The following is a 288,358-nucleotide window of genomic DNA, read 5'->3' on the forward strand; positions in this document are numbered from 1 at the left end:
ATCCAAGATGTAAGGTCAATTGGACTCTAGGTGTCATTATAAGGTAGAGTGCCAAATTGAACCAAGGGGCCAAAAATGAGCAATGTAGGTGATTTTTCAAGGCAAAATGGATTTTTATGTTTCTTAGAAGGTTATAAAGGTTTGTAGGGTCATTAAATTAAGTTTAGGCATCTAGGAGTTAAGATGTCAAAAATTGCAAAAAATTGTAAAAGTTGTCAAAGCAAGATTGCAAAACTGATGACAACTATAGGAGTTTGAGAATTGGTGAAGGGCTAAGCATTTGGAAATAATTTATTTTAGTGTTGCTAAACCTTTTCCAATTCATAGAAGTGGAATCAAGTGAAAAATGTAAAAATCACACTTTTTGTGCAAAGTTGCATAGTTGAAAGTTGTAAAAGTTGCTCAAATTTGTAACTTAGTGGAAAAAAGGTCATATGATTGAACTGTCTATTATATTAGCTCTAGGTGGCCAACTAAACCCTAGCCCCAAGCTCATCCTATGTTGTTGAGCACTCAAATGTTCTCGGGCATGCCAAACCGAAACATCCCTAAGGGTCACTAAATGCCATAGTGCAATGATCTTTAACGGGGCATATCTCAAAGCTCATACGAGGTATGGATATGATTCTAGTTCCTATAGGACTGTGTTTTGGAGACCTACAACAATCTCTCTCATTTTTTAGATATCTTATTCTATTTTGATTTTGCAATTCCATCTTGGGTGATGTTGAAACTTGTAGTGTTGACCAATACAAAGTTGCCAACTACCAAATCTCTCCCACCTTTCGTCATGGGATCGAACTATCTATTTTGTTAGCTTTGGGTGGCCAGGTAAACCCTATCCCCAAACTCATTTTGTCTTATTGAGCACTCAAACATTCTCAGGCAAGCCAAACTGAAATGTCCCTAAGGGTCACTAAATGTCATAGGGCAGCGATCTTTGATGGGGCATATCTTAGAGCTCATGCGATGTATGGATGTGATTCTAGTTCCTATAAGACAATGTTGTAAAGACCTATAATAATCTCTGTCACTTTTTGGATATCTTACTCTATTTTAATTTTGTGATGCCATCTCGAGTGATGCTAAAACTTGTAGTGTTGGCTAGTACAAAGTTGCCAACTATCAAATCTCTCTCACCTTTCGTCTTGGGATTGAACTATATATTATGTTAGCTCTAAGTGACTAGGTAAACCCTATCTCCAACCTTTTCCTATCCTGTTGAGTGCTTGAACATTCTTGGGCATGCCAAACCAAAACATCCCTAAGGGTCACTAATTTGCCATAGGGAAGCAATCTTTGACGGGGCATATCTCAAAGCTCATGCAAGGTATGGATGTAATTCTAGTTCCTATAGGACTGCATCAATAATATCTCTCAATTTTTGGAGATCTTACTCTATTTTGGTTTTGTGATGCCATCTCAGGTGATGTTGAAACTTGTAGTGTTGGCCAATACAAAGTTGCCAACTACTAAATCTCTCTCACCTCTCATTGTGGGATTGAACTATCTATTTTTTTAGCTTTGGGTGGTTAGGTAAACGCTATCCCCAAGCTCATCCAATCTCGTTGAATGCTCGAACATTCTCAAGCATGCCAACTTGAAATGTCCCTAAGGTTCACTAAATGCCATAGGGCAGAAATCTTTAACAGGGCATATCTTGGAGCTCATGTGAGGTATGAATTTAATTCTATTTCCTATAGGACCATGTTGTAGAGACTTGCAATAACCTCTCTCTCTTTTTAAAGATCTTACTATATTTTGATTTTGTGATGCCATCTCAAGTGATGCTAAAACTTGTAGTGTTGGCCAATACAAATTTGCCAACTGCCAAATCTCTCTCACCTTTCATTGTGGGATCAAACTATCTATTATGTTAGCTCAGGATGGCTAGGTAGACCATATCCCCAACCTCATCCCATCCCATTGAATGCTCAAACATTCTCGAGCAAACCAAACTGAAATGTCCCTAAGGGTCACTAAATGCCATAAGGTAGCAATCTTTAACAAGGCATATCTTGAAGCTCATGTGAGGTATGGATGCAATTCTTGTTCCTATAGGATTGTGTTCTAGAGACTTAAAATAATCTCTCTCACTTTTTAGAGATCTTACTCTATTTTAATTTTGTGACACCATCTCAAGTGATGTTTAAACTTGTAGTGTTGGCTAGTAAAAAGTTTCCAACTGCCAAATCTCTCTCATCTTTCATTGTAGGATCAAACTATCTAGCGAACCCTATCCCCAACCTCATCCTATCCTATTGAGCACTCAAATGTTCTCAGGCATTCCGAACCAAAATGTCCCTAAGGGTCACTAAATGCCATAGGGCAGCAATTTTTGACAGGGCATATCTCAGAGCTCATGCAAGGTGTGGATGCAATTCTAGTTCCTATAGGATCGTGTTGTGGAGGCCTTCAATAACCTCTCTCACTTTCTAAAAATCTTACTCCATTTTGATTCTACGATGCCATCTCAAGTGATGTTGAAACTTGTAGTGTTGGCTAGTACAAAGTTGCCAACTACCAAATCTCTCTCATCTTTCATCGTCGAATCAACCTATCTATTCTGTAAGCTCTGGGTGGCTAGGTAAACCCTATCCCCAACCTTGTCCCATCCCATTGAGCACTCAAACATTCTTGAGCATGTCAAACAAAAACATCCCTAAGAAAGACTATGGAAAGTGTTACATTCCAAATAATGATTGGTTGGTATGTACATCATAGACTAAGGGAGATGATATTCATGAAGGGTTTCAGATAAAAGGGTACTATAATTGTCAAAACAATGTTAATGAAAATTAATGCATAAGGTAAAGGAATTATGAAGGAATGAGATCAAAGGAAAATAGTCAAAGCAACAATAGTGAGTATGATGAACAACTTTTTAAACCTTTGTAGTAGTGTAAATATTGATATCTCTAAAAAAACTCTTAAATTTTTATCAATATGCTAATTTCCATGAAAACAATGACATGGTATTAAACTTAATATTTGTGTTCATTTCTAGGGCTTTGTGGTAGGGTTAAAGAAAGTGGAATCATTTCCTATGTAGATGGAATAAGTAAAAGAATGTCAAGTGGAAAAGTATGATCATGACAATCTTTAAAATCATTCTGACTCTTCTTTCAACTAAGCACAACAATAGTGCTCAGTCCAAACAAGTGAAAAAGTACATGTGAGAAGCCTATGTAGTAGTTATGTGCAAATAGAATAGAGGTGTCCAATTGAGAGCAATGATTGATTAAAGTATAATGAAAAATCTCTTAAAAGCTAGTTTACTACTTATCACATAGATTATAGTCATATCGTAAAAAGCATGGAGAACCTTTATGGTAGAGGTATATAAGTAATTTAATGGATCATATGATAGTGAATTCAAAAAATAATAAGACATAGTGAGACAACAATCTTAATAAATCTAGTAATCATGTGTAATATAATAGAAGACATTTAGTACTATTTATAGTAGGAGTAATACATTAAAATGTCTCAAGGATCTATTAACAAAACACCTATTTCTGTACATGCAAGATGACTCATAATAAAATACTACAATGAGTTGTAAAGTTGTTAGTTAGCTCATAAAGGGATAACCACAAAGGAACAATCACAGTTCTAAAGCTATGAAGAGGAGCTCCAAATTCCATTTAGGTGGTGGTAGGTTGGTAGTTTCAGGAAACTTATTTTCTACCAATTTTGGAGTTGTTGATCATGAAAGGGCTATAAGTGTTGTCTCCACCATGGAAATTCCATGGTCTTCTAGATTTCAAGGCTACAGACCCTAAATTATTATATAATGCAAGCAAGGGCCCTAAAAGTGAGTGCAAAGAATTCTCTGACCAAGCCTTAGGCGAGCTAGGCAATGCCTGGCTAGGGACTGTTAGCAAAGAAAGAGCTCTCGGGAGCAAAGCTTGAAGAATGAAAGCTTTCCCTTCTAAGGGATTAAATAGGGGTATGAGGAGTTTCTAACTTGTGGAGGAGGAGTCTTGATTAAATGTGTAAGGTGCCTTAAAATTGGGGACAATAGGCAGCCAAGAAAACCCTACCAAACTCTCAATTTTTCTATTTTTGTTGTACAACCTATATACACCCTGAGACCCTAAAAATCCTTGAGCATGGGTCCTATGTATCAATTGTTATTAAGGCTAAAGGTGTTGAAACTCTAATAAAAAGGAGCTATTGGCCCTAGAAATTCAGGTGGAGGCCTAATTAAGGGCTCTCTTTATAGCCCTTTTGTGAAGAAATCTTGAAATTGGGTACAAACCCATTGTTGTTATCCATTCAAGCATAGTAAAAGTGTTCTAATAAAACCTTAAGACATCATGGAAACCTTGGTTGGACTGGGGAGTGCTATGGTACCCTAGTAGACCTATAAAACCTTTGGAGGGATACTTTTCCTAGAAGAGTAAGTGAGTGATGCTACAAGTTTGGATCAATTAACCTGGTGAGGAGGTTGGGCAAGGTCAAGGGATGTTATAAGTAGCAAGAGATCCTATAGACCACATAGGTGTACAAAAAACACCAAGATCCACATATAATATACAAGGTTGTACGGGGACAAGGGTACTTGGGGTACTTAGGGTACCGGTATGGGTATGGGTACAGGTACAACTATTTTTTATAATAGGGGATGGGGGTACTTGGGTATGTCAAACTTTATTTTTAATTATTCTTTTATATTTATAGAAAACCTTAATTTATGACTCATGAAAATGATTTTTCAAATCAAGAATAGTGATAAAGTTTGCAAAATGTAATGTATTTTTTTTAGTTTCAGATATGTTATATGTTTGTAATAATAATTTATGATAAGTTTTTAGATGCATAACATAGAAGGTAGGTATAAACATGAACAAGAAGATCATAAATCATATGACAATGACATATTGCAAATGATAAATTTCTAGCTTTAACATTGATAAAGTTTATTATTGATCAATATTGTATCAAAGTTTCAAACGAATTAGGTATTGAATTAAGCTTGATAAACAAATAATAGAGAAGAAAAACTTTAAATATGAACAAGATCATAAATCATATGACAATGACATATTGGAAATGATAAACTTATGCTTAAATAGTGATAAAGTTTATTGTTAATCAATATTCTATCAAAGTTTCAAATTGATTAGGTACTAAATTAAGCTTGATAAACAACGAGCTGATACACAAACAAAAAACTGAAAAAAAAAAATTTGAAATCTCAATCAAGGTCCTTAGCTATAATCCTCTCCATCAAGTACCTAGTACTTGGGATGCATGTAACTGGTACTTGGGTACGTGGGTATGAGTACCGGGGGTTTCATACATGAAGGAACATATAATATATTATAATAACCAATAACATCATACATGAACAAACATATAATATAAAATGATAACCTATAATGTCATACATTAACAAACACATAATATATTATGATAACCAATAATGTTGTACATGAACAAACATATCATATATTAACTAATAATATCATAAGTCTAATAATGTCATGCATCAAATAAATGTCATACATCAAATATAAAATGTCATATGTACATCAAATGTATATCGAATATGTCCACCGACATAAAATCCAACATATATGTCCATTGATGCCTATACATGTATGTCTATCAACTATATCTTATCCTTCCGACGAAGGGAAGGAAACAAATCTCTACAGGTCTTTGATCATCATATGGAGGGAGATGATGGCGATGATGGGGTCTTCCTCACATGGTCGCTCGTCCTCTTGTTGAGGCTCTTCTCTAACTTGAGCTGATACAAAAAAAGTAGATATGAATCAATAATTATTATACATTGAAATCAAATATATGTACACAAAAAATTAATTATTTTCTTACCGCCATCATATAGTCACTCTTCAAGTCCGCCTTGAAGGCTCATTCATGATCGGGTGTAACAAGACCCTACAAAAATTCAATCAATATAATCACTTATAAATAACATTAGAAATTTCAATACTACCTATTATAAACAACAACTAAAACAAAGAAAATTCTTTCATACCTCAGTCAATGGCTATGAACTAGCCATAGTTGTAGCCACTCCATGATTGATGGACTACTAAAGATTAGGTGTCTCAGATGTCAAGAGTTGCATGTCATACAATACGCATTACATGTAACATGAAACATGAAACAAATGTACCTCTACGAAGCTCGTATCATGTCTAGGCTTAGAGTCTATAGTGAATGTTGATGGTACTATAGAGAAGTGATGCACATGCATAAATTTTTTTGTCAATCCTTCATATGATTACTTAATAAATATATGTATTAATTTAAATGATTAAATTGATACATACCTTTGGACTCATCGATGGGATGAAAAATGGGGTTGGGGGATCACTACTAGGGCCGCCAACACTCTGATTTTGAATTTTGAATGATGTCAATACATGCTAATTAATTGGTCATTCACTATACATATGAAATGTGATCAAATTAGTTCATTATAATTATAATTTACATGTGTGCCACTGCCAAATCTATCATTTAGGAACTGATCAGTGACTAGCCCATCATCCACGCCATCTCCAACATGACTGCCAAATGTGTACAAGGATCTACATGATGTGCACATGTGACCGTGACATACAAAAGGCTCCTCCTCAACTAATGGACTCATGCAATGAATGAGGGTCTACGTCAAAGCACTAATAGCCCCTAGAGTGCTAGCTTCTACATGTTCCTTCACAACTAAAAGAATAGTCACATGCTCACCCTGTGGCTTGACCACAGGTGCCCTAACTACATTAGGGTCATGATGTACCCTTGGCCTCTCAAATGATGACCTCCGAACTCTACCCTAAGAGTCTAATATATCAAAATAATTAGGGATGTCCCCAAGGAAAAACTCACAATACAATTTCCTTAAGAAATACATTGGGACCTCATGATTATTGCAAGGAGGGGCATCAAAAACCATCCACCATCTATCCCAAAATTTATTTCTAATACCATTGTCTAAGAACCAATGGATGGGGAGCCATTTAGTTATCTCTCTAATTGTATCTTGTTCACCAAGCTTTCTAAATAATGCGCAAATTGTCCCTTTTGGTATATCTTTTTTTTAACATCTTGATATGATAATTTGTTTGCATAATATCTTTTTCATTCATCCTTCTTAACCTACCAAATATCTAACTAACCACTAAAAAAAGCTATGTGGATCTTAATGGACTCAAGGGAGGATGCCAATTGAGCTCTCATTAGATTGGTTTGTCCACAAGATTTCAACCTACCAATGAGTGCTTATAATTCATTTTTGTCTCTTTCTATTTCATTTATTATGTTTTCTTGTGTTCTAGGAGGAGGTCTTCCAATTGGTGTAGGTTGTAGAATTTGTTGTTATTTTTGTGGAGGGTTTTGGTTTGGATCTTGTTAAGGTCTTTGGTTTTAATCTTCTTAGAGATTTGTCAGTTCATTATTCACATTTCTTGATAAGAAATCAATTGAAATCTAAATAAATAAACAAATTTAAAGAAAAACTGGTTTTAAAAAAATTAAAATAAAAAAACTATAAAATAATACAAAAAAATATTTAAAAATGCAAAAAGAAGGTTAGACAACATACGACATGCTCATAATCTTGAATTTCGATGGCGAGGAGGCATATTGACAAAGTGGTGGTGAAAACCTTCAATTTGCTCAAATCGCGTACATGCTATGAGGAGGGGAAGTTGAAAAATGAAGAAAAAATGAATGGGCTACAAGTTTACAGCCCATTTATAATAATTTGAGTTTTTTAAAAGTGCATACGTGCTATAGCCCGTACACACTATAGAAAGTACATGCTATGGCTCAGAATACCCAAGTCATAGTGCATGCACACTATAGTGCATATGTGTTATTGAAAGTTAGGGAAAAAAAAGGTGTCACTTTTTTGGCACCACAACTTGGTGCACTTACCCAAGGTATTAATACTAATAAGGAAGATCAATAAATAAATGATAAATTCCCTAGGTTTACCCACCCCTGCCCTATAGAGCCTAAAGTGTAGAAAGCCCTTGTGCTTGCTTAAGTTGATCTATATCCGAATAAGTTCTTTCTAAATATGGGAAATAGCTAACCCCTAGGTATCCACTTTTATTCTATATCCTAGTGCTATTTTAGACCTATGGTTTTTAAACACCAACAAAATGATGACTCTACTCAAGAGTTATGTAAAGAAATCCATTGTTTGAACTATTGTAGTCTCTAATATAAGTTGTGTATCTATAGTCATATTCCTAGTTGTCTTGGGCTTATGCTTTGTGTTATTCTCTTTTAAGTTACAAACCTTGAGAATCTAAAATAATCTCAATACAATAGGAATTATATGATATAGTATGTGTCTACATAGTGCCTTGTTGCCAAATAGAGTTTACATTTTCCAAAAAAGTGCATTGCATTAAAGTTTTTCTGGGTCAAGCCCTTGTGTCAGATAAATTTCTAGGCATGTTTTTTCAATTGATATTTTCCTATCTCAAAGCCATTTAAAAAAAAAATTCCTCTAGTGGTGGCGAATCAGTCAAAATTTTTGTAACTAGTGTTATATATTCTAAGTAATCTTTTGAAAATGGCTAGTAGAAGGGAAAATATGAGAGCATATATAAGAGAGAACCTAGAAATCACTTTATATATAGAATTTCAAAAAGATGGTAAGAAGAATTGGCCTAGGAAGAAAGGAAAGTCCAATAATACATGGAAGCCTAAGGATAATCCTTAATACCAGACTATAGAAGAGAAAGAAAAATTGTCCCATAGTTTTCAATCTGAGAGTAGTAGGCTTTTGGGTAGTCTCTTTGCCACACCTTTTTAGGAGGAAAAAATTTACCAAGATAAAATGGTGTCATCCATGTGAGATATTGGCTTAAGATCAGTTGATTTAGGAGGAATGAATCAACATATGATACCTAGAAGCATTCAATCAACTAGATCTCAACCTAGGTGTGTCCCTTTTATTGAAAGAAATCTCACTAACCCAAGTGATCCTACAAAATCAAAGACAACCATTACAGATCCTAATGACCTACTAATAGAGGTAGAACTATGTAGGAGAAACCTTGTTGAAGAAGATTCCAAACACATCCATTTGGAAAAGGAGAAAGAGCATATAACTATGAATTCTCTAATTGAAAGAGATAACCTTCTTAGGAGAATGGTTTCTTTACAAGAATAGAATAAGAAGTTAGAAGATAAGTCCACTTCCTTACATTTAGATCTGTTTGGGGATATTGGGGAGATGAGATCCAAATTTCATGAGTATGAGTGGACTATGCAAAAAAAGGGAGATCCACTGGTTGTACATATCTAGCCATATAAGTGTGTTGGGAAGGAAACTAAAAAACATGTGATTGATCTTACCACTAAAGCAACTAATAAAGGTAAGAAAAAAGTAATTGGTGTTAAGATAAATGAACCAATTATTACATCCGAAAGTATGCCTACCATGTCAAAAATAGACCTAGAGTTGGAAAGGGCTAAGAAGGACTTTGAAGATGTAGCCAAGGAACTTGATAAGGTAGAGAATCAAGCCCAAGCAATAGAAATGAGGAAGAAAATTTAGTTCTTGACATCTACCTCTACTCTGAATACAAACTAGAGTCAATATTCAATATCAATTCCTTCTATTATAGCCTATGGGCCCATAATGAGTAGTGTAACTTCTTCCTAGCATGGCCCTTCTTCTTATACAACCATAGTAGCACAACAAGCTAGTACCCAGCCAAGAAAAACAAATCTTCAGAACTAAGTTATTAGATCTAGCTCTATTGGTATTGTGGGTTTTACAAAGAGACCTATGTATATGGAGAGATACAAACAAATATCCTTCTTAGGTATCTCTGGTCATCCAAACCATATCCCAAATGATCTAAGGGATTAGACTACAAAATTCTCTAGAAATAATGCCATTAGTGATGAAGAACACATTAGAAAGTTTAAAGATATGCTAAATGACTATGAATTTGAGCATGAAGATGTGGTCATGAGACTATTTGTACATTCCCTCACAAAAGATGCTATGGATTGGTATAGGAGACTACCTAATAATAACATTAGTTCCTGGGAAGATCTTCAAAAGTGTTTCAAAGAACAATATGGGGATAATACTAATTCTAGTTATATATTTAATGAATTCAACAACATAATGAAAAATTAAAATGAGTGTACATTTGATTTCAATGTCTGATTTCAAAAAGGAATGTACAAATCGTTCCAAGTAATGAGGTTGGAGGAAAATATTTGCCTTACAATGTATTTCAATGCTTTTGATAGTAAGATGGTTTATATTTTAATGGATGAAGATCCTATAACATTAAGAGATGCCCTTAGAATAGCTATAAACATTAAAAATAATAGGAAAGCTTTTGAAAAGATATGAAGAAGATTTTATCAAAAGCTTTTCAATCCTCATAGCAACAAAAAGGAAGGTGATAAGCCTACTACAAACAAGAAGCTACAGGAGGATAAGGTGGATTAGATGTTGACTATATTGAAAAATATGAGCCCTCAAATTGGAAATAATGACAAAGCAAATATTGGTGATAAATCATAGTTCAACAACCTTAGCAAACAAAATAGGATGCAAAATTTTCCTTGTACTACCCAATGGAAAGATGGGAAACTTGTTGTTCCTCCTACCAAGAAAGATAGTGAGAAGATTACCCCTTATCCTTTACAAAAGGCATATGTCAATATGGTTGATGACCCTCAATGGTGTATAGTTTGTCAATTACCTCATTCACCAGAATATTGTGTTGTTGCATTATCTTTTTCTACTCATCAAGGTGGGAATGAGGAATAGTATGATCATGAGAATAGTGTTGAGGATGTGGGATGTAAGATGTTTGATTCATATTATGATGATGTATCTGATTGTGATGATAATGATAATGATATTCATGAAAGAAGATAATGTCATAGCATAGTGCACTAGTTGATCTTCTCAAATGAAGATGAGGAGAAAGGCACAACTTGTATTATGTTGACATCAAAGGATGAGGTAATTTTAAGGATACCTAATAAAGAAGATATTGATGAAATCATAGAAAACATGGTTTCCCAACTGAAAAATAGGGGTATATTGGAAAATATTGAAACAAATAAAGTCTATGAGGTTTTGTCAAAAAAACTAATACAAAGAATGAAGAAGTAAATAGCCCTAAGGATAACTATAATATCAAAGTTAAGACTGTGAGTAAAAAGTGGGAACCTAAGAATGTAGATGTTGAAAAGGATCCTAAAGCTTGAAATATTGATAGTAAAAAGGAAGAGAAATCATCAGTGGCTTCTATAGTGAATGAAAAATAGAAGAACTAGAACATGGCAAGTTTTTCTAATAAACATAAAGAAGTGAAAGGTATGTCTATAGATAATCCCAATGCCTCCCTAATTGATATGTTGTTAGTATTGTCTCAAATTACAGTAAAAGTTCCTTTTTCAAATTTGTTAAGGATCCGTGAACATAAGAGTAAATGGGCTAAGCATGTAGATGACAAGATTGGTCATTATTGTAACTCGAATCAAATCCTTGATGGACATGAGAAAGAACTAGAAACTGAAGTTGTTGTGTCTCAAATCCCACCCATGTATTTGTATGATTCAATAAATTAGTGTTTGAGAAGTTTTGAACCCTTTTTCCTGAGAATTATTATAAATGGGAAAATATTGAAGAATTGTTTGATTGATTCTAGAGCATCAAATACAATAATGCCTTTTGAGGTTATGAAAGAATTGGGACTAAAAGTGGATACTCCTCAGGGTAGATGTTGTGCTATGGATAAAATAGAAGTTATTATCATAGGAAAAATAAATCCATTACCTTACAAGTTATCTTCTTATCCTGATAAAAAAAAAACAATGAGTGTACTAGTTGTAGATATTCCACCCCAATATGGCATGTTGTTATCTAGGAAATGGAGTACAACAATAGGGGGAATTCTTTAGTGTGATTTTTCATATGCAACTGTTTAGATTGATGATAAGTTGGTAAGAATAAATAGGGAGCCCAAAAGTGTCTATATGATTGAACAAAAAATTAGAGATGACATGACATGCTTTGTAGACACTAATATGTTGGAAATGATTGAAAAGATCATGAGGGAGATTGTTGGAAATGATTGAAGAGATCATACATAAAAAGTAATGTAACTGGTAAAGAATGTTCTCAATCATTATTTTCTCATTGATATCAAACTTGCTACTTGCAAGAATGACAATTGCTTTAGTGATCCAAATACTATCAATTGGTTGATTGACAAGAAGGAGGCAATCAATAAGATGTAACTAGAATACCTAGAGAAAGGTTGAAGTTATGATGTTGCAATGAAGTACAAAGATCAGCTAAGCCATTGATGAAATAGTGTATTGATGACATACTCTAAGACATAGAGAATGGGCACACTAAAACACATCAAAGATGTAAGGTTTTAGCTAAGTCATTTGTAAAGCCTAACTAATTTTATTAGAGAGAGAGCCAAGCAAGCTAGTCAGTGCCGAACAAATTCCTAGTTGAAGCCAAGAAAGTTCAACTTCAGTATGTGCCGAGTAAAGAAACAAGTGCCGAGTCAAGAAACAAGTACCGAGCCAAGAAGCAAGTGCCGAGTGAAGATCAGATGCCGAACAGGATTCAAGTGCTGATTAACATAGAAAGTGCCAAGTGAAGATCAGATGTCGAGCAGGATTCAAGTGCCGAGTAACACAGAAGGTGTCGAGCATTAGTAAACCAATAATGCCAAGTTGCTGCATTATTTCAAAGATCAAAGATTCACCATATCTAAGCTGACAAGGTTGTTATCTAGAATTCTATCAATCAAATAGAAGATAAGAGTAATGAGTTGATGGCATAGAACACCATGTAAAACATTTTTGGAGAATACAACTGGACTTTAGATGAAATTTCTAGATAAGAGAAAGATATGGGGTGGATACATTATATCCTACCTAATCTATTTGAAACCCTAAATTTGGAGAGGGAGAATCGAGCGGGTAAGGCAATCCAAATTTATATTTAAGGAGTCATAAGGCTATGAAGAAAAAAGAGGAGGTCAAGCATGAAAGCATAAAGTGTTGAAGAAGGTGCTAAGGAGTAAGAGAGCATAGTTACTCTACTTGAATAGATGACCACAGATATGGTTGCATTGGTATGATGAGTAAGAAGACTCAAGGAGATGAAGCTTGAGATGATAAGCTATAAGAGTTGAAGTGATTAAAAGCCAAGCACAAGGATTGAATTGAAGTATGATCTAAAATTTGCAAGATATGTTGTAAGTTGTATTAGATCAAAAAGCTATTATTGTTACTCTCTAGCAATTGTAACAGTTGGTTTAAATCCTATGGACTTAGGTTGGTTTAATAGCCATGTTGTAAATCCTTTAACAAGGTGAAATTCCAAGAGAATTTTCTAAAGTCCTTTGACTAGGCCCATTCCTAATAGTATGGTGAAATCCTCTAACAAGGTCACATTTAATAGTGTGTTGTAAGCCTTTAACAGGGCAGGCTTTTAACAGGGCATCACTTTAGAAGAGTGAGAATTAAGTAGCATATTACTGGTGGTTTTTTCCAAATTGGGTTTCCACATAAATTATTGTGTCATGTGTTGATCTTGCATGTTTTATCCCTGCATGTTGATTTGCTATAACTTGCTAAGATGATTGATTTAAGCTTGGATGGATGAAAAGTTTATGGGCTCACTATAATTTGAGAAAAATTATTATTAGGGCATTTAGACCTTGGATAACTGATTCACCCCCTCTCCCCTCTCAGTTATTCTAAAGAATTCTAACAATTGGTACTAGAGCCTTGTTGTTGACTTAGTTTAAATGGGATAGAAGCAGAAAAAGATCAAAATGCCTAAGAGAGAAGTTCCCAAGCTCAAAAAATACAACTTTATTGCATGGAAAAGTTTGATGAAGCCACATCTTAGATCCATAGGAAATTATGCCCAAAATTCAACTGTGACTAAACATGTTGATCCAACTAGTACTCTTACTGTAGAAAATTTGAAAAAAAAATAGAAACACAATCAGACAATGCTAGAGATTGCTTCAGCACTCAACTATGTTGAATTCGATGACATCAAAGGATGTGACACTACATTCAAAATGTGGAAAGCCCTATCAGACATCTATGGAGGAGATCAGAATGTCTAAAGAGCAAAAAAAGAAAGCTTCAAAGGAAAGTTTGATGATATGAAAATGGAGGAAAGTGAGGATGCTACTCAGTATGGTGCTCGAATAAAGGAAGTGGTAAGTGCAATAAGATGTTTGAGTGGTCAATTGGATCAAGATATTGTTAATAGTAAGTTCTTAAGAACCTTGCTCCCTATCTATGCTATTAGAGTGTCAGCAATACAAGAACTAAGATGTGTACCAGGAAATAATCTAAGTTTTGAAGGTATAGTGGGTAGACTCACTGCATTTGAGTTATCTAACTTTGACAACTACAAACCTGAGAATGTTGAATCTGCTTTCAAGGCCAAGCTATCACTAAAAGATGTTGAATAGGTGAAATCAAAGAAAGGAAGAAAAATGAAATATGTATCCAATGATAGTAGCACTGATGAGGAAGATGTGGAACAATTGGAAGCATTACTAGCTAGAAGATTTCACAAAGGTAAAGGAAAATTCAAAGGTAAGATGCCTATCATTTGTTTCAATTGCAATAAAGTAGGACATATTGCCGCTAGATGTACGCAGAAAAGGGATTACAAGGAAGGAAACAAGTACAAATATAGAAGAGAAGATGATAAGAGAGATTACAAAGACAAAGGCAAGAAGTGTTATATTGTTGAAGAGAACTCTGATGATAATGATGATGAAGTTCTTTATGTAGCCATGAAGGACCAATCTGATGAAGAAGAGCCTACAGCACTAGTAAAATGTATGAACAAGAATTATAGATGGATCATAGACAGTGGATGCTCACATCACATGGTAGGAGACAAAAGTAAGTTTGTTAACTTTACATAGTATGATGGAAATAGTGTTAGATTTGGTAATTATGCTCCATGTCAAATAAAAGAAAAAAGTCCCATTAAGCTTACAGAGAAAATTTCATGTGATAATGCATACTATGTTGAAGGATTAAACTACAATTTACTGAGTGTCTCACAGTTAGGCAATGTAGGATGCAAAGTAGAATTTGGAAATAAAACTACAAAAATCTATGATACTGATGGTAAACTGATAGGAAAAGGAGATCAAACAAGAAGTAATATGTTTTACTTTGATATGGATGATGTTTTTTGTTTTGTTGCAAAATTTGATGATGAATGGTTATGGCATAGAAGGCTATGTCATGTCAACTTTGACAATCTAGTCAATATCAATAAAATGAAGAAAGTCAGAGGTTTACCTAAACTAAAGAAGCCTGACAATATCATGTGCAAACAATGTTAGCTAGGAAAGATGAAAAAGTGAAGTTTCAAAAGTAAAAACTATACATCTAAAGAAGTGCCTAAGTTAGTCCATACTGACTTATGTGGTCCAATGAAAGTACAAAGCTACAAAGGAGATAAATATATAATGTTGTTTTTTGATGACTAATCCAGGATGATGACTGTTATGTTTTTAAAGCAAAAATATAATGCTTTGCAAATGTTTAAGTGGTATGTGGCTAGAGTTGAAAAGGAAATAGGAAAGAGTTTGAAATGCCTGAGATCAAATAGAGGTGGTGAATTCACATCAGATAAATTTGAGATATTTTGTAATGACAAAGGAATCAAGAGACAAATGTCAACTCCTAGAACTCCCCCACAGAATGGAATTGCTGAAAGAAGAAATAGATCTATGATTGACTGTGTCAAAACATTAATGATGGAAAAGACTGTTAGTTTAAAATACTAGAGAGAAGTTGTAAGTGTAGCTGTTCATACACTGATCTGAGTACAAGTCAAGAAAGGTACAAATACAACACCTTTTGAATTATGGTATGGTCACTCACCCAATGTAAAACATTTCAAAGTATTTGGTTGCAAATGCTTTATCCTTAAAGATGCTAGAAATAAAAAATTTGATGCAAAAAGTGATAAAGGAATATTCTTTGGTTACTCCACTAGAAGTAAAGCATATAAGTGTTTGAATACCAACACTAACAAAATTGTGGAAAGTGAAAATGTAAACTTTGATGAGCATACAGAAGTCCAAGCTAAAGAACCAAAGAGAATGGATGAATACAGAACCTTTGTGTATTCTTATGAAGGAATGCTTGTTGACGAGGATGTTGTCAATCAAATTGGGATTCAACAACAAATTCAGTTTCAACCGAATCACAACCAGTGAATATTGAGTTACATTTAGAAGCTGAGTTGCACAATGAAGTAAATGCACAATTTGATCTTGAAGTTAGTACACATGAAAGAGATGAAGAACTACCTAACAACAAAGTGCATAGCAATCCTAAATCTGAAAGATCAAACATGGAAACAAGGATAGAACCAAGATTATCCAAATATGTAAAAAGACATCACCCTATTGAATAGATAATTGGTGACAAATATGCAAGACCAATGACAAGGAATAGACTAAGACATGAATCATGTCTGATCAGCAAATTTGAACCTAAGATAGTATATGGTGCATTACAAGATGATGACTAGTATAAAGCTATGGAAGAAGAGATTGATCAAATAAAGAAGAACAAAACTTGGAGTTTGGTTCCCAGACCAGTTGACAAGAATGTGATTGGCACCAAGTGGGTATTCAAAAATAAGCTAGATGAGAATGGTGAGATTACTAGAAACAAAGCTAGACTAGTATGCAAGGGTTATGCTCAAGAAGAAGGATTATACTATGGAGAAACGTTCGCTCCTATTGCTAGAATGGAAGGAGTAAGAATTTTACTTGCATATGCTACATATAAAGGTTTTAAAGTCTATCAGATGGATTTAAAGTCTATTTTTTTAAATGGTATATTGGAAGAGGAAGTCTATATTGAACAACCAGAGAGATTTTTTGATGAGAACAATAGAGATATGGTTTGTAAATTACATAAAGCACTCTATGGTCTGAAACAAGCACCCAAAGCATGGTATGAGAGACTTCACAAATATCTAGTGCAAATAGGATTTGAAAGAACTAATGATAACAGCAATATGTACATCAAATCAGAAGAAGGCAAGGATATTATTGTATCTAAAATCTTTGTGGATGACATAGTTTTTGGAGGAAAGGAAGTGCTTTGCAAAGGCTTTGCTGACAAAATGAAACATGAGTTTGAGATGTCTATGTTTCGAGAGATCAAATTTTTTGTTGGATTGCAAGTACATCAACTAAAGCATGGTATATTTGTGACATAATCAAAGTACATCAAAGAGATACTTAAAATGTTTGGATTGGAGGAGTCCAAACCAGTCAACACACCAATGGCAACAGGAAATAAGCTATCCAAAACTAATGTATTAGCTGAAGTCAATCAAACAATGTATAGATCCATGATTGGAAAACTATAATATGTTGTACATAGAAGACCAGACATAGCGTTAGCAGTTGGAATAGTGGCTAGATTCTCTGGTAATCCCAAAGAAAATAATTTCATAGCAGTAAAAAGAATAATGAGGTATCTCAAAAGAACTAATAACTTTGGTTTATATTACAAAAAGAATGAGAAGTTTGAGCTCAATGCATATACAGATGCAGATTGGGGAGGAAAAATTGATGATAGAAAAAGCACAAGTGCATGTGCATTATTTTTAGGTAAAAGGCTAGTTACTTGGACTAGCAAAAAATAAACATGCACATCCCAGTCCACTGCAGAATCAAAATATGTGGCAGCAGCAGTCAATTGCACAAACATTGTGTGGCTCACACATCTATTAAAAGGAATGAAAGAAGAGGTAAACAAACCTGTGATATTGTATTATGATAATACAAGTGCTATAAACATATCCAAGAATCCAGTAATGCATGCAAAAACCAAGCATATTGCAATCAAGTATCACTATGCCAGAGAATTGGTAGAAGCCAAACAAGTGACATTGGAGTACATTCATACAAAGGAACAAACTACAGATATCTTCACCAAACCATTGCCCAAGGATGCTTATGAATATCTTAGAGGCAAATTGGGGGTAATGCCCCTAACTCAAGTAGTTTAAAGCAACAAGGAAGATGCCTTGCATCAATAGGAACAAATCATTGAAATGTCTGAAAAATGATGCAGAGGATGATAGCAAGAGCAGAAACTCCAAATCAGTCACAAGCATGGTGATAGAGGAAGAAGACATTAGAGCTAAAGCTTATATTTTGTATGATAAAGATGCTACATCTTTGGCATTTATGTCAAAGAGGGAGATATATGTAGAAACTGATCAATACAAAACAAGAGGGAGATATATACGAAAGAGGGAGATATATGAGATCAGTAGTAAGAATTTAGCAGTCAAGAAAGAAGAAGAAAATGTATATAATTTTTGTGGTAACTAAGTTGATGAATTGATCAGTTTGGTTTGCCATCAATGCCAAAGAGGGAGATTGTTGGAAATGTTTGAAAAGATCATGAGGGAGATAGTTGGAAATGATTGAAAAGATCATGAGGGAGATTGTTGGAAATGATTGAAGAGATCATACATAAAAAGTAATGAAATTGGTAAAGAATGTTCTCAATTATTGTTTTGTCATTGATGTCAAACTTGCTACTTGCAAGAATGACAATTGCTTTAGTGATCCAAATACTATCAATTGGTTGATTGACAAGAAGGAGGAAATCAATAAGATGTAACTAGAACACCTAGAGAAAGGTTGAAGTTATGATGTTGCAATGAAGTACAAAGATTAGCTAAGCCATTGATGAAATAGTGTATTGATGACATACTCTAAGACACAGAGAATGGGCACACTAAAACACATCAAATATGTAAGGTTTTAGCTAAGTCATTTGTAAAGCCTAACTAAGTTTATTAGAGAGAGAGAGTTGAGCAAGCTAGTCAGTGCCAAACAGATTCCTAGTTGAAGCCGAGCAAGTTCAACTTCAGTGTGTGCCAAGTAAAGAAACAAGTGTCGAGTGAAGATTGGATGTTGAGCAAGATTCAAGTGCCAAGTAACATAGAAAGTGCCAAGTGAATATCAGATGTCGAGTAAGATTCAAGTGCTGAGTAACACAGAAGGTGTCGAGCATCAGTAAACCAATAATGTTGAGTTGCTGCATTATTTCAAAGATCAAAGATTCGCCAGATCTAAGCTAACAAGGTTGTTATCTAGAATTTTGTTAATCAAATAGAAGATAAGAGTAATGAGTTGGTGGCATAGAACACCATGTAAAACATTTTTGGAGAATACAACTAGACTTTAGACGAATTTTCTAGATAAGAGCAAAATATGGGGTGGATACATTGTATCCTACCTAATCTATTTGAAACCCTAAAGTTGGAGAGGAAGAATCAAGCGGATAAGGTAATCCAAATTTCTATTTAAGGAGTCATAAGGCTATGAAGCAAAAATAGGAGGAGGTCAAGCATGAAAGCATAAAGTGTTGAAGGAGGTGTTAAAGAGTAAGAGAGCATAGTTACTCTACTTCAATAGATGACCACAGATATGGTTGCATTGGTATGATGAGTAAGAAGACTCAAGGAGACAAAGCTTGAGATGACAAGCTATAAGAGTTGAATTGATTAAAAGCCAAACAAAAAGATTGAACTGAAGTATGATCTAAAATCTGCAAGATATGTTGCAAGTTGCATCAGATCAAAAAGCTATTATTGTTACTCTCTAGCAATTTTAATAGTTAGTTTAAATCCTATGGACTTAGGTTGGTTTAATAGCCATGTTATAAATCTTTTAACAAGGTGACATTCCAAGAGAATGTTCTAAAGTCCTTTGACCAAGCCCATTCCTAATAGTATGGTGAAATCCTCTAACAAGGTCACATTTAATAGTGTGTTGTAAGCCTTTAACAGGGTAGGCTTTTAATAGGACATCATTTTAGAAGAGTGAGAATTAAGTAGCATGTTACTCATGGTTTTTCCCAAATTGGGTTTCCACATAAATCACTATGTCATGTGTTGATCTTGCATGTTTTATCCCTGCATGTTGATTTGTTGTAACTTGCTAAGATGATTGATTTAAGCTTGGATGGATGAAAAATTTATGGGCTCACTATAATTTGAGAAAAAGTATTATTAGGGCATTTAGACCTTGGATAACTAATTCACACCCCCCCCCCCCCCCCACTCTTAGTTATTCTAAAGAATTCTAACATAATATTCATCCATTTAGGGCTAAAGTTTTGGTATTAAAAAAGGAAAAAAATAAGTCACCCATTATAGTTTAAGCCGAGTCAAAATCAGAAAAGGGATATTTTTGGATAATTTACTTTGATGGAGCTTACTACAAGGAAGGATCAGGAGTAGGTATCCTTTTGATTTCTCCTAATAGTTACACTTATAAGTTTTCTTTTACTCTTAACTTTCCATGTAAAACTAACATTGCAGAGTATGAGGCTTTATAGGTAGGATTAATATTTGCTCATAAACATGGCATTAAATGCTTATATGTCATTGGTGATTCTTTGTTAATTATTTCCCAATTAAGAGAGGTATATGTTTCTAAGAACAAAAGACTGAAATAGTATAGAAATTCTTTCTAGGATATGATACAGGTTTTTTATGCCTTTGGGATAACATGGAAGGATGGGAGTAATAACAAGTGTAGATGCTCAAAAATGGTTTGCATCTATGGTTTCATCACTTCCTCATACTAATTCATCCCATCTTCTCAATCCACTAATTCAAATCTTTTGGCCAACTTGATCATATCTCAACAATGTCCATCATCATTCATATGCTCTTTTACATCGATTTCATATCATTTTGAAATCATTTCATATCAACTCAAAACCATTTCATATCAACTCAAAATCACCCCAAATCAACTCAAAATCACTCAAAATCAATCTTAATAATAAAAAAACATATCAAACATCCCAAATCAATCATCATTTATCCAATCCTAGGCATTTTTGTGGCTTTTAGTGCCTTGGAAACCTATCAATCTATCAAATCTTATCAATCTAACCTTAGTACTATCATGGCTCTCAGTGCTAGATCAAACTATCATTCATGTCATTTGATCTTTGACATTTTTTGAGTCTCTCAATTTTGGATCATGGCCTTATCAGCCATTTAGTAACTTTAACAGTGTTTGTCGATGTTATTATGATCAACCTTATCAATCAAACTCAATCTTGTAGCATTTACGATATCGATTAAATGTTACATATCTTTAATTCATATCATGTGTCCTTGGCATGTTATCAATTTTGATCAATCAAAAAATTTGACCATGGCTTTGGTCTACCTATCATCATCTTATTCAATCTATATCATCATCACATTTTCATCAAAGGACACTATCGTACTTATTGAATCAAATTGGCCAATCATCTACTAATTTTCTCTATAGGATTCAACAACCCATAATTTAATCCTATCATTATTACTAATTATTCTTCCTAATTATCATCCTCAATTAATTAATTTTATTAATTAATTGGTCCATCATTCAAAAACCATGGAAATTCACAATTTCCTAAGTCACATTTTCCACCATTAATTCCATTTTCACTAATTTCTATTTTGTGGAATAAAGAATTTTTAATTCAAATATTCCATAGGATATTGACATCATCATTACACATAGGTGTGACACCTCATGGATTGTCCATTGAAAAATGGATAAGATATTTCATAATCCAAGATTCTTATTCTCTTATGCACATCCATATTTGGCCTGCTTTGTCATAGATTCTTGGCTTTAAGTGGGCTTGATGTGTCATATGACATGTCATAGATCCTCTTCCATTTTTAGCCATGTTTGACTTCCATGCATCATTGAATCTTATATTTGGCATATTGTTTCATATGCATCATAGATTCTCAAAGTAATCTCTTATCATGTCACATATCCAAGGTGACAATTCCAATGCTCTCATCCTTTGTGTTGATTATAAAATGAGCATTCTTTCTCTCATTTCCAGTCCTTGACTTTTTGGTATTTTCACTCCATCTCTCACACTAAAATCACAACTTCAAGTATTCTCATAGAATTATCATCACTATAGGCTTTTGCTTCAACATTGTGTGCACTATAGGAAATTTTGGAACTACATTACATAGAGAAGAAAGAAGGACATGGGAGCTACAAATGAAAAAGGGAGTTTTTAATATTGTGTTTCTTTCTTTATTCATTTGGCTTTCATGGTAGACTAGAGGATGTTAACTTATGTTTATTGGGTTTCTAATTTGCTCATAATATGTTAGGCATTAGCCCATTTTCTAGGTCCTACATTTTGGTGAACCCAACATGAACATGCTTATCTAACTTGGGTTTTCTCATTTGGTGCTTGTAGGTGCAAGGAAGGAGCTCACTTGGAAGGGTATAATGACTATCTGCACTTCCTTATCACACCTAGATTAATTAGGGGGTCTTGTAATATGGTTATATCCTTTGATTTCATTCATTTTTTTAGCTTGCTCCCCTAGGGTACACTCTGCTCTGTCAGGGCACACTTGGGACCCCTAGGAGCAGTTTTAAGGGCTCAGGAGACACCATAACCCCTCTCTGCTACTCCTAGCTTACCAATTGTGCCTAGAACTTACCAACTGCACCCTTCTAGGCCCCAACTACACCATGGGCACACTCTACACTATCTAGGTGCACTTGGTAGTATAGGTGTCAAAAACTTCAGTTTCTAGGTCTTGATTAGGCACTATTTCCCCATAGTCTACACTTGGGCTCCCAACTATGCCCAAAAACTACCAACTACACCCAAACTAGCCCCAACTACACCATGGGCATAGTTAGCACTATTTGAGCACACTTGGGGGAATTCTAAGCCATTTTGGACTTCTAAGGTGCAGTCTGCTCTGTCTGAGCGCACCTAATTCACAAAGAGCACACATATCACTCAGAATCTGCATTTAGGACTTCTATTTGCTTCTAAGACATAAGCTACAGGTTTTTGTGTTACTAATGGCTTTTTTGCAGCATGTGGCAATTTTTGGATGAAGACTAATCATTGAAAACTACTAATGTTTGTTTGCAAGATGTTGTTGAAGACCATTGTGTGTTTGTCAAAACCATGTGTGTGGATTTCCTAGATTAGATAACACCTCATTTGGTGCTTAAAATGAACTTTTTATTTTCTTCTTGGCATGTCTACAGTGTTTAAAACCCTAGGGGTTGCATTGGACATATCCTCTCCCCTCCCCATTCGTGGATCTTCAGTGCAAGAGAAATCTATGTAACTTCTATAGGAAGCCTGCCTTGGACCAAGATATCCGATATTGGGCATGTCAGGGGATGACTTCATAGTGGTAATAGGCCAAAGCTAGGTCAACATTCCAGCCACCATATAAAATTTGATTATGGTGAAAGTTGTGTCGGCAGTATTGCTACATGATAGCTCTCCTCCAGTACCCTTGTGGTGCGTCAAACCCTGATTCTCAGGATTGGGAGACCTTCTACAAAAGTTTATCATTCACTTTCCAAATGGAATGAACTTACTAAAAACCATGTTTTAGTGGCCAAAATCCTTTCTATTCACTAGCTCAAGGGGTCAGCCATGCTCGTGAAGACATCCTACATTCTCGTGGTCCTTAGTAGAGGCAACAATCCCTTGGGAAGTCATGCCCCTTGGGAAGCATATCTTGGTAGCCCTGAGAAGTGAGTGTGTTGTAAGGGGGAGCCTGTGGTGACACGATACTAGGTTCTCTACTCTAGATAACCATGGTTTTACTTCGGTTCAAGTAGGAATTTAGTAGATATAGTCTTAAAGCCTAGGTTGTGGTGTGTTTGTTCACTGTCAACAATAGTTATTATTGTCTTAATGTGTCTTGTGTGTGTGTGTGTGTGTGTAAGACATTAATCAAGATAACAACCAACTCTCAAATCTACATCTTGAACCTTTTCAAAACATTACACATTGTCAAAACATTACAACTATTGTCAAATCTTTGCAAACTTTTCTCAAAAACATTCAAGACTTGGAAAACATCGCCATTTGTGATCCCAAACATACTTAGCATAACTTAGGTTTCATCCTTGCATAAAACCACTTACATTCATCATAATTTAGGCCTCATACTTACATCATATAGGCTTCATTTTTCATCTTTATTCCCCACTTAGTATCCCTCATCTTTCACATTACATTCATTAAGGTCTACTTTGCATCCTTCATTCTTTGCATTTTGCATTGCCCATCTTGCATCCTTGCATACCCAACCCTCATCTAGAATAGTTTACCAATAATTCTAGGTGTCATAAACATCATTCTAAGCCTTCATTATAGTCTTAACATTTTCCTTTTTTGTTTACCTCACTATGACATCAATCTAGAAACCCCAACACCTAGAATTGCCTTAGTTTTAGCTTCGTCAGCCCAACTACACTCTAAAACTACCAACTGTGCTCAAACTAGCCCCAACTACACCATAGGTGTAGTTTTTATTGTTTGGGACCACTTGGATAAGAACCCAATTTGGGCTTCTAGACAACATTTTGAGATATTTAACAGTGTCCTTAGGTACTTGGATAGGCCCCCCTATCTCAGCATGCCTTGATTTTTATCATGCACTTCCTATCATCCATTATCTTCACTTAGTACATAATTCCTTAGGTCATAACCTCCATTCTACATCTCTTAACCCATCCTAACATCAACCCCAGCATCTTAGCTTCCTGACATAGCAATTTGGCAACCAACTCTCTTAGATTCAGTAAACATTCAACCCAGCTTCCCAACTGTGCAATAAAAGTATCAACTACACCCAAACTAGCCCCAACTACACCATAGGCATATTTGTTACTATTGGAGTTCACTTGCCTCTGTCAAGGCATAGTTGAGTACTTGTATGACCACCTTAGGCCCTAAAACTACATGTTAGGAGCCCAAAATTGCATTTAGGAGCCCTTGTACCTCTCCATTTTGCATTTGACCTAAAACTACATCTTGCACCCAAAATCTCATTTTGCACCTTAGGATCTTTGCATATTGCATGTCCAATCAGCATAACCATCATTTCAATTCACCTAAATGTCATTTTGAACCCCAAAACCTTTGTATTTAGTCAAAAATATGAACGAAGTATGAGTCTTAGGGTATCTCCTACTGTTGATGGATGATCGAACTTGATTAGTCCTTTTATCTTTTCTTATCATTTTCTTTGGTCAAACTCTATCTATTTCTTGATAGATTTGACCTTTTCATCTTTATGATTTTGATCTTTTTGTCTTTTATCACTTTTTGGTCAAGATCTAAAGTCCATTATCACAAGGTTAAACTCCTAGACAAAATACTTTCTAACGATTTCACCTAAATTCAAAACCTTCCATATACCTTTATCATTAGCATCATCATATCTCTAGTATCCCTAAATTATATTTTGACTTACCTTAGTGGTATATACCCCCTCATCTTACATTGATCAAAACCATAGCATCATTCTCACTATCAAACCCTATCAACTTGTCTATCAACCAAATTGTCTTCTTGATCACTTATCCTCATTTTGCATATCCCAAATGTCATTATCAACCTTAGGACGCCATCTCTTTCATAGTCCAGCTTGCATACATCAACCTCTAGCATCATTACTAAGTCCAAAATCCAACCCTAACTTTCATTTTTCATACTATAGGGTCCTTTTCATCTCCTTTAGTCAACTGCTAAAACATCACTTTGCATTTGTATTTGCATAGTTTCTCTAAGACATTTGCACCTTGCATATCAAAACCATACTTCATTTGGCATTTTCCTAGGTTGCATAACATCCTTAGACACCTAAAAATTCAAAAAAACACTAATATCTACATCCTTAAATATCATGCCAGCACTCACTAGGACACAATTAGCCCAAAGACCTAAAGAACTTTATCAACCTTTGCTTTTTGAGGTGCCAACACAACCAAAACCTTGTCCAAGACAAAAGAAGAGCAAGAAAACCCAACAAACCTTTGATGAAGACCAAATTGAGGCATCACAAACTTTACTTATAGACCCCTTAAATGGGATGGTTCAATGGATTCCTAACTTTGAACCTATATTTTTTCCAATACCACCTAGAGGTGGAAGTGTACAACCCACACCCCAAGATGAATAAGTGCACTCCTTTGAATTTAGCAAACTCGATGCAAGTACCTTCAACTACAATACATCAAACACACAACAAGGTATTTTACACCTAAGTGATGACTCTAACACTGACTATGGCGTCACTTATGAAGAAATGGCTAGGGCATGCAAGACAAAAAATTTTGCAAGAACTTCAAACTTTTGGCAACCCAAGAAATTGTAAAATTCAACCCAAATGTGGAAGGACCTAAGTCCAAACATCAAACCAACACAACCATTGAAAATATACAACCCATGATCAATTTAGACTTAGAGAAGGGAAAACAACCTTTGGATTTTTCAAACATGATAATGGTGCCTATAAGGTCCCATCAAGAATCAACCATTGAAATCCTCCAAAATACATTTGAACACATCAACATTAATCCGTTGTTTGATGAACCACAACTAATGAAAGGAAACATGACTCTTCCTAAGTATCCTAAGAGGACATTAAGACTTAATTTTAGTCACACGATGCAACAAAAAGATGCAGCTAAAGGGACTTGTACTCTAGGGATGCCAGAAATACCTCATTTGGAGACAAATCAACAAAGTGCACCTTTTCTCCTAACTTTACCAAGTGTTATGATGTGAAATGTTATGGGGCCTCCCACAAGTACACCATGTGAAACATCAATTCCAAAAATCCCTATTGATGTGCAAAGGAAAAAACTTATTGACATTACACATATTCCCAAAAGGAATGAACCTCATTGTCAAGTCAATATGATGTCCCAAGGAGAAACCTCTAACACACAAAGATGCCAAAGCAACAATACCAACATGGTGGTCAATTCGCAAGGACATAACCAACTACCTTGACAACATCAACCTACAATAGTCCAAGGATCTAACACACATTCAACATATCAACAACAACATCAACCACAATAGCAGCAACCTCAAATGGTACAAGTATCCAATGTCCCTAACACACAATCCAATGTAAACCCACTTGACTCTATGCAATGTATCAACAAAAAATCCAACAACAAAAAGCCATGTTTGCTAAATAGCAAGAGAAACTCAAACAACAGTTGGAATACTAAAGATGCCTTGAGCAACAAATTGTATACCAGCAACATTTGTTACAACAACAACATGTGCCAAAACAACCTTAACAGATACCTTTACAAAAACACATGGTACACCAGTCGTAATCAATACCACAACAAGTACCACATCAAATGCCACAACAAGTACTCCAACATGTGTCACAACAAGGACCCTTTTGTCTTCAAGATGGCAACATACCTCCACCACCTAGTGACACATCACCAGACTCATTAGACACAAAAATGTTAGACTGAGAAGACATAGCTCCTACCACAGCAAATGATCTACTCATATGCACAAAAGACTTGAAGGGAAAGCTATAATGCAAAACCCTAATGAAGAACTATTACAGCAATTCAAATAACTTTCCAAACAAGTGAAGGCATTGGGAGTCCAAAATAAATAGGCTCTATATACAAAAAGGGACCTACATCCTAATCCATTTGACAAAAGTCTATATATGCCTCGATTCCCAAAACACTTTGAGGCTCCAAGGTTTGAAAAATATTGAGGAAAAGGAAACCCTATTGATCATGTCCAATAATTTTGTGCTTCTTGTACCAAACTTAGTGATGAGCCTAGTTATCTCATGAGATTGTTCCCTCATTCTCTACGTGGGCCTACACTTGAATGGTACTCCAAACTACCTAGTACTATCAAATCTTGGTCAGAGCTATAAAATAAGTTCATCTCCCACTTTTCCTTTAACATTAAAAATGAGGTGATGCTTTCTAATTTTTGCTCAACTAAATAGAAGATAGGAGAACCATTTATCACATTCTTACTATGTTGGAGAAGCTTAGTCAGTCAATGCTCACCAGACATTCCAGAAGAACAACAAGTTAACTTTTGCATTGAAAACTTAGTCCTGGACTTAATGTATGAACTCAAAATCAAAATTCCAAGCACTATTACTAAATTGATGAAAAAAGGGGCTAGTATTGAAGATTCTCTTATCCATAAGGGAATCCTTAAGGTAAACAAAGAAAACACAAACACCAACTCATCTAATGATAAGGCAATTTTTTTCTCCAAGAACAAAAATGTGACCAATGATGGCATTGTGGATGCCTGGATGATTAGCACAGCACAAACTCAACTGAATTTGAAAGGTGCAAACCCTATGAATTCACAAACTTCTAATCAAACATTAGCTCCACAACAAAAGACCAATACTTCTACATAGGACAAACCTTAAACACACCCTAGAACCAAGGGCAGGAAATTCACACCATTGGGGATACCTCTTTAGACTGCACTCCAATAGTTTCTCAATAATAACTTCCTACAGTTACCCCCAATCAAAGATGAACCATTAACTAAAGTAGATTGGTGGGATGACAAAAAAATTTGTGATTACCACTGCACCAAAGGACATAAAACCTCATCATGTTTCCAACTAAATCATGCAATACAAGATCTTATTGATGATGGTGTAATCATATTTAATCCATCACTGCTAGCATCCAACTCTGATAACACTATTTTCAAAGTTCCTTTGGGTAATCACAACAAAGAGAAACCCTCTAGTTCAAACTCAAACTCACAAGGTAATGTGAATTACATGCATACTAGATATCACTACACTATCAACTGTTTCAATGAGTCAGATTCTCACATATCCACATTTACCTTAAAGGCTAAAGACCCTCATTGTGTTTTCACTACCTATCATATCAAGATCACCCTACCTGGAGCCCCATCTAGACCTACTACTTCTACTAGACCTGCACCCCCTAGTAGACCTGTTGCTCTTACTTCATCTGATTATAGCCTTGTTGAAGAGCTTAGCAAGACCCCTGCACAAATATCCATCTTAGATGTCATGTCCCCTTTTTAGTGGCATAACTTTGCAGGGGATTTGCCTATCATCGACTCTCGTAGGCAAATGATTATGGGAAGAGGGTCATTTTTGTCTTCCGATAATTACAATTTTGCTCTCGAAGAATAATAATTGAGTAAGTGGGGCCTATTCGTCCTAATATTAAATTAAGGTTGTACTCTAACTTTATAAAGTTATCTATTTAATTTTATAAAGTTTTACATCATAAAAGATGATTCCGGAAAACTTCCAGAAACTTCTCAGCGAAGTGAATAAATAGAGGACATAGGGCTCTCATTTGGGACAAGCGATTTGTGGATTTGTTTTTCTACTCCATTTGGAGCAATTTGTAGCCATTGGTCTGCAAATTTCCAGTCTATCTGTGGGAACGATAACTCTCATGGATAAGCAATTCTGAGGGTGTGAGATATCACCCGAATTATTGCACTCGGAGGTAGCATTCAACTATTTCAAGTTGGGCGAATTCGTGGCCTAGGGCCAGCATCGAGGATTTAATTAGGAGGAGACAAATTACTGCAGTGGTGGAGAGGATTTCTTCCTCTGGAAATAAGCAACCTGTGTCTTTAAGCTCGCCATTAACAGGAGCGCGTTTCTTCCTCAATTCGAAACTCTTAAAAATGACCAAAGAAATTCGTGTTGCTCTTCGCTGTCGGCTTGGGCACCCCATCCCGCACACCCTACTGTTAAATCGCAAGGCCGCGGTCACATATATACTGCAGGGTATAGACGAACTCGGGTCCGACTAATTATTCACCATAGGCAGATGTAATAAGTGGGCGGTAGTCTCAACCTAGCCGAAACTAATTTTTCAGTGATTGATCGGGTAGCACCTTGCGGATCGGCACATTCCTCCTTAGCGGGCCATTCAGTGGAAAAATCTCTCATTCTTATTTGAGCGCCGAATTACTTTGAGTATGGGGACATGTCATTCCTGAAGAATCGGCTGGATGCATTAAGGAGGATTAGCGATTGGCAATGGTCTCAATTACTCTCAGAGAAATTGCGTGGGTCGGCCCAACGATCTTCAAAGTCTTAACCATCATTAGGAGACGGAGGGAATATTCTGAATTGTAACCATTGCTTCCGAAAAAATGCAACCCCGAAGCACGAATCTTCAAAACGATGGGCGGAATCAATTATATCAGATCGGGCTCTATTTGAAGACTGCGGATTATGTTTAAGTTCACCCGCAAAGTCCAACAACAGCGAGTAACAGGGTCAAGGGAAAACTTAGGAATACAACCTTGATTCATAGGAAGAAAAATGACAGTTTGGGGGTAAATTGGCAATATCGATATTGTTCTCCATATTCAGGAAAGGGCAGACAGGAACAAACTCGAACTACCAAAAAGTTGTGCCCAGGCAGAGAGAAGTACCATTTTCAGGGACTCATGCAACCCATGAAGGAATTTCCAGTAAAGGGTCATTTCAAAGGTATCAGAGCTATAGTCCTGCCATCCTGATTGGGTAGGGTATTTTTATGCAACCATATTCCCAGTATTATATTCACAAGAGAACCATATTTAAGGATGGAGATATGGGTGAAAGACAAACACAGATTCCACCAAGATTTCCCAGAGTCGATGATGATGAAACCAGAGAGTTTTACAGAATCATGACTACCAGACAACAAGAAATCGCTCAGACACTACAAGATTTGACTACCATAATGGAAAGAGTTGTTCAGCCTAGGATTCAGGATCAAGGAAGAGGCACATCTGATCATGATGATAGAAGTGTGGCAGGATCACAAGGTGCACCTAGGCACAGATCATGGACAGAAAAAAGACCTACTCGTCCCACTTTCCTAAGGGAAGAGGCTCAGGAGATGGGAGAAGACGATGTACCGAAAGATTTCCAAGATGATCTTAGGGCTGCTACTGCAGAATGGCAGGCATTACCACCACATGTGCATGAATTATTGAACTTTGATCGATATCTAAACCAAAGAAGAGAACATATGAGGAATAGCCGCCAGAATAGGAGACCTAGAGGAGGTCATGATAGTGAGTTACAGCGAGCTGTCAGTAAACTTACTTTACCTTTTTTCGATGGGAGTGGTCAGATGACAGCGCAAGCTTGGATTCATAAGTTGGACACCTTCCTAGCATTACGGCCTATGTCTGAAATAGATGCCATCAGATATGCTACCTTGCATCTAGAAGGCGCAGCTCATGACTGGTGGTCACATGGAATGGTTACTTTGCAACACAATCAGGTAACAACGTATCAGGACTTTGTGGATAGATTGGTTGAATGTTTTGATAAGAAGGATCCAGAAATTTATTTTTGCGACCTTGCATAGTTAAGACAGACTGGCAATTTGGAGGTTTATATTAGTGAATTTCAGAGGTTGTCAGTCATGGTACCAGATGTATCGGAAAGGAGGTTAGTTATCTTATTTACAGAAGGATTGTCTGAACCCCTCAAGGGATGGATTAAGGCATTTGACCCACCAACACTGCAAGAAGCCATGAGGAAAGCACGAAGTATGGAGCTTACAACCCCTTCTAGTAGGTTCACTCCCAGGAGTACTACCTCTTTCAGAGACAATAGGAAGTTTGATAAGAATAAACGGAAGAGCATTGAAATCAAATGGAAATCTACCACACCCCTAGATATAGAGGCATTAAATGACTTGCAAAGGAAGAAATTATGCTTCTATTGCAAAGGTCCATATGACAGGGATCATGATTGTCCCTTGTGACCAAAAGGAAAAGCCAATAGAGTTATGTGGGCATATTATGAAGGATCAGATTTCGGCAGTGCAGCAAAAGAGGATGAACACACTGGTTTAGAATCTGAGGAAGAGACAGGAAAGTCAGAACAAAAAGAAGAACCTGAATTGCATCTACAGCAAGGGCGTTTGTCTAGCATTCAACAGGAAGGATCTTTTAGATTACGTGGTGTTCTAGCAAGACAGAAGGTGATTACATTGGTTGATACCGGAGCTACACATAACTTCATTGATGCACGATTGGTTGAGCGTCGTGGTATTAAGACAGAAGAATTTGAAGGTCTTCGAGTACAGGTTGCTGATGGATACACTCTTAAGTGTAACAAGATAGTCAGAGACATGCCTTTACGCCTGAATAATTATGAGTTCAAAGCGGATTACCACGTGGTCAATATGGGTGACTTGGATATCATTTTGGGTATGACATGGTTACGTTTATTGGGTGAGGTTACCTTTTGACTCAAAGACATGGAGATTAAGTTCAAAGTAGATGGGAGGCAGCATGTGTTGAGAGCTATTCGGAATAGTGATATCTGAACGATTTCTCTTAGACGATTGGAAAGATTGGTGAGACATGAGGATCTTGAATGGGCAGCCATGTGTACTCTCATGCCTACAAAGGAGGAACAACAAAAGACAGAATATCATCCCAACATATAGATATTGAGGGAAAAGTATAGTAAGGTATTCAACGATATTCCACCTGGTACACCACCTGATAAAGGGATTGAGCACATCATCAAATTAGAAGAAGGTGCTAAACCAGTCATGATCACTCCATACAGGCATCCAAAAAGGCTCAAAGATGAAATAGAAAAAACCTTCAAGGAGCTTCTCGCGATGGGACACATCAGACCTAGTAAGTCTCCTTTTGCTTCTTCAGTAGTTTTGGTTAAGAAGAAAGATGGTTCGTTACGAATGTGTATAGATTACAGGATGCTGAATAAGAAAACCATTAAGAATAGATATCCTATTCCATGGATTGATGAGCTAATAGATGAACTACATGGGGCATGCTACTTTAGTAAGATTGATTTGAGATCAGGTTACCACCAGATTAGAGTTAGAGAACAGGACATTGAGAAGACTGCATTCAGGTGCCACTGTGGGCATTTTGAGTTTGTAGTAATGCCATTCGGATTGACCAATGCACCAGCTACTTTCCAGTCCACCATGAATAAGGTCTTCCATCATCAGCTGAGAAAATTCATGTTGGTATTCTTCGATGATATCTTGGTATACAGTTGAACATGGCATGAGCACATGGCGCATCTAAAAATAGTATTGAAGACCTTGCAAGAGGAGTCTTTGTATGCAAAGGAGTCTAAATGTGACTTAGGCATGATCGAATTATTATACTTGGGACATATTATCAGTAAAGAAGGAGTATGGATGGATCCTGATAAGATTCGCGCTATTATGGAGTGGCCTACTCCTGAGAACCTGACACAGCTAAGAGGGTTCCTTGGTTTATGTGGCTTCTACCACAGATTTGTTTGCGGATATTCGCGACATGCAGCTCCTATGACAGATTTACTTAAAAAGGGAGCTTTCATTTGGACAGCAAAGGCACAGGCTTGTTTTGACAGTTTTAAAGAGATCATGACTTCATGTCCGGTGCTAGCATTGCCCGATTTCTCGAAGCCATTTGAACTCTAGTGTGATGCTTCAGGAGATGGTATTGGGGCTGTTTTGATACAGGATAAACACCCAATTGCATATGAAAGTAGGAAACTTCATGGGTCAAAGAAAACATTCAGCATTTACGACAAGGAGATGTTAGCCATCATGCATGCATTAGCTAAGTTCAGACAGTACTTAATAGGTGGTAAGTTTTGTATAAAAACTGACCACAACAGTTTAAGACATTTCCTTGGACAGAGGGATCTCAATGATAGACAGCAGAAATGGGTCAGTAAGTTACAGGCATATGACTTTGATATATCTTATGTTAAGGGTACGCAGAATGTGGTAGCGGATGCCTTATCATGCAGACCACATCTTAGTTTGATGATTGAGATCTCTGAGGACTGGAAGCATCTGATTATTGCAGAATATGCCAGAGATCCATGGGCATCTAGGATAGTTGATGGGACACTTGTTGATACCAGGTATACACTTGTGGATGAATTGATTATTTACAAGAGTAGGATATTTTTAGTCCCAGGATCGAAGGTAAAGCAGTTCATTATGTGAGCTCTTCATGATTCACCTATAGCTGGTCACCCCGGATACTTTAAAACATATAGACAGGTACGAGAAAGATTCACTTGGAAAGGACTCAAGACAGATGTATTGCAAAATGTCCGTGAGTGTCTTGTGTGTAAGCAGAATAAGCAAGAACACACCTTCCCAGCAGGACTCCTACAGCCACTTCCTATTCTAGCTCAGAAGTGGGAATGCATATCCATGGATTTCATTACCGGGTTGCCCAAGGCTCAGGGTCATGATTGCATTTATGTAGTGGTAGATAGACTAACGAAATACGCTCATTTCTTTCCCATCACCACTACCTATACCGCAGTTCAGGTAGCCGAGGTATTCTTCAGAGAGATTTTCAAGTTGCATGGGATACCCTGCAGTATTGTCAGTGACAGGGATAGCAGATTCTTGAGTCATTTTTGGCAAGAGGTATTCCGATTATGTGGCACTGAGCTCACACCCAGTACCAGTTATCATCCGCAAACCGATGGACAAACAGAGATAGTAAAAACAAATGGGTGGAAGGTTACTTGAGGAATTATGTGGCTGATCAGCAGAAGGCTTGGGTAAGATGGATTTATTTGTGTGAGTATTGCTATAACACCACCTTCCACATGTCTATCCAGATGACACCTTTTCGAGCATTATATGGCTATGATACACCCAGTTTCATTGACTTATTGATGGGAGATGTTCGGGTCCCATGTGCTAGGGATTTGATGCAAGAAAGTAAAGATATTATTAGCTCTCTACGTGACAACATCGCTCAGGCACAGAATCAGTATAAGCAATATGCAGATCAAAAGAGGACGGAGAGGAGCTTTGAGGTGGGCAACATGGTTTACTTAATGCTTCAGCCATTTCGACAATCTACTCTCAAAAAGAGTGGGTCAAAAAAGCTTAAGCCTAGGTATTATGGACCTTTCAGGATCACCAGGCGAATAGGGGAATTGGCTTATGAACTTGAACTACCAGCAGATAGCAAAGTATATAATGTGTTTCATGTATCACGCCTCAAAAAGGCGTTGGGACAGAATGTGATACCTTCTACAGTATTACCGCCTTTGGATGATGAAGGGAAATTGATCCTAGTACCGGAATTCATTTTAGAAAGCAGGGAAAAATAGCTCCGCAGAAGAGTAATCAGAGAATATTTGGTTAAATGGAAGGATCTACCAGTCAAAGATGCTACTTGGGAGAATGAGACAATTTTGCAGCATCCAGCTCTGAGATTGCTTGAGGGCAAGCAATTTCAGGAAGGGCGGACTGTCATGTCCCCTTTTTAGCGGCATAACTTTGCAGGGGATTTTCCTATCATCGACTCTCGTAGGCAAATGATTATGGGAAGAGGGTCATTTTTGTCTTTCGATAATTACAATTTTGCTCTTGAAGAATAATAATTGAGTAAGTGGGGCCTATTCGTCCTAATATTAAATTAAGGTTGTACTCTAACTTTATAAAGTTATCTATTTAATTTTATAAAGTTTTACATCATAAAAGATGATTCCGGAAAACTTCCAGAAACTTCTCAGCGAAGTGAATAAATAGAGGACATAGGGCTCCCATTTGGGACAAGCGATTTGTGGATTTTTTTTTCTACTCCATTTGGAGCAATTTGTAGCCATTGGTCTGCAAATTTCCAGTCTATCTATGGGAACGATAACTCTCATGGATAAGCAATTCTGAGGGTGTGAGATATCACCCGAATTATTGCACTCGGAGGTAGCATTCAGCTATTTCAAGTTGGGCGAATTTGTGGCCTAGGGCCAGCATTGAGGATTTAATTAGGAGGAGACAAATTACTGCAATGGTGGAGAGGATTTCTTCCTCTGGAAATAAGCAACCTGTGTCTTTAAGCTCGCCATTAACAGGAGCACTTTTCTTCCTCAATTCAAAACTCTTAAAAATGACCAAAGAAATTTGTGTTGTTGTTCGCTGTCGGCTTGGGTACCCCATCCCGCACACCCTAATGTTAAATCGCAAGGCCACGGTCACATATATACCGCAGGGTATAGACAAACTCGGGTCCAACTAATTATTCACCATAGGTGGATGTAATAAGTGGGCGGCAGTCTCAACCTAGCCGGAACTAATTTTTCAGTGATCGATCGGGTAGCACCTTGCGGATCGGCACATTCCTCCTTAGCAGGCCATTCAGTGGAAAAATCTCTCATTCTTATTTGAGCGCCGAATTACTCTGAGTATGGGGACACGTCATTCCTGAAGAATCGGCCGGATGCATTAAGGAGGATTAGCGATTGGCAGAGGTCTCAATTACTCTCAGAGAAATTGCGTGGGTCGGCCCAACGATCTTCAAAGTCTTAACCATCATTAGGAGACGGAGGGAATATTCTGAATTGTAACCATTGCTTCCGAATACATGCAACCCCAAAGCACGAATCTTCAAAACGATGGGCGGAATCAATTATATTAGATCGGGCTCAATTTGAAGACTGCGGATTATGTTTAAGTTCACTCGCAAAGTCTAACAGCAGCGAGTAACAGGGTCAAGGGAAAACTTAGGAATACAACCCTGATTCATAGGAAGAAAAATGATAGTTTGGGGATAGATTGGAAATATCGATATTGTTCTCCATATTCAGGAAAGGGCAGACAGGAACAGACTCGAACTACCACAAAGTTGTGCCCAGGCAGAGAGAAGTACCATTTTCAGGGACTCATGCAACCCATGAAGGCATTTCCAATAAAGGTTCATTTCATTAGACCTACTACATGCATCTCCCCAACATCAAAAGATCTTAGATCAAGTCCTTAAAGAGTTAGTAGTCCCAAATAACATTGATGTTGTCCAGTTCCAAGCCATGGTGGGGAACCTATCTACATCTCAACATATCACCTTTTCCCCTCAAGATATTCCAAAGGACAAACCCAACCACAATGATCCTCTTAATCTAGAAGTATTCATCCATAATGGCAAAGTCAGATGTGTCATAATAGATGGAGGAGTAGGACTAAACATTTGTACTCTTAAGGTTGTCAAAGATTTGGGTTATTCTAAGGAAGATGTGCATCCCTCTCGCAAAATCACAATAAAAGCTTATGATGATGGTAAACACTTCTCCAAGGGTTTCATCATATTACCCATTAGAATTGGTCCAACTACTAAAGATAATTTATTCCAAGTCCTAGATATAGAAAGAATTGCAACATGATACTAGGATGCCCTTGGCTTCATGCTATGAAAGCAGTGCCCTCTACATATCATCAATGTCTAAAGTTTTCCTACAACAATGTGGAGGTTATCATCCCTAGTGATCCAGATCCTTTCCAATTCTGTGCTAATCTGAGAGATGCTACAACATACCAAGTCCCAACAAATAATGAAGCACTACCCACAAATTCCTCTAAGTATATGGATGTTGATGTACTCCTCAGTAGGGCTAAGGAAATGCTAAAGATTGAAGACAATGGGTGTGGAGAATACTTTATGTCTCAAGTATCCCACATTAGGGATTCATTGCTTTCTCCCCAATCTTATGGTAAATCACAGCTACTGCAAGACCAAAACCCTAAGATTAGTACAAAAAGGTCACTTCTATCAATGAGAATACATCTAGATGTATTGAGAAAGTAGAAGTAGAACAAAAACCCACTATGATATCTCCTAGCAGGTATGGACTTGGGTTTACTATCATGCAGAAACAAGGCTATGATGGCTATAGCAGTCTTGGATGTCAGAAGCAAGGAATAATTGAACCTATCACTACAAAGGGGCAACCTTCTAGTTTGGGGCTTGGATTTAAACCATTACGAATAGGTTCTCCTAGTACTACGGTACCTACGTGTAAGACTATGGATGTTTTGAATGATGAAAAGGCATCTAAGGATATCCAACCTGAAACCAATAGTCCTCTAGCTTCTAAGCAGAACCCCAATTATACCACTGAATCAAATACCCATATATCTACCTTCACCCAAAGTTCATTCAACATCCCCTTGAGTTATCTTGAACTGTTGGATTGGGACAAACATGGACCACCAATTTTTGATCGATTCAAAAATGATGATGCTCTCACAAAAGACTTTGAAATCTATGAAGGCATTAAAGTTTGTGATCATAAAGAAGAAACTTCTCCTAAAGTGAACACATTGGCATATTTTGGGGAGATAACTTCACCTTCTAGTTTCAAAGCAAAAAGTAAAAAAAAAGACAAGAATAGGTATCTTGGTGAAAACTAAACGATGCCATTAGACCATGGAAAATCAAAAGCTAAGCAGTTCCCAAGGATACAAGATAAACAAGATGATTCCAAGAATATCAATGTTCCAGTGTTCAAGATGCCATTAAGTATTTTTGGGCTCTCTCAATCAACATTCATATGGGAATTTTTTGGTCTTAATCCTCCCAATCCTTCCTTATATCCAACTATTTATCCCCAAATTCTACCATCTAATTTTTCCAATAACCAAAATACAACCTCTATCCAACAAGCCTTTGAGCACTTCATCATCAGTGACATCCCACACAACATATCCATTAAACCATTTATCCTTAGATGCCTTGATTCATGAGAGGCAGACATTGTCTTATATACGGTACACAATGGTATATATCAAGGTCTTTCTAGTGGTTTGATCTTAGCTACAAGCTCAGAATGACTCCTACATAGTTATGGTTAGTTGTGTGTCTAGAGATTATCAACTAGTAGCATCAATGACAAAATTCTTCTTAGTAAACATTAACAACATTTGTGATTCTATCTAAAATTCCTGAAAAATATATCAAAAAATTGGCAAAAAATCTTGAAAAAATATCAAAAAAATAGCAAAAAGTCATGAAAAAAAGTGAAAGAAAAGGTCATGAAAAAATGGATGCCTTGATGAAAACTTGGCAAACAGGCATCTTGGCACAACAATTTGAGTCAAGAGAAAAATTCCATACAAAAGTGAAGACCTAGAAAATAGGTGCTTTGGGCAAGTACCATGGTGAAAACTTGGCAAACAGGTGCCATGTGTAATTAGTTGTTGCTCCTCCATCTATTAGTATTCCATCTGGTTTCTTCCTCTTTTTTCATTCCCTAATCATATCCATCGTATTGCAAGAAATCTTTGGCTCCTTGACCATGGCTCACGAACTAGTTAATGTCTACTGTTATCTTGCCTAAAGTATCACTAGCCTAAACATACTTTGTCATTGGCCTTTGTACATAGTTTGTGTCTTGTCTAGGGGCATATTACCTATATGGTGCACAAGTTTGAATTTGACCTGGGGGCATATCCCTAAGCACTTTTTATCCATTGGACTTATTGCACAATGGATTGGAGCTAACACTTTTATATGCTTATACGTTCCTAAAAAAATTGTAAAAATTCAAATATGATCCTAAAAAAATATTAAAAATTCAAATATGATCTTGAAAAAATCCTAAAAATTCAAATATGATCCTAGAAAAATTCTAAAAATCATATAATGTCCTAAAAAAATCCCTAAAAATTAGAAAATGTCTTGAAACAAACCTTAAAAATTGTAAAATGTCCTGAAGAAACCAATCCCACAAAAACATCAAATATCCCTAAAAAACCCTAAAAATCACAAAACCCACTGAAAATCTATAGTAAACCTTGTAAATAGTCATTGTGGATAATCACCCCTTTTGTGTGAACATTTGCACTTTTGCAAACTAAAACTCAAAGCATTGTACTTCAACGACAATCACACCTATCTGAGCAATGTGAACCAACAATCAATCCATCATGTCACAAAAAACCTATCAATTGAATTAACAATCAGAATCATCACATGGTCAACCTATCAAACACTATCTAAAGCCCTTGAACACTAAAAAGCAAGTAATAATGGACAAGAATAGCTATTGGCTCATGCTGTTTAGTGAGAGATTTTTTTTTTCTTTTATTTTCTTCAATCATGATCCTATGCCACTCGGTGATATAAATTGATCTATGAGAGTGGTCGAGATGGTTCATGGTCATCATTTACTTCTTGCCTATTAAAATGTACCTTTGAGAGTCTAGGGCATGTATATATGCCTTAGGAAGGACAAGGTCATTTTTTGTCTGCATCGTGCTTGTTTACACAAAAGGTTTACATTTTTCACTATGGCCCTTTATTCCATAATGTGTCGTATTCCATTTTCCATATCAAAACAAAGCTCCATTTGACATATAATGCATTTTACAAAAGAAAAAGTCTTTGCATCATACTAACAATTCTTCATCTCATCTCCTCCATGTTTTGTGTCTTCTTCATCCACTACCTTGCATCTTATTATCGACAAATTGACCTACCATATGCATATCTTAGTCAATTTCTTAAGGGGGAACCTATATATATCATTCCTACTAGGGCATGTTGTTATGGCCTTCTCATTGGTGTTCTTTGACACAATACTCTAAATCACATTGTATCAAAGAGGGGAAAAATGTAGACACTCAAAAATGGTTCACATCTATGGTTTCATCACTTTCTCATACTAATTCATCCCATTTTCTCAATCCACTAATTCTGATCTTTTGGCCAACTTGATCATATCTCAACAATGTCTATCATCATTCGTATACTCTTTTACATCAATTTCATATCATTTCAAAATCATTTCATATCAACTCAAAATCACCCCAAATCAACTTGGAATTAGTTGGAATTAGTCTTAATCATCATGAAACATATCAAACATCCCAAATCAATCATCATCTTTCCAATCCTAGGCATTATTGTGGCTTTTAGTTCCTTGGAAACCTATCAATCGATCAAATCTTATCAATCTAACCTTAGTAATGTCATGGCTCTCAGTGCTAGGTCAAACTATCATTCATGTCATTTGATTTTTGATATTTTTTGAGTCTCTCAATGTTGGATCATGTCCTTATCATCCATTTAGTAACATCGATAGTGTTTGTTGATGTTATTATGATCAACCTTATCAATCAAACTCAATCTTATACCATTTATGATATCGATTAAATGTTACGTATCTTTAATTCATGTCATGTGTCCTTGGCATGTTATCAATTTCTATCAATAAATCAATTTGACCATGGCTTTGGTCTACCTATCATAATCTTATTCAATCTATATCATCATCACATTTACATCAAAGGACTATCGTACTTATTGAATCAAATTGGCCAATCATCTACTAATTTTCTCTATAGGATTAAACAACCCATAATTTAATCCTATCATTCTTACTAATTATTCTTCCTAAGTATCATCCTCAATTAATTAATTTTATTAATTAATTGGTCCATCATTCACAAACCATGGAAATTCACAATTTCCTAAGCCACATTTTCCTCCATTAATTCTATTTTCACTAATTTCTATTTTGTGGAATAAAGGATTTTTAATTCAGATATTCCATAGAATATTGACATCATCATGACACATGGGTGTGACACCTCATGGATTCTCCATTGACACATGGCTAAGATATTTCATAATCCAAGATTCTTATTCTCTTATGCATATCCATATTTGGCCTCCTTCATCATAGATTCTTAGCTTTAAGTGGGCTTGAGTTGTCATATGATGCATCATAGATCACCTTCCATTTTTAGCCATGTTTGACTTCCATGCATCATAGAATCTTAAATTTGGCATATTTTTTCATATGCATCATGGATTCTCAAAGAAATCTTTGCCATGTCACATATCCAAGGTGAAAATTCCAATGCTCTCATCCTCTGTGTTGATTATCAAATAAGCATTCTTTCTCTCATTTTTGGTCCTTGAATTTTTGGTATTTTCACTCCATCTCTCACACTAAAATCACAACTTTAAGTATTCTCATAGAATTATCATCACTATAGGATTTTGCTTCAACATTGTGTGCACTATAGGCAATTTTGGAGCTACATTACATAGAGAAGAAAGAAGGACATGGGAGCTACAAATGAAAGAGGGAATTTTTAATATTGTGTTTCTTTCTTTATTCATTTGGCTTTCATGGTAGACTAGACGGTGTTAACATATGTTTATTGGGTTTGTGATTTTCTCATAGTATGTTAGACATTAGCCCATTTTCTAGGTCCTACAATAGGATGGTTGATTTGATAGAAAATATTGTTACAAAGCCTGATGTTGTAACCCTTGTTGGCTTATCAAAAGTGGAAATACAAACAAGACCTCCAATCCCTAATAATATCCAAAATTAGCAAGTCTTTGAAGAAGACAATGATATTATAAGGTTTTTAAATTGTGAGGACCAATTTTGGGGACAAGAAATTGATTGTGTAACACTTGTGTAGGCAATAGATGGAAAGGATACCATTTATTGGTGAAGAGGTTGTTCAATTGAAAACAAAAAAGATTCCTAAGGGGATGGTTGTATTAAAAACTATTTTTGATAACCATGATAGATCCAAGACAAATTAAAAAGAGCATGATGCAAAGGATTCAAAAAATATAAACCTTGGAACCAAAGAAGCACCAAAGAAAGTGTATATATGGAGGAAGTTATCTCCTAAAATCAAGTAGACTTTGGTTAGTTTACAGAGAAAATACAGACATGTATTTTCCTAGTCATATGATGATTTGAAGGCCTAAAAATAGAATCTCTTTCAGCATGAAGTCCACTAAAAGAGTGAGCTAAATATTTTAGATACAAACAGAGGCCTATCAACCCAACTCTAGCACCAAAGATGCAAGAAGAATTGATAAAGTTGAGGGATACATGAATCATCTAACAATCATCCATTCTTCTTGGGTATCAAACTTTGTTCTTTTTAGGAAGAAAAATGGTGATATAAGATTATGCGTTAACTTTAGCAATCTAAACATTTCTTCATTTAAGGATAATATGGCCAATCCAATATGGAGATCATATTGCAAAGAGTCATCGGATTAGAATTGATGTCTATGATGGATGGTTTCTCTAGGTATAATCAGGTGGTTGTGAAAGAATTAGAATAGTACAAGACCATATTCACAACACCTTGGAGAACATATGTTTATAGAAGGATGCCTTTTGGTCTAACTAATGTTGGTGCTACCTTCTAGAGAACCATGGATGTGGCCTTCATAGATATAATTGATAAATTTCTAGTGGTATATCAAGATAATTTAACAACATAATCAAATGATGAAAATGATCATTGTATGCATCTTGAAAGGGTGTTTATTAGAGCTCTTAAATATGGTATCTCCTTAAACACTAGGAAGTGTGCTTTTGCAGTTACTAAGGGTAAATTGCTTGGTCATTTAGTTTGAAAAGGAGGAGTTAGGATAGACTTAAAGAGGGTGGAAGCTATAGATAAAATTTGGAATCCTAAGAACGTGAAAGGTATTCAATCTTTCTTTGGGTAGATTAATTTCCTCGGGAGATTTGTTACCAATTTTCCAAAAGTAAGTAGATTAATCTCCAAAATGTTGAATAGAGGTTCTAAAATAAAATGGGATGATGAATAGATTTTGGCTTTTCAAAAAATAAAAAAGTCTATAAAGGATGGTCATGTCTTAAGGGCTCCTAATTATTCCAAGCCAACACACATATCTTTCTTTGCCTCATTTCAAATTGTTACAACATTTTTATTATAGAGGAATGCGAATGGATATGAATGGAAAATAGCATTTTTCAATAAGTCCTTGTAGGATGCAAAACTGAAGTATGAAATTAATGAAAAATAGGCTTACACATTGGTCAAAGTTGTGAAGGCATTTAGATGCTATTTAATGTGAGCTACTATGATTGCTCTTGTACCTAGTGCTACAATGAAGGATGTGTTCTTACAACAAGAATTTTTAGGAAGAAGATGTAGATGGATCAATAGGATCCAAGAATTCAACATAGATATTCATATTACCAAGCTGGTAAGAGGAAAACAACTTGCTAAGTTGATGGCAGAGGCTAATCTTAAAGAAAAACAAATAAACCAACTTGATGATGGCCAGAGAAATTGATTGTGTGACATGAATATCTGTGATTGGTATAAGGGTATAATATTTTATTTGAAATATACAAAAGCTCCACTAGGGTTAAATGATAATTAAAGGAGAGCTTTAAGATATAACCTATCAGATATGTTATTGTAAGTAGACAGTAATTGTGGATGAGTATGGAAGGTGTACTACTCAAATGTGTCAATGAGAAACACTTAGAAATAATCCTAAATGAGATGCATGATGGAATATGTTGAGGTCATTACATGGCTAAGAAAATAGCTCACAAGGTCATCAAAGAAATATTTTTGGTGGCCCACTCTTTTTAAAGATGCACACAAACTTTCAAAAAGGGTGTGTACTCGTCAAAGATTCACTAGTAAGTTTTTAAAAAATGGAATTTTTCCATTAAAACTAGTAGAGGTGCAAGCACCATTCCAAAAATGGGGAACTAATTTTATAGGTGAGACTACAAGTAAATCAAGTGGAGGATGTGCTTGGATTTTGGTAGCTACTGATTATTTTACAAGATGGATAGAAGCAATCCCTACCAGAAAATCTACTAGCAAAGTAGTGATGGACTTTATTTTTAATAACATCATTGTTAGGTTTGGATGCCCTAGGAAGATTGTCACAGACAATGCAATGTGTTTTAAATCTAAATAATACAAAATTTTCTATGAAGAGTATGGTATTACCATATCTACTTCATCCCCAAATCACCCCCAAGGAAATAGGCAGGTAGAATCAAGTAATAAGAGTCTACTGAAGATCATTAAGAGGATCTTAGAAGAAAATAAGAGACCTTGGGATTCCAAACTACCATTGGCACTATGAGCTAATAGGGTAACAATAAAAAAGGCCATCGGATGTGCACCATTTAATTTGGTATATGGAATATAAGCTAGATTGCCCCAAAATAATTTAAGGGGGATGTATAAGTTTTCCCAGGAATATGATGAAGACATCATTGATAAAATGCAAATTAGGATGGATGATATTCTACAGCTAGATGAGACAAGGAGATATGTCTCTACTAGAAATGCTAAGTTGCAGTTCCAAGTAAAGTATCTATATGAAAAGAAGATAGTGGCAAAAAAAATTCAACCTAGGGTATTGGTATTGCTATGGAATGCTAGGCTAGAAGAGAAGGTAAGACATCAAAAATTTGATCCTATTTGGCTAGGGCCATATTTAATTCATGAAAATTGGGGAGAAGATTCTTATTTTATAAAAGAACTATTAGGAGGTATTCTGGAGTAGCCAGTTCTTGCATAATTTCTAAAGAGGTATTTATGTTGAAGTACTTGTTTTTCCATGGACATTAGTTTAGGGTTTATATATTTTGTAAATTTCTATAGAGTTATGTGGTTTTGTTTGTTCTATGTGTTTCCCATGTTCTCTTAGGTGTTTCTCTCCAAATTGTTGTCATGTGTTATGTATGTGGTCTACTTAACCCAAAAATTCTTAATTCTTACATGGATACAAGTTATCCATCATCCCCAGAAAGAGCAACTAATGGTTTGAATTTTTGCTAAGCTTAAAATTTTGTTTTGTTGTGAAAATCAAGAAGAAAAATTATCCTCATATTTAGGGTTTCTTAAAGTGTTTTCTTTCTCAATAAAAACCCTAATTTATTGTTCATACCTTATGGTTTGCAAAGTCATTCATGAGTTGGTAAGAAAATAATAAATAAAGATACACTAAAACTTTGGTTATAACGTTTAATTTTCCATATCCCTAAGTTCTTTGTTTTATTTTGTATGTTTTAAGATTGTGGTCCTAAGTATTTTAAGTTGTGAAGTCGTGAAAGTATTTTAATTGCTACATCTATCCATTATGTTTTTAAACCATTTTCAAGACCACAAAGTTGTGACATAGTCAATTATAAGGTTATCACGACATTATGTAAACATGGCTAGCATTCAAGTTAAGGCCAACAAGTTGAGATAAACATGAAATCGCAGGGACACATCTTGTGATTAACATAGTAACTTTTAAGTTGTGAAGCTGAAAACTGTAACCATGGTGGTCATGATTTAGGTTGTTGTTACATCTCCTATAGTTAAAGGTAAAGTAAGCTTAAAGTAGAGAAGTGGAGATAACTAGTGATCATAGCATCATAGAGTTAAAATCATGAGTTCAAGTCGATGGATGTGAAACTGTGAAAAGGATGATAGTTACCTCTAAAGCAGTGTTCATGTCATCACATGATTTAAAGATATTATTTTGTTGGCTATTGTAACATGGTGAAAGGGTTAAGATAGTGGTTCTGTAGCATCGCTAGTATGAAAGGCGTTAAGTCATAAACCATGGAGATTTAGCAGTGGGTCCAAAAGAAAGGTTTCGCTACTTTGCAAGGTTAAAAAGTAAGTTAAGAAGTTATGATAAAGAGAAAAGAATTTCTGCCCCTTCGTCAGTGTTAAGCCATGATAATATTTCAAAGCCAAGATTTTGCAATAAAGGGTCAATTAACCATGCATGATATGAATCATGGGGTCACTATGGTTAGTGAAATGGATAATTGAATTGTTTTGAAGCTACAAGATGCTCAAGTAGTAAATTTTGCTACTTCATGGGATATTCACAAGTAGTTTGATTTCAAGTTTTGATGGAGCAACAATGCTCATTTTGATAGTTAATGCTACATCTTTGTAGTGTTGAATGGTAAACTTTTAACTGTTGCGATGTAGCGGATGGAGCGATAATGCTTCTTTTGATAGTTAATTCTACATCTTTGTAGTGTTGAATGGTAAACTTTTAATTGTTGTGATGTAGCAGAGAAGGTTAAGTAAAGGTTTCACTACTTCATGGGTCTATATGGTAGACATGTAAATATTGTGGTGAAGCAAAGAATAGTGTATAATGTGACATCGCTGGTAGGATTGACTGTTAAGTAATTAAGTGGAAAAGATAGGAAATGGTTACAATGACCATTTCTACACAATCATGGCCAAAATTAAAGAGATTCATGAAGCCATTGAGAAGTGGAGAAAAGAAGTAAATCACTACATTCTTACTTTTAGTGTTAAAGGAATAATAAAAAGATTAAAGTGCATGTCCAAGATGGAAATAAATGATGAGCTAGAAGTACGAACAACATAAAGATTGAAGATAAGGCAACATTTGAAGTACTAAAAAAAATTTGTGCATGTCATTTTAATGCCATTAATGCCATGCTTTGATTTGTAGAGAAGGATAAAAGGTAGAAAGAGCCAAAATTTTGTTACTAGTTGTAGAGTGTTTAAAATTCCAAATTATGACAACACTACTAAACTTATATGCTAGAATTCACTTTGTAAGTTCACCTCTACTTTGAAATTAAAGAAGCCCTAGCCCTTTTGTTGAAGAATGGACACATATCTTACCAAGATCATTGAACCTTCAATCAAAAAATGACCATGCTTTCAAGGACCCATACAATTTTTGTAGAGACGTAGAGGTACCAAATAGAAATGGAAACAAATTATTTTGGTACTTCTACAAGAACAAGATGGAATTGGTTCCTATATCTAACCCTTGGAATAGGAATCTCAAAAAATTGATAGTGTTTGAAGTCTTTGTTGATGTTTATTTGATGAAGGCATTGATTAATGCATAAAATCCTATCAGCAATTAATTCCATAAGAAGGATAGAAGTATACTCTATGCGTTGGATAAGAAGTCTTTTATTGAATCTTTTGACTTAGGGGGACCTATGTCATTTCTCAATGATTTAGAAAAAATCAATGAGAATTTTAGTAACCATAAGAATTTCTACACTATTAGGACCATGCTAAGACACATTCCAAGTCAAAAAAGAAACAAGGAGATATGCAAAAGAAGTTGGGGGATTTTGTGCCTCTAGAGAATTTCTAAAGATATCCCCAAAACATAGTTTTTGGTTTCAATAAGGTCTTAGGTTTAGATGGGACTATGAATGCTATTGGTGGACTCTAACTCATAGCATTGAATATTTAGGACCCACACACCAACATTGAGTATGATTTTGTCACGTACATAGTCAATCACATTCACGATGAGATTGTTGCAGCCCAAGAGGGAAGATAAGAGAATTTCAAATTTCATCATTACTCTCTACTGATGGATTTTATTCTATACAAGAACATGGGGTACGTTGATCCAAGCTTCATTGAGAGCATAGAATAATTGGGAGAAAATATACCTCTACAATGATGGACTAGAGTATTGCAGAGATTCTACCCTTATTCAAATACTATTTCATTTTATAATAATTTTGTTTACCTTATTCTAAATATGTTGGACCTATAGTAGAAAGAGTTCCTAGAAATATTAGGAAATTGATAAAGCCCTTTAGATGCTTTGATGTAGGGAAATAGTTAGGGCATGATTTAGGTAGCATTTTTCCATTTGAATGTTACATAGTCATTAGGGTTTTTGGGTGCCCTCAACCACCACATATCCTCCCTAAATTTATTCTAGAGAGGTTAGGCATAGTTGAATTCTTCTACCATTATCTAACTAATCCTAGGGGGTGTAAGGTCAGCGATTACAAAACTATATCTTGTTCGGATGGAATCTTCAAATGGGAATGGAAGTTAGTAGATAATATAGATATAGACCCAACTACAAAAAAAGGTTTTCAAGTAAAACTCCTTCAGGAAAGGAAAATCAAGCAACTAGAATGAAAGGACAACCTCATATGGGTTGCTTGTAAAGATGGCAGATATAGTGTCAAGTATAACTATAGAGCTATCATTAACTCCTTTGACTGGGGAGAAGTAGACATCTCATTGAATCTATGTTGGGATGTATCTTGTCTACCCAAGGCTAGCTTCTTTCTCTGGCTAGCTTCTCAAAATAGCATTCTAATAGCTTATTGTTTAAAAAAGATAGGCATCGAGGGTCCATCAAGATGTTAGTTATGCAGACAAGATAGTGAAGGTACTAACCACATTTTGTATAAATGCTCATATTCCCAACTTTGTTGGGAGTGGCTTTGACATAGGTTAGGCTAGATAGCTCCTTTTCCTAATTCCCTCTCTAAAGTCCTTAACGGATGGCCCACTAGGCCTTGCAAAAATGTGTATATTAAAATTTGGAATATCAATCCTTCTATTCTAATGTGGGAACTCTAGAAAGAAAGAAATTGAAGAATTTTTTATAACACGAATATGTGATTAGAGGAGATTCTTAAAAAAATTGAAGTTTTCATAGTCGAAACCTTAAATTCCTATCTCAAGAAAACTTAGATTAAGGAAGGTTCTTTTTCAAATTGGGATAATTTTATAAAAAGAACTAGATGAATCTTATTAATACCCCTCTCACCTATAAAAGAAAAGAACAAAGAAGCAAGGGAACTCTACAAATGGACTCCACATTCAATGGGGTGGATCAAGTTAAACTTTAGCAAGGCTTCCAAAGGTAATCCCAGTATCACTGATATCAGTTGTATCATCAATAATGCATCTAGTAGGTGGATCACTAAAAGAGCTAAACCTTTAAACCCTACTACTAATAATATCATAGAATTAGAAGCTTTGCAAGTAGGTCTACAAACATGTCTAGATTTAGGATATGCAAATATCATTATCGAAGGCGAATCTTAGATTGTACTTAATGCTATCAAGAAGCACTCGATGCCAAATTGGGTCCTCAACTCCAAAATAGAAGTTCTTAATATTATGGACCTCTTCCTAGATATACAAATACTGCATATTTTCAGGGAAGGTAACAAAAAGGTAGATCAATTGGCTAATAAAGGTTCTGATGGAGAAGGCTTTCTAATTTCTAATAATATATAGTCCTAAGTGGCTGATTGGATATTTTTGGTTTTCCTTCTTTTCTTCCTTCCTATCTTGTATTTAATTTTAGTCCAGTTTTATATGCTCTATTTGCCTAATTAGCTTGATAGATCAACTCAAGCTCCATTTAGTCTTTCTTTTATTTGCACCCCCTTGACTATTCAGAGTCATCTTTTCCTTTTAAATTTAGGCTTATTAATTTCATAAGGGAGCTAGTTCTATTATTCTCCTACATTGTTCATTTTTGGCTATTTGTCAATCCCTCTTTGTATTTGTGTCCAGCCTGTCATCTTTTTACCATGATTTTTTGTTGTCTTTCCCCATCGATTTCATCATTAGTGTGTCATTTATTTCCTTCATGCCTCTACCCAAGTTGGTGTCATCCTTAGATGTTGTCACAACTTCTAGGTGTTTCTAGGTCCTTCTTTTAGCCCCTTTCTATTTATTTTTTGGTTGTTGCTATCTCTCGTTGTCCTTGGGTTCAATCTTTACTTTTAGATGCACTCAAACATCAGTCTCTTTCACATTTTGGAAGTAAGAACCATGGCTTTCTGTGGTAAGGTTAAACTGGAGAGATAGAGTAGAATTTTGAAGCCAGTCAATGATATGACAAGGATAGTAGTCAACGGGGCCATCAATGAAGGACCTTTCAATTAAAAATACACATGGTGGACAAATAGCGACATCATTGGTACATTCATCGGCTATTTGGCTAGAGCTAGGGTGGAGCCATGGGCCATAATCAGGCTATGCTATAATATTTTCAACCTAGTCTAACTAAAGGGGCTAGAAGAAATAGTTAAAAGTATTGATGGCAAGCTTTGGGTTCCCCTCCTGAAAAAGTATATGGCTCTCACTCTGGGTAGTCCTAACCTGGATTTAGTATTTGGATGCCCCTCCTTAGTTATTTAAGAGAACTTGGCCTTCTAATAGGAATGGCCAAGGATGGAGGCAAGTTTACAGTTCCTCCTCCATTGGAGAAAGATTGTAGAGGATTAGAGCAAGGAATGGATTGTTAATTACCTCAACATGGTTAAAGCCTACATCCATCTTGGGGTGGTTTTTGATAACATAGAGGCTTTGAACTTTTGCACCCCAAACTTGGAAAAGTCCAGTGGGGAGAGTTTTGACTTCGAATTCCCACCCAACTTTCATGCGGAGAAAACCAATGACATATCAAAAGTCATAAGGGTCTACTGGAAATAGGTACACTCTCAGGTGTTTTTTTGGCATCTTCTCCTTGTTTTTATTTCCTATTTGGTTGGTCATGAGTGTCCCTTATTTATGCCCTATGTTCTCAACTCAATGATATGTTTGTTCTCTATTCTTATCCTGGTCTGGTTGGTGGTTTTCCTTTTCCTAAGTATTTTGGGACCTTATTTTGGTTTTTCTTTTCCTCCTTCCATTTTGTACTCATTATATATAATATGGAAGGTATATAGTTTGGTTTTATAATTCTCTGCCTGGCTTCCCTCACTACTTTAGGCTGCAGTTAGGATGATCTTCGCATATTTGTCCTGTATAAATATATCTTTCCTACTTAATAAATAAAGAAGGTTGTTATATTTATGGCTTATTTTTTCTAAATTCATGGTCTCTTGTATCTTGGATGCTTGGGAGGTTGCATTCTCTCACTAATTCAGATATATGAGGAGTCTTTCCTAGCAGTACAGAGATTACAAGTTTAGTTTATAGTAATGTTTTGTTTAATCTTATAATTTGTTTTTGTTTTCCCTCTTTCTTCATTGGGTTAAATATAGTAGCCTGGTGAGCTAGAAAGTAGGAGCAATGATTATTTTAAGATGGAAAGACCATGCTTAGGTTAGTAATCTGATCCACGTCTTTTATAAGATACATAACAATTTTAATCGCTCAGATCTCTTACAAATTCTTAACTCTTTGTAAAGAAGAGGTGGAATGAATCTTAAATGTTTAGTTTGCCAAGAAACTCCCAGTATCACTTGTCATTAAAAGATTTATTTAGTTTGTCCTTTTAGCTGGTATATATTGATTTGTATGTCTTAAGAATTAGTAGATAGAAATTGATACTGAAGATGGTTTTTTCAAATTAGAGTATATGTTAAGTTTTTTTTTAATATCCTCTATAATAAGGTAGTAGTCATGAAACTTATTCCTGAATAATAGAAGGATGATTAAAAGTAATAAGATTAATCTTTTGAAAGGAATAAAACTAAAATTCATAAACTCTGTTTAGAGAGTTTGGCCTAATATTAATCGGTAATAATTCACTTCTAAAAGCATAATCAGAATAAACATATAATTATCAAATTTTTGGTTTATGAGGATTACGAAATATGTATCAACTGTCTCTCCATAGGAATTTCAATATGAATATATCTACTTTACATCTTTGATTCAGGAAAATAGATAGAAAAATCATATAAAATGATAGGTAGTTCGCCATCCTCTTCCACATGTTTAATCTTGATCCAAAAATTGACAACTATTTTTATCTTATTTGATCCTAACCAAATTAAAGTGTGTTGCAGAATAACAGGTCTACAATTAAAAAATGGAATCCAGATCAAGGATTGTGACATGAACCAAACTATTTGTATCATGATACTACTCAAGATTAAAAAATCAAATCTATTATGTATATTTTTGATTTCAATTATTTCATAACTTTCAAAACTAGGGTATGCCCCTTTTAATATGTAATTATATAGGACTAAGGTCCCGGCAAGACTAGAGATTTTATTCTCCGTTCTTTCCTACCAGTGCCCGTTTGAACAAAGCTACTTCATTGTAAATTTTGTATAATTAATATATATAAGGCCTTGGCCATTTACCGATTTTTAAAAAAATACTATAAAAAAAGAAAATAAATTTATTCTATTTTTTCCTAAGCTCTATTTAAATTATTTTAAAATAATTTGCACAATATTATAATAAAATAAAAAATCATTTTAATCACTCTTATGTAATAATGTATTGTTTCAAAAATTAATCATTATTTCTATTTTACCAACAAAATAATTTTTTAAAGCAAGAAAAAGGAGTCATAATTTTTTCAATTAAGTTCTTTACAAATGAGAAAAAACAAAGCTTGAATATTGTTGGTATCATTCTTTCATAAGTTCTATTTATTATTAATTAATTCGTGGCTACAGTTATTTATGTAATTTATTGACAATCTAAATTGAATTTTGAAAGGTGCATTGAATTTCATTACAATTAAATTAAAAACTTATTTCTATAATAATAATTGAAATAATTAGATTAATGAACAATTATTTGTATATCTCTTGATTCGTCTCTTTAAGATTGAGCCATACTAAAAATTTACTATATTTATTTACTTGATCAGAAAGAAACATGAACTTTTAACTCAAAAGTATTCAAACAAACATTGCATCAAATACTAAACTTCTAGCTCTTCCACTTCCATAACACATTATAATTATAATCTATATGATATCGCTGAAATATTATTAGTTGGAAAAAGAGGGGTAAAATTTTATTAAGATAGAAAGAAATACAACAAGAACAACTCAATAAGGAGCTCTATCCTAAGCAACAAGTTCATCAAATTTTTGCACCATCTCAAAGGGAAGTTGCCCCCTATCCATAATATTCCATCCCGGAGCATGACTACAAGCCCATTTGGCTAAACAATCAGCAACTCTGTTCCATTCATGAAGAATATGAGTAAACCTAATGAACTCAAAAGAGGTACGAGAGAGACTAATCTAATTAACAAGAGTCGCTAGCTGCCAACTAACATCCTCAAGCTCCTACGAGGAAAGCAAGTTTACCACCACTTGGGAATTAGACTCATAGATAATCTTGCTCCATCCTTGCAAGCAACATTGTTCCACAACATATAAAATAGCTTGAGCCTCCATGAGATTGTTAGTGTAATCACCCTTATGTACTGAAAAAAAGAATTTAACATCACCATAACTGCAACAAGCCACTCCCCCAATACCAACAGGGCCTAGATTCTCTCGGGAAGAACCATCAGTGTTAATTTTCAAAACTCCATGTGAAGAAGGAGTCCAATGCCCATCCCAATTCTCCTGACCTTTCCTCTGACATTGAGGCTACTTGGACACTCATGGAAACCTTTGAGCTGCAACCCCATCCTAAAGATGAAAATTGAGGCAATTGCATATAGCAAGATCAATTGGATCCATACCCCCATCTAGCACACAATTCACTTGAATAGTTTCCTGAAGAGAATGTGAGATCTTCCATCAAAGATGCATAACACCAAGCCGAACATCTTGGAAGATTCAATGATTCCTCTCCAACCAAATATGCCAGAGCATGAACGATGGGCCAGCAATCCAAGCAACATTGAGAGGAGAAGACTTGGAGGAAGCATTTCCCAAGCAGGCCTTGAACTCAGGCAAAGAGGAAGTACACAAAAATATTATTAGTGACTCCACAACACAAACTTGATTATATGAACTATAGAATAATAATTTGGTAGTTTGCAAAAAAAATTATGCAATTTACATACAATCTACATTGAAACTTCATGTGTGCATTGTATTTCATTTATCTTCAATTTGATAGGAAGATCATTTGAAGAAAACAATTAAATTGTCAAATAATCAATTAATTTCCCATTGCTAGATTAAACTATTTACAACATATTAACACTGACTAAAATTTCTCTGTTGTTTAGAAAGCAAATTATAAATTTCACAAAAAAAAATTCAAAAGCAAATGACATTAGGTGGTAAACTAGGTCTATTTGCAATCTACTTTGTGTTCAAAACTAACAAAATATAGTAATTGACAAAATATAAAATTGCAATTGAGTGAGGATATAGGGTTTTCTTGTTGGTACTCAAAAACACATATAACATTGCCGATTTCTCCAACTTGTACTCTAATATCCTAGGTTTGCACATTCTATTTATAATTAAAAATGCATTAAATATAAAAAAAACTTTAATTTAAGAAGTAGATACAATATTAATTAATATAGTTGGCAAGGTGGCTAAGCGGCATGAAAAATTGCTACACATGTTTTTCATGAGCTTCCTTGGTCTATGTTGACCATGGTATTTGGCATAGTGATTAATTTACTTAAACACCCCCCTTAAATTAATTACACCAACTATGCAAAATATCTATACTAACAATCTCAATATCACCCATAATCTAGATATGACGAGTCCTTGGCTAAAAACCTTGTTAGGTACCCCTTTACAATTATTTATTTACTAAATACAATGGTTGAAATTCACTAGAACTAAAATATTCATCAATTTTAGCATATAGAGCCTCTGGAGCTTGTTTTAAACCATATAGAGACTTCCTTAATTTACAAACAAAATGTTCTTTTCTTGAAATTTCCAATCCTTGAGGGTAATTCATATAGATTTCTTCATCAATTTCACAATTCAAAAATGCATTTTTAACATCCATTTGGTGAAGAGGTCACTTGAAATGAGCCACCAAAGCTATAATAGTCTTGATAGTGCATACTAATCTTTGCTACTAGGGCAAAAGCTTTTGTGTAATCAATTCCCTCTTTTGTGAATATCCTTTGTCCACTAGTCTTGCCTTATGTTTTTCAATGCCCCCATTTGACTTAGACTTAGTCTTATAAATCCACTAATTGTTAACCACATTCTTACCCTTTGGCAACCCTACCAATATCAAAGTTTTATTCTTTATTAAGGAATCATACTCATTTTTCATAACTTGTTGCTATTCATGTTTTCCTTTAGCCTCTTCATATGTTTGAGGATCACTAATCTTTATTACGGTAGTCATTAAGGCATAGTTAATTTGTCGAGTCCTTTGATAAACATCTTGAATACTCTTGGTCTTTGGAGGAGGACTAAATCCTTCAACTATATGAGAGGTTTCCTTAGAACTTTCACCAATTTCAAAATCATTGGGAGACTCATGATTCTCTATGGCCACTTATGGAATAGGAGAGGATTTTTCCATATCATTAAAGCCCTCATTAAACTTCACAACCCTACCTATAAACACATCTTCCACACTAGGATAATACAACCTATATCCTTTCCTTTGGTCATCATAGCCCACAAAGGTGCACTTAATACTCTTCTTACCAAATTTATTTTCTCTAATCTCATCTCGTACATGAGCATAGGCTTCACATCCAAACACTCTAAAATTCTTGACATTAGGTTTTCTCCCACTCCAGGATTCTTCACTAGTAATATTTTGCAAAACACTTGCAGGAGATCTATTTAGAATGTGATATGTAGTATTAACAACTTCATCCCATAGAAATATACAAAAATTCTTAGATTGTATCATACAATGTGCCATTTTCACTAAAGTCCCATTCTTCCTTTCAACAATATCATTTTGTTGAGGGGTATATCTAATACTCATTTCTCTCTTGATCCTATAATAATCACAAAATGACTTGAACTTATTGTTTACATATTCTCCACCATTATTAGTTCTTATTTGCTTGATCTTATTCCTACATTCATTTTCCACAAGATCTATAACCATTTCAAATTTGTTAAACACTTCATCCTTTTGGTTCAAGAAGTAAACCTACACTTTCCTTGAAGAATCATCAATAAATGTAAAGATATACCTAGCTCCTCCCTTTGATGTTGGATTTATAGGACCAAACAAATCACTATGACAACTTCTAGGCTTTTTCTTTCCCTCCATGTAAACCTCTCAAAAGTATCTCTATGTTGTTCACCAACTGTTAGTAAACATGTTTTTCCTTTAAAAGGAAATACATCAAATAACTCAAAATGCCTAAATATAAGAACAAATGTCACTAATAGTTGGACAAGTTATCATTATATTGACAACTCTCTTCTAAATTGAAAGGTACAACCCCCTCTTAAGATTTACAATGAATTAAACTTTTATTATGTCTTTAACTTGAAGACACAAAGGCATTAACATTCACCACTGAACATGGTATGAATGTGATTATCGATTTAAATAACTTTAAAAAAGAGAAAAAGACAAACAAACAACCTCAAGACTACTTATTTGGTCCTTCACATCACAAAGAAGGTAAAATGAAACAATGTTTTATTTTGCAAACTATGAATGATAATACAAGACTACATTGAAAACATGAAAGAAGTGACTACATAATCAATTTCAATCCAAGAAATCTATATTCAGACTTCAAAATATGGTATACAAAAATTCTCTTTTATTTCAAACATGTGACAAAGCAACAACAATATCATTTTATCCCTCCATTACAATCAAAGTGTAGAAAAATAAAAGTAAAACCCCCTTGTTATAATCATTGCCTAGAGAAATGCATTTTGTCCTTTCTTGTAGCCACCGAACCCTTCATAAGGAGAATCATCCTCACTTCTTTTGTTGTTGCATGTCTCCTTACATCCGATAAATTCTTAGTTCTATAACTGATTCTTAAAAATGATTATAATTAATCCTTTTATTTTTATCTTAGAATTCCCAACCAATAACATTCTTTCACAACATTCTTATCTTTATAATCATTAAAGTATAAAGTTTTAAAAAGATAGTATATAGTGATGTGTATAAATAAATTTGGATGGGTGGCATTTGAATAATTAGGCTACATAACAATAGTCATGATGACTATGTATCAATAGATGAGAATAACAACATACAGACGTACAGAGCTTCCACATTTGCAACACTAAAGATAGTTGGGAATGATAAGTGTGTAGATTATGCTGTACGTACTTTCTCATTATTACCTTTCTACTTTAGCATTGTCACTCATTGTTTCTCTAAAATCTAGATGTGTCAATTGCTGGCCTCCCAGATAGACCTCTAAACAGTCATTGATATCTTTTGAACGCCAATGAATTTCACTAATCACTCCAATCAAAATTTGTTAGACTAGTCTTGCAATAACATATCAAAAAGTGAGCAAAATCCAATAGTAGGGTAAAAAGTTATGGCCCCCCACATTGGAATTGATTTTTCTAACTATAAAAAATATGTGATTAACTTTTAATCAGCAAAATTTATTTCTACTACTCCATCTTTATAAACTAATAGATTGTGAAAATCTTATCAGAGCATGATTAATTGAACCATATTCATGAGATTTGGAATCATTAAAGTCTAATCAATTCTAGAAAAAAAACTAAAACAGTTGTGCTTTTGAACTGGCAAGTTTGTGCTTTTGAACTTGAACTGTATGGTTTAGATTCAAGTTTGATAGTTCTTCACAACACTGTCTTCCTTCCACAATAGAATGAACAATTTAACTTTTTGAATGCTTTGCTATTGTACCTATTCTTGATTTCGATGACCACAAATGACCACAAATGGGTATTCTAAAGTTGGTACAAATATGAGTTTAGTATAATGCCCACTATATGAAAGAGTTTAGCCAACTTTGGTATGTCTCACATTAGCTTAACTCATCTTATAATGAAGTTATTTTTACTTCTTACTTTAACTTGGTTGTATCAAAGATCATAACTCATTATTCACCACCACCTTCTGGCCTCAGATCTTGGACTCTCGAGCGACTTATAACTTCAGATTTTCTTTTTTACTTTATGCATGACAAAGTGACCTTTCAAACTTTGCACTTGAACTTGAACTTTGAACTGACATGGTTCAGGTTCAAGTTCAACTTTCACATATGCGAATAGACAGATCAACAACTCAAGGTCGACCACACATTTTTAACATTTCCAGCTAGTGATAGAACTTGAACTTGAACTAGCATTATTTTGAGATTCAACTTCAACTTAAACAAAGTTACAAACCAAGCCTAAACAATTAACCATGAAAGAAAAGAAAAATACAAGTGTAACACCAACCATGCATCCTTCACACATGTTTGTGTTTAATTTTATCCAAGGTAATCTTTCAACCATATTCATCTTTGAAAGCATAGCCAAACTTTGATCCCATAACTCACTTAAGGATGACCTTGTAGTGATATAAGCCTTCATATCAACAACTACTAGAAATTTGTACATTCCATCATTCTCAAATCCTCTAGCTACTATTGTGTATCCATCATAGATACTCTTGATTAAATAGTTATCTCAATAAAAATCCAACTTTATATAATCATGTCAAGTTATTTGACTTGCAGAAAGAAGATTTTTTGTTAACTTAGGTACAATAATGAAATTAATTATTTCTAAATTTTTACCATCATTTCCTTTCATTGAAATTGTACCTTTTCGTTCTGTCATGTGAACTATCATCACCAAGAAACCATTTTGCACCTTTTGTTTCCTCTAGAGAGCTAAAGATAGAATCAATATATCATGCATTACTTAAATCGCCTCGAGTAGCTAAAGAAGCTATCATTATATAATGACCACCCTCTTCTTGAAAAAAATTTGATTGCATTCTTTGATTAAATCTCCTTTGTCATTTCTTAAAACATTAAACCACTTTTATGCCCTTCTCGTCGACACTTGTAACATTTGGTAGTGTTTTCTCCATTAAAATTATTATTGAAATTTCTCCATTAATTTTGTTGGCTTTGATAATTTTTCCTACTTTGATTATCCTTTTGTTGAATCCATTTTCGTTGAGTATTTCTATACTAATTTCCTTGATTAGTTCTTTGATATTCATATGATCTACCTTGATTATAACTCTTGTATTTTCCTCTAGCTAAAAATGCTTGACTCTTGTTGGACTCACTTGTAAATTTTTTAATCCTTTCTTCTTCATTCAACAAAGCACCATACACTTCTTTCAATTTTATATTCTCAAATTTTTTAGTTAGTTCCAAAGTACAAATGAAATTATTATATTCCTCTCGAAGACTTTCAATTAAAAAATCTATGATAGCATCATCTTCATACCCAATCTTCATTATTACAAGTTGGTTTCTTAAATTTTTCTATTTAGCAATATGATTATTCATGCTATCTCCAACTTTCATTTTCAAATGAGTTAATTGCCTCTTAATATCCATCACTTACTTGTTCTTTTGTACATTGTTTGCAAAGTTTTCCGTATTTCTTTTGTTGTTTTTAAACTTTGAACATGGGGCCTAATCCCTTCATTTTATTCCATTTATCATGTTGACTTTGATCTATAGGTTGTTCTTCTTCTATCTACTTCCCATAAAACTTTTGTTTGTAAATTTAACTCCATCTGACATTTCCAATCAGCATAATTAACACCATATAGTTTTTCACTAACCACAATATTAGATATCCCCATACTTAAATCCCTAACATACAAGCACAAAATCACACAAGCACCAAGGTTCTTGCAAATACCATGCCTTATTTTGGCCTTCTTATTAACAAATCAAACAAAGACTTCAAAATCTGATGGCTTACAAGAATTAAGATAGCTTTATCAAACTTTTCTCTTGACACAAAGCTACCACTTTCCACTTTTATCAACCACTTGCACTTACAAGAATATCTTTTAAATATGCTTGATTGCCATATCAACAAACAATTTGTGGTATCTTCCAATAAAAACTTGTACTAATCCACAATCACAATTAAGATCTCTCAAATATTTCAACTATAAAAGAAGCATCATTTCAATATATTCACCATAAAAGAACTTCTCAAATTCACCATAAATTATAGCAATATAAAAACAACACTCCCACATGTTAACTTACCCCTCAAAATTTCATATATAAAAGATTTCTTTGACTGATCCTTTATCTTCACATACAAGCCTTTCACAAATGGAAATTAACTACACTTAAGCTTGAGGAAACTTACTTTCAACATTGTTTCCCTTTTCTGTTCCACATAGATGGTATTCTCCTTAGCAACTTGTGTGCTCTAAAACTAGGAAAGCCTTCTAACTGTTGGCATAACGACTATATCCCCGATGAGATCCCTCTCCACCATCATTACGTGCTTTTGGTGTGATGGAAAAATCTACATGGTATCAGAGCAAGTTATAGGAAAGGAAAAATCCAATTTTCTTTTGTTGTAGGTATAGAATATCAGATCTGAAAATGGATTCTCCACCCTTTATTATTCTTACACCATACTATTTTGATTGGAAGCCTAAAATTTTACTCAAGCTCCAGAGTAAAGGCCTCTATCAAATAGTTAGGAATACAAAGATTGAACCCAATTCAGCAGTAGAGAAATCTAAATACTTCAACCATATGGATGAAGCATTTGGTTTGTTATGCTTGTCCATATCTAAAGAACTGTTGTTCCATGTTTAGGCATGCACAACTCCAAGCAAAGTTTGGGATACCTTGGAGACCCTATTTGGAAAGGAAGACAAAATGCGGGGTCATATCCTTGAAAATGAGCTTATCTAATTAGATCCAAGGAATTTTGACAATATCCAAGATTACTTCACAAAGTTCAAAGCTTTGTTGCTTCAGCTGAAAGAATGTGGAATTGACAAATCCACAGAAGAAAACAAATGAGCTTATCTCATTAGATCCAAGGAATTTTGACAATATCCAATATTACTTCACAAAGTTCAAAGCTTTGTTGCTTCAGCTAAAAGAATGTGGAATCGACAAATCCACAGAAGAAAACAAATGAGCTTATCTCATTAGATCCAAGGAATTTTGACAATATCCAATATTACTTCACAAAGTTCAAAGCTTTGTTGCTTCAGCTAAAAGAATGTGGAATCGACAAATCCACAAAAGAAAACAAATGAGCTTATCTCATTAGATCCAAGGAATTTTGACAATATCCAAGATTACTTCACAAAGTTCAAAGCTTTGTTGCTTCAACTAAAAGAATGTAGAATTGAAAAATCCACAGAAGAAAACAAATTACTACTTGCTATTTTGTCAAAATTGGGTCCACAATATGCTATGTTTGTCTCTACTTTTCACACCATCAGGCTTACAACAGGAAAAAGTTGGAAGATGCCCACTCTTGATGCTTTCATTGAGTCCTTGGTACATGAGCAAGATAAGCTTATAAAGATGAGTACTTTGAAAAGTTCCAAAGCTCATGCTCCTGTAGTGCATACAAGTGACAAGAGGAATTCCAAATCTAATCAGTAGTCCAAGACAAAGAAGTTGGATAAGCCTTGTAGTTTCTGTGGTAAAGAGGGACATGCGGTCAACAGATGTTGGATGAGATTAGAGGCCTTGGAAAAGGCTATGTAGCAGCATGAAATTTCAGCCACTGAGTCTTCTTTGTCACAGACTAGCCAAGGCCATGCTCTTACAGCATGGGCCTCATCTTCATTTCCTCTTTAATTATAGTTTATTGTGTAGATTAGTCATGCCTCTTGGTGCGAATGGTTTCATAGTTCCATAGTTGATCAGATTTATAGACTATAGACATATGTATTTTCAATCAACATTTCATTCTTGCATGGTTGAGTAGTTTCATTAGGGTCACTCGTACAAATTGATGTGTCATTTGCATCCTTGAGAGAGAGATGTTTTGCCTTGTTTTCCATCTATTCATTGTTTGGAGGAGCTATGCAAGTTATTGTCTTATGTATCTTCGATTGACAGATGTTTTGCCTTAGTTTTCCATTTGCTCATTGTTCAAGTAGTGTCGTTAGGGGCACTCATAGAGATTGATCCTGTTCTTCACCATGGTTTCAAAGGAGATTCTTCATTCAACACTGTGATGGTTATCATTCGACTAATGTCCACAATTTTCTCATCTCAAGGGCTTTATATTCTATCTTGTAAATTTTGAGGGGGGTTTTATTCCCAATGGGTTTTCTCTCTTTCCTCATTAGCTGATCTTTAGTTAGAATTAAGGGGGGGTGCTAGTGATTAATGCAACTACATGTTCTTCCATATATTTCTCATGTCGTTAATCACTGTGGATCACTATTTGGAGATTTATGTGCTTCAGTTTACCGCTTCAAACTATATGTGTCAAATTCCAAAGTTTATGATCTATTTGTCCAATTTGACCATTTCCAGCCTTAGTTAATTGGCTGATGTGTTGGTTGAGTCTTAGTTAACTGGATGATGTGTTGGTTGAGCCTTAGTTAACTAGATGATGTGTTGGTTGAACTTGAGTTTACTCCAGCACTTCCTTAATTGTAATCTTTACTTATAAAAGCTTTTGTTGCCATCAATAAACCAGAGAAGTTTTTTGTCTGTTGTTCTGTTTTTTTTTGTTGCTCTACTCATACAGAGACATTGTTATTTTTTTTCTTTCCTTTGATATGTAGATTTTTCCATCACACCAAAAGGACGTTTTGATGGTGGAGAGGGATCTCATCAAGGATATAGTCGCTACGCCAACACCCCCCCACACAATGGACCTAGATACAACCATTTATCATGTGGGATGCATCCACTACATACCATGTTGATAATCCAAGCCTACGTGGGTGAAGGGTCAAAGGGCTCGAGGGACTCGAACCGGTGACTTGTGCTCTAATACCATGTAGATTTTTCCATCACACCAAAAGCACATACTGATGGCGAAGAGGGATCTCATCAGGGATATAGTTGCTACACCAACACCCCCCACACGATGGAGCCAGATACAACCATTTATCATGTGGGATTTGCACCCACTACATACCATGTTGATAATCCAAGCCTACACAAACGAAAGGTCAAGCTAGTTCGAGTCCCTCAAGCCCTTTGACCCTTTGTCCGCATAGGCTTGGATTATCAACATGGTATGTAGTGGGTGCAAATCCCACATGATAAATGGTTGTATCCGGCTCCATCATGTGGGGGGGTGTTGGCATAGCGACTATATCCCCGATGAGATCCCTCTCCATCATCAGAACGTGCTTTTGGTGTGACGGCAAAATCTACATGGTATCAGAGAGCAAGACACTGGTTCGAGTCCCTCATGTTTACCATACAGGGTAAAGAAACTCAACACATGTAGTGTATCACGATTCAAGGCAGAACAAATACTTTATTCATATATGCACTCAATGATTACAATCTGAATACAATGACTACAATGATCACAATGATGATTCCAAAGTCCATCTTGGACGTGTACATATACCTTTTTGAAGGGGTGACTCAAGTGTCGCGTGCCTGTTCGAATACTATTCTACCCGTCGGCTACACTATACATTTTAATGACAAAATCATCCCCCCCAAAAGAAAAGTTGTCTCTGGATGACAATAAAACAAAATATCCAAGACAGATTAATGAAACGGAATACATTAATTGACTAACTACAAGAAGATAGATTTGTTTGTCACACCACTTCCACATTCGTCTCGTGCCTGCACCAAACTAGTCTCCAAACCACGTTGCATCTGTAGCTTCTGCTAACACAATACTGTCTCCTTAATCAAGCTAACTTTGATGGCCACCCATGCTGCTTTCTCTACTTCCAACTCTTGGGTACCCTGATCCAAGTATCATTGTACTGTCTTCAACTGGATGATCAGCTCCTCCCGAGCTCTCTATGCATCCACCAAGACAACTTCATGTCCAACACCTACTCCAAGTGCCTCAAAGCGTATCACCCCTCTCGAAAGGCTTGCTCCGTTGATCTTTCCACCTGTGGCACACTATGCCTGCAGTAGCTTTAGGTCTCATCAACTAGTCACACTTCCCATGACTAATAACTGCACTAACTGGGGGTCTAGGGGGCATCGCCCCTAGCGGGGTCGAGGGGCAACTCCCTGACCACCAAGACCAAATCAGCACCCTCAAACTCACACAAAACTATATGGAACACACCATTTTTGTGATTTTCTTCTAATTCCACACTCTTTAAGCCAACCACTTGCATTTTCTACCTATTTATGTCTTTCCCTTCCCTTCGCCATCATATGTTACTCAATCTGAATTGTTTCAATCTGTCGTCGTTTTTTTTCTTTTTTCAAAGAACATTTTTGATTTGTCATCATTCTGAATATTCTGTGTTTATCTAGTGTACTGCAATCTTCTTCTCCATCTCCAATTCCTACCATATGGAATGGCTCCCTTCCTACATTGAAGATGTTCCCACTTCTCCAACGTACGGCTTCCTTGTTACTTTGAAATAATTCTATCCCCTCATACCGTACAGTTTTGTATTCTCACCTAGATATTCACCGTGTGGCATTCATTTTTCATAACCATGGTACACTATACGGTGTGTTTCTTGTCCTTGCTTTGTGTTGTACGGCTCATGTTCCCTCCTGCTCTTGATGTATGACCTTTCCCTTCTCTACTGGCCTCCATTCTTCCTGGACTTCAAGCAATGATTAAGTTTTTAGAAAACAATAGCTCTCCATACAACGTACGGCTCTTCCACACACCAGGCAATCTCAACTCTCCCCTTCCATATGTCGTACGGGCCTCCTTCTCCCCTCTCTATTCTCATATGGTCCTTTCTCATCCTTGGATATCGTACGGTTCCTAGCTGCCTCTCTTTAAATGTCGTACGATGTCCAACCTTCTGATATTCTCATTTGTTTTCTTCCGTATGGTGGCTTTCATAGACCTTTGAGGCTGTACGGTCATTTTTCCCTTGAGCTCTCTTTTTAGCACCGTACAACTGTCTTTTCCACATAGCTTTAGCCGTATGGCTATGCTGTTCTCTAACGATGTACGATTTTCTTGCTTTCAGTCGTGTTCTTCCCCTGGTCGTACGGTTTCAATTTTCTTCCTTCTACGTTCTTCCTTTGGCAATAGGGCTTCAATTTATTCCCTTCTGTGCAATTGCTCCTTAAGTCTGTTAGATTCTTGTTTCAGCAATACTAAATGGCCATACAGTCTTCTTGACTTCTTCCAATTTGCATGTTATATCCCTTTAAGGCTGTATGGTAGACCGTACGACAGGCTGTATATCACTTTTAATACTTCTTCACACTTTAAAACTATAGTTTATGACTTGGCACTTTAAAACTATGTTCAACTTCTATATTTTATTACTTATTATACATATATACATTATTTACAGATGTTTTTTCTTTTCTCAGTTGCTTGTCGGTCGAGGACCATTTCTTTCATGGTATATTTTTAACTTCAATCCATTCACTGCACCAACAAAAGTCTGCCAAAATCTACACTAACAAAAGTCTGCCACAGTTCTGGAGTTCCAATTATCAGAGAAAATAGTAGCATAACACTTTCAAGAATTGCAGTCACCATTCCTCAGTCATGCTCTAATAAGATGAAAACACATGTAAAAGATAACACAGCTGATTTCTCAAACATTAATGAAAAATATCCCAGGCTCAGGCATTCTATTTATAATGAAAAATGCAATAAGTGTACCGAGCTGTAGTTTAAGAAGTAGATACAATATTAAGGAATATGGTTGGCAAAGGTAGCTGGGTGGCATGGAAAACAGCTGCACGTGTTTTTTCATGAGCTTTCAGATATTTCTTGGTCTGTGCCAACCATGGTAGTTGGCATAGTAATTAATTTTCTTCAACAGTTTCTTTCCTGTTGAACTCTTGAACCAGTTATTTTAATAATATATATACAAACGGTTTGCCACTTTTTGCCATAAAAAAAATTCAAACACAAATTGTATCAGTTAATAAACTTGTTTGAATCACTCTTCCATAATATACATGTAACAGTTAATCCACGAAGCAAACCCTATTTTTATATGCCAAAAATATTATTGAGATCCAGTAGTTAATCCAAATCAGATGGCCTTGATTATATGAACATACAATAATTATTTAGTAGTAACATGCTTGTTAAGTTTACAGAATTTTTCAATTAGAAAAGATTGAAAATATAACAAGATAAAAATGCATTCAAGTCACAAATTTTAAAAGGGCAAAACCCCCATTCATTGGAACTCAAGCTTCACAATGTCTCAATCCACATTGAATTTGCTTAAATGGGCAGTCTTGTTGAAAACAAGTTGCAGCATAACTTATAGTCGGTTGATCCATTGTGGACCTTTAATGTGAAGAATAATTTTCTGACATATTAAGTAGTGAGGAATATGTGCCAAGAATTACACTGACAACGCCGATCGCAACAATGACAATACATAATGCCACCTACATCATGATAGAACCGGGATTTACTTAATGCAAATATGAATAATCATTAGCCTGTTCTAATTTACTGATTATAATTAAAATGTCCCAACATCATATACAGAGAGTCAAAAATGGGCAGATTGAACTCTTTCAAAATTATGAAGTTTGGGCATCTATTCTCGTGCTAAAAGAATAAAGAAACTTCATGCAAAATATGATGGTTTTCAAATTGATTATTGAAATATTTAATATAAAACGCTAAAAAATTAATCTTGCCTGGAGTTTGGAGGCAGTCCTCCCCATTATTTGTAAGAAACAAAGGCATGGAAGGATAACAGCCTGTCACAAAACCAACATATAAGCCAAAAAATCCATCTTATCTAAAAGATAAGTTTTATATATGACCGAGATAGGAATATATACAAAGCAATAGTATTTATAAATTTTTTTACAAAACTAGGTGAAGACTTACCACCAACATACTGAGAACAGAACCAATCAGTGCCATCATTAGGCCTGCAGCACATCACAAAAGTCTAATTAAAAATATATAAATAAAAATCAGAGAGTAATGGAACAATGTGAATTCCATTACTCTGTACTATATCTACTAATATCTGTCAGTTTTTATACCTATTAATGCGTAATATATATACAGTTTTACTGTACTTGTTTATTACTCTAGCTGTTCATGTATACTCTGCTTGATAAGGTAATTTTTTTGATATCAAACCACCACTTTTAGCAATTTTGGTTGCGTATTTGTAAAATCTCACCCGTTCCAAATTTATATACTCACATATATTTACTTTTCTGTAGAACATACGAAAACTTAAGACTCAAGGAGATGACAGATTTCTTTTAGCCTTCATGCTAATCTTCTTGCTAAAGCAGTGCTGGTATTCTTGACATTTTTTATATTCACACGCCCTTTATTTTTGCATTTATAGATGTCTTAGTGGCACATAAGAGCATGTTTGAATGTCTCCTATATTCCTTTCCATACGAATTTGCATTGCATGCTGCCTAAAATTTAACACTGAGGATATAGACTATCCCAAGGGCTAATCGAATTGTTCCTAAGTTTGGAGACAGCCAGAAAAGGAACACCATTGTTTGGCCATAATTCTCTATCCTGATTTTCATTTTTTCGCAAGGAACACCATCGTTTGGCCATAATTTTCTATCCTGATTTTCATTTTGTCACTGTAATTTCCATAGCCTGTTTTTCCTTTCCAAATCCAATGTACTTCAATCCAAATATAGTTTTATTGTTCCATGCCCACCCTTGTATCCTAGGATGCTATGTCGTTTTCCATACCCTGGAGTTTGCAACATCTTATAATTTTGTACTTTTGGTTTTCATTTGTTTTTGTTTTCTGTTTTTTCTCTTATTACTACCGAATCTTGTTTTTGAAGGCATACATTGGAGCACAAGATATTTTCATCTACAAATTAATACCCCAAGGTACCAAATTCTCCATGGACTATTGCAAGCCCAAACACCATCTTTTTCTTTTTGTACAAGCCTAGGTTTCACAGGAATGCTTATGCCATAATAGTGAAGATGTAGGGAGTGAGATCTCCCTGCCTTGGCCCTCAGAAACATTTGAACCAATGATATTGTATTCCCCAAACACGAATAGGAGAATGTGAAACAGTGGTTTGTCCCATATCTAGTGGTTACACTCATGACACACATCATGTCATTTCCCTTAGACAGTGGAGAACATTACCAAGCATATTCTTTGAAATATCTTCAAGCTACAATCAATTAGTTCTCATTATAAGATATAATGATCAATATGATGGCCAACAAGTTGGGAAACCATGCCTTTCCAAGTAAAGAAAACTATTGGCTTCAACCCAACATCCAATTGGCGGTGGTATCAATGAAATCAACTACTGGACACAAGGTCCATTTATTAAAAGGCAATACAATTTTTTAAGACATCTTCTGGTTTCTTAAGTGATCAATGACCATCAAACCATTTTTTCCCTCTTATTCGTTTTCTCAATGATGGACCCAATGCACTGCATCTATATTGATTACTTCTTTCTATCGCCTCACTTTCTGGCCCATATTGTATTCTTCACACAATTTTTACATCCTTCCCTTCATTTTTTCTAACATTATTTGTCAAAAAGGGATGTCATGTGGACCTCAACAACACAATGGCACTGACACAGATTTAGTCTGACCTACTCATCACCCACATTGATTTTATTTTCTTCTCTTCATCACTCATTTTCTTTGCCCATGATTTCTAAGTCAGCATCACACATACTTCCAACATGATCTATCCTTCAGAAAACATCACCATTCTATGCCCAACACTATTGTGTCATGTTTCTCTCCTACCATTCTTGTGCTTCCCTCTTACAGCTGCTTTACCTCTCTATGGATGACAAATTTCCCTTGCAAACCAGAAATTGCACTATGATAGATCTTTTCTAAAACAAGCCAGGTATTCATCCTTCAAATTGTCTCATGTCTGCAGTATACATAACAGCACGAAACCAGACATCCCACCACAATTTGAGAAATCTCACCAATTCTTATAAGATCAATCCTTTCTAAGTCTCTACATTACATTTTCCATAAAGGCCACTTTACACAATGTCTGCCTTCTCCAGAGGAATCCTCTTGCTTTCAACCCATATTCCATCAAATTTCTGGATGGAGGACAAGGAACTAGATGAAACATTTCTAGAAGGTGCATTTTTCAGGAGACAGATAATAAAAATAGAGAATTTTTTTAAGTATTGACAAAAAGGCATTCATCATATAGATTAGTTGCTGATAAAGAGCAGTATGTTGTCATTGATGTCAACCTATGAAATGATTATTGCAGATATAAAGTAGCATGTTGATTCGGAGTGTGTTGTCATTTGCAGATATGGAGCAATGTGTTTGGAGATTGTAGATGTAAGCAATGTGTGTGGTCATTGATGAGCTTGTCTGGATGTCCCAAGAATAGATTGTTTCACAATTATATCCACCTATGTTTATGGATGCATATCAAAATGGTCCATGGTTGGATGCCAAATGCATTCTGATAAAGTGTGCTATCTAATGATCATAACTGGATGTCAAATATATTAATTTAATGTCTATAGTTGAAAGTTAAACATGTTCATCTAAAGCTCATAATTGGATGTCAAATATGTAACATTCTGAAGTTCACGTTTGGATGTCGGAAAGTTTTGACTGGAAATTTTTTGCAATGAAACAACTCAAATATGTTGTACCATTTATGGTGTCCTTGTCTCAAGGATTTGTACCACATTTCTCTATGTTTTAAGTTTTTGATTAGGAAAACAGGTTTTGAAAGGGCTTTGAAGCCCTATACATGAGAGATCAAAAATATTACATTAAGCCCATCTGAACAACATAACAAAAAGAGACAGAGCCAACAGCCAAAAGCTAGCTACAAAAGGACAGCAAAACAAACAAAAGACAGAACCAAAAGACACAAAAGGGACTAGAAGGACACCAAAAGGGACCTAACCCATCTTTCTAATCAACTTAGTAGCTTGCTCCTCTAGCTGGTGCATCTTCTCAGCTGCTTCTTTGATCTGATCGACATCAAAGGAGGCCTCAACAATCATTTTCCTTTTTCTAGACCTAGTCCTCCCAGTGCCTTCCTTGTTGTCAACAACAATCGTTTTCCTTTTGCTAGCCCTAGTCCTCCTCCCAGTGCCTTCCTTGTTATTAGCAGCAATCCCCTAATCATCAGTGATAGAGACAATGGTAGAGACAATGGCTTTCTCCCCTAAACTTCCTTCCAATTTACTGATGAGAATTTCTACACGATCATTGGAAGCTTTAAGGATTTTGTAGCTTTCATCTGCTATACTCCTAAGGGTGCTTTCAATACTATTAACTCTATTATCCACTCAACACAGCCTGTAGAAAGAAGCCATGTCTATGAGAGAGCCCATAGGAGTATTGTCCCACCTAGCAATATCCTGAATGTTTCCTTTCTCAATCTTCCCTTCTACAATCCCCATCCTCTCTTTCAAGTTGATCACCGAGTGGAACAACCATTTGATAGACCTAAAAGTTGTCCAAGAGAGTGTTTCCGGCATTGTGCAGAAGATTGATATCCTCCTCCTTGTTGTCACTGAGAATGATCAAGGAAGGATCAATTAGCACTTGGAGGTCCATGTTACCTGACTCCACCTCACCAACTTTCAGGTCAATCTTCTCCTTCACAATCCACAAGCTCACACTATCCATGGTCATATTTTTCCAAACAATCTTTCTACCTTTGAGAGGGGTAGAAGTCCCTTCAGTAGCTATGTCCTTGTCAGTATGGGTCGGCTCAAGATTAGAATAATGTTTCTTTGGAGAAGAGGCATCGCCATACTAGTCTTTTATAAATTCTAGTGGAGAAACCAATCTTTGACCAACCTTCAAGGCCTCTTTGCCAGACTTTGGTTTCTTCTTGGCTCTATTGATAGTTTTGTTGGTGCCTTTTTGTCCAATGTCCGTGTCCATCTTATCACCGTCGCCTTCATATTCATCTGACGAAATAACAACCTTGGTTTGTTTTTTGGACACAAGGGTTATGTCATACTTTGAGGTCAGCATAGCCTTCCTCTTCTTGTCTGTCCCCTTTCCAAGCTTTTTCTTGCTATAGTCAACTTCTTCAGGCTCAATATCCATAAACTCCTCATACAACTTCTCGTCTAACTCCACCAGTTTCTTTTTTCACTTTTTCCTAGAGGTAAATTCTTCTTTGGAATCTTCACAAGGTTTTTACGGGCAACAACATTCCCCTTCCCCTTTGCCTTAAACCCTACCTTCTCATCTTCCGAATGGAATCCTTCAATGTCCGTAGTGTCAGAAAGGCCTTGAAACTCCTTTGAATCATTATCATCTACCTCCTCCACATCTTTAACCTTCGTAAATTTACTAATGGAATGGGTTTTAATGTGCTTGTAAATGAGCAACATTAAACCCTCGTGGAGGGGAGAGTTAGCCAAGACTTTCTCTCTTGAACCATTGATGCTAGAAGTTAAAGAAGATTAAAGATAAAAGGGGATGGAAATCTTGATACCATGCCTGAAATGATTCAACAATGCAAAATGGTGTGAGCAATTTCTAAAGAATCTACCATCAAAAGTCACAATAGTAAATGATAGACCGCAAAACAAAAGGCAATAGTTTCTTGATACACCCATGCTAGAAGTAAGTCTTACCTTCTAGTTTTACTAGAGCTTCACTCTCACCTAGCTCCTTTGGGAAGTCATTAATGGAAAAGTTCAAGAACTAACACTCTATATAATTTTTTCCTCATCATAGGAATTCGCGTCACTATGGAAATTAGTTCCTCTGTAATAGAGATATTCCTACCACCCAAGTTCAAAATACCATCATTCCACTTATGCATGAAGAGTTGGGTAACATTTGGGTTACCATCGTGGAGTCGCACCATGAAAGTGGTTAGACCACCCCTCTCCAGAATTTCCCATACCTTCGTTCTTCTCTTCCATTTGTCATGGTTGGGTGGTTCTCGATCTCTACATTGTCCCCCATGGCATGATTGAAGTTTTTGAATTGCAAAGAGTCACTACAAAGAGAATTTTCAAGAAAAAGCGAAGAAATAAGAATTGCAAAAGCCCTCACAATCACCCAAAAATCATGCGAAGAAAAGAAGCAATTATACCAAGTGCCATCCTTCCTCTCATCCTTACATCTCGAATTCATCAAAACATCACTTCTATTTGTGCTCATTCTTACTAATAATTGTGCCTTCTTTCCCATTAATTCTATCGTAATCAATGCAAGATATGACATTCATTGGTAATCCGTCATCACCCTGCCATGTCATCTTCTCTTCATTCCTAACCGCCACATTGGCTATGGTTGCTGGGTAATATGGTAGCTCTCCATAAAATTTAGAATGTTAATGGTCTCCTTAGTGATATTATGTATGTTCCATGAAGGTTGATTGGCATCATTAAGACAATTGACTATATTCAAAAAATCTCCTTCCAACCATAACTTAGATATCCCTTGAGCCTTTGCCAATTTGGTTATCTAGAGTGCAGCCATTGCCTCAGTGAAATGTTTAGTCTGAGCTCCCAAGGGGAACTCTATGTTTTAAGTTATTGCCTTGTGGTTTGGAAGTTAAACTCATAGAGCTGAAAAGAGGATGAATCCAAAGTTTCAAGTAACAATTTCTTATGTTGAGAAAGCTAGAGGTGTTTATGTACCAAACTGTATTAGGATGGTGTATAATATCTTAGAGAAGTTAGAATGGTCCACACTTCTCTCTACTTCAATTTTTGCTCTTTGGCAGTTAGGGAGACTTGTTCATATTGTTTGTCTATTGATCTTCAAATTTCAAGTGTTCACATGCACCACAAGTATGAATGCCATGTTCCCTACTTAAGAACCCCAATTATGGTATCCTCTTTTGATATAAATATTTAATAATAAATAATAATAAAATACAAAAATAAACAAACAAATTACATAATTATAATATAAATTTTTGATACTAGTTAAATACATAAAAATTAAGATAGAAGCAACTTAATCACTTGGAACAATAAAAAGGTAGTTTGTAGCAATAAATATCAAAAGAAATACTAAAGATCAATGAGGAGAAAAGATTCGATATCCTTATGATCAAGGTATAAGGTGCAACTCATAAATGTTGCGATTAGGGAGATTGTATTATTTGACTTTATTAAACCTTTTTGAAAAAGTGCAATTTGTTAAGAGGGGTGTGATTCATATTTATTAGTAGTGTGATTTTTTAAGTAATGTGAAGAGATGTGAACTTTTTTAAACAGCTGACTATTCATAAAGGAATGATATAAAAGGGAGATGTAAGTCATTGTTTGAGAACGAAGGATACACATGAGTAGACCAGGGACTGAATCAGGAATAAATTATATGAAGTCGGTCAGATCTTTATGGGCAAGACATCTAAAAAAATTGATACACAGACAGACTTCACAACTCTCTCTCTCTCTCTCTCTCTCTCTCTCTCTCTCTCTCTCTCTCTCTCTCTCTCTCTCTCTCTCTATCTATCTATCTATATATATATGGCTGCAGATTATTAATATAAAGATAAGTATATGTATATATCTGCATCTTACTATAAGTATCAGATAATTACTTAATCTTATTTTAATAGAATTTGTGATCCTAGGGTAAAAATTAGGATAATTGCAAAAAGGAGACACTACAAGTGGTATAAATATGGTTTAATGCAAAGAAAAATATTTCTCTTTCTATGCAATGTTTAATCAGTGAATGCAACATGAAGAAAATAAGAAAAATACTTTATGCATCTCCATCTTATTCTATCAACAAATACAAGAAAATAAAATCATAGATGACACCAAGATTGTTACACAACTCAATCTCGTTCTCAATGCACACTATCACAGAAAGGAAAAATAGTAAACATAAGAGCAGCAATGTATGTGAGCCAAAACTAGCCCAAGTTTCAGCAAAACTTGATTAATTATGTTTAGACGTAGAATGGCCCTAACTTCAAAATTTGTGTGGGTGGGTGTAATACAAAGGTGAATGGATGTGAAATCAGGTGGAATGGTTATATCTAGATGAGTAGTAGTAAAACTTCGCTGAAGAAATAGCCATAAAGATTAACCCATCTAAGGGTTGAATGGTAAGTCTTCATTGCCCATGACCAAGCAATTCACTAGCACAATTTTTACAATTGTAATATATTATAATATTAGATGTGATGTAGGTAGGTAAACTTACAAAACTGACAAACAACTTTGTGATGAGAGTGAGTCATTCATATCAAGCAATTGTGTAACAGTATATAAGAGAGCCATTCTCCTTTCATTCTCACACTCAAGAATTGGACAATGAGCCAAGGTGAGAATTTTGGAGATTTCTAGAGAATTTGTGAATGATTTTTGAAGAATCAATGTGGTAATTCTTGAAGAGAGAAAATTCTTGTTGAGAGGTCATTTCTAGAAGTTGTTTGAAAAGTGTGATATGCATGCTAAGTTGTACAACCTTTAGAATAGATGCTAATTGTGAAAATTGAAAGGAATCTTTAGGAGAGAGAATATGTTTTTAGAGAAAGAGTAGATATTTTATTACTTTTTCTATGTTTGTCTTCTTCAAGAACAATTTTGTTTTTGAGGAAGAAGTTTAATCTTTGTTAATGTTCCTTGCATGTTCTTATGTTTGTTTATTCTATTTTGCAAGAAGGGAAAATGGTAGAACCAAGAGGAACAAGCTTGTCTAGAAACCAACCAACCAAAAATGAGCAAAGGTGATTCTATGTTGGTGACACAAATCTTGGATGCCTTGACATGAATTCATTCAGAAGGAGGATGCTCAAATTTAAAGACCATGGTTTGGCTTACTTGGCTACTCAAATTGTAAAAAGTGGGATTGTGGATGTAGTTAGTTTTCCTTTTGCTTTCCAACATGCAGAACTGATGATTGTAGCATGCTAAAGGAATTATAACTCAAAGGATAGAACAATCGTGGTTTTAGATAGAAAGGTTTTGATAGATCTCTCTCCACCAGCAATTTCAAAGGCATTTGGAATCCCAACATATAGGACAACGACGTTGAAATCAAAGGAGTAAGTATTTAGAATCTATATTGCTGGGATTGAACATTGTGAGACATGGCCACCATACGTGGTTGTGGAAGAATAGAACACACTACTCCAAGTTTACCTTAGCAGCTGGTTTGGATTGACCTCCAGCGAGAGTATAGTGATTTGGTCATGATGTTGAGAAAAATATTTGGTATTCCACAATCTTATCAATTTGAGATGTGGATCTGATATTTCATTGAGCAGGTGGTCATAGGATTCAATAACATAGATTGCTCTGGGATGACAACAACAACTTGAATGGGTGACTTGTGAATTCGGAGCAATCAGGGCATTTCTACACGAGCTCCTATGTCATTTATATGTTGGCTCAAGAAAAGACGATCTAAGGTGCAACATAAAAAAATGGAAGTGGTTCACACTTCTCGAAAGTACATGAATGTTATCCTCAATTGCAGTTATATGCTAAGGATGATTTTTCCAGAGTCAACAATGCTTTTGCAATGTGCATTTTTAGGACACTGCAAAAGAGACTGCATATGAGACTGTCAATTGGGGCGATGAAATTGATTGAAAATTTTGTAGCTTGCTTTATGCAGTTCTCTACCTTATACATCAGCGTGTAGAGATTTTTTTGCAACCGTATAAACTCTCGAGAAGATGATCCTGTTGGAAGTTACTAGGCAACTAACATATTATTGCAATATTCTAAAGAGGAAATTGGAAGTTGAATTCTCAATCTCCATAGGACTAGAAGTTGAGATGTGTTCTTGTTGTAGGCAGTTGAAACATTATCAAAGGAGATGCATTTCAAGTTGTTGACACTTTTCTTAGGAAGGTTGGATTATGTTCCTTGTAATAAATCAGAGTGGTAGCAGGCATGAAATAACAACATGAAATGCACCTTAGGGATTTGTTGGTCTTGTTGGAGATGAGGACAATATAAAAAAGTGAATGTATTCTCGATTGACGTTCAATATGATCAAAGTATGCAAAATCATCCAAGTTCCAAGCCAAGTGGAAGAGGATATGAATATAATCTAGTTCAGACATGACCCAGAAAGAGAAAAGAATATCCATCCATATTACTAGTCTAGGTATGAAATATCAACATGAAATGAACCTTGAGGATTTCTCGGTCACATTGTAATGAGACCAAGATCAAAAAGAGAATGTATTCTTGATTGCTACTCACAATGATCAAAGTATGCAAAATAATCCAAGTACTTGACCGAGTGGAAGGGGATATGAATATTCAATCCAGTCCAGATAAGACCTAGAAAAAGAATAGAACATTCATTCATATTAATGGTATAGGAAAGAAGTATTTCACATTAATTCATTATTTGTATTAGTTGTGAACTTCAAGAAATTGTAGATTGAGTGTCAAATCAATAGGTTGAAGATACCTAAGGATAACTTAACTTTTGACATGATGGGTCATCCATCATTGCAAGAGGAAAGACCAAGGCATCCCTCAAAAGGATCTTACCAAGGAGTGTTTTAAAAAGAAAGGAAAGAGTTTTTCTTGGGAAGTACAACTAAGAAGTAGGTCTATCCTTTACATTGAAGAACCCTAGCAAAAATGCCAAAGACCAAAGACTATATACATCACCTAGTATCCAAGTTTGAAAGAGATCAATGCATTCACTAGAGAGGAGGTAAAAACAAGAAAAAGAAGTATAGAACAGGAAGATTAAATAGCCAAATTGATGCAAGATGGAGAACAACTACATTTATCGGGAATCTGCTCAAGCAAGAGACAAAGGGAAAGAGTATGCTATAAAGGACGGCCTTGGTGTAATTTTAGAGCAAGAAATGATGGAGATGGAAGTTTTTGAAGTAAAAACAAACATTATTACTCGAGAAGTACATGCTCATGAAACAACAAGAAGTCATGCTATCAAGCAAGAGATTAATTAAAGATTAGAAAAAATCAAGAGACATTGTTAGTCAATAATTGATATACTACCATTCTTGATTGGTTAAGGCTATAGAAAAGTTAGGAGAAAGAAATTGACCAAAAATTGAATTGCAAGAAATTTTTAATAGTCAATAGAAAGGAAGAGAAATGAAATGCCAAGAAGTTTGCAAAAGTCATCATAGGAGAATCTATTTCAAGACTATAGTTTTTAGTGCCTATAGTCGATAAAGAGAAGGATCATATTATTGCAAATGAATATAATGTGATAGATTTAGATTTGGGACATGCCTCTTGAGAATAGGTTATTGAAGTATTCAAGGATTCTATACAAGCAATTAAGGAAAAGATGAGGAAACTAGAAGGAGAAGACCGAAATAGAAAAGGCGAGAACAAGGCATTATGTGAACAATTGAACAATTTACCTTACCTAGTGAGGGAGGAGAACCCAACCTTTATTCCTCTGATAGTTCCAGTTGAGCCAATATAATTTATCTAAGTTACCGGTACGGGTACGGGCACGGATACGGATACGTGGGTACGACAACTTTTTGGGAAGGGGGTTTGGGTACGTTTGGATACGTCTGTACAAATAAAATATAAAAATCATAAATATATATATACATATGCATTTGTACAACTTGAAAAGTAGAAACAAAAGTTACAAAACTAAAAACATATAAAAATCATAAATATATATTATATATCTGTGCATGTATACAGAGTTACAGCTTGAAAAGTAGAAACAAAACTGCCATAAATATTGCAGTAGCACATTTATAATGATTTACTTGAAGTCTAGTTTCATATCAATTTGCCAAAAATTGAATGTTATGATAGATATATCATATATCTGTATCGAATTCATTGTGCATTGGTTAAAGTTTAAACTGTCAAAATATTACAATTAGACTGATTAGTAATCAGCATCATATGGGTCATCAAGAAAATCAAGATCAGTGGAACCACATGCAGCCCCAGTTTCACTTCCACAGCTAGAAGCACATTGGCTATTTGCCTCCACAGAGGGTAAAGATGGTGCGTTAACTGAAAAGTCCAGATCTGTTCTCTCAGGATCTACATCCCACAACATTGTGCGCCCTTCCTTGTACAGACTTTGTTTATAAGTAAGAAAGCGCAAGTTGGAATGCACATAAACCAATTCTTCTGCCTTACTTGCTGCCAATCGATTGCGTTTCACTGAGTGAATAAAGGAGTATGTACTCGAATTTCTCTCAGCTGAAGAAGAACTAGCAACCTATTGAACATTTGTCACAATGTTAGAGAGTTGCAACTATAAAAATAACTTTACTTCTGACATTAACAGACTAACAATGTTAGAGAAGTGGAACAAAAATTAAGAAACATACCTGTGATAGAAGTTTGATTGCAAGAGTTTGAAGGTGTGGTGCTGTATGCCCATTAAGGTACCACCAAGCATGAGCTTCCTTTCTGTACTTGTCACGGATAGCAGCAACACTTTGACCGTTAGAGGATACAAAATCAACAAACTCAGTTGTAACTAAATCCTCCATTGCATGATCACGAAAGAGTCTACTAAGTGCTGTCCTACATCCATCACTTACTTCTCCATCTGTGTATGGTGGTACCCTTGTTGGCTGAGAAAGAATTTCATCACTATAAAATTTTGGAGTCAATGCAAATGCAAGAAGATGTAATGGGGTGGTCATTTTGTTCCACTGTTCAACACAAATTGATTTAACTTCTTTGAAAAAAGTTTCTTCAGGATCCTTCTCTTTTTTATTGATGACGTCTCTCATTAACTCAATCATTGAGTCAATGCCATCGTATACCATTCCCAAACATGGGTGATCCATGTCAGCAAAACGGATCATGCTCATGATGGGCTCGGTGAAACTAAGAAGATATTGCACTCTTTCCCACGCGTCTTCTAGGATCATTTTCTTTACATTTGTTGCCCTTTCCGTATTGGATTGCCTCCATTGAGTCCAACTTTGACCAATAACCATGCCAGCAAGTGCCTCTCGCACCAACACAAGTCGCCTCAAGACAATTGTGTTGGATGCAAATCGAGTCTCAGCAACCTATTCAAGAATTAAAAATCAAAATTAAAATATGAAGAAATCATTATCACATTTAAAAAGTAAATTCATATTAGTAGTGAAATGTAGAATTGAAAATTTGAAGTGTTTCGATTACCTTCAGCAATTCCAACTCTGAAAATGATCTAAAAATGGCTTGTGACATGTTATGGTTTGTGATGAACATCTGAATCTCTTCAGCCTCAGCATAGACTTGTTTGATCCAATCTATTTTCCTACCCAACTTTTGTAGCATTAGGTTGAGAGAGTGGACAGCACAAGGTGTCCAATAGATGTGTTCAAAATGTCTCTCAATCAACAAGCCTGCAGCTCGACAGCTCTTTGCATTGTCTGTAACAACTTGGACAACATTTTCAGGATCCACATCTTCAATGCATTGTATAAGGATATCAGCAATAAATTGTGCATCCTTCACCTGTCTCTCACAATCCACAGCCTTTAGAAACATTGCCCCTTTGGGGGACACTGCAATCACATTTATCAATGGTCGATTTTTGGTATCCTTCCACCCATCAGAAATAATTGACACCCCTGTTTGTTTCCATGAATTTCTAATGGAAGCCAATGCATTGTTTATGTTTTTGACCTCACTTGCTAGTAAGGTGGTGTGTACCTTCTCATAACCTAGCCCTATCCACCCTTGCAGAGCCTCATTTGCTTTTCTCAACATATCCTGCCAATATGGTGAGCGTACAACATTGAATGCCAAACCGTTTGCATAGATACATCTTCCAACAGCTTCATCTGCAATCTCCCTAGCATCATTGTTGAATGCTCTCTCCAATGGTCCCTTACTTCTCTTCTCAGCAACAGGTTCTTCTTCAATTCTGTCTAAGAACGGGTGGTTCTCTACTATGATATCAGGAAAGTCACTATGAGATGGAGAAGGTGGGGGCCTTGAACTACTTCCTTTTCGTTTCAACAATGGATGGTTTGTGGCACGTCCCACTCTTGCATCTGCTTCCTCTTGCTCTCGAATGAATCCTTCTATTTATTGAGGTGGCAATCCTTTTGCATCCGGTCCTTCACATGCTTTGATACCCATTTGAGGAATGGCACATAAATGGGCTTTCACACGGCTATAGGAGCTAGTTTTCTCCACATGGCATAAATTGCATTCCCAAACAAATGTTCCACCTCCTTTTACTTGGCTTTTTATCATGACATATTTCCATAATGGTGAATTGGGATCGGTCTTGAATTTGGGTCGAGCAGTAGAAGAAGCTGACATTGTCCTGTCTACAAGAACCAACAAGTTAAAAATAAAAAATATTATTAAATAATTAAATAATAGTAAATACAATATTAAATATAAAAATAAACAAATTCAATTTCTATTTGAACATTAAAAAACAAAATAATAAATATATATTAACAATTTAACATTATAACAAATATTTATAATTACAATTTATAACAAATATTATAATTTATTATATAAATATTAAATTAATAAACATTAAATAATAAAATAATAAATACATTATTAACATTTATTATTTAATACTCTAGACATTATATAATATAATATTTATTCAATATTTAAATATTGACTATCATTTAAAAAATTACAATTTAAAATATAAATATTATATATAATATAATATATACAATTTTAAAAAAACTTGGAAAATCTTTTATATCAATAATATATTAAAGTTATAAACTATATATAGTATTTAAAACTTTAAAGTTTATAACTTCAAATAAATTTTTAAAAAATTAAAATAAACATAAACATAGGAAACAATAATATATTAATAGTTTATAATATTAATATATTATTGATTCGTATGTTTATGTTTATTTTAATTTTGTTTAGAAGTTTAAACTTTATAACATAAAACTATAAAAGTTTAAAACATACATATGTTAATATAAAATAAACTATACATAAAACTTTGTATAAAAGTTTATAACTTTAAATAAATTGAAAAAAAATTAAAATAAACATACCTTCAGCCTGAACGCAAAGCTTTGGCGCCAGTTGACTCCCCCTGCTCACAAGCTTCCGTCATCCCAGTTGCTGCTGCTGCCGGTCGTCTCCCGTCGTCGTCCCAGTTGCTGCTGCCGGCGATTTCCTATTGCAGTCTGTTGCAGTTTCTTTTCGACATTTTCAGTCTGTGCTACGGTTGTTATCAATTCACGTTAGGGTTTTTACTACGGTTAAAACGAGTTAAATACAAAGGAAAACCAAACGCCGACCTAAAATATCGTGGTCAAACTGCCACATTACCTTTCAAATCGAGTTAAAAACAAAGAAAAATCAGATGCCGACCCTAAATATCTTAGTCAAACTGCCACGTTAACATTCAAATCGCCATGTCATCCAAAAACATTTAGATTCATTGCAAAAAAGGTAGAAGTCGAACCCTGTTTGATTCCACAGGGTATTTCAGACGTATCTGATTCCGATACGTACTGTACTCGTATGTGAAGGCAAAAGGGGAAGTACCGGTAACGTAGTAATTTATTGATAGAATTAGACAAATTTCTCTAAATGCATGAGCTTTGGTTAATGGCATCTAGAGCGAGGCATACAAATTTGTTGAGGACTTAGTAAAAATTCATGAAAGGCCATCAACCATCTTTTTAGGATACAATACATAGATGAGTCATGGGAGTATGAATAAATTTATTAGGACGAAGTAATCTCACACTTGTAGGATTTAATAAAGACCCCCAAGAAGATGTTGGTTGATGGTGAAGTGATCAAGGAAGGCAAAGTATATGACATTGGCTAGTGGTATAGCACAATAATCATGGAAATGGAAATGTTAGAGAATTTCATTAAGGAATCTACTTGGTTGAGGAAACTTAAAAATATTCAGCAAGGGATCTTCAATAGAGTTGCAATATTGTTATCACTAAGATTGGCCAATAGTGAAATAACTATGGACAACTTGAGAAGAAAACTGGAGGAGTTCTTTTGGTTGAACTTTTTCGTAAAAGAAGACCTTGAGAACTTTTCCATTTTTTCAAATGTCATCAACACAACTCGCGACTTTTTGTCAGATTGGGAGAGCAGTTTGAAGAAGTCTAAGCAAGAGATGACAATCTTGGTATTCAAAATGGAGTTGGCACCAAGTGTTAGCATAGATGACTTTGAGATTTTCTTGACAAGATTTCATGATTTCAAAGGAGCATTTAATACATAGTGGGCATGCATGTTACCTTACTCTCCCACTAAATAGGCATGCATAGTGGGCATTTATTACTGAATAAGAAGGTAGTCTTTCTTCCAGTTGATTTGTGTGCACTTGTTGTGAGGTTTTGACACCATCACCCCATTGCAAACAAGAGGCTTCCTCTTTTTTGTTTTCTAGTAAGTGTAGGTGGTCACTAAGGCCTAGATTGCAACAATTTTTTAAGTCTCAAGGCCTTGGTACAGAGTAGAGTAAGTTTGATGGGCTTTAGGTGTAAGGAGTGTTTAAAATTAATCAAGCCCATGGGTTTCTGTTTGAGAACAAGGAGTCAAAATTGTAGGGAAGACAATGAAGATCAAAGTAGCGTCTCCAAAGGAAATTCCTCATAATTGCCCAATTTATGCCATGTTGCAAGAGTGTTCCTCTCGGAGCTAGTAATTTTTCCCTTATAAAATCCTCTGAAACACGTAATTTATGCCTTACTAATTTAGGCTTTTGGTGACATGACATTAAGAGATTAAAGGATCAAACATCAGAGATAAATGACAAATTGAGGGTGAGTGAAGTCAAGTTTGTTGAAGTGCAAATGTTCAAATTCCTTGGATAGGGGTGGAATTCGCCCCCTACCCAAGAATCTATCCTTAAAGTCCTTAGACTTCTGCCCTCATTTTGATAAGGAAAAACAAAATTAGAGGCCTTGGGCTTAATCAAAACACAACATCTGATCCAAGCCATAGCTGGTTGAACTGAGTTTTATAGATCAAGGAGGCATGGACTCAAAAATCCCTCTCACTACTCTGATTTTACTCTAAGAGTTGGAGTCTTTAGATGAATCAAAGAGTTGGGATGTTTGGACAAGTGTAAAATGCATTATGAGATAGTGTAAAGTTGGCTTTGATGAGCAGGAATCCTCAAAGGGTGGCAGATTGTGCCACCCCAAGAGGATTCAATCTAATGTGCATGATCTCTATCTAGCTGGGAGAACTAATCCACCTCTAATTATGAATCTTGCCTTGATAACAATTGGGTTCTATAGGTGTTTTGGAATCTAAGTTCAAAGTGAAATAGGTGAGATCCAGGTTGAGCAAGAAAATTTCTTAAGGGAGGGTAGATTCCAGCTGCCCATGAAGATAAAATCCTCCTTACACTATATTCTACCCAGCTTGTGATTTTTTCCTCCCACTCATAAGAAATCTGCCTTGACAATTGCAAGACCCTTGTCCTCTATATGATGAAACACAAAGCATGGTTGAAGACATGGAGGTGATCGGGTGGATGAATGAAGTTGATGGAAGACAACTGTAAGTATTAATTAGAATGATGGAAGCAGGATCTAAATTGGGAATCCTCAATGGATGGTGGGTTCTACCCTCCCATGAAGAAAAAATTCTCCTCAAAACCTAAATTCTACCCCAAGGAGATAATTCACCCAAGCTATCAGCAGCAACTTATTAAAAGGTGACAAGTATTTAATTAGAATCATGATCCCCACTACAGGTTGGCAAATGGAGAGGTAGAAGACCTCCAGACACCTATATAAGGAAGAGGAGAAATTCCATTTTAACATCACGATAGCAATCATACCTCTGACCTTAGGCAACGGATTCCTTTGCCTGGTGGTAGAGACTTCTCTTCATGCTTTAGCAGAGATCTTTATTGAGATTTCTCTTCATGCTTTAGCAGAGATCTTTATCTAGGAGTAGCAATAAAATTGTCCTAATGCAGCAACGAATGTCATCTTCTTTAAGGAAGAAAATTTGTTCCTTAATTGGGCTGTGAATTCTCTTAAGGTGCTGAGGCAATTTAACAAATGGACTCGTCAACATTCAGAAGGAGGATAGGAAAGGCAAAATCTGGACATGTGATGCCTCAAAACTAGTCATCCCAGAATTTTTTTAGCAGGGATCTATTCCAGATTACAAGGTCAGAATCATTTCACCAATAAAATTGACAACTTAGAGATATTTGCAAGAGAAAGGGAAAGGGTTTTGATCTTGACATTGAGATGTTTCATTTGGCCTCTTTAGTATTAATGCAATTATCATGAAAATTTCAGATTTAAAAAACATAAAGAAATTTCTCAAATAAAATTTTGAACTTGATGCTTTTTCTTTCCTGTTTTATATGGTGCAGATGACTCATGATTCAAGACTCCGAGGAGGATGTAATAACCCTCTAATAAGGATATCTAGTATCCAATCGTAATCATCCCTAAATTATAATAGAACAAGAATATGAAATAACTAATCGATTTAGACGTATAAAATGAATAATAATTTAGTAAAAGTTATTTATATTATCAAATTACATTTAGATAATATTAATTAAAATCTTAATATAAATAAACAATTAGTAGGGTTTGATCATTCATCTTTAAAAGCTTGAATATTTATCCAAGCCAAACCACCAATGCACATCGATAAATAGATATTAACAATCATTTAAATATTAGTGTTACGTCAATGGGTAGAAGACCACGGGTCCTAACCATAACAAGGACTAACCAACGGTATATAAGACACACTAGATATTGAGTAAGAGCACCACGAAGAAAAGTAAGGAATGGGTCATCACAAAATAAGGTTCCATTCCCCTATTAATATGGAAGTAGAGATAATTATATCTGCATGATGGATTCAATCAACTAAGTCAACATCAAACAGGACCCAAGGAAATACAGACAAAAAAAATAGTAGACAAAAAACTATTAAAGGTGACATCAAACAAATCGAATAATTGAAGAAGACAAAACCACTGCAGATATTGATAATCATGAAGGCAGTCAATGTAGCATTTCTTTAAACATAAAACAAATTAACTTCATCTTGAGAAGCAGGTAAGTCCATTAGTCATACAGTCATTGAGCAGTGATTAAGGGAAAGAAATGGGAATAGAAGGTTTAGTAATTACATCGCAGAACATAATACATGCTCGATAGTGGTCGAATTGATCAATCCATGTTTGAAACCATAAGGCTTACTATATTCATATACTGAGGACAAGGTAAATAAATGACATACTAGACTATTGGTAACTTGACTAAATCTTATAAGAGCCGCTGGATATATGTATAGATAATAAGGCAAGATGGGATGAGGAAAGATGTGAAATGGATGGAGAATAGAAAGACAGTGATATAAATAAGAAGAGATGCAATGGTACTAAGGGACATAGATTGAAGTTAAAGCCAATAAACAATAAATGATAACAAAGATAAAATTACTAAGGATTGGCCCACACAATGAATTCAACATTCCAAGGAAAAAATAGATATTGCTAGCAATAGATTTCAATATCGTGATACACAAGCAACATTGGATCAAATACACAGTGCACGTAGAAAGAAGACTGAAACAAGACAACATCATAATCCACAGAATAGAAAACCAGATGATAACTGAGCTGCATCATACCTTGGTGATAGAATATATTGTGCTATCAGAGAGAAATAAGGGAGGAAACAAAGACAAATATTAAGTAGAGCACAAGGAGCGATCAGAACTAACAAATCACATGGCATGTATAAAGAATAACAGTGATCTGTAATAGATAAGTTTGGCTTATAGATAAGAAGATAAAAATATTAAAGAAATGTTATATCAGTGAAGAGATTATAATAAAGATATGTTGCTAAACCTCTTTTAATAATGGAGACACTGAAAAGAATCATATGTTGACGAAAGGATACAATTCTAGATTTAAGCACTAGAAGTATATTTTTATTTATGTTGCAGAAATAAACGTAATCATGTAATAGAGAAAATTATCAATCTAAGATTGATAATGATATGAGATAAGAACTATATAGTTTTGATAGAGACCAAGTTAATCTTGGTAGAGGGCATCTATTTTGGATGTTGAGCTTCTCATGAAGAGAACTCAGAGACTAGAGGACATTCTTAATTGAATGTCAGGATTTCAAATGGTAATCCCAGAGAGATATTTATATAGAATCTCTTATGTGTATATATATATATATATATATATATATATATATATATATATATATATATATTAGTGGTTAATCATATGCATATGTTAGAGACTAAAGACTTGGCAAGAGGTGGGATCTCTACCAAGTAGTGATTATTAATGAATATGTTCATTAATAGAGATCCTAGAGGCCTTACAAAGGCACTCTTCATATGATGGTTACCTAATCAAGCGCTAATCTCACCAGAGGGTTAGGTGGATCTGAGAAGAGTTCCTTCTGAAGATTAGTTGGGTTAGTATGGGATTAGTGATTAGTTAATTTAATGAATATTATTTTCTTTATCTACTAACGTCTATTGCAGGTCCTACAAGTATTTGATTTCACATTCATCTATATTTCATCATGTACTATCAAATTGTTGCAGGTTATAGTCTTCATTACTTAATTTGGAATCAGGGACATTACAAAGGAAAGGAGAAAGTTCATGGTCAAAGACTCAAAATGAGAAGGAAATTCACGCTAAGTTATCAAAGTGCAATTCAGACTCAAGATCAAGAAAGGATCAGCTCACATAAAGAGATCACTAGGAGTTTCAAAAGGTTCAACCCAGTTCAAGCAAAAGCCATGAGAAAATCTAAAAGATAAAATAACTCGGGAATATGAAACATCACATTCGTTCACAAGAGATTGATATTTTTGGAAGTGTTAATCAAAGTTAGAAATGTGGAGTATCAACTATCTCCATCCATCAAAAGATGAAGCAAATCTACAAAATAAGGATGATGAGGTGGCACCTAGTTATCTTCCACCAATCAAGAAATTCCAAAAACACATGGTTTAATCAAATCATCCCAAGTGTCTAATTTTCTCATTGGATATGGAAAGCCCTGTAATTTTCTTATTGTCAGATGAATTGGTGCTTTCACATAATTGGTTGATATTTTGGCAACTCTAATTAGGGGTTGTAGGAATTAAATTGTCTCTTCATTTTAATGGATCAACTACAAAAGGTCAATTCCTGCTCATTTGTATTTTATTAGATTGGAGTAGAGGAGAAGAAGGTTAGAATAGAGTAGGCTATGTAAGGGAGAGATTTGATCAAATTATTGCTATGATAGTATCAAAGTGATTGATAATTCATTATTGGTTCTTCATGGTAAATTACTTATTGTTGGTTTGAAGTGTTCCATAGTTTCCTCAATCTTTTACTTGGAGTAGGTTTTATTTCATGTTTAAGTAGTTTAGTTGACTAAAAGAAATTGTAGATGTTTACTTGCTTGACTCGAACAAAACCATACCACTAGCCTCTATTTGATTGTAAGTGTGTCATGTGTGGTTATCCAATGATTGAAAGCACTTAACTTCAATTGATATTCAATATTTAGTTTGCACTTATTTGATGGGATTGAGGAGGAGACATTGATTTGAAAACCATTTGAGTATTCCTTAGAAGTTTGCACTAGGTCCGTGGATTCAATTTTTAAGCCATACCTAGTAGAGTCCAAGTCCATCCATGATTCCTTGAACTCATAGTTAGGAGTAGAAGTTACGTTGAAGTGGAGATGGAAAATCATAACTATGTTTTCATTACACATTGTAAAGCTAAATCTTTAGAAGTGCAAGAGGTGATATCCATTGAATAAATAGTGCAAGTCCCCTAAGTGATGACCAAAAAATCACATTATTTCATTGAGCGGTATCCACATTTTAAGGAACCTTATTCAAGAGAAGATTGAGTGTTTGGTGTTATATCTTGAAATATTAAGTATTTGATTTTGTCTGTTGTAGTGGAGCAAAACTTACATCAACAAGACCCTCAAATTAATTGTAGAATATTCTCTCTTTGTTCCTGTTGTAGAGATTTCATACCATTGCTCCATTGCAAATGGGAACCCCTCTTTTTGCTTTAGCAAGTAGGAGTCGTTGTCTTAGGTGGTTTTTGGTTGGCATGTAACAACTAATTTTTGTATGCCTTGAATACTCTTTATTTTATTGAATAAAAGTATTCTAGTCACCCAATCACTCGAAAAGAACTAATGAAAATAATTGATTAACAGCATTTTCATGATAAGCTTTAACTACCAATCAAAAGACTAATTAACCTTAGAAGAAAATGATCAAGTTAGATTAACCAAATATATTACAAAAGAAAGTGAAACAATATATAACTGTAATATTTTAACTACCATTTCATATAAATAGAAAAGTAACCGCATAAGATATATAGCTGAAACTGATATAAGATGTGAATGAAAATAATAATGAGATACTAGTAGGGTTCTGATAACAACATATTAAGTGAATTAGACCTCAAATTTGTTTGTGTAGAACTCTTGGCATATGGAGGAGAGAAGAAGCAGTGACATAGGCTTAACCTCAAAACTATGAACCTAGTGTAGATCCACACTCATTCTCAACTGAGAATGGCCCTACCCTATGCAGGATAAGGCATGTGTATACCTTCTCATCTTGCCACTTGAGCATCCTGGTGTTGGAGTTGTCAACTACATAGCCCACTAGATTGTGAAACCCTCCTAATAGACTATCCATCTAACTATGAGTTACTCCGACCTCTAGTGATCATTGTAGCGTCATTCGCCATTAACGCACCCTAGCCAAGGATTTCCAAGGACACTATGTGCTCGATCACCCATTGCCCAACTTGACAGACAAGACATTACCCAATTTCCACCTTGGGTTGACTAGTCACTAGACTACTAGATTACAAATTTTTAGTTTGAAACTCTTTATAACTCTAATGCATTCTTCATTTTCTGTATGTTGGTTATTCTACCCAATTCATGTGGACGACACCATTCATCTCAGCTATCCTTGGCTATCCTTGATGATTCTCTAGTGTAATCTTTCAACTTATGCTACATTTTCTTAGTTGAAAGAAAACTTTATCTTTCAATTTCATGCAACCTGAAAAAAAAAATGAAGGAATTATAACATCTACATGACTATAGCTTTTATCTCCAGTCAAGGATAGACTTCCTCAATCTCGGGAACATATGATATTAATGTCACTGTATTGAAAAACATATTTGGCTTATTAAAATGAATCTTCATATCGGGATTCATAAACTTCAAAAGAAGAAAAATATTGAAATCAAAATATTGTGATCAATGGCCAGATTCTTGGCTTCAACAATATGATAGTCCTATGGACTCAAGTCTTCCAATTTCTGATCCGGGTAACTAATTTGAGAAATAAAATAGGAACAATGATTCCAAATTTTTTCTATGGAAACAAAAAAGACATTACAGGAAGTATGACTTGATAGTAGAGACTGTGAAATGTGATTCACTAGCTTGGATTGTCAATGATTAACAATATCCAATATGGATTATAATAGAAGCATCCTTCTATGTATGTTAGCTAATTATGAAAAAATATGATTGTGCAGAGAAAAATGGGTAGAATACTTGCAGGTTGAGAAAAATATGGTTTTGTCTGTTGTAGTGGAGCAAAACTTACATCAACAAGACCCTCAAATTAATTGTAGAATATTCTCTCTTTGTTCCTGTTGTAGAGATTTCATACCATTGCTCCATTGCAAATGGGAACCCCTCTTTTTGCTTTAGCAAGTAGGAGTCGTTGTCTTAGGTGGTTTTTGGTTGGCATGTAACAACTAATTTTTGTATGCCTTGAATACTCTTTATTTTATTGAATAAAAGTATTCTAGTCACCCAATCACTCGAAAAGAACTAATGAAAATAATTGATTAACAGCATTTTCATGATAAGCTTTAACTACCAATCAAAAGACTAATTAACCTTAGAAGAAAATGATCAAGTTAGATTAACCAAATATATTACAAAAGAAAGTGAAACAATATATAACTGTAATATTTTAACTACCATTTCATATAAATAGAAAAGTAACCGCATAAGATATATAGCTGAAACTGATATAAGATGTGAATGAAAATAATAATGAGATACTAGTAGGGTTCTGATAACAACATATTAAGTGAATTAGACCTCAAATTTGTTTGTGTAGAACTCTTGGCATATGGAGGAGAGAAGAAGCAGTGACATAGGCTTAACCTCAAAACTATGAACCTAGTGTAGATCCACACTCATTCTCAACTGAGAATGGCCCTACCCTATGCAGGATAAGGCATGTGTATACCTTCTCATCTTGCCACTTGAGCATCCTGGTGTTGGAGTTGTCAACTACATAGCCCACTAGATTGTGAAACCCTCCTAATAGACTATCCATCTAACTATGAGTTACTCCGACCTCTAGTGATCATTGTAGCGTCATTCGCCATTAACGCACCCTAGCCAAGGATTTCCAAGGACACTATGTGCTCGATCACCCATTGCCCAACTTGACAGACAAGACATTACCCAATTTCCACCTTGGGTTGACTAGTCACTAGACTACTAGATTACAAATTTTTAGTTTGAAACTCTTTATAACTCTAATGCATTCTTCATTTTCTGTATGTTGGTTATTCTACCCAATTCATGTGGACGACACCATTCATCTCAGCTATCCTTGGCTATCCTTGATGATTCTCTAGTGTAATCTTTCAACTTATGCTACATTTTCTTAGTTGAAAGAAAACTTTATCTTTCAATTTCATGCAACCTGAAAAAAAAAATGAAGGAATTATAACATCTACATGACTATAGCTTTTATCTCCAGTCAAGGATAGACTTCCTCAATCTCGGGAACATATGATATTAATGTCACTGTATTGAAAAACATATTTGGCTTATTAAAATGAATCTTCATATCGGGATTCATAAACTTCAAAAGAAGAAAAATATTGAAATCAAAATATTGTGATCAATGGCCAGATTCTTGGCTTCAACAATATGATAGTCCTATGGACTCAAGTCTTCCAATTTCTGATCCGGGTAACTAATTTGAGAAATAAAATAGGAACAATGATTCCAAATTTTTTCTATGGAAACAAAAAAGACATTACAGGAAGTATGACTTGATAGTAGAGACTGTGAAATGTGATTCACTAGCTTGGATTGTCAATGATTAACAATATCCAATATGGATTATAATAGAAGCATCCTTCTATGTATGTTAGCTAATTATGAAAAAATATGATTGTGCAGAGAAAAATGGGTAGAATACTTGCAGGTTATATGTCACTAAATCAAAAGCTATATGCATGAACCTATGCTCAATTGCATCTGCAAGGAGTATAGATACAAGATAGGCTACTGAATGGACAAAGAGAGTTACGTCTGCATGCAGAATAAAAAGGTGGCAAGACATGCATTGAGTATTTTGTAAGTCTAGCTTACACACCTTGAGCATTCTAAGTGGTTTTATTTCTATCACCCTTGTATCTCACACCTGAAAGAAATTCCAATCAATGACATGCTAAACATTGGCTATATATTTCTTAAGGTAAAATACATGAAACACATTATGCATCCGAGAAAGGGCTGGGGGTAGTGCAATTCTTATGCCACAAGGTTTACAACTTCTAATACTTCAAAGGGTCCTACATATCTTGGAGTTCTTTCAGCATCTGCATTATTCTTCTGATGATCATTTGCTTCCTTCAATCTCTGATGGATTTGAGCTACGTGTTCTTCCATTTCTGAGAGAATATCAGGACCAACAATTATTCGATCCTCAATCCTATTCCAAATTATAGAAGCTCTACATTTTTGTCCATATAGAGCCTCAAATGGTGTCATCTTATAGAAGACTGATATGATTTATTATAAGTGAACTCTACCAAGGGAAGATACTTCTTCCAACAATATTGTTGATCCATGCAGTATACCCTTAGGAGATCTTCTAGTACCTGGTTAACCCCTTTCGTCTGTTCATTAGTTTTTGGATGATATGCTGAACTAATATTCAATTTTTTCCCAAAGTGAAGAACAAGGTTTTCCAAAATCTAGATGCTGATGTGGCAATTTTTGGAGCTCCATCTGTTAATTTTCTTGGAATTAAATGACATAACTTTGTTAGTTGATCCACTACCATGAGAATACTATTATGTCTATTTCTAGTCATAGGTAACCCCTGTATGAAATCCATGCTAATTATTTGTTGTTTCCGCTTTGGAACTTCATTTGGATGTAGCAACCCAAGTAGATACCTATGTTCAGTTTTGATCCTCTCACATTCGAGACAACCCACAACAAATTTGGATGTTTCTTGTCTCGTACCCTTCCAAAAGTATAATGGTTATATATCAACTAGCATTTTAGTTGCCCAAGGGTGTCTTGAGCAAGCAACAGCATGGATTTCCCTCAAAATCATTTTTCAGATTTTAAAATCCTTAGGTATATACATTCTCCCTTTATACCTTAAGAGCCCATTGTAATATCTACACTATTAGGATTAGATTGGGACACTAATACTTGCAAAATAAATGAGAGGATTAAATACTAAAAAGTAGAAATATATTATTTATCCCTTATTTCTAACCATTATCTTGTTCTTATCTATCCATTTATATAGGGTTACTCATCTCTCACACTATCACGATAGCCTTTTATACAAGGATCTGACCTCCTACACTGGCAATTTTTGACTCATTTTCACTTACCAAAGTTTGACGAGCACATGAAGAGCATGAAGGTGAATTGCAAAAGAAGATTCTAGTGTTTGTGAAGACTATAAGATTCCATCCATCACCATCTTAGCCATTTATATAAAGATGACTCCTGACCCTATACTAGCATGAAGCCATTTATATAGGCAAGCAATGTCCTTATACTAGCACCATGGGTTCTTAATTGTTTTGTAAGAAATGTGTGTACCAAATAATTAATTAACTTATATTCATAAATATCACTTCTTAAATCAATACCAATACATTAGCACTTTCTTACATTTACTATATACCATTATCTACATAAAAATAAGAATAATAATAATGTAAGAATTATATATTATCTTAGTCATTAATAATGATAGTATACTTACCTTTGTATGTGCAACCCAATGTCCTTTACTCTTGTTGATAATTGTGGTACAATTCTATAACTTATGTATGGGTCGGATTGTTCAAACACTTATGATGTTCATGGTCTTGTTAGACGTTTGCTTAATATATTGGTGCGTTGTATTCTTGATTACTTATCTCGCATGTGGTATCCAATGATGTTCCAATCCACGTCACCCATTATATTCAATTGATTTTATGGAGTGACTGGCATATTCTCCTTCCAACATGGCTAAACCCTGAACAAAATGCAAACTCACGTGGTCGTGTGGACATTCCAGAAGTGATCTGGCCTTTTGTGATGATGCTTCCTCCTTTCCTGATGGTATCTACTTTCACTGTTTTCCATGCGGGTAAACTTCCTATCAACAGGTCTACATGGACTTTATTATGTGGATTACGCAGGATGAAGGTCCATATTCTTAGTTCATTTCCATCTGATTTGTTATCAGGGTCTCCTATTAAGATATAACCATCTCTTATTTTTTATATCTCCTTCTTATGTTTTCCGTAGGATATATATCTTCTTTATTCTAAGGGCACGACTTATCAATCATACAAGATAAAGGGTTATGACCCTTAGATAATGGTTAAGTCATTAGTTTAGGAAAACTTAGGTTAATATAGTAGATTCTAAAGATAATAATGTATATGATTATTAGTTTAGTAGATAGATTTATAAATAAGTTATATTGGGAAGTATTTAATAATTTATTCTAGATGGATAGCATCACGATTAATCTTTAATCAATATATCTAATAATTTTTTTTCTTTAAAATATGGATGTCAATTGTTTAATATCAAATATCATTACTAGAGGGGATATTACATCCATTTTCTTCTAGCTGGTAGCCTTCGTATCTGATATCATGAAGATCACTTTGGATGGCTTGACACACTTGTTTATAGATATCATCCCTCAACAATCTCTTAAGCACTTTCTCCATAAGTCTGATATTTATTGTTATTATGGTAGAAATGTGTCTACACCTACTCAAGGCGTTTGCTACTAAGCTCTCCTTCCCCTTGATATAGCTGATTTCAAAATCATAGTCTACTAGAAATTCCAACCATCTCCTTTGATGAGAATGAAGGTTGAGTTGAGTGAATATATATTTCAAACCATGATGGTTTGACCTTAGTTCGAATGGTTAGAGAATAAATTTCAATATTAAATCATACTAATCAATATCTCAAAATTGGTTAGAGAATAAAATGACTAATTAGTATTGAACTAAACTAATACTATCAATTGATTTATAAGATAAGTCTTAAATCTATCAATCATTAAACATTTATCAAAATATATTCATTAACCAATATATTATTGATCTATAATGTAAAATACCTAATCCATAAACAAACACTATGTAGCTCAACAGGGTGGATGACCCTAACATAGAACGCATCCTTTCGTTGCAATATATAAACTACATTAACAAAGATGATAAGGCATGGCATGAGAACGTAGACATACAAAATTCCTTACAAAAACAAGAATGAAGATCGATACAAAAAAGGAAGACATTTAAATCAAGTGCACTTGAATAAGTGAAGCAGCTCCACCGCAGACCAGCACACCCAAAAACCCACGTGGAGGATGAACCCACCATCGAGTGGAATGAAAGACAAGAAGTACATTTAAATCTGGTGACATAAGTGCAAGGTTATAAAACATTAAGAGGCATCAAGCATCTAATGTGGATATAAGGTATGACCCTGCTAATAATAAATTATTCCTTTTGATAGAGTATTATGTGGATGCATAATTAATAATAATATGAGTGGAAATATCTATCTATCTATCTATACATGTATATATATTCAATAAAGAATGAATGAATCTAAATATTAATTTATGAGAATGTATAGATAGAGAAAAAAAATTCAAATGGAAACTTTATATAAATGATGTTATATTCATTAAATAGATAATGGATAAAATAGTATTAGAATGAGAGATTTATAATCTCCATTTGATTAACATGACCATATGAGCTGTATAATGTTGGTATGTGAGATTAATGCAATCTCCATCTGACCAACATGTTTGATAATGTCATCATCTCTATAATGTTGATATGTGAGACTAGTAGAATCTCCATCTGATTGACATGTCTGAGATTGATGTGCCAGAATTTCTGATGATGTCAACATATGCATATGTGATTGGCCTTGGATAGAGGATGTCCTATCCAATAATAATTGTAAGAGTTGCGCTACAGGGAAGATGGTGGAATAACTGAGGGTTAGAAAACCCAATTTGTAGATGCCCTTAAGGTTGGGGTTTAAGATAAAGGGTAGAATAATGTAGTTATTTTTATTATTACTATGATTCTAACATTTATTTTGTAGGTATTTCTTGTCTCAAACTAACCCTAATAGTGGGGACATTACATAAGACAACCTAGTCAGCTCATGGTGGACAATTGGCATTATCTAGTCTATTCTAGTCTTCTTTTCCTTGATCAAAGTAGTTTAGATGAATATGTGATAACTCAGTTGTAGATTAGTGCTCCTGCCCTATTCCCTCTCTGCCAATGCTTCCCTCCCTTCCTCATGCTTTTGCAATGAGGAATAATATTGTGAAAGCATATTTCCCAAATCATACAAATGTGATTAAAGTTACCATAACAAATAACCATATTAACTAACCATTTCCAATTCATATAAGATCATAATGAATAACCAATATACTACTTCACGTGAAATCATAATGAATAACCAATTTAACCAACCATTTCCAATCCACATGAGAACTCAACATCTATATAGAACATTTTAAATTTAGACAATGTAAGGGATGTAACATGGCAACATTTTCAAGTCTCAAAGTTTGCGGTGAGTGTTTTGGTGTCCTTCTAGGTGGTTATCTTAGCCTAATTCCAATTTGGTGGGTAGAATTTCTAGTCTAAGTAAGAAAGTTTTGCATGTTTGAGAAATAGAAGAAGGATGGTAAACAAACCATACTTGGTGGAAATTCCTAACAATAAGGATTTTCCCCTCCTCATCAACCCAACATGAGAGACAAGTTCTTTAAGAGGTCCTTATTATGGTTGCAAACTAATCAATGCAATGCTAAAACGATGAAGACAAGAAAAAATGGTAGTTTTCTTAAGGATGACAGTCGACACCATACTTGGTGGTGTTGATCTTTGGTAGCTTCAAGTGGATAAACTATGAGAGTAAAAGGCATATATATATATATATATATATATATATATATATATATATACATAGTGAGATATAATATATATATTAAATGTATGAGATATTACATAATCATTTTTCATTATATTAATTAGGTAATAATGGATAGACATGTCTTTCCATGTCCATTCCATAATATAATTAAGAGTGAAACTGCTGCTATTGAAACACACATACTAAAGAGGTGGTGCTACTACAATTTTGCAACAATCCTCATTATTTAACATGGTATCAGAGCCATGGTTTAAAATTCAAACTTCAGACTTATTGAAATTTGAGGATGACCTTTGAAGTTGAGAAACATCGAATTATGGTTACAGTATATGTCAAATTTTAAAGAGTGGACACAATCTACAGTTGTACATTTTTAAAATCATATACTATACAATGTAATGCAATCATTCTCTGAGGAAATAAACCTATCATATCAACTTCAATGATTCTCCATAAAAAATCAGAACTAGCGCAAAACATATATTAGAAGACCATATACTCACTGATACCATAGTATATCCCTTGGAATGTGCGGTCTACAAGCATATTTTGGGCCCGAGTCATCTCAAGATCTTAGTTATTCTTCAAAATCCCTATCATCGTCAGATGTTCTGAACTACATTGCTCTGGTGGCCTTGAACGCCCAATTAATCTGCAAGATGACAACTAAAGTTGATAATGCACAAACCACTTTAGCAGCAACAAGTCCATAAACAAGCCCTAGGAAACTCTGTTTCAATTTTAAATGCCTAGAACCAGGTACATGCATCCACACTAAGAAAAATGATCTAAGGCTAATTATAGCCTCAATAGTTGGTCTCACACTACCAGGTAGGACCCCATGTCAGGTAGCCTATTGCTTGTGAAGACTTATGATTGGTAGAATTGCAAGACTTGTGAAGCAAGAGATGCTTTCTGGAAAAGAATGGAATGGGACCTAATAAAATACTTATTCACTTTAAGGATTGGGACATCCACGTTGAACAAAAACACATTACAGAGATAAGTGCAAAACAATATTGATATTGATGGAAGGAAAAGGAAGAGAATGCTGTTTTGGAAAGCAAGGAGAAGCCACATGGGAGTTGAGGCCATTCATAGTGCATGTCAACATCACAGCAATGGGTTCGGACATTCCACGTTAGACATTTCAAAAGTGGTCTGGCATTGAAAAGTCATCGAAGCCTCTACAAACCATTCAAGTAGTAAAGGCATCAGGAAAGGTGGGGTCCCATCACCGTAAAGAAAAAGAAGATTTGCATATCATCTTATGAGAAAATGATATAAGAGATTGATATAATCTTTAAGAGAGGGAGATACAAATTCAGTGGGAGCCTTCATAAGACACAACCTTGAAAGAGAGGGAGTAGATAAAGGATATAATTTAGTCAACCTTCGGTGATCTCATCATATTGGTTTAGAGGGAGTAGACCATGTTGAAATGGATTCTCCAGTGATCAATAAGTTGTAGCACTCAAGAAGATTGTGATTCACGAATATACTTCATGACTATTTGGGTAACCCTTGTGTACATCATGAGGAAGTGACAACTTCCAAATGATTATAACTTGTATTTGTAGAAGTTATGGAAATGTGACGATCTTACAATAACTTAATTTTGTATTATGATGGATATCTTATGATGTATATGTAGATCATAATAGATTATACTTTGCATGGTGGATGTTCATATGGTAAGCATTATGAGAATGTGTGTGCACATACGTTATGAATATTTTGATTACTTGGTGAATGTTATGCAAATTGATGTTTAGGAGGCCATTACACAAGAGTACTTGGTGAATATCAAATGAGTTGACATTTAGGAGGCTATTACTCACAGTACTTGTTGAATATCTTGCAACTCAACATTCAGGAGGCCATTACTCAAAGAGTACATGGTGAATGTCAAATGAGTTGATATTTAGGAGGCCATTACTCCAAATTTCTTTATATTACATTGAGGTAATATATTGTCATGTGTATCCTCCCTAGCTAAGAGGGAGTGTTGATGTTTGGTAGCTTCAAGTGGATAAACTATGAGACTAAAATGCATATATATATATATATATATATATATATATATATAAATTTGAGATATATCTATATATATATATATATATGAGATATTATATAATCATTTGTTATTATATTAATTAGGTTATAAGGGATAGACATGTCTCTCCATGTCTATTCCATAATATAATTAAAAGTGAAATTGCTGCTATTGAAACACACATACCAAAGAGGCAGTGCTACAACAATTGTGCAACGAACCTCAATATTTAACAGGTGGAAATTCTTGAAGCTAAGGGTTTTCCATTGGGGGAAATTCCTAACGCTAAAGATTTTCTTTCCTCCTTGACAACCCAAAAGAAATGGAAGATCATGCTAAGGCATAGTAAATCGAAAAAATTAATAAACGAATGGGCATAACAGGCAAAATGGAAATCTTTGGGGAGTCTAATTGGAAAAAGTGGATCCGGTGGAAATTTTCAACACTAAGGGATTCCCCCAAATTTCTTCATCCTCTAAGGAATTTAAAGATCGTTTAATGGCATGAGTGCAACATCATGAGAAAGATGATGTTGAGATGAGGTAAAAATTGAGAAAAACCTATTTAGTGGAAATTCCTAACACTAAAGATTTCCCCTGATGGAAATTCCTAATGCCAAGGATTTTCCACCACATTTTTCCCTTTTCATCTTTTCACCAAAATGCATTTTGAGCAAGTGTTGGGGTAGAGGAGATTGAGTCAGGATGGAATTGAGTGACAATGATGAAGTTTGGAAGGTTCTAAGACAAAGATAAACTACACCATATGCAGTGGAAATTCCTAATGCTAAGGATTTTCCCCAATGGGAATTCCTAATACTAAGGATTTTTGATCAGCCAAATCTCATCCTCTATAATCACTAGAACTGCCCACCATGAATTATTCTCGCAGCCCATGGATGGAAATTAAAAGTTTTTGATGCTAGCACTTTCAATTTTGCAATTAATTAAAAAATCTGGGCATTATCACCACTATAATGCATAGCTTTTGATGATTCAAAACGGAAATCTGAATTACATCAAGACAAATTAATTGGACAGATTGGGAAGCTGTGAGAGAAGTGAATTTTAATACTAAGTGGGATGAATTGAATTTTAATACTAGGTGGGATGAATTTTGTTTATTATTGATGTGATCTTATTTTCATCTTTTTTTGTGAACTTAATGTTTTTCTCCTTTGTTTTGGAAGGGGAATTCGAGGCGGGCTGATTTAGATTCATTCTTGGACAACTTGGAAAATCATGGCATTGTTGGTGTACATACCCTTCATCATCATGCAAACAAAAATTGGCACAACAAGGAGAAACTAGAGGGCAAGGTGATGATCAAGGCCTCAAAACTTCGAGTGGATACTACAAGAAGATGACCCAAGCTCAGGGACTCAATTGAGAAGGAAAGCTTCAGGTTCAAGCTATCAATGCGCAAATTCAGATTGAAATCAAGAGGAAATTCAAGAAAGCACAGAAGATCTAGCTACATGAGGACATATCCAAGGAGAATCAAGAAAGATCAAGTTCATGGGTTCACAAAGATGCAAGTGATTCAAGTCAATTCTAAGAGGATATTTCAAAGGATAGAGAAATCTCAAACATTGAGAGATGCTTATGCAAGTTTAACAAACATCTTCTCAAACCAAGACTCCAAGCACATGATAAGAATGATGATGTGGCAATTGTTTGTCTTCTCCAATTAGAAAATTTCAATTTCAACCATATTTAATCACAACATGCCAAGTGTCATGTTTTCTCATTGGCTATCAAAATTCCATTGGGGGAAATTGATGACGCTAAGGATTTCTTTCCTCCTTGTCAACCCAAAATAAATGGAAGATCATGCTAAGGCTTAGTAAATCAAAAAAATTAATAAAAGAAAGGGCATAATAGGCAAAATGGAAATCTTTGGGGAGTCTAATTGGCAAGCAAAAGTGGATCCGGTGGAAATTTTCAACGCTAAGAAATTCCCCCAAATTTCACCATCCTCTAAGGAATTTAAAGATCCATTAATGGCATGAGTGCAATATCATGAGAAAGATGATGTTGAAATGAGGTAAAAATTGAGGAAAACCTATGTAGTGGAAATTCCTGATTCTAAGGATTTTCTACCACATTTTTCCATTTTCATCTTTTCACCAAAATGCATTTTAAGCAAGTGTTGGGGTAGAGGAGGCTGAGTTAGGATGGAATTGAGCAACAATGATGAAGTTTGGAAGGTTTTAAGACAAAGATAGGCTACACCATATGCAATGGAAATTCCTAATGCTAAGGATTTTCCCCAGTGGAAATACGTAATGCTAAGGATTTTCCATCAGCCAAATCTCATCCTCTATAATCACTAGAACTGCCCACCATGAATTATTCTCACAGCCCATGGATGGAAATTAAAAGTTTTTGATGCTAGCACTTTCAATTTTGCAATTAATTAAAAAATCTGGGCGTTGTCACCACTATAATGCGTAGCTTTTGATGATTCAAAATGGAAATCTAAATTTCATCAAGACAAATTGATTGGACAGATTGGAGAGTTGTGAGAGAAGTGAATTTTAATGCTAAGTGGGATGAATTTTGTTTATTATTGATGTGATCTTACTTTCAACTTTTTTTGTGAACTTAATGTTTTTCTCCTTTGTTTTGGAAAGGGAACTCAAAGAGGGCTGAATTAAATTCATTCTTGGGACAACATGGAAAATCATGGCATTGTTGGTGTACATACCCTTCATCATCATGCAAAACAAAATTGGCACAACAAGGAGAAGCTAGAGGGCAGGGTGATGATCAAGGCCTCAAAACTTCGAGTGGATACTACAAGAAGATGACCCAAGCTCGGGGACTCAATTGAGAAGGAAAGCTTCAGGTTCAAGCTATCAATATGCAAATTCAGATTGAAATCAAGAGAAAATTCAGGAAACCACAGAAGATCTAGCTACATGAGGACATATCCAAGGAGAATCAAGAAAGATCAAGTTCATGGGTTCACAAAGACGCAAGTGATTCAAGTCAATTCCAAGAGGATATTTCAAAGGATAGAGAAATCTCAAACATTGAGAGATGCTTATGCAATTTTAACATATTCTCAAACCAATACTCCAAACACATGATAAGAATGATGATGTGGCAATTGTTTGTCTTCTCCAATCAGAAAATTTCAATTTCAAGCATATTTAATCACATGTCAAGTGTCCTATTTTCTCATTGGCTATCAAAATCATTGTAATTTTCTTATTAGTCCATAAATTGGTGCCTTTATGTAATTGGTTATAAATTTGGAAACCCTCATTCGGGTTTGTGGAAAGAAATCCCTTGATCTTAAATCAATCTTGGCCCTTCATTGTAATGGAACTGCTATAGAAGGCAAAGGCCTTCTCATTTGTAATGTATTAGCTTAGAGATTGGAAGTAGTAGAGATCTAAGAGATTAGAATAGGATAGCTAAGAGAGAGACTTGTTCAAATTGTTAATATGATTCTTTCAAAGTAATGGATAGTTAATTGTTAGCTCTTCATGATAAATTAGTTGTTATGCTCTGGAGTGTTGCATGCTTTCTTCCATCTTTCACTTGGAGTAGATTTATTTTCATGTTAAAGAAGTTTAGTTGAATGGAAGTTTTTGTCGATATTTACTTGTTTGACTCAAACAAGTCTACACCACCAGCCTCTTGCTGAAATAGAAGTTATAAGTTTAAGTTGGAATTGAAGTGGAAAATTTGGAAAAATTGAAGCTATATTTTCATTGCACATTGTGTAGATAAATCTTTAGCAATGCATGAGTTTACATCCATTGAATGAATAGTGTAAGTCCCTCTATGATAACTAGCATATCACATCATAAAAGTTGAGAGTAAAGTCCACAATTAAAAGGGAACCTTGATGTCATTTCATGATCTTACTTTGCAAGCTTAGAATGAGAGATGACCTTATATTAAGAGAGGATTGAGTGTTTGGTGTTTCACTTTGAAACATTAAGTGTTTGATTCTACATGTTGTAGTGGAACAAAACTCACATCAATAGTTCCGTAGAGCTAACTGGGGCTAATGTGGCAAAATCGGCCTTTGATTTTATTTCAATCTAGGCCACTCATTTTGATTGGTGACCTATATAAGGGCCTCGTTTCTCTTTTGTAAATGACAGAATTTGGAGATTGTTTCTATGAGCTACTAATGTCTTGATGTGTCGTAGTACTTGCATGTTCTCTTTATTCTCTTGCTGAGCTTGGTTTTTCTTTCAAGTACACAAATCTGATTGATTATTGTTGTGGTGAAGTTTCTTTGCTCATACCTTCTATTCTTAAGTGCAATGTAACCTTAGCTCTAAACCTCTTATGTGGAAACTTTGTTTCTATCTTCAATGCATTTTTTTTTTTTTGTGATGGTAGTTTTTGAAATATGAAAATCTCTTGCATATCGGTTGAAGATTGCAATGATTTTGAGTAGTTATTCAATTTGGAAAAATAAAGTTTGGTAGACTCATTGAAGCAATGTTTATCAATCATATTCATAGGATTATAAAAAAATCCCTAAACCCTACTTTCTTTACTTTCTAGATAGTCATAGAAACCAATAAAAGAAGTACTCGATTGCAATATCTTTTAAAAGATCCTACATTCAATATCATTTGAAGTCAACTGGGGTAACAACAATGCAAGGCCCTTTGTGATAAAAAAACACATCACATTTAACATTGAGCTTATTCTCAGAACTAACATAAAAGGAACCTTGGAATCAATTGTATCATCTTTCACAATCTTAGCCAACACACAATCTTAGCTTATTCTCAGTCAAGTGTTGGTTTATAGATAGTCAACCTCAAAGCTGCTATATCATCTATGAGCTAATTTTAAGCAATTGCTATTATTTTTCATACAAGTTTTTGTCCTAGAGAGGATTCTCTTACAAATAGTGCCACTTGTAACTAATTTTTTTTTCTTTTTTTTTCACAAAATGCTACCTTGCGCCCTTTGACTTCGCAATGAAGTTTTGTTTGTGTGCATTTACGAACACGTTGAATTTTTGCTATTTTGCAATTCAAACATTTCCAACTTTCACTTCTCTTTGCTCTCTCTTACTTTGCTTCATTCTTATTTAAATCAAAAAATCCATTTATTTTCCATTTTCAATTCTGACCTCTACTTAAATTTTGCATTTGATGAATTATATTTCAACTTGAATTTCTCCCTTTGATGCATTATTGCAATTTTAATTTTCTAAAATTCAACATAATTTCTTCAATAGATTTCTGATATTTTTCCAACCCAAATTGTAACTTCTCTCCTAAGGGTGCAAATTTATAAGAATTTTGAATTTTTGTAAATTTTAACCTTCCATTTCCATAACCTATGGTTATTTGCACCCTTGCTGCTCATGTACATTGGATGTGTTAGAGGCCTTCTACAAAAATTGTTTCTTGTGTACTATTCCCTGACATGATGCAAAATGTGCTTTGGGTGCAATTTGAGAGAGTTGGCGTATTTTGTATCCCGTGACAGTAGTGAAGCTCATCAGCAGAGACTTTACCCTCGGCGGGATTTCAATCATAAGAAAGATAAGCACCAAAGTTCAGACTTAAAACAATGAGCACAGAAATTAATATAATCATCTTGCACCCTTCCGCATTGTATTGGCACAAAGAGCATGGACAAAATGTCAAATGTTTCCTATGCAACATTATCATAAACCTGTCTTTGTTACTCTCTTTATGGATTGCTTGTCCTTGAGGATAGAACAGTGAATCAACATTGTAAAAAAAATAATGGCAGATCTTTGGTTTGATTCTATAACTCCATATATGAAACAATATTATTGTGGCTCAACTCTCAACCTTGTATCAGGTGTGGGCCTAGAATAGGGACATCAATTTCTTGTCAAAGGATCTCATTGTTGTCACAAACTCACAATAATGGAAACTCCATACTGAGAGATATAGGAGATCCTTCTGGCAGGGAGGTATTCTGTGTATCCATTCATTCTTGCAAATTCTTTGATTTATGATTTTCATGTCTTCAAGCTTTTCCCCTCCTTTGCTTTTGTGTTATTGAGCAGAGAATTTTCCTTATTGAGGAATTTGCCTTCAAGCTTTTCCCCTCCTTTACTTTTGTGTTATTGAGCAGAGAATTTGTCTTATTGAGGAATTTTGAACTTGAGCATTTTCTTAATCTATGGAAAACTAGAGATTCATGGGCATGAATTGACAAGAGTGATGGAACTTTGTCTTCATCAAGAATCCATGTTTTAGTTTCTTTTGCAGACCTCCTCTTCACTTTGATCAGACTTGGTCATTTTTCCTTTTCTCAACATTCTCTGCACTAACAGAACCAAACCTTTTTGTCAACTTCCCCTTCAACCTTGAATTAGGGAATATTCCAATACTAGGGCGTTATAAGGAAGGGAAATAACCGAGACTCTAGACTGAAACCACCGTCTCTCAATAAAATAGGAGGAATTAAGGAGACTGCGACAAGAACTACCTAGAACACAAAGCCAAAAAGGGACAAGCAAACAAATCCTGGGGGGTCCCCATATTCGATGTTTTATGTTTGAATGGGTCACAAAAAGACAAGGGAGTATACAAGATTTGGATGAATTTCGCGAAAATAACCCACGTACTAGATATCCCCACAAAGGGAAGGATTCACATTGTCCTCAATGTAGGATCCTATAAAGGTCCGGAGCCTTTTTCTTCACAGCATAAGAGGCATAATCAAGGAGCTAAAAATGTGTTTTGACAAGATTATTTGAAAAGAGTTGACATATCATGGTAAAAGGCATTCAACATCAATAAAGATCCATAAAGAGGGCATCCATATTTGCCAAGATTTGAAAAATGTGAAAAATTCCAGGGGCTTACACATGGGCAGAAAAGAATCCCTTTTGTGATTTTATCATCGTAAAGGTTCAATAGTAAAGATCTGTCACTAAAAATGTAAAAGCATAGCTCAAATATTTGATGTATTGCTTCTTCTCAAGAGATATCCATCCTAGAGCAAGTCTAAATTGAGCACACTCATACGGAAAGCATTATAAAAAAGTTATTTATAAGGAGAGAGAGAGAGGAGAAGGAAGCATGGTGGGAGGTGATGTCTATGTAGGTAAACATAGAATTAGCTCATGTTTATAGAAGCTTCTTCTGTAAATTCATTGTCTTACTATTATAATTTCATTATTAGTTGGAATGATAGTAGTACTGAATATTAGTTTTTGCTTTGAGATTGAAAACTTAAAATTAAGGTAGAGATTTGTAGAGCTCCCTTTCCCATTGAGTATATAATGTGGATGAATCATAAATGATAGATCTTTCTCATTCTCTTTTCTTAGCACAGAATAAAAAATGCTGCTGCAGTCTGGAAGTCATGAGTTTACAGAAGGATATGCAAATGCAATTGATTTTGCACAATCTGGTGCCCCAATTTTCTGATTAGTTCATTCTAATATTTTACATTTTTCAGCATGTTTCCTAATGATGGTTTAGGAATACAACTGAACTAGGATGCATAAATTTTACTCATTACATGAACAAAAAAAGTCAGAGGAAGAAGAAGAGATTGCATCATTTTCAGTCTTGAGGCTCTTTGCTTTTTTGTCCAATCAGCTTCATAGCTAAGTCAAATGTATTTATATGACTACAATACCAATATGGTGTCTTCAAAGTTATCAAACCAAGAAATTCACAAAGTGACAATGTGAAGATCTGTCTTCCATAATGCATACCTAATCAATATGTGTCCAACATAACCAAACTTAAATGAACTTGAATTGTTGTTCCAGATGAATACATAATATACATATGCAAAATGGTTTGAGGTACACTGTTATTTTCTCTTCAAATGTTCAACATATCAACCAATGACTGGGAGACTGTTTTTGTGAACAATATACACTGGCATTTTTTCTTATGCAGTTAAATGTTTCATTTTCTTAAGAACAGAAACTGCAAGAAAATTACATGTAATACTTTTTCATATACTTTAGAGAATAAAAACTTACCAAAAAAAGGAACAAGAAAAGCAACGCAAACTGTTGAGACAACAAGCATTGTCCGTATAAAAATGGATGCCCATTGCTCAGTTTTGGAATTTTTTTGTGGAAGCAACTCCTCCAAGCTTCTTGCAACAGGATTTAGTAATAAAGCATATTTGTCTAGAGTTAAGGGGATATCAATCTTCAAATTATATCCAACAAGAAATTACAGCTAGATAGTAACCACAATTAAAGGAATAAATTTTCATAAAGTACTTGATTTACTCTGTTGCGAGGATATTTGGTAAAAGGATTGATAACCTGACAGAATTTCAACCATTTTGTCAGAAAATATTATAAAAGACAAAAGGATAAATAGTACATGGATTAAGTGAAAGAAAAAACATATAATACAAAAATAAAATAAAGATAAGCTCACTGTTGTCCAGACTGCAATTTTCGAAGCAACTGATCGTCTTGGCAAGTTCAAGGTGATTTGGGAAAGTGTACCCTGACCAAACATGAGGAAGCCCATAATTGCCATCCCTCCATAGAGTATAACACACAGCACAAAGCTGGATACAAAAATCCAAAACCAATATCAATGATTCAATGTAATATCATGCACTATTCATGGTTTAGCAGAATGGGTGTCCTTCCTACTAAAGTTTCTATATTTCCACAACTAATTCTTCTTCTGAAGATGATAAACCATAGTTGATTCCACAGCATTCTTATGATTTTTTTTTCTTTCTTAATGATTTTCAATATATTTGAATGTTCCAGAAAAAAAATCAGATAGCCCAAAAAAAGAAAATTAACAAAAATAATTCCTAAAAAAATAAGGTGAATCTTTAATTTCAATTGGAAACAATATAGGAAAACTTTTGAAAAAACAGGACAGAAAAGTTGAAAATGTTATCCACAAATCTTCATTGCCTTTAATTCACTCTGAACTTCCATATAGGTTGTCGTCAATACCTCACTACCAATACCATGCCAAATTGACTGCGGTCTGCCATTGATGCGTAGATGTTGGGGAACACAGAATGGCCAGAGTAACAAAACCCATACACACCAACAGCAAAAGGAATCTGGGCCCAGTTTGCAAATGGACCTCCATAACGAAAACCTAATCCATCAGCAGCTCCCACCCAAAAAACTGAGATAACTACCAATACAGTGGCAAGGACTCCTCCAGCTGCATATGAAATATATTCAAAAGAGAAGTAAAATGAAAATAATTCTTGAAAATATTACACAAAAATGAAGGAAAACACACAGGCATACCAAAAGGAAGACAATGAAACCTGAAAGGTAAGAAAGAATACGCAAATCCTTGAGCCAAACAGTTGGAAGGACTATCAGTGCTGTTAAAATACCAAAGGAATGGTTAGAACTTAATTGAACCCCACCAACATCAAAATGGAAACCTGGGAAAAGCCTTGTCAAATTGTCTCCTTCCAATATGACGAACTCTACACAGTATGCCTGGATCATAAAAAAAAGGTGTAAATATCATATAAAAGAAGAAAGGATATTAAAGACATTAGATTTCTTCTGGTATATTTAATCTTTTCATCTTCCCTAGGAAAGTAACCCCACCAATTTCCTACATCTAAGCGTGGTGCCTGCAGTAAACCGCTCGACAAAAATATGGCCACTAACAAAGAAGGGATGTCAGGAATGAGGCCCACCACAGAGGTAGCCAGCCAAGGAAATAGATCCCATGACCTCCTGTATACCATATCCAACACTCAAATCCCTCGAACTATTCTACCAGAGTATCCTGTATTTAGTTAACTAGATGATTCAGATACTTACATAGAGTTCGCAATATAAAACGATCTGCATAAACAAGACAGAACTTATATGAGAAGTACTGTTCCACGAAAAGAAAAAAGAGATGACTACAATTATACAATAACAGACTTATTTGAACTTCATCATTATGATAAGCTTACAAAGAAAGGAAAAGAAGCTAGCTAAGTGAAAGAAAATATTACATTTATGCAGTTGAAATCATTTGTGACAAGACTTAAAACTAATAAACAGTCATGAAATCTCCAAAATGGAGGACTAACTACATCCTTCCAGGGATGCCTATAAAAAATATCAACTCATTGTTCCTCTCTTTTAATCATTCTTATTTAAAGGAACTTCACTCTGTAATTTCTGTGGTTGAGTGCTTTTGGTAATATTGTAGACTTAATCAATTTAGTCCTAAACTGTAATACAAACAGATTTGAATTGAGGCCATTACTCTCCATGAGAAAAAAACCTAGATGATTTGTAAGTAAATAATTGTTAGCGTCAATTCTCAAATCAACAGGAAAGCAATATTTATGAATTAGTTGGATAAGTGCCTCAACAAGTAGTTATTGTTAATGTTTTTAGACCAGGAATGAAACAAGTAGCAAAATATCAGAAAATAAACAATAAGACACAGTATTTATCAGCCACACTCAAAATATATCCCTTATTGAATAATCAGAAGACTCAATACAAAGCTCACAAGCTTTCCTAGAAGAGATTCTTCTTCACTGAGATTGTACTTAACAAACACTAATAGAATGTCATTTCACACTTGACATATACAATATATAGAATGTTTTTTCATTTATCATCAAAATTCATACAACTACAATAAGCGCCTGTAAAAACCACACAGAGAATGCGCTACTAGAATGGCTGCCCGAAACTATGAGTAGACCACAGTTTCTCCAATCAAGAAATATCCTTCATGGCTACAATCAATATCTCAAATCACGCACTAAAAAATTTCCAATGTGCAGGAATACAGGCAATGATCCAATAGAAGAATAATGTTTTAAAATTCACTATGCACTGATCCTTCAAAATGATGCTCAAGGAACACAGACGAGCCAATGGTGACAATCTATGTCATAATCCAACTAAGAGGACATGTCTTCAAAGGTTAAGCATTACAAAATATGAATCACCCAGAATTCCAAATAGAAGGTACAAACACACATAAGAAATGAAGATAACAGTTCCACAAATGAAGACCCAAAGCATTCCAGCATCTTCAGCATTCAAGACACAATGACATTTACGTATATTGATGGAAAGAAAAAAAAATGCCAAAACAAACTACTGAACATCATGAATAAAACACGATAACAATAAAGAAGCTGAAACATAACCTTCATTGCAATTACTGAATGACAATAAGGAATGGCATGCAGGACTGTTCACAATAACAGTGATGCAAAATATGATGCAGCTCTACAAAGATGAGCAAAATTGCACGCACACAATCTTGTATACTTGAGTAATTGATTCAAGAGATCAAAATGTCTCCTTTATAGCTACAAACAGTAACACTTCTTGATAGCAAGGGAGATATCATTTCCGGATTTTCATGTCATGGAGTCTCTCAACATGGCAGTCACAATGGTTACAACCATTTGTGAGAAAAACGAAATTTGTCATTGTTCCTCTCAATGTGATAGCATCATGGAGTCACTCAACATGATGTTCACCATGGCTACTCCCATGTGTGAAATAAACACAAGCTCACATCATGGAATTGATCAACATGATGTTTTCATGGAGTCTCTCAACGTGACATCTACTATGGCTACTCCCATGAGTGGAAAGAGAAGCAAGGGCTTTCACCTCAAATTTATCAGTCTTAGATAAAAATGCATTACAAGGGCTTTCACCTCAAATTTCTCCGACTCAAAGAAAAATGCATTACAAGGGCTTTCACCTCAAATTTCTCCATCTTAGAGAAATATACATTACAAGGGCTTTCACCTCAAATTCCTCCCTCTCAAAGAAAAATGCATTACAACGGATTTCACTCCAAATTTCTCCCTCTCAAAGACAATGCATTAAGCTCATAATAAGAACAACAGAATGCTGAGACACCTCAACAAAGACACCCGCTTAGCAAGGGCAGAATTCTCATAGCTCTAATTATCAAAATGAATTACAATTGGCTCCAATGTTTGACCAAATAATGAACTTTTGAGGCCACACTACTTCTCTAGTTTGCTGATCCTTTGCAAAGAATTTGGCACTCTCCCTCTACCACACAAGCTCCCTCTAAAACTTATCGATCTTAATGAAGTCCTCCCTCGTCATCTCATCAAGCTTTCCCTTGATGAAATAAATATTCTCCAATATTGGCTTCATCTCCAATGCATTAACCCTCTAAATGTCATTTCTTCCTCTTCGTAGAAACTAAATGCAAATACAATCTGCATAGTTTCTTCCCATGGTTGCAAACAATGTACTCATGTTTGTTCATTTCTACTACCTGTATGACTCCCTTACAAGATGCATAAACCTCTTATTTCCTTGAATTCCTTATGTAATATCTAATTATCCTATAACTTCTCAATCTATCCTGGAAGCACTTTAGAGAGATTATTAATAGACTTAATCTATGTCTTGAAGAGAAATATGCAGACTAATGCTATGAGCATGCATGATTCACTATTCCTGATGTTATTGCATGAATTAACTACACAAAAAATAAGATCAATATTCAAAGGTATAATCATAAAATACTTCTCTTTATTGTTGATCAATTTAGCAATACCCTTCAAATTTCAGTTTGCATATCCCTTATAGTTCAATGGACTTGACTGCTACAGCAACAAGCATCCATATCTTATCCTGGGAACAATAGGATATACACCATATAAAAATGCAGAAAATAAATCATCAAGTGAATTGCAAACAAATTGCCTACTCAAGCAAAACCAAAAACTCATATTTAATGACAACAATACCAAAATGGTATGCAATCACCAATGGTGAGCATTGTTTTCCAATGAAAAATGCCTCTCATAGAATGTTCCAAGCACCAATTCATGACATTAGATTTTCTCTTCCCTCACCATGCACAAGTGTTATTGCTCCTATCACCAGTTCATTGAGATTACCCAAGATGGGAATGGCCCTTTGACATGTCCTATCCATTTTCAAAACTTGATGTCTAACACTACTTATTGACATGTCTTAACTTGGCTCTAATACCACCTAGTGTTTTTAGACAGGGAATGAGATAAGAAGCAAAATATTAGAAAAGAAGCAATAAGATAAAATATTTATCCTCATGAAACCTTCCAACCTGAGGGGAAAAACCTAGGCACACTCAAAATATTTCCTTTATTGAATAATCATAAGACTTGATATAAAGCTAACAAGATTTATGAGAAGAATTGCTTCTTCACTAATATTGTACTTAACAAACTCTAGTAGAATGTCATTTCACACTCGACATCTACAATGTATAGAATTCCATTGATTAATCATCAAAATTCATATAACTACAATGAGTGCCTATAAAAATCACACAGAGAATGTGCTACCAAAAATGACTTCCCAAAAACATTAACAAACTAGGGTTCCTTGAATCAAGAAATATCCTTCATGACTACAATCAATAACTCAAATCACATTGTACTTGAAAATTTCCATCCTATGGGAATATAGAACAACAATCCAATAGAAGACTATCATTTTAGAATTTAGTAAACAACAATGCTCCAAAACGATGCTTAGTGGGCACAAAGCAACTCGTAGTGACAATCCATGTCATAATCCAACTCATCGGACATGTCTCTCTTCAAAGGTTAACAATTACAAAATATGAATCGCTCATAATTCCAAATGGAATACACAAGGTACAAACACAAGAGAAATGAAGACAACAGTTGTACAAATGAAGACCCAAAGTATTACAGCATCTTTAGAATTAAATACCCAGTGACATTTACATGAATTGGCAAAAGAACAAATAAAAAATATGCCTAAACCAAACTGTTGAGCCTCATGAGTGAAACATGTAAAGGAGTTGGAACATAACCTTCATCGCAATTATTGAATGACAATAAGGAATGACATGCACAATCATTCACAATAATAGTAAAGCACAATATGATGCAACTCTATGAAGACAAGAAGAATTGAATATACGCAATCTTGTACACTTGAGTAATCGATCCATGTGATTAAGATGCCTTCTATAGCTACAAATATGAGCATTTATCAATTTGAAAAGGAAGAAGAATAATCACACAGTATAGGAGTAGATCAATGAAATAATGAACTGTTTACAAAAACAAGGCCAAGTGCAAACATGTAACTAAGATGAAGAAAATAAGATCTATAATATCATAAAAAATGAAGGTAGAAAATTCTTGATACAAAAAGATCAAACATATGATATGAATATGCCTCACAACAAAACAAATGTTCATAAAATTGAGACATACAATCAAATTTGGACAACTTAGTGACAATCCTAAACAAAAGGGGAAAGGAAAAGGAAAAGGAATGTGAGAATTGGTCAAATCCAATTTCTAGAAAAGAGAAAGATACAATAAGGAACTACAAAACCAAGAAAATAGAAAAACGGATTAAGAACCACATGAGGCCAAAAAGGATCAAGTCTTGCTATTAGGCTTAAGGTATAGGCTACTTGGGGCACCTTATCATGACTTCCATCACAAGCCTCATTATGATCGAGCTCCCACATAATCATCGAGGTTTGTTGTATTGACTAATATATATTTCTTAACCTTAGAATTGGTTGTATTGCATGACTTTTCTTTGCATTGTAATATGGTTGTAGGTTTCCTAAACAAACTTATCTCATCTTATACTTAAGTAAGGATCATATCCCTAAACATATTATGCCCCTGTAGTTAAAAGATTGGTCTTCATATTAATATTTACTTACTGACTCTATTTTCCCCTTTTCTGAAGACACAAAAGTTCACAACGGCTGGGTAGGTTCAATAACTAACCTCCCTCTCAGTTGTATGAGGTACAAATCCCTCATTGGATATTCAATGTATCCATAAACTAAAACACATATACATGCTTTTAATCCAAAACAATAAAAGGCAGCACAACTCATTCTTGGACGAGAGGTCAATAATAAGATGATTATAAGGATAACAAATGGAACAAGAAGATAACAAAGACATTCAAGTCTACTGATTTAAAACTTCATTTAAAGATGATAGAAACACAAGAATCAATCAAATAATTAACCCAAAGAGATCAGAATAGCACATGAAATTTGAAGAGAACATTCACAAAATAATGTTCTACAATACAATCTCAAATAACATAGATTTAGGATGCCTTCATGAAACCAATTTGTATTGCATTGGTTCAAAGCCCCATAACATAACGATCTCCAAAGTTTCAAATATTATTTCAATTCAAGTGTTACCATCAAAAAGACAACATTCAGTATCTACTAACAAAGAGCAAAAATCGTAATATTTTTTCTCTCTCCATCTCCTAACCCCTATTCCATCTTAAAGTTCCATACTTATAGTCTTAGATAGTCAGAAGGGTCTCCGTAAAAACCTAACCCTTAGATAGTTATCAATAACAATTATTACAACTGAGTAATTTAAAAAGCAACATGTGTTTGATATGTCTTAAAATAACATAAGAGAGAAAAATAAAATAAACTAGAACTATCCAACAAGACCATGCCCGAGATCTTCATCTAGTTTCTCCTCATTGATGGAGACACGTGGTAGTGCCTAGACACAAAAAGCGTTCACAAATTCCTACATAGCATTTGAGGTAGGATTTTTGAAACTCAAGAGCTTGACCCTCCATGCGTCCTTGAGCCACTTCATCCTAGTGATCTATTTAGCATACCTCAGCAAATGATCCATGCACAGGGCCAGCATAGCTTCAATTTGAGCGATTTTAGTGAAATCCACGGCAATGGGATTACTTTCCTCCTTCACCTTTTTCATATCTTCTTCAAATGTCTTGATCAATGTTTCCATTTTGAGACTTCTTTCTTCGAACTATAGGGCACTAGTAGGGTTTATGATCTTCATATCTTTTGTGAGGTCATTGTACATGTCTTTGATTTATTTATGGATATCTTGTTCGTTCGTAATGCCAAATTCATTCATAGAGCATTTGCAAGTCATATTTTCTTTCATAATGTACGACATGCTAGGGTTCACAGCCTTCAAAGGATTCTTAGTTCGGAATTCCTTAACACCATATTGTTCCACTTCCTCAATCTGAGCAACCACAGCTGACCATTTAGGGCTTTCAACTTCCCATGCTGGAAGTTGGGTTTGAACTTCCCCAAGCAAGGCTTCAACATCATTGAACACCATGCTAGATTCTTCGATGAACTGTTTCCCTCTCTAATTATACCATCAATCCATTCATGCATTGCTAGAACCACTGATTTACCCTTCTATAACTGGTTCAATAATTTCTTACTTTCAAAAGAGTTAGGATCAAAGTTTTGTGGGGGTTGATCCATGGAAAGTGCTCCTAACTCGTTGAGGTTATCAATATACTCCGCCATGGCATTAATGATTTCTTCAATTCTCTTTTTTCTTTGGCATCCCTTTGAGATTGAACCACCATTTCCTAACTAGAGTGCAATAGCATGTGGTCTTTAGTTCCATGATTAAAGACTCCAAGAGCGACTTCGGTTACTTCAAAGTCACCAATGCTCAAATCAGTTGAACCCTCTTTTGGTTTGTGTAGAGAAACCTTGTAACACCCCACCAAGGAACCCAAAAGAAATTAACCTAAAGTTTCACTAAGTTTGCCAAACATTTTTCTTTTAAAAATTATAACAACAAGAGATAATATAGCAGAAGCAATAACTCACATACATACAACCAATCCATAAATAGATTACATCTCTTAAGGGTTCCATGACATTGAATCACATGTGTAAGTTTTATTAATATTAAATCTGATACAAAAAAAATCCACATCATAGAACAATCACAAGTGCGAATCCAATAATATGCAATTACATAAGATGCCACATGGCATAATCAGAATGCATGATCATCTGTTGTACAAGTCATAGGGTATGAAAATATCAAAGAATATACATTATGAATAAAATACATCATCTCATAAGATCTCTGATAATCAATTTAAAGTACAAAAAAATATAACCATCCATTAGAAATGCAAGATTAGAATTAAAGGAACAACTGCACAAGTACATCCAACTATCGGATCTCAATGGTATAAGAAACACTACCACCTGAACTCGTGGAACCTAAATGGACCACTCCCATCGTGCTCAGGAGATAATCTCAAGTCCCAAATGGATATCAATCCCAAAAGTCATAACCATCATCTAGGTCAAGGAAATCTTGATAACAATCTATCTCAAAGGGACTAAGACACAAGTAAGATCTAATCCTAGAGGCAACAAAGACAAGTAGGAGATCTACTATGTAAGTGGGCAAGTGTCATCACATGAGCCAACTCTAAGGTTACCCTGGAAACCTCTCTGGACTTCAGCCCTCTAGTGTCTCTGTGTAGCATCAGTATCCTTTCATTCAGACAAGACATATCAACGAGGCAAAGTCACAACCAAGCATCCTCTCTACTCCCATCCTAGCCTATACTAGCACTCAAGGAATGGGCAAGGAAAAACATTGACTCTTATTAATTCATTTAAAACCCATTTAATAAAATTTTATCACTTATTAAAACAACGTACAATGGGTTACCCAGGCAGCCTCTTTAGGAATCCAGTCTCTATTGCAAGCCACTTCCTAACATACACATAGATAACCCACCCTAAGCTTATAAAAAGTACAACTCATGAAATCACAATTTTCACCTCAGTCCTATACGAGCAACTGGAAAATGCCTGAAGATAAATCACAATATTCACCTCAGTCCTATGCAAGCAACTGGAAAGTATCTATAGATAAATCACAATATTCACCTCAGTTCTATACAAGCAACTGAAAAGCATCAAAAGATAACTGATTAAAACTCAAAGGTTACACAAGGAAAATCACACCATTCACCTCAGTTCTATAAAAGCAACTAGAAAGCACTAATAAGCAACTGATCAAAACTCATCATTGAAATATGTGAATACATCACAATGGTCGGGTATAAAAGATTGTGACCAAAATATACATAACATCACCATAGAACCAAATCCCCCAAGCCTCTGGTAAACATCTTGACTGATCAACGTACTACGCCAACCCCAATCCCAACACAAAGTAAAACATACACCACAACAAGTGTAGTTTCATAATCTGTTTGGTTTTGAAAAGATAAGATCTCGATTTAAAAACAAGGTTCAAGTTTTCAAGTTCACAAAGAAAACAAGTTTACTTAGTGTAGAAAACAATTTCATGTAAATGAATCCATTTTTAAAAAAATAACACCCACAAATTTCAATTGGAAAAGTTTCCCTAAATATAAATCTGAAAAATGTCTTTTAAATCAATTTTAATTTTATAAAACATATTTACAACATTATAATTAAACATTATTATTAAAATTTTATCAAATATTATTAAATAAAATAATAATATTAATAATATTAGTAATAATATAAAAAATATTTATAAAAAAGCCAAAAATCTTAATGTGATTACATATTACATACCCCAAAATTGGAGAGGCCACAATGCGGCTTGGCTCCTTTGGTAGCATCCGTTGCTATGTTAGTGTGCTTGCCATCGCAGCCAATGCGGGGGAGGTCACAGCCCCTCCTCTCTTTATTTTATATATATTGAAAAATAAAAACAATACCCCTCCCCCCAAAACTTACAAAAAATTTATTTTCAATTTCTGTTTTGTTATAAAAATTAGTAATTTTTATTAAGATATATGTATATATATATATATTTACAAACTTTCCAGTATAGATCTAATAGGAAAACAAATACAAACTATCAAATTTGTAAATTTAATTTCTAGTAATCTTTTCTAAACCCCCATTTGGAATTTAAGTTTTGAATACAATATGATTTCTACTAAGAATTTTTAATTGATTTCTCTCATAGACTATTCACGAAAATCAACTTTTCTCAAACAAGGGTTTTAACCCGAATTAATTTCAGAAAAAGATCCATAACAAACACAAAGAAGACAGAGAAATTTCGAAGCAAAATTACTATGCGAAACTCAACAAGATCCTACCTCAATCTAATGCTAACCAGACGAGGGCTCGGAGCTCGCAAGAAATTCCTGTCAGAAACCTCTTTCTCAATATTTTCTCCTTCAATCCTATGTGGAGAAATGAGCTCTAATTTCTTAATACAGAGCTTTCTCCATTTAGGGTTTTGGTTTTACAATCACACGGAGCCTTTTTCTTTAACATTTTATTTTATTTTTATTTTATGTGCAAACTTTTTGCATTTTAATTAAAACAAACTTTATTAAATTTAACTACTAATAATATTTAGAGTACTAAATCATTAAAGACAAAGTACTAAATCAAACTCAAGGTCAAAATCTCAAATTCATGTCACTTGATGAATTCGGCAAGGTAAATAACTCAAATACTTGTCCTACTTTTTAGGACACTTGGCTTAAGGTTACAATTTGGACTCAAGAACTCTCTCCCCTCTTTACCATTAAGATATTGCAATAATGCACGCTTGTGATTTTTTCACACCATCGCCCCAAAATTTTTGGGGACCCCCTTTTTTAGGCAAGCCTTGGCAATTTTTGCAAGTGTTGAGAATTTTTCAGTTTCCTTAGCAAAATTTGGGGTTGTCCAAAGGTTTTTGAATTGGCAATTTTACACCTTGGATGCCTTCTGGCCAAAAAGGGATTTGTTTTGTTTTCACCTGGTGAGAAACTAGATTTTCTTAAACATGTAATTTCATCCTTAGGCCTAATAGGTTACAATAACAACATTTTTTTGATGGCTAAAACAATATCTGGCAGGATAAAATTGCAAATTTTGGACTTAGACGAATTTTGAAAATTTGATTTAATTGAACAAGCTTGAACATTTTCAAAATAAATTTTAGATTTAGTCATTTTGGAAAATCTTAAAAAAAATTTGGTGAAAAGAAATTTTGATAGTGAAATTGAATTTAGAGTTTGAATTTCAATTGCTAGGAAAAAGATTTATTTTGTTAAAAAAAAAAAATTGAAATTGTATTGCAAAATTGAAATTAGATTAAATTGCAAAATCTCATTAATTTGGTTGAAATTTTGCCTAAAGGATTTTAGAAATGTTAAAGGAAATTGATAATTTGGAATTGAAAATTGATTTTTGGCTTGCTAGATTCGATTTTAATGATATTTTAATTGTCAAAATATTGTCAAATGAAAATTTTGACATCTCCTAGACTTACCTTGTTTCTATTTTGCAATTCTAGGTTAGGCTGGCAATTAAAAGGGGTCAATTTCACTACGGGGCCTAGTTATTTTCATGTTTTATTTAAAACTAGGCCATTTTGGGGGGTTTAACTTAAGTTTTTATTTCCCTCTAGGCAAGTTGGCCCACTCTAGAGGTCAATAGGAGGATATAGGAAGGGGCTTCCCGCTCTTATTTCCTCATTCCATTTCCACTCCTCTTGCTTGGTGTTGAGTGATTTCTTCTAGCTGGGAAAATTTCTCCTTTAGCAGCCATTTTGGCTTGAGGATTTCCATTTTTGGGCAACAAATTTCTTCCTAGAGGCTGGACAATTTCTACCCTAAGGCAAATTTGTTGGTGAAAATCTGATTTTAGGCAAGATTCGGTGATTTTTGAGGTCTGATTTGCCTCCTAGGGCAGCAATTTTTTTTTCTTCAGCTGGGGTGATTTTGTTTGGTGGAGAGACATGGTACTTTGAGGTCTGATTTTTGCAAGTGTGGGCAAATTTAGAAGGACAAAATTCTGATTTGGAGCAGACTTTTTTGCCCTAGGGCAATGATTTTTCTTCTATTTGGCCGATCTTGGGAGGGAGGTCAAAAGTTGGTAAAAGGAGCAGATTTTTGCAAGTAATCCATTTGTTATGGCATCACGTTTTTGAGGACCAAAATTTTCGAGAGCTGAATTTGACGAGGCCCTATTATTGCTAGAAGGAAAACTTAAGGTAAAATTTCTATTCATCTTTAGAGATGAAGATTGGTTTAAAGGAAGATTTTATTTCTTGTTCTTGCTTGGTTCGTTTCCCTTATCTTCTTCTTGCACTATTCATCCACCACTTCATCATCTCCATTGATAAGCTGAAATTGGGAGATATAAGTGTAGATTTCATGATAGGACATTTGAAGAGGCAGAAATAAGCTAGACCACCCTAGGATTGGACGATTATAAGTGTAACAATAGGATTTGGAGAGGTAGAAGTAAGTTAGATTCCATCAATAGAAAGAAGTTGGGAGACTTATAAGTGTATTTCATATCATTTAGAGCAAAAAAGCAAAAATAAGTGTTTAGGATGGTAGATGTTAGTACAAGAAAGAACCCAAAGAGAATGAATACCAAAAAAGACAAAAAAGACATGATACCTAAGACCACCTTTTTGTCGAAAATGAGGCAAATAAGTGACACCAATATCAGCATGGTGAACATGGTACAGCTAAAGGATAGATTGAAGGAAGGACATCCCCCATGGTGAAGAAGATCTACAAGAGCGGAATTGTACACACGGGGGCTTTCTCTCCTACCTTGCCTTATCCGGAATTGGTAATGGAGTGTGCATCTCGGTTTGATATTGTGACCAAGTCCATTTTTTATGAACGGAAAAGAGTGTTGGCTAACATTAGCAGACAAGTAGTCAAAGAAGTATTCAATATTCCCCAGTATAAAGGCATGACAGTGGTAATGATGGATCAAACAACCAAGTTCTTTTAGGATAATCAAAATGCCTACTTCATTCATCTAAAGAAGAAATGGTTACACGAAGGCAAGAAGGGAGTTACCAAGTCATCAAAGCTCACCAGGTCAAATTTCAAATCAGAGTATGGCAACCTTATTATGTTTCTCAGCCGAATCATGGGCGTGGCTCAAGGTATGCAATTTGAGAACTGGATGTACTATTTAATTGATGAAATTGAAAATGGAAAGAGAAAGTTTGATTGGGCTAGAATTAAAAGTGAAAATTTAGAGTTGCAACTGAGGACAATACAAATTCAAAAGAAATTCTTCATGGGGTCCTACCTTTTCTATCTAATTGCGAGACTATATGAACATCCTAGACTTAAGGCCTTAGGGGTGATTGGCAATAGTATGGGGCAATGTTTGGTGCATGAGTGTTATCCACAACTTCATTGGCACAACACCAAAGATTATAAGATGTTTTATGACACCTTTTCCATGAAGACAGTAAGGATACTACAAGGGACACCTGCTAGGAGGCTCTCATCAGAAGTGGAAGCAAAAGTTAAGAAGTATGGGAGTTGGTTCATCCAATTTCCACAATTCACATATATCAAAGTAGCAAGAAGTACAGTTTTTCCCAAGAGACTTCCAAGGTACCCGCCCGATAGAATAGTTTTGATGGAGTTGACTAGGCAACTTGAGCATTATGACAAGATGATGAAACTTAAATGTGAGACAAGGATTACCTTCTCATTTGGAATAGGCAATGATACTTGCCTCAATCCTATCACCTTTGCAGCTACAGAGGAGTTAGAACGGTATCATCTAGGATGGTATAGAGAAACACAAGGATTCAATCCTACTGGTCTTATCAAGGCATCTCACGAAAACACATTCAAACATATTCCTACTATAGAATATTTTTGGGCCAATGCACAGGATGAATTACATGTGAGGAAGCTAGCTTTCTCAAGATCGTTAGTGGGCATGATGAGGGCAATCAGATGGAGAGCCTTAATATTCCCGATTAGCTAGAAGATGATGAACATGTGCTAAGGGGACATTATGATACAGTGGATGGAACAGAATTGGGTCCAATGGATTGGGATGATCATTAGGATCCTTCTTTAGATGCAGTTACAAGGGCAGTTGATCTACACACTGAGTCATGGTACAATGAGAAGTTAAGGCAATTATAAAGTTGGAAGGTATGCCTTACTTATGAGAAGACGAAACTGGAGGAAGAAGGTCCAATGGAGTCAATCGAACAAAAAGGTGGGGGCAATAGCAAGCAAAAAAGAGCAGTTAAGAGCAAGAAAAGAAATTTGGAGGTTGAGAAAAGTAAAGAACATTAAAAGCCTCCAACAAAGAGATAGAATGCAGCACCATCAAGGGAGTGCATAATTGAGGCTAGGAGCCAAGAGGTTAATACAAGTAGACAAAGGGTCCCGTAGAGGTGAGCTTTGATTTAGAATAAAGTGGTTACAGTAACAGTACCAAATATTCTCCTCTCTCAAAGAACCAACATAGAGATGATATGACAGTCACTAGTGAAGAAGAGGATAGGCCAATTGATATTGAGGAAGTAAGCTAGGCACCTGAAGCTGTTGGTGATGCTTTGTAGTTAAGGCAAATGCTTATGCCATGAGGTGAGGTGGTGACTATCCGAACTATTGAAGATATTCAAGGGTTAATAGAAAAGGGAGATAGTGAGAAACAGGAACAAATTGAAGAAATAGTGGCAAAGGTAATCAGTAGTGATGATGAGGGTGACCGAAAAGTTCAGATTTCTATACAAAAGGCTAGCAAGACAATGGATGAGATTGTGGCCCAAGAGTATGAGATAGTAGAGCATAAATTGGGAAAAATCACAGATGACATGGAGTGTGAGGAGATCTAGGAAGGTATGGTTTCAATTAGAGAAGGGTCGAGAAAGGAAAATGAGAGGATTGTAAAGTTGGAGGCCAAAAACAAGTATTGGAGAGATTGTTAGCCTATCCTACAGTTGCATCAAGTAGCTCTTCTGCAAGATAGCAGAAGCAACATAGAAGAGATATCAACTCAACTACATGAAATCAAAGATTGGATTAGTGATATAATTCAAGATGGGTGAAATTTCTTGCCTTCCTTTATCTTGACATTCAGGTCATTAGTGGCTATTAGAGACATTCACAACATTTGAAGAGGAGTGGAAGGATTTTCTTCTAGTCAAGGACTTAGCCATTCCTAGGCTAAGGGCAGTTATTGGGTTACCAGAAAGATATTTGGAGAGGACCAAGTTGGTGGATGGAGGAATGAGTACGGTGGAGTCTTGGTAGGTTGCCTTGACCAGAAAATTGAGGATACTTGAAGAGATATAGAATGAGATTGCACAACATAGCCCAAGCGTTAACACTTCCATATCAACCATGATGAGCGATGTTGGGGTTGCACTTGATTTTAAAGATATCAAAGAGGAGAGCATCAATGAGATAGAGTTTAGATTAAGATTGGATGAGTTGGGGAAGGTTGTCATCAAGAAGAAGCATTTTGGCACCCTTGCCTCCCTCAGTGCCCTTATCGGATTTGTGAAAGAATATGAGAAGGATCATGAGAAGACACTGCAAGCAGTGAGCAAGATGAAGCACACACCTTTCCCTCCAATGAAGGAAGTCAACGATAGGCTAGCCAAGTTCATTGCCTTGGCATTGAAAGAAAAGGGTAGAATTTTATTAGAGGATCATTTGATGTAAGCCCAAGTGGCAAATTTTCCTTTGTTCTTGGATAGGATAGGTGTCTGATTCTGATTGGCTACCATTTTGGTGTCTTTTCATTGTTTGTCACTTTTCCTTTTTTCATTGGTCCATTGATGAGGTGGCATCTTCTCATTAGCCAATGGGGTGGCAACCCTAGTTAGGGTTTCTAGGATTTGATCTGAATCGTTGATTTTACCTCTTAATCTCTAGCGTTGGTTGTATTTTTGGCCCCTATATAAGGCCATTTGCCCTCATGTGTAAAGTGTTGAAAAAAATTGTTGCTTCTATAATACCAAAATTGCTTCTCTTATCATTGTTGTGTCTTGCATGGTGATTAAGAACACTTGGTGTTATTGCATGGTTTCTACTTCCAATAGCTAAAGTTAAATTCTATTGAAGTTTTTAAAGTAGATTTTATTTCAAGAAAGTTGTTAAGCAAGAGTAATAATAGATGGATAGTTGTATGGTGACATTAGTGGATGTTTGATAGGGATCCATAAACTAGGCCACTAGCATCCTAGTGGCTTGTTAGGAAGCCTTGCGTGGTAATCTAGCCTTTTCCCCCTTGAATCATTGCATTTATGGAGGTAGCGCTACTGGAAAGCTTTCATTAGATTTGATCCTTGTCCATCTGCTAATCTTTCCATTCATAGGAGCAGAAGTAAAGCAGCAAGTAGTTTAGTAGTTGGAGTTTTTGAAGAGCAAAGTTGGAAGTGAGATAAATTGGAAAAGTAAATTGAGAAAGGCAATATACGTTGCAAAGCTAGATTTCATCACCGTCACAAAAAAAGTTCGACATCCTTGAAAGAATAATGTAAGCCTACCTACCATGATTAACCAACAAATCACATAAAAATAACTGAGTTAGTATCCACAAGTGTAAGGAACCTTGGAGTTTTCTCATGTTCTTCATGAGTATTTACTTTTCAAGAGAGAGTTGAGTGTTTGCTATTCTATATCAAGTATTTGATTGCTATATGTTATGTAGTGGTATAAAACTCACATCAACAATGCTCATCCTGGCAATTCAATGAAGTCGATGCCTAACACCTGCAATTTGCATAAAAGTTGAGCATGTACATATACATATAAATCTAAACTAAATAGGCAATGGCGGAAGTGGTGCATCATGTACATCCCAACTAGCAGGTGACTATGACTCTCTCCCTCAACCACATCAGAAACATCAAACATAAAGTAAAACATACAAGTGCACCTAAAGTAATGAGACTCGAACCAAGCTCGGACTCAGCAAGGGTAACTTGACTCATGACCTGGCTCAGACTCGGCAGTGACTTGACAAAGTGATAAAACCCTTGAAATTTAAAGATTTTTTTTGGATTTAAATTAATTCCATGTACCTATTATTGAATAAAGATAATAGAAGGTAATTTGATCACATACATAACATACATTGATTACGTAACTACAAAGGCAAAAAAAATTAAAAATCATTAGAGTCAGATAAGTCAATCGAGTCACCTAGGTGAGTCAGCCAAGTCAACCGAGTCAACTCAGTTGACCCATTGAGGCAAGGTTACAGGTTATTTTGACCCAACTGAGGTAACTTGACTCGCTAACTCGGACGACTCGCCCAACTTGCGGAAAGTTTCGTTTCTATGAGTACACTATACACATGCAAGTATGGGGTAAGTATCCATAGAAAACTACATATAAATCATCCAACTATCATCATGAAATAACTGAAATCACTATATGAACATATTTGTATCATCGTTGAAAGAGTAATCATGAATATATGAAATAACTGAGTATAAACTAGCTCATCAAATATATCAACTATTAGTTTTAGTGATCTTTGATCGACAAAACTATTATAATAGATATGAACAATAATGAATATCCTTACTTGATTGCTTGCAAAAACAGAGATGTAGATCTTGTCCTTCGAATGGCAATCAATTTGTCTTGATAATTAGTCTATAACTTCAATGGAGAATCAACAAATCAGAATGTATTAACGTACAGAGAGAAGTATGCAGATCGTTGGGAATTAACATGCAGAGAGAAGTATGTAGATCACTAGGACTTGTATTGCCATATATTGATATCTATCCCAACGATTTTCCTTGCACATATATACCATTGTGAAGAGTCGTGTTTCTGTAGAGTCATGAATCTACATGGCCTTTGGCCACGTAGGGTCATGCCTCTACGAATGCATAACCAATCATTCGTTTGTTTGTTTAAACAACTTCACATATCCTTTATGTATTTGGAAACAGACTATAAGGTCCCCCAATAATGATAATGGCCTTCACAATATTAGCTCAATAACTATATAAATTATTATGTGAATAGTTCAAATGTAATTACATATATATATGTGTGTGTGTGTGTGTGTGTGTGTGTGTGTGTATATGTATGTATGTATATGTATACACATATTTTATCTAAAGAATAGGATTCACATAAAACATAATTATTAAATCATTACTTCAACTAATGCTATACATCAACATCAACTAAGTATAAAATAACATCCAATTAAATCAGGTAATCCAAGTATCGCTAATCATAAAACATAATCATAAAACTGGCCTAAAAGAATTTGGCAATATAACATGAAAGGTAAAGTAGGGGTAGGCATTACAAACCTCGATGTTAACTCCCCCTATTTTAGGGTCTATGATCATATGAGTGGAATTTTTCATCTTCTTCTCTTTAGGATTCTAGAACTGTATTTACTGACCATATCTTGAACTGGTATGACCACAGGAACAAGACTTCTTTTCTTACTAACCAAATTAGTAAGCCAGTTACGAATCACTAATGATGATATGATCGTATCCAAATCTTTTGTCAGGGTTGTAATCTGACATACGGACAGAGAAAACACTATCCCTAGCTACTTGAACTTCCAACTCACCATCGTTAGATTCCATGCCCTATTCTTTGTTCAAGTTCACCTATTCTACCTCTTGAGTACTCAGCTTGCCTTGTTTCTTGGACTTAGTATGTGATTTGGTTCTCTGTACAATAGGTTGGCTCTTCATTGGCTTAGATATTGGTTGATCCAAACCCCTTGTATTACCGATACAATCGATAGAAACAAAGGTGTCAGCAATTAGCGAAGACTATACATCTCCATTCAGTTTTTCTGATTGAACTTGGATTGTCCCTTATTTCTTCTTTGATTTCAACCATGCCTTTGTATGTTCAATGACAGCATAGTCCTTTGAACTATGTCATCTTCAACGTTCGACCTATTGGTGTTTGAAAACTACTGAACAACAAAATGCTCAATACCAAACTGATAATATTTACACAACCTAAGGGTTAGCTATTTCCTGTCAACAATTATGTATGTGAACCAGTTGGAACCAACTTCAACAAAACCACAATTGGCTTTCTACTCTTTAGGCTTTGTAGAACCAAGGTGGGTATACCTAAGGGATGATTCAATTTGCCTGCTGTTGTATGAGAACTATATTAGTTTCATTCTGATTCTCATCCTCAATCCTCAAACACAAACCTAAGTTTGACATTTTCAACAAAATACATCCCATATAGCAGATTTGGTCATAAATTCTTCTGTAGATTTGCAAGTATTCTCAGCAATAGTGGGTGACTAAAACTAGAAGAGTCCATGCAAACAAGTATTGACCATCTTTAAAATCTTCATAAAAAGAAAGTAAAATTGATTATGACTTTAGACTTGATACTTATTTATGATATATCTCTCTACAGACTGGATAAATTAGATCAGTGCCTATTCCATTGGGATTTAGAGTCTACTGCAAATTTATGGATCTGATTTGTTGCCTTACAACAAATTTTATCAGCAATTCTCACTTGAATTCATCCTTACAGACATCCTTTCTATTACCATAGTGATCTTATCAAATTCATCAAAGCTTTTACTTAATTCATTGAATTAATAGCAGTAATGAATTGACATACAACCTAAATGAATTGCATTCAATTGCACTAGCTTTACTCACACAATCTCAAAATAACCAAGTAACAATAAAGGAGAAAAATTTCAAAAAGAACTGATATGGGGACAGCTCAAACTTTGTATTAATTTCTTTGAATATTGTATGCAATTGCAGAAACTTAGAATGACTTTAAAAGGGACACAAAGATCATTCCATATTGATGTATTCTCAAAATATATGTAGAGAAGACATATCATAAAGTTGCTCAAAGACTAGACCGAAAACATCCTAAGTATAAAACTAAAAATGCATTAGAAATCGGACCATTCTCTAGCCCTAGAATCTCACTTATATAATGTGAGATGCAACAAGCTTCAGGCATAGAGAACTAACAGGTGTCTATTACAAGAGATATTTACATACACCTATCACAAGAAGACAAAATTGTGAGTAACAGAAAGATTTATACATCAAACATTCTTTTGTGAGTCCCTTTCTGTTACATCCTTTCATACTGTTGCTTTTCTGATTGGCTGCTATCTTGATTCTTCTGCATATACACTTGCTATGCCCGCTAATGATGAAATCTGTTCTAATGATTGCAGATTAAGCTCAACCTATAGGTTTTCACTATCTTCATTTTGTACTATCAGAGTTACTTTTATTTTTCCCTTTTCCTTGGTTGTGTCAACATCTTGAAGCTCTAGGCCTACAACGGAAACTGATTGGTCACCTTTCTTTTCTTCTCCCTGTTGGCCTTGTGTGGTGGCATCAATGATTTGAATCTCATCATCCTGCATCTCATCACTAGCAATTTCAACTTCTTCAAATTGCTCACCAGAAGCAATATCCATCATCCATGTGTCAAATTGTGAATCATCTGGCCAGTTGAATTGTAGAATATCATTTTGCTTCTTAAGTATATACTCAGCCTCATTATCAATACTAACAAATTCCTGTTTCAAAGAATCAAAAAATAATTGGACTTTCACCAATTCCTCTGTGGTGGTGGCCCACCAAGCATGCCCTTTTTCATTTATAACCTTATTTATCCTTAGGCAGAATAGGTCATCCAATTCTTTAGCCCATTCATCCCTATTCTTCAATTTATTCTTTCTATCCAAGGCATGAGGAAACAAATCAAATTTTTGATTCTTGTATCTACTTAAATAAGAAACAACTTTTAGGTGCAAAGCAACTCTTTTGTTATCAAAATCTGACAAATCATTAGCAATATCATGTCTTTTGAATCTGGTCATGGGAAGACCTAATAACAAAATAGCATAAAAAGGTTCTTTCTCTTTCCCCACTTATTAACAATAGGCTTCAAGGCTTCATCATGGGTTTTCAATTCCTACCATATGCTTATTACTTTCGCCAACTTGTCATAAAACAGGGGCCATTCAATTTTATCTACTAGGTACATTAGAGCCTTCCTAAGTTTATCCTCATATTGTACTTCCATCTCCACATGTAATGCCCAAAGTTTACTTTTTTCTTCCTCAAAATCTTCTGTTGTATAACATTGAGGCCTCTATGGGATGTCTGGCATTTCTATAAGAGTGGATTTAAAAGGCTCCACTCAAGGGCGAGGATATGTTATTCTAGGTCTTGTAGACCTGCCCATTAATTTATTCTCAAGTTCAATCCTCTTTTGAACTTCCTTATTGTAAGCTTCCAGAATTGTTTCATACTTACTTTGCAATTCAAACATGGCCCTTTCTTCCTTTTTAGCAGTGACCAAAACAAATTGGGATGAATCCACATTCCAGTGTGCAGCTTGCACATGAGAGGTATCAGCCACTCTCCTCATAATGATATTTCCTGTTAATCCTGAGTCATCTAGCTGTGATGAAACAACCCTAGATCCCCTTCTCAATGACCACATAACCAGAGCAGCTTGATCTTCACTAAATGAAGTCCCTACAAACTCCTTTTTACTGGAGTCTTGTAATTCCAACTTATTTGAAATAGAATTAAAAATTAATGCATCAGCAATATCCCAATTGGGCAACAATAAAATATTTGAAGCCTTTACCATTTGCCTCCCCTCTTCAGAGGTTATGGGGTTATGTTTTGGAACTCTCGAATCATCTGTTCCTTTATTTGATTTTGTAGGGCTGCCTCCTCTAGCTCAGGATGCTTTGTCCTCAACTTGTTGCATCTTTCTTCAAATTTTCTCATATTAACTCTCCATGCAAATTGGCAAAAAGCCCTAGATTTAACAAAATTATCATCTGATAAAAATTGTTGATTTGCTTGTTCTAGCACAAGGTCTAATTCCCTTCCTCTGTAATCTGCAACTGTCAACTCCAAACTTGGCAGACGAGGCTCTTGGGGATCTCCTTCATCTATTTCTGATTGTGTAACAAAAACTCCCCCTTGTGATCCCAATTGTTCAATTTTCTCTTTAGTGAGTTGTTCCTCTTCAATTCTCATAGGGGTCTGTGAGGGTGAGTATTCCTCAACATGAGGATCCTCTTCCCTTATTATTTTTTGCCTTTTTAGGGGGGGTTCAGAAGGCCTCTCTTCCAAGACATCACTGGTGGACTGAATTATCTATTTGCCTTTGTCCTCAATGGTCCTTTTATTTTGAATAACAGTATACCCTGGCCTTTTCTGGATAGTTAATTGGCCTGCCCCTATATTGGGAGTAAAACCCAATCTCCTCATTACTTCCCTGGCCTTATCTGGGTAAAATCTGATAAAGAATTGCTTCTTTTCATTCATTGTTTCCATTATTTCAGGAAAAATATTCATAAATTTATTTATCTTATCTGCATTTGTAACTGCATTGTCCAAAGGACTATAATCTATATCAGAACAATGAATGAAATCCAAAACTTTAGAGAAGACTCTCCATTTTTCCTTTCTAGTCTCCTGCTCTTGCAAAGAGTACTCATTCCTTATTATGTCTTTAGGAAAATAGAATTCATGCTCAATTTTTCCAAGCTTAATTCTACATCTTAGAGCCAAATGATAAAATCCCTCAGAATCGCAAAAACGAGGGTGAGAAATAGCCATCTTGTAAGAATCCAAAATTTTGTTCAAAGAAAGCCAACCCCCTTTTGTGATTACAAAATGATGGGCCAATGTGGAAGTGGGGAATATTGACCCTATTGATCTTTTCAACAAAAAGGTTTCCTCTACTCCTCCCAATTGCCACAAAAATTCAGCTACTCCTACCTTCAAGGGCACATGGTAAGGTAGTACATGAGGGCTTCCTTTAAAACTATAAATTCTAAATACAATAGAAACAGAGTATGGGATGATATCTCCCCAATTATGTGAAACTTTTAAACCACTGGGATTGTCCATAGGCCTAATGAGACCCATTAGTGCCTTAGGGATTCTAGGATTGTCACTCAATAAGAGGTATCTCAGCTTGGAAGCGAAATACCTGTCAAACCTGACAAAGCTAGCATTCTCTGCATCCCAAGTCATATCTGCACTCCATAATTGGACTGGCAATGCTTCTCCATTTTCTTCTCTGTTTAACTCCATTTCTTTACCAAAATATGTGGCTCCCTTAAACAAAAACATGTGCATCAACACAGAATAATGGCCAAAAGTTTTTTCCACCTTGCCCTTAGCAATCCCAATCAGTCTATTGTGAATTTCCTCAGCTAAGTAAGAAGCAAAATCAAAAATTATGTCTACACCAAAAGATGAAATTTGAATAACCATATACATAAAATCCACAAGCATGAACTACTCTTCATCTCTCCCAAAAACTTTGCACAGGGTCCTATATATCTCTACAGCCCTGGTGTTGAAGTATGCCCTTTTGAAAGGTTCCCTGGAGGCTGCTATTTTTACTGAAAGAGTTCCAATTTTACCTATATGTGCCTTCAGTGCACCTTGCCTAATGGAATCCTTCTTGGATATGTATTCCTTTTCTAACCCTTTCAAATCAATGGGCACATGATAATCAATGAGAGGCCCTAAACCAAATACTTCCCTAATTTCATCTGGGTTGATTGTAATTAGGACCTGACCATCAATTCTTCTCACTACTCTAATGGCTTGGTCATAGTTCTTTGCCATAGCTTCAAGAATATCATAATCCATAAAAACACTAGGAACCACCAATTTTCCTAAATCAAAATTCCAAATATTGGCATGTGGGGCAAAAAGGTTCCTCTCCGAAAACCATTTTTTAAACAAATCTAGACTAGTTTGAGAGGTATTAGCATCCTGGACCCAATTTCCCTTGTCATACAATCCATTTGCTATTCTCAACCTAGGGTTTAACAAAGTAAGCTTTTTAACTTGTACAATTTCAATAGTGGAGTGAGGGAGCAGCTCTAGCAAATCATCATGGACATTCCTATCCAAATAATTCTCTTGACCAGAAAATACCTTCTTTGGAGGAATTTTGATTGTAATTTGTAGAATTGAGACACTTACGGAGATTATAATATAATTACTTACTCGAGTCTTTGCTCATTCCTTTCTGTAATCCTGCAATATCTTCGCAAACAATGGAATTCTGCTTCACGCTCTTGTCAAGCTCAATCACAAACTTCTCAATAATGGCTTATGCTCAGGAAAAATCTTGAAATCTTTGTTCGTGTGAGATGGAATTAAAAAAAATCTTCTGTTCTATACTCTGTTTTTTCTTTCGCACGCACAGCTTTCATTTCTCATAAATGCACAGAGTGGCACCACCTTCTATGTTCAAATTTACACCGTTGATTTTCGAAAAATCCTATGATCTAGGGATGCAAGCAAAGATGACTCACGTTCCACTTGACATGTTGGCAATCAACCCAATGAGATTTCACCATGTGTATAGTTCCTTCATTGTTGGCATTTTGGTCTAGACCCACTAATGACTAGGGACACGTGTCATCGAGTCACTACCTCGCTATACATAAAGAGTGAGCATCTTGCTATAGCATTGTGTGGAAGACATTTGATACATTACTTAAGAGAAATATGGTGGGCCCTTAGTCGCTATATCGCTATACATAACCTTTGAGCAACTCATCATAGTGAGATAGCGATGGCCGTAGATTTGAAATTGATTTGAGGGCATGGAAACTGCATGAATTACATAGGATGTGGTGGGTCCCCTGGTCGCTATGTCGCATAGAGTAAAAAGTACATATCTTTCCATAGCAAGGTAGCGACAATTATCGATCTAAGCTTGATCTAACGATCAGAATCCTTTATCTGATTTATGAGTGGGTCGTGGGTCGAGGTTATTGATGACGTGAGAAAATCCTGTATAGCTGGCATATAAATCCATACTTTAATCCTAGTCACATTGCCACGTTGCTTGGGTCCCACCATATGTTCATTTCTCGGCAGGTCGCTATGTCGCTAATGGCGAGATGCATAATTTTCATGACAGTGACATAACGACCTCTAGTATCTTATCAAAACTCGACGCCGGAAAAATAAAGGCAAGTCAAGTCATAATCGCCCTCATTAATGCTTCTGACATAACAATAAAATCATTACTCACCATGCCACTTGGAAGTCTTTATGATCACCAAGAAGTTTGGAAGCCATTGTGTCATGTATTTCTCGGCTGGTCGCTATGTTGCTACCGGCAGGGTGCTTAGTTTTTCCAACAGCGACATAGCAACCCATCGGAGAAACTATATTCCGGTGACTTCTTTTTCCTTTTCTTACTTGGTTCCCTTTCTGGCTCTGACAGCACTGACAAAGTGCACATGACTAAAACTTCAGTTGCAATACAATCTTTGATCACCGCACCTCCATTTTACAGCATCGTCCTTTAATTTTGCGGTAGTCGCTATGTCACATAGGGTAAAACACTTGCATGTTTTTATAGCAATATAACGACTGCCATAGATCTTACAAGAATTGTACAGTGAGAAACATAAGAGAAAAAGGCCACTTGGGGGCATAGAAAAATTTGAAATGAATACAAAATATTCGCAAATTTTTTAAAAGATTTCGCACCCAAAAATTTTAAAAGGAACAAGACATAGGGTTTAAACAAATGTTTTCAAAGGCTAAGAAATCTAGAGGACCAAAGACCAGAAACCCTATTCACCACTAATGGATTCAATTCTGATTTTTTGTACCTAGATTGGGGAAATTTTATCATGCAAAAATCAAACCAACACGACCAATCAAGGGTAGGTATATCGATGTTTGTTTGAGTCATAAACTCAGGTTTGGTCAATTATGAACCATCCTCTTGAATCCCCTTTACATTCAACTTTAGCTAGAAAGAGACAATTTGTGACACTAGTAACGTGGAGTGATCTCTTTTAATAACTTCCCTTTCGTTGGCACAATCTTCCCAAAAATCCTCAATATGAGTTATAGGTACAATCTTGTTTGCCAATTCCAATGTGGTCTTTGCAAATCATTTGTTATTAAAACCTTTTCTCTCCTTATAGAGCTAGAAATCAAAAGTGCAAAGATTATAACCTATATTTATAGCACTTCCCATATTTTCCCATGAAAGTTTGCCTATCTTAACAAGAAAAACTTTATCCCATTCATCTTCAGAAAGGAATTTCTTAACCACAATACCTCGGTGCCTACAAAGTTCAACCAATACAAAACAATGCAGGGTGTACCTAGGTAGTTTCACAGGTTCTTCATCAAAACCCCCAATTCTGATCTAAGTGAATTTGGGAAACTAAATTAAAACACTACCATAGGTCTGAACTAATTGTTGGGCTTCTACTAACATCCTCTGCTCAGACATTCCTACCAATTCAAAATGCAATCTACCCATAAAGAAACCATGGACCTTTCCGTAATCCTCTAAGGCGCAGTTTTTCTGTAACAGAGGCAATACTCATTTATGGCAATTAGATCACCAAAAGGTTCATGAGGTAGGGACGAAAGATTATGTGTACAGGACAGAAGATACATAAAAGAGGACATGAAAAAGTCTTTCTTGATGGTCTAAGTTCAATTCAGTTGTGATCTCACTGAATTGGTAATCATTTCAGCCCAATCAAGGTGTTTCTTGCCTTAAAATATGATTTCTATGTAATAAAACATCCAATCTTCCCATAGATAGGCATTTGGTAAACCTCTAGCCCTATGGAGTTGAACGACCAAGTTGTGTATGTAGGGCTTCAAATGATCTTTGTTTAGGCTTATAGGTAACCTTGAAGCACCTTTGTAATTCTTCTTAGTCCAATGTCCAGCTATTACACTATGGCATTTGTCAAATTCCTCCTTGAACTTGGTAAGATACTAGGTTAGGAAAAAATCCACAAAGGGTTCATCAAGTACCTTTAGAATAGACATCACATTTTCTTGGGTAACTTCAAACAATACTTCCCCATCATTTCTCTTAATGCAATTGTCTTTGACATCATATTGGTTCACACATTCTTGTACAAGCTCAAGGCTAATTACGGTAGAAGGGAATGCAACAGCCTCTATTAAACCACTATTTATGATTTCAATCATGTCAAGTTCATCTAATGCATCAGACAGCCTATTGGAAATAGAAACCACATCTACATCTCTCAAATTTGTATCTGCGAGTATGGGGCTCTTACAATTCATATTGCTATGATTACCGAAAAAATGCAAAGAAGACTTCAACTTTTACTACCACAATAGTGAACACAAACACCTAGAATCTACACAAATAAAAATTTACAGAGGAAAAGGAATTGAGTGGAGTGTCGAATCTACCTTGATTTGGCTATAACACCAACAAAACACTTCTTGAATCCCTTGAACTCCTTTGCTGCGAGCACTTGAAAGATTTTTAAACTTACCTTTTATAAAGACCTTGTAAGTAATGGTAGTGCTTAAGACAACTCTCGAAGTGTAGATTTAGAAAGATTTTGCACGCACCAAGTACCACTCAATTGGACAGTTTACGGCAAGTCTAATTAATAATAGTTTTTTCGGATTTTACAAACCTTATTGCATCATGATGATTTTCACACGTGATGTGTTCTCCTTACAATTTATACCACCGCCGGCTACATATCCTCTCATTTAACATTACCATTTAATGATAGTTGTGCATGATGTGTGCAACAAAATTGCTCTCTACTTTGATGCTACCTCAACCCCTCTGTATCCCATTTAGACGATCATGTCTTAATGAAGCCATCATAACTTTAACTTAACCCATGACGAGGGTGTGCCACAATGAGTCAGTTGTTGGGACCCACCAGTTGTTTGGTTTTGAACTGCACATGATGTTGAACTGCTTTGAACAAAGTTCAAAGTGGTTCAAAAGGTTCGAAATGGTTCATGAGTTCAAATAGGTTCAAAAGTTCAACTGCTTGATTCGTAAAGGACTTCAACTAATTTGAACCTAGTTTAAGACTCAAATTTAGCAATGCAGACAGACTTGATAACATTCAACATCAAAGAAGAAAGGACGCCTAAAGCTCGAAAGCTTGGACATCGAATGAGAGGTTCAAAACCAATAATTCGATATTGAGATTGGATTGTAACTCTATGGCACTCTAAAAAATAATGGGACCAACAACCCCTTATTTCATTAAGATGTGGGAATTTAGAGAAAAGTAAAAAGTGATCCAATAAAGAGAAATTAAAAGTGCCATCAAAGCCTTGATCCCAACAGCTTGTAGGGTAAAGATAAATCAAAGGGCGCATCCTAGTCAATGAAGAAGGATCTATAGACTTAGCCAAATATATGAGAATCACTAAATAACAATGACAGGATATGAATTCAAAGTGTGTCATGCTTCTAATCCTCATCTTAATATAAACTCTTGCCCACATTGTTGAGAATTATTGGGACATCCTATTAGGGATGTAATAACCCCAACTTGGTTATACTTAAACCACATCAATTTTCTTCATTAATCAGAGATTTGGCATTTAACCAAACACTCGGCAAACATACTTATAGCCACTGCAAAAGAACCAAAACATAGATTACGACTGTATATATTATTACCTTTTGAATGCAAATAAATAAAATGTGCAATGCTGAGGTATTAAGTTCAGAAATGATAATCTGTATTTGCTCAAAGCCAACTCTAATTAATTTATACCAGGATCAACATTAATCAGCAAAAGTTAATGATAAATAATGTGGAACCTGGCTGTGCCTGAACAGTCTTTCAATACCCAAGGGCAATCTAGAAGTGAATGCAAGGTTCTACAATGATTTGCAGATCTCAAATTATGTCACACCTGTCTCCCACATTAGTTGCAGCTCTAGCACACAAATATTGGTTGCACAAATCAGTAGAAGACCTATGATAATGAAGTTCAGCCCCAATATACATATGCAGATGACAATCAGAAAATTTCCCTAATTAACCTCTTTGAATTGTAACGCAACTTTCAGAATTTGATTATTACTTGTCCTTTGAATACCACGTAATGATCTTCAGCAACAACTCTCCAGACTTAAACGTTGTTGTTCAATTTGCATACGAATTTCCCTTAAACCAGTCAATAAGAACAACTCTAATTTTCTCCTTAGTCACAGTAGAAAATAGTAGGAGATATGGAAAAGACACAATCCAAGAAGCAATTACAATTTACTTTATTTCAGTAGAAAATTGCCAGGCAGACTCAAAAGGAAACTCAGTATCTCCCAACCACAGTATATACAACAAGAGATATTAATAATAATTTCAGAACTTTCATCCACAATAACCTCAACTATGGATTAAAGGCACAATCCAGCTTCGAAACCCTTGTACTTCAGCAAGGGCCACATAATATCAAAATTTTAAAAAGCCACAAAGGCAACAAAATGATATAAATATTCAAGCATGCTTTTCTCAACAAATGGACTTGTATTTATAACCTCCAAATTTCCTTTTGTTGCCAAAATGTAACTTCACTCAAGAAGCTATACCACACAACATTGATTAGAAGCTTCCTTTAGATTCTCTCACTTGGCTTAACTAATTAATAAATGGCACTTTTCAATGATAACTCAACTCTCAACTTAAGTGAAACTATAAAGTTAAATTATAACTTTATAAAAAGCCATTTACTACTTAATAATAATTTGGCCACTAAAAATATAATAACTCCTAAAATACTCATCATTTAAATTTTTCGTCTGAAATAGAAGTCACGCCTACAATTTTTCCATGTAACCAAATGCACTTTTTAAAAATAGAAAGGGTCCATCTCAATCAATGCCAACTTACCACAAATAGTATGTACACAAAACTAAATCTAAACGAAGTCCAATCTGAGCCAAACGAAGACTAACCTGTAGCTGTAATGTCCCCATTTTTAGCAGGTTCCTATAGTTGGCTAGGTCAGTTCACCATCATGACCCTCATGAGCTGGCAGTAGGATTTGAGGGTCTCATTTATGTGGTTATAGGCTTTCCAATAACCTATGGTGAGTTTTGGCTCCATTTGATGAACTTACTATCTATAGTAAGTCAGATTGTTGATTTCGATGAGCTCAATTGACTTAAAGAAGTTGTGTGATGCTCTCAGTTTTTATTTCGGGCTTCTAGTTTGGGCTCCAAGAATCTTGGAGGGAGCATCTATTTATAATAAGTGACCCTTTTAGGTTCATTCATCATCAAGATCACTTTGGTGTTGTCAGATTTCAATTGTGATGCATCTTCAGTTGTTTTTGCAAGATAGGTGATTTGTTATTATTATTCATCTAATTACATTGAGGTTGCTAATTTTTTTAGTGTTGTTGATTGGTCACCTCAATATCATAGCTTGTTGGAACTGGGACGAAAAGTTTTAAATCATGGGAACAAGAAATAGTGGTCGTGTTAGAATATTAAGTTATGGTAGAAAAGGTCATTTTTTGAGCCAAAAGCAATTAATCAATTATATTAATAGCACTTTATTATATTTTAATGTTGTGTAGAGAAAGCTTCTTAAGTGGAGTTCTTTTGGGAAACTGGTGCCATTTGGAAATTATAAATATGAGGACATTTGATGAGGAAAGCATCCAATTATTTGTTTATCTCTTTGTTTGTTGTCTTCGTGACAATTTTGAGTTTGTGGTATTGTACTCTTGCTGAAGTATAAGGGTTTGAGACTGAGTTTGTGCATCAATCCACTACTGAGGTAAAGTGGTATTGATTTAATTTTGAATCTAAATTGAAGAGACTTCTCATACTATGTCTACTGTGGCTAAGAAGCGGCTAGCTTGCCAAAGGGGATTTAATTACCTTTCCATTTGCATTTTGGGAGTTCGATTTGGAGCTGTTGTTATATTCTAAGGTAGAAATTTGTCATGTACAAGGGTGTGTTCATTTTAGAGAGGCTATTGTACAATTTTGAGGGCCTGCATTGCAATTTCTAAGGCTTGCGAGTGATATCAAAGCCCTGCAATTAGATTTCTTGAGCCTACAATTTATTGCAGAACCTTGTTGAATGCTTGGCGGACAACAATAAGAACCTACGGTGGTTAATTAAGGACCAGAGATCAGTTAGTTGGGTCTGCATTTCATATATGGGCATCAAATGTTTAATTTGCAAGGACTATGGCTGGTAACTATTACCATTGCAACTATGCAAGCAGTGATTTCATTTCTAGGTTCTTGTAATTTTTTGATATATTGATTGCTGATGAATGTGATGTTGTAAATGCAATTATGTTTTAGTAATTTGTTGGTCTATCGCCAACCTGAAATGGAATTCTGATTCAAGTTAACAAGTGAAGAATCATGGTGTATTGTAATTCCTTTCTTGGAATATATTTGTTTTCATATAGACATTATTAGGGAAAAATAATTAAAACAAATACATCATAGTTAATTGCTTGCCAAGTGTTTGACATAATGTGAAACCATTAAAATATGAAAGAAATTGATGCTTAATTTAGCTATAACCAGACAGGGTTATTACAATGGTATCAAAGCTTGCTTGTAAAGTGTTTCACAAAATGTCAAACAACTGAATTATAAAAAAATTTGGTGTTTGTTGAAGTTATAACTGGTTGGGGTTATTATAGCGGTATCAAAGTGGTTTCCTGCCACCCTATAGAGTAGGAAAGCTATTTTATTTTCAGATTTTCTGTTGCATTTGGAGTGACCAGCACTAGCATTTTCTAGCCATGGACAAACATAGGACTGGTAGTTCTAGAAATTGGTGGAGTAATGAGGAAGTTAGTGTAAAACTGAATGCTTTGCAGGAGAGTATGGAGAAACTTAAGCTTCATCAACAGAGGTTGGCGAAGAGCTTGTCGGATCCAGAGACAGTGGAGAGGGTAGCGAGGTATACAGTCTCTGCCTCTAGAAGGCCGACATCGAGGTTGCAGGGAAGAAAGCTTGAGTTTTCCCCAACAGGTGTCCATGATGCAAATGTACCTATATTTAGTATGACACCTGCTAGTCCTCTCCGAAGTGTTGATTATAGACTCATTTCACAGGGACAAGTGGATGTGTTTGTACCCGTGGTGGATAGCAGCACTGAGCTTTAGCAGGTTGAGGCTCCCAAAGTAGTCACTATGGTTAGTTCAGAAGCAGTTGATGATGTAGTTGTTGCTAACTACTCAGATTCTCTAGAGGATTTTTATTGGAGACTTACATGTCAGCTACCATAGTGTTGCTCTAGTATAGGACGCAATTGCTTTCTTAAGTGGGACTGAGGCACATATGGAGTCACCCAACTGTAATGTTGGTGATATGAGTGTTACAACAAAGTCAAGAGATGTGGATCTAGATAGTATGTACACACCTAATGATACATTTGATGGTGCTATGAGCTACACTGTGTATGATATCCCTTGTTAGGTATCAACTGATGACTCTGAAGAGGTTTTGGATGGGTCCTAGGATCATTATTTACAAGATCTATCTTTTGAGGTGGAAGCTGAGACATGCAAGGATATTGATATTGCAAGGGCTTCCATTTCTTCAGATGAGGAGTTGATTGAGGTAAATAGTAGTTGTATCTCAGATGCAAAGTTGTGCGAGATCAATAGCACACATGCAATGAGTGATCTTGTGGTGGGTAGTTCTGATTTGATTTCATGTCCCAGTGTAGTTAGTGAGACAGAGAGCTTGCATAGGAGGCAGGGGTTACAAAGGCATCATGTGACTAGTCAGATAAAGGTGAGTGAAAGTGACATCTATTTAGTTTTTGAGCATTATGATGTGATCCGTCTGATGCTAGCTACATCTGGTTGGGGTGCTCCTATGTCTAATGAGCACAATGAGAGTACTCTTTCTATCAGAGGTTCATGAGCTTTGAGAGGCTATCAGAATATTGAAGCATAACTATTTGTAGCTAGTTGCTGATAGGGATTACCTTCTAGAGTAGGGTAGCACCTATTATGAAACATTGTTAGAGAAAGAGGAGGTGATTGAGCTCACCCAAGAGATTGAGGTGATTGTGGACTCTCTTCATTTTACTCAGTTGGCTCTTCAGGAACCACAGTCATGATTGGATGAGGTGGCCGTAGAGTTGGAGCATGTTCAAACCACCCCAACCCTAAATCAAATTCATTTGCATATTGTGGTTGGTAGTGAGTTTGCTTCTATGGTTTGGGATGATGGACGTGATGATGTGGCAAACACATCCATTTTGGATATGGGTTCATTAGGTACGGATGAAGTAAGAGTATCAATGGAGTCAAGCTCTCATGTTGATTTGCTTCCTTCTGTCGGAAGCAAATCTATATTATCTCTTATAGTTGATAGCATTGGACAGTTGGTAGTGACACATTTTCAGGGGGATTAGCTGTAGATCGCAAGGGAGCAAGTTGATTCTTCCGCATATAATTTTTATTGCACAGAGTCTTTCATGGAGTATCTTTTAGAGAGTTTAGATGTATGGGAGGATTTATACAGAGTGTCTGAGGGTATTCTCATTCGAGGCTCTCATGTCATTCAAAGGTTGGTGGGAAAGATTGTAGACTCTATCTACTATGCTTCCCTACAGGGATTTCGAGGTGGGGTTTTCTGAGAGGATTACATGGGATCCTACCCGATCAGTAGTTTAGAGTCAAAGATTAGAGCCATCTCTTGATTCCCAGATTAACACTTATGAGCCCTTGATAGAAATTGGGAGTTTTTATCAAAATTACACTATGAGGAGTGCTCATCACTTTTCTTTTGACCCATATGTAGAGGATTTGGTTTCACGTCAATGTGGTTGGCTCCAATTTCATACCATCTATTATGGGATGGGTTAGCACCATCTTTTGTAGATGAGATTTTCAGCTGCAAGTATGACCCCTTGCAGTATTTACACACCCAAGATAGTTTGGTAGAGGTTGGAGTTGGTGGTAGTGTTTCAGGTACCTATGGTTGTTTCCATCCCCATATTATAGTTGGGTGTGAGTATCAGTTTGATGGGGACTCAGGTTTGGAAAGAGTTGGTATTTCAGTTGGATTGAATTTCGATGAATTGTTGCCTTCATTAATGCCTAGGGTCAATTTTCAGATGATTCTGCTATTGATGTCTATTACTTGGGTTTTGGTGCTACAGAAGTTGCTTGTACACAACAAGGATGGTACGTAATTCCACCTATGGGATCCTATAGTTGGCTAGGATAGTTCACCATCACAATCCTTGTGAGTTGGTAGTAGGATTTGAGGGTCTCATTTATGTGGTTATAGGCTTTCCAGCAACCTATGGTGTGTTTTGGCTCCATTTGAGGGACTTACTACCTATCGTAAGTCAAACTGTTGGTTCCGATGAGCTCAATTGAGTTAGAGTTGTGTGATGCTCTTAGTTTTTATTTCGGGCTTCCAGTTTGGACTCCAAGAATTTTGGAGGGAGCATCTATTTATAATCACCCTATCAGGTTTATTAAATTAGAAATAGGAAATATTGAGAGGGGGGTGAATCAGTATTCTACAAACTTTTGTTACCAATTGGATATTATTTATTACTTTGAACCATGCATAAGAAAGTAAACAAGTAATACTAAATAGTAAGAGTAACCATGCACAAAGAGAACTCATAACACCGTATTTTGTTAAAAAGGGAAACCTTGGCCAAGGAAAAACCCCGGTGTGAATGATGCCTACAAAGATATACTAATATGTATATTCCTTATTAGAGGATGGACCCTGTTAGGAGTCTATAAACACATTCAGTACATAAGAGTCCCTGTTAGGAGACTCTGAATCCCTATTAATCCCTATTAGGAGATTCCAACTATGTTAGAAGTTGTGTTACAATAGATGCAAGAAGAGCTCATTGCCCAAACATGCACTTTCAATTACAAGAAAAGCTCACTGCCCAAACAAGTAATTTATCTTTTAAGTTCCTCAAGTACAAAAGTATAGATATTGTAACTTCTTTCCAACTGATCTCTGACCTTAGCTCGATCTCAAATCACAAAATCAGGTTATCAAGAACTCACTTCTACATATGATACAAAACTTCGCATTCATATCTTTCGCACATAACTTTCAAAAATAATTCTGCAGATGTCTTTGCATAAATACCATGCCTTTTCACAAATTTCTACTAGGTTGGCTAGGACCAAAATAAACTTTCCAACTTAGAGTAAACATCTAGGATGTCATCCCTAATTGGTCAAGTAATTATTTTGCAAACAAAATAATTCCTTTACCTTACATTCTGTTATTCTGTAAATCTTAAATATCTCTTTTATGTACTGTCTCTACTGATGTTCGTGGTTATATACATCATCATCAACATGTATATTGTTTCCATATATCTTCTCTCTCAAAAATAGCATCATATAAACAAGTTATACTTCAAATGTTGTTCTTTGTTCCTGCCTGATAAGCACATAACTACATTCACTAGAACTTGAATAACAAGTGTCAAAGTTAGTATTTCTACAAGTAATGCTAACCACATGTTCAACTCACTTCATTTTTCCTCCATGTAACCTTGCTAGTCATAATATGACGTCGGCAACAAGTCTCATACAAAACAATACATTGCTAAGAACCATTTTCATACTTAGACAATATTTTTAGTACCAAAAAGCTAAATATCTTTATTTTTGAGGTTTTCTACAAGCATATACATCATGTGTTGTCATTAATGACAACATTTACATATCTATATATAGCCAATTGTCAACACATTCATCATCTTTCATCATCAGGATCACTTTGGTGTTGTCAGATTTCGATTTTGATGCCTCTTCAGTTGTTTTCACAAGATGGGTGATTTATTGTTAGTATTCATCTAATTACGTTGAGGTTGTTATTTTTCTTAGTGTCGTTGGTTGGTCACCTCAGTATCATAGCTCGTTGGAACAAGGATGAAAAGTTTTAAATCGTGAGAACAAAAAACAATGGCCTTGCATGTCAAAATATTAAGTTATGGTGGAAAAAGTCATTTTTGGAGCCAAAAGCAATTAATAAATTATATTAATGACACTTTATTATATTTTAATGTTGTGTAAAGAAAGCTTCTTAAGTGCAGTTCTTTTGGGAAATTGGTGCCATTTGGAGATTATAAATATGAAGCTATTTAATGAGGAAAGCATCCAATTATTTGTTTATCTCTTTATTTGTTGTCTTTGTGACAATTTTGAGTCTGTGGTTTTGTGCCCTTGCTGAAGTACAAGGGTTTGAGACTAAGTTTGTGCAGAAGTATAAGGGTTTGAGACTAAGTTTGTGCATCAATCCACTGTTGAGGTAAAGTGATATTGATTTAATTTTCAATCTAAATTGAAGAGGCTTCTCATACTGTGTCTACTGTGGCTGAGAAGCGATTGGCTTGCTGAAGGAGATCTAATTACCTTTCAATCTATGTTTTGGGAGTTTGATTTGAAGTAGTTGTTATATTCCAATGCACAAATTTGTCATGTATAGGGGTGTGTTCATTTTAGAGAGGCTGTGATACAATTCTAAGGGCCTACGTTGCAATTTCTAAGGCCTGCGAGTGATATCAATGCCCTGCGATTAGATTTCTTGAGCCTACAATTTATTGAAAAACCCTGTTGAATGTTTGGCGGACAACAATAAGGGCCTACAGTGGTTAATTAAGGACCTATGATCAGTTAGTTGAGTTTGCATTTCATATATGGGCATCAAATGTTTAATTTGCAAGGACTGCAATTGGTAACTATTACCATTGCAACTATGCAAGGAGTGATTTCATTTCCAAGTTCTTGTAATTTTCTGATATATTGATTACTGGTGAATGTGATGTTGTAAATGCAATTATGTTTTAGTAATTTGTTGGTCTATTGCCAATCTGAAATGGAATTTTGGTTCAAGTTAACAAGTGAAGAATCATAGTGTATTGTAATTCCTTTCTTGGAATATATTTGTTTTCATATAGACATCATTAAAGAAAAAAATTAAAACAAATACATCATAGTTAATTGCTTGCCAAGAGTTTGACGTAATGTCAAACCATTGAAATATGAAAAAAAATTGATGCTTGATTTAGCTATAACCAGACAAGGTTATTACAGTGGTATCAGAGCTTGCTTGCAAAGTGTTTGACGAAATGTCAAACAGCTGAATTATAAAAGAATTTGGTGTTTGTTGAAGTTATAACTAGTTAAGGTTATTATAGTAGTTTACTGAAATGTGGAGAAGATAAGACCCTCCCAAGCCAAGCCACTACCATAGAAGACCCTCTATCCACAATAATTAACCTACGAGGATTACAATAATAGGCTAATCCCTAAAACTCCAATGTTGGGAAAAATGGAGACATTACAAGGGAGTAAAGACAAGCATGTCTTGGTTCAAATTTGTAAGTTGAAATAACATCAGAGTTGCACAACAAAAGCTAATTGTACCCCATTAAGGATCTAAGGATGAAAAAACTCTAAGGGTTAATATAGAAACTCTCCAATAGAAAGATTTAGGTAAAATTTGACATTACCTGAGGGGAACCAATTTTTGGAAGGATGGATTATAATGTTGCCTTTTTAAATAGGATTTAATAATAAATGATAATAATAAATGTTTTGATTTTTAGAAAAAGAATAAAACTTAAATAAATTAATTAAATAATTAAATAATTGAAATATAACATAATTACAATTTAATTTAGTTAATGAAGGGTCAAAGGCATGAAATGAAATTTTTCAATCCCTCAAAGATAAGATATAAGAAGGGAGAAGAGAATTTCATTTGAAAGAGGAAGAAAGGAAGGAAGAGAAAAGAGAGGTTGTGAACAAGTAAAAATCAATGGAAGAGGAAAAACAAATTAGATGAAAATAAGATATCGACTCCTTCAAAAGGAAAAAAGTTATAAAAGTTTGTGACTCTTTCAAAGGATAGACATGATGAAGGGTAGTGACTCTCCCAAAGGGTGGTTACTGTAAAAGGTTGTGACCATTGAAAAGAGTGACCATGATGAAGACTTATGACTCCCTCCCGCATTGGAAGATATAAAGGGCACGAGGTTCCAATTGAGGACATGCAAGTGAGATCAATTTGTTGAAAAAGATATTCTCAAATGTAACAATGAAAAATGGTCACTGAATTCTTATGAAAAATGGTGACCCTTTCACCAATGAAATATAAAAGAGGTTTCATTCCAAGCATTGAAGGAATTATCCATCATCGTCCTTTATCATCAATCACTAATAACCCAAGAAATCAAGCAAATAATTAAATAGCAATATCAAACAAAAAATCATCAATCATCACTCCAACTTGGGATAAAGAAACATAGAATTCAGAAAACAAGCATCACTCTGTCAAATCAACATTCATTCAATCATCATCCACCACTATATCAAATTAGCTAATAGTATTTCATCATTTTCAATAATTTAATCACAATTACTAATCATAAATCACCAATACCTTGAATTATCAAATCAAAGGAATTCATTCAATCAATCAAACAACAAGAGAACCAAGCACCTGGACAAAAGAGACAAAAAAAAAATGGTAGAGGCAAACATGAATACAGAAAAATAACTTATTTGTAATCTCTTGATCATTGTCATATAAAAAATCGATATGCATAGGCATTAATAATTGTATAGATGAGAATACATATTTATTTATACTGGTTTATATGTAATTGATGAATGCTTGAATTTAATTGTTTATGCATTTATGAATACAAAATTTTGCAATAATCAATCAAGTTGATGGAAGGGGGGACTATAAAAGATCCATCACTAGTTGTGGCGCATCATAGAGATGGTTAAGGACCATGATGCCAAGAAGGATAAGGTCTTGCTCTTGGACCTAGGATAGAGGGTCAATTTAAGGGCACCCAATTGATCAATTGTTGAAGTAACTAGAAGGGATCCTTAATTATAAGAGGTGAGAGATTGACATGAAAGATTAGAATAGACTATAGTCACATCCCTCATTATGGATGAGCCAACATAAGAGACTTATTATGTTGATTGATATACATTTCCTTACCCTAGAATTGGATGTCTTTTGATTTGGCTGCAGGTTTCATAAACATACTTATCTTATTCTTAAGGATTGTGTATCTTAACTATATTACACACTTTATTTTATTTAGATTTGTGAGTTAAAGGAAAATTACAAGGTGACCCAAGAAAAAGACATTACATTGATCTCCATTTAAAGAATGTTATGGTTTTATGTCACTATCACAATTTTCCCTTGGTCATGTTAGAATCTCCTAATATGAATATCTGTAAAAGGCAAAGAAGCTTTCAAATTTGATCCATTTGGTAATTAAAGATAAAGATGATGCATGGGTATAATAATTATTTTCCAAGTTGAAGAGCCAAATATAGGGGATATAATGACCAGCATTGTGTTGAGCATGCCATTAAGGTGGATCTCAAGGTGTCATATATTTCTACAAGTTCTCACATACAACTTACCAAAGGTCCATCAGTTTTTGCCTATGACTCACCTATTGGAAAAGTTAAAAAACTTGTTGAATACTTATAATCCCTCATTTTTGCATTTTTGTGATTTTCATTTTCAAAACTAGGGTCTCAATGCTATGAATTGCTTCTTGAGTAATTGAAAGGGTGTATGATATGTTTGCTAAATTTTTTGTATGTTACTAACCACAACTTACAAAATTATGACTTTAGGCAATGTTTTAAAGATTTCTCCCTCCTCTCAATAATAGAGGAGGATCCCTTCCTTTTGTAGATGGTTCCAATAGAAGCTTAAATGGAAATTACAAAAAGGGCGGTTGTCAAGTAATCAAATCCTCCTTTCTCAAGAATGATTTGCAAGCAACTACAACTTTCAAACTTAACAAAAGGTCCTATTTCTATGATAATACCGCTGGCTTGGGGTTGACATAAGAACAACATCAAAGATAATAGTTTACTTAAATATTTTGTGAAACAAATACAGGAGCCCAAAGCCTCCAACACTTATCTTGAATGAGAATTCAAGAAGAATAACTAGTAAGGCACAGATTCTCTTACTAGATACTCTAAAATTTAAAAGAAAGGCTCTTATAACTAAAGGCCAAAGTCTTCAACTTTAAGTAACTGTAGCCACTACTATCTATATAAACATTTTTCCCCTGCAGCATAGTCTTCAAAAGTTCAAATTTCTCTAAATGCAATAAGCAGCTCAAAGTTTGCACAATTGTATTCAAATCCCTCTTGAGCAAAGCTGCAAAATTCACGATCAATACCCACAAAATATCATCAAATAACACCTTGAATCAACACAAAGTTTAAAAGCAAGTTGCCCCTTCTATAAAAAGCAATTCAGATTTACATCTAAATTCAAAGTATTAGAGTACATATACAAATAGGAAAAATATTCTTCCCTTGCCAAAAAATGATTATTTACAATGAGTTCCCTCTTTTATATAAGAAAAGAGTGGAGAGAAAGGTGGAGAAAGAAGGGGAAAAACCTTAAACCACCTTGACATATTCTCTAACTAACTCTGAATAATTCAATGCTACAAGGCTTAAAGCACTTGCAACATGATTACATGTTACAACTTTGCACATGATACTATCACATACAATTGCCTCTTGTTTTTACATTACATGTACTCTATCAAATACAAATTACAAATACGTGATGAAAATATTCTAAGTGTTTAACAAGACACAACCCCTATTACATTATCCTTTATTGATCTCCATGCTACTATAGGATGCCCACTGTGATGAAGTATTTATGTTTTGCGAAAGCATCTTGAATTGAAAAATGAATATGTATCCTTGATTGTTTTGTTGAGTGTTCATTGACCATTTTGTCTTGAAAGCATTATATGCCTATAATCATTCTTTCACCTCCTTGAAGGCTCCATTATGTGATCATTCTTTCCTTGTGCCCCTCTTTCTTCTTTTCATGCATGAATGGAGGACTTTTAAGCAATAAAGGATGAAAAAATTAAGGTAATAAAAACTCTTTAAATGAGGAAAAAAATTTAAAAACAAGGTTTTCAAGGAACATTGCATATGAATAGACAACAAGCTGTAGGTGAGAAAATGAATCATGGATAGCTCCTTTGATTTCCTTTTCGATGTACAAGTATGAATTTTGGGATTTTATGAACAAGGGGAATGGCTCAAATACTTTGGAACGGTGAAAAGGTGAATGGATTTGAGCTCAAAATGGTTGCTTATATGGTGTGAGAAACCAAAAATGGGTTTTTCGAAGGAGCTTGCATATGCAGACAAAAAGCTTTATGAATGGAGGAATGCGTGACAGATGCAAGATATGGCATCTACATATAATGGAGTTTTGAATTTCCATTACAAGTAAACCAACAAGCAACAACCATCATGAAGTTTAAGTCATGTGGCAGCAGTAGAGTAAGTGCAGATAGGGAACATGGAATACATGAAAGTGGTTTTTCTGAAATGCATTTGCATGGTGTGACAATGGACTTTCTTTCCTTGTATACTCCAATCATAAAATGGGGTTTTTATCCTAACTAGATACACAAGCAAGATGAAGTACTTGCATGTGCAACTTTCAACAATGAAGGCAAAAGATAGAAGATAGGATAAATTTATTAATGTCCAATGAGAGACCATGAAGAGGGTTAAAGGGACCGCTAGTACACAACAAGAGAGTCCAGCCAACAACAAGAAAACCAAATGGTGCCCAGGGAAAGCAAAACCTAGAATCAAGGGATATGGTCCAAAATGAGAGGAAACCTTGTGATGTCGCTGAATACTGGAGGAAGTGGAGAGTAGCTACCAAGAGTAACTTCGACGAGGCTACACAAATCACATAAACTAAAACATGTGCAAATCTGAAAATGAAATAAAATGATTTCCAACAACAAAAAGAACAAAAATATATACATCAAACCCCTATGAATAATGGATGCAATCTTACCTCTTTCAACCAAAAAGAAGAAAAGTCTCTTAAAATCTTTGAGCAAAATCTGAAGAAAATCCAAGAGATTTTGGGGTTTAGAAAAGATTGCAACAAAGAGACTTATATAGACTTCAAATGTCGAACCAATCCTCTTGAAATGAATGTGTTTTGGTTTCAAGATTTGTTGCCTACCAAGTGTTGAATAATAGAGGATTACAATGCACAAAAGTAGCAACTATATTCATCAAATCAAATGCAAACATAATGGAAACCAAAAATAAAGCCTAGGGTATCAAATGCAACTTGTAAAGTATCATAAACAGTCTATAAGCAAAAAAATCTAATACCCAAAAACTTACCTTAGAACCAAAGCATTGAGATTTAATGAAGAAAAATTAGCAAAATGGCAACATAGCTTTGGCCAAAGCTATGTTTCCCTTGTTTCATCTCCCTACCACATCTATGATTATGGCTATATGGGCATATGTGGGGTTAGACATATGTGTGAGGTAGTATGTTTCATGGCTGCACCAGATACCTCCTATCTTTGGTACTATATAGGCATTCCATAGTTGATAATTCTATGTGTTAGGTAGGATTCCAAGACAGCACCTTTTGTATTAGTAAGGCATTTTTAGGTTGGGTAATTCTATGAGTTAGGTAGGATCCTAAGGAAATGCTTCTTGGTAATATTTGTGAATTACAGGGTTGGGTATTCTACGAGTTCAGTAGGATCTCGGGGAAGTGTAAGGCTGCATGGTTGGGAAGAAAAGCACCTCAACCATATTTTATGTGATGATTGAATGGCGTGAAGGCCTTACATCACAACTTGTGCTTATATGTTGGTTAAGCACACTATGGTGACGAGATGGGCTTGAGGGCCTATGGTTAGTGACTGGATAAAAAAATTGGATTTACTAATTCTTGTAGGTGATTGGTGAGCATACCTACATGATTTACTTAATGGTGTTGATCATATGGTAGACGGCATTGCACTTGTATGATGTGCTTATTGTTCCATGTCTAACATGTAGGTTGACATTTTTTATAATGCCCATTGAGGTATGATGCTTTAAATTATAATTCATGTATTTATTAAATCATGCATTTTGATGGATGGATGATGTGTAGGTCAGCATCTTGGATAATGTCATGTGTTACATTATTAAATGGATAATTATTTGTTAATCCTTGATTATGGTAATGAAATAGTTGTTGACTATTCAAATTAGGATTTTTCTTGATTATTTTCATGTTTCTTGCAATTGATGATGCAAAAATTGTTTAGTAGAACATGGTTCTTAGATACGATGAAATAAAGTTTGACAATAGGTCTACTTCTTTAGTATATTCATGTATGTCATATTCATGTGATGATACGTTGTGCTCGACAATTTGGTTGATAATTGGCTTATGAATGTAATTATTATTGTACCTATCATTTCAACATGTAAGTTGGAAACTAGAATGAAGTTGCCTAATTAATTGGAAGATATTGTATCTACTTGTTGATTCAACTACGTGTAGTCAACTCTTAACCTGACTTGACTTTTTGGCCTATGTGGCAAGTGTGTGGAAATGCAGTCTTCCTATGAGAATGTATAAGGGTATGTATAGATCCCTCTTTTATCTACTTTTGATAATATTTTTGCATTGGTGTTATGCATATGTGATCATCCACGATGCATGTGAATACTACTTTATAGAAATTTGTTGACTTGTTTTATTAGTCAACTTGGTCAATGAATGACGATCAACGATTTGGTCATCTTGAGTTATCTGTTTGACTCCTTGTCGATATGTTGTTCGACATAGACTTAGTTTTTATGCACTCAACTTAGACCTCTAGTTGATATGTGTAGTTTGAAAATTTATTTTGGTTATCTATTGATGTAGAACTTTGGGTCACTATTGACACATTTGATTGAGTGGCTTTCTATCATTGATCTTCCTATTATATTGGTTAGATATATGTCATTAATTTTAAGCTAACTAATGTATTACGATACAAGTACATTTGGATGTAAAATTCAACTAAGAGTTTGTATGCATAATATTGAGGTGTACATTGATGATGTTATATATGGATGTTGCTATAATTCATGATGATACAAATGATGATGAAATAGATGTAATGTGATTGGATTAACTTATCATGTTTTGTGGCCATTGACTAATGATGTGAACACTTACTCACATAGTGAGCACCACATTTTAGATGGTAGATGGCATTTTTGGGAAAAAAGCATGGCCTACATGGGTTATTTAGAGAGGAAAACACATTCAAAAGAATAAATTATTTTATCTAAAATCGCCGCCCAGCTTATTGCAGCTCAAACGCACATGTCCAAGAGTAAAAATGTGGTTTTTGATGTCAAAAGATGCACATTTTCCCTCCAAAATAATGCTCAGCTTCAAAAGTATGAGAGAGAAAGAAAATTGTGTTTTTGAAGAGAAATATGGGTTCAAAATTGCCACTTGTACACTTTTAAGTCATTACTCAAGTCAACACATAATGAAATGATTTTTTTGAAGGTAATAACATGTGTTATTTGGTTTGAAAAGGCCAATTTTTCCTTTAAGTCATTAATAATGGACTTTTAGAATGCAATAACATGTTATTGGGTTCAAATTCCCCACTATAAAGCCTTTTAATCAAAAAGATTTATAATAATAGGATTTTTATATAGAAATGCATTTAAAAGCCTCGCTTACACAAGTTAAGTTGCATGTATTTAATTTAAAACATGCATCTGCATTTAAAAAATCCACCTTTGTGCATTTGGGACTTAGAATTTATCGATAGTGGATTTTAAAAAGTGACTTGCATGTTGATGATATGCAATGTGTAGTAAAACCCCATTTAATTAGTGACTTTTGCCCAGAAATAATTGATAGAAAACAATAAGGAAGAACAAAGTAGATGCAAGAGACAAAATTATCTTGGGAATTACCCTTCTAGAGAAGGGGAAAAAAAAAAAAATATATATATATATATATATATATATATATATATATATATATATAAAACAAATAGAGAGACTCTTTACATTACAATAAAAGGTCTCTTGAATTTTCCAAAACATGACTCTTCATTTATATATATATATATATATATATATATATAACAAATAGAGAGACTCTTTACATTACAATAAAAGGTCTCTTGAATTTCCCAAAACATGACTCTTCATTTTTCAAATACACAACTCTTTTTATTTCCATGTGTATGCCTCAACGAATTTTGTAAGACACACCTTTATATTTAATATTACAATTACTATAATAGGTGTCCTCTTTAGCTGAAGGTGACCATAAAAATAATAACACCCATATTTCTAGAAATAAAGATCTCTATCCTAGCTACAATCTTCAACACTCGCTCTTAGCAAGAGAGAGAGATCTTTAGCAAACCAATCACACAAGGCTGCAACCAAAAACATGTCAATGATATATTCTAATCACATAAACTCTCATAAAAAACATAAATCATAGAATCAGTCAACATGAAATATCTGCAAGAATAATCATCACAAACCCTCTCAATGTGATGTTGTCATGGAATCTCTCAACATGACATGCCTGCAAGGTTCTTACATCACAAACTCTCTCAACGTGATCTTGTCATGGAATCTCTCAACATGACAAGCCTCAAGACTCACAACTAGCTTATTAAAATAACCTTCATATTTCTTTTATGCTCACTATTGTATCTTATTATATCTCTGTAAATATTAGAATGTTTCTAATATTTAGGTGGTCTAGAATAGAATGTTTCTATTTTATTCGACTCTCCTCTTTGTATATATAGATCAATTTGATCTTTGATTAATTCAAGTATTCCACCATTTACATTTGTAACACGGTATCAGAGCTAGGGTTTAAACCCTCTGTGCAAATCGACTGAAAAATTGTCTTCAACTACTGGGGTTCTTGGAAAATCGTGGATTTGTTTTCTGCAATTTTTTTTTTCTTGGAAACCCATGGCTTAATCTGTAAATCACAAATCTAAAGGTCGTTTTTTCAAATCTGGAGGTCATTTTTTCAAATCTGTTCACACCCAGATCTCAAAAAGTGAGACTTTTTGGTTTTTTTTTCAAAAACGGGTCTGTCTATCCCTATTGGATATTCTACTCGTGTTTCTGCTGCTAGGTTTTGTTGTTGTTTTTTTTTACCCGCAAAAATCATTTTTCTGCCTTTTTGACCTCTTTGGCCACTGACTGTTATTCTACTTGAAACCCTAGTTTTTTGACTTCGAAAAATTTTCTGATCTTATATTCTTGGTGGGTTTTTTGAAATCTCAAATGGGTCTTCATTAGTTTTTTGTGGGTGCCTCATTTTTTGTGCCTTGATTTTCGAGTCAGCAGATCCAGATTTCGACAACATTTTATTTCTGGGTTTTTCGAGCTCTTTTCTAGGTATTTCTCCAATTTTTTTGGGTCTTTCATTTTCTCACCTCAAAGTTTGTGTCATTTGAAATATTCACATATTATAAGCATCTGTATCAGCAGCATCAGAAGTCAGACTCAATTAAACAGCAAGCCAATGCTGCCCAACACTCAGAGCAGAAAGAATCTATCTATCATGCCTTTTATGGCCAGCATACCTGCAAATCATGTGAAATCTTATGCCTTGTACATTGATTTTGGTGCCTCTCGACATTTCACTCATAGGCATGATTGGTTTGTTGAATTCACTCCCTATTCTGACTCAGTAATCTTTGGAGGCGGCAAAGAATACAATATTGTTGGCAAGGGCAATGTTCAGATTAAGTCTGGAGGAAGAAAACTCATGTTTCTCAATGTATGTTATGTTCTTGGCATGAAACATAATCTTCTGTCTATTAGTCAGATTATGAAGCACTCTCCTCAGTTGGATGTCGTTTTCAGTGGAAATAAGTGTTTGATTATTGATCGCGCTTCTCGCACTACCCTTGCTTTCGGTCTTGAGGATCATGGTATTTATAGGCTTGTAGATTCAGGCGATTCCCTTGAGCATGCCTTCATCGCTAAATCATCCGCTCTCAGCAATCTCTGGCATCAGCAATATGGTCATCTGAACATTCAATATCTAGCACAACTTGCTCAGGATAATTTAGTCCATGGCCTACCTAATATTCAGACCCAGAACCATCACGTTTGCAGAGCTTTCCAAGCAGGGAAGCAACATAGGACACCATTTAAGAATGGTGAATCATGGCAGGCATCCAGAGTACTCCAACTGGTCCATGCTAATGTATGTGGTCCTATGAATACTCCTCCTATCACTGGGAACAGGTATTTTTACTCTTTGTGGATGATTTCAGTCGCAAAATGTGGGTATATTTTCTTAAGCAAAAATCAGATGCCTTTCTTGTATTTCAGCAGTTTAAAGCTCTAGTAGAAAAAGAGTCTGGTTCCTCCATCCGTACTCTTAGGACTGATAATGGGGGGGAATTCTGTTCTTCTGCTTTCTCTGCCTTTTGTACTACTCATGGCATTAGACGTCAGTTCACCACACCTCACACCCCTCAAGAAAATGGTGTTGTAGAGCGTCGAAATCGTACCATCATAGAAATGGCTAGGGCTATGCTAGAACATAGAAATGTTCTCAGAAAATATTGGGCAGAAGAAATATCCACAACTGTCTACCTTCTTAACCGGTCACCCACCCTTGCAGTTAATCATAAGACTCCTGAGGAAGCCTGGTCTGGTCGCAAACCTAGGATCAACCATTTGAAAGTTTTTGGCTCTTTGGCATATGTATGGATTCCTAATGCCAAACGCACTAAGTTGGATTCCAAAAGCCAGAAACTTATGTTTACAGGATACAGTCACACACATAAGGCCTACAGACTGATTGATGTAAATACTGATCGTTTAATCTTCAGTCGTGATGTTGTGTTTGATGAGGAACTCGGACCATTTCCACTCTCTGACTCCCCACCACATTCCGAGATTCAATCTTCAGCAATCTCTGACTTGGGTTCTTCTATTTTATATGAGTCATCTGATGCTACTGATACACCACCTCAGTCACTTCCAGATAATACAACTCCTGCTCCTGCTTCTCATCCAGCTATTGCAACAGCATCTGATATTGGCTCCTCGACTCTTCGACCAAATTGGTGGGCTCAAACGATTAGTGATCTTCGTCCTGATGAACTCATTGAGGGTAGAACCTCCAGAAATAAGAACCTTCAACACAACAAAGTTAATATAGCTCTTATGGCCAACATCCACAGTATCCCTGAGCCCCAGATATATGAAGAGGCCAAAGGAATTCTAGAATGGGAACAAGCAATGGATGTTGAGCTTCAGAGTCTTCAAAAGAACCACACCTGGGTTCTTTCAGATCTCCCTCCTGGGAAGAAACCCATTAGCTGTAAATGGGTCTATAAGGTCAAGTACCATGCAGATGGTACCTTGGACAAATACAAAGCCAGACTTGTTGCTTGAGGATTCACCCAGTACGAAGGCATTGATTATGAGGAGACATTTGCTCCGACAGCCAAGATGAGCACTATTCACATTCTTCTTGCAATTGCAGCTCAGTATGGTTGGAAAGTTCATCAGATGGATGTGAAGAGTGCCTTTCTCAATAGTGAATTACAGGAAGAAGTCTACATGATGCAGCCCCCAGGTTTTAAGGTTGCCAGTTCAGAACACAAAGTATGTAGACTCCAGAAGGTCGTCTATGGTCTTAAACAAGCCCCTAGGGCTTGGTACATAAAGATTGATCATTACTTGGTTGCTCAAGGATTTCAGCATAGTCCGTCAGACAATAATCTGTATATTAAACACTCTGGTAATAATATTCTTTTTCTTGTTGTCTATGTGGATGATTTGATCATTACTGGAAATTCAAAACATTTGATTTCAGAAATCAAACAAGATCTATGCAGAACTTTCGATATGACAGATCTTGGATTGCTTCATTATTGTTTAGGTATTGAGGTTTGGCAGACTGACAACAGTATTTTTTTGTCTCAGTCCAAGTATGCTAGAAGTTTGCTTGATAGGTTTCGAATGCAGGATTGCAAATCTGCCTCCACTCCTATGGAGATTGGTCTGAAATTGTCAGCACAATCTATTTCTCCTCCTGTAGATGAAACACTTTTTAGGCAGCTAGTAGGTAGTCTCATCTACCTTACTACTACTAGACCTGATCTCAGTTTTGCAGTCAGCTACATCTCACGATTCATGACAAACCCCAAGACTAATCATTGGATTGCAACAAAACGTGTGTTACGCTATGTACATGGTACTTTAGATTATGGTCTTCTTTACACAAGGGGTACTACTCCTCAGCTCAGTGGATTCACCTATTCCGATTGGGCCGGCTCAATTGATGACAAGAAATCTACTTCTGGCTATGTGTTTAGTATCGGATCTGCAGCAGTCACTTGGACTAGTCAGAAGCAACAGGCACATGCACTCTCCTCTACAGAAGCAGAATATAGAGGAGCTGTCAAGGCAGCTTGTGAGGCAATTTGGCTCCGACAGATGCTTGCAGATATGCATATTCCTCAAGCAGGTCCGACTTCTTTTTTTTCAAACAATCAGGGTGTACTCAAACTTGCCAAGAACCCAGTGTTTCATGAACGAACCAAGAACATAGAGCTTCATTGCCATTACATCCGACAATTAGTAGAAGATGGATCTATTCAGTTACGCTATGTCCCTACCTCAGAGCAATCAATAGATATTTTTACAAAACCCCTTGATCCTGACAAGTTTGTTAAATTTAGGGGATCTATTGGAGTAGTAAATAGATTGAGCATTAAGGGGGGGTATTAAAATAACCTTCATATTTCTTTTTAATGCTCACTATTGTATCTTATTATATCTCTGTAAATATTAGAATGTTTCTAATATTTAGGTGTAGTCTAGAATAGAATGTTTCTATTCTATTTGACTCTCCTCTTTGTATATATAGATCAGTTTGATCTTTGATTAATTCAAGTATTCAGCCATTTACATTTGTAACATAGCTCACATCATGAACTCTCTCAACGTGATGCAGTCATGGACTCTCTCAACATGACATTCAATTCCCATCACATAATCACTCAATGTAACGATGTATCATGATCTCTCTTTACATGATGTTCACTATGATTTTCTTAAGCGAAAGAGTTTTCAAAGTTGTCCTTATGACTATTATTGATTTCACATGAATAAGAACTCATAGTCAACAAGGAAAATCACAATTGAGACTTGTTTCCAACAAGAGTCAAAAATTCTACACTATCAAAAACATTAACATCATATATAAGAATGGCAGGGATTCCATAAGGACTCTCTCTCTCTCAATCAAGAACTACTTTGATCATCGCAATAAGATCGTGGAAGTATCCTCCCTCTGAAGCTGAACATATCCCTCTATGTATGTAACATCAAAGCAACATCCCCATCTCATTACATCTTGTTAATATCAATATCAAAGACATACTATTTCTAGTTATGTAAAATTCATGAACTACGCAAAACTAGAATACTTATCTTTATGTTGATGCCAAATCAAAACCAATTCAACAACCATTGCAGCCATCTTACTACAAACATTGATATCGAACTTTTCTTCTTCTCATTAGATAGCTTCCTGAAACTCTTGCTCATAGATATGTATGGTGTCAAGTGAAAGGATAATCATTGTTGGTTGATTAGTGTATGTTAACACATCAATGAAGAAGAAGAGACTATACCAACACCTAACTCCTGCCATTTATACTATGAAATTGAATCTCCTTCAGCAATGAGAAACTTATCACATACAATTTTTCTTGCTAGTATACTAACTACTCTCAAGTACCGGTGTACCATAGTAACCTAAAGATTGTCATTTAAGTTACTTGTCTATAAGATGCAACTCATAATACATCAACAACCTCTAGACATCCCCCCTGATACCATTCTAATACCCTTACAATATAAGTATGATACATAAATAATAGTCCACGGAGAATAAACTACACATACCATATAAAAAGTAATACCTATCATACTCTTTTCTACAAAAAAGAAATGTGATCACCCTTATTTGATATTTCCTTCGCTGTGATCCAAAAATCATCTCTCCAAGCTTTGACAACCAAAAAATCGTCATCAAAGGAGTAAGTTTTCTCATAACATCCCTTGAATAAGAGCCAACCCTAAGCACTCTGTTAGTTTTGAAATCTTCAATGCCATATGCTCGCCTGTCACAAAGAATTGATGCTCATCACCAACATGCACATTACTAACGTTGAATGTGCCAATATATATATAGATACACACACACATATATACATATATATAGATATGTATGTATATGTATATTTGAAGAGCGTTTCTTTTTGTAAGTACATAAATATTAGACTTCCTCATAACTAAAAAAGAATTGAGTATCACAAGAAGACTGTATTTACCATTACACCCAATGCCAATATATTTCACTTGTGGTGATCAATACAAAAGGTCAACGACTAAGCACAGTGAGACCATCTCGATCCACATTGCATTATGCAATGTAAAGCTTATCTTAGTACACGATAGGATACAAAATAACGACACACTTATAAAAGGCTCAAGTTTCCAAAGGAGAAGAAAAGAATTGATGAGGGAGAGGAATCAATGGTTTCATCAAGCCCAAAAATAAACTCAAGAAGATGCAATATTGTAATAGTAACCAATGGCTCTATTTAATAATTTTCATCCTTCATGCCAAATCATCGAAATAACACGTATTTGTCCATGATAACAACACTATTAACCCCAATGGCTACACACATATCATTCATCAACAAACTTTATCATGGATGATAAATAACCCAACTGATTGGAGATAAAAGTCATATTCCCAAAGCATACAAATAGACATTGTCGATAAAACAAAGACAAAACTGATGGCAATGAAAAATCATCACAAAAAGTGATGAGCAAACCACATCAGATCTAAGTGCAATCTGGTGAAAAAGAAAATATGAGGGCAAGCTCCAACAATAATAACTTTGGAATATGCCAAGATCATATTTGAAAAAGGGTTAAATCATAAATTAGGCACAATTAAAAATACAAAATTGAAGGATAAACCTAGGTGCAATTAAAGTGATGCAGACAACATTGCAAAGACCACGAAAAATAGGGAGGATCAACTATAGTTTTTCGATGTTGATTACTACTCACAACATCGAACATCAGTGCTTCTCAAACGAATAATAATAGTGAAGATGATAGCTTGCTACATCTGGTAATGTCATACGAGAAAGTATTTCTAGACATTAGATGTATTCAAACCAGAGTCCTCTTGCTTCATCAACCCAATAGATGCTATATGGTGATACTTGACCCAACGACAAGCATAAACATTGTTTCTCTATGAATATACACAATTTGCAACTTTACTTTTGTCGATTAGAACTGATATGCCAAAATCCATTTATCCGCTTCAGATGGGTCATTTATTTACAACACATTTTCGTGACAATCTACAGGACCATAATTCATAAAACCCTTTCCTATTAAATATCACTGCCAAAGAATGATCGTACATGCATACACAACAAAAGAAGTCTTGACCATCGACTCTTGATAAGAAAGCTCCTTTCTAGATAGTTTTAGAAAAAGAACCGATGAAGTTATCCCAAAAAACAAGACAAGCATAACAAAAATTGTACCAATAGAAAAATGAATAAATTCTCTAACAACTACCATAACAATATTTCCTTATTGATATCATCAACTTAGGTCTGGTACCATGTTGACTTTTGCCAAGAAATAATTGATAAACAACAAGAACAAAATAGATGCAAAAGACACAAAATTAGCTTGGGAAAACCCTTCCCAAGTAAAGGGGAAAACCCAGCCACAATACAAAATATCACTTTTATTGATCATGAAATATTCAAGTGTACAATGCCTTTTGGTTGATGAGATATATGTAACAAATAGAGAAACTCTTCACGTTACAATAAAAGGTCTCTTGAATTTCCCAAAACATGACTTCATGTTTCAAATACACAACTCTTCGTATTTCCATGTGCATGCCTCAATGCATGTTGTAAGACACGTCTTTATATTTAATAATCCAATTATTATCATAAGTGTCCTCTTCAACTAAAGGTAACCATAACAGTAATAATTCCCATATTTCGAGAGATAAAGAACTCTATTGCAGCTACGATCTTCAATATTAATTGCATTTAAAGTGTTTCATGTAATTTTTTTTATATGTATCTATAGTTTTTAATAAAATAATATGTAATTGGACTGAAAAAAGCCACCCTTGCATTAAAACATTAAAATCTATAGTCAAATCACCTTAGAATGATTTAAAATTTGAAAATGGGGTCAAAATCTATTTAACATATAAATGATAGTTTTATTTTGTGTCATTGCAAATAAAAAGTCCACTTTTGGAGAATTTTCAATAAAACGGGCTATCAAGCCGAAAAAGATCCCACCTACAACATGCTTAAAACCTTGATAACTTAAGCTAGACAACTTTATTAGATGCCTATGATAGGTCAAATGAGAAAAATTCAAAGCAATAAATCTTAGGGGAAAAAATATTAAAAACTAAATGCAAAAACAAGAAAAATGAAGAAAAGTCTTGAAGATTGCCAAATACCAAGCGCTTGCAGTTAGAGAATAAAAACTCACTCTAACAAGCATTAAGGTGATTAACTTTAGGGAGATCTTCTAAAATAATGCATAGATAACACTAAAATAAGGACAATTCAAGAATGGCGAATTTGCTTCATGACGCCTTATCAATGCACAAATAACAGAGGATACACATACAAATCCATGGGAAAATTACGTCGGGTTGCCCCAATTTTGTGATGTCAAAATTGATGACAACATGATGGTAGGTAAAAAGAAATAAAATAATGACTAAATAGCATTTATCAAAAACACAATAATGATCCCTAGGAAAACATAACTACCATGATTGGGCCAAGAAAAAGCACTACCATCATCGAACTATGCTCCAGTTTTAAAAAGAGAAAAAAAAATCAAGCTATGGGTCAAACATCCAAGGGAACCTAATGTTATTAAAGAGAAAATATGGAGTAACTGTTTCCTCATACAATACATGTATGTATATAGTAAATGTCAAGAAATGTAAATGTATAATTATAGAGGAAAAAATATAAGGTGAAACAAAAATGATTGGTTTCCCTTTAAATCATTTATCTTTCTTTTCTAGCTTCCACAACAAAAATAAAGTTGATAAGTAGGAGAAATTTTCCATAGCAAGTCAAAATGTGATATTGCTATCAGGATTTAACTGTGTAGTTTTTGAGTCAAACTTATCGACCCATGTTTCATGAATAGTGACTCAAACGAATCCATCCCTCATGAGAATAAATGGAATAACTGACACTCATTAGATCTAGGTGATGCTCACAGAGGTGAAGCACCAATACATCTCGAGAGGTCACCCATCCTAGTACTACTCCAGCTTGAGCGCGCTTAACTACAGAGTTTCCTCCATGGTTAAACCCACTCATCTTGCAAACCCATTTGCAAAACCTTCACCAAGTATTGTGCCTTATGAACCATTCATTAGAGAGCTCCAAGATTTAATTGTGTAGTTTATAAGTCAAACTTATTGACCCATGTTTCATGAGTAGTGATTCACATGAATCCATCTCTCATTAGAATAAATGGAACACTCGATACTCATTGGATCTAGGTGATTCTCATAGAGGTGAAGCACCGGGACTTCCCACAAGGTCACTCATCCTAGTACTACTACCTTGAGCACGCTTAACTACGGAGTTGCCTCCATGGTTAACCCACTCTTCTTGCAACCCCATTTGCAAAACCTTCATGAACAACACCTGGTGAAGGTTTTGCAAATGGGGTTGCAAGAAGAGTGGGTTAACCATGGAGGAAACTCTGTAGTTAAGCACACTCAAGCTAGAGTAGTACTAGGATGGGTGACCTCCAAGGAAGTCTTGGTGTTTCACCTTTATGAGCATCACATGGATCCAATGACTGTCAAGTGTTCTATTTATTCTCATGAGAGATAGATTTGTGTACACAATTATTTCCTAACCGCCTAATTGATGTGTGCTACATATAAAATTGCTTGACTTCCTGTTTCAGCAATCCAAAGTAAAGATAAATTGCAAAGCAAGAAGCAGACACCATTTTTCAAGGCATATGGAGGCATTTCAAAATAAATTGCACCTATTCTTGGTCACATATGAACAATAGCCCAATTACATCTTGCTTTTTAAATCTGAAACAAAGCCTCAAGGCCCCATTTTCATTCTATTTCTCCCTACAATCAGGTTCCAAGTTAAGTGAGGTGTTAGCTTGCGTGAACATGTGGTTTTTATGTTCCTGTTATCTCTAAAAGTTGTAGCCAAACTGAGTTCTAAAATCCAATCACTTCAAGAAACATGGAAATACTCTTAGGTCTATGGGTTATCCAAAATTGGAGTGAATCTCCGGGTACTAGGCTGGTTTCTATGAGATGCTTTCACCTTAAGCTTCTAAACTTGAACTTTTTAGAAAAAGGGATAGGAGGATAACAAAAATAAAATCTAAAACTATGGTGATGCACCTCATTGAATCTTTGACCCTAAATAAACAATCAACAAACAATAGAAACCAGCAATACAAGAACTCTAGTACACAACCCAATAATATGATCCTGGCATGAACAATTTATAATAAGGCTAACTCAGCTCAACACTTAGGAGGAGAATACTCTCACAATTTAAGACTGATTCTTAGGACCAACACAACTTATAACTTGTAAAGAATTGTACTTTTCTGCATAAAGCCACCAACATGTAATATAACTTCAAGGACAAAGAACATCACATGAACTTGGATCAATGAGAAAGCACACAATAACGGAGAAAATGAGAAAGCACACAGTATGTGTTACTACTCAAAGGTGTTACAAATCTGCATGTCTCAAAGTGAGTTACAAGAAATATAGGAAGAATGAGGAGAAGGATTGGAAAATATCACAAGTCCCCAATCTGCACAAAACTAGAACCCCTTACAAATAAGCCTTCAACTCACACTTATCCCTTTTTTCCATCCAAATACATCATTAATGCAAACAACAACTACCTGGTCGAATCAGCTTTCAAGACCAATTTTGAGCCCCTAAAAAGTCTTCAAAAAGGTGTAAGTATGACCCAAAAGTCATGCCTCAACAAAATCAACATAAAGACCCCTCATTAATGCACTCTTATCTCTCAAAATATCCCACAGAAAGTCTTTGAAAAGTAATAACTTCTTGACCTTCAAATCCCATCAATATGACCTTAGACACCTTACCATAACTCTCCAAAATATCTCTGATTGACTTTTAGAGATAAAAATAAATATCATATCTTGCACTTTAAGTAATAATTATTAAATAACTTATAATCCATTTACTTAATATATATCACTTAAGTAATGAACTATAAAGTATTTAATACATTTATTTAACAATTATTAGGTAATTTATAATTTCTAATTTAAACAAAATTAATTATAAATTAATAATATTTTATTGAGTGATAATTAAATCACTTAACAATATTATTAATATAATAATGTTAATTAAAAATAATAGATTATAAATTATTTAATAATTTTTTATCAAATGATACAAAATAAAATATTTATTTTTATTCTAAAAGCCAATTTTCATATTTTTTTATTTTTTAAATAATATCAAATAAATGATTAATAAAATATCATTCATAGATATGATAAAAACAATTTTGAAGCTTGTTATCATTTCTAGAAATTTGGAAGATCTTTGTTGATCTATCTTTAGATCTGAAACCTTGATGTAAAGTTTTATACAGGAAAAACTCTGCTTCCTCTTACAGTTGTTGCAGATGTACTTTTGCTAATGGTACTTCAAACTTCTAAATGCTTCCTTTACTTTGCTGCTATTGATGGTAGAGTCTATAGCCGCTGCTTCATTTTTATTCCCTTTTATGACGAAAATGATGTATTGCTTATGTATCCTTGTTGCTTTGTAACCCTTCAATTTGCTACAAATCTAACTCTTGTATTTGGTTCAAACAAAAAAATGCACCATTGATTGACATAACTATGACTCTACCTCAAATGACTAGGGGGGTGAAAATTTAGGTAACATTTTTGGCGACATTTGCTATATGTCTACCTACTAGACATCAAGACCAATAGCCCAAAACTTGGGTAGAGAGATGATTGAACTTGAAACTTAGACTGTGAATGCAAAATAACCCTTCCCTATTGATTGAATGTATGTTTATGATTTGTGATACTAGAGTATTGAACTTCATTTTCACCAATTATAGGTGTATGTATGACCATTAGGCAAGGACTGTTTTGTGTTCGCAGATACTTAAAAGAACTATGGAGCATGACTTTTCCTCATGTTTTACAACAAAGAAACTCCCTTTATGAGATTTTAGTCCAATATTACCCAGGTGCGCGCACCTGGGTCAAAAACCCAGCGCACCAAACCACGTACATCCCTAGTGTGAGTACATCCCTAGTGCAAGTACATCATGCACCCAAGTACCCCCACCACGCAAAAAGCATAGCCACACCACGGTCGCACCGGTGAAAGCACTCGGGTGGGACACAAGTGCATCCGGGGTGCAAGGGTGCAGTCTCAGTTGCACGTAGGGTGCGGCTCGAGTGTGGCCAATATGTTGGCCTAAAAGTTAAAATAAACATTTTCTGCAATTGTTTTTTATTGTTTCTTTTAGCAAGGGAATCCTAATGAGCATCTTTATGATAAATGATATTCATATTTAAACAATGAATTTTGAATCTTTCATCTTTGTAATTTGATAAATTGATAGTCAATGGTTAACTTACATGGTACTATGCATGCTTATACTTTTTATTTATCATTATCATTATTATGTTTAAAGTTTTATTATTTTACTAAGTTCAATGGTCATTGGTAATGGTTATGAAGTTTCATGTTTGAACTTATGGTTCGTGAGTCGCATTTCAATTTTCTATATTCAACTATATTTGTGTAATAACCTTCGCTTGGTTATGGAAAAATCAAACAACAATTTTCTTTCAAACTCTAAGCTTTGATATTTCATCAAACACTTGTCTAACAACTTTGTTATTTCTGTTAATAATGTTGATCAGGATGTATCTGTTTCTCCATTTCAATTTTTTGCAAGGAATATTAATACAAATTATAAATGACAATGCCAAATAGGTTTAAAAGAATTGAATTCACTATCCTCACTTTATAATAGTTCATTCAATGCATCAATGTAATTACAATAGACATCTAGTTTATTCAATGCAAATTCTGATTGCTAACATAACTGATGGCAACTGGAAATTACAAACATTCAAAATATGGTTATGAGGAACCTGATTTGAAGCAAACTGTAAACTCTCGTGCTAATGCAGTGTCCACTACCAATATGACTATCTTAACCCCCAAAACACTAGTCTATATGCTTGAATGTAGGCTCCTACAGTCCAAAATGTCGTCGGTAGAAATTGTGTATTGGCCGACGGGTCCCTTCGGAAAGGAAATTGTCTATCAACAGACGGGTCCTTTCGGAAAAGAAATTGTGTATCGACCGACAGGTCCCTTCGGAAAGAAAATTGTGTATCAACCGACAGATCCCTTCGGAAGGGAAATTGTGTATCAGCCGACAGGACCCTTCGAAAAAGTTTATGTATCTGGCCGACGGGTGCCTTTGGGAAAGTTCTTGTTATGTAGCCAACGGGTAAATAGTATGTAGCGACATGTTGTATGTGGCCGATGGACTCCTTCGGGAAAGTTCTTCGAAAATTATTTATAACCCCTTCGGGAAGCATTGTATTCATCATGGAAGCATAATGTATTGTTTGATATATGCGAATAATAATAAGAAGAGTGCTGCTATTCCTATTCGTGTTCAGTATCTGTGTGCATTTCTTAATTAATCTATGCGGTAAACATTTGGCGCCGTTGCCCGATGGACCTGGTACGCAAGCAGGCGGATATGAATTAAATGCCGAATCAGTTGAACAAAGATAAGAATAAGCTGAAGGAAAAAGATCACATACGCGTTGCGCAGGAAAATTTAATTCTGGCTGAGTAGACAGAGCGCCAAAGGAGATTCCAAAAGATTGCCGACGGAAACAAGAGTGCGGAAGGATTGTTGAAGGAGACTCGACAATGGCTTGAGTTGGTGGAAGAAGCGAGGGAGGAGTTTCTGAACTTGCATACGCCATGGGAAAAGAATCCTAACGGAAGGAGATCGACTCGCACGGCCTGGAGTGCCGAAGGAGCACGAGCGTGGAGTGACCTCTTCGTCCGAGATATACTTCTGGAACGAACAACTTCGATTGACGAACCCTTTTCTTCACCAAATAGCGCAGAAGTCAAAAACAGCGCGGTTGTTGCAAACAGCGTGGGTGTTGAAAACAGCGCGGAAGTAGAAAACAACGCGGGTGTCCAGAATAGTGCGGGTGTTGGAAACAGCGCGGGTGTGCAGAACAGCGCAGGTGTTCAAAATAGTACGGGAGCTCAGAACAGCGCGGGTGCTCAAAACAACGCGGGAGTGCAAAACAGCGCAGGTACACAACAAAACCCTCAACATACAGTGATAATGGGAGGTCCGAAGGAAAAGTTGCCTAAATTTGATGGTGATGAAGCAACTAATCCCATTCGACATTGTAAAACATGTGAAACGATCTGGAGGGCAAATGGCATAACAGATATAAACGAATGGATCCGACAATTTTCCGCTACCCTACAGGGTGTTGCGATTGATTGGTTTACTGATGCTGATCCACAAAAATTAAACAGTTGGGATAACATTAAGGAGTTCATCGCAGAATTTCAACTTTTGCGTGATGATAATGAAATTGTAGCGGACATATTCAATACCAAGCAAAAGAAGAATGAAACAGTACAGGTCTTCGCTAGGAGATTGAAGGACTTAATCAGTAAAATGGAGAATAAGCCAGCAGATGGGCTCCAGAAAAGATGGTTCATTGAAGGCCTTCACTCGAAGCTGCGAAAAAAGATGAAGATTGTGCCACCATCAACATATAATGAAGCGTACAATCGGGCAATGAACCTCGAAAGTGACTAGAAGTCGAAGAAGAAAAAGAAAAACAGCTCGTCCAATTCAAATGACGATGCATCTTCAGGAGAAGATAGCAGCGATGACGAGGGAAGCAACAAGGTCCATGCCCTCCAGAAGGACATGATTTGGATGATGGAGTTCAAAAATATGAACAAGGAGACTAAGGGCAATGACCTATGGTGTACGGAGTGCAAGAAAGAAGGCCATACGAAGGGATCCTGCCCGAAAGATCAATTTTGTGAGATTTGCCAGATTCTGAGACACTCGGTAAAGGAATACCCTTTCAATTTGAAAACAAGAACACCGCAGCAAGTGTTCTTGAAATAGGAGGCATCCCCATCAGGAGGGAATGGGAACACCAGTACGGAAGGTGCCACATTAGGTGGATACAAAAATAACCGGCACGGTCAAAACAACAATAGCAATAACAAGAATAGCGGCAACAACAATAATGGAGGGAGTCGAATTCAATATGATGCGAATGGTCGGCCAATTGTTCAATGCCGTGCATGCAATCTGTGAGGTCACTTTGCCCGAGAGTGCACAACGGCGAACACACCGAAGTTGTTATGTAGATGGTGTGGACCTGGTGATCATGAAGATGCTAGGTGCCCGAAGTCCGGAGTAAACTTGATTACTGTTGGGATGGATGAGGAAGAAGTTCTAGCAATCACTCGGAAGCAAGCGAAAGTGTACTCCGACCCAGCGGAAGAAAAGAAGAAACTGGAGGAAGCACGAGCAGAGATCCAGAAAGCAACACAGGCAGAAACGGCACACCTGAAGGACACACCGAGTACCTCCATACGGAACTGCATAGAACAGAACATTGTATGGAAAATATTACAAGCCGAGATACCCGTCAGGATAAGTGATCTGTTGCTCACTATGCCTCAGCTCCGATTGGCACTCACAAACATCGTTCCCGCTGCTCAACTACCAGGAGAACATGGAAGGAACCAAGAAAGTGGAGCAAGTGCAGCAAACAAAAAGGAGAAGGAAAGTGGCACAAGTGCAGAAGATCCGAAGCTGTTAGCTCTTTCATCCGGACGCTATCCGACGGTTGTTGAAATGGGCATTCTCGGGACTGTGCTAACGGACACGATCGTGGACGAAGGGTCTAGTGTGAATGTGCTGCCAAAAGATACCTGGAAAAAGTTGCGACAGCCAACGTTATGGCCGCCTACATTCTAGCTGCTAACGGCCGATCAACATGGAATCAAGCCATTGGGAATACTCACAGCGCAACTAGTGACAATTGGAACACAACCGTTCCTGTTGGACTTTGTCATAATCCCATTGAAGCGGAGAGGATACGATGCCATTCTGGGCCGAGGGTGGTTGATACAAGCCAAGGCAAAGCATGATTGGAAGAAAAATACTTTATCACTTGAAAGCAAAGGCCGGAAGTATGTCATCGATCTACACACTCAGATGATTGGAGAAGAAGCTCTATCGTCGGATTCCGAAGGAGAAGATGATGAGAGGAGGCAGAGTATGGAACCCGATCAGGAGGGAGTCCTACGATTGGAAGGAGATGACGATCTGGATTCAGTAAATGGTCTTTACCACTGGTAGATAGAGGATTACGAGCTCTTTCCAAGTTGTAATATGCTAAGGATCGACGAAGGTAAGAAAGAAGAAGGAAATGAATGTCCAAAGGAACACAGAGAAGCCGAAGAAGGAAATGAATGTCCGAAGGAACACAGAGAAGCCAAAGGAGGAAATGAATATTCGAAGGAACACAGAGAAGCCGACAGAGGAAATGAATGTCTGAAAGAACATGGAGAAGCCGAAGGAGGAAATGAATGTTCGAAGCAACACAGAGAAGTCGAAGAAGGAAACACGGGTACAACTGAAGCTGAAGGATAGAACATACAATATGATCCCAAAAGAAGGGAAGATTCTACTGTACGACTGCGCAAGAAGAAAGTATTACGTCGAACCATAGATATAGCAGAAAGGTACTGGCAGCAAGGAAGACACACGATACAGTCTGCACAGGCAACAAAGAGGAAGGGTTCAATAAAAGTTGCAGCAGTTCAGAGTGAATGTGTTATTGACAGATAGAAGGGGCAGCTAACGAAGTCCATGGTAGCGAGCTTCGGGAACAAATTGGGCAATATGGAGATGACATAGAACAGGCATAGCAGGTTTCAACTCAAACAATGGATGTTGAAGTACGACAACTAGAATGAGATTAAACCAGACAAGTTTCAAATGAAATGGGTCGGGCCGTATCAGCTTCGGGAAGTGGGTGATAATGGAGCAATAAAACTATGGATGCTAGACGGAAAGGAAGTCGCCGACGCAGTGAAGAGATCAAAGCTGAATGTCTACCATGATAACGCACCTCCGTGGATGAACAACTGAGAGAAGAAGACTGTAAGTACTGTACATATGTAAATATTGTACATAGTTGTTTAAAAAAAAAAAATTTAAAAAGTACCATATGGATTTTGTCTGCTCACCATACGGTTTCCACTTGGGTTTTGAGTTGTACGGTTTTTAAGTTGAGAGCTGCTATACGGTTTCAAATTAAACTCTGAAGCATCGTGCGGATTTAACCTGCTCATCGTACGAAGTTTGGAGGAAGAGTACGATTTTGCTGATTGTTGTACGGCTTTCTCCTGTACGGATTTCCAGCAAGTGTACGATTTTTTTGGTGTATGGGTTTCAATATTTGAAGATTGCTGTACGGTTTTAGGTGTAGTACGGCTTTTAAAAGTAGTGTATGGTTTTTCAAGAGCTGAATATTGTAATTGGGACCACCATACAAATTTTCTAATGAAGATGCAGTGTATGGATTTTAAAAGGCTACCGTACGATGTTCAGCAGGCAGGCTATGTATGGGTTTTATGCAGTCACCGTACGGCTTTTGAGTCCCTGTAACCATACGGACTTTTCAGATGTAATGTAGCCATACAGATTTATCAGATGCAATCAGATAGGCACCGTACGGATTTGGAATTTCTTTGCAGGGCTGTGCACAGATCTGGGAGCCAGCCATTGTATGGATTTTGGAAGCCAATCACTGTACGGATTTTGGAGGTTGAGGTTATCGTACGGCTTTGTTAAAAATCTTGCCATACGGATTTTCTCTTTTTTTTTGTACGGAATTCGAAGTCTCGGTGCGCATTTTTTTAACAGCCATTGTACGGATTTTCCAACATGGTCACCGTACAGATTTTCTGAAGTAGCCAATGTACGGATTTCAGTATAATATGGTGTACGGGTTTTGCATAAATGATAAATATGGCATATAGCTTCTACCTGTTATTGCATTCAGACTTTGGAAGACGTTACAGGATATTGCATAAGGAGTTGATACAGTGGCAGGATATATGGTGTAGCTGTACATTGGTAGCACAAAAGGGTGATAGGAGGTTTTCTAAAAAAAGAAAAAAAGAAAAAAAAAGGTCGAAAAATCAAGAATGCTCAGAATGAGTATTAGATGATGCCAGAGGGAAGGGGAAGCATCAGCGATTGCCAAAAAGAGTGTAGAATCGGCAGAAAATGACAGAAATGGTGTGTTCCGTGCAGTTTTGTCTGGGTTTCAGAGTACTAATTTGGTCTTGGCAGCGAGGGGCGCTCGACCCCGCCTTGTACTGCGACAGGGAGCACACCCGAGACGCTGCCCCAATACCCCGCCGGGGGCATTGCCCCCTGGATTCCCAGTCGTGAGAGTCTAACCAATTGAGAAGACTTGGAGCTGCTGCAGGCATGGAGTGTCTGTGTACCAGAGGCACTAAGAGTAGGTGTTGGTCGTGAGGCTGTCTTGGTGGATGTGTAGAGAGTTTGGGAGGAGCTAATCATCCAGTTGGAGGTAGTGCAGCGACACTTGGCTCAGGGTACCGAGGCGTTGGAAGCAGAGAAAGCAGCACAGGTGGCTATCAAGGTCAGCTTGAGGAGTCAGTATTGTGTTAGCAAAGGCTATAGATGCAACGGGATGAATGTGAAAGTGATATTGTTGTATTAGTTGTTTGAGTTTTGTTCTGTAGTCGTGAGGAGACGACTTTTCTTTTTGGGGGGGGATGATGTCGTCGGTAGAAATTGTGTATTGGCCGACGGGTCCCTTCAGAAAGGAAATTGTGTATCAGCCCACGGGTCCCTTCGGAAAAGAAATTGTGTATCGGCCGACGGGTCCCTTCAGAAAGGAAATTGTGTATCAGCCGACGGGTCCCTTCGGAAGGGAAATTGTGTATCAGCCGACAGGACCCTTCGGAAAAGTTTATGTATCTGGCCGACGGGTGCCTTCGGGAAAGTTCTTGTTATGTAGCCGAAGGGTAAATAGTATGTAGCGACATGTTGTATGTGGTCGACAGACTCCTTCGGGAAAGTTCTTCGAAAAGTATTTATAACCCCTTTGGGAAGCATTGTATTCGTCAGATCTTATCATGGAAGCATAATGTATTGTTTGATATATGCGAATAATAATAAGAAGAGTGCTGCTATTCATGTTCGTGTTCAGTATCTGTGTGTGTTTCTTAATTAATCTATGCGATAAACACAAAAGTCAACACCACCCCTGTAAGAACAATTTGCATGCACTAGACTTCAAACCGTAGCACTTAGGAAATATTTGCAAGCCCAATAGACATTAGTACAGGTGTGAAATATATTATGGCAGACCTAGATATCAACTCGCAGCCCTCAAAGATGAACCGCAAGGCTCATAAACCAATTTGAAGCCACCAAGAAAAACTCATAGAGCCCAAATCAAATGCTACCATAGGGAGGTAGACGACAACAACAGATATGCATAGTAATCTTCCAAATGAAATCGTAGGTAGGAATGATCAAACCTAGTCACAATTCCCATTAGCCATGCAATGAAGAACTGATCAATCTCCAATTTGCTTCTTAATTACAGTTGCTACAGCCAAGAAGCTAAAACCCCAATTGATTTCTTCCAGCTACAGGAAGATAAATAATTCTCAAAATTATTTCCACAATACTTCAGCTATGGAATCAAAGCACAACTCATAACCAAAACTCTTTTACTTCAAGAAGGGCACAAAACCACAAACTCAGAATTGTCATAGAGACAACAAAGCAAAGAGATAAACAAATAATCAAATGCTTTTCTCATCAAATGTCCTCATATTTATAATCTCCAAATGGCACCGATTTCCCAAAAGAACTCCACTTACGAAGCTTACTCTACAACATTAAAATATAATAAAGTGTCATTAATATAATTTATTAATTGCTTTTGGCTCTAAAAAATGACATTTTCTTTCATAACTTAAAATTTTGACATGCAAGGCCACTGTTTCTTGTTCCCATGATTTAAAACTTTTCGTCCCGGTTCCAACGAGATATGATATTGAAGTGACCAACCAACAATACTAACGAAAATAGCAACATTAGTGTACTTAGATGAATAATAATCACAATTCACCCATCTTGTGAAAACAATTGAAGAAGCATCAAAATCAAAATCTGACAACACCAAAGTGATCCTAATGATGATAGACGATGAATGAACATGACTGGGTGACTAATTATAAATAGATGCTCCCTTCAAGATTCTTGAAGCCCGAAATAAAAATTGAGAGCATCACCCAACTCCTCTAAATCAATTGAGCTCATTGGAAGCAACAATTTGACTTACTATGATTAGGAAGTCCCTCAAATGGAGCCAAAACACACCATAGGTTGTTGGAAAGCCTATAATCACATAACTAAGACCTTGAAATCCTACTTCCAGCTCACAAGGGTTGCGATGGTGAACTAATTTAGCCAACTGCAAGTACCTGCTAAAAATGGGGATATTACAATTTGGTATGTTATATTGAAGTACCATTTCATAATTAGCATTTTCAGTCGTGTATATATATATATATATATATATATATATATATATATATATACTATGCAACCCCCTGCCCACCCCTACCATCCCCCTACCATCCCCAAAATGAGGCCCCTTTTTTCCCCGCACCCGAAACTCGTATCAATGTGTTCCCGCACCATCGCACCCCTACACTAGTGTAACACTAGATTTTACATATCTTGAAGTTAGAACACTTCTTGAAAACGAGAAAACTACAACTAAACCTAGCTTAATTGTACTTGATACCACTTAGGGAAAACTGAAAACTAACCTATCCTAGATTAACCAGTAGCAAGAAATCCTAAACAAAACCATTTACTAGTTGGCTGAAATAGCTTCCTTTTCTCCCTATTTTGCAATGATAGATAAGCATATAGGAAAATACGAAGAGATGGAAAAATGAAAAATGTTTGATTGGCTCATGCAACATCTCCTAAAGAATGAGGGAATTTTAACTTACTTCTCCATGTTGATAGAAGAAATTAGCATTTTGGAATGAATTAACATGCTGCATTTGTGCTTTTTCATCAGCATCTTCATGCTTAGGTGCTGATACAAATGAGACTTCCATGCCTATCTCAAACTGAAACAAATATCTGAATGGGCAGCCTCTTGAGAAAATGAACTTGGAGCTTACTGTGTTGGTTGCTTCAATATCTTTCTTTGTTTTAGATTAATCATGATTGTCCTACAATATTGACATCCATGTAAGTTCCTCTTCCATGGTCAAGAGACCATCGTCCTCTGTTGGGGCCGCTAATAACTCATTAAAGCTATAAATTTGTCTCAAGCTCTTAATAGCAAATGGTTCCAGCTTGAAAGTTTTATAGTTAGTCAAGAAAGCACAATCCAAAACATGACCTTCCTCTTCAATAGGAAAATGTTCAAATGTTGAGGCATTTTCTTCCACCAAGCAGGCATTTGACATATTAACATCAATACTCTCGCAGAAATCCTCAATAATGCTATTAAAAAGGTCCTCCATACATTGGTCAACTTCCATATCTTTTCAAGATACCTCTTCAACTGCAACTTCTTCAACCAGAAAAACATCATGATGATCCATATCCTCCAATTGTGGCAACTTTATAGTTGAAATTCCCATGGCCATATCTTCTTTATTTAGCTCAACAAAAGAGGATAGTTCATCAGACCAAAACATGACATCTTCCTCCTCTCCAACCTCTTTTCTTGCAACTAATATGGATTGTTCACTATCTTGCTCAAAGTATGTAGGCAACTCAACAAATAAATTTGGCGTCTCTTGTCCCACCTGGATCTTCTCTTGAACCTCTAACACTTTTATCAAAAATTTCAGCTTCATTTTCAGCTTTCTGATCTTGGATCGGCTCACATGAGATAAACTTAACAAGATTTGGCATTTGAAAATCAGGATGCTTACTCCAAGAAGGCTGCCATTACTGTTGCATATTTTTATTATCTAGTTCAGACTCAAACTGAGGATTAAGGAAGTGGTTTGGCTGGCTTTGCTCATTTAGGGGCTCATGTAAGGGATGCTCTATACTTTTTGTAATACTATGACCCTTAAAACTTGGAATCCCAAACTTAGAAGATATACTTGGGTATTGTAGACGTTGAGCCTGTTTGAAATTTGGAAAATTGTATTTGGGAACATCTTCATTCATAGGATGACTTGGGGCACAAAACACTGATTGAGCCTCTAACTTCTAAGCTCGCTTTCTTTGAGCTTTGGAAAGTGCAATTAAAAACCTTGTCTTCTTTTCTTTTACATCGATCTCTCTTGCAAGGGATTCCTCATATTGTTGTTGTTGTGATTCCATCTCTTTCTGATTTGATAAACTTGATAGGAAAGCTTCTCATCTTGCCGCATGTTATACTCATTTTCTCTTTCTATAGACTGCAACTGCTCTTGAATATTTGACCAAATGTCATTTATGCCCATATTGTTAGCATGCTGAAAATGATTCTGTGAATAAGCATGTTGTCTTGATGCGAGATGGTTTTTCTTGGGATTGTTGATGTACATTAGTAGGCTACAATAGAGCTTGAGCAGGGTGGGCGGCTGGTAACCTTATGGAGCTTGTTGGATATTCGCTTCTACAAGATTTTTTATATTCTTTTGGGAAAAACTAGCAAAATATGCTTCTTGATAAGGTTAGTAGGATGTGATATGGGGAGAATTTCATGGAAATGAGGGTGATAAGGCATGCTTGTATGAAAATAAGAAATGTTGAAACATTCATATAGGTCGGAAAATCACTAAAGTAATTGAAAACCAGAAAAAATAGGTTCGATTTTCCACATACCAGCACTTTATCTGCTTGAAACTAGTAGATACTTTTCCAGAGAAGTCAGATGTGTCTCTCTGTTGCCTCCAAAGGCAGAATTTACTTTTTTACACATCGAACAACAATATATAGAATAGTTTTGGACTGAAACAGCCCAAAAGGCCCACCGAGCATGCCAAAATTGTTATCTCTAAAAATTGCACCTAGACTAACTTCTAAAACCTAGTGATTTCGAGAAACATTGAAATACTCTTGAGTCTTTGGTTACCCAAAATTGGAGTAAATCTTCAAGTTCTAGGCCGGTTCCTATGAGATGCTTTCACCTTAAGCTTCTAAATTTAAACTTTTTAGGAAAAGGGATACGATGATGATAGAAATAAAATCTAAAACCATGGTGATGCACGTAATTGAATCTTTGAGACTAAATAAACAATCAACACACAATAGAAACCGGTAATACAAGAACCATAGTACACAACCCAATAACATGATCCTTGCATAAACAATTTATAATAAGACTAACTAAGCTCAATCCTTAGGAGGAGAAGACTCTCACAAACTAAGACTGATTCTTAGGACCAACACAACTTATAACCTGTAAAGAATTGTATTTGTTTGCATAAAGGCACCAACATGTAATACAACTTCAAGGACAAAGAACATCACATGAACTTGGATCAACACTAAGTACACAATAATAGAGAAAATGAGAAGGCACACGATATGTATTACAACTCAAAGGTGTTACAAATCTGCATGTCTCAAAGTGAGTTACAAGAAATATAGCAAGAATGAGGAGAAGGATTGAAAAATATCACAAGTCCCCAATCTGCACAAAACTAGAACCCCTTACAAATGAGCCTTCAACTCATACTTTATGCCTTTTTTCCATCCAACTATATCATTAATGCAAACAGCAACTCCTTGGTGGAATTTAGCTTTCAAGGCCAATTTTGTGTAAAAAACCGAACTTGGCTATAATTTCCTAATACGCCAATTTCTTATATCATTTGGATGGTTTGACATTTTATTAAGCCTTGGCATGTATGCAACCAATCTTGATGTAACTAATGCAAATCAACTCTATGCTGATTATATCCAACATTGGAAATGATTTGTAATTCCAGCTAGACTTCTATTTGTTATTCTTCACAATCCACAACTTGCAATAGTAATACTGAGAGGTGGAATATAAATATTGTCTTATAGTTTTTTTGTTTGAATTTTGGATGCAATAAATTGTAAAGAAATGACCAGCATTTACCACCCAAAGTAACTAAATTACCACTTATTTATTAATTGAGCTTACATAAACAGAAGAGAAAATTAAAGAACCTGGTCATAATTCTCAAAATTGCACAATGCTGGAGTAAGATTTTGGAATGCAATTTTGTTTTCATCGGCTCCACATTCATGCCAAGGGCTCTAATAATTAAGTGCAAATGATCTGAACTGGAAACCGATCTGCCTCCTTCAATTCATAACACCTTAACAAACTAAAGGTACCTTTTAATCTATATGTTGTGCTTGGTCTACTCACATGAACATTGACTGGGCATAATGAATGATCTCTAACTGTCCACAGTAATGTAGGAAACCAAGTGTAGTTAATGTGTAAGGAGTTGTTGCAGAAACTTGACTCCCAAACACCCCAACACGATTGCTAGATAAATTACAGGCCCCAGCAAAGGTACGTTAGCCACCCAAGAAATCATTCCAACACCAAAGGCAAGGGGGAAAAGGTAAAATTAGGACCAATATAAAGCTATCATCAATCCCCTTTCAGTTACATCTACCAGAATACAAACTTCCAGAATTAAACATCCGCCAATGTGGTGTCTGGGCAAAGAAATATAAACTCCACAATTCAAGAGTTGATCCTTACCAAAATCTCCTAGCCACGGTTGACACAATCGGGGAATTTTACAATTGTTTCCCTCAGCACAATGGTAAATGAAAACCTCGAAAAAATCCTTCAAACCCACCACAGGAAGAATCTCTCCTTAGATACAGTGAGCACAGTAAGGAAAATTGGTAAAATACTTAGAACTTGATCCACAATACGTCAATTGTGGAATCAATGCACAACTTAGAATCAAACCCTTGTACCTTAGCAAGGGATTTGAAAATCGTAATCTCGGGAAAGAAACAAAGGCAAAAAAAGCAATTGTATATTCAAGCATGCCTTTTCCTAATGAAACGAGCTCTTATTTATAAACTTTCGTTGGCCAATGTTTCCCTAAAACCTCACTATAGAAATTGTGGAAGTTTTCCCAAAAAACTCAACATTTAGAAACTTTCCAACTTGCTTTTAAGAAATATCTCTTAAAGTCATTATTATAATAATATAAACATTATTATAATAATGCAATTCAATGATTAATAACTAAATAAAAATTCATGCAATTTATTACTTTATTAATTGCAAGTGACGACCAACTACTGAAGCCACCCATTGCACTGCCAAAAACAGCAACAGCTGAAAATAAACTTACTAAAAATAGCAAGTCTACAACTGAGACCCCAAAATATCCTATCAGCTCACAAGGTTTGCTATGATGAGCTAACTCCATCAACTATGTATACCTAACAAAATCAGGAATGTTACATTTTGAGCCCTTAAAAAGTCTTCAAAAAGGTGTAAATATGACCTAAAAGTCATGCCTCAACAATATCAACATAAAGACCCCTCATTAACGCACTCTTATCTCTCAAAATATCCCACAAAAAGTTTTTGAAAAGTAATAACTTTCTAACCTTCAAATCCACTCAATATGATCTTAGACACCTTGCCATAACTCTCCAAAATATCTCTGTTTGACTTTTAGAGATAAAAATAAATATCTAATGTTGCACTTTAAAGTCATAATTATTAAATAACTTATAATCCATTTACGTAATAAATATCACTTAAGTAATGAATTGTAAAGTATTTAATACGTTTATTTAACAATTATTAGGTAATTTATAATTTATTATTTAAACAAAATTATTTATATTAATAATATTTATCAAGTGATAATTAAATCACTTAACAATATTATTAATATAATAATGTTCATTAAAAATAATAGATTATTTAATAATTTTTTATTAAATGATACAAAATAAAATATTTTATTTTATTTTAAAAGCCAATTTCCATATTTTGTATTTTTAAAATAATATTAAATAAGTTATAAAATATCATTCATAAATATTATAAAAAAATAAAATACAAACTTCTAGAAATAAAAAATAAACTCTAAAGCTTGTTATCGTTCCCAAAAATCTAGAAGCTCTTTGTTAATTTCTCTTTAGATCCGAAACCTTGGGGTAAAGTTTTATATAGGAACAACTCTACTTCCTTCCTCTTACAATTGTTGTAGATGTACTTTTGTTGATGGTATTTGAAACTTCTAAATGCTTTCTTTACTTCTCTGCTATTGATGGTAGAGTTTGTAGCTGTTGCTTGATTTTTATTCATTTTTATGACCAAAATGATGTATTGCATATGTATCCTTGTTTCTTTGTAACCCTTCAATTTTTTGCAAATCTGACTCTTGTTTTGTCTCAAAGTAATGCACCATTGATTGACATAACTATGACTCTACCTGAAATGAGCCCGGGGGTGAAAATTTAGGTGACGGTTCCTTTCAAGCATATTGAACTACATTTCATTATTGTTATGTTTCTTCCATAATCATAATGCTTTCAGTAACAATAATCATGAACTAAAAATTGAAAAACAAATTCCATTGGAAGTGGTCTTATAGATCAAGCCTCTTCCTTATGGTTCTCAGGAACGGGATATTTTTCATAATGTGCACACTGTTAATCAAAGAGGACTTGATATGGAATGTAAGGCAAGGGAGCACAACTTTGTTTTGGAATGATGCCTTGAAAATATCAGCCACTTTAGCTCCAAATAGAATTGTATCGATCTAAAGGTTTCTCTATAACATACTAGTGATAACAAGGTTAAGCACCAGCTCATTTTTAGATAGAGGATAGCAAATAGATATATCTGGAATGGTCCCATCATTTTAATTGAGATTACCGTATTTCTAGAAAGCATTTTAAAAAGACCTCTTAAAATATGTTATAGAGAAACATTGACTTATATGTGGGAAAACCAAATCAGAAAACATTTTCAGTTAAGTTACAAATGAAAAAGAAGGCAGTCCCTTACCATGATAAAAATAGACCTCCCAAGTAAATTACTTTATACAGCTAGCAATTTCAAACAGGGCAATGACAAATGATACTCTCGCCCATAAAAGACTTTATAGCACATCAAGATGCCCATCACGCAAGAGCAACCCAGATGATAATTATATGTTTCAATACTGTAAGATGGTATGAAATATTGAGGAATGTATTTTAGAAAAATTGAAGTACAACAAGCTAGGTCCAAAATCAATATGGAATAAGATATTGGAGTGGTAAATAAAGATTCAACTGGTATTTTGTAGTGCACCATGCAGCTTCACAAGGGGATCCAAGGATGGGTTTCTTGTTCAAGGGGACTATGGGCCCATATTTTGGTATGACCGAGAGACAACAGTGAGATGATAGTGCAAAGATATATATTACTTGAAAAAACCAGGTATAAAAATGCATAAGTAATTGCTATTTATCTAAGTCCTTTGTGAAAAGACTTAAATTATAAATACTAGAATACTAAACCCAGTCAATCAATTGCACCTACATTGCAAATTTTGAATAGATATTAAATAGACGAATAGTTTAGTAAGAATTGTTAAATTTAAATCAAGGCAAACTTCAAGTAAGATGACAAATTAAAAAATAAGACTCTTCCAAGAAAGAGGTTTTTATATCCTCTCTTAATCTGGGTTGGCTCAGCAATTCGCAAAGGGTACTTTTAAACACCCTTATTAATTAAAATATAAATAGAAACCACTATGCAAGGCCTGGACCCAAATGCTAAGTATTAAAGTCAAGATTGTTGTTACTAATAGATCACTTCATCTTGCATTATAATGAGCGCTGCCTCTTATCATGATAATTGCTGTTTATGACAAATCTTCCCTGCTTACTCATTGTACTCGTGAAATTTTTTCGAGTTGATTGTAGTTTTTATGCTTTGATCAAGAAGGATATGAACGCAATCTTGCAGGCTTTGAATTGCATATTGCATTGGGAGTTATTATTTGTTTCCAAATTTGATCTTGCACAGTTTGAGATGCTTATCAAACAGGAAGCTATTGTGAAACACATAGATATGGAGATAATTTGCAGACTTTGTGCTTCTTTTATTTTCACAGTGTGTATGCAAGGTGAAAGGCATGCTGGAGACTTTAAGTTGCACATGTGTTTCATTCTTGTTCTCAAAAATCTTATAAGGAGCAACGGAAAATCTTTGAGATTTCATGAGTTTTGGTTACATAAAATGCTGGTATGTTGAATGCTATTCTTAAGTTTAATCATCTATTTATTGGAATTAATGGGTCAACACATGCTTTGTAAGTTAAATATACTATATTTTTAAGATTGTATTGTAATAATCTGAAATAAGAGAATAGGATGAATGTCCCATCCTATTTTAGCTTAGTGTAATGTTTTGTTAATTCCAGTAGAAATAAGAGTAGGGAAACTTCCCTAAGATGTAAAAGAGACTGTCTCACATGTTGTGGCTGAAACCACTGTTTTGCAATTTGATCCTTAAAAGTTGTCAGTTACAAAATATCCACAATTTTGATAGTTGTGGTTATTAGAATTTTTTTCATATTTTTAGTATCTCATTATATTTAGCTAGTTCGAACTAGTCGTCATTTAGGCTTTCTTTTTAGTTTTCTCATTCAGTTCCATCTATAAACTCTATTCAAGAGTTCATTGTTAATGCAATATCATTCTATTTTCTTCATTCACTCATTTTTTTAACACATCAATGGGGTTTCAAAAACATTGGCAAATTTTTTAATAAAATTTTTGTAACCTCTATTAGGAGGTCAATGCCTCCATCCCCTCTAGGTCGGTGCCTCTGCCCAAGATAGACCGATGGAATTGTGACATGTGCTTAACCACCTCCCGTGGATCCTTGTCTCTAGCTGTTGTAACGTTCATTGACAGCTCGAGCTTTTGGTGTAATGACAACAATGATTCCAGCAAGTGGTATCAAAGCGTTGGGTTACAGGTTCAAATCCCTCGGGTCATGCTAAGGGGGGATTGTTAGGAGGTCGGTGCTTCCATCCCCTCTAGGTTGGTGCCTCTGTCCATAATAGACCGACGGATTTGTGACATGTGCTTAACCACCTCCATGGATCCTTGTCTTTAGCTGTTGTAACATTCATCGATAGCTTGAGCTTTTGGTATAACGATAGTAGTGATTCCAACAACCTTTTCAGATCCAGAAATTGATTTTCTGGTTTTTTTATGAAAATTAAAAAATTGGGAATGTTTTGGGCTGCCTCCGTTCTTTTAGGTGCAACCGTTAAGTACCTTTTTTTTCAGTTTTCCGATAGTAGTGTTTTCTGATTTTCCTTAAATTCAGTTGGGTTTCATAATTTTCTCTTTAAAAAAATTCTGATTGGCTTTCATAAATTTTATCCTTCAAAATTTCTTCATAGAAACATACAAAAATCTCTATCCCAACAAAGCTATTGAAAGTGGCCCTAAGCATGCAATCCCCTTTGGAGAGGACTTGCTAGTATTTTCTATTCCATTATGCTTGTTAGAAGCATGTAATATAGACTAACAGTAACAGTCAAACTTCTCATGAAGAAAAGACTTTGAATGACTGGCAGTCAAAAGCTTGTAGCACCTGCCTGAACATATTCAAAATAACTTTTGCTAAATGGCATCGTCAATTTGGTGAATATTTCTTAAATTTGTTTAAGTCCTGCTTTTGGATTGAAACTGCTGATAACTGCAGGAAGCCCGCTTAAATTTCCATATTGCAAAGGAATAGTTTAGTAATTTTGCCTTTATGGGATGGAAAAATTCCCAACTGTCCCCGAGATGATTGAAGGATACCCAGGCATCCTTTTCTATCCTGGGAGCAGTACTGAGTCTACTCAGCCCCTGCAAGGGAGATGCACACAGGATATCTCTTCACATTGGAACATCTCAAGAGCATCTCCCATAGAAGAGGTAGTTTAGGGGTTAGTGCAAATGGGTGAGAGTTTGATCAATCCTTGAATTTCAGGGTGATGGATCCCCAGGGAACATTAAGTATTTTAAAGCCAAATGGAAAAATACTCAAGAAAGTATATCTTCAAATGTATGACTAGAAAGTACTAATAATTTTGTAAAGAGGATAAACCAAGTTGAGAAATAGAAGAAGATAATTTATATCATAATTTTTCAATTATTGGAGATTCTAAATAAAAAAAAGATAGGAAACTCTGAAGCAATGGAAGTTAATTTAAATACTACATAATAGGGTCAGTTGGAATGGGCTGGAAATGACTAAAGATGCATGGAGAAAACTCTTAGCATTAAGAAATGCTATGTCTTTGCATGTACCAAGTAGTGCCTCTTCCTGTTCATATCAAAGAAAGGAAAATGCACAAAGAGGAAAGAGATGATGGATAAATGATGAAAGATGCTATCTTTTATTCTAATAATTTTCTTGCAATTGAGGTATTCTTATTACTCTATTTAAATTTTTAATTTAGGTCGCTTTCTTCTAATTTGGTTAGTTAAAATGAGCTATAAGTTAGAGCCTAAACATACAATGATTTTAACTCTATATTATTTTAGCAAATATAATTAGAACAACTAAAGAATTCATAAAAACAAAGATTGAATTTAATATTTTACAAAAGTGGATCAAGAGAAATATCATGCAAATCCTATAGAACTTGTGCCCATCATGTCAATAAGTAACCTAACTTACCGAAACAAAAATTCGACCAAATCTCCCAAATGCAACTTCTCCAACATCTGGATATGTAAAGATGCCCTGTTTTTTCTCAAACGAGTGACGCAAGAGGATGCCTGTGTAGCAGCAAATTAAAGCAAACAGAACCAGTAACACTAAGCTTATCCATCCTGCTTCCTCAATAGTATATGGTGTAGAAAGAATACCCACACCAGCCAGCACATTCACACCTGCTAAAAGAAAAATTCAATTGTAAGAACCAACTGTTTAGGGTAGACTGGCATCATTAGATAATTTTTATTATATGGCAAGAAGCTATCTAGACCTTTGACTAGAACAAACTCAACAAACTGTAAAGTTCTAAATTTTCGAAACTGACATTTGGTGAAATTCAAAAATTAACCAAGATAAAGCAATCAATGGAGGTGTCTCACATATTTCGGAAGGGCCAGGAAGGAGCACCCTCCTGCAAAGGCTTGAAGAACAAAACAACAGATGGAAAAGAAAAAAAAATCATGAAAGAAGTAGGCAACAAGTTGTGTGATCCTCTTTCAATCGCAACCATCACTAGAATGGTTAAGGAAAATACAGAAATTCTTGTAAACGATAATAGATCAAGCTCATATGAAGAAAAATAGTCAATCACAAAGTTGAACATTAACTGAATCACATTTAAAGGAACTGAAAGAATCTCATGGCCGACTTACAAATAAGGAACTTTCTTTGAGGAAAAGTGCAAATAAAGAAGAACACAAACACTATAGCAAGAGCTTTGAGAAAAATCAGGACATTAAATAGAAGCATTGTATGCTGGGAAAATATGTTCAAATAATCTTTGTATTTAAGATTTAAATTCTGCCCTGCTGACAGCCATCACTCTTATACAACAGATCAATTCATAGGGACCAATTTTATCTGATAGTGACCAGTGTCAACAAGATAGAGAAGAAATATACAGCTAAGAAGGGAAATAACTGCAGTAAATTGCTCTTATGAGCCAGATTAACTTATAGAAAACAATTTTATCTGAATGTGACCAGTGTCAGCGAAAGAGAGAAGAAATATACGGCTAAAGAAAGGAGAGACTAACACAAAATTGAACAGAGTTACAGAACACATAAATCGGTTTACTTGTGAAATGAACACAGCTAGAAGCCTACAACAGGTTGTAGTTTATACATATTTTGTGGAGATTGGCAGGAACATTATAAGTGAGAAGAGGAAAACAGTCATTTAATGCAAGTTTAATCATGATTTTGATAACATCTCTATGTTAAAAAACTCAGATTTCCTCCCATCAATTGAAATTTTCTAATTTGCTTACTGTTTGCCAATTTTCAGTCGTGTAATTTGTATCCCCATTAAATTATCAATATTTTTGGAGAAGATGCATGCGAATTGGTGTTCAATGTTTTGGCAACCTTTCAAATTTCATGTTAGGTACAAAAAGACAGGAAGCCAACCCAAATAAAAGGATTCTTCAGCTTTAGTTACTAATCCATCAGGACCTAGGGAGAAATGTAAAATAAATAACATAGGACCTTAGGAGTTCTACATCAATGACTGTAATGCCACTTGCATCACATCTCAAAAATAACTTATGTAATGTCCCCATTTTTGGCAAGTCTATGCAGTTGATGGAGTTAGCTCATCAGAGCGACCCTCGTGAGTTGACAGGGTGTTACTGGAGTCCCAGTTGTGGACATACTATTTTTAGTAAGCCTATTTTTGGTAGTGTAGTGGGTGGCTTTGGCTGTTGGTTGTCACCGACAGTAAATAAAGTTAATAATTGCATGAGCTCTTATTTATTCAATAATTATCAAGTTACATTATTATAATGATATTTATATTATTATAATAATGACATTGAGAGATATTTCTAAAAAGTATGTTGGAAAGTTTCAAGTGTTGAGTTTTTTGGGAAACTTCCACAATTTCTGAAGTGGAATTTTTTAGGAAACTTTGGCCAACAAAAGATTATAAATGAGAGCTCATTGCATTGGGAAAAACACACTTGAATATATATTTGCTTTTTTTGTCTTTGTGGCTTTCTCCTGAGTTCCGAATTTTGTGCCCTTGCTGAAGTATGAGGATTTATGAGTTTCAGAAGATTGTTTGAAGTCATTGCTAATGTATGGTGGTTTCATTGGTTAAATCTCCTATCTGTGATTATCTGTATCTGGGAGATTGGGATTATAATTCTAAGAAATTCTGAGTTGGTGTATGCAAATTATGCTGAGGTAAATAATTTGCCCTCTCCTCTTCTACTGTGATACCTGTGTTTAAGAAGAGTTGCAATCTAGAGTTAGCGTTTTTCAACTTGGAGGACAAATCGATTGTGAACTTTTTCATCAATTCTGGTCTAGCAATTCTAAATTTGTGTATTCTCCCTCCTATATTCTCTGTTGCCAGGAGATGTGGATTGAAGAGTTAAGTATACTTCCATCTGCAAATTTTATAATCAGAATTGGGTGTCTAACTTCCAGTGCTGTTGGACATTGTTTATTTGCAAAATCTGAGCAGCGTAGGAGGTTTTCGGTGGTCTGTAATTGAAATAACAGACCTACATTTTCTTGTTGAAGACTGTGATTCCATCCTAGAGGTCTGCGATTTAGTTCTGGAAGCTTGTAAATTATTATTTGGAACCTGCAATCTGCCCATTGGGATCTGTGTTTAACATTGGAGGGCCAACATTTAATTACAGTGGCCTGTGTCTTGTTTCTAAAGGCCTGCAATCAATTGTTCATGACTGTTGTGAGGTTTTCACACATCGCCCCAAAATCTTGGGGACCCCTTTTTTAATCGCCTTTAGGGCCAGTGGAGAAGGTTAGATGTATTTTTCACCCGGTTTCAACTTGATTTTCCAGAACTATCAGTTCTATCCTTAGGCCGAATAAGTTCAAAATTGATTTCAACTTGGCAGGATAAGATTGTGAATTTTGTACTTAGACGATTTCTTTTGAAAATTTGGATTTAATTGTAAATTTGAATGATTTTCAAATAAGGAAATTTTTCGTTAGACTTAGGTTCTTGGAAAATCTTTTTTTTTTTTTGTGAAATAGAATTTAATTTTGTAAGATGAAGTTAAATTGCAAAATCGATTTTTACTCTAGAGGCAATTTTATTTTTTGTCATAAAATTTTAATTATTTAGCAAAATCGATTTAGAGGAAAATTGCAAAAATTGGCTTTAATAGATTAAATTTGCCTTGAAAGCTTTTGGTATTTAATGAAATTGGTAAATTAATATTAAGAAATGGCTTTTGGTTAGCCAAAATTCAACTTCAAGGATGTATTAATTAGCAAACCCTCATTAAATAGAAATTTTTAGCATCCCCAAGGCACCATTCAATTTCATTTTGCAATTTGTGGTTAATTAGTAAATTAAAAGTGCAGTTTTCATTTTAGAAAATTAAAATTTTGGCAAAGTATTTAAAGTGGGCCACTAACTTAGCTTTAATTTTGTTTTTTTTTTTTTTTTCCTCTATAGGACCAAGTCGGCCAGCCTGGGAGGAAGGTGAAAGCTGCTATAAAGGGAGTCCCCTCCCATTTCATTTTCATCAATTCATTTGCTCCTCATGCTTGGGCGAATTTGAAGCAAGGGCAGATTTCCAGACTTGGGCGAAATTGGAGGAAGGCAGTTTTTTTGGCGATTTTTGGGCAATTTCTCCATTGCCATTGTTGGGCGATTTGACTAAGGGCCAGATTTTTTGCGTTTTTCGGGATTTTTGCTCCACTTTGTGGGCTGCGATTTGTGCCCTAGGTGGCAAATTTTACAGATTTTGCTCCTTCTTTGCTTGGGCGAATTTTGTGGAAGGACAGATTTTTTTTCATGCTTAGCCGAATTTTGTGGGAGCCGAATTTTGTGGGGGCCGAAATTTGTGGAAGACAAAATTCTGATTTTCTAGAGGGGCTACAATTTTTTATATTAGATTTGGGCAATTTTGTTGGGAGAAGAGATACATATGAAAGTTTGATTTTTGCATAGAAGGCAAGTGTTGGATAAGCTTAGAGGCTTTGTTTTCTAATTTGCAAAGGGATTTGTAATTCTTTGATGTCATATCCCAGGTTCCGAAAAGTTGCTGTAAGATTATTAGTTAAGGTGAAAGTCATCATCTAGAGTTGCAAGGAGTGCTTAAGCTGACATCCATTCTTTCGCTATTTTCTAAGAATTGCACTACTTGGTTCTTCTTGCCTTTTGGTCCACCACTCTACCATCCCGTAATAGGGCGACGAGCATGGAGGATGATAGTGCAAGTAAGAATCCCAAGCGGGCAAACGCTAAGAAAGACAAAGAGGATATGACGCCCAAAACTTCCTTCTTCTCCAAAATGAAGAAAATAACCGATACTAATATCGCTACAGTGGACATGATACGGATGAGGGACAGACTAAAGGAAGGACAATCCCCCTTGGCAAAGAGGATATACAAGAGCGGAATTGTACATGCAGCAGCTTTTCCTCCTACTTTGCCTTGTCCGGAATTGATTATGGAGTGTGCATCCAGATTTGATCTAGACAGTAAATCCATCATTTTTGGTGAAGGGAAGAGAGTGTTGGCCAACATTGGCGAACAAGCAATTGAAGAGACATTTAATATTCCCCAGAGCAAGGGCATGACAGTTGTAATGGTGGATCAGGCGGCCAAATCATTTCAAGGTAACCAAGAGGCCTACTTCTCACATCTAAAGCGGAATTGGATACACGAAGGAAGGAAAGGAGTTAACAAATCAACAAGGCTTACAGTGGCAGATTTCAAGCCGGAATATGGCGATCTCATTGTTCTTCTCAGCCGGATCATGGGCCTAGCTCAAGCTATGCAATTCGAAAACTGGATGTACTTCTTCATTGATGAAATTGAAAAGGGAAAACGAAAATTTGATTGGGCTAGGATCATAAGTGAAAATTTAGAGTTGCAACTTAGAACAGTTCAAAACCAAAGGCAATTCTACATGGGATCCTATCTGTTTTACTTAATTGCTAGTTTGTATGAGATTCCGGGACTTAGGGCCTTAGGAGAGATTGGTAATGGGCCGGGGCAATATTTGGTGCATGAATGCTATCCGCAGCTTCATTTGCACAATAACAAGGATTACAAGATGTTTTGCAATGCATTCGCCATGAAGACAGTAAGGGTATTACAAGGGGCGCCTGCTAAGAGACTTTCATCGGAAGCAGAAGCAAGGATTAAGAAGTTTGGGAGTTGGTTCATCCAATTCCCGCAATTCACATACATTAGAGTGGCAGGAAGTATAGTTTGTCCCAAGAGGCTTCCAAGATAACCGCCCGACAAGGTAGTTTTGATGGAATTGGCTAGGCAGCTTGAGCACTATGATAGAGTAATGAGGAATGAGGGGAAAACAGGCATTTCCTTCTCAATTATAATTGGCAATGATAGTTGCCCAAATCGGGCCACCTTTGAGGCTGCGGAAAAGGAATTGGAGTGGTATCATCTAGGATGGTACAGAGCAAGGCAAGGATTCGACCCTGTTGGTCTTATCAAGGCATCTCATGGAAGCAAATTTAAGCATGTTCCCACTATAGAGGACTTTTGGGCCAATGCAAAGGATGATTTTCACATGAGAAAGCTAGCTTTCTCGAGATTGTCGGTGAACATGATGAGAGATATCAGATGGAGAGGCCTTGATATTCCCGATCAATTGGAGGATGATCGTAGTGTGTTGAGAGAAGACTATGAGACAGTAGTTGGAACAGAGTTGAATCCAGTGGATTGGGACGATCATCAGGATCCTTCCTTGGAGGCAGTCACAAGGACAGTAGATTTGCATACCGAGTCGTGGTATAATGCCAAGTTGAGAAAGCTACAAAGACAAAAGGTTCTCCTTACTTATGAGATGATGAAACCGAAGGAAGGTCTAGTAGAATCAATCGGACAGAAGGGTGAAGGAAGTGGCCGGCAATCGGAGGCAGTTAGAAATAGCAAGAAGAGGGCTTTGGAGGTAGAGAAAAGCCAAGAACGTTCGGAACCTCCAGCCAAGAGACAGCGGGCAGCGCCGTCAAGGGAGAGTATAACTAAGGCTAGAAGCCAAGAGGTCAATTCGAATGATAAAGGGGCCGCAGTGGAGGTGAGCTCTGATTCGGAATCAAGTGGCTACAGTGAAAGTACGGAGTACTCCCCTCTCTCGGAGAACCAGCAAGGAAATATGGCAGAAACTAGTAGAGAAGAAGATGGGCCGATTGATATTGAAGAGATAAGTCAGGCGTCTAAGGCCGTTGGTGATGCTTTGTTGGTCAAACCGAATCCGGATTTGGGGAGATGCACTGCACCACTATGGTTAAGGCAAATGCTTATGCCGAGAGGCGAGGTGGTAATGGCTCACGTAGTTGATGATATCCAAGGACTAATAGAAAAGGATGATAGCGAGAACCAAAAACAGATGGCAAATACGGTGGCAAGGGTAATCAGAAGCGACAGTGATGGTCACCGAAGGGTTCAGATTGCTATACCAACAGTCAATAAGGCAGCGGATGAGATTGTAGCCCAGGAGTATGAAATAGTAGAACATAATTTGGGAAGAAATACAGATGATATGGAATGTGAGGAGGTTCAGGAAGGCATAGCATCAATCAGAGAAAGATTGAGGAAGGCAAACGAAAGGATAGTAAAGTTGGAGGCCGAAAACAAATATTGGAGAGATTGCCAACCAATCCAACAGCTGCATCAGGCAGCCCTTCCTCAAGACAGCGGGAGCAATTCAGAAGAGGTATCAGCTCAGTTACATGAAGTAAGGGGTTGGATCTATGATACAATCCAAGATGGGCGAAATTTCTTGCCCTCCTTCATCTCAACATTCCAGTCATTGGTGACTGTTAGAAACAAATTCAGATTATTTGAAGAGGAATGGAAGAATTTTCTTCCCATCAAGGATTTGGTTATTCCTAGGCTGCAGGCGTTCATTAGGCTACCGAAGGCATATTTGGAAAGAGCCCGGTTGGTTGATGAGAGAGGATTGAGCATAGTTGAATCTTGGTATGTCGCATTGACTACCAGATTCAGAACACTTGAAGAAATTCATGATCAGATTGCACAACACGGCCCAAGCGTTGACACTTCCATTTCGACCATGATGAGCGACGTTGGGGTGGCGCTTGATTTTGAGGGTATTAGAGAGGAGGATGTCAGTGAGACAGGATTTGGATCGAGATTGGATGAGTTAGGAAAGGCTGCCGTCAAAAGGAAACATCTGAACACCCTTTCCTCACTCAATGCTTTTATTGGGTTTGCAAAGGAATATGAGAAGGATCACGAAAGGATACTACAAGCAGCAAACAACGTGGCAAAGTCAGCAAAACTCCGAGCGAAGCACACACCTTGTCCTCCTATGGAAGAAGTTAACGAAAGGCTAGCTAAGTTCATTGCCTTAGCTAAAAGAACAAAAGAAAAAGGAAGAATTATATTAGAAGATCATCTTATGTAAGCCCAAGTGGCAACTTTCTCTTTCTTCTAGAATAGGACAAGTGTTTGTTTCTGATTGGCCACCATTTTGGTGCCTTCTCATTGGTTGCCACTTTTGCACTTTTTTTCATTGATCCATTGATGAGGTGGCATCTTCTCATTGGCCGATGGGGTGGCAACCCTAATTAGGGTTTTTGGATCCAATCTGGATCGTCGATCTTGTTTTGATCTCTACCGTCCATTGTATTTTGGACCTCTATATAAGGCCTTTGGCTCTCATTTGTAAAGGGGAGGGGTTGGAGAAATTGTTGCGAAAATAATACCAAAGTGCTCTCTTTTTCATTGCATGTTGACTAAGAACATTGGGTGTTATTGCATGTTTTCTACTTCCATATAGTTAAATTTTCTTTTCAAGTTGAAGCAATTTCATTCCAAGTTGTTAGAGTAAGAGTAAAATAAAATGGATAGTTGCATGTTAGCTTTGGTAGATGTTTGATAGGGGTCAACACTAGGCCACTAGCATCCTAGCGGCTGGTTGGGAGGCTTTGTGTGGTGATCTAGTTTACTTTCCTTTGAAGCGTTGCATCTATGGAGGTAGGGCTGCTGGTTAGCCTTCATTAGATTCGATCCCCGTCCATCTGCTAACCTTCCATTCTTAGGAGTAGGAGTAGTTGAGTAGCCAAATTTCATGCTTAGAAGAGGTTAGTTAGAGAAGTAAACCAAAACATCGGCATTCTCACCTTCCATCGCCATTCACCCTACATTGCCATCATCGCGCCATCAACATCATCTAGCATTCACACCGAACCACCATTTTCATTTTCTCACCAAGATCCAAATTTTTCTCAAACAAGAAAACGTAAGGCCGCCTATGTGATTACCAGCAAATCACATTGATAAAACTGAGCGAGTATCCAACGGTGTAAGGAACATTGGAGTTATACTCATGTCCCATGAGAGATAACTTTTCAAGAGAGGAATTGTGTATTTGATATTCTGTATCAAGCATCCAATTACTAATATGTTATGTAGTGACACAAAACTCGCATCAACATTATCTGGCGCTAGAAGGAGGGCAAGAAATTTTCCCTTTTGAGAAACTTTCAAGATAAGTATGAAGAAGAATGGTGCTTCCTAGATCAAATCAACCTAGAGCAACTTGGAGAACACTTCAGGATCACCTTGTAGCCAGTTTGGGCTCAATTGCTTGGGAGGAAAGTGAAAACACCAGAGAGTATTTGGACACCATTGAAGTATTGAATCAAGAAGAAAGGAAAGCAAGAGCTATTGAAAGGAGAATTCAAAGGAAGTTGGAACGCTAAAGAGAATTGGAAAGGAAGCTTGAGAGAGAAAGAAAGGCGCAAAGACAAGCTCAAGCTATTATCAAAGAAAACTCGAATTAGAGAATCACTTGAGTCGGGTCTGAACTATATTCAAGCTGGATAGAAAGATTGGATCTTTTTCCCCTGAAAGATTTGAGAGATTGATATCGGATAAGAGACAGAGGATATTGAGAAATACACCACACCAAGAAGAAGACTTACTTGTGTTAGAATCTCCCAAAAGGTCAAGGAATCGTCAGGTAGCTGATATCTCAAACTTAGCTAGCTCCTCAAGTGGTCAAACAATCCAAGCTTTGGTTAATTCGCCAGTTCAAGTTCAAGTTCAAGTTCAAGCCAATCAACCAACAATGGCTCAACCACCATGGATTCAAAACAATGCTTCACCCATTTCATTCCAACAGTACCATGATCTACCTAAGAATCCTGAGGTTTTTTGCTCCAAGTTTTTTGTCAATAACCCTAACCGCACAGCAGAAGAGCATATCAAAGTGTTTCAAGAGGCATTATGCAACAGAAGAATTCAAGAAGAAGATGTTGCATGTAGGCTTTTCCCCTATTCATTGAGTGAGGAACCATATTACTGGTTTGTCAATTTGCCAGCATCATCAATAACGGGATGGGTTCAACTCAGGGAAGCCTTTATTGCAAAGTTTGGTATGCCCACCACACCACTGGAGTTACATAGAATGTTTGTGGACATCAGGAGACGTGATAAAGAGTCAATAAGTTCCTTCAATGATCGTTTCCATAAGGCTTACACGAGATTTCAAGCTCCTTACACAATAACAGAGGCGGGTGCATTGGAAGCATACTACAGTGCCTTAGACAGCCAGACGGCCATGTTCACAAGGATGGCGAATCCTGCTCCTATAACGCTAACTGAGGCTTACACTAAAGCAATTAAGATTGGGAGGCAATTAGGCCAACAAGGAATAGAACCTCAAGATGTAAGGTATCCGAACAATCCAGTTCCACAACTTGCTTACCAAGCTCCTACAAATCAATTGGTGGTACACCCGAGACCTCCATTATCTCAAGCACCACCCTCAGTACCAGTTTATCTACAAGGTGCAGGTTCCTCCACGAGGACACAAGAAGAGAAGGATGAGATGAAAGAGTTGATTGACCAAGTCAAGAAGCTATCCACGAAAGTCACCTATTTGAGAAATCAGAACAATCAACTCCAAAGTTCCCATAGAAACAACCAAGGAAGCAATTATCAGAACCAAGGGAATAATTACCAGAATCAAGGTGGAAGTTATCAAGGAGGGTATCAAAGAAACCATCAAGAAGGGGGATACCAAAGAAATTATCAGGATAGAGACTACCAAAGAAACAATCAAGGTGGTGGTTATCAAAGGAACTATCAAAACAACAACTATCAAGGTAACAATCAGTCACAAGACTAAGGATATAGCAATCAGTCTAACCAAAGGAAGACTTGGAACATAGGCCCAAACAATAGAAATGTGGTGTCGCCACTTGATAATCAGGCCTCAGCGGATAGTAGACCGGTAGATAGAATATTTCTAGCTGAGTCCGCTATGTCCAAATATTGCAGATTTCATGAGACTGATTTACATTCGGAGTTAGGATGTGCTGAGTTCAAGAGGGCATCTAACCTGTTTCAAAACATAATAGATGAGTCAAATAGTCAGGAAGATGTGAAGGTCACGGGGTATGAGATTGTTCCATCCCCGGGATATGATCAGTGTTTGACTTTTGAGGAGTTTTCATTCCCGCCAGAATTTGAAGCATATAAAGAGCACCAAGGAAGATTTCCACCCGAATCAGCCAATGGGCCAGTTAGCGAGGTGATAAATCAAAATGAATATAACAATGAGTCGGATTTTTCTTTCCCACCTTTGGAGGATACTGTTCTAGTTCAAGGAACAGGTGGGAATCAAACATTTCAACAACCGGCTAGCAACGCAAGATTTTATCAGAGAACAACAGGAGGAATGACGGACCCTTCACATCCTCCATTCCCCCGAATAATTTCAATACACCTCCACACCCCAATGCGAGCAATGTACCAAATGCTTCAAGGGATGCCCCTGAATACAGATAGAGTAACCATAGCAGTGGGAATGGACAACAGAATTTTCAACAGGGTACACAAAAGAACAATCAAGATGTTCAAAGATCACAGAATGTCCAGTCGACACAAGAAACAAATAGAGGAAGAACGGGAAACAACACTGTCAATAACGAAGAATTGAAGAAGTTGGGACAAAGTGTGACAGAGGAGATGAGGAAGATCAAGATCAGTCTCCCTTTGTTCGAATTACTGAAGATAGCAGAGGTTAGGGATACGTTCCTTAACAATTTGAAGGATAACAAACCACAAGGATCTCAAACTCAAAGTACAGTAACACATACTCAAGGGAGGTCTCCTCCTAATTCGGTGCATGTAATCCAAGACGCTCTAGGAGCGAATATGACAAATTCATCTCAAGAAATTTCGTATGGTGAGGGGGAGAACCCTACACAAGAGGTTGCATATGGCGACATTAGCAGTTTCAATGGCCAGTTAGGGCCTCAACCAATTTATGTGGCTCAAGGATCGACGCCTATAGAACAACAAACTCAAAAGAGTCAAAATCTGGTGAACAATAAAGAAAAGGTGAAGAAGGAAGAGATTACTCAAACAATAGATTTCGGAGTGAAGCCAAAGCAAGCACATAAGACACCTGTGGTATATTATCAAGGGAAAGAGGAACCAGCCCCATTCTTGTTGTCAGTAAGGATGTTCGGGAAGTTGCTTCACAATTGTTTGATAGATTCAGGAGCATCAAGCAACGTCATGCCTTTGAACATTTGCAGAAGGTTAGGAATCACGCCTTTGGACTCCAACAGAAGAGTTACTCAATTGGATAAAATGGAAGTGCCAGTGGTAGGAGAATTACACAATATACATATGCAGTTGGCATCTGATCCGAGGATGGAACACATGGTAGACATTTCAGTAGTGGATGTAGCCGATACCTACGGATTGATCCTAGGGAGAGATTGGGCTAGAAAATTGAATGGATATATGGCTACTGACTTCTCCCACATGTGGCTCCCATGGAAAGGTTTGGCGAATCAAATTAGAATTGATAGCACCCCAAGGTTGAGATTGACAGTGACCGAAAATGGGGAGTCAAACGAAATATTGTTTGTGGAGACAAATATGAGCACCTACAGACCAAAGAAAGTAGAAGTATTGACAATGAATATCATAAGCAAAGGAAGGGATTCCACTGAGATCCTGATTGAGTCAGATCCAGATGCTTCGTCCGATGAGGGTGAAGGCATGTTTGAAAATTTCAAGAATTTCGTGACTAGGACCGTGCAACAAGGAATGGAGTTGGGTAACCGAACACCAGTAAGAGACTTATTATTACCCAATTGGTGCAGAATTCACAATGCATTCCACTCGGAGTTATCTTGCTCTCTGTGTACAGTAGCCTTAGAACAAGTGGAAAAGAGAATACCAGGGGCTCTAAAACGAGAAGATCAACATGGTAAACAGAAGGTTGAGATTCAACAAGTTGAGAAGGTTGAGATTCAACAAGTTGATGAAGCAGAAAGCAACATGATGGGTGAAACAAAGAACAAAATTACACCACCCAGTGCGGAAATAAAAGAAGATGATGAAATAGACGAGTTGGAGAGTCTCCAAAAGGAGAAGCATCTAGAAAGAAATGGAGTATGGACTCTAAGATTCGATGGTTCCAGAACCAAACAAGGAGCTGGAGCCAGATTTGAGTTAGTCAGCCCAACAGGGACAACATATTTAGAGGCACATAGATTGAAATTCTCATGCACTAACAATGTGGCAGAATATGAAGCTTTGATTTTAGGATTGTTATGCGCTATCAAGAAAGGTGCCAAAATACTACATGTTCTTGGGGACTCATATTTGATAATTGAGCAGATAAAACAGAAGTTCGCCTGCTATGACAAGAGATTGAAGAGATATAGAAACAGGGTTTGGGATTTGATAGAGGACTTCGATGCCTTCAATATCAAGTTTAGCTATAGAGCGAACAATCAGGTGGCAAATGCCCTCGCACAGACTGCAAGCTCGCTGGCACCAATTAAGTTGGATGGTTTGAAGAAATTCAGAGTTGAGTTGGCATCGGTTCCATCAGTACCAGACAATGTCAAGAATTTCCAAGTGTTTGAAGATGATAGACATATCCTCAAATTCTTGACCAATTCAGATGTTTTCACAGCGCAAATCATAGATGGTGAAGTGGATGAAGAAGCAGAGATTGATGCAGAAGGAATTATGAGCCTAAAAGAAAATACTATTCCAAAGGGGATTATTGAGTTAGAAAGGATATTTGACATGGACCAGTTCCACAAAATGTAGTATCAACCCACAGGGGGCGATGAGTGTGAAAAGGTAAATTAGGGGACAGAAGATTGTCCCAAAATAGTTCACATTGGGAAAGTTTGCACACCTAAGGAGAAGGCAGATATATTGAGTTTGATGAAGGAATTCCCAGATGTAATCGCTTGGGGATATGGAGATTTGAAAACATATGATCCTTCTATCATCACACATACAATTCCACTGAAGGAAGGGAGTAAGCCATTCAGGCAGCGGCAGAGGCCAGTCAATCCTTTGTTAGAACCATTGATATATCAAGAAGTAAAGAAGTTGCTAGATGCACGGATCATTTTCCCAGTGAGACATTCAACGTGGGTCGCCAATCTTGTCCCAGTAAGGAAGAAGAACGGAGAGATAAGACTATGTGTAGATTTCAGAAATTTGAACAGAGCCTCAGAAAAAGACAATTATCCATTGCCATCACTAGACGAGGTTTTGCAAATTGTAAATGGAGCCCAAATGATGTCATTTATGGATGGATACTTGGGATACAATCAAGTGATAGTCGAAGAAGAAGATAGGTTAAAAACGGCTTTCACCACGAAGTGGGGAACATTTGCATATAGAAGGATGCCTTTTGGCTTGATCAATGCAGGCGCAACATTTCAAAGAGCCATGGATTATGCTTTCAAGGACTTAAAAGACAAGTGCATTATAATCTACATAGATGACATAACCGTATTTTCAAAGAACAGAGAAGATCACATTCTGGATTTGAGGAAAGTTTTCAGGAAATGTAGTAGGTATGGAATTTCTCTGAACCCGAAGAAATGTATGTTTGGAGTCACCGAGGGTAAATTGCTAGGACATATAATTTCAGAAAGAGGTATCATGATAGATCCAGAGAGGGTGGAAGCAATTTCCAAACTTGGCATGCCAGGAAGTAAGAAGGAGCTCAAATCGTTCTTTGGAAAGATCAACTTTGTGAGAAAGTTCATATCTGCATTTGCTGAGATCGTGAAGCCAATGAATGACATGTTGAAAAAGGATGCAAAAGTGGATTGGACTCCAGTAGCTAAGAAGGCATTTGAAGAGATAAAACATGCTATCATCAATGCACCAGTTCTAGTGAGTCCAGATTATGAGAGGCCATTCAATATATATTCTTTCGCCTCTGATCATGCATGCGCGGCTATTTTAACACAGAAGAATGAAGAAGATGAAGAGCACCCGATAGCCTTCATGAGTGCGCCTTTCAGAGAAGCTGAATTGAATTATCCAAATGTGGAGAAGCAAGCTTATGCCTTGGTGAAGGCAATGAAGAAATTCAGGCACTACATTTTGAGAAGTAAAGTACGTGCAATTGTACCTGATATAGCAGTGAAGACGCTACTGATGCAGAGTGAGCTTGGAGAAAGAAGAGGCAAGTGGGTCGCCACTATCCAAGAATATGACATAGAAATCCTACCAATGAAATTGGTTAGAGGACAACAATTGGCACAGACCATGGCATCAGAGGGGCCTGGACTTGTGCAACAAGTTTATGAATTGGAGGATGTACATCCCGATGAATGGTACCAGGACATAACCAACTATTTGTTAAATCATCGGGGCCCTTCACATTTGAATCCAGTACAGAAGCGAGCATTGAGATTCAAGAGCAGAAGATATATGTTACAAGGAGCAGTATTATACAAGCAAAATCATGAAGGGATATATTTGAGATGTGTCGGAAAGGAAGAAGCCAGAAATATTTTGGAACATTTTCATGATAAATGGGGAACAGGACACGGATCAGACTTGGCCACAGCACATTGGATACTAAGAGCAGGATATTATTGGCCAACTTTGTTCAAGGATACTCACGAGCACGTAAAGATTTGTCATGTTTGCCAAACTTCGGCAAAACGACAAAGGAATCCGGCAATGCCTCTACGGCCAATCATCGAGGTGAGACCTTTCGCGATGTGGGGACTTGACTTCATCGGTCCTATCAATCCACCTTCCTCAGCACAACACAGGTATATTCTAACCGCAACTGACTACTGTACTCGGTGGTCAGAAGCCCAAGCTTTCAAGAATTGCACTGCTGAGATTGTTATCAAATTTTTAGAGGAAAGAATCACTACCAAGTTTGGGTGTCCTTCTGCTTTTGTTTGTGATAATGGTTCTGCTTTCACTTCTTTGAAATTTCATACATGGGCATTTGATCACGGGATTATTTTAAAATTTTCATCAGGTTACTATCCCCAGGGAAATGGCCTAGCAGAATCCACAAACAAGAACCTTTTGACTGTGATTGGAAAACTTTTAGACAGTAACCCAAAAGATTGGCACACACAACTGAGATACGCTTTGTGGGCAGATAGAACAAGAGTTAAAGAGTCCATAGGGATCACTCCTTTTCATATGGTTTATGGACAAGACCCTGTATTCCCAATTCAATTAAAAATTCCAACTTTAAGGTTCATACAGGAATACTATGATGAGAACGAAGACAGAGTCCAAGTCAGGTTGACTCAACTGATGCAGTTAGATGAGAAAAGAGACGAAGCCCTGGAAAAATTTGCAAAACATCAAGGGGTAGTAAAACGTTGGTTTGACAGAAAAGCACAAAACAAGGCCTTCAGGATTTCTGACTTGGTCTTATATTGGGACAAAGCCCATGAAAAGAAAGGACAACATAATAAATTCGACAAACTTTGGAAAGGTCCTTTCCAGATTGCTGAGATCATCGGAGATAATGCATTTAGACTCAAGACACTCACTGGAGGAGATGTCCCATTGCCCGTCAATGGGAAATTCCTCAAGCATTATTTCCAAGCCTAGGACTCTGTCTGGAGCCCTTTGTACATAGTTAGTTTAGGTTTGCTTTCAGTTGTTAGTTTAGGTTTGCTTTCAGTTCTTTAGAATAGAGTTTGTCTTGGACCATTTGGCCCAAGGGTTAGAGTAGTTTCCCTTTCAATTGTTTAGAGTAGTTTTCTTTTAGTTGCTTAGTTTAGGTGTTTTAAGGGAGCTTGAATTTGATTTGCATCAAGTCATTTGACTTGAGATCTTTTGCTTCCCTCAGTCGAAGAGTAGTTTTGGTTTTGGACCTTTGCAAGTGCAAAGGAGGGTTCCATGTTATCACTCATGGGCGAGGTGTGTAGATTTTATATTATATTGGGACAAAACGGAGTTTGTCTTGTTCATTTCTCGAATGCATTTAACAAGGTTCAGAGATTAAAGGATGTGTTTAGTCGTTGGTCTATGGTAGGACTTGTACTAAATTTGGGTTAGACTCTATAGAGGTTCTTAAGTTATCTTTTGACATGGTTACAACATTCTACTCACACTTAATTGCTCTGAGTTCTTGATGTTTTAAAGTGAAGTTGGACTTAGTAAATATCATACACCTGCTTCAGCGCCACTGTGGTCTTCCAAACCCTCCGCAAGCTTCATTGCCTGCAAACCAAACAAAAGATTGAAAAGAGAGAAGAAAAAGAGAAAATATCAGGAGAAAAGAGAAAAGGCAATATTAAAGTGAAAATAAAGATAAAATTTGGTTAAAGGGTGTGCAGTCATCTCTGCCGGTGCTATAAAGATAATCACTAAAGGCAGAACCGTGATTGTGGTGCCACAGCGATAACTCCGTCGGGGCTATAGACGCCTGACTGGCAGCGGAGCTCTATCCGGGTCGCTTTTGAAGTAAGGATATTTATAATAGCTAAGTTTAATGGATCTGAGAGACTATCAACTTCTTGTCGAGCGGGGAATAAATCATTTGCACACACGTGAGTAACTTATGGTCAGAGTGCTTAGGTTCAACTTGAGAGTCCTTTCCCTTGTTGAGTGCTCGTCCTTAAGTGATTTGCGGATAGGCCATCCTGAGATTTTGTTCTAAGTTACTTGTTTCTCGAAATGTTCAGGAACATTTCACCCGTGGAGTCGCCAGATGTTGTGAGGTTTTCACACATCGCCCCAAAATCTTGGGGACCCCTTTTTTAATCGCCTTTAGGGCCAGTGGAGAAGGTTAGATGTATTTTTCACCCGGTTTCAACTTGATTTTCCAGAGCTATCAGTTCTATCCTTAGGCCGAATAAGTTCAAAATTGATTTCAACTTGGCAGGATAAGATTGTGAATTTTGTACTTAGACGATTTCTTTTGAAAATTTGGATTTAATTGTAAATTTGAATGATTTTCAAATAAGGAAATTTTTCGTTAGACTTAGGTTCTTGGAAAATCTTATTTTTTTTTGGTGAAATAGAATTTAATTTTGTAAGATGAAGTTAAATTGCAAAATCGATTTTTACTCTAGAGGCAATTTTATTTTTTGTCATAAAATTTTAATTATTTAGCAAAATCGATTTAGAGGAAAATTGCAAAAGTTGACTTTAATAGATTAAATTTGCCTTGAAAGCTTTTGGTATTTAATGAAATTGGTAAATTAATATTAAGAAATGGCTTTTGGTTAGCCAAAATTCAACTTCAAGGATGTATTAATTAGCAAACCCTTATTAAATAGAAATTTTTAGCATCCCCAAGGCACCATTCAATTTCGTTTTGCAATTTGTGGTTAATTAGTAAATTAAAAGTGCAGTTTTCATTTTAGAAAATTAAAATTTTGGCAAAGTATTTAAAGTGGGCCACTAACTTAGCTTTAATTTTGTTTTTTTTTTTTTTTTCCTCTATAGGACCAAGTCGGCCAGCCTGGGAGGAAGGTGAAAGCTGCTATAAAGGGAGTCCCCTCCCATTTCATTTTCATCAATTCATTTGCTCCTCATGCTTGGGCGAATTTGAAGCAAGGGCAGATTTCCAGACTTGGGCGAAATTCGTGGAAGGCAATTTTTTGGCGATTTTTGGGCAATTTCTCCATTGCCATTGTTGGGCGATTTGTCTAAGGGCCAGATTTTTTGCGTTTTTCGGGATTTTTGCTCCACTTTGTGGGCTGCGATTTGTGCCCTAGGTGGCAGATTTTGCTCCTTCTTTGCTTGGGCGAATTTTGTGGAAGGGCAGATTTTTTTTCATGCTTAGCCGAATTTTGTGAGAGCCGAATTTTGTGGGGGCCGAAATTTGTGGAAGACAAAATTCTGATTTTCTAGAGGGGCTGCAATTTTTTATATCAGATTTGGGCAATTTTGTTGGGAGAAGAGATACATATGAAAGTTTGATTTTTGCATAGAAGGCAAGTGTTGGATAAGCTTAGAGGCTTTGTTTTCTAATTTGCAAAGGGATTTGTAATTCTTTGATGTCATATCTCGGGTTCTGAAAAGTTGCTGTAAGATTATTAGTTAAGGTGAAAGTCATCATCTAGAGTTGCAAGGAGTGCTTAAGCTGACATCCATTCTTTCGCTCTTTTCTAAGAATTGCACTACTTGGTTCTTCTTGCCTTTTGGTCCACCACTCTACCATCCCGTAATAGGGCGACGAGCATGGAGGATGATAGTGCAAGTAAGAATCCCAAGCGGGCAAACGCTAAGAAAGACAAAGAGGATATGACGCCCAAAACTTCCTTCTTCTCCAAAATGAAGAAAATAACCGATACTAATATCGCTACAGTGGACATGATACGGATGAGGGACAGACTAAAGGAAGGACAATCCCCCTTGGCAAAGAGGATATACAAGAGCGGAATTGTACATGCAGCAGCTTTTCCTCCTACTTTGCCTTGTCCGGAATTGATTATGGAGTGTGCATCCAGATTTGATCTAGACAGTAAATCCATCATTTTTGGCAAAGGGAAGAGAGTGTTGGCCAACATTGGCGAACAAGCAATTGAAGAGACATTTAATATTCCCCAGAGCAAGGGCATGACAGTTGTAATGGTGGATCAGGCGGCCAAATCATTTCAAGGTAACCAAGAGGCCTACTTCTCACATCTAAAGCGGAATTTGATACACGAAGGAAGGAAAGGAGTTAACAAATCAACAAGGCTTACAGTGGCAGATTTCAAGCCGGAATATGGCGATCTCATTGTTCTTCTCAGCCGGATCATGGGCCTAGCTCAAGCTATGCAATTCGAAAACTGGATGTACTTCTTCATTGATGAAATTGAAAAGGGAAAAGGAAAATTTGATTGGGCTAGGATCATAAGTGAAAATTTAGAGTTGCAACTTAGAACAGTTCAAAACCAAAGGCAATTCTACATGGGATCCTATCTGTTTTACTTAATTGCTAGATTGTATGAGAGTCCGGGACTTAGGGCCTTAGGAGAGATTGGTAATGGGCCGGGGCAATATTTGGTGCATGAATGCTATCCGCAGCTTCATTTGCACAATAACAAGGATTACAAGATGTTTTGCGATGCATTCGCCATGAAGACAGTAAGGGTATTACAAGGGGCGCCTGCTAAGAGACTTTCATCGGAAGCAGAAGCAAGGATTAAGAAGTTTGGGAGTTGGTTCATCCAATTCCCGCAATTCACATACATTAAAGTGGCAGGAAGTACAGTTTGTCCCAAGAGGCTTCCAAGATACCCGCCCGACAAGGTAGTTTTGATGGAATTGGCTAGGCAGCTTGAGCACTATGATAGAGTAATGAGGAATGAGGGGAAAACAGGGGTTTCCTTCTCAATTATAATTGGCAACGATAGTTGCCCAAATCGGGCCACCTTTGAGGCTGCGGAAAAGGAAAAGGAGTGGTATCATCTAGGATGGTACAGAGCAAGGCAAGGATTCGACCCTGTTGGTCTTATCGAGGCATCTCATGGAAGCAAATTTAAGCATGTTCCCACTATAGAGGACTTTTGGGCCAATGCAAAGGATGATTTTCACGTGAGAAAGCTAGCTTTCTCGAGATTGTCGGTGAACATGATGAGAGATATCAGATGGAGAGGCCTTGATATTCCCGATCAATTGGAGGATGATCGTAGTGTGTTGAGAGAAGACTATGAGACAGTAGTTGGAACAGAGTTGAATCCAGTGGATTGGGACGATCATCAGGATCCTTCCTTGGAGGCAGTCACAAGGACAGTAGATTTGCATACCGAGTCGTGGTATAATGCCAAGTTGAGAAAGCTACAAAGACAAAAGGTTCTCCTTACTTATGAGATGATGAAACCGAAGGAAGGTCTAGTAGAATCAATCGGACAGAAGGGTGAAGGAAGTGGCCGGCAATCGGAGGCAGTTAGAAATAGCAAGAAGAGGGCTTTGGAGGTAGAGAAAAGCCAAGAACGTTCGGAACCTCCAGCCAAGAGACAGCGGGCAGCGCCGTCAAGGGAGAGTATAACTAAGGCTAGAAGCCAAGAGGTCAATTCGATTGATAAAGGGGCCGCAGTGGAGGTGAGCTCTGATTCGGAATCAAGTGGCTACAGTGAAAGTACGGAGTACTCCCCTCTCTCGGAGAACCAGCAAGGAAATATGGCAGAAACTAGTAGAGAAGAAGATGGGCCGATTGATATTGAAGAGATAAGTCAGGCGTCTAAGGCCGTTGGTGATGCTTTGTTGATCAAACCGAATCCGGATTTGGGGAGATGCACTGCACCACTATGGTTAAGGCAAATGCTTATGCCGGGAGGCGAGGTGGTAATGGCTCACGCAGTTGATGATATCCAAGGACTAATAGAAAAGGATGATAGCGAGAACCAAAAACAGATGGCAAATACGGTGGCAAGGGTAATCAGAAGCGACAGTGATGGTCACCGAAGGGTTCAGATTGCTATACCAACAGTCAATAAGGCAGCGGATGAGATTGTAGCCCAGGAGTACGAAATAGTAGAACATAATTTGGGAAGAAATACAAATGATATGGAATGTGAGGAGGTTCAGGAAGGCATAGCATCAATCAGAGAAAGATTGAGGAAGGCAAACGAAAGGATAGTAAAGTTGGAGGCCGAAAACAAATATTGGAGAGATTGCCAGCCAATCCAACAGCTGCATCAGGCAGCCCTTCCTCAAGACAGCGGGAGCAATTCAGAAGAGGTATCAGCTCAGTTACATGAAGTAAGGGGTTGGATCTATGATACAATCCAAGATGGGCGAAATTTCTTGCCCTCCTTCATCTCAACATTCCAGTCATTGGTGACTGTTAGAAACAAATTCAGATTATTTGAAGAGGAATGGAAGAATTTTCTTCCATTCAAGGATTTGGTTATTCCTAGGCTGCAGGCGTTCATTAGGCTACCGAAGGCATATTTGGAAAGAGCCCGATTGGTTGATGAGAGAGGATTGAGCATAGTTGAATCTTGGTATGTCGCATTGACTACCAGATTCAGAACACTTGAAGAAATTCATGATGAGATTGCACAACACGGCCCAAGCGTTGACACTTCCATTTCGACCATGATGAGCGACGTTGGGGTGGCGCTTGATTTTGAGGGTATTAGAGAGGAGGATGTCAGTGAGACAGGATTTGGATCGAGATTGGATGAGTTAGGAAAGGCTGCCGTCAAAAGGAAACATCTGAACACCCTTTCCTCACTCAATGCTTTTATTGGGTTTGTAAAGGAATATGAGAAGGATCACGAAAGGATACTACAAGCAGCAAACAGTGTGGCAAAGTCAGCAGAACTCCGAGCGAAGCACACACCTTGTCCTCCTATGGAAGAAGTTAACAAAAGGCTAGCTAAGTTCATTGCCTTAGCTAAAAGAACAAAAGAAAAAGGAAGAATTATATTAGAAGATCATCTTATGTAAGCCCAAGTGGCAACTTTCTCTTTCTTCTAGAATAGGACAAGTGTTTGTTTCTGATTGGCCACCATTTTGGTGCCTTCTCATTGGTTGCCACTTTTGCACTTTTTTTCATTGATCCATTGATGAGGTGGCATCTTCTCATTGGCCGATGGGGTGGCAACCCTAATTAGGGTTTCTGGATCCAATCTGGATCGTCGATCTTGTTTTGATCTCTACCGTCCATTGTATTTTGGACCTCTATATAAGGCCATTGGCTCTCATTTGTAAAGGGGAGGGGTTGGAGTAATTGTTGCGAAAATAATACCAAAGTGCTCTCTTTTTCATTGCATGTTGACTAAGAACATTGGGTGTTATTGCATGTTTTCTACTTCCATATAGTTAAATTTTCTTTTCAAGTTGAAGCAATTTCATTCCAAGTTGTTAGAGTAAGAGTAAAATAAAATGGATAGTTGCATGGTAGCTTTGGTAGATGTTTGATAGGGGTCAACACTAGGCCACTAGCATCCTAGCGGCTGGTTGGGAGGCTTTGTGTGGTGATCTAGTTTACTTTCCTTTGAAGCGTTGCATCTATGGAGGTAGGGCCGCTGGTTAGCCTTCATTAGATTCGATCCCCGTCCATCTGCTAACCTTCCATTCTTAGGAGTAGGAGTAGTTGAGTAGCCAAATTTCATGCTTAGAAGAGGTTAGTTAGAGAAGTAAACCAAAACATCGGCATTCTCACCTTCCATCGCCATTCACCCTACATTGCCATCATCACGCCATCAACATCATCTAGCATTCACACCGAACCACCATTTCCATTTTCTCACCAAGATCCAAATTTTTCTCAAACAAGAAAACGTAAGGCCGCCTATGTGATTACCAGCAAATCACATTGATAAAACTGAGCGAGTATCCAACGGTGTAAGGAACATTGGAGTTATACTCATGTCCCATGAGAGATAACTTTTCAAGAGAGGAATTGTGTATTTGATATTCTGTATCAAGCATCCAATTACTAATATGTTATGTAGTGACACAAAACTCGCATCAACAATGACCTACGATTAGTATTTGGGGCTGCATTTGACTTGTCAGGGACTGTGATCAGACATATCACCTGCTTCAAATCGAACAAGAGGGTGGACAGAGATTCCAGGTTCTTTATTTTTTTATTGATTTTGAATATCCACTCTCAATTTATTGTTATATAATGGTAATAATATGTCCAGCAGAAGTCATTGTTACTTGGCAATAATTGCCGACCTCATTCTGATATTGAATACAGGTGTATGTGTGAAGTTTATAATTGAATACATGAGGAAGAAACCAGTTAGTAAATATTTTGCTTTGCCATTACTTGTCTAGAGAAATCTAAATTTATCATTCAGCCTTTCCAGTATATGTCTGTTATTGTTATTTCAGCCTCATACATATATTTTGAAATCATGGAAGGCACATAATCCAGTATACATAATATAGAAGGATTTCCAAAAACAGAGAAACAAGTTCATTTGATATCTGAGGTTGTTTGAAAAGTCTTTGACAAAAAGTCAAACAACTATTAAGTTACGATATAATTGGAATTTGCTGAGTATTATCCAGCTGGGGATATTACACCTTACTTGATGTCTACGAATGATTTTACTTCATTGCTTGTGTATATTCCTTGGCCTAGCTATGTTTTTAGACAGCCAGCACAGAAGTAACTGGCACTCCAATCAAATTTTACTGAAACTTTAATCAGTAAAAGTATTTGAAAGTTACAAAATACTTGTGAAGGACTGTGCTTTGTATATGTCCATATATATGTTTCTGTTTCAAAAGTTAGAGATAAAGCTAGGGTTTTAGCCTTTAAGTAACCGCTAAACAAAATGCTAATTTTCTGTATGTAACCCCCCCATAAAAGGCCACGAGGTGATTAATATTGCTTTTATCTTATATCAAAGTGGTGCACAATCCTACACCCATGAGAATTCAAACCTATGGCCTTTGTAGAGGACAGACAATTTCATCAAGATGTAAAACATTCAAATATTGAAAGAACCCTATTTCCCTAACAAAGAAGAGAATAAATGATATACTCTTGACTTTACAGATATCTTTCCACAAGTTTCTGTTTTAGTGAATACATAGGGCATACATGAAGGGATGAGATTCAAGACGACCAACTCAATGACCACTACAACCTGATGTTGTGTAGACTGGGGCGGGTTGTATGCTCTTGAAACAGATATGAATGTTCAGGACACTAAGCCCTGTAGAAAATGCCTGCATAATGCAGACATCTTTAACGTGTACAGGACATCAATAACATCCCTTTGCATTTCAGTAAATGTCTACAGCTACAAAAACCAAAACAAATCAGAAAGTAAATTAGATACCCTACACTCTAGCAGATCAATAAAACCTACAAATTTCATTCTCACTCATCCAAACAGGAAATTTCAAGAGTAAACAAAATATGTCCACCAAATTTTAAAAATAAGAGAATACAGTATCAAGTTCTCACAGCATGGCTTTGTAAAGAATTCTACATTACAAGCAATAGAGAGAAATAAACCTCACTTGCAGTTATGATTCAAATTTGTGATAGTTGTGATACTTAACTTTTAATTTTTAACATTCAAATTGGATATACATATGGCATCTATTCATCAGACATTCTCCAATACCACATGTACAAATAGCTTGAAGTGAAAAATGATGTCCCAGACACCATCATGACATCTCTTTATGAGCATGATAATCAAGGAGAACTCACCAAAATGCATTAGTTGTGTGACTTGTGTCATTATGATCAAAATTTGCATTGAAATTTATTTTAAACATACCATACACAAAGATATGAGGCAGTAGAAGACTGCTGGCATTCATGAACTCAGTACCAGCTTACTTTATTGACAAATTTTCATACCATTAAATACTGCTTGTATGAAGCTGCAACCAGGTGAAATGCATTCTGTAGAATCATATTTTACTCCAATCTCTTTGTCAACTTCAGTTCTAGGAATTTCATCTTTCTTAACAGCTTCTGCAACTACTGGTAAATATGTCCTCTGCTCTTTGATACCATCCTTTTCTGATTCACTTGGAAGAAACGGTGTTTTGGAATCCTGGAAAACCCCATCCTCTGGCATAAAAATATTCTTAAGGGAACTTGTTAGTTCGCGATTTGTCTGCATAAAACCAAATGATGGGGATGCAGCAATACTGTATGTATCCATAGACTCCCTGTCCAAAGTCACATGTCATTAAACTTTTGCAAATTGAAATAATTCTATAGTTACTCTAATATGAAAACACAATCTAGTGAAGGAAATATGTTATCCTCATAATATTTAGAAATCAAAATGTTCAAAACTTTATATTCTGAAAATTGCATTGAAAATACACTGAATGAAGATTAGGATTAGAGTACTTCAAGGATTTCTCTACCTAGGCTAACTTTCGCTCTTGCTGGAAATCTGAAACCCTTATATAATGAACCCTTAAGACTGGAGTACTTCATATTGCTGGGATCATAACTGACGTGTAAAGGATCTATTAAAGAGATACCATAAGAGACCCTTTGTTACCTTATTTAATATGATCTACAAGATTCTTGAAAATGCTTTGGCCTAGATACTTTTTGGTGGTTGTTTCTATACAATAAAAAAGGATGAGATAAATTTTGCAAAGTAGATTCATTCTTGACAATACTACCTCAATATGATAGACTGTCAATCTATCTTGATTAAACAAAACTATCAGAAGATTGAATGAAACTTCATTTATGGCATGCTTTTAGGGTTGAAGCTCTCTTTATTTTTTTGTAATCCATGGTATTTTTCTGGAACAAAAAATCACTTATCCCATTATCTAGACCCTCCAGCAAAGCTAGTAACTGATAATATTTTATAATTAATGTTTCAAGTATTGCAACAATCACCTCATTCCCATTGTCAAGAACTATACATAAGCTAATAGCTACAGGGAGATAACAAGAATGGGGAAAGGAAAGAAAAGGATGATGCCGTTAAAGATGAAGGCAACAAAGGAACCAACAACCCCAGCAGTGTTTAACTTGGACAAGGGAGAGAGAAGTGTGAATCCCTTCATCAGAGTAAAATGACAAAGTGGACAACAGAATAGTCAAGGGCAAACTCAAATATAAGGAAGGGGTGATTTCTGAAAGAAAGAAATGATTGGGAATGACAATAGAGAACCAATGAGTAGATCAAGAATACTAGAAGCGTGGAGATGGAGTGATGACACCAACATGGGAGAAATTCTTACAGAATGCAGCAAGGGGTATAAGAGAGCTGTTGATGGGAGCTGCTTGATGATGCTGGTGAGGAAAGGATAGAGTCTAAGGACAATCAGTCACCAAATGATGGGTTCTGGTTTGAGGATGCACCATACTCTCAGAGAGGGTTTTATGGCAGAATGATATTTTAAGCATAATACTGCACCCTCCCCTAGATGTGAGCGTTTGGTGACTCACCAATCAACCAATGGTCCAAGAGACAAGCATATACAAAACCACATCTAAGAGGGTAAATGACATCTGGAAGTGAAATGGTAAACATATACACAAACTTTGTAAAGTATGAAGCATTTACAAACATATTCTTGTATACTAATATTCTCAATCCAATGTACATATAGTTGCTAGTGAAAACCCATCTAAAGCAATTCTAACAATTTTGCCAATATATGTTTCTCTCTGTGTAGGTCTGCAAATAGTCTTTGGAGGGAACAAAATGGAATCCCAATTGGGTGAATTTAATTTGAGTTCAAAATAGATAAATATAAACAATTGTATGAGGAAGATATATATCATCTGACAGATCAAAATACGAGGAGAGAATTTATGTTAGAGAACCTATTGCATCAATAGGCCAGGTTCACATCCCAGGTGTAGTGCCTCACTGTGTGAGAATGTGGATGTGGCAGAGGAGTTGGTTTCAAATGAATCAATTCTTTAAAATAGTACTATAGGATATTCTTCTCGATTGAAATTTTAAGGGAGATATATAGGTATATACAAACATGCTAAATTGGTGCATTCTGAGATGACATGATTATGAAATCGCGGTCAAAGGAATAAGAAAGAACATTTAGGATACAGATTTAGCAAATGGAGATATTTGAGATGAAAACGAAATCACTCAAGAGTCGAAGTAGGCATTATGTGATTAAATAAATATTATAGACATCAAGGAAATCCAACTGGATACATTTTGAGATACAAACAAAACTCATTATATCAACAAATGAAAAATAAGATAGAACTCCATAACCATAAACAGTTGACATTTAAATTGCCCACACGGAAACCAGGAACTATGAAGTTCATGGACACATGTAGTTAATTTCATAAATGGCCCAGATGGTTGAGCCTAAACAAAACTCCATCAACCCATTCCGGACAAAACTCCATTTGTAACATTATATAAAGTAAAAAGGAGCATACACCACGAATATGCACCATACCTGTAACTCTGAGGCCATTGGGTGGAAATAAAAGAATTTGGGGGTGAACAATTTTCAGGAAAAGAATCCCTGCTTTCCGAATGAAGCCATTCTTCATCACCATCATCATGAATTTCTTCCTGGTCCATACAATTTTCACTTGTCTCGTCTACGAGAAAAATGTCGTCATCTTCTCTGTGTTTGTCTGAATCCATTATGAATTAATGTTTATCGTTTTCGACACTCTGTCTCGGTTTCAAGACTTGCAGAGTACCGGTAATTTTCCTTCGGTAATCATCTCCGAGTGTGCATATATAAAACGAAACTAATCATTGAGAAGGTTCTAGTTTATTTATTAATTCCAAAACTAATTGTTTAACAAATTTTAAAATATGCATAATTGCTCGCCGTTCAAATCCCAGCAGATCGTTATGATTCCCCAAAAAAAGGCAAGATTTATTGAAGAAATTAGAATAAAAAGGTCGAATGATTGCTGAGGTATTAGAAATTTCCGTCCCAAATTTTTGAATAAAACATAAAAATGGTGGGATTCAAGCAGTCATCTTTTCACCACCTTTGTCTAATTATCGAAATCTTCACTTGCTGATTGCTTTTTTTATTTGCCGTTCTAGTTACGTTTCTTTTTTCCCTTCGTCGTCTTTTGAGAATGCTTTCTTATCCAGACTGTTTTTTCAAGCCAATCGTTAGGACAGTGACAATATGAAGTTCATGGCTTTTTAAGTGCTTTTATTGTATTTGCGGAGGTTATATCATTACAATTACAATCACTTCTTAATTGGTGATTAATATGTTTGATATAATTATTCTTATTTTTTATTTTTAGAGTATATATGAGACTGTTTTTCAGTTGATAGGAAATACTAGGCAATATATAATAAAAATATATGTAAATTTAATTTTTTTTTATTAATAGTATAGAAAAAATAATTTAAAATTGTCTATTATGGTTAAAATGTTCTATCACTTAAGATTTATAACATGAGGTGCCTGGATATTTAACAATGGTCACCTTACAAATCATTGTTGGCATTAGGAAGTTGATGATATTGGCATTCCTTCAATGGTCATCTCTTTTTTAAACTATAGACACTCTCATTCAATATCCCTCTAATTTTATATTTTCAAAGGATTCATTTGACCAAGGTTGGGTTCAAAAGATAATTTTAAGAATTAAGATCTTCCATTTTTAAGCCTCTAGCAAAGATTTAAATATTATTTTCTCAAAAGAGTCAAATGCTAGAGGAAATTATTGCTCACTAGTCTGGGCATTCAAACTAGGAATCATTTTTCCAATCTTGGATTCGTTGGAGAACAATCAAATAGTCCCTGGTTTAGTCCCTTATAAGAGTTGGGTATCACATGATTAATTATTTTTCTTTTTAATTGATATTCTTGGAATGGAAATTGATGCAAGAATTAGGTAAAGTGATAGGGAATTCAACACGTTCAACATAAGTAAAATGATTCAAAATAAAGGTAAGCTTAAAAGAACATATCTAGAAATGAGATATAGAAAGGAATTATCATCAAAATAGGAGCCTAATGCTTTTGGACCAGTGTGCTTGGCACCATAAAACCTTATTTGGTGCTTTTATCAGATAACCTTTGTATTCCAAATCAAAATTCCCTACTTATGACACCCTTCAAAATGTTTCCAAAAAGTTTTGATCACATGTGCAAATCTGCATAGGCAAATGTTCTCCACTTGTTTAATTATAGTATGTCTTAGTCTTCTTTATGCAACTCTACAACTTTTGTTTATTGGTTTTATAACTTATGCACATAAAAGAGGAAAATGTGTCATGTCATGGAGGGGCTTACCTAAGCCAAAACCCATATAGAGATCAACCTTCATTATTACTATGAATCATTAGAAAAGAGATAGTACCCCTGGTATGGAAAGGCTAAAAGTCATATGGAAATGTTGAACTGACAAATGATAGCTTTTATATGAACTTCTTGCCTTGAAAGTATTATGTTTCTTGATAGGATTTTCATGGAGGAACACAAACTTGATCTTATAATTTCTAACATGAATGATTGACTTCATATTTTTCCTTTACTTCCTTAAGATGCTTCATTGTTTCACTCAATTGGAGTGATAGGAACTAGATACTTGTAGTGAGATAATCAAGTGAGAGGTGAGAGTTGTATTTATAAAAAAAAATCACATATTTTATATTGAAATTCTAAAGAAATCAAACATTGGGGAACATTTTGTCTCTCAATAACTTTTTAACTAGTAGAAGTTCAAATTTGGGCCTAGAATGGATGGTTAGTGATAAGTTTCATAGTTTAAGAGGTATAATGTACTACACGTCACATTCTTAGCATTCTTGCATGAAATCAAAGTTGGTGATTATTTAATTATGTTTGACTTCTATATTTGGTCATGGCTTAAGCATATTCTAATAGAAATCAGGGGTTTTCAAGTAAAATCCATCAAAATTCATAATCTCCTACTTATCAAATCCATCAAACTGAACCAAAAAATTGTTAGCCCCAAGTGATATTGTAATTGATAATGGAAAATTGTTAGGTGATGATGCTCCTAATGTATGTAAAAGAGTCATGTCAATTGTTATGTTGTCATTAATGTCGAAGTCTTAGTTGGCTAGACATTATGCTAACTTAGGTAAGTACCATATCATTAGATTGATGAAGAGGATTTGAAGAAAGTATGATGAAGACAAAGTTGATATGTAAGGGATTCAATGGGTACTTGAATGAGATAGACAATGATTATGTAATATTGGTTTGATTGTTTTACAATCTTGTAATTTTGTAATGTATTGAGGTTACAAGCTTAACCGAGTCATGAGGTAAATGAAGGGAGATTGTATTCATCGAGTGATTGTAGTATTGTCCAAGCAATCAGTAAGAAGGAAGAAGAACATAGTGTTTCCCAAGTAAGTTAGTATTACTTGAGTTATATATTGCTTGATTAAATGTTATGTTTATCGAATGATAGCTAGATGAACAAGTTTGGGAAATAAAAATCTGAGGCTAACTTTTGATGAAATTATGGAAAGTTTGAGAAGGTCTAATGCGAGAGTCAATGCTTGTTATAAGATCTATGACTACGAAAAATAAGAAGGATAAGGATGGACACAAAGTTCCATGTAAAGTTAGATTTTCTATGTGTCTAAATTCATTGTATGAAGTAATTTAGTTGTAAACCTAAGATTGACAATTCTATAATTTAAGTGGCAACAGATGGAAGGATATATCTGGAAGCATCAAGAAATCTATTTAAGGAGATTTTGGAGACAATTTTGAGTTGTTGATTTGATAATACTGATTCAAGAATTAAGTGGAGCTGATGATGTTGAATGATTGCTAAGTAAGAATTGAAGGTTGTTGTGAAGAGCAAAGTTGTTGAGGGTAAAGAGCTAAGTGTTGAGCCAAGTGAACCAAGCAAACTAGAGAGAAAACAAGAAGAAGAGTTTGTGAAAGATAGAATCAATCGAGTGTGTAAAAGACAAAGAAGGGGCAAGAACATATATCTAAACAAGAAAAGGTAGTTTTTATTCTTAACATATCACTTTATATTGTTACTATTTAACCAATATTATAGTAGAAAATATTGGAAGTACCAAGTGGACCTAACAAGTCTATTAAATCCTCTATGGTAACATCGATTAGTGGTGCTTATAAGTTCTTTAAATTAGGCCACTGCTTTTAGTCTTGGACAAGGAGTGATAAGGTCTAGATGATCTCTTGGTGAGATCCTCTAACAAGGTCACTTTAACAAAGTGTATGTAACCTGTAACAAGGTTGTCTCCTAACAGATATCACTTTGGAAGAGAGAAACTTTTGTGTTGCCAATCCCAAGTGGTTTTTCTCTTAACAAAGTTTCCACATTAAATATTGGTGTCAAAATTGTATGAATCTTATTTGTGTTGCAAGTTAATTTACAAGTTTTAACAGTTTAATGTGACTCGATGATAAGTAAGATATCAATAGGTAATTACTAGAAATATACTAACAGTTGGTAATGCAAGGAACATTTTGATTAAAAATTGCATTGAAGTGTTTGAATTTTTTTTTAAAGACTGTACCAAGTGATTGAATGTATTAAGGATATTATTGTTTATGTTTATGATGTTTTAATGGTATCAAAAAGTTTGAAGGGACTGTGAGATAATTGGACGTAACTAATTCACACCACCCCACCCCCCCCCCCCCCCCCCCCCCCCCCAAGTTATCAAACAATTTGGTATCAAAGCCAAGTGCTTGGAGAAAGAATTTTGAAGGTAATTGAGCTAAAGATAGAATATGTATAAGAGAGAGCCACCAAAGATGAACAAGGATAACTTTTTCCTCATGGAAAGACTAAATGAAGTTGCATCTTTTAAGTATTGGAGATAATCTCACACATTGGTTGGATAAAAAATATGTCACACCTATTGGTCCTCTAGCTATAGAGAAAATGAATTATAATAGTATGATTATTGATATTGCATCCACTCTCATTGATGCTAAATTTGATGATATCAAGAACTATGCTAATGCTAAGCAAATGTGGGATAAATTGAAGCTAGTATATGGAGGAGATGATAATGTAAGAAGAGCCAAAGATAAAATTCTTAGAGCTAAGTATGATAGCATGAGAATTAAAGAAGGTGAGAATGTTGCACAACATGTAAACCGAATAAAATGTGTTGTGAGTGCAATCAGAGTTGTTCGTGGAGCTATTTAGGATTCTAAAATTGTAAGTAATGTCTTGGGAACTCTTTTTCCTGTTTATGGTATCAAAGTTCTTACTATTCAAGAAGTAAGAGCTATGTCTGGAAATGATTTGAGACTCGATGGTATAGTTGGTCGGTTCATTGCTTTTAAATTGATCAATTATGATAGCAATATGATTGCAGTGGAAAATGCTTTTAAGTCTTCACTAATCATCAGTAATTAAAAGAAAGAAAAGAAAACCAAAGAGGGAAGTCAATTTGAAATAGAAGATGATCTTGAAGAAATTGAGGCATTTCTTGCAAGAAGGTTATCAAGAGGTAAAGGTACATACAATGGTAAACTACTCATGAATTTGATTAGACATAGTACAAATCTATGACTAGAAAGCTACATGTGTTGTACATAGTAGACCAAATATTTCCCTAGATGTATGAATTGTTGTAAGGTTTTCATCTAATCCAAGGAAAACCTACTGAAGATTATGGATTATGGTATAAATAAGAAGATAACTTTAATCTTAGAGTCTACATTGGTGTTGATTGGGATGGAAATGTTGATGATAGAAAAAGAAAATTTGGAGAAATTTTCTTTTTAGGGGAAATATTGATTACATGGATAATCAAGAAACAAGGTTGTATTTCACAATCTACTGCTAAAGCTGAATATATTGTTACTACAATCAATTGTTCAAATATAGTATGGATCAAATAACTATGGAAGGAATACAAGAAGAGGTAGCTGAGCATCTCACTATTTATTGTGATAGTACAAGTGTTATGATTATATCAAAAAATTAGGTGATGCATGCAAAGACAAGGAACATATCTATTAAATATCATTATTTGAGGGAGCAAGTGCAAGAGAAGTAAGTTGGAATTGAGTATGTAAAGTCTACAGAGAAAATTATTGATATATTTAAAAAGCTATTGCCTAAGGATTCTTTTGAGCATCTAAGAGGTAAAATGAGGGTCCTTCCCCTATCCAAATCCACTAGATGAAGTTGCATATTGCATCAATTCATGGATGAATTGAAATATCTTTTTGGGTTTGATGCAGAAGTGTTCACACTTTAGGGCATTAATAAAGTTATGGCGTTGATTGTGATGAATTTGATGTAATATGTGCATGCAAGGTAAAATGGTAACTACAAGGTTTATAAGTTTCACATTGAAATTTATAATGACCTTTGGCATTGTTTTTAGAGGGGGGGAATATACTAAAAGATGGGGAAAATATATTGAGAATATACTAGAAGGAGAAAAATAATGAAGAGAACAATGAGAAAGGGAGAGTGTAAGAGACTTGTGTCAAAAGGAGAATGCTAGAGAGATGAAGATGAAAGAAGATTGAACCTGAAGAAAAGATCATAATCAAAGGGAGAGTAATGTTGAAGATATTGAAGATTTTATTGTTGTTAAGCATGTAAGAATTCACACACATAACACTAGATATGATTACCCATAAACCCTCAAAGTGAGAAGGGAAAATTGGGGTGGGGATGACACCCACAAATATTCATTATTGCAGTAATAAAGTGTATCAAATGAAGGATACAATGTTTTGACCATGAAACATGATCTAACTTGTGAAAGGTCTTCCCTGTTAAAGGCCTACAAAGACTATTACATCTCACCTTGTTAGAGGATTTCAACATTCTATTAGAAGTGTGCCTTGTTAGAGGACTTCAACTTACAACTAAGTAATCACCCTGTTAAAGGATTTCATACAACCTATTAAGACTACTTTGTTAAGAGATTTGATTGAAATCACCTATTAAAATGTCTCAGCATAGATCCTATAGTTGGCACTTGCTTGGCTAATAACAGATCACCTCTATACAATGTCTTCTTGATCCTTATTGATCAGATGTCTCAATGATGTATCCTTTTCTCTATCCTCTATTCTACTCTAACTGATTCTGTAATTCACTCTTTTTTCATAACTTCTAAGTCACCATGAATGCTCTACATGTGAACTATCTTCTTCACTCCTTCAATTCCTTACACACTCATAATAAAGAGTTTAGGGTCTCTTTCTCCTTAAGAAGACTTTGGTGGCTTAGGGTTAGGTATAAATCTATAGCTAAGATTTATCCATTTTGCCACCTAATCCTTCCCTTTTTCTAATTAGCTACACTTCATTGCATAGGGAATCCAATTATAGACTCATCCTTATCTCCAAAATATCAAAATACAATCTTAAGTTGGCTCAAAAATGGTTTACATAGTTATTTGTGCCATTACAAACAAATATGTCAAAACTATGTTAGTCAGCATATGAAGTCTCTAATGCTCGACATGCACTGATCTTTTTGCTATGACTCGACACCTGCATTGCTTGGCATCCACTATTTACTTAGCTCTTGAATCATTTAGCACGGTCTATCTACTTGACACTTGAGTGACTCGGCACCAACTATGACTTGGCATGTTCTAATATTTACATGTTGTGCTCAAAATGTATTACTAGCTTGACATGAACTAAGTAAATGGCTTAAGTGTGTTGACACTCACTTGTCAAAACCAATCTAAGATCAACAATCTCCCCCTTTGACATGAGTGTCAAAAACACTTGAATATACATTAATGTTCTTGATCTCTTGAGCAAGACTCTATAGACATAGAGACTCTTGGTAAAGATCTTTTATAGAAGGAGAAGACTCTAGAAAGGAGTGATAAAGGGAAGGGTATACTCAAGCAGACTCCTTCATCCTCAAAAGGAAAGTCTCTGATGTAACATATCCTGAGATGATTGAGAAAGAAAGTCATAGGAAATAAGAGGCAACAATTCACCACTAAAGAGGAGGATATAATGGAATTGATTGAAATGCTGATGAAACCTAAGTCACTACCAAAGAATGCACAGGCATTAGCCTTTATTAGGAGTGATTAGAGCCAGGACTTATTTTCTCATGTGGCTATCCCTCCTCCAAATTAAAATGTTGAAGAATTGACTTTAAGGGATTATCAGATCAAGGAGGTCATGCTTTGGAAGCCTACCTTGGATACTACAAAGTTAATGGTTACAACATGGATTAAAGAAACATTCAGGAGATTGGAACAAGATGGGGTAGAATTAATAACACTTTGGTGAAAAAATGAAATCTTAAAGGGATATCTAGGAAATTTTTTTGGTCCCTTGGACCCCACAAACCCCAAGAAAACCTTGAACACAACACTAGAGAGAGGAAATAGGGCTATGAGCCAATTAGATCCATTTTTGAGTGCTTCTCAGCAGTGGAGGGAAAGTTTTGAGGAAAAGGGTGTGTAGATCATTCAAGGAAATCTAAAGTTGTTACACATCATGTAGGAGAATGTGGATAGGCTAGTAGTCATTTTGAATCAATATTTTGGTCTGATGGATGAGATACATACTTGGGGCAAGGATTTGCAAGCATTATAGGCAATTAAAGGCCAAAGGTATCAGATGTTGATGGGTGTATATACAGTTGAGGAGTTAAACAAGATTGATGATTGGATTGAAAAGATTGTGGATGGAAATAAAGTAATGGAGATATTACATGCAGAGATTTACAGGCTCAAGGATCAAGCCCAAGAGCAAATTTTGGAAGCTGAGAAGCATTATAGTGATGCATGTTTAGACTTTTTTGAGGATGATACGAGGGAGAAGTTGATACCAGTAGAGGTAGTAGTTGAGAAATTCTAAATTTTTTTTGAAGATGTTGCTAATGATGATGATAGTAGCAAGCATTTAGAACAAAGGAGGCATTGTTAGATCTGGATGTGAAATTAGGAGATTTTGTAGAGACTCGTATTGAGGTTGAAAACTATAGGAAAAAGGTAAAAGATAAATATGAAACCTTAGATTGTATAAATATGGCTCAAGTAACTAATATCATCAACAAATTCAAGGGAAAATACCCAAACATAGCTCTGGTATAAAGGGGAACAAAACCCAGAAGCCAAAATTTCAATTTTGACGCTTAGTGAAATTTTGCAATTTTGAACTTGCTTCAGAGTTGTGCTAGTGCACCAGGTGCGCAGGTGCACTTTTTTAGTAGTGTTCTAGAAAATTTTGAGAAATTTAAAGGTGTGCTAGTAGTTAACTACCTATTCTAAATTTAGAGCTTTCCATGCTTCGAAAATGCATTCTAGCAGTAGTTTAACTCCTAGAAATGCCTAGTGAAGAAGGAACTCCTATTTTTGACACTTCCAGATACTTCTACATCAACTTATGGCTTTCTCTTTCTTATTTTCTCATTTTTTGTTTTGTTTTATGACATGTAAAGGCTCATGCATCTAATTAATAATATAAATATGGATGGAGTCCTACTAAGCACCGGTTAGATAGTTATTTTGTACATAAATAGATTTTTTTTATTAGTTTAGAAGAAAATGATTGCATAAAGATATCTCTCACTCTCAACACAAATTGAGGAGAATATTTCTTATAAATTGAGGAATGTAACATTATTCTAGGCCACCATTATTTTTGAAATAATGTATACTTTTGGTGCCTACATTTGGAGTTTAGTGATTCTTGCCTAAGTGTGTTATATTTTATGGATGTATGTCGCCAATAGTTTTATTGTGTTTTTTTGGTTGTGCGATCTTTTAATTATGGTGTTTTATAAGGGTCTCCAAATTCTATTGGCATACTTAGTTTGAGAAGATATCACCATATTGTTCCTACATAGCTTTTCATCTCGCATGAGTGCACTTTTTGTGGCCTTGTGATTTGATGAAAAGTGAAACATCTTATGGTTATTGAATTCCCATAAATGATTGCATCAATGGAATTAAGGAAGCACTACTCCTATGTTCATTGGTTACCCATTGATCTTTTCAAAATCTTAACTCATAAATGTGTTGTTTTTGTAGCTTATGTCCATTAGGATTTACTTTAATTTTATTTGCTTAAATTTATTGTCACCTAACCTTTGTTATTTGCTTTACTAACCCCTTGGTTAATTTAGGAATTCATATACATAAAAATAGAAAAAATAGAAAAATATATTCTTTTTGTGTGGTTTTCTTTTTTTTTGAGATAGAAAGTAGATCATACCTCTTATCCAAATCATTTTAGAACTAGCAAAGGCCTCCTCATAAACATTCATATTTATCTTCAATGAAGTAGATTCCAATAGGTTGCAAGATCACCCAGAACCTTGGATTTGATCCTCATATTAGCTTTTCAAGAGAGGAGTTCAAAAGGATTCTTGTTGTTAAGCATCATGCAAAACAATAGCTCAACAGAAGAGGCACTAGAAGGAGGGCCCTTAACATTCAGAATAGAAGAAAAAAATTGCAAAATTATGCATTTTTTCGCAAGTTTAGAAAAATTTCTAAGTTTCTGAGCTTTTGAGCTGTGTAGGTGCATAGGTGCACCGAATTCCAAGGTGCACTTTATTTGTGAGAAAGTGCACTTCTACAGAGGTGCACTTTTTCTAGAATTGATGAAAATTGGAGGATTCCAATCCATCATCCCCATTTCAATGAGCTTTAAGATCTTCACCAAGTGCACACAAGTTCCTCAAGCGTAGCCATTTCCATAAGCCTTGCAGTGACAAAGGAACACCCTAAATTCTACCACTTCCATTCAGCATTTTTTCATCTTCTTCCATTCCACCTCCACAACAACCACCAAATGTTCCACCTAACCCTCTGATGGCCCTTTTTGCAAATGTTCTAGACTCACCAATTAACTTGACAGGTGTACTCAATGATCTTCCTAAGAATCCTGAGAATTTTTGCCCAAGGTTCATCTATAGAGAGACACAAACTGTTGAAGATCACTTCAAGGTATTCAAGGAAATTTACAACTGAAAGTAGATTGGTAATAAGAATGTGGTTCTTTTCTTATTCGCCTACTCTTTGGGGGAAGTTACCTTTAATTGGTATCTTAATTTTCCACCTAGATGTATTGGAGACTAGGTTATTGTCAAAAAATTATTCCTAGAATAATTCAAAACTTTCATCAATCCAACTGTGATACATCAACAATTCATATCAATGAAAAAGGACCCAGCTGAGACTACTTCATGCTTCAACCAGTGGTTTCATATGGCATACCGCAAGTTAGAAACACCATACACTATACTAGTTGAAGCTACTATTTAGATTTATCTGAATGCTATGGACCATCTTACTGCTATTTTTCTAAGAAGACTTCCTGCAATAGATATTGGCACATTGGACAAAGTCTTCACAAAATAAAATACCTTCACTAAGCAAGCCAATCCTAATGGAGGAGGATTGATGCTTCCAGCTCAAGCTATTACTATGATGCCAACATATCCTGTTGGAGCACCTACAATGCCTAGCCAATTCATACCTATGAATCTAGTTCCATTACAATAGGCATCCACTCTACAAAACCCCACTTTAACATATCCAAGGTATGAACCTCCAAAAGTTTCTTTCTTTGAGCAAAAGGCAACAACTTTCACTGAGGCAGACAATAGTTTTGCCTTTGAGTTTGGTCAAATATAGAAGACCATGTCGCAAATGAACAATGAGCTAACTCACTTAAGGTTGTTGCAAGGACAAAATAACTATTTCCAAAGAAATAATGTTGGTCCTTACAACAACAAAAATTATAATCAAAACTAAAACAAGAATTTTGCTAGAAACAACAATGGAGGAAACAATTCTAATCCTCCTGATCATAGCAATGGCTTCCAAAGACAAAATAGATAAAGGAATAGTTATCTGAATAATGGGAGCATTCCCGCAAACAACAACAATAATAATGTTCAATATGTGGACATTAATCAGTATGATGATGGTCAAAACACATCTAACAATGATGGTTTGTACTACAATGGAAATCAAGATATAACTCAAAATTCACAAGTTAATGACAGTGTACCTCCTGTACAATTTAATGCTATGTTATTAGAATCCTATGATTCTACATAGAACACACAGGTCAAATGAAGAATTCTCTTTCCCATTTAGTCAGGAACCAGACATTTAGCCGAAAAAGGCATTTTCCTTTCACAATGACAATAAAAATACATACAATTTGTAAAGTTAGAAAGAACCTATGACGGATGGAATTCCCCTAGCATTACAACCAACTCCTCCCGATCTGAGAGTAAATAATAATCTAGTACCGATCAACCCACCTTATGGAGGACAACAAAATTAGAATCAAGGAATCATGCCAACCATCTTGAAAAAGTATAATGTAGTGGAGGATTTGAAATGAAAAAAGGCCAACATGTCCATGTTTGACATGTTACAGAACTTTCCTCATCAGCAAGAGGCATTGATTAAGACTCTCGATCATACAAGAGCACCCCATAACATGAATACTATCTCTCGAAACACAATATCTCAATAAGTCAATGATTTGGAGGCAATGCCAACTATGTTTAAAGACAAGGTTGAGGTACCCCCATTTTTACTTAGCATTAGGATATATGGGAAGAATCTTCATAATTTTTTAATTGATTCAGGAGATTCCTATAATGTTATGCCACTATCGATAACACAAAGGTTAGGAGTCAATCCTCAACCCTCCAACCAAATAGTGATCCAATTGGATAAAATAGAGGTGAAAGTCATTAGTGTGTTGAAAGATGTTCAGATATAGTTGATAGTAGATCCCCAAATTTAGGACATCATCAATATACATGTGGTGGATATCCTAGAAACATGTAGACTACTGCTAAGAAGAGAATGGACTAAATGCTTAAGAGGATGGTTTTCTATAGATTTTACTCAACTATGGTTACTATGGAAATTAACAATCAAATCAAGATAGATGTAGAGCTAAAGTTAAAAATGATGATTACAAAATACAATGCCCTAAACAAGGTAGCATTCTCACAAACAAATTCGGGCTCTTACAAGGTGATGGTTTTTTATACAACTTCAGCCAAAATATCAGATGATCAAGATTTTAAATCTGGGATTTCCATCCCAAAGAATGAGATTGTAACATAGTTCACAGACAACATGATGGCTAAAGTACAATGTCTAGGAGAAGAAGCTAACCCCAGTGTCCTCCTTCTTCTAGGATTTTTCTAATTGTATAAAGTTAGTCATTTAGAGTTCGAATGTTCATCTTGCCAAGAGGCAATTGCCAAGGTACTAACACAAATGATGAGACCAAAGAATAGTAACAATACAAAAGATGAACCCAATAAGAAAAATCCTATAAACATATTTGAATCTATGGAGAAGGTTGAAGAAGAAATTGAAGATCTAAATGCATCATATAATGATACGTCTTTAGATGGTGGGGCTATGTCTTCTCCTCCACCTAGGATGATCAAAGTTCAAAGAAGAAGATGGTACATGAAAGGTCAAGGATGGACTTTAGTAGTCATCCAACCTAAACCCAAAATGGATGAAATTATAGAATTGATAGGTTAAATCTAGGATAAAGAAGAAAAACATACACTTCCTGTGTCAAAGAACAACAATGGAGAATCATCAAGTCTACACCACAAAAGATTATAATGGATCCCTAAGAAAAAATCCTTCCAAGACCAAAGTCAAAGAAAAGCTAAGAACAAATATGTATAAGGTTAGGAAGCCCAAAGAAGATTTAATCTAGACACTCCACTTTGATGGTTCCAAATACAATTTAGGAGCTAGCATAGGTATTGAGTTGATCAACCCAAAAGGTAAGTCTTTCTATGCAACATATCGATTAAAGTTTAGATGTACTAATAATTTTGTAGAGTACGAAACATTGGTCTGCGGACTCCTTTTCACATTGGAGAAAGGAATCATAGCCCTCATAGTCGAGGGAGATTCTCAATTGGTTATAAGACAAGTAAAGTTGATATATTTTTGAAATGATAAGAGGTTGTTGGCATACAAGGAGAGAGTATGGGATTTAATGGATGATTTTGAAGCTTTGAATATAAAATATATTCTGGGGAAGAAAAACATGGTAGTAGATGTCGTCACTATTTCAGCTAGTGCATTACAACATGTTGAGAGAACGAAATTGAAAACATTTTTAGTCGAATTGGTTATTGCTCTATCTATCCCTGATAATATTACAAAATTCTAAGTTTTTCAAGATGATCAACATATACTTGAATTTATCATGTGCAATGCCACTTTAAAGGGAAATAAGTTGATGACGCTCTTGACAACAAACCTAAAGATGATGAACTTGAAGATGAAGATGGGATCCTAAACTTGAAAACTAACACCATTCCTAGAGGAATAATTTAATTGGAATGCATTTTTTATCATGATGAATCAACAATTGACATAAGAATAGTCCAAGAAAAGGGGATTGAAGAATGAGATTTTCACAATTTGGGTACTAATGAAGATCCTAGGATGGTATGGATTGGAAAGGCATGCAATGCATAGGAAATTTAGGATATTCTCAAATTACTTATAGAGGATAAAGATGTTGTTTATTGGAGCTATGAAGAGCTAAAAACATATGATCCTAAGATTATTATGTATGACATTCCATTAAAACCTGATGCAAAGCCTTTCAAAACAAGAAAAAGGCATGTTAATCCTATCATTGAACCACTAATAATGAAGGAATTTAAGAAGTTGGTTGATGCCAAGATCATTTTCCCCATTTTCCATTCCACATGGGTGGCTAACTTGGTTCCTGTATGGAAGAAGTCTAGAGAGATTCATCTTTGCATAGACTTTCATAATTTGAACCTTGCATTTCAAAAGGACATTTACCCTTTGCCTTCACTAGATGAAGTTCTACAAATTGTTAATGGTTCAAAGGCGATGTCTTTCTTGGATGAATATTTAGGATATAATCAAATCATGGTAAATAAAGAAGATACGTTGAAGATGGCCTTCACAACTAAATTGGGGACTTTTTCTTACAGAAGAATTCCTTTTGGACTGATTAATGCAACGACTACATTTCAATGAGCCATGGACAAAGCTTTTAAGGGATTGATAAAAAAGTGTATAGTCATCTACATGGATGATTTAATTGTATTTTCAAAAGATTGAAGCACGTATTTGTTTGATTTGAGATAAGTATTCAATAGATGTCGAAAGTATGACATATCCCTTAATCCCAAGAAATGTTCATTTGGGGTTACCAAAGGGAAGCTCCTAGGTCATATCATCTCTGAAGTTAGAATCTCCATTGATTCTGATAGAGTTGGAGCCATTTTGCAATTATCACCTCCCCACAATCAAAAAGAACTTAAGTCCTTTGGAAAGATAAATTTTGTAGGAGAATTCATAAGTGGATTTGCAAAGATAGTTCGTCCCCTTAATGATTTACTCAAAAAGGAAGCTAAGACAGAATGAGTACCAGAGATCAAGAAATCATTTGAGGATATCAAAGTGGACATTTCCATGGCCCCAGTACTAATAAGTCCAAACTATGGACTACCTTTTAAAATATACTCATTTGCTTCAGAACATTCATGTGTTGGGATTCTAACACAAAAGAAGGGAAAAGAAGATGAGAGACCCATTGCCTTTATGAGTTGCCCTCTGAAGAATGCCTAGTTAAACTATTCTAACCTTGATAAATAGTCTTTTTATTTAATTAAAGTAGTAAAGAAGTTCCACCATTATATACTGAGGAGAAAGGTGTATGTGATTGTGCCTAATCTAGCGGTTAAGACATTGTTAATGCAAAATGAACTTGGAGAAAGATGAGGGAAATTGTAATGTCCCCTTTTTTAGCATTCATAGCATGATGTTGTCATTAGCCTATTTCCCCATGGTCCCGTAGGCTAACCAAGACATTTAAGGGGTTTAGAGGCCATTTGGCCTAGATAGTTTTAGTTGCAGATCTTTTTGAGGGGTTTTGAGGCAACTTTGAGCATACTTACTATTTATAGTAAGTCATCTTGTGCATGGGTGGACATCCAGTGGCAACGGTATGTCGATGGTAATTGTTTGAAATCAACAAGAAGACTTTTTTATCATTGACAAGATTTTTTATGCATTGATAAAGCTATTTTATAAAGTTAAATCTAAATATTTAACTTTATTAATGCATAGACTATAGTTTGTGGGAAATATTTAAATTAAAAGTCCCCTTTATTTTATAACACATTGGAGACATAAGTTACATAAAGGGAGTTATGTTTTATCCCACATTGAGAAAACAAAGGATGGAGCTCTTGTGAGAACACTATAAAAGAAATGGAAGAGCTTCTTTTATGCATGGTTGGAAATATCAAAGAAATTGGAGAATTTTCTGAAGGTTATGTCTCAATAGTTTGAAGGATGAAATCCCTTCAAGCTAAAAATCTTGACGCCATTGAAAGATATGGTCTTGAGATTCAATAGGGTAGCAATCCAAAAAAGCAGAAACGAAAAAGCAGTCCGAAAAAGCAGAACCGAAAAAGAAAGGGGAAAAAGCAGAATCGAAAAAGCAAGCAGAAAAAGCAGAACTGAAAAAGCAGGCGAAAAAAGCGGAATCGAAAAAGCAAGCGAAAAAAGCAAAACCGAAAAAGTAGGCTGAAAAAGTAGTTCAAAAAAGTAAAGCAGAAGGGGCAGCATTGAAGGAAAATTATTACAACCATCTACAACTAGGTTCCCTTGTTAGTATTGTTTTTTTTAGGGTATTATAAGTTTCAGTTGTAAGTGTGCATTATACTAGCATTGTCATTTTGGTAATCCATGTAAATGCCAAAGTCTTGGCCATATTTCATGAGCATTGTATTAGAAATTTGATTGCAATAAAAAAGATAATAGTTTTTGGTGTCATTAAAGAAATTCAATCTCATTATTTATCAGCTAGTTAGTTTGCATACCAACTATTTGTAAAATTGCCAGTTGGCTATAAGTGTTCATTTCTCATGCTTAGATCATATATATGCACTGAATATTGTCAAAATTAGTAGCACACTCATGTTAGGTCATTGTGTAGTCCATTGTAGTCTTCTAGCACAAGATTCTCAGTGATGCAAATTTTTAAAAAAGTCATTTGAAGCCAGCTGAAATACTATATCAGTCATACGTCCCTTGCATGTGAATTGTTTGATGAAATTCCTTGAGCTTTCATCAGCTTTTTTGAGAGCAAATTTGAGGAGGGTTATTACAGTGGTATCAGAGCTATAAGTCCTGCCATCCTGTGGAGGTCTTATAGGGAATTTGGAATAGCCAGATAAAGAGAAAAATGTTTGAAAAAATGAATGTCGGTCCAGATCAGGGAAAGGAAAGATTCTTACAGTTATTAGACACCTTAGCACAGGGACAGTGATCAGTAGAGCAAAGAGCATAGGAATAGAGTCAGAGATTTGAGCTTATGATGCAGATGATGGCTTGTCAAATGGGGTTGAATGCTAATGTGGGTGGAGGAAATAATCCGAATGGTAATAATCAGGATGGGGCACATAATGGAGGCAAACAAGTTGGGAACAATTTCAGTCATGCACCCCAACAAACTAGGACAGTGAGTTCATGGCCCATGATTCCCATATTTCCTCCTAGAGCTCCAGAGCAGCCTGTACTAGAGCCCCAGATCACTGGTATATAGGACCAACTGAGGAGAGATTGGGAAGCTGGAGGTCCAAATTTTACTATTGCAATTACCTTTAGAGAGTATATAGATGTGCGAATGAAGCATATGCCATGTGGACATGATAGGAACTAGAGCTATGAGCTACAAAAGAAAGTAGGGAAACTTCAGTTACCATATTATGATGGCTCGGTTCAAAAGCTTGAAAAATACTTACAATTGAACCTTATGCCTGAGGAAGAAGCTATTAAGTATGCAGCAATTCACCTGGATGGGTTAGCACACAAGTGGTGGCATCATGGTATGGTCACTATGGGTCATGCACACATTACCTCATATGTGGAGTTTACGAAGAGACTGATTGAATGCTTTGATAGGCCTAAGGATCATACTTTCCCTATGATAGGCAAAAACTTGTATGAGGAGTTTAACAGACATGCAGATTTGATACAGGGAGACTTCAACACATCTTCAGGTAATGGTTTATCTACATCATCTTCACAGGCAGAAGGGGTTTCAGATGTTGTGCAGGTTGAGCTAGTTTCATCAGAAGGTGATATCATAGGCACACCGGATTGCATGATTCACACAGATAGTGATTCCAATATAGTTGGGCTAGATGAAGTTACAACAGTTGAGGATACTGTCATGTTTGAGGATAGTACAGTTGATCAGAAAGTGAGCATTCAGGACTTTGCAAAAAATGAGTATCAAGCACAGTTGGATGCTTCTTCACATGAGATAGAGGCTAGTAGCTCTTCACTTGGTTTGGCAAGCCAGTTGAAGACAAGGGACAAGGATATTGTCACGGCTTTATCTCATCATGACAGGATACATGGATTGATTGAGAATCACATTTGGATGATTCAACTGTAGGAGAGACAGAAAGGAGTCACAATAGGTTCTTCTTGTGATGACTTACAACAGATCAAGGAAGATGCAGTGAAGAAGGAGGAGAAGGAGGTTGACTGACTTTTTCATGAGTTGGAGGATATTTGAAATTCCTTGGTGTGTACTCGGTTGGCTCTCCAAGATTGTAAGAGACACGTGGACGAGATTTGTCTTGAGGTGAGTTCAGTTCAGAAGTTAGCGCGTATAGCAGGGACTCAGTTTTCTTTTAGAGTTAGGTCCCATGATGATGATATGAGTATGTCTAACATTCACACTTCGGATTCAAATATTGTAGACAGGTGCGTGAAGTCAGTTGGTATTGTTCACATTACTCAGGTGAGAAGTTTACTTGAATTGCCAGCTAGTTTCCGTTCATGGATTAGATGTTGGGATCCTTATCTCAGTACTTGGGATCATTTTGACCAGAGATATCTATCATTCCTCGGTAGTAGTATCTATTGCACCATCATGGACTTGATTAGTAGTTTTCTAGGTGTAGTTCTCATCCATGCCAACAACTTGTTTGATGCTGGAATTAGTTTTTACACACCTGTGTTGGGCATTGTTCATATATCCAGTTGACCATTCTTGTTGGAATGGGTTGATGATCTCTCAGAGATGATAGAGTTTACAGAAGAGTCCTAGGATCCGAGTATTATAGATGATAGCTATTTTGAGGTTACTCCTTTGGACAGTGTACTAGGGATAGAGTATAGAAATTCGACCAGTCAGCACAATCATGTGTCTAGTCAACTGAGAATTGACGAGCAAGACATTTCTATCACTTGCGAGCATTTTGATGCTGCTTGTCAGTTGTTAGCAGTTTATGGATGGGGTTCTCCTACTAGTGATGAGCAGGGAGGCAATTATCTTTCCTTGACAGAGATCCACTCTTTATGGGAGGCTATCCGGATTCTAAGACAAAATTATATGCAGTTGGTAGCCGACAAAGATTATCTTATGGAGTGGAGGAGTACAGCATATGATGCATTATTGGCCAAGGAAGATGAGGTGAGTGAGCTTACTCAGCAGCTCAAGGTGACTTCTGAGATTCTTGAGAGTACACAATTGGCTTTTGAGGAGTCACAGTTTCATTTGGCTAAGGTGATCATGGAGTTAGAGTGACTGCAGTCTTTACCAGATTCTGTACAGTCACAAGCTGTGGTGTCTAGTGATCTGAGGATGTCCATGGTCGAGATTGTCAGAGATAGTGGAAATGGGAATGCATCCACCCTTGATACTAACATTGGCATATCGGTTCCATTCCTACTAGAGTCAGGTTCAGTTGAGTTGGGTGCTATAGCAGATTGTTGTGGTATGCCTGACATGGTGGTGGCCTCTAGTAATGATGGCTCAGAGACTAGAGATGTTGTATCAAAGATCATGTGTGATGTTGGTGAGCCAGCAATTGGCATGGTTCCTGCTAGTGATACTACTCCCTTGGCGATGTCTTTAGAGGTAGTAGTCAGTTCCAGCTTGGTTAGTGATCGATTGCAGTTAGTTTCATCTGGGTTGCAATCTGAGCCACTGACTAAGATTGGCGCATTCTATCGGCATTACACTATGAGGTATGCTCATCAATTTACCTTTGATGACCATGTTGATGAGATGATGATATGGAGATATACTTTGATTCCTAGTGCTTTTCATCAGTTATGGGATGGTTTGATGCCACATGATGAGAGTTGTGATGGGCATGACATGGCAATAGGTTCTACGATTGATAGCTTGATAATACATGACTTAGAGTAGGAGTTTGGGAGTGATGATTCAACGGTTGTTGTTATTGATTCTACTCCTTTGGCTATGACATCTCCTAACTTACCTGGTGATCAGTCACAGTGGGTTGTATCACTTTTTCATGGTGAGCTGTTGACTAGGGTTGGTTCTTTTTATCAGTGTTATACTGCAGGGTATATACATCAGCTAGGATTTGATCCTTGTGTGGAGGAGTTGGTGGCAGGTAGATTTGGTTTAGGTTCCATTTCGTGCTGTTTATCTTGTGATGTCTTTTCACCATCAGCGGTGCATGGGAGTTATGGTTATGAGATAGTGGCTTGTAATCTACAGAGTTGTGTTAACTACAGTAGATGTACAGTGTGTGGATTCTTTGTATTTGGTGCAGTTTCATGTGGGAGTGGTCACCATTGTTGCAGAGTTGGATTGTACATTCCATATAGACCAGTGGGATGCATTGATGGTATTTACTGTGTTGGCAGTTTGGGTTATGTACTCTACTTGGGTTCTGATATTTTGAGAGCTTGTTTCTCATGGGTTCTTGACTTTGGAGTTCGGGTGAGTTGTATTCGCCAATTTTATTATGGATTCCTCTTGGTTAATTTTCAGAGGTTGTTGCAGGAGCCTATGTTGACTAACAACAGTATAGTTCATGACTACATTTGGGATCCAGGTGGATTGATTGGGTTGTTATTCGACCATTGCTGGGGGACAAGCAATTTTTGGAAGGGCAGACTGTAATGTCCCCTTTTTTAGCATTCATAACATGATGTTGTTGTTAGCCTATTTCCCCATGGTCCCGTAGGCTAACTAGGACATTAAAGGGGTTTAGAGGCCATTTGGCCTAGATAGTTTTAGTTGCCGGTCTTTCTGAGGAGTTTTGAGGCAACTTTGAGCATACTTACTATTTATAGTAAGTCATCTTACGCATGGGTGGACATCCAGTGGCAACAATATCGATGGTAATTGTTTAAAATCGACAAGAAGACTTGTTTATCATTGACAAGATTTGTTATGCATTGATAAAGCTATTTTATAAAGTTAAATCTAAATATTTAACTTTATTAATGCATAGACTATAGTTTGTGGGAAATATTTAAATTAAAAGTCCCCTTTATCTTATAACACATTGGAGACATAAGTTACATAAAGGGAGTTATGTTTTATCCCACATCGAGAAAACAAAGGATGGAGCTCTTGTGAGAACACTATAAAAGAAATGGAAGAGCTTCTTTTATGCATGGTTGGAAATATCAAAGAAATTAGAGAATTTTTTGAAGGTTATGTCTCAATAGTTTGAAGGACGAAATTCCTTCAAGCTGAAAATCTTGACGCCATTGAAAGATATGGTCTTGAGATTCAACAGGGTAGCAATCCGAAAAAGAAGAAACAAAAAAGCAGTCTGAAAAAGTGAAACTGAAAAAGCAGGCAGAAAAAGTGGAATAAAAAAAGCAAGCAGAAAAAGCGAAACTGAAAAAGCAGGTGAAAAAAGCGGAATCAAAAAAGCAAGCGAAAAAAGCGAAACCGAAAAAGTAGGTCGAAAAAGAAGTTCGAAAAAGTAAAGCAGAAGGGGCAACATTGAAGGAAAATTATTACAGCCATCTACAACCAGGTTCCCTTGTTAGTATTGTTTTTTTTAGGGTATTATAAGTTTCAGCTGTAAGTGTGCACTATACCAGCATTGTCATTTTTGTAATCCATGTAAATGCCAAAGTCTTGGCCATATTTCATGAGCATTGTATTAGAAATTTGATTGCAATCAAAAAGATAATAGTTGTTGGTGTCATTTAAGCAATTCAATCTCATTATTTATCAGCTAGTTAGTTTGCATACCAACTGTTTGTAAAATTCCAGTTGGCTGTAAGTGTTCATTTCTCATGCTTAGATCATATATATGCACTGAATATTGTCAAAATTAGTAGCACACTCATGTTAGCTCATTGTGTAGTCCGTTGTAGTCTTCTAGAACAAGATTCTCAGTGATGCAAATTTTTAAAAAAGTCATTTGAAGCTAGCTGAAATACTATATCAGTCATACGTCCCTTGCATGTGAATTGTTTGATGAAATTCCTTGAGCTTTCATCATCTTTTTTGAGAGCAGATTTGAGGAGGGTTATTACAGAAATGGATGGAAATCCTTCAAGAATTTGACTTAGAGATCCAACCTATGAAGTTAGTAAGAGGCAAAGGATTGTCAAACATGATAGCAGTAACAAAATAGAAGATGAAAAGAAATTTTAGTTTGATGGTGAAATAGGTATAGACAATCAAAAAAGGATTGTCGTATCTCAAGTTGATATTGGACTAGGTGTAATAATTGATGTCTAGTACTGGGATATTGTTTATTATCTTTTACAAAATCAATATCCCAGATGGATGAATAGTTCATAGCGTAGGGGACTCAAAATGAATGTGAATCCTACATGTTGCATAATAAAAAGTTATACAAAAGGAACTATAAAGGGATTTACTTGAAATGCTTAGGACATGAGGAAGTAAAAGAAGTTTTGGAATGATTTCATGATAAGTATAGTATGAGGCATAGTTTAGAAGAAGAAACTGCTCATATGATTTTAAGATTGGGTTATTTCTGGCTCACAATATTCAAAGATACTTTTGAACATGTGTGTACTTGTCATATTTGTCAAACTAGTGCTAACAAAGAAAGACATCCTATAATGCCATTACAATTAGTGTTCGAGATACACCCCTTCACAAAGTGGGAGCTAGATTTTATTGGTCCAATGAACCCACCATTGTCTACTGGACACACTTTTATTCTCATAGCTACTAATTACTATATGCACTGGATAGAAGTAGAGACATTCAAAAAATGCACAACTAAGGTGGTTACAGACTTCTTGGAGGAACACATTGTTACTAGATTCGGGATGTCATTATCCCTAGTGTGTGATAATGGATCAAATTTTACATCAGTATTCTTAACTTAATGGGCACTAGAAAATTAGGTTATTATCAAGATCTCTTCAAATTATTATCCACAAGAAAATGGTGTAGCTGAATCTACAAATAAGAACCTGATCAGAGTAATAAGATGTTTGTTGAAGGAGAATCCTAAAGATTGGCATACTCAACTCAAATATGCATTATGGATAGACTGAGTTAGGGTCAAGAATGTTTTGGGGACATCTTCATATCTAGTTTTCTACAGAGAAGAGCCAGTGTTTCCACTTAACCTAAGGATTCTTATTTTTAAATTTGTGAGTGGGTATACTGAAGATGCTAACCGAGTACAAATCAAATTGATGAATCTTTTAGAGACAACTACTTTGGAGCATATGGCTAAACATCAATTTATCATCAAGAGGTGGTTTGACAAGAGGGCCACAATAAAGTATTTTAGGATATCCAACCTTGTCCTAGTCTAGGACAAGGCAAAAGAAAAGCTCGGTAGCGACACAAAGTTTCAACGCTTGTAGATCGGTCCTTATCAGATTGTGGAAATTTTGGGAGAAAATATTTTTAGGATGAGTTCCTTATAGGGAGAATTAGTTTTTTTTCTAGTCAATGGACAATTTTTTAAGCATTACTTTAAAACCTAAGAGATTCTTGCAAAAAAAAAAAAAAAAGATGTGTGTTTTTTTTTTTTTTTTTCTGCAGTTGTGTTTCTTTTCAGTTGCATGTTTTCTTTCAGTTGTGTGTTTGTTTTCAAAGTTGTATCAGTCTAAAGGGTAGGCATACTCAAGATTTTATCTTGACATATCTCACTAACCATTCATTTGGTCTCAATTTCTAGGAAGAGGTATTTCTTTGTTAAAACATTTTGATGATTTAGTTTCTTATACCAACTGAGGAATGGATGTTGCAGTAATAGGGGATATTCAGTCTTGAATTTAGAATTGCAAATCAACAAGTTCTCAACACTTTTCATATTTAAAGATTGATTATCTCAGGTGTTTTCAAACCAAGATTGCAAGCAACAAGGGATAATTTGAACCCCACTAATTCAAACAGAAGGATCTTCTCGAAGGAACTGCTAAGATCATTATTTGGCGTGAGATTTTCTAAAAGATTCTAAAAGTGGAATGTAAGGGATGTTCACAAAAGATTGAATCCAAGAAATGACACCAATGTCTTGGTCACATAGTCTAAGGGTGGTCAAGATACAAAGAAAAATTAAAAAATAAAGAAAGAAAGGTGTTAAGAATAAATGATTCTACAAAGTTTAAGAAAGGTAATACGATTTTACGGATATGCTCTCTAAATAAGATATCAAGTACCAAAACATTGCTTCATCAAAGAATCAAATGGTGATATTATGAGCTACATGGAGCAAGTATTCAAAGGATTTCCAAGGACATCAAATGAAAAGGTAACAACCCACTAAGAGCCCTCAGAACTGATTCTCTCATATGGTCAAACAAATGATATATAAACTATTAGGATTAAATCACTAACAAAAATAACAATTACATGCAAATATAAACAATATTAGAAAATAATAGATCACATAGAAAAGAACACAAGACACCAAGATTTAATGTGGTTCACCCAATCCCTGAGCTACACCCACCAAACAACAAGTCTAATATTATTACGATCTAGTGATTATAACCTGATTACAATCTATAAGCCCTTACAGGTCAATACCACTACAAGAACCAATTTTTGCATCACAAAAATGAAATAATCCCTAACCCTAAGTCCTTTTATAAAAGTATTTTTACTGCTTTAGAGTTATAATTATTAATAACATGTCAACCCAAAATCTCGATAAAATAGGGCCCAAATTTATTTTTCGGGGGCTCCATCCCCAAACCCCCGGATACCTACAGCCTAATGGCCCTAGCTATATTGGGGGCTACCATCCCCAAACCCTCGCTCAGGGCTCAGCCTAGCCCTGAACCCCACTGAGGAATTATGGAGTATGTATACTACTTCTCTTATTAGTCACCACTATCTAACAATATCCCACTTAGGGACTGATCAGGCTCCACACTAAACAATAATCTCCCACTTGGAGACTAATCTAGTAGCTATGTCACTACTCCATAAAGCTCTCACTAGATCAAACCACCCTAGACTCTATTGTTTTTTATTCATGTTCAGTCAAAAAGACCAACCAAAGTGAAAGAGGAGCTCATCTTCTCGTTGGTTACTACTTTTGTAAACATATATGCTAGATTTTCATTTGTGTGTATCTTGTCTAGCTTTAATTCTCCATCATCCAAAATGGACCGAATGAAATGGTACCACAACTGTATGTGTTTGGTCTTGAATGCAGAGTTGAATTCTTTGCAAGATGAATGGCACTCTCACTATTTGTAAACAAACAATTATCCTTTTGAGGGTGTCCCAATTCTTCAAACAAGAATTGAAGCCATATCATCTCCTTCGCTACCTCTATAGTAGCAACATACTCTGCTTCTATAGTGGGTAAAGCATTAACCTTCTGTAACCCAAAAACTGAGCTCATGGCTGCCCCACCAATAGTAAAGACATAAGCTGTAGTACTCTACTTGGTATTAATATCCCTTGCCAAATTTGAGTCAACATAGCCTTGTAAATTAGTAGTAGAGCCCCCAAAGTGTTTCTCTCAAATATTTGAGAATCCATTTGACTGCATTCCAATACTCAATTCTTAGATGACTCATATACCTACTAATGACTCCCACTGCATGTGCAATATTTGGCCTTGTACATACCATAGCATACATTAAGCTTCCTCTAGCTAAAGCATAGGGTACCTTTGACATCTTCTCCTCCTCTTCTTGTGTCTTGGGACACATCTCCTTAGTCAACTTCAAATGACTAGGTAAAGGTATGCTAACAGCTTTAGCACTCTCCATAAAGAAACATTACAACACCCTCTCAACATAATCAGCCTGAGCTAGTGTCAATTTCACGTTCTTCCTATTTGTGAAAATCTTCATACCAATGATTTGTTTTGCTACATCTCAATCTTTCATAGAAAATGTATTGCTAACTTGAATTTCAACCCTTAATTTGATCCATGTTAGACCTAGCTACAAGCATATCATCAACATATAAACATAACATAATGTAGCTAATATCATCCAACCTCTTAAGGTAAAGAAAATGGTCTGAATGACACCTACTATATCCATGCTCATGCATAAAACTATCAAATTTTAGATACCATTGCTGAGGTGCTTGCTTCAAGCCATATAAAATTTTCTTCAATTTGCACACTAAGTTCTACTTACCTTTGACCTAAAATCCCTACGGCTGAGCCATATATATCTCTTCATCCAAATCACCATGAAGGAAGACTATTTTAACATCAAGCTACTCTAAATGAAAATTTTTAGTAGCCATAATTCTTAAAACAATACAGATATAAGTCATCTTAACAACAGGAGAAAATATCTCATCAAAATCAATTCCTTTTTTCCATGGAAATCCTTTTACAGCTAACTTGGCTTTACATCTCTTCTTACCTTCATCCTCTTCTTTTAACCTATAAACCCACTTATACTGTAAAGCTCTTTTACCTACAGGCAACTTGCATAAATCCCATGTCTTATTTTTCAATAAAGAGTCCATTTCTTCTTTCATTGTAGACTCCCACTGAATCTTAGTATCCACCTGCACAACTTCATTATAATATTTAGGTTCACCAGTATTAGTAAGTAAAATAGAATATAAAGAGGGAGAAAATATTTCTAGAAGTCTACTCATCTTTTCTAACTATCTAACATTCACTGGTGTGTGTAGTATTTTTTTTTTATAGTTGTTGCACATCATGAGGAATGACTAGAACATCATCTTTTAGAGCATCATCTAGCACTACATAATCATCTTTTTTCTTCTCATGTTGCTACAATAGATCTTTGTACAACACTTTCTCATTGAATATGATATTCTTGCTTCTTACAATTTTATGATTTCAAAATCCCAAAGCCTATAACCAAATTCTGTAATGCCATATCCAACAAATATGCATTTCTTTGACTTATCTTCTAGTTTGGTTCTATTTTTAGAATCTCTATGAGAAAATGCTTCACAACCGAAGGTTTTGAGAAAAGAATAACTCACCTTCTTACCAGTCCATGTTTCCTCTAGAATACCACAACCTAAAGGAGTAGAGGGACCTCTACTAATCAAATAAATAGCAGTATTGGTAGCCTTCACCCACATGTGTAAGGGCAACCCAACATGCAACCTCATGCTCCTTGCATGCTCCATTATAGTCCTATTCATGCGTTTAGCCACTCCATTTTCTTGTGGAGTCCTTGGAATAGTTTTCTATCTATGAATACCATTAGTGGATCAATAATCTTCAAATTGATGACTGCAATACTCACCAGCATTATTAGATCTGAGATATTTTAATTTCTTACCAGTTTCATTTTCAACCAAGCATTTCCATTTCTTGAAAGTTTGAAATACATCAAATTTATATCTAAAGAAATAAACCCATACTTTTCTAGTTGCATCATCAATGAATGCAACATAATAATGAGAGCCAGATCAAGGGAATATACTTGAGCTGGTCCCCATACATCGGTATGCACAAGCTCTAATTTCTCCTTTTTATTTTCCTTCCCAGTCTTCGCAAAACTCACTCTCTTTTGTTTTCCATACACACAAATTTCATAGAAATCCATGTATTACACATTTTAGAATGGATTAAACTTTTTTTGAATGAAATATTTTCATACTTTTCTCGCTCATGTGCCCAAGTCTGTTGTGCCATAGCATTGTATCATAATTTATAGCAACTATTTGTTCTCCTTGCTCAACTCTAGCAACTATTCATGAACATTCATTTTTCTCTGATACAATTAAAGTAGAAGGAATAATATGACCTGTATAAAGATATAAGGTTCCTATTTTCACACCTTTTTCTACTACAAGGGAACTTTTTGAAACCTTCCAAATTTTATCATTAAAAGTAACTAAACAACCCTCATCAACGAGTTGCCCTGCTGAAATTAAATTCCTACTCAGCTTTGAAACATGTCTTACCTCATGTAGTAGCCAATGATTCCCATTTTGCAACTTAATCTTAACTTTTCCCTTTTCAACAATCTGACAAACCAAAATCCAAAACCCATGAATTGTCAACACTTTCTAAAGATAGAAGCAAAGCATCCTCTTTGGATTTGTTACTTACCACATTTGCCTCCTTGTCTCCATCTAGTTTATCACCTTCATTTTTATTTTGAGTCCAACAATATTTCTTTTTATGCCTTGGTTTCCCATACTACCAACAGTCATTCAGTCCTCTCGATTGAGACCTCCTCCACTATGACTTTCCTCTTGATTTTCCACAATTTTCAAAATTACTTCCTCTCTTAGTCATTCTACCATGACTTTGTGCATTCAAAGCACTTCCTGATGTAGATCCACTTGAGGTTTTCCTACGAGCTTCCTTACTCAAAATAACACTGATCACATCATCATATTTTAGGGTACTAGATCTAGGAACAGAATTACTCAAAGCCATTACCAATCCATTTCAGCTTTCAGGCAAAGAATACAAAATCAAGAGAGCCCTATTTTCTTCATCAAAATTAATACCCATAGAAGATAACTGACTAGCAATAGTAGTAAACTCATTTAAATGATCTTCAATAGATCCACCTTCTATCATTTTCATATTAAACAAATGCTTCATGAGAAATACCTTGTTTGAATCAGAGGGATTTTCATACAATTTTGCTAGGGTTTGCATCAACTCTTCTATTGTCTTTGCTTTTGTAATATTAAATTCCACCGATGGTGCCAGGCATAATTGAATGCTTCCAAATGCCTTTCTATCCAAAATATCCTAGTTTTCATTTGACATAGATCCCTAATTCTTGGTTTTACTTTCCAACGGTTTCCAAAAATCCTTCTGATAAAGATAGTCTTCCATTTGCATCTTCCATAATTAAAAGTTCTATCCATTAAACCTATCAACCCTCAGCTTACCCTCAGCTTATCCTCAACTACCGTTGCTCCCACTCAACCATGAGACTCCCACTAAACTATGAGATTTTCCTACAAAGAATAACTAAAAGAACAACATTGCTTTGATACCACTTGTTAGGATTAAACCACAAACATAAATATTAATTACACGAAAATATAAACAATATCAAAAAATAATAGATCACATAGAAAGGAACACAAGACACCAAGATTTAACGTGGTTCACCCAACCCCTAAGCTATGTCCACCAAACAAAAAGTCCAATATTATTACGATCCAGTGATTACAACTTGATTACAATCTACAATCCCTTACAGGTCAATACCACCACAAGAACCAATTTTCACATCACAACAATGAAAAAATCCCTAACTCTGAGTCCTTTTATACAAGAATTTTTACCACTTTAGGGTTATAATTAATACTTACATGTTGTCCAAAAATATTGATAAAATGGGGCCCAATTTTTTTTTAAGGTATGTATAGTACTTCCCTTATTAGTCACCACAATCTAATATAAACAACTTTCATGAAGGTTCCTGACGAATGGATTAGATGTGATGGAAGATTGTTTCCAAGTTGTTGGAAAATTTTGATGGATTGCATTTTGAGAGGTCAAAGGAAATGGATACATTGAACACACATTGAACTTAGAGATTTGAGATTATGAGTTTTTGACTATAAAGTGATCCAAACTATGATTTCAGTATTCATGATTCACTGGATGTTTGACACATGTTAGATGAATGTTTTCTGATTAAGAAATGCCTTTTTCATTTCTTCCTTTTTTTTGAGGCTATTTGTTGTGGTTTCACAATGCACACCCCATTTTGACTAGAAATTGGGACCCCCTACTTTATTTTTTTAGCTTTCTAAAACCCTATTCCAGGGTTCAAATCTTTTTAGGGTTTCTTTTTTTTTGGGTCAGATCCAAGTCCTGGTTCAAAAAAACCCAAACTCCAAATTTCAAGTTTAGAGGAGATAAGTGAGTTTTGCAAAAGAAAAGTGCACTAGCACACCTCAATAGGTGCGTTATTATGCCAAGGACTCCCCCTTGTCTTTTTCACTTTGTCATCTTCAAAGCTCCATTACCGCAGCACCACATAAATAGAGGTGCACATTACACCCACCATCTACAAACACAAACAAAAAAAAAACATTAATAAACACCAAAGAAGGTGAACATTAGTGCACCTATTTTTTCTTTGAAAACATAATAATTTTTTTTTTTAAAACATAACCAACTCTAATGTTAAGATGCATAGTAGCATACCTAATTAGGTGCACTAATGTGCACCTTCAGTATTCCTCTTTTTTTGCCCTTAATTTCATTAAGGGTGCACATCAATGCTCCCCATAAGGTGCACCCTAATTGTCAAGAAGCTTTATAAGGGTAAATGTACACCAAACACACCTGAGAGGTGCGTTAGGTGCACATATTATTTGCATTCTAGGGTTCTAAACTAGATTTTAAGGTGTTTTCAAGTGATTAGGTTTTAGAGGTTTTAGTTCGCATCTATATTAGAGTCCAAATTAATCAATATTTCTTTGACCTTGGACTAATATGTATACCTTTTGTGTATGTCCTATGGCATCTTCATCATCCTCCCTTGTTGAGAAGATGGTTCCAAAGCTGGTGGTATCAAGTTTTAGGGTATGCTAACAAAATCACAATTTTAGGATGAGTACTTAGAGATCTAGGATACCAAGTTAGGTCACACAGATTTGGTTGCATTGTTGACATTGTGTAATAAACCAATAGAAATATCTCAGATGGTTTCTACATTGATCAGATCTAGACTAGTTAATGCATCATCACATCTAGCTTCAGTGCAGTCCTTAGAATTGGTCATGACACTAGCAGAGAAATATGTTCTTGAAGAAAGGGTCATGAAAAGCATAATTGGAGATATTGTCTTCGATCTCTGACCTAACAATATAGAGAAGGTGTTCTATCTACCAAGGGCAGATCAATTTATCAGATTAACCTACCACCAAGAAGAGAGATGGTATAGGGAACATGTGGAGGAAGCCACTAAAACCATGTAGTCATCATACCTCATTGAGAAGGCTCCTCTAGGGTAGAAGATAGGGAAAGTGGATATGACACAAGGGTACATGAAAGAAGATATTGGATACTCGATCATACTCTTTAGTAGAGTCATGGGTTTGCCCACTTCTAGATATTTGAATATATGGATGGTGCATTTTATCGAAACCATCAAGATGACAAAGATCACACATGATTGGGCCTCCATTCTTAGCGAGAACTTGGGTGAGTAGCTAGTGGCAGTGAAGAATAATAGAAGGTTCTACATGACATCATACTTAGTGTACTTGTTAGTTGTAACGGAAACAAATTACCCTGGGCTCTATAAGGCAAGACCCAAGACAATCCTCAAGTGACATTAGCTAAACAAGGCCAAGGGGAACCAAAAACTAAAGTACAAGAGGTATCCCCACCTTAACAAATAGAAAAAGCCTCTCCCTCCATGCCTAAAAGAAGAATGATCAAGTCTCTAATAAAGAGGAGGCAAAAGGTTATTAAGAAAGTGATCCCTTTCCCATAAATCTGTAAACCAATCCTTGAAGAAGTAGAAGAAGAGGATGATGAGGACAAAGAGGAAAATCTACCTTTGAATTGAAGGACTCAACTTGCAAGATCTACAAAGTTAGAAAGGAAAGAAGCTTGATAATCATACCACCATCAATCCTTGAGGATCCCACCTAGAATGCAACCTTATAAGATGAAATGCAATAGTGGATAGATGAGTAGCACGTGGAGGGCATTGATGTCTTTTAGATGTCAGATTTTGATTTCATGGCCATGGGTATCGAATTGGTTAGGGACAAGATAAGAGATACTCCAACTAATCAACCTCAATAGGAGGATTGGAGTCAGCAGCCACCTGAACCACAAGGACCTAAGGTAGCACCATCATCCCCAGTACAAATCACATTTCTAGTAGATAAGGGATCGGTTACCCATCTTCCTCCAAGCATATAAGTAGAACAAGTTTAACAGAGCAAGAGGAAGAGCCACAATAAACATCTACCGAGGAAGTTTCAGAAGAGGGGAAAATAAGTGAAAAACCTCAACAAACTTCCCAAAACATTGAGGTAAGGTTTGTGGACACTATAGAGTGATAAAGGGAAGGGTATAATCGAGTAGACTCCTTCATCCTCAAAATGAAAGTCTCTAATGGAATGTATCCCAAGATGGTTGAGAAAGGAAGTGATAAGGAATAAGAGGCAACAATTCACCATTGAAGAGGAGGATAGAATGTAATTGATTGAAGTGCTAACAAAACTTGAGTCACCACCAAAGGATGCACATGCATTAGCCTTTATCATGAGTGATCAGAGCTAGGACTTATTTGCTCACATGGTTATATGTCCTCCACATTCAAATGTTAAAAAATTGACTCGAAGGGATTATTAGATCAAGGAGGTCATGCTTGGGAGACTTACCTTGGATACTGCTAAGTTAATGGTTACAATAGGGATCAAAGAAGTATTTAGGAGCTTGGAACAAGATGGGGTAGAATTAATAAAAATTTGGCAAAAAAATGAAATCCTAAAGGGATATCTAAGAGAATTTTTTGGTCCCTTGGACCCCACAAACCCTGAGGAAACCTTGAGTGCAATATTTGAGAGAAGAAATAGGGGCACAAGCCAATTAGATCCATTTTTGAGAACTTGTCAGCAACAGAGGGAAAGTTTTGAGGAAAAGGGTGTGTAGATCATTTAGGGAAATATGAAGCTATTACACATCATGTAGGAGAATTTGGATAGGCTAGTAGCTATTTTGAATCAAGATTTTAGTCTGATGGATGAGATGCATACACGGGGCAAGGATTTACAAGCATTACAAGAAATTAAAGGCCAAAGGTATCAGATGTTGATGGGTGTGTATACAGCTGAGGAGTTAGACAAGATTGATGATTAGATTGAAAAGATTGTGGATGGCAATAAAGTAATGGATTCATTAAAGGTGGAGATTCACAGGCTTAAGGATCAAGCCCGAGAGAAAATTTTGAAAGATGAGAAGCATTATAATGATGCTTGTTTAGACATTTTTGAGGATGATATGTGGTAGAAGTTGATACTAGTAGAGGTAGTAGTCAAGAAATTATATAAAACTTTGAACAGGCTACTAATGATGATGATATTAGGCAAGCATTTAGAACAAAGGAGGCATTGTTACAATTGGATGTGAAATTAGGAGATTTTGCAAAGACTCGTATCGAGGTTGGCAACTACAGGAAAAAGGTAAAATATAAATATGAAGCCTTAGATTTTCTATATGTAGCTCAAGTCACTAATATCATCAAGAAATACAAGGACAAATACCTAGACATAGCTCTGGTATAAAGGCAAACAAAACCCAGAAGCCAGAATTTCAATTTTGAAACTTAGCAAAATTTTGCAATTTTGAACCTACTTCTGAGCTACATTGGTGTGCTAGGTACACAGGTATTCTTTTTTAGTAGTGATCTGGAAGATTTTTATGAATTCAAAGGTGCATCAACAATTAACTGCTAGTTCTAAATTTAGAGCTTTCCATGCATCTGAAACGTATTCTGACAACAATTTAACTCCTATGGATACCTAGTGAAGGAGCTCCTATTTTTGGCACTTCCAAGTACTTCTACATCAACTCATGGCTTTCTCTTGCTTATTTTCTCATGCTTTTTTCTGTTTTATGACATGTAAAGGCTCATGCATCCAATTAATAATATAAATATGGATAGAGTCCTACTAAGCACCAATTAGATAGTTAGTTTGTACATAAATAGATTTGTTTTATTAGTTTAGAAGCATATGATTGAAAAAATATATCTCTCACTCTCAACACAAATCGAGAAGAAGATTTCTTATAAATTGAGGAATGTAACATGTATTCCAGGCCACCATTATTTTTGTCATAATATATGCTTTTGGTGCTCGCAAGTGTAGTGATTCTTGCCTTAGTGTGTTATATTTTATGATGTATATTCATGGAATGTAATTGAGCCAATAGTTTTATTGTATTGTTTTGGTTTTGAGATCTTTTAATTTTAGTATTTGTTATGGGTCTATTAGTTTGAGAAGAGATCACCATATTGTTCCTGCATAGCTTTTTGTCTCACATAAGCACACTTTTTGTGGCTTTGTGATTTGATGAAAAGCAAAACATCTTAAAGTTACTAAATTCTCATCAACAATTGCATTAGTAGAATTAAGGAAGCATTGCCCCTATTTTTATTGGTTACCCACTGATCTTTTCAAAAGCCTAACTCATAGATGTGTTGTTTCCATAGCTTATGTCCATTAGGATTTACTTTCATGTTATTTGCTTAAATTTTTTGTCACCTTACCTTCATTATTTTTTTTACTAACCCCTTGGTTAAATTAGGAATTCATATAGTTGCATTGTTAAATTCCATTCATCATAAAAATAGAAAAATATAATCTTTTTGTGTGGTTATTCTTTTTTGAGATAGCAAGTAGAGCATACCTCTTATCCAAATCATTTCAAAACCAGCAAAGGCCTCGTCATGAACATTCACATTTATCTTTAACTAAGTGGATTCTAGTAGGTCACAAGATCACCTAGAATCTTGGAGTTGATCCTCAAATTAGCTTTCCAAGAGAGGAGTTCGAAAGGATTCCTACTGTTAAGCATCATGCAAAATGATAGGTCAATAGTAACCTATTTAGAAGATGGAACTTGTTGATAGAGGGACAGATTTCATTACAAGGAATCATTTACTTTTTGGTATTGTCTTACTATTTAACCTAGTTAGTTTGGTTGATCAGTTTGGTTTTCCATCAATGCCAAATAGGGAGATTGTTGAGAATAGATTAAAAAATAATACAAATAAGGAGACTGCTAAAGAGGGAGATTATTGTTTTAGTCATTGTTTTGTCACTGATGTCAAACTTTTTATTTGCTGGTAAGACAAGTGCTTATGTGATTTGAGTGCTATCACTTATTTGATTGATGAAGAGGATTTGATTAAAAGATGTAACAATAGCACCTAGAGGAAAGGTTGAGTTATGACTATATAAAGAAGTACAAGAATCACTTAAGATAGTGATAACATGATGTATTGATAATCTACTTATAGTTCCAAAGGCTGGTTACACTAAGAAAGTTTAGAAGAACAAGTTACACAAAGTTTGTCTACCAAGCATGACTAAGTGGATAGTAGGTGTCAAGGAAAGTTAGTGCAAGCTAAGTAGAAAATCAGTTGGAGCCAAGTAAATGCTTATTCTAGTGTATTCTGAGTAGAATAGTGGATTTTGAGTAAATTTTAGTCAATGTCGAGCACCAGAAAACTTTAGTTCATGCCAAGTGATTTTATAGAGGATGTCAAGCAATGCAGTATGTGTCAAGCATCAGAAGCCAGATAATGCTAATTTATTGCATTATTTGAAAGATCGTGAATTTGATGGATCTAAGCTAACAAGTTTGTTTTCTTGGATTATGTGAACCAAGTGGAAGATAAGATTGATGAGCTGGAGGAACAAAATTCAAGGTAAACCAATTTTATGTGAATTCAAAGAGGATTCAAGGAGAAGTTTCTAGAAAAGATATGGAATGTGGAGTAAATTCATTGTATCCTACTTAATCCATCCTAAACCTAAATTAGACAATGGAGAATGAGCAGAAAAAGATCTTAATTTCCTATTTATAGGAATGCATGGTCATGAAGCAATGTTTTTATGTGTGAGAACCTAAGGAAGACAAGGAGTCAAGGGTTTTGCTTCATCAAGTGACCTAAGAGAAGAGTATGCAATGGCATGTTAAGCATGAAGGCTTAAGGGTATGAATTCTTAAGGGTGAACAAGTTATGAAAGCTAGAAAGAGTGAAGGCCAAGTAGAATGGAGGACTAAAATAGAGATTTGTAACCTACAAATGGAGTTGTAAGTTGTTATTAGATCAAGCCTTATTGTTACTCTCTAATAATTGTATCAATCTAGGGTAAATCCTTTCAATTAAGGTTGACCTAATAGTCATTTGTAAATCCTTTAATTGGGTGACATTCCAAGTGAATGGTCTAAAGTCCTCTAACAACGCTCACTCCTAATAGGGTGATTTAAATCTTTTAATAGGGTCACATTTAATGTTTATTGTAACCTTCAATAGGGTTGGCCTTTCACAGAGCATCACTTCAGAAGAGTGAAAAAGAGTAGCATGTTACTAGTGGTTTTCCCAAATTGAGTTTCCATGTAAATCATTATGTCAAGTGTGTTGATGAATCTATTATGTTTCATGTTTACATTTTTGCAAGTTGATTTGACAATAACCTACAAGTTTTAAGTGATTGCATAATCTTATGGATGCATGCATGAAGATAAATTTTTTATGGGTTCACTAAGTTGTGAAAATCCTGATTTATACATTCTAGACCTTGCATAATTGATTCGCACACCCCTTCTCTCTCAATTATTCTAAAGTATTCCAAAAGGCCAATGGTAATTGAAGCTCCATTCCATCAATGGGGTTTAGATTTTATAGAACCAATCAATCCTTCTTCCAATCAAAGACACTCATATATATTAACCACCATAGATTATTTTAGTAAATGGGTTGAAGCTAAGCTAATGAACAAGACTTCATCAGAGGTAGTATGTGATTTTCTCAAAGAACATATTCTAATCAAGTTTGGAGTTCCTAAGAAATTGATAATGGATAATGCATCTTGCTTTTCCTCTTCAGAAATTATTGAGTTTTTCTATGATAATGGTATTCAAGTTGGACATTCCTTTGGTTGTTTTCCTCAAGGAAATGGATAGGAAAAGTTTAGTAATAGGAAACTGATTAATATTTTGAAGAAATTTGTCTCAAATAATCAGAAAGGTTCACACAAGAAGATAAATGATGTTTTATGGGCTGATAGGACTACACCTAAAAGAGCTATAGGTATTTCACCATTTGAATTAGTCTATGGAGTGGAAGCTAATTTTCCATTACCTTTAGAACTTTTTGAATGTAAATTAATGATTGTCATTGAAGAAGATGTTTTCAAAGATGGATTGGAGAAGAGAATCATGTATCTCACCAAACTGCAAGAAGAAAGAGAAGAGATGGTTGACAAAATTATTAAACATCAAGGAAGGATAAAGAAGTTGTTTGATAAAATGGAAAGACCTAGAAAGTTTATGGAAGGTGATTTTGTGTTGTTATGGGATAAGAGACATGAGCCAAGAGGTATGCATTCCAAATTTCAATCCTTGTGGAAAGGGCCTTTTTAGATTATTCAAGTGAATCAAAATAATTCCTTCAAGTTGGCATATCCCATAGGAGAAACCCTACCATGTTCTTATAATGGGTAGGATCTGAAGTTGTATCAAATTCAAAATTGAAAGCAGTTAACCCCTGCATAGAAGCTAGATAGGTAGGTTTTCCTTTAATATTTTTTTCTTTAGTTTAGTTGTTTGCTTTCCTAGGTAGTTTGTTGTTGTTTCCTAGTTTAGTGTGTTCTTTTGTTTCCAAGTTGTCACCTTTTGTGTGGAACCAGAGATTGCTAGAATTATTTCAAACATTATCATACTTAAATCCCCATACAGAGCCAACTGTTGCCCAAGTTTTAGTCTATTTTTTCTCTAGAGTTTTGAGTCAAGTCAAGTGTCAATGTTTTAAGTCTAAGTCTAGATTTCCTAGAGGATTATCTTTCTTCTCATCATTCCTTTAAGCTAACCTAATGTGGGAAATCATGTGAGCAATGTATCAGTCCAAAGCTAGGTGACTAGGGTTTGGAGAGTTTGTTATGCATTATCTTGATGAGAAGAAGGTCTAGATTTTCTGCTAATTCATATTTTCTTATTCCTAATGATGTTAAAGACAAAGATTTATGTCGAGAGACATTCCTCATGAAACCATTCCCAAAAATCTCTGAGAAACCCTAATTCTATGATCAAGTGTTCCATTAAAGGCGTAATGTAGGTAAAATGGAGAAATAATAGGCATAGATAGAGAAAATGCAACAAATGACATAGAAGACTAAGGCTAAAGGTTAATATACAAATCATGAGCACAAGTCAGAAGTAAGATCAATTGATTTGAATACTAAGTGAACACTCAAAAATGAAGAAATGGTGAAGAACATGGTCAAAGGTGAAAAAGGCTAAAATTGACAAGTCAAATAAATGGAAAAATGCATGCTATTGGCCATTTGAAAAGTCCAATGCTTACCTATCAGATCAGGTCCCAATTAAATATTAAATGAAAAGAGAATGTATTCAATTGTTAGATCTTATAAGATCAATGTCTGTCACTTTGTCTCTTTTCAAAGTTGCACAAGGAATAACCAATACGAAATAGTGATAAGCTGACACCTATCTACACAACCCAATTAAGGTGGGACAAGTTCTTTGAATCATGCAGAGTAATTGAGTAACATAATGTGGATTTTCAGATCAAAGGTGATCTATGGACGTCATTTTCCCCTTTTCAAAGTTGCATGAAGTTTCAACAATGTGGGGAAGTGACAATATGACACATGTACATGGAGGGAACCATTCTATTCCACATAGTACAATCCACTCGTGAAGTTCCACGGGGTATGGACAAGCCAATGTAAAATTCTTTGGTCAATAAGGTACTGCCACATGTATGCCATGATGCACCTAGTTGGACAATGGACCTAAATGCCACAAATTAAACAAGGAAGATATAATTTTTTTGCAAGCTGTTAGATCTTACAAGATCTATGGACATCACTTTCCCACTTTTTAGAGATGCTCGATGTTTAGACAATGTGGGAAAGCAATTATTTGACATGTGGAGCTATCGGGCTAGATTCATTTTATGAGCAACAAAAGAGAATTGTCAGAATTGAGGCTAGAGTGGTGTGCTATGATTGGTCAGATTCTCGGATAATGATAAAGGTGGGTTAGTTTTGTAGGATCATTTGATTTTGTTTGATCTATGATACTTGCTTTCCCACTTTTCAAAGATGCGTGAAGTTTAGACAATGCGGCAAAGTGATAATTCAACATGTGTCTCGTCAGGCACATCACATTCCATGAAGTATAGTCAGAATCTAGTCATGAGGTTCCATCAAAGAAAACTAGTCTAATGTCAAATCTTCCAAGCAATGAAGGAATGCCACATATATGCCACGATGTGTCTAGTTGGAAAAGGGGACTTGTAGAGAAAGTTATGAAAGAAGGTCATAATCATGATCGTTAATTTAAGATTGACTGTTAGAGTTCAAAGATGCATTAACTGTTAGAATATGAAATATATGGATTTGGCATGAAATGACAGAAATTGAAGAATAAACAATGTTCTACACAATTTTTTGAGATTGCATGAAGATGAACAGTCATGGTGTTTTTTTAGGAATATCATAGATTTAGAATCATCAATAGAAGGGATACCATGTGCTCATATCACAATACAGATTGGATAATTTCATATTTTATTCTCATTTTTATGTGACTATTGCTCTGCCAGAGTTAAGAAATGATAGAGAACTATAAATGTAATCTCATTTGATTATGAAAAGGTCAGAAAACTTGATTGTGAATTGGTTTATAATTCCATTTTCCCTATTTGTTGGTCATGTTTTGTTGCCCATGCATAGATGAGTTTTGCATTAAGAGTTGAATGACAATCATAAGTAATTATGTGATAATCATATGTATTCCATTTCATTTTGGTGATTACAATGAAGGTAATTCCATTTACTTTCTTCATATATAGTTTTATTTCCTTTCTTGTTGGTTTCATATCATGTTAGATAGTTTCATTGGGAATTGAAGAATAGATGTGTATGAATCTATTGGTAACTTGTTGAATTCCATTTCATCTAAGCCTAATAGTCAAAGAAATTCCATTTTCCCCTTTATGTGCATTTCTTCTTCTCTTCCTCTTTTTTTCATATAGATGGTTAAACTACATTTAGAATAGAAGTAACAATCTAAAAGTCCCAAGATCATCCATTATAGTTATTCCATTGAGTGTGATAGGTTATCCAAAATCTATCTTGCTTGAATTGTTTGTGCCTACAAATAATTTGGTTATCCTTTACTACTCTCAAGTTAAGAGCTAATAATGTCAAGACTTTTGATCTCATAAAAACATATTCACCACATATTATTGAAAATCATAGGGAGATGTACCTAATCAATTTAGAGGGCAGTGATAGAATACATACACTAATCAACTTTTTCGTAAACATCCTTTTGTATCTCCAAGCATTGGGTATCAAAGAGTCAAGATTACAAAATCTAATAGGAGAACAAATTGTTAACCAAAAAACATCAAAGACAATACACAATTAACCAATTGTTTTCAACATTTACAAGGCACCAAGCCATTCAAATATGTGTGCTTGAGGGAAAGAGGGGGGTTTCCAAGAATGATTCTACTTATGATCTGAATTAGATTAGCTAGGACTCAAAGGACAAAAGGTGCTATTACTAAATCCAAGTTGTAAAGAGGAATGAAATACCAATAATTACACTCTCTTAATTCCTTGATAGGATAATGTGAATATGAAATTGAACTAGTTACTTAGGAAATATAAATCGAGATGCTATGTGTTTGCAATCAGCCCAATTAAGATTTAAATCTAGGGTAGAGATATGAAACAAAATGGAATGTAAAAGACTTACCTTGAAATGCATAGAGGAATATGTGTTCATGCTAAATTATTTTTGGATCTAAATCTTTTCTAAGATTTCATCTGTATCTCTTGGAATGAAGCAACAAAAGGCAAAAAACCCAAAAATCTCCCCAGAATCTAGGACTGAAGGAATAGGTCAACATGGAAGGATGTCCTAAAACTTGGTTGACATAGTCCACAAATTCAAAATTGACAACTCCAAAAAGCTTGCAAATTGTAGGTTCCATAGTTGTAATTTTTTTTATCCCAACTTGCAAATCAACAGAAAAAAGAAAGGTTTTGGGGGTTGGCATTTGATGAGGGATTTCCTTGGTCAAGCTCTAGGTTAAGGAATTAGCCATAAATGAGAAATGAAAATTTGATGGAGCATAAAGAACAAGATAAATGTTAGATTCACCTTGTCTATATGTACATAATGTGTATCGAATGCAGATCTCCACTATTTACAATGGATCTATCATAATTCCATCATGGTTCCATGGGTATGGTTATGCATCAATGAAAAGGATGAATGCTTTAATGTAGATCTCCTCCCTTGATGGCAAAAAATACACTAGATCTTGAAGAGAAAATGCTCACAAATGATTCTCCAATGCTAGATAGAATTCTCCTTGCTTGAATGCTTGAAAAATGCTTGAATACTTGAACTCCTTAAATGTAAAGACTGAAATCTTCACTAGAGAGAAAGGTCTTGTGTACATGAAGGAATTAGATGCTTGAGATTTCTTTATATCACTTGATTCCTAAAATGAAGCCTCCAAGTCTCCTTATATATGAGTTTTTGAGCAGGAAATCAATATAAACTGACTTGATAATAGTCATAAGCTACTTAAATACCTAAGGAATTTTGGGCCTAGAGATCAAGAACTATTAGGGACTAGGTCAACATGGGAGGACTAGGACAACCTAGGTCAACCTAGTCCAAAAGGATAGGTCCTAGGTGCAAAAGAGAGACAGGGAAGATACTAAAAAGATAAGTTTGAATTATGAAAGAGAGAAGAGGAAGAGGTGGAAAAGAAGAGCGAACATGAGGATATCCATGGTCTAAAGAGGGAATCATGAAGACGAGGGAGCTAAAAAGTCTTAAAAAGAAGGTGCATCCATTTTAAGATAGTACATCATCACTAGAGACTGAATACCATAGAATATTGCACTTTCTTCTTTGATGTTGTTAGTCTTGGAACCTAAACCATTATCAAAGGCATTTACCATAATCCCTTGCCAGTCTTATAACTCCCCTAGCAGTAGATAGCCCTAGGTTATCCTAAAAATATCCATACACATTACATTCTAGCCTAGTTGAATATGGAGGGGTCAACATATTGTCTTTCCTTTTCCATATACTATTCTAGTCTATGTTGCACAAGCTAAATTCTTTATATCCCATACCTCTTTTACTCTAAGATCCTTAAGGTTTAAGAAGATGTTTTCCTTTTTATAGGTAGCAGTGTTCATATTTTCTCTCAACTTTTTGTTATGATTGGATAAAAAATTTGAGAGGTCTTTTCTTCCTCCCCAAATATGCTATGGTTTCTTTTCATACACACATTCCAAGCGAAGAAAGGAAGGACATTATTCCATAAATATTTAAGGATTGGATAGTTTAGAGGGTTGTAATTTCATTGATATATGAACATTTTAGTAGATAGAGGTATAACCTAGTCCACTTGTAAAGAGGAAAATATCAGGTACCACACTTTTATAGTCCATTTACAACACAAGAAGAGATGGTCAATAAATTCACTTTGGTTGTTGCATAGAGTGCATCTACTCACCCTTTGAAACTTTTTTTGTTGAGAATGCCAAATGCCAAGATGCTTTAATAGGAAACAACCTACTAGAAATGATTTGTTTTGGAGATAAGCTGATGATTCCAAACATGATCCAATGAGAAATATATTCACAACCAATTGTTTATCAAAATCTTTAAAAGAAAAAATGTTAGAGAAAAGTCTAGAGAAACAAAAATTCCACACTTGTTTGTCACATTTATTCATCTTGAAGAGTTCATGGGAAGTAAGAAAATCTTTAAGTCTTTTCATCTCCTCAATAGTAACTCACCCTCTTCTAAGAACTTTATCATTATCATTTAGAAAAGCCTCAAAGTTCTCCCAAGAAGCATTACCATTATCCCAATTGGGTATAATCCTCCACATTACATCCCAACTCCTTGGAAATATAGGTTCTAATATAAAGGGAAGGCTAGAGATGCTAAAGATGTAGCTCCCCCACCCACATCTTGAACTAGATGTTGATAGTATTACCATTCCTAAAAAATTTCATGTTCCCTTTCTTGAAGAAATGTTTTGACCTTTCGATACTCCTCCATAGAGGAGAGCGACCAATTAAATCTTGAGAAATGAAGACTGAATCAACATTACCATTATTCATATACTTAGCTCTTAAGATAGAGGTCTAGTATTTATCCCCTTTCACAATTTATCGATTCAACCTTATCTATTAGAGGCTTTGATCATATTTTTAATGCTTCTAACTACCTCATAGAGATTTAGGCATGCAAACTATATACTAGCTAACTAGAGAAAACCTATGCTTTTCTCTACATTTGATCAAATAAAAGATCTCTTAATTTTATCTATAGACTTAATAGTCAAGGTCAAGATAAGAAATAAGGCCAAGAAACAGATGAAAATACTTTGAAAGTATGATTTCAAAATTTAGATTTTTCCTTTCAAACTTAGGAGTTTCCCTTCCACCCAGCCATCTTTTTTCTAAAGTTGTTCAATAAGATGATTTGAATAGGTTAAATGCACAAACTTAATTGATAGAGGTAATCCAAGGTACATGTAAAGAAGGGAAGCACTATGGTAATTTAGCACTTTTAGAAAATATAACTTACTCTTATTATAGTTAATTTTCTGACCACATATAGAAGCATAGTTGTTGATCTTGAATTTTTTTATAGAACTTGGCCTTCAAGACATGGGCACCTTCAAACAAAATTGTGTCATCAACAATTTTTTGATCGTGGGTGGATAAGGGAATATAAGATGAATCTTTCATTTCCCTAAGAGAATGATTCTCCCTAAGCATTTGGATGTTGCTTCTAAGAACTTTGGCAACCATAATAAAAGGAATGGAGACAAAGGATTTCCCTGATGTAGACCTTTCCCAAAAGAAAAGAAACCATAATAGAATCCATTCACCGAGACATAAAGCTTAGTAGTAGAAATATAATCTAGGATAAGTTTTTGGAATTTCCCTTTAAAACCATAATTATCCAAAACTTTTTCCAAGAACTACAACTTTGTATGATCAAAGCCTTAGAGATATCCAATTTTAGCATTTTTTTTGGATGCTATAGAGTGGATAAGTTCATGGGATAAGACAATTTCATTCAAAATATTTCTCCCTCTCACAAAGCCCTTTTGATTTGAGGAGATGAGCTTTCCCAATACCCCTTTCAGCCTATTGACTATATCCTTAAAAATTAAATTATACATAATGTTACATAGGCTAATCGATCTAAAATATACCATAAAATTTGGGTTAGCAATTTTAGGGATCGAGCAATGAAGGTGGATTTTGCCCTCAATGTCACCACACCTATCCTAAAACAATCACTCATTGTATTGAAAATATAATCTCTCACTATCTCCCATAAACATTGGAAGAAGGCAAGGGGAAATGATTTCGTCCTAGGGGCTTAAAGCCATAAAAAAAGAAAACAATATTCCTAACATCTTGTACATTAACCTTGTTGGAGAGGACATTGTTGTCTTCATCAGTATTTAAATTTGGCATAACATCTAAGAGGCCATCCAGACCAATGAAAGTATTAGAGCCACCCTAGTTTTGATTCAAAAAATAATTCATTACAAATCTAGCAATATCATCCTTGTCCTCAACTAGGGAACCACCTTTAAGTGGAAGTGATTGGATCTTATTTCTACTTCGATGTTTAAGATTCAATTGATGGACGAAATGAGAATTTCTATCATCTTTCAAAACCCATTGAATATGAGATTTTTGTTTTTAAACAACTTCCTCTTGCCTACACACACTAACCCATTTGTCCCTTAGGTTTGTTTCTTCTTGAAAAACCTCTAGATCTTGAGAGTCCATCTCCATAATTTCTTGAATGATGCAGGTTGAGAAGTAAATTCCTTATTCCTTTCAAGAACATTTCCAAAGGACAAATTATTCCATACTTTAAATTTTTCTTTAATAAACTATAATTTTCTATAGATTATTTTCATAGGGAATTCACTGGTTGCTAATTCCCACCACCTTTCTACCAAGCCTTGAGAGTGTGTTTATGTTTTCTACATCATTTCAAACCTAAATGGGGCACACAATCTTCTACCATCCTTCCAACTCAAAATTAAAGAGTTGGGTTTGACCTAGTTCTAAAGGTAGCTTGCAGAAAGAAATGTATCTAGTTGTTGTGATTAGAGGAGAAAAGGAACCTATCCAACATAACATGGATAAGGCTACCCACTTGACATCTATCAGTCCAAGAAAACATAACACCATGAAGGTCAATGCCAACTAGACCCATAGAAGAGAAGAATTCCCTAAGGTCAACCTTACTCATACCTAAGATTTTCTTGACCTAAATATTTCTCTCAGGGGTACAAAGGGGAGTTGAATTCTCCACCTAAAATCCAGCTATCGTATACATTACTAGAGATAAGATTCCAAGGAATCTCAAAGAAGTTTCTTTGGACCACTTGTGTTGAGAGCATAGACATTAACAATTTTTTAGGACCATTTTGAAAGAGTATTAGTACAAGATAAAATAAGACTATTAGGAGAACAATGAAATAAAGAGCCAACAACAACACCAAGGTTCCATATAATAGCAATCCCCCTAGATACACAAAATCGACTCAGAGATCTCCTAATTAGTGCCCCACAAAATAGCAGGAGAAATCTTCTCAAACCCTCCAAGATACATTTTAGTTTCTTGGATCAAAATAAGGTCCACTTTTCTTTTATTTGCAGCACATTTGAGCATATCCTACTTGGCAGGATTGTTGACGCCCTTAAAATTCCATTACATTTTCTTCATTTAAAACTTAATAAAAGTTAAAGTCTCAATGGAAATGTCTCCTAAAGTGGATTCCTTACATTGACCCACCAAAAGGTCCTTATATTTCCCTTTTTCTCTTATTTATAAACACATCCAATGTTCTTTGGGTACCACTAGTTACTTCTAAACTAGCCTTCATCTCCCTTTGTTTTTTACTGGAGAAGTAGCCTTTTCTAATACCATTCCCAACACCTGGTTTTTTCATGACCTTTTTCTCACCAACAATATTTCAGTCAAGTCCGTCATTTGAAGGGATACTCAAAATATCCATAATGTCAAATTTTATATACAACTATCCAGAATGGTAAAAGGCTGAAATGGTCGAAGTTGTGCAACAGGGTTGAAATTTTTTGTTACCTCATTTAGAATTGTACAAAGTATGTTTAGTTAATATGATGGTGAGGTACTGCAATATGTGTAGTTGCTCATAGGTGAGCTTAATATTTGTAGACATTAATACATCTGTATATCATATATTTCTATTTCAAAGAAAAGGAAAATTGTTTAAAATTGTTTTAAGATTATAGCTTGTATATGGAGTATAGTTTAATTAAATAGAATCATAATGATTAAAATTTAATAGTTATAATAGAAAAATTGTATTACAATAATGACATTTTAATATTTGATTAATATTTTTCATAATTTTATGTAAGATTTTTACATTTTTTTCTAAAAATATTAAAATTTATCATTTTTAAAAGTACATATAAATATCTCAAAAATATTATTTTTAATATAAAATAATTTTAAATTTTAACAATAATACTATAACTAATAAATAAAAGTATAATATAATTTCTATATTATTGTCATAATATGTTATTTATATAATCAGCCTCTACATTCAGATGTCACTATACCAAGTGTTTGGGGGCGTGCCATCATCCACTGGTTTTTTTGTTGGCACTTTAGATGTTGCTATTGAGGGCCCAAGTTCAGGTTGGGATGTTGCTCCCTTATCATGTCCAAATTTTGGATGGGGCTTCTCTGTAATGAGTGCTTCTAGCGAGGATATGGATGAAAGATAGCACAGTGGTATCTTTCTGTTTTTTTGGTTTTTTTCTCCACACTTCAAGCATGTTTTACAAATTGTTGAAAATCTTGTTTGACTGAATATGAGTCCCCCATGTCTGTTGTGTGATGAAATTGTAAAATTCGACAAATTTTGAATTTTGTTGGTTGTTCATCGGTATAGTCAGATTGTAAATATCAATGTTAAATCAATTGTAAATATTGCGACGATGTTGGGTTTTCTTTTTGGAGTTCTTTCCCAGTTGAGCTCTTGAACCAGTTTTTACTTTATATAAATATATATCTAGTTGCCCATCCACTTTTGCCAAAGGAAAAAATTATATATATATTATTTATATAAGTTAAATTTAATTAAATACTAAATCATTATTATTATATAATCATACATGTTCTTAGTTTTGTTCTATTTATTATTGTATATATTTTTAAAATTATTATTAGGAAAAATCAATTGGTTACTCATCTTATAAGAAAAAATAGAACAAAATTAAGAATATAGATTACTATTGTCTATTATGTGCTACTAATGACTATATAATAACTAGCTTATATACATATTCTATATATATAAAATAAACAGAGAGATATCCTTTGAATATATATATATATATATATATATATATATATATATATATATATATATATATATATATGTATATATATATATATATGTATATATATATATATATATGTATATATATATATATATATGTATATATATACACATATGTGTATATAGATATACATACATATATATATGTACATATATATATGTATGTATATATATCTCTATATAAAAGCTAGTAGCATTCTCGATGCAATGTGTTTAGGACAATAAAGTCATTTGGCATTAAAACAACTTGTACCGTGTATATAGAATAAATAATTTAGAAATTTTATCCAGTGGAAAAGTTTAGGAATATCTTATTTTCCTATAAGTTTTTTAAAGATCTTTTGTAAACTTTTAAAAAATAAGATAATGAAAAATAATAAGTTACTATATTTTTTTTAACGTATTTACTAAAAGATTTTTTTTCTAATATTCGCATTAGAAAAAGAGAAAGATCTTCACTACTTTAGAAAAATCTTCAATTTCAATTTAAAAAGTAAGAAGTTTCTTTATCTTGTATCTTTCTTTATTAGTTCTAACAAGTGGCTCTTCAATATTTGCAATTACACAATTAAATGAAAGAAAATATCCTTCTTTATAGTTGTATGGATAGATGGATAGACTATAAATTATTACTAATTTTTAAAATATAAATAAGTGTGACCTGTCAACTCATCATTCTACCAGCTCACCATTTTATAGTACATTCAAGTAAATGTAAAATTTTATTAAAACAACCAAATGTTTACATTGATGAATGCTTCCACTGTAGAAAGCCTCTCGACTTACTTATTAATAATTTAATTATTTTTTAATTTATATAAATAATATATTATAATTATGTTAATAATATAGAAATTATATTATAGTTTTATTATTTAATTATATTGTTATCTAATAATTTAGCTCCTACAACTTAATTGCACTTTAGTGTATTAATCTTTTAATAAATTATTAAATATTGTTAATATGTTGGATATTTTTATATAAATGTACATCCTAAAATCTAGCTACATAATATGAGTATGCTTCCTTCAAATTTGCTCCTGAAGACTCAAAATAAATGAACCCATCAAGTTATCATAAAATGATTTTAATGATTTTAAAATTTAAAATTCTCACATATACAATTAGAAAAAGAAAAAATTAGAAGCAAAATTAATATTTTTTTACATTTGATTGGATGAATTAGAAAATATTAATTACTACTTATTATGAATAATTACAATAGTATATTTAGTGTTTTCTATTTTTTTTACTTAATCTCACATCTCCCACTCATGAAACAATTATTTTTGAAGTATATAAATATCATCAAAACTTAATAATATTATTGTATTCTATTTTTAAAGCTCATACCCATGAATTTGATGGTTGCCATTTTTTCTACTTTTGAGCCATCTATGATAGGCTGAAAATTTGTTGGACTATGAATTGACTGATACATTTTTATAAACCAATTAATATGATACTTAATTTTATTAATAAACCATATTATAGACAACACTTTTTATGCATTTTGTTTTATCAATTTAAAATATTAGTATGTAAATATGAACTTAGAAACATTTTTAACTTTTAAGTTGACACTGATTTATAATTATTTTCTAATTTTTTTATTACTTTATATTATTTTATAAAATGCATGAATTTAAAAACTTCCAATATATTATATTGATTGAATATAAAATTTGAAACAATTACTAACAAGTACCACATAGTGGCTTAGTATTACCTTTAGTTTTTATATAAATATAGTTTAAATTTAATAAATTTAAATTTTATTTATTAATATAATTATTGATATATAAAACAATTACTAACAAGTACCACATAGTGTCTTAGTATTGCCTTTAGTTTTTATATAAATATAATTTAAATTTAATAAATTTAAATTTTATTTATTAATATAATTATTGATATATATGTTTTATTCTATATATATCATATGATACTATTATATTATAAATAAATTATAATATCTTTATAATAATAATATTTTTTAAATAATTATATAATATAATAAATATATGTTTAAGTATTTTTAATTGAAGGACAAAAATTATATTATAAAAAATGTAATATTAAAATATAAAAATATAAACCAACCTACTTACATTAAAAAATTATTAAAAATGAATCACATTCACCTTAATAACAATCAACTATACAATCCATCAAGCCCAGCCAATATAAGAGCTAAATGAATTCACCCAATCAAGTCTTAGCAAAATATTTTCTAAAAATTGTAAAGTTAAAAATGTTGCATCTTCGCTATGCAATAGTTTGATAATAAAGACAGAATAAAGGCACACTGCCTACAAATGACTCAAATCTCCCTGACATTTCTTCTATTTTTTCCAGAACACCAATAGTTTAGCCATCACGGGACCATGATTTTACCCGGATCTTTTCTTCAACCCCAGTGGTTCAGCCAATCAAATTTGCCCAAGTTCCTCTTCCGTTCCAAAAATGCTCTTTTAGAAATATAAATTTTGGAGGGATGCAGATTGTCAAAGATAAATCAATTTTTAGGTGCAAGGTAATTGTTCAACTAGAAAAATCTTTCTTCATTAACCTGCATTTTCATGATCAACGGTTGGGGTCAAAATCTCAAGCTCCAAGTAATGTAACTTCCAAGCTTTGGACAAAACCATCCACTTTTGAGAAAGTTAAGAGGTTTCAATCCAAAAGATATCATCCATCCACGACACACAGAAAACTTAATCACAGGCTTATTAATAAGAAACCCATATTTGATATCTGTGAAGGAGCTCCTTCTGATTCTTCAAATCACTTGCAAGATAGTTTGAATCAAAACAAGATGGGTATAAACTCTAAGATGTTTCTAAATGTCAACACACGAGCCCCCTTGATTCCAAAAAAGGTTTGACGGAAGAAATTTTTGAGTAATGTTGATCAATGTCAAAGTAATGTCGATCAAGTTCCACAAAATCCTAAACATGATCTCAATCAATTGCATATCAGTTTCCCTCGTCACATGTTACAACATTCAATTGATATGCTTCGTCAATCAACTCTCATTGGTAAGTTTTCTTCTTCTTCGTTGTTGTTTTTGGATATTAAGAAATGGGCATTTGATTCTTGGTTTGGTCTCAAGGGTATTTTCTACATTGATCCAGAATCCAAATGTTTTATTGCCATTTTTACCACCAAAATAGAGAGAGATGTTGTTCATAAGCAAAAAGGTTGGTTTTGTCATGGAGTTGGATTATATACTATGTTTTGGGTTCAAAATTTTAATCATCGTGATATATCTATTCATTTTTTTCCTCATTGGATTTCTTTTCCCCACTTGCCACTAGAATATCATGACCCAGAGATCATTGAAATTATAGCTAATAAGTTGGGTATTTTCTTAAAACATGACCTTATTCCTTTTGAATGCCCACATTTGGAAGCTAGAGTTTCTCTGCTGATTGATATGCGCAAATCTTTTCCCTCTTCTATATCTCTCATGTCTAAATGGGGAAATTGGTCATAGTCAATTAAGATCCAGGATGCAAGTGTAGTCAATAAATTTCAAGATAATCTTGGTTATTTCAACAATATGTGCCAAACAGGGCATGTGGATGTCTTAGCAATATGTTCAGATCATTGCTCTGATCCAAACAATTGTTCTCGAAAAGTTTACAATTAGAATGTTCAATGTATGTCAGAATTTCTACCTAAGGATCATCAATTAATGCCAGGTGAACACAATTATTTGCACAATGGGCTAGGTATGCAAATCCCATTTGCATTCAACCATATAAATATGATTAACTTTCAACAAATGTTTTGGATCATGGTTTTCTTCCAGCAGGCTTTTTATAGATCTAAGTTATTTTTGTTTGATGCTCCGGTTGATGATTTGGTTTCTCCTATTGATGTGACCCCAAGGTTATCCATTTTTCCTTAATTTCATCATTTATTCGTTCCAAATTCATTGCAATCAATTATCTTCCAAAATAAGAGTTTCTCCTTATTAACATGGCCTATTCGGCACTTATCTATTCAACCTTCTCTTGTAATATTGAGCTTTATTTGTGATCAAATTATTACTAAAATTTCCACTTCAATCATTTTTGGTATTGCAAGAGAAGAAGGTATTCATGATGAGGAATATATCTCACCTATGATTGATAAATTGCTTAGAGAATTTAAATTTTGGAATAATATGGTTCTGGGTCAGATCCCTAATAGCAAAAGCAAGTTTTTCCAAGTATCTTAGTTTAATGGTGCTACATGTGAATTAGTATCTCTAGAGGACTCTATGGGGCTAGAAATGATTATCTATCAGCAAGTACAAAAATCTACTGATTTGATTTCTCAAGATCCCTATTATCAACATGAGCAAGTGTAACCCTTACAGGATGATGCTACTATTATTGAAGGTCAAGAAAATTTCAAGATTCAACCCTTATCAATTTTACAGACTCCATCCAAAGTGGTTTCCAATATAAAAACTCCTAAGTCTAGAGGCAGGCCAAAGGGTTCTAAGACTGAGACTGAGATTGTTGCTGGTATCCAAACAACATTGGATAGTAGTTTTATTGTTTCTAAAAGATTGACAAGGAGAACACAATGTTCTTCTTGTCCACAATGAAAATCAACTCATGGAATGTCAAGGGTATCAATGCCTCTGACAAAAGGCATAGAATTAAACAAGTGGTTGATTCTATGCAAGCATATATTATTTTGCTTCAAGAAACCAAGTTTTCTCAAGATAATTTTGACAAAATAGTAGCAAAATGGCAAAAATGGAAATCTTTTCATGCTCATGGAATAGGAGCTTCTAGGGGTCTTGCTACACTTTGGAATCCTCTCATAGTTAATGCACAGCTCATCCAGCAAGATAATAATTGGCAAATGTTGCATATATCTGCATTTGAAATATCATTTATTTTGATTAATGTCTATGGACCTTCTTCATCTTAGGATAAAGCATTTTTGTGGGAAACTATCAATCATTCTATTCAGATTCAAGAACTACAACAAGTAGTTATAGGAGGTGATTTTAATGCTTTATTATCTCAGGTAGAGAAAAAAGGAGGTATCATTCCTCCTCCAAAAACTCTACAAGATTTTAATTGTTTTGTGGATAATAACAATCTCATGGATATTCACCCAAGGAATGGATCTTTTACATGGACAAATAAAAGGGCTAGATTTACACATATCGCTGCTTGTCTTGATAGATTTCTTTTATCACTTGACTGGAAATTGAGTTGCTCAGATATTTCTTCAGATATTCTCTTATCACCAGGATCTGATCATTTCCCTATATATTTAACTCTCAATTACAAAGACAAAAGTAGTGAAAATCAATTCCATTCATCCTTCAAATTTGAAAATATGTGGCTTTGTCATCCAACTTTTTTGAAGCATGTTCAGCATTGGTGGAATGAGGCTCCTCATGTGGATGGATTTAAAATGCATCAATTTGCTATGAAGTTGAAATATGTCAAGTCTCAAATCAGAATTTGGAATTAGCATGTATTTAAGAATGTGTTTTCTCAAAAATCAGCAGTCAAACAATAACTAGAAGATGTATATAATCATATCATTCAAAATGGTATGAATGAAGATACATATGTTTCTCAAAAGAATCTTCAGTGAGATTGGGATGAGTTATGTGCAAGAGAGGAAACATATTGGAGAAAAAAGTCTAGAGAGCTATGGCTTCAAGATGGAGATAGAAATACAAATTTTTTTCATGTTTTAACTAAACAAAAGAGAGTTAACAATTCAATATTTCAAATCAAAGATGCTATTTCAGGTGATCTTATTACTAATGAAAATCTTGTTCGAAATTAAGGGGTGAAGTTTTTTAAGTATCTCCTTGCACCTAATAGCATGCCTTCTCCTTCTAACTCACAAATGAATGAACTTCTTGATTCAATTCCAAATATGATTTCATCTCAAGATAATGACATGTTGATGGCACCTTTCACTATTCAATAAATTCGCAAGGTCATTTTTTCTTTTCCTCCAGATAAAGCTCCAGGCCCGGATGGTTTCACTGCTATGTTTTATCAAAGTTGTTGGGATATCATTGGATGGGATTTATTGGTAGCTATTGAAGAATCAAGAAGGTGCAAAAACATGATTAAATATTTTAATACCACAAATATCTCAATTATTCCAAAGATCAAGGATCCTCAAACATTTGCAGATTTTAGGCCAATTTCACTATGTAATCTATCATACAAGATTATAACTAAAGCCATATATCTTCGAATGCAACATATTATCCCTCACATTATTTCTCCTGAACAAGGTGGATTTGTTTGAGGAAGGGAAACTATGGAAGGGGCTATAGTGGTGCATGAGGTTCTACATTCTATAAATTCAAATCATTCCTCAAATTTTGTAATAAAACTTGATATGATGAAAGCTTATGACAGGGTTTGTTGGAAATTTTTGCTGCAAGTGCTTTCCAAAATGGGTTTTTCAAAGAATTAGTGCAAATAGATTAAGGCATGTATTTTGGGTGCTTGGTTTTCAGTATTAATAAATGGTAAACCGATGGGCTTCTTCTCTTCTACTCAAGGGATTAGGCAAGTAGATCCCCTATCCCCAGTTCTTTTCATCATTATGGCTAAAGCCTTTAGTAGGTCCATTTCACATCAACATAAGCTCAGTAATTGGCATGGCACGCTTATTTCAGGTACAAATATTGCTATAACACATTCTCTATTTGCAGATGATACACTTTTATTTGGATTGTCAAATGTTTAGGAAGCTAGGCATATTCTTCATGTTCTCAATCTATATTTAATAGTGTCAGGTCAAGCCATTAATGCTCAGAAATCAAAAATCTATTTTTTTAACGCAAACAAAGTGATTTCTGATAAAATTAAACAAATATTGGGTTTCTCAAAAGATTTATTACCTTCTATCTATTTGGGCATCCCTTTCTTTATGGGTTCAAATAAATCTTCACACTAGGACTCTGTCATTCAACATATTCAGAGTAGAATCACTGCTTGGAAAGTTAGATGGTTATCCTTGGCTGGGAAAGTCTTGCTGATTAAATCAATATTAGCTGCAATTCCAAATTACTTTTTTGTTGTTCTTAAAGCTCCCCCCAAAATTCTAGTTCAAATTCAGAAAATGATTAAGGGCTTCTTATGGACAGGTAATATGGATGATTCTCGTAAGATCTCACTTATTTCATTACAGGACATGTCACAGATTCCAACAGTAAGAGGGGCAGGTGTGCATGACCTTACTAAAATAAATGAAGCATTTGGTGGGAAATTAATTTGGAAAATGTACACTAAACCTCAATCCACTTGGTGTAAAATTATGCAACAAAAGTGTTTGGATAATAATGATCCTTCTAGAAGTCTCTCTATTTTGGATCCTCCTAAAGGTTCAGTTATATGGGATTTCATGATAGCTTCTCGTAATATTGTGGTTAATTATGTTTCTTGGGAAGTTAATGATGGTACTAAAGTTAACTTTTGGAGAGATTCTTGGAATGGTCAAATTCCACTTTCCAATAATTTGATTTCTCTAAAAATTATTAAAGTGTCAGAACTACACCGGGGTACTTAACTTTATCAATATGTGGCATATGTTTGTGAACTTTCAGGGAAAGTTTTTTGGAAGGATCCAACGGTTTTACCACTTTCATCTCAGGAAATTAGAGAATTCAAAGATATTTTTTCTTCCAGGCAAGTCTTTTTTCCTAGATCTCAAGATAGGATTTTATGGGCTCTAGCTAAGGATGGCAATTATTCAGTAAAAGAGGGTTATAAAACTTTCCAGCAAAATGTTTCACATAAAGTTACCTATAGGGAATTTTCATTTTGTTGGAATCATATTGTACTTCCAAAGGTAGGTTGTTTCACTTGGCTTGCACTAAAACATAGGATTTTGACTAGTGATAGATTGGCTAGATTGCACATTGCCTCCTCTTCTAACTGTGTTTTTTGTGATGAGTGTGAAGAATTAGTGGATCATCTTTTTGTCTCATGCTCATTTTCTTATCAATGCTGGAGTTTTGTCTTGAATAAGCTGCACTATAGTACTCCTCTCCAAAATAATTTGTGGGATCTTTTTCAAGCTTGGCTAGCCCTTTATCCCAAATCATTATTTGCAAACCTTTGAAAACGTATCTTGGCATTGGTTGTTTGGGCTATTTGGTGGGAACATAACAAACACATTTTTAGAAAAGAGAGCCATTCCTTAGAAATTGTTTTGGAGGGAATTGAAAGATCTATCTCAGAGGTGACAAATTCAAGTTTGCAAAAGACAAAATTTAATCCTATTGTTACTTCTTAGGATTCTCAAATTATTCAAAGATGGAAACATTTATTCATTCCAAATGGTTGGAAAATTGGTAATTCTTCCACTTCTTCATTATCCCATAAGCAAACAGGATGGAGGCCACTAGATGAGGGATATTGGAAATTGAATTTTGATGGCGCATCAAGAGGTAATCCTGGCCCTTCTGGTTTTGGTGCATGTATCAAAAATTTAGATGGAGATGTTGTGGAAATTACAGTATCCCCTTTGTCTATTAATACAAATAACATGGCAGAGGCACAAGCTCTGTTAGCTGGTCTTATTTTAGCAAAACAAGGTAATTTTCGATTGCTACATATTAAAGGGGACTTCTCTGTCATTATTAATGCCTATATTCATAGGACTATCTTCTCTTGGAAGTTAAAATATATTCTTATTCAAATTTGGAGGCTCCTAGATGAGTGCTTGGATGTTTGTATTTCACACACCTATAGGGAAGGAAACCATGTTGCGGATTTTCTTTCGAATTTGGGTTGTGATGGGTTGTTGATTTCATCACTTCACCCTTTATCCATAATTGAGAAACATGTTGCCCTCAAAAAATTAATTTAGGAAGATAAGTTTGCTGGATCGTGCTCATGTATACCAGTTTGAAGGAAGGTGATATTAAGTTCTAGATACACTGATGGGTGGTACTTGATTCACCCTTTGTAATTATTTGTTCAAAATATCTAAAACTATGTATACATTAGGGACGATGCTGGGTTTTCTTCACTGATTCTTTCCCAGTTGACCTTGTTGAATAACATTAATAAAATATTATACTGGCTTGCCACTTTTGCCTTAAAAAAAAAAATTGATAATAAAATTAAAATCAATTTATTCTAAAAACCAAAAAAAATTCACAGTAGTACTTAGCCTACAGGCAAGTACTAAAAATGACAATCACTATTTATCTTAGAATGTATGAAGAGAAAAGAAGTTTTATTATGTTGAATCTAAATTTCTCAATTTTGCGGTATGCTATTTAGAGCTAGAGGTCAAAGTCAAAATTTATAAACTTAAGTGCATCTACATAGGTATCAAGAAAAGATAATAAAATTTTGATGAGTATAGTAAATGACAAGAAACAATTTAGTTGGTATAATTGAAAAATATTTAAAAAGGATCTAAGAGGCCAAACAACTTATGGGACTAAATATGGTGTCAGATCTTTAAGCCTTTAAAACTGCTTCTTTAAGTCTATGCTATATTTCCTCCAAAAGAATACCTAAATTGCATGCTTCTACATATCTTCATTGTTTGAGTTAATATCATTGTATATTGGGATTCAAATGATGAGAACTCCTAAGTTGTCCTATGAACTTTTTTAGCTATCCATTTCATATTTACTACTACCTATGCTTCTATTCTTCCTCAGTGTGGTCTCTCACCTAAATTCTTTGATATAGTAGTTTTATTTGCACCTAATTTGCTTTACCATATGAGACTCTTGAAATCTTCATTTATAAACTTTTTTATTCCATCATTATTATTTAGACATTCATACATACTAACATTTTATTTTTCAATCCATAAATTAAATAAAAATAACTAAATTTATACAAATATATGCATATACTCTTCAAATTATTATAATGATTTATGAATATTAACTTTTAAATAATAAGTTGTGGAATTTTAGAGGAGCTATAATCAAACTGTCCACATAAACTATTCCCTCACATATATTAAAAAAAATTATTCAACAATAAAATGTTAGTATTAGTATTAGCCAATTAGGATTTTAATATTTTTAAATAAGGAATTTAAAGGTAAAATTATAATTAAAGTTGGAACTAATGCCATGCATATTGATGCGGTCATACTCAATAGCCTGTTTGGCATGAAAAAGAAGCAAAGTATTAAAGGTTTATGTCAGTCTGATTGCATCTACAAATTTTAATATCAGATACTGCCGCAACAACAACCCATGTCCATTCAGATATGTTCCAATAAACACAATCTAACTTATAATTAGAAACATAGCTATGAATATGAAAGAAAAACAATTTCTGTATATGCCTTCTATACAACTTTGGCAACAAAGAGAATAAGTATCAAACTGAAGGAGAATTAGTCAATAAAAGTTGGAATTAGTCACAAACCTGTAAAATTAAATTAACATGTAAGAAACCCTTACAATTGAAGCATTATTGGAAACAGGATTTTAGAGAAAAGAAATGGGCTGGCTTCAATGCTAAATAATTATATATAGAAGAAAATCAAAAAATTAAAATAGGATTAAGCAGAAGGAAAAATAAATTGTACAACTTGAGCAAGAAAAAGTGCCACTTGAAATTTAAGTAGAGATCTATTTCAAAATTAAAATGTGGAAATTTTAAAGGATGTATGAAGCAGAAGAGAAGAGCCCAAACTTCTATAAAAGAATTTATTTGATCTCTTTTCTTTGTTTCACACATCTTTTATTGTTTCTCACATGTTTCAAAATATAGCTTTCACTTCCTATAATTTTCTTGTCGATCTTCAATGATTTATAGATCCTTCAAAATATTATAGTGAAACTCTACTGAAAGTTTGTAAATGTTTCCAAATTTTTTTAATTTTTTTTTTATGAATAGTCCTTTTCAATTAATAAAATTTACTAAGATTACAATTCACAAAAAAGGGGCTGGGGGATATAGGATCACCTCGCGAATGAATTTAAATGGCCAAAGCCGGGATAAACAACATGGCCTTAGCCAAAAACTATAAACTATTCATAAAAAAAACACTTTTAACAACCTCAGGCTACCAAGGTAGTACCAGCAGAGGGAGGAGGATCATCTTTATCAGGAAATCCCCATGCATCAGTGGGATTGTGAGGCAGACTGGGAACAGTATAGCCGTCAGCAGCATCAGTAGGGTTTGGGGTAGTTGCAGTCTCCGCATCCTTCTTGTCTGGCTGCGCAGGAGAAATTGCCAAGGCCAGCCGAGGAAATTTTCCAAAGTGCGCTCGTCTAGGGGTAGGAGCCAAAGATCATCCAGAAGCCTGCCCAGGGGGGGGAGCCAAGGACCAGCCAGAACCACCATGTGGTGGGGAAGTGGAGCGGTGCCTCCAATCGCCATGACCACCGCTAGGAGAGTGGTGGCAGGGACCCTGGGAGTGTGGCGTGTGTGAATGGTGGCCAGAGGACTGGCATTGGGAACGACGACCGCGAGACGAGGAGGCATCAGCTGAGGCATCTGGAGGCACTCTAGCAATGGTGTAAGGAGCATTGCCCCAATGATTTAACAATTCCTGTAAGTGTACAACCTCCAGGAAACTTTATTAGCTTGCACCTATATCTACATAATGACATTGTTACAAATGCATGCCTTAGTGTACATTGCAATGTTAACATCCAAAAAATTGTGAGTGAATAAAACTGGATTCCTATCTTTCCATAGAGAAAACAAAATTTCTATCCTAAAAGTATGCCAAATCTGGGAGAACTTTTGAGGAAATTTGGGGGAATCACCCAGCAGGATCATGTGCCATGAAAAAGGTTCAGGCCTAAAAGGCTTGAAAAAATCATGAATCCAGTGCCAATAATTCTAAGCACGCTTGCAAAACAAAAAAATATGCAAAAAAGACTCAGGTTGGCCACAAAAGGGGCATTTGGGATCAGGAACCCCAATGTGCTTGAGCTGAGGCCCCAGGGGAAGACCTTGGAAGGCAAGGCACCAAGAAAAGTGTGCAATCTTAGGTTCTATAATGGCACTCCAAATGGTGTCAAACCATTTCCTCCATTGAGAAAGCGACGAATGCAAATGCCACCGTTGATTAAGCATGTCCACCATCAGAAGGTGGGGCAAAAGCCATTTGTATCCCATATTGGGCTTATAATTGGTAAATGAAGTGGCAGGAAACCACTCCCAATCATACCACCAAGGACGAATAGACCGAATCCCCACTTTATGAAGCAAGTGCACAGGGATGGACGACAACAGAAGGTCATAGGTCTAGCGATTGGCATGAACAAAGCAGTATTGAACTTGCATATCTTCCCATGACCTAAAATTCATGGTGACTCTTGAAAAAATGTCCTTGGTAGTGCGGATGCCACATTTAAAGAAATGCAGAGCACTGGCACCTTGAGTCTTGGCAAGAGGAGTACCCTGTAAGGCAAACAGGGGAGACCACCAAATGTTTTGTTGATTTAAGGATAGCCCATTGCGAAACTCATCACCAGCCCAACAAAGCCAAGGTTTAACAGCTTCCCAGGCTTTCTAGATGCTCTTAATAACAAAAGAGCCCTATATGACCATTGGTTCACGCATAGTGAGAAGGGTCTGAAAACCAATCCCCTTCCACGTCGATCTGTTAGCAAGGAAGCTTGAAGAGATGCAATGCCTAACAAGAATTTTTCAGGCTTCATCTCTAGAAATAGCTTTGATAATCCATTTAGCACAGAGGGAAAGGTCCTGCTTCCGAGTGGAAAGCAGGCCGAGACCCCCAGATTCCCTTGGGAGACAATAGAAATCCCAAGCAACTCTGTGAAAACCATGATGGTTAGAACCAGAGGCCCAGAGAAAATCTCTGAGAAAACGTTCTAATTTGAGATAGGAAGCTTTGGAGGGAGCCCAACAAGAAGAATAATACACATGGGTGGCAGCCAAAATCTTAGAACAAATCTGGAATTTACTAGCAAGAGAAAGCGGCTTAGTGATCCAATAATCAAGCTTTTTGCTAATCTTTGTAAGCACAACATTCCAAAGTTCCATAGGGGAAGCCTGGAAAACAAAGGGAATGCCAAGAAAGTGGAAGATTTCTCCATGAGTAACCCATTTCCATTGGAATTGGCTAAACCAAGGTGGAGCTAGCAAAAAAGACTATCGGTAGCAGAGCGTTTTATGCCATTGAATGGCAGAGCCAGAGGCTTGACAAAAAGTGTCCAGACAATTTAAAGCATTTTTGATGTTTTCTTCATCTTCAAGAAGAGTAAGAAAAGAATCATCAGCAAAATGACCATTGACTAACTGGGAGGAAGAATCAGGCAAGAAAATGCCACGGACCAGTCCTGAAGACATAGAGTGAGCAAGTAAATAACCAAAACCTTTAGCAGCAAGGACATAAAGCGCTGGAGCTAGCGGACAACCTTGTCTAATGGAACAAAAAAGTCCAAAAGCTTTAGATTGCAAATTATTGATGGTGATGCAAGCATTAGCATCACCAAAGAGCATCTCTATGGACTGAAGAAAATTGGGATCAAAACCCAGAGCCTGAAGCATAGCCAAAATGAAAGGCCATTCAATGCGATCATAGGCTTTAGCAAAATCTATCTTTAAAAAGATTGCCTGCTACTTGGACTTACGAGCCCATTCCATACCTTCCCAGACAGCAATGATGTTGTCAAGAATATACCTGGATTTGATGAAGCCAGTTTGTCCAAGCCGCACAATTAGAGGAAGCATATGGCAGATTTTGAGAGAGAGCGCCTTAGCAATGATCTTATAAGACACATTCAGGAGGGTGATGGGCCTCCAATTGCATATGTCCTTAGGATCACCAGCTTTAAGTATGAATTTAATATTGCCTTTATTTATGATCACTCCTAAGCTTTTAGAATGGTATGCTTCAAGATAGACTTTGTGCAGATCAGGACCAATTTGCTCTCAAAGATGTTTGTAAAATTCATAGAGAAATCCATCACACCCAAGGGATTTGTCATCCGCCATGGAGTAAACTGCCTCTTTAAGGTCTCAGAGGGAAAGAAGTTGCTCACAGAAAGTGCATTTCTCAACCACGAGGTGGTTTGGAGTAACAGTAATACACTTTCTCTGCAAAGAAAAGATGTTCTCATAGTGAAGAACAAAAGCTTGCAGGATGTCAGGCAGACTGGAATGAACATTAGTTCCTTGTTTTATTTTTTTAATCCCAACATTGGTATGATGGGCTCGGAGATCCTGGAAGAACTCCTTCGAGGCTTTTTTGCCAACCTCCAACTAGTGGAGATGGGCTTTGATTTGAGCTCCTCAGGCAGCATAGTTATCAACAATTTACTTTTCATGGCGAAGCCTGGCAAGCTGAATTTGAAGATCCACATCAAAGGGGTTGAAGGTGAGTGCTTCAGAGGCTTTTTTGAGGGCAAGGGTGTTGGATTCATAAGACCATTTTCTAAAAATTTCCAGCTGACACCTATAGATGCGCAAAAATTGAGCCGTTGTAGTAATGGCATCATTCAACCATTAAATCCAACCTCGATGGGAATGTGGACGTGGTTCCAAATTCTAGACACGTTGTATGTGGGAGATGGTGGAAGCATGCAACAACACAGACGTGTTGAGGAAGAATAGAGACTTGGCCACTTTGGGGACAACTGTTTGCCAAAAAATGCCAAAATAAATGGGATAGTGGTCTGACAACGTCACATCTGTCAGGGGAATGACCGGTAGATCATGATCTTTAGAAAAGAAAAAAAAGATTGCGCCGAGATCATAGCACGATCAAGACATTTCAATATGCGGTCAGGACTAGCTCAAAAATTGGACCAAGTGTGCCAGGCCCCACTATCATGACAGCAGCTAGTATTGGGATAAAAAAGGCCCAATTTATGATGCATGTAAAACCAAGCTTCTCTTTCTGCAGCTATCCAACGGAAGGGAAGAATGCCATCTTTGTCAGAGGCCACTTCAACCATGTTGAAGTCCCCACACAAGACCCAAGTAGCTGGCGGCAAGTTGTCAGCAAGAAAAACCCACATTTGTGCCCTTTCCATAGCATCATTAGAGGCATAAACATTAATGACTCCAAAAGAATGATTGTTAATGGAAAGCAAAAGCCAAATAATAGAGTGTGTGGGGTCAGAACCGTGCAAGATAATAGTAGAATGAAGGTGAGGTGACAGGAGAGTAACTACACCACCTCGGCCAGCTTCATGTTGAGAAGAAAACATGACGTTATCCTGCCAAATGACGCGACATGCAGCAGAAAGCATGAAACCAAAAATCTTAACTTCTTGCAGGCAAAGAAAATCTAAATTTCCAAGTTTATGACGGGTATCCCGGACATAGTACTTTCTGGGGAGCTTTGTAAGACCTCGAACATTCCAAGAGAGTAAGTTCATGAGAACTCTTCCATATCATCCTCGTCCTCCAGAGAGGAGTAACTATTCTACAAAAAGGTAGAAACTGGGTGGCAGTCAGATGGAAAATCCTCTGAACTTATAGCCTACCATTTTACCCTTGATATCTTTGCACATCTGGGAGGACTGCGAGAATTCCTTGTTGCTGGTGGTACTATGGAAGAGACTACAAGAGGAGAACAAGCCCCAACCAAGGACGAGGCCTTGGCGGTTGCCTTAATCCCCTACAAACCAGTAGGGTTTGAAACCTGCGAAACTGGAACAAGTGTAATGGAAGCCGCTGGCATCTCCACGCTAGCAGGCACTGACACTTTGATGGAAACATGAGGAATCATGGTAACTACCGCATACGATGGCTTGGGGGCCAAAGGATTCAAGGCAGGCTTGCCCTTGCGCCCAACAGTAACCCATTCTTCTTTTTTTCCTTTGACCTGTTTGACAAGCGTTGCTTTAGGCTGGGGTTTGACCCTAGGCGTAGCCAAAGGGCAATCCCTAATCTTGTGTTCTATAGACTCGCACCTATAATAGGTGTTAGGTAGGTTCAAGTAAAGAACCTTCTGTGAGAAGGTTTGAGCACCAATCTGGATTTCCACAGAATCCTTGAGATCTTTAGAAAGATCAACTTCAATGCAAACACGCCGTTGAGGGAAAGCATTAAAAAATTTCTCAGGCTCCTTGGTAACAACTTTGCTAAGGGCTTGGGCAATAGACTCAATAAAAGGTCAGCAGGGCAAGGGTAGACCTGGGAATTTGACCCAAATAGGAACCCTAAGCTTTTTATCATCCGAGATAGAGAAGTCTCAGGACCATTTCTGAAAAATAAGCAGAGAGGAACGCACAGACCAAGGGCTCTTGGTAAAAACTGCGTCTACTTGCGATGGGTTAGCAAAGCAAAATTAAAAAAAACCTTTGGTAATGTTTTGCACAGTGTCAAGGTGGACTCCATGAGGAGTCCAACTTTTGTTGACCCATTCTCTGAGCATAGATTCAAAGGGAGTCCTACCAAAAAAAATACCCTATCAAGGTATGTTGTTCTAACCAATCACATACAGCATCAAATTCTTGTCAAGGAAGGATAATATCAAGATTACCTCATGGAAGACCTTCGGGACAAACTTTCGTGGGCATTTGTTCGATGGCGGTGCCATGGCAGTCCGAAGCAGCAACGTGAATACCAGAAACAATTGGTTCACCACTGGCCAGAGCCATTATATCCTAACCTAAAGCTTCAACAGTAAATGTGGTATGACAAGTGCCGACAGAAGGGGAGTGTAGGCGAAGGGCCGTATGCAAAAAAAACTAAAAGTTTGCATGTAGCAAGAAAACCCTAGCAGAGCAAAAAAACTCGCTCTGAATTGTACTTTGAAAATCACCCATTTCCAACATTTTAGTGGGTGTAGTTTTACACATTTAGTAAATTCTATTTTATACATTTAGTTTTAGCTTTTAAATACTTTTTCTAGTTTTTGGTAACTCACTTTCATCTTTTATTAGATTATAATGAAAGTATAACTTATTATGCTAAAAAATTCTAAATTTTTCCTTTTTTTCATTATCTTTATTTTTAATTAGATTGCAATAAAATTATAAATAATTATACTAAAAGTTTCTTTTTTTTTGGCTTAGTGTAATGCATATAGTATATTCAATTTTAGACATTTAGTTTTAGTCTTTTAATTTTAATTTTTATTTTTATATAATTTTAACTAACTTTTTTTCTTCATTTTTCATTACATTTTTATAAATTAAAATACCAATATATTCTCAAATTTTCTTTAATTTTAGTTTTTAAATATTTTTCTAATTTTAAATGAAATTATAGATTACATAGTAAAATGCTATAAATTTTCCCTTCCTTTAAAATTTAAAAAAAAAAAATCAGTAAACAGCCAAGGCCTTGATAATTTTATTAAATAAAGAGAGATTACAATAGTTATCTCCGTTCAAACGGGCACTAGTAGGAAAGAACGGAGAAGAAAACCTCCAGTCTTGCCCGGGACAAAGTCCTATATTATTACAAAATTTAAAAGAAGCATTCCCTAGTGTGGTAATAACTACAATCATCTTAATTAAAATTATAATTAATGCAGGGGCACACCCCTAGTATATTACAAATGTCTCTCATCTTCTGGTGTCGATATTAGAGTATAATTTCCTGCAAGACTTTATCACCAAAAAAAAACTATTCCTATATAGAGAGAAACATTTACCCATGCATTATGAAAATAGGTTGTTAAACCTAATATCTCACCTAGTATATTATATCAGAGTTAACTCAGAAAAAGCTCTTACCAGAAAAGATCTAAAAAATTCAAATTTGACCCAAGCCTTGATTGAATTAGTAAATTACCGATCCTTTAAAAGCCTTAACCATATAAGAAATCAATAAATAAGGGAAAAGTTTTAACCATATATATGAAATTTAGAGAAATTAAATCTAAACAAATATAATGATAGAGGTATTTCCTAAAAAGCCTACTTAAACTTCTAACATAATCTTTTCAATTAATCCATTTATGAAATCTAGCATAATACCAAGATAGCATATGCAAAACAAAATAACAAACCAAAATAAAAAATCAAAATAGCCAGACATTCAGCCAACAAAGGTCCAACGGACCACATAAAAAATAGACAGATCAAAATGGAGCAAATAGGAGGATGCCATAAGCACTATGCATCTGAGCTACCATCATCATAAAACTGACTAAACTTAGAACAAATTAAAACATATCTATAGAAGACTCCTGGCATTAAAGTCAAAAAACCATCTCGAGCTTTCTCTAGTCTGAAGCTTGATATTTCCTATGAGGGAAAACTTACAATCATCTTCTAATCTACTACCTCAGACCATTAAATATCCTCAATATCCAACCTTCTACCCTAACCCCATCAATCAAGACAGAAGAGTGAGATCCAATAAATATGTAATTGACATAAATACTAAGGCCCAGATTTCTCTATAAGAAATCCTTGCCAATTATGAGTAATACTAGTCTGAGAAACTACTGTGAAACCCCTTCATTATTATATTTTGTTTAGCTCATAGAAAGTATTAAAATCCTCATAAGAATGAAAAAGGGTTCTCTTTAAGTATTAGGCATTGATTTCAAATCTAGAGTTACAATCTGCCGTCTCCAGCGATGGACCCTCTAGAGATTTTTACAACACTCTACCCTCTAGGCATTGAGACAGGACATTTGATACTCTGTCTAAGGGCATCCATCAAAATAATAATCCTAACACTCCCATGGAAGCATCTAATTTCAAAACTGACTAATAATCTTTCGCAATCTAATCTATATCCTTGACATTCAAAACTTTGAAGATATTTCACCTATCAAAAAGGAAGATATATGTAGAATAAAGTAATGAGAAGATCATCAATATCAGTTCACAAGATTTTCATTGAAGGGTAGAGACATAATAATCAAATTGGAAAATTGAGTAAAATCATACTACCTAATTCCTTTTCCTTAGTCATTAATGTTCAATGAAATAAAAACTGATTTAAAACCCTCCTTGCTTATCAACATACACAAATTCATATATCACTAATCTGATGATAAAACTTCAAAATATTAATAAAAGAGCCTTTTTCTTATTTACTTTATATACTGCAAATTACAAACCAAAATTTCTAAATAGTCTATGAGAGCACATTAGTTTAGACTCCATATTCACCAGAGGATCCAGTGTCTAACATATTTTAATTTCATTAAGCCCTATATTTTATTATAACAAAATTTACTATCCCTACCGATCTCTATTTCTTCTAGGTAACCGATATAACTTCTGGAATCTAATTGGAGTCTTCAACCTCAACATTTGATGGTAGCTTGAAACTAAGCTTCCTCCTACTGGATTTTTTAGAATTAACGATGCTAAACTCCAAAGCATCAAATTGTCAAAGTTCACACCAAGTTTAATATAAGCGTTGAACATAGTCAGGTATTGAACCAACCAATCTTTTTTTTCATCTTCTACAATCCTCCTCCACTGAATAAGAAAGTGAATGCTTGCCTCCATGCAAGGCCATTCTTTGTAGAATGCTAAGCTTTCTCTGATAACTAGGGTCTGCCGTGAAGGTGCAGTAACTAGGTCATCTAACCTAGGAGAAAGTCCCATGTACCTCTTAGGGAGGGGGATTCTTTGTTTATCGTCTATGCTCAAAATTTCCCTCTCCAGTCCTTTTCTCTAGACATAATATAACTAACATCTTTCTATCCACCCTAGCCCTCATTGCAACCCCTAAGAAAAACCCTATAATGTTGTTTTTAATTCTCCAAGTTGCGCTATAGTCAAATGCCCCTTCTCTAATAGCTTGGGTGACTGCATATCTGGTAAGATCATCAACAAGTTTAAGCACTCTACTCCACCTTTCTGGAGTAACTCTCCCTAAGAATGCCATAGTTCAGTTCTCTGAGATATGGTAGACATGTACATTCGACTCCATTGAAAGTGTAGAAATTGTGAAAGTATTCTCCATAATTGCCTTTTAATCATGAACCTTCTGGATATTAATTAAAACATCATCCCAAGTGATGACTCTTTACTAAAAATCCTTACATACTGAAATGAGTCACGGGATATATGAAAAAAATTAATTAATAAACCGATATGTTCCAAGAAACCCAAAAGGCATTTCATATTTTTAAAATTGTCTCCTTAACCACAAAGGGAAAAACATAGGACCGGGTCAGACAACTATTATGCTTAATTCTTAAACTAATAAAGAATGATTTTCCAAATCAAATCTTGAGTAACCTCTAGGAGGCTACCTCACATGTATTTATATCATAAATATGGCATGTGTTTATATCTTAAATTTGACTATTTCTTCTTGTTATTCAGGCTATGATTTCTATAAGCAATTTAAACGTTTACAAATCGATGTGCCTTAATGCTTGTTAAATACTAATAAAGATTCACCATCTACTCCCATATTAGCTAAACTATTATTTATCCTATTGCCTTTTCAAAAAATATGACAAATTTGGTACTCTTCCAATTTATCTAGATGAATCAACACATCCTTAAGTTTGGCATTCAAAGTCCAATTCGGTGTTTCTTGTTTCCTTAAGGCATTCAGAATTATCTGTGAATCTCCTTCAATGATGACTTTGGAAACTCCTAAAGAGATGCATAACTATAATCCTTTATCTACAACTTCCAATTCTGCCAAATTGTTGGTGGAGGGAGGTAGGGGGGATGCTAATTTGCCTATCCATTTGTCGTAATCGTCATTTATTATGCATCCAATGCCTGCTACTTCGAGATTTCCCCTTGCCACACCATCAAAATTTAATTTGTACCAACCACTTGGCAGGGGCTTCCATTTGCAATTAGCCCAAGCCTCTTTATTCTTTTTTTTTATAAATGCAGGGAGGGTTAATTATATTTGGCCAATTCTTTTTCATTAATGCATCCCAATAGGAATAGGAACCTCCTTCTTTAATGGATTTTCGAAGATGTGAGTTTAAACCTCCACAACTGCACCTTCTAATTTTAACAGAAATCTTTCAATACTTAAAGCCTTGTCTTGAAAAACCCATCTATTTCTTTCCTTCCATAATTCCCACACAATTCTTGAGGGACTAATATTCCATAGTTTAGAGTAAATCACATACTCCAAGTGAGTAGGCCATGAAAGAATAAAATCTTGGAAAGACTTCAATGAAGGAGATGACCATGACAACCTAGATTTGAGCCACTCCCAACAAGATTGTGCAAATGTACAATTGTAGAATAAATGTTCCACGTCTTCATTGCTATTTTTACATAGAGTACACCAAGAGGGGCCTATGAATCCAAATCTAGATAGTATCTCTGTCGTCAAAACTCTATTCTATATGGATAACCATAAACTAAAACCAGATTTAGGCAAGCATGCAGTATCCCAACATAGTTTGAGTGGCATCTCCACTTTCTTCCAACTTTGAGCATTCACCAATACCTTGTATCCTTACTTTACATTGTTTTGACCATCTTTAGATCCTACCCAAATCAGGGAATCCGATCTCTTTGACTATTTGATACATCTTTCTGAAATGATCTTCTTGAAAGCCTTCACTAATTCAGGATCCAAACCTAAACCTTCTACCTGATGCCATCTCCATTTTTGGATTCCATTAGAGCCATCTTTAACTTTTTAATCTATTACTTTATCACCCCATGCTGATATTAAGATCCTTTTGAGTCTATCATGACATGGGATTGACGAGATTGGGGGGAGCCCATCCCAAGAGTCTTCCCAGAACAATGCTCTATCCCCTTGCCCTACATCCCATGTTAAGAATTTCCTAATCAACCCTCTGCAATTGACCATGAAATTCCATCTTTCTGAACCTTTGGGAAGTTTATCCATCCTAAAAATTGACAAAGGATCATACGGATCAAGATATTTATAATAGAAGATCTTAGCCCATTTATGATTGTGTTCTGTATTTAACAGCCAAATAAGTTTGGCCCCCAAAACTTCATTCTGCCATTGGGGTTTCTTGATTCCTAAACCTCCTAACTCCTTTGGTTTACATAACTCATCCAACTTGATGAGCGCTTGCTTCTTTTTATCATTTCTATCATTCCATAAGAAGTTTATGAGTTTGGATTCAAATTTTGAAGATATACATTTAGATAGTGTGAGATAGGCCAAAGGGAAAATAGGGATAGCTGATAGGACTGCTCTAATCTTCATAATTTTCCCAGCCTTTGACAACCATTTATCTTTCCAACTGCCTATTCCTCCATCCATCTTCCCTAGTGTATCTATCCATATCTTTTTAGATCTCAGGCCCTTTTCTAGGGAGATGCCCAAATATTTACACGAGAATTTCTCTTTCCTATACTCCTTAATTTCATAGATCTGGTCTTCCATACTTTGCTTTGTATGCATGAAGAAAATCTCTGATTTATCTTTATTGACTTTTTGCCCAGAGGAATCCATATATGACTCAATGATATTTTTAAATCCCAAAGCTTCTTATATTGAGCTCTTGTCAGGAAAGATTGTATCATCTACATATTGTTGGTGTGTGATGTTGGGGAGATTCCTAGTCACTGAGATACCAGAGATTTCCTTTTGTCGATAAGCTTCAGAGACCACTCTACCAAATGCCTCTACCATGATAATAAAGAGGGACAAGGATATCAAATCTCCTTGTCTAATACCCCTCGATATACTAAAAAATCCTTCAGGTGTACCATTAATTAGGATTGAAATTTTGGGCATTGAGATAAATTTGAAAATCAGGTTGATCCATTCTTTGGAAAAGCCAACCACTTCTAGGACCTTGCACAGGAATCTCCAATCCACCATATCATAAGCCTTTTGAATATCAAGTTTCATAAACATACAAGGGACTTTATCTTTGGAGGCTGTGTGAATAGTTTCTTGGATTGTTAAAATAGCATCAAATATAGATCTTCTCGGAACAAAACCTGTTTGCTCTTCAGAGATCACTTTAGGTAAAAGTCCTTTGAGTCTCTTAGCTAAAATTTTGGAATAGATTTTATAAATCATATTACATAATGCAATAGGGCCGAAGTCCCCCAAATGTTCTGGTTCTTCCTTTTTAGGGATCAAAGTCAAAAAGGTGTAATTGATCTCAGCTAACAAAGCACCTCCCTTTCTTGATCCTTCGATAGCTTTCCATAAATCTTCTCCTATAATTTCCCAACATTTTTGGAAGAAGAAGGCCTTAAATCCATTAGGACCTAGAGATTTATTAGGATTCATACTAAAAACAGCCAAATGTACCTCTTCCAACATGATAGGTTTATTCAGAGAGTTATTGTCTTCAGTGGTGATCAGTTTAGGTATATAACTAAGCATCTTTGATTGAGCATTTTTGTTAGAACCGTCATAGTTATTTAGTAGTTTTTAAAAATGTTCAACTAAAATATTTTCTATTTTAGTAGGATTGTCTGTATGTTCACCCCTATAATTGATAAGGCTGGTAATTTTATTCTGAGCTCTATTATAAATAGTTGACTTATGAAAGAATTTTTTGTTCATGTTCCCTTCATCCAACCATTTTTCCCAGGATTTTTGCCTCCAAAAAATTTCTTCTTTGGAGTAGATGGATTCTTTTTTGGCAAGAATTTCTTTTTCTAGATGATAACTTTTGACATTCATACCTTGTTTGATAATGTCCTCGTTAATGGTTTTCAATTTTTCTTCAATCTCTATTTTTTCTTTGAAAATGTTGTTGAAGTGTAGTCTATTCCATCTCAACATTTTTTCTTTTAACATTTTAAGTTTGGAAATGAATATAAACATTTTAGAACCTACAAACTCAGATTGTGACCACCAGGTCCTAATATTCTCTAAGAATTTTGGATCCTGGGACCACATTTTTTCACACTTAAAAGGATTTCTGATCGATTTTGATGGTTCCAAGAATTCCAAGCAGAGGGGGAAATGATCAGATCCTACAAATGAAAGAATTGTGGATTTTACGTTTATGTTTCCAGCTAATTGATCTCCTAAAATGAAAAATCTATCAAGTTTCTCATCTATAAAATCAGGACCCTATCTTCTATTATTCCATGTGAAGGTGCCATTCTTAAAAGGGATACCAATCAGACCCTATTCCTTGATCCAAGCTTTAAATTCTAAGGACAATCTAGAGAGATTTTGTATTCCCCCTTTCTTCTCATCTAAACTGGTAATGGTGTTAAAATCCCCACCAATAACAACCTAACTCTCTTTCATCTTTAGAACAGAATAACTTACTTCGTCCCAAACTGCCTTTTTTCTAGTTTGACTCACTGGACCATAAATATTAACTAAAATGAATTTTAACACTGACTTCAAACTTTTCATATTAACACTCATCCAATTATATTTATGGTCTATACTAAACACATCTACTTTTTTTGGATTCCATAATATTCCTAATCCTCTAGACGCTCCTCTAGCTTCTAGGAAGATGGCTTGCCATATTCCTAATGACCTGGCTAATTTTGAACCATCAACCAAACTTAGTTTAGTTTCTTGTAATAGGATTATGTCTAAGTTAAAAAAAATTAAATATTGTTTAAGTGTCCTTTTCTTGCTAGGAGAATTTAGTCCCCTAGCATTCCAAGAAGTGATCTTCATGACGCCTTGGGAAGGTCCTTCCCCTTCTCTATGTAGAATAGATAATCAATCTTTTTCTGTTCTCTTCTTAGGCCCTCAGCTTCTCTTAGTTCTTTAAATATTTCCTACCTCTTTTTCCTTTAACTATTCCATATTTGGGTGAGCTGATACCATTCTGATTAGTCTGTATCCCATGCTCCTATTGACACTTGTTCTAACTCTGTGCTGATGTAATTGTGGAATTCCTTCTTCCTTTTCCAATTCCCTAAAAACCTTTTCCAGTACTTTTCCTAGAACTTCTTCTCTCTATCTCTTATCATAATTATGTTCCAAGTCTAAGTTGTTCAGTTCTTGAGCTACTCCTGAATCCTTACCTTGATTTCTAGACTATTTTTGAGAATTGTCCTCTGCTTCTATTTGGAGTATATCCCTTCTGAGATCTTCTGCCATGATAATCCTTTGTATTAATTTCCTTTTTTGGGAGTCCATACTATTTTCAATAGTATCATCACTGAACACTCTGATGAGATCCTCTGAGAGTTGTTCTAATTCTTTGTCATTTGTAACTACATCCTCTTCCTCAAAGGGGAGGTCTAGATCTTGATTTTAAAAAAATTGTACAACTGTGAAAATGGGTTCCTCTATAGTCCTATGTCTCTCTCTCTTGTAGCAGATTGGTCAACCTCTGGGGTGAAGGGAGAAGAGGAATGACCAATCGATGTCTGCCAAAACTTGGATGTTCCTTTGAGACCTTTAGTACTAGGTGTCAAAAACTCTGATTTAGCCACCTTCTGTATATGCATCTGCCTTAAGAATTGATCTTCTACTTTGTAAGAGATGTTTTCCAATCCTATTTCTGATCACTTTTTGCTTCTACTAAATTCAAATTCTCAGATTGATTTATATATCTGTCAGATCCAATTCCAGCATCCTCGTTGCTTCTATAGGCCTCCCTTGATATGCATAACATTTTATGACTTTGATCAATTTCTCCTTTGTAACCTGCCTTGGTTTTGGGTTTTGATATATCTTTCTTCTCCTTCCTTATTGTATCTTTCTAGAATTCTTGCTCTATATGGTTCACAGTATCTAATTCTGAGGGAGGAAACACTTGCTCTCCTGAATTCTCCTTGCTTGTTCTATAGTCCTTATTAACCACTACTAGAAGAATATTATCTAAAGATTTTCTTTGCTCTAAGTCCTTGCTATGTTCCTTGTTATGTCTAAGAGTTAGCTCTTTTGTTTCTTTGGCACAGTTTCTTCTGGCATTTGGAAGTTGTGTCTTTATACCATCAGATCCATTATTATTAGTCTTGTGTTTATTGTCACAAATTCCTGTTTCCCTGAATTCCTTGTCATTTTTGGAGGAGACACCAGCCTTCCTACTCTTGTTCCCTCTATTAAGTCTAATGTTGAGGCTAGTAAAGGGCCTTCTGTCCTATTTGAAATAATGCTTTTTATAGAATCCCTATGTCCTTTCTGAGAATATTGACCGATCTAGTTTTCTAGATGATAACTCTATTTTCCTAACTCTTTGTTCCTTCTAATTAACTTAGAGCTTAACCCTAAAAATTTTCTCTTGAAGTTCGAGGTTAGGGGAACGACCTTAGGTTTGATGTTATGTGTTTTATCAGATCTCAAGATGTCAATGATCTTTCTTTTGTAAGCTTGAAAGTTTATAGCATATGAAGCTTTCCTAGTAATTACTTCCTTTTGGAACTCAGAGGGGTGATTAATATTAAGATAAATGAGAATTTTAACACTGTTATAGCTAAAAAATGAAGCATCAAGAGCAATAACTTCTCCTATAGCAGAGCCTATTTCATAAATAATGTCAACATCACATAGCTTTGGAGGAAGAGACATCATGAAAAACCATAACAGGATCATAACATCAACCCTATCAATATGGAGATTAGGGAACCACTCTACAAATTTGACACAATGACCTTTATAAAAACATTCAAAAATAGCAATGAACTCATCTTTAACTGACTCTTCTTCACACTTTAGAAATAGTATGTTATCATTTTGGTGGAAAATACTTACCTGATCCTGGTAGTTTCCTGACAGCCATTCCATTAGGGGATGGATATCTTTTAAAGGACCATTCAAAATAGAAAAGATCCCTTTCTTTAGGCAGTCGAACAAGGAATCTTCAACATCATCAATGGTGAAATGAATTGGTTTATCATGGAAATTCAATCGCAGCGATCTGGGGGAATTTTTAGGGTTAGGTGATTGGGAGATGTTGATTTGTTTCCGATGAGGAGGAATGTAGGACAAAGGGGAGGCTAGTTTAATATCAGATTTGACATTTGAGATAGTGAATGGTAATGGAGTGCCCCCCGAAAGGGGCTTAGTTTTAAAAGTATTTGGATACACATACCTAGTCATGTTGAAAACCCGGATCTGGTTATCAAGCTATTCTATAGTGAAGATAGGCAACTGGGGATGAATTTCAAAATGGTCTGTGTAACCAAAGGGGGCTTCTACATTGATCCTTAATCCTTGATGCCCTCCTACCTAATGAAGGATGATAGATTCGTCTACTGATTTATCCAGTGCCGCAAATTAGTTGGCCATGGGGACATCAAACCTAGCGTCCATCTTTCCATATTTTATGTTATGAGTTTTTCTTTGGTTTGCTAGAGAGAATCCCTGCCTAGTAACTTCAATAGTGCACGAATCCTCGAGATGTCTCCTTTTGTTCTTGTGCCCTCGATTCGGGCCTAGATAACTGGTTGGTTTCCTCACTTTCATCATTTTTGCAAGCAGAGCAGAGCTTAACACACAGAGTTATTTTATTTTATTTTAGAAATGAAATATATTTCCAATTTTCCCTTCCTTTTAATGCATAGAGAAAGCTCTATTTTATAAATTTCCTTTTAATATTTTTTCTATTTTTAATGAACTTAGTTTCTTTAATCTTTATTACATTATAATGAAATTATAAATCATAATTTATAATTTTATATCTAGATATAGATATATATCTACATCTACATCTACATCTACATACATATACATATTAATAAGCATATATAAATTTATCCTTTTTCTTATGTTCAACTTTTAAATAGCTTTATTTTTGTTGTGGTTACCATACCAATTTTTAGACATACAAAGTAGGCTAACTTCCACATCAAGTTTTTGCTTCTACAAAATAAAATTTATAAATTAAACTTTAAAATTCATATGATTTAACTTTGAGTTTCTTCATAATCAACTTCAAAATCTAACATCGTACAAAAATTTCAAAATAATAAGACACACAAATATCCCCTATAATCAAGAAACAATGCTAAAAGGAAAACAATAAAACTTGAATCTTTTCATATGTAAGAATAAATAACAATTAGAGTCACCATCTCAAAGTCATGAGATTAACAAGCTAACCAATGTAAGCAATATAATATAGAGAGCACCGCAGGTGTACCAAAAGAAATAAAAAATCTTAATTGTTCAATCCCATTAGCTTGAATTATTCAACACTTCTACGTTAAGTATTTTATCATGTACTATTTTTTAATTAAAATATTTTTCTTAATGTGAAATACATTTTTTCTCTCTTTAAATTCTTATGTAATTGTTGTAAAAAAGATGTTCCCTATAATATATAGAACATCTCGCCACAATAATGAAATACAAAGTAATGTTTATAGTACCTCCTATTAGGATTGAGGAACACTAGGGTGGAAGGGAGGGAGCAATGTTTTGAACTTTTCAATTAACTTAGGGGTATGTGCAGTATCATGGTGTGCCAAAAAGTGGTGATCTAAAAAATCTATAGTTATGAAATATCTCAAACCATTTCAAAATCCATTCCAACTTTTTTCCCACCCACCCTGATACTAAATGAAAACAATTAATATTTTTATAAGGTCTACTATATCTTTTGATACCAAACCTATATGGTCAACTTTAAAAACATCCTTAAAATGTGCTTTTGACCTATTTTTATGTGATTTTTACTTCAAACATGTAGTTGACAACTTTTTTTTCACCAAAATTTGATGAAATGAAAAGGGTTTCTTAATAATGTTCTTATATTTTCATAAATGTAAGGTTTGTCAAATTATGAATTTAGTAAGTAATTATTACTTATTTTGTAATGGAGTTACATATAAAGTGTTTACTAACACACTATATACAAAACAACTATAACTTTCAAATGGTACAACATTTTTTAAATCCAAAAGATGCATCACATTCTATGTTTCTTCTACTAGAAGGGAAAAAAATAAAAAATTGAATTATGCAGAGATTTGAATTAGTCTAGGTGGTCAGATAGGAGAGGTTTTTAATTCAAAAAATACTAAAATCAAAAATTTATTATTTATTATTTATTTAGAATAAAAAAACCCAAAAATATGTGTCACATCTAGGCATGAGTCTACTACTTATATCTAGAATATTATTTAAAAATATTATCATTTGATTTTGATTAAGGTGGTCAGACATATGTCTACTTCTTATTTTTGTTCTAAATTTTTTGTAATATTGCATTTCTAGCAGTTGCACGTCTATGTACATGCAACGATTAGCCAATAGGATAGATTTTTCTAACTGAATGCAAGGAAAAGAAGATTTTTTTTTAGTTTTTTTAATGAAGATGTTTTATGTTGCTATGGAGAATATATATCAATTTAATATTAGATTATGAGTATAGTAATTCAAATCTAATATATTGTGTTGAGTTGACATACTTAGAAAGATTTAAAGTAAGAAAACATAAGAAATATTACAAGTAAACAAAGATACTCATTCATTAAGTGTGAACATAAACCATTGTGTGCAATGTGACAGTTTAGTATAATGTTTAATAGAGAACATACGTGACTTGCCAACTAAATAAGTTAAAAAGGAATAGTAAAGAAATATAATATTTTTTAATCAATATTTGTTTCAATAATTTTCATTTGTTGTGCTTCAAATCCATGGCATTTGAGCTTATATTAGACATATATTTGAATAAAAAATCATATTATTCAAATTGCAAATATCTTATTTGAGAAGTACAATTAGAAATCATATTGTTAACATATGACCTAAAACATAATAGTAAATAGTGTAAATCTGCATAAATGTTGTAGTTAGTAGTGTTGAAAATTGTATGTTGAAAGTGGTATACTATAATCTACAAAAGAAAATTAGAATAATTTAAAGTTAGGTTTGTTTAAATTCAATGAAAATTAAGAAAAAAGTTATGATTCACATGCTTTTAACTCTTAAAAATTAATTAAAAAATATATAAACCACACATTGAATTTTATAGAAGATAAATCATATTAAAATTATATAATCATATTTTCATTACAAATCAACATGTACACATTAGAAAGAAAAAAAAATGATTAAAATGTATTTAACTTCTAAATAAAAAATCTAATTAAAATTATAATATAACATAAATTGAATTCACAAAAGATAAATCATACTAAAATTATATATACACATTTTATTTAAATTTGATAAAATGGAAAATAAAACTCAAATTTATAAACTTACAATAACTTTACAAAGAAAAATCAAACCAAAACTAAATAAACATACATTTCAACACTCACAAGAGAATTATATACATTTTAACTTTACAAAGGAAAAATCAAAATAAACTTAAATATAACATGTATTTAACACATTTAATATATAAAAAATCTAAAATTATATGTAACATGCATTTAACTTCAAAACCGAATTATCAATCTTTTAGCACATACTATATTGCATGCAATTAATACATGTTCATTCTAGTTTTAATCTAGTAAGAAAGAAATTATCATTAATGCATTTAACTTCTAACTTAAAAAAGCAAATAAAAATTGTTTATTACATAAATTGAATTTCACAAAATGCATTCAACATTATTTTAATATATAAAAAATTCAAATGACATGTAGCATTTATTTAACTTCAAAACAAAATTATCAAATCAAATTCACTTAACACATTAAAATTATCAAATCATTACCCACAATTTTGCATGCAATTACTACATGTTCCTTAAATTTTCATCTAATAAAAAAAATTAATAACATTTATTTAACTTGTAAATAAAAATCAATTACATATATTATAAGTGGAATTTCACAAATGATGAATCACATTAAAATTATATATATATTTAACAAAATTTGAAAAAAAAATTATGATTAACATATATTTTACTTCAAAATAAAAATTAAATTAAAATTATATAAAATATGCATTGAATTTTTAAAATGAAAAATCAAACTACAATTATATAAACTTACCGATAGCTTTACAAAGATAAACAAACATGCCTTTAATCTTCACAATGAAGTTCACACTAAAATTATATAGTCTTATGTAGCAATCATTTAAATTCAAAACATAATTATCAAACATTTGGCCCATGATATTTTGCATGCAATTAACACGTCCCTTCAAATCTTCATCCTCCATCCTCTATGCTCTAACTGTTAAAAAAACTCATTCATGCTCAAAACTAAACCTGTATTGTTGAAATTAATAAAGAAAATTTAATTACAACATTCTTGGATTCTAATAATTTGAATAAGAGAATATCATTCTACAAATTAAGAGGTCTTTTAGTGATCCTTCAAACAAAAAGATGTATAGACAATTCTTGTTGTTCTGAAAGCTACAAGGTTTTCAGATTTGATATGATTTCAACATAAATTATTTTAAACATTTTATAGAAATGGTGAAATTTTTTGAAACTTATCCAATAGAAAGGAAAATGGGAAACTTTCCAGTAAGCTTAAGAAATAGTAAAAGGAAAGTTAAATCTATAATAGATTTTTCACATCATAAAAAGGAAAAGTTCAATTTCTAATAATTGATTTTTTTCACATGATCAAAAAATCATAAAACCAAGGTGGTCTTACAACTTTTCCATCAAAAAAATAAATTCTGGGAGCAAAGCTCCCACACTAAGCCTATCGGCTTAAAAATTCAAAATTTTGACCAATCAATTTTTTTTTTTTGAGATAAGTCCTAGTAGTTTAGAAAATAGATTCAATTTGCTAGAGATTCATTTCTCTCAAATTTTTGATATAAAGTAAATAACAAGTAAAAAATTGCACGTCAAGTTGACATAACTCTGATTTTTTGATTTTTTATTACCACTTAAGAGCATAGTTTGGTTGACCATGATCCTGCACATACCCTTAGAGTGATTGCATAATCATAAAATAATATCAATAAAAAGAAACCCCAACCCCACAAAGTACATCCATAAACTTGTGACACCATGTGTGAAAATATAGCTAATAGAAAAACCATGGTAGGGAAGAAATTTGCACTAATTACTCTTCAAAAGTAATAACCATGTTAAAGGTTTAGTTACAA

General features: G+C 35.3%; 1 protein-coding gene across 3 annotated transcripts; it reads right to left on the minus strand.

Annotated features, from left to right (window-relative positions):
- Positions 1 to 66,028: 66,028 nt before the first annotated feature.
- On the minus strand, positions 66,029 to 210,320 carry LOC149558876 (Transmembrane amino acid transporter family protein). 3 transcript variants are annotated; one of them, XM_089832890.1, is made up of 12 exons: positions 209,625 to 210,314; positions 207,064 to 207,380; positions 182,490 to 182,704; positions 108,019 to 108,042; positions 107,505 to 107,685; positions 107,176 to 107,395; positions 106,634 to 106,769; positions 106,492 to 106,515; positions 106,222 to 106,366; positions 66,860 to 66,903; positions 66,664 to 66,726; positions 66,029 to 66,405 (listed from the first exon to the last, which is right to left on the minus strand). In XM_089832890.1, exons 1-12 carry the CDS (start codon positions 209,816 to 209,818, stop codon positions 66,304 to 66,306), a joined length of 1,665 nt encoding a protein of 554 aa, XP_089689016.1. In that variant the 5' UTR covers positions 209,819 to 210,314; the 3' UTR covers positions 66,029 to 66,303. The 3 variants fall into 3 exon arrangements, with proteins under 3 accessions (XP_089689016.1, XP_089689015.1, XP_089689017.1); XM_089832889.1 differs by lacking the exon at positions 106,492 to 106,515 and having other exon boundaries at positions 106,222 to 106,374; positions 106,609 to 106,769; positions 209,625 to 210,320; XM_089832891.1 differs by lacking the exons at positions 66,029 to 66,405; positions 66,664 to 66,726; positions 66,860 to 66,903 and adding an exon at positions 96,714 to 96,846 and having other exon boundaries at positions 209,625 to 210,315.
- Positions 210,321 to 288,358: the final 78,038 nt, after the last annotated feature.

The sequence above is a fragment of the Cupressus sempervirens genome, chromosome 5 (assembly GCF_028749045.1).
Source record: "Cupressus sempervirens isolate cs-2001-9-10 chromosome 5, ASM2874904v1, whole genome shotgun sequence".
Classification (NCBI taxonomy): domain Eukaryota; kingdom Viridiplantae; phylum Streptophyta; class Pinopsida; order Cupressales; family Cupressaceae; genus Cupressus; species Cupressus sempervirens.

What these genes read in the sequence shown, in the direction of transcription:
- LOC149558876 (XM_089832889.1), bottom strand. Translation starts at nt 209,818, where the DNA reads ATGGATTCAGACAAACACAGAGAAGATGACGACATTTTTCTCGTAGAC. An exon ending in TTTTCTTGTTCCTTTTTTTG is followed by an intron (nt 66,904 to 106,221) that starts GTAAGTTTTTAT and finishes GATGTGCTGCAG; the next exon opens with GCCTAATGATGGCACTGATT. An exon ending in CTGTTCTCAGTATGTTGGTG is followed by an intron (nt 66,727 to 66,859) that starts GTAAGTCTTCAC and finishes GTTTTGTGACAG; the next exon opens with GCTGTTATCCTTCCATGCCT.